General features: G+C 47.8%; 1 protein-coding gene across 1 annotated transcript; it reads right to left on the reverse strand.

Moving 5' to 3' along the window:
- Nucleotides 1–20,358: 20,358 nt before the first annotated feature.
- On the reverse strand, nt 20,359–228,528 carry GRIK4 (glutamate ionotropic receptor kainate type subunit 4). Its single transcript, XM_059929277.1, has 19 exons — nt 228,402–228,528; nt 193,013–193,177; nt 180,056–180,153; nt 175,658–175,823; nt 165,138–165,316; nt 160,785–160,838; nt 133,712–133,873; nt 124,840–124,992; nt 123,840–123,944; nt 100,678–100,785; nt 93,931–94,134; nt 64,342–64,455; nt 51,301–51,410; nt 47,420–47,593; nt 43,810–43,975; nt 42,221–42,446; nt 38,090–38,218; nt 24,425–24,543; nt 20,359–21,135 (listed from the first exon to the last, which is right to left on the reverse strand). Exons 2-19 carry the CDS (start codon nt 193,155–193,157, stop codon nt 20,782–20,784), a joined length of 2,766 nt encoding a protein of 921 aa, XP_059785260.1. The 5' UTR covers nt 193,158–193,177; nt 228,402–228,528; the 3' UTR covers nt 20,359–20,781.
- Between the last annotated feature and the right edge of the window lie 59,830 nt (nt 228,529–288,358).

Consider the following 288,358-nt stretch of genomic DNA (forward strand, 5'->3'; position numbering starts at 1 on the left):
CTGCCTATTTCCTCTTCATTTGTTTGTCTGGTGGGTTTTTACTTTGCTCCTTCATCTGCTGCATATTTCCCTGTCTTCTCATTTTGCTTAACTTACTGTGTTTGGGGTCTCCTTTTTGCAGGCTGCAAGTTCGTAGTTCCCATTGTTTTTGGTGTCTGCCCAGTGGGTAAGTTTAGTTCAATGGGTTGTGTAGGCTTCCTGGTGGAGGGACCTGGTGCCTGTGTTCTGGTGGATGAAGCTTGGTCTTGTCTTTCTGGTGGACAGGACTGCTTCCGGTGGTGTTTTTTGGGGTGTCTGTGAACTTAATATGATTTTAGGCAGCCTCTCTGCTAATGGGTGGGGTTGTGTTCCTGTCTTGCTAGTTGTTTGGCATGTGATGTCCAGTACTGGAGCTAGCTGGTTGTTGAGTGGAGCTGGGTCTTAGCGTTGAGACAGAGATCTCTGGGAGAGCTCTCACCGATTGATATTACGTGAGGCCAGGAGGTCTCTGGTGGTCCAATGTCTTGAACTTGGCTCTCCCACCTCAGAGGCTCAGGCCTGACACCAGGCTGGAGCACCAAGACCCTGACAGTCACAGAGCTCCTGCCCCCTGAACCATCACCTCCTGGAAATCAGGGGCTGGGTTACTGGCCACCATCCTTCCCTCCAGAGTCCTGCCTGGGTCTGACACAGAACAGGCACTGCATTTATAGAATTCCACTCTGCCTCTATCACTTCACAGCTGATGCTTGGCCAGGACCCCAACCGTACGCCACCCCCTGGCCTAGGCGCGACTGGTTGGGATGATGCTTGGTACTGCCTCTTCCACCAAAATTCTCTAACTTCCTTGAGACACCTTATAAAATCAGTTTGCTATAGCCATGTACACACATACGTACGCCTCTACTTCTTTCAATATTCACTCTTCAGTTTACTCCATTCTGGATTCTTTTTCCACTGCTCTCCACTGAAACCATTCTTGTGAAGGCCACCAATGGATACTTCTGTTTTCATTTTAAATTCATAGTAGCATTTGGTTCACTTAACCTCTCCCTCCTTTTTGGCCTCTGGGGCATCATTTAGTTTTCTTCTTTCACACTGACTGCTCCTTCTTAGTCTCTTTGACTAGTTTATCCTCCTCTACTCTACCTCCAAATGTTAGAGTTTCTTAGGGTTTATTTCCAAGGCTTCTTCTTTCCTTTCCCCCTCTAGTCTCTCCCTAGGTCATGTCATCTATTGCCCTTATTTAAATAACATTTTCACGCTGATGAATTACCAGCCCAGACATCTCTGAGCCCTTAGACCTGCATATTCAACTGCCTTTTTAATATTTCCATGTAAGTTGTCCTTAGATGTCTCAAATTTAAAGTGCCCAAAGAAAACTCAGTCTCCTTCCTCCAACCCCTCTTAATCTAGTCTTCCCTATCTTAGTAAACAGCACCACTTTCTACACCAATTGCTAAAGCCAGTAACATGGAATTTATTCTGGACTTTACCAAATGTTATCTATCAATACCTCCAAAATACACTTATCTCTGTCTCCACAGATACCCAGCTCAGAAAGGCACCCTACAAATATTTGTTTAACAAACAACAAATGGGGAAAAGGTTTCTATTTGCCCACTTAAGAAACTCTGGAACAGGTTGCTGGGAGTCTTATGGTATGAGAAGTTGGTGTTCTTATAGGGTAAGAAGACACTGGAATTAAAGCATGCCAGAAAGAAGTGGGGAAAAGATTTCCCCAGCTTCTGGGATAGGAGGGAAACTTGCCTGGGGGTGGATAAGAGTTAAGGTGCATAGATCATCTGAGTCACTATGTTGTGGTGTGGGAAGGGATGTTCACACAGGATAGGTATCAGACCCCTCTAGTTCACACCATGGGAACTTTCCCCAACTTTCTTCATAGAAGAACTTGTAAACTCAGAGAGTGAGGCAGCACTTTGGGGAACCTACTTAAAGGACTGTAGCATCTTAAGAAAAAAAGCAGTTCTGAAGTATGTAACATGGAGGTTAGTGACAGTAGTAAAGCAGCAGGGAAATTTTATAAGCCACTGAGCATATGAGAGCTGAGGACCCTGCCAGTGAAAGAAGGTCTAGTAAAGGTGAGTTTGCAAGCCCTCAAGTACCCAAGTTGCTGCAGGTGCTTTTACACACACAGACACACACACGCACACACACAGACACACACACACACACACACAACCTTTGTCAAAAATGTCTGGGAAAAACAGCATCCTCTTTACCCTCTTGGAGAGTCACTGCACTATTGCCATTATAAATGGTCCAAAAAGTTGTGCAGTAGAGAAAATAGTTTAACTTTATTTCATGCAGCATGTTCCAAACATGTTTGGCCTCAGAGACCTCTGTCCTGAAATACCTTATAACATGTCACTGAACACTACTGTTCCCCAAAACAGACAATGACAGGGAGACAAGGTTTCCTTAGCCACAGACTGAGAGTCTGTGGGTCTTGGAGAATAACTTACCAGGGGTCTGCAAATCCCTGTGTGCTCCAAACCCTGAATAAACAACAGTTCTCAAATACACATGTGCTACTTTTAAAAAATGTGTCAATATTTGCAATTTAAAAAATACTAATTCTTGGGGCTTCCCTGGTGGCTCAGTGGTTGAGAATCCGCCTGCAGGGGACACGGGTTCGAGCCCTGGTCTGGGAAGATCCCACATGCCACGGAGCAACTGGGCCCGTGAGCCACAACTACTGAGCCTGCGCGTCTGGAGCCTGTGCTCCGCAACAAGAGAGGCCGCGACAGTGAGAGGCCTGTGCACCGCGATGAAGAGTGGCCCCCGCTTGCCACAATTAGAGAAAGCCCTCGTATAGAAACGAAGGCCCAACACAGCCATAAATAAATAAATTAATTAATTAATTTTAAAAAATAAAAATAATTTACATTCCCTCACTTTGTAAAGAACACACATTAGATCCCCATTTTTAAAAAAATAAAAATAAAAAAATAAAAAATACTAATTCTTAATTACTCAATACTAAATGTCTAACTGTGATCCTATTATGTGGGAGCGTGAAGAATATTTTCTCATTAAAAAAGAATTTTTATAAGTAAGAGTTTGTGAATCTACCAAACTTAAAATGATTTTAATCCTATAAATAATAATGGCTAATATCTTTTGGTGCTTAATATTCAGGTACTATACTGAGTGCTTCATAAAATTGTCTCACTTAATCCTACAGCAGTCCTATGAGGTAGGTACTCTTATTATCATTTTCATTGTATAGTTGAGAAAAATGAGGCTTAGTGAAATTAAGTGCAGGAATTCGTTGAGCATCACAAAAGAAAAAGTGGTCGAGTTGGAATTTCAACCCAGGAGCCTTACTCCAGAGCCTATATTTTAACCATTTGGCTGTCACCCCTGATCAAGACAATGTGTCCTGAAGGGAATGAGGCCCACGCCACGTGGCTGAGCTTTGTCAGGGAAGAATGGAGAGTTCTGTGTTTTATGGCAGCTGATTCTGTTCCCGAGAAACTTGTCCGTGGACTTTTCTTCCACCAGACCACTCTTCCCTTCTCTTCATTAATTCTGCAATTTAAAAAGAAAGAAATGCAATTCAGCATTTCGAGGAAAATGAAGGCATGAGAGAAGGGACCTTTCCTCAACTTTCTTTCAGGTAAAAAAATTAATGCTTTTCCCTCATGAAATTACACCCATCTCCACAGCACCTCACCAGGATTTGGCCTAGAAAGAATTGAAAAAAGCACATTTTGACAGAATTACCAAGAGAGTTATGAAGCAAAACAGTCCTGGGGGAGAGAAGCCTCAATGTGCTTTTCCTAAAAGAGGGGACTCTGCGTGGTTCGATCGAGGCCCGTCGTCTCGCTTTTGGTAATAATGCTGAATCATGAGCACGCTTCTCAGTCAGAGACAAGACAAGTGATTTGAGTGAGTTAAGATGTACCTTTGAACCTATGGCAAGGCTTAATATATACAATTTTTTAAAAAACTGACACACCAGAGAGCAAAAGGAAGGCAGAAAATGAAATGGTGGTCCTTCATGCATAAAGATGACAATGATTGCAAAGTAAGTGTCCTTGACTCTCTGCTGCATAAATTATCGGCTGAGTGTTACTGCCTAATGTCTCAGATTGGCACTGATTTTGTCTTTCTTTCAGCATATGGAATAGATTTTTGCTTACCCATAAACAGTATCACCCCATCCCAGATAGTATCCCACCAGGAAAATGGAACATCAAATTGCTTTCCCGAACTGTTATTCTTTTAGCATTTTATTTTCCAGAGTTTTCCCAGCATGTCTCAAGCAGCACTTTAATACCTCAACTCCTGAGGTGCAACAGTATATTATAAATGATGTACTGGGGAAAACACTTATTTGGGATCTAGATGGGAGTTAATAATTTAACTGCCTTTTTTTTTTTTTTAAGAGCTCCTGACTTTTATTTATTTATTTATTTATTTATTTATTTATTTATTTTTATTATTTTTTTTGCTGTGTTGGGTCTTCGTTTCTATGCGAGGGCTTTCTCTAGTTGCAGCAAGTGGGGGCCACTCTTCATCACGATTCGCGGGCCTCTCACTATCGTGGCCTCTCTTGTTGCGGGGCACAGGCTCCAGACGCGCAGGCTCAGTAGTTGTGGCTCACGGGCCTAGTTGCTCCGTGGCATGTGGGATCTTCCCAGACCAGGGCTCGAACCCGTGTCCCCTGCGTTGGCAGGCAGATTCTCAACCACTGTGCCACCAGGGAAGCCCTTAACTGCCTTTTTAAGAGCCGCATTTCAACATGTGTCAATGAAGTCTCCATGGGAGAAACAAAACGTTAGAATAGTCTACCTTAAACCAATCAGTACTTAGACCACCCAGAGTGACAACACTTGGCATAATTTCTTTTATAGATTAGTATGAGCTCTGTATTGTATAGATGTAAGTATATATATATATATATATATATATATATATATATGTATATTAATATATACTTATATATAATTATATATGAATATATAATTCATACATACATGAATGTTCTTCCAACTAAAAGCAGGGTGAAAGAAGAAAAACAAGGGCAAGAACAAAGAGGACTCCAAAGTGAGTCTTATAAAATGCACACAGTGATGACATACAGTTTACAGTTGGGCCTCAAATTGAGCTTTCCAGATATTCATTCAACAAAGGGAAGTAACCTTGTCAGTTCACAGCATTGAAAGGATCAAACCAAGTACCCAAGGGATTTTTTAAGCTGTTTTTGGCACCAAGATCAGATATGGCTCTATCCCTAGAGGCCTGGTAAAATGGACACTGTATGATGCAGTGATCATAAGACTCAAAAACATTCTTTACAATAGGGTTAGTGACATTCATTGGTTGTTTCTCATAAAGACCTTCCATCTCCGCTAATAGCATCTCACCAAAGGGTAACTCTGTAAGAATAATTCTTCAGGGGCCCAGTATAGTCTGTATAATCAGCTCTCTGCTGATGAACAATGTGCAACTAGAAATTGAAACCAGAAAACCTTAATTAATAAAATATACTGGCTGGTTATCACCTAACGTGCAAGAAGTTAGATTTTGCCAGTAAATGCTTTACTGAATTAGATTTTGATCAGCTTGAAAAGTCTGAAAAGCCTTTCCACCAGCATAATAAATACCAGAAAGAGGATGCAGCTAATGGCAGTGCATAGTAGCAGCCTGGGAAAGGGTCGCCATCATTATCATCATCATCATCATCAGAATCTCTTCCATTTCTTGGGCTCTTCTTATTTACTAAGCTCTGTCTATATGCACTTTACATGTGTTATCTCTGTAATCCTCTGTAATCCAATACTGCAAGAGATTTTATTTTACCAAAAAAGACATTGGCGATTATAACCATTAGATGAATTGCCCAAAGCACCACCAGCTCATAAGGGGTACTGACTCCAGTTCTGACTTTCTGTCGTCCCATACCACCTTTATATTTCTACCGTTAATTAGGACACCCCCCACCCCAACCAGCACCACCAATTTCTTGTAAACCCTTTCTATTTCGTATGACTTCTTTCCAGATGGCACATAGGACTAAAAACGATTTGAAAACAGAAATCACTCTGTTGATCTTTTGAGTAGATTTAATATTGTAGTAGAGAGAGAGAGAAAAGCACTTCTCAATCCTTTTACTTTGTTGGTAGCAATAGTGCAATCTGAGTTCTTGGACAGTCTTGATTTCTACTGACTAACACATTCTCATTAAAAACCACTTATCTACATTCCTTTAACGAGGTTACCTACCCTTTAACGCATTTGTGGTAGGGTGCTGTTCTTTGGTTTTGTTTTCCTGCTTGCATCTGTTTTGTTTTGTCAGTACACACCAAGACAATGCTAGTGCTGCTACAAGCAGCCCTCCATATGTTACAGATGCACTCAAACCATGAGACCTTAGGAAAAAGCATCCCTGTTGGCCTTAGATCAATAGTTCAGTGTCCTCAAATATCTAACCGAGGCTATGTCCATATAATTAAGAATATTGCTTTGAAAGAATGACTGAGTGAGTGTTTTTGTGGTCAGTGATTAAACTTGAAAGACAGCATAGTTCACCTGAGATATGGGGGTTTTCACTCAATATTATATGGTAAAGAGTTATCCATATGTAGAGGTGGTTTTTTTCACCTTTACAACTGTGAATTGTTCCATTTCCAATTAAATCATAACTTTAAAAAATCTGTCCACTTATTGGTGGACATTTAAATTTTTTCCCGTTTTTTTTTTAAAACAATCTGTTTGTTCTGCTGTTACAAACTGCTGCAGTGTATATTCTTGTTCATGTCTACTTGTGAACATTTGCAAGAACTTTTCTAGAGTATATGCCAAGATCTGGACTTGATGATTCATAGAGTATCCCTTATCTTTACCTTTACTAGATATTGCCAGTTTTTCTTTCCAGATTACACTCTGACCAACAGTGCAGGTATGAGACTTCTTTTAAGCCAAAATCCTCACCAGCCCTTGGTATTATCAGACTTTTATTTATTTATTTAGTCTCCTTGATAGGTATGAAATAGTATTTTATTATTGTTTTGAAGATCTTCAGGTGTTTGAAAAATAGCTGACTTGGTAGCTCTGTGAAAACATAGCCTTGTTCTAAATGTAGTGGACGATGCATGAGAATCTATTCAGTGTATTCAATGACTGTGGTCAAGGAGACCAGTTGCGGCCAGTGCTTTGAGCAGCTGTATTTAAAATAAAAATGTCACTGGCATTCATATTTTGGCAAATTGTTAAAATATGTCTTCTCCTTTTTCTATGCTACTTACCTTTTTACCTTTTTCTGTTCAGATTGGGTTATGAATTGGGTGCTACAAATAAATAAGTCAAGATTGGTGCTCATCTGCATGGGGCAAGTAGTTGCTTAGAAATTTGAAGGCTTACTTTAGACTGTGGCCTGAACTTCGTTAGACATACTTTAAGATGTTCCCAATGGTTGAGGTGGGGCAGAGTGGAGTGGGAGGGGGTGGGGTGGAGGATTCGGCCTCTGCCACCCAGACGCAGGCTGGAAGCTGAGTAGGGAGGTGACTGCAAAGGCACCTGTGAGGATGCTTATTTCATCCTTTTAGCGTTGTTGTAGCTCTGCTACAGGGAATTAAGAAAGAGTTCTATGTCCACGTGAGTCCTTTTGTGAAAGAGCGAAAGTGGCCCCAGAGACAAAGGTAGCAGCAAGAGTGATTTGTGATAAGATTCCAAGGTGAAGGTGAATCTTGAGGGGACAGAGATCTGGTCCAGACTCTCCCGTTCTCGCAAAGAGATTCTACCTCCATTTTAATCTTGGAAGGTTTTATTAAGGGAGACTGTGCGGTTTTTTACATTTAGAATTTCCCACATAGGCTGCTGGGGCAGGTGACTCCTGGCTGACCCAATTGTGAAACAAGCCTCCTAGTCCTTAATTTCCAGGGAGTCGGCGTGATGTTGCCGAGAGAGCATGATCTTTGAAGCTGGCAAGCTCAAGTTCACATCCACGCTAGGAGAGGTTTGTGAACTTGGCAAATTACTTCAACTCCCTGAGTCTCCAACTCTTCAGCCCTAAAATCAGAGTGAAAAAGACTACCTGAGAGGGTTGCTGCGAGGATTAAATGTAATTTATGTAAAAGCACCTAGTATCATACCTGGGACACAATCGAAACGAGAGAAACATTAGTTTCCTTCCTTCCCTGACCCACTCCATCCTCACCCCTCTGTCTCTGGGACCAGCTTTCCCACAGACCCAGTGCCCCTTGGAAACCCCAGGATCCTTGGAGGCAGGAACCTCTATAACCTTCATAAAAGCTGACCTCTCCCAGACCTTGTCTCTGCTATTGTGTAACTGACTTATAATGATTAGCTCAGTGTTATACCTGCTGAACCCAAAGAAACCATCTATTGACAATCTCAGGCATCAGAGCAGGTTTATGGGGGACATGCAGTCTTTGGGGACAGTTGGAATCTCACAGTAATTAACACTAATGTCCAGGTCATACCACTTACCTTCAGGGCAAGCCTTGGTGTCCAATTTTTTTTTTTTTTAATTTTTATTTATTTATGGCTGTGTTGGGTCTTCGTTTCTGTGCGAGGGCTTTCTCCAGTTGTGGCGAGCGGGGGCCACTCTTCATCGCGGTGCGCGGGCCTCTCACTATCGCGGCCTCTCTTGTCGCGGAGCACAGGCTCCAGACGCGCAGGCTCAGTAGTTGCGGCTCACGGGCCCAGTTGCTCCGCGGCATGTGGGATCTTCCCAGACCAGGGCTCGAACCCGTGTCCCCTGCATTGGCAGGCAGATACTCAACCACTGCGCCACCAGGGAAGCCCTGGTGTCCAATTTTGAAGTGAATGGATTTTTCTCCCAAAGTCCCCAGGGAACAATCATTGTCCTTACTGCCCTTAAAGTAACTTCCTCTCCTCACTGCTGGAGGAGGTTTAGGACCAATGGATAGGATTACGACTATCCGTGACACTCTTTGGTATTAAATTAAAATGTTTTCAATAGTTGGTGGCTGGCTTAGGTGGCTGCCTAGGGAACCTTTCATCTCTCTCGTCACCTTTCAAGGTTGTCCCTGCAGTGGCAGTCTCCAGGAAGGAGGCAGCCTCTGATAAGGAATTCGAATGGGGTCTCAGCCCCGTGCTTACCCATGGGACACTCAGCTGGCTGGAAACATCCTTCCCTTTGGTACAACAGCTCCTTACTGACTATCTCAGTGGAGAAACCAAAGATCAAACAAGTGTGATCTCTGACCCCCACGCTGGCCACCCAGCAGGGTTCTGTCTTCAGGGCAAGGGGGATTTGAAATAATTCATGTTGTTCTCTTCACAGTGTTTTGCCGCCACAGGAGGCTGTCAGCTGCTTGGGGCCATCAGTCTGACACACCTCTTTAGTTCTACAGGGAGACTAAAATACCATTTAAATCTTATTCCAACATTTCTCAAATCAGGTGGGTATTACCAAGCATGAAGGCATCATCCAAAAACTCAACTTTAAAGGGTTAGTTCTTTGGGAAAAATAAGAAAGAACATTTCCTCCTGTTTACTCTGAGATTTGCTTTTTTTCAATAGTGTGGTTATTGTGCCTTTCTTAATCTTTGGAGATTAGGCTTCAATTTTTCACCTAGACTCCAATTTGCTCATAAATCTCTTCATTTTGCTTAACTTAAATGTTTTGGCCAACTTCATGGTTTAATAATGAGAAGTAAAATTGGAGCCTTAATGACTACTAAGGAGGGAATTTTCATTTCATCTGGAATTAAAAGAGCTGTGGAAGGGGCAGACATCCTGTCAGACCAGCTGTCACAACCTTAGCTGAAGCATGCCAAATTACACATTTGATATTACACAGTTCTTTATACCCAGGGTAATTCTCCAATACGATGACGTGAAAATCCTTCAAATCCAGCCCTACTTACATCCACCTGATTTCTATGCCCCTACGGATTAGCTGCGAACTGTTCATTGAATTCAGGCCACCTGAGAAGCTGCCAGGTCCCCAGAGTGTCCCCCTCACATGCTGCGCAGAGAAGCCAGGCAAGTTACCCAGCTCCAATACGCTTCAGCACAAGTTGTATAATGGGGGCCCTGAGACCACAATTATCAGATAACCAGGCAGGAGAGAGTACTGTTTCAGCACTTCCACTTGAGCAGACTTCAACTTAAAAGAAAGAAGGAACTCTAAAAAGTTTTAAAACCCTTTCCTCGTAAGTTTACCACTCGAGAAAGGTATCCACCCCATGGCCATGTAGCCTAGAATTCCCTCCTTATTCCAGAGTGAGAGGAAACGCTAGCTGGGTAATTCCCCTTGTGCAGAGAGAGGGGCTCTGGTTTCTTTTGCTTGTAAAGAATATAGTGGGTCCTCTGAGACCGTTGGTGGAGAGGCCACTTGGCACTGAGGAGAACAAAGGGAACAGGCTAGAGATAGACCAGCCCATTTCTACTGGGGGCCTCTTGGATGGTTAGAAAAGAATAAACTCAGATTCTTCCACCGTAGTTACTGCCCTTCAGGTATGTCCCAGGCCATCTTTCGTCACCACCTATCACTTCTTTCTAAGAAGTATCCTGCAATGACTCAATTTGCATTTAACCATATATTGGCTTAGGTTAGAATGCTTTGTGCAATTAGATTTTTAATACAGACTGTAAATTCCTCCAGGTTGAAGAACCTTGCTTTATATTTTTTGTTCATTTATTGATTGATAAATGAGTCAGCAATTAATCTACTCATTATTCTAGCACCTACTACGCTGAGAGCATGGTGCAAGGCTTACTTCTTAGGTACTCCAGGGACTCCAGAAAAGTGTGGTACCTAATTTCTGCCTTCTACTAGTTCAGAATCTTGTTGGGTAAGCTCAGTGTATATGGAGATGAAGTTAGGTAATAATGCAATGGAGTACAGTAAGATCACAATGATTCAAAAACACAGTAAAACGACTAGAAGACAAATTTAATAATGAGTGTCTTTAGGTATTGACATTTGGGGTGGTTTATTCTTCTGCTTTTTGGATTTTCCAAATTTTCTATAACGTACGTGTATTACTTTATTAATCATAAAACACTAAACTTTAAAGTATGAAGTAAGTAGCAAAACAATAACAGAAGTGTTGCCAAATCAAATTAAGATTCAGGGTCAAATGAGTGGCTCAGAAAGTGAGTTCCTTCTGTTTTAAATGACTTGTTTCTGTATCCTTCAGTATCTAGACAGAAGTGTGCACTAAATGCATGTTGAAAGCACTTTTTTGACTATATAATAATAAATTTTGCTGAATATAAAGTTTGTTGATTATATAATGCCTTACTATGTCTTTTGTAATCATACCTTTCATTATTAAATAAATCTTTCCTATTATTTTGTAACTATGTGTTTCCTATCTCTTCAACAAGATAATAATGTTTTGTGTTCTATATTATCCCCCTCCTCCCGCATTACAGTTATGTACATTTGTCTCCTCTTTTAAATGAAAAGGACTTTGCTAAAAATAGTAAGATTCTAGAGCAGGGCGCTGTGTTCAAATCCTAGTTCCACCACTGACTTCTAAATTGCTGCTGGCCAAGTAAAATAAATGGTTTCCTTTTCTGTAACAGGAGGAAAATAATATCTTCCTGTTTTGAATATAAAAATAGCATATACAAAACACAGAGTGTATCTGGCCATTATTAAGTACTCAATAGAAGATAGATATTGCATTATTATCATCTTACTCTTCTATAAGAGATCATAGCACATCATCTAATCTGACTTACCACAAAATATAAGAATCCTCCCTGATATCCTTAATTTATTAAGGTATTTCTGATACCATCAACTTGCATACTCACAGTGATAGGGAACTCAGTGTTTTGTTTAAAAGTTCTTCTTTCATTGATCTGTATCCTGTATCTCAGCAATATGCACGATTAGTTCTAGGGGTTACATAGGATAAAAAGTCCACTGCCTTTTCCACATGACATTATGCATCCTCATATCCTTCAGTGGCACCCACAAATCTCCTTCCCTCCCCACCAGTGCAAACATAGCACTTAATAAAGTTTTATTGGTTTGAATGGTTAGAATTACCTCTTTGCTCACAATGGCTTGGGTGTCATCGTAATGGTAGGGAATGAACTAAAATGGAGTAAACAGCTACTGGAGGATTCTTCCAGATTTACAAGTCTAGGTGGTAAGCTTCTAGATCTACGGGGCTTTATGTATAATTTTCCTCATTTACATTGTTATCTCTGATCACTGAACAGGACTCTTCTCTCTCTGGAATCAAAAACAGAGCAGCTGGATGTTTACATCACTAAATGACCATTCTGGTTCATTGAGGTGTGCTGTATTAAAACCATCAACCGTCATTGCTGTTAATAATGAGAAACATCATCGGAGAACTTAATAAAAACTCTTCTTCCAGTAAAATTCCATCTCTAAGGTAATGTATTTAGCATCTCTGGTGATTTCTCAGCATTTGTGGAAGCAGGTTTTTTCAAAAAGTAATGCAAAACATTAGGAGTGAACAAAGTTCTAGAAATAAAGTGATTTGTTTGCTTCAACAACAAAAAAGCAAGAATCCTAGCTAATAAAAATCAAGCATATGCAGAACCCTGCCTGTGTTCTATTCTTTCTGGAGGAAAACCCCCCAGATGGATTGGGATGCAATGGAAGATACCCTGGTAAAGGAGACAGACAGGACTGGGTTTGAATATTTGCCTTTCATTATGAGGTTTTGTCTTTTACTAGCTGTCGAAATTTGGACATGTTATTTAACTTCCAGAGGCCTTCATTTTCTCTCCTGAAAATATTAATATTTAATTCAGAGGGCTATCACGAGGATTAAATAAACAAATGTTTGTAGTGTGTTTGGTATGTATCTGATATTGGAGAAAAGCTGGTTCTTTCCCTCTGCTCCTTTCCTTCTTCTTTGATCTAAACACTAACACTTAGGAAAATAGCAGCATTTTCCTCAACTCATCAAAACTGGCCAGACTTCCCGAAAGGTAATCAGTCTACATGCTAGAGCTATAATTTGTTAACTTTTCAACCATTACGATGTTTTCACATTTTAAAAGCAAATCACCAAGGGGAATTTCTTTCGGTTTTCCTGGTGAGTAAGGAAAAAACTGATTTTGATTATTTTGGTAAAGATGATCATATTTTTTCCGAGCAAGTACCACCTTGACGGACTTATACTGAAATGGATAGCCCATGAATCAAGTTTTGGTAATTTTCTTTTGGACCAGAAATCACTTTTTGAGGATAATGAGGAGAGAAGGGAGAAGGCTGATTGATTTTTTCCAAAGCTGGCATGGGAGTCAGGAGGCTGAATTCTTATAACCTTTATAACCTGTATAGAAGGCACGTAGACAGCTGGAAGAAAACGTTCCCTTGTACCTACCGATTGGAACCAACTCTCCACCAGCTTATGACTATTATCAACCTGCTGTCCCCACCAGGTTGGTGCCCAGCAAAATAAATGAAGTAATATATTTGCCTGGCATAAATTATTAAGTTGTTCTATGCACGGTTGCTTTAAATCGGAGATGTATTAGCATGTTTCTGCCACTGAGTTTCAAACACGCAACATTTTTATGTACATTTGCTCTCAGTTGAATTTGCCACATTCATTCGTGGAAACCAAATATGTGCAAAGAACCCTATGCGCTGTGAACAAATAAAAGATGGAAAGGGCATTTTCTCTGCACTTACAGGGCCTTACACTGGTAGGTGAGAGTAAACACATACAATTCAATGTAGGAAGTGATAAGGGACAGAGAGAAAGGTTGGGAATGTTCAGGACAGGGAGAGGTCATTACTGCCTTGGGATGGGGATCGTGAAGACATCATGGGGAGATGACATTTGAGCTGGACCTTAAATATGCATAGGCTTTCATTTGCAGCAACATGGATGGACTAAGAGATTATCATACTAAGCAAACTAGTCAGAAAGAGAAAGACAAACACCATATGATATCACTTATATGTGAAATCTAAAATACGATACAAATCAGTATATCTATGAAAAAAAAACAGACTCACAGACATAGAGAACAGACTTGTAGTTGTCAAGGGGGAGGGGAGATGTGGGAGGGAAGGATTGGGAGTTTGGGATTAGCAGAGGCAAACTATTATACATAGGATGGATAAACAACTGTATGGCACAGGGAACTATATTCAATATCCTGTGATAAACCATAATGGAAAAGAATATGAAAAAGAATATATATATATATGTGTGTGTTTATATATATATATGTATATATATGTATAACTGAGTCACTTTGCTGTGCAGAAGAAATTAACACAACATTGTAAATCAACTATTCTTCAATAAAATTTTTAAAAATATATATAGAAGGGTAGACTTTGTCAATGGAGAGTTGAATGGGAAGAGCATTCCAGGAGCTGGGAACTGCCAAAGCATAGGCAGAGGAGAAGAAAAGCATGGGATACACAGGATAAATGCAGACTAGGAAGCGGTACGGTTTGACTGCAGGGTGGGATGGAACGTAGGTGGGAGAAGTGTCAGGAGAAGGTTGAAAGATCAGCAAGGGCTGACTCAGGGAGGGCCTTACATCCTCTGGAAATAATGGCAGGCTCAGCAAATCTGTTGTTTTATTTGCAACAAAAAATAGGCTAGCTGAATAAAGATGTAGTTTCTGAATTCTGTACCTCATTGGCCAGCCTAACCACTTTCATTTGAACAATTTCATTGTCTGACCTTTCTGAAAATTATTTTCTGCCTACAATGGGCAAGGCTATTGATAAGTGTTGAGTACAGAGGAATGTCAACCTGCATGGCTCTTGTTCTCACTGACTGTGTTCTGCTACACTATCGGCAGAACGTCTTACCTGGTCACGTATTCATGCTAGAGGAACTCTGTTTTGCAGCTGATGGGGGTGAAGGGGAAGAGGTTTTAAGAAGTCAGCTCAGGCTTCTTATCATTCAACTGGGAATGGGGAAAAAACACCTTTTACTTCATGCATCTACATATAGGTTGGCTTAGAAACAAATTACATCCAAGACCGCTCAGTGAGAACTAATCCACTAAAAGCCAGAAGACTAAACCCAGCAATGTTATCTAGAAGCACGGACACAGGCTGAAGTGATCATGGAAAGTGTCTTCTCTCTTTTGAAATGGACATAAGGAGCCTTGATGGGAATCTGCAGGTCTATGCTAAACTCACACACACACACACACACACACACACACACACACACACACACACACATGCCAGCTTAGCTTATATAAAGGGGAGCAAAAGCAGCACAGAGAAATAAATTCAAGTCTCTCTGTACAGAAGTATTTTTTCATTGGATCCTCTTTAAGCTAGTTTTTAAGTCCCGTTACCACATTTGAGTGTGTGGGTATATACTGTCTCCAGTAATGCTGTCCTGTGCTGTTTACCTCTCCTTTGACCATCACATGTCACCAGGTTTTGGTGATTTAGTATGCTTTTCTATGCCCACTTGGTGCTACAGGATTACAGATGATGTAGAAATGGAAGTTACATTCTGTTATTTTTAATGGAAAAGATACTAAGAATCTAATCAGAACCATCCAAGTAGAATAATTTTCCAGGCGGACTCCATGTGCTTCAGATAACTGGATGGCTTAATGGACCGAAAAGCAAAATCATTCTGAATGTTCCTGTACATCAGAAATTTGGGGGTTTGGTTCTGCATTAATTTTTCACGTTGGTTCCACACCTTCAGTTTTGTATTCACCCTCCTTACCCCCAATTTAAAAAGTATTTGATCTTTTTTTTTTAAAAGAGCTCATAATCCACTTCAGATCATTTCATTGATTATTTCTCAGTTAGTCTTTCTGTATTCTGTAGGGCTAGGCTGTTCGTCTCTACAGCTAATCCCACTGATACAACTTAAAGAAGCCCAGGAATGAGTTAGTGGTGAAAATCTCTAAACAGTATTGGCAGCAAACAGGAAGAAGCATAACAGGCGAGCTGGAATCCTGCAAAAAGGAACGCTGTGGGTGAAACAAAACAACAGCAACAACAAGCTGTCTCTTATCAGAAGGGCACTGAATTCATCAGCATGAATTAACCATATTTCATTTCCAGGGAGATGAAGGGAAATCTTATTTTTCTAGACGTCAAAAAAAATTTTTTTTAACAAACCCAAGACACAAACAGTCCTGCTTCTTCCCCTAAGCCAATCTCAACTACCTGGAATCTTTAGCCTCTCTGAATGTCTATATGGTTTGTATTCCAAATCACACACTCCAGCACTTGGATGTTTTGTGCTTTACTTTCATTGTTTCTTACAGGTAAGTTTTGTCTCCCCAGACAGAGGAAAGATAGTTTCTTCCACTGCTTCATTATATCCCACAGAATCTAATGTGGGGCTGTGTACTAAAGAAGTACCTCTCAAGGTCACTCACCAATGCATGAAAAAGTCCCGACAGGGTGAGAGGTCCCTTGGTCCCTGTTCCCCTCTGACTTCTCTGCCATAGTCAAGAGAGAACATTGGATTGCGCGCAAGGGTTACTGAGGAGTGGGCAGGATTCTTTAGCTAATTTTCCAGCAGGAGGATCATTGTATTTATGGGTCTGACCTCCATCCTCTATAATATAGACTCTGCATATTCTAACCTTTGTAAACAGGGTCAATTCCCCAGACACAACACAGTCACAACGCACTGGTTCTCTGACATGCTTCGTTCAGTCTGAGCAGTGAAATATTTAGATGCATGCTCTTACTTAATGTATGGGGAGATTGTATACTCAATTTCTTTATGCCCCTTCTTTGGCCCTCAAATTTTCTGCCTTTTCTGATCAGAGAGGTTGTTTTTGACTTTATTCCCTTTGTATACTTTTTTCTTTCTTGATCTCAGTGTTATTTCTACCATTTGTTTAATGGCAATATTCGTATTGTTTTCATTCATTCTTCAGATTTGGAAATTGGTATGAAATTAACAAAATTTGAATGATAACGTTCTGTTAATAGTGACAGAACCTCTCTTGCCCAGTTGCCCTTAAATTATAACGGGGTTGTTGACCTCTTCAGTTCTAAAACTTGGTGACTTTTTCCTTTGCAAGCCACACCAGTTGTGAGAGATGATAGATAGGTAGGTAGATAGATAGATAGATAGATAGAGTGAGTCTATATTTTTTCTGTGAGAAGAGTTTTCTGAAGTCACGTCGTCACCAATCTTTGAGTCATACGGTAGGTTTCCCAGGTTGTCAGCCACTGAGGACACTCCGTTGGGCTAATGGTGAGGGATTTGCTTGTGGGGGACAGGGACCCACCACAGAAAGGCACTGGAATAACTCAAGGCAACTAAAAGCTTACTTTTCTCTTTGAGAGGCCCCATAGGAAGCACTAGCTTTAAGTGAAATCTTTATGAAAGGATTCCTTCTCTGAATTTTCCCAACAGGTCTCTTTGTTATTACCCCAAGAGAGCTGTCTACCAGTCAGGGAATCAAATCTCCCTTATCGTGTCCAGACTGCTTTACTGCTGCACACACCCCCTTGGCGGGAGGGCTACAAATGGTTCTCTCAAGCTCCACTCAAACCACCAACCTGCTGTGTCTGAAATGCCCCGGCCCTTTCTGGCCTCGTGTATTTGACTCCTACACCATGGGGAAGTCCCCCTTGGATTCCAAAAGAAAATTAAACTCCTTGGAATTCCAAACTAATAAACTTTCACAGAGTGGTCCCAGGTGGATTGGTTATCATGATATTTTGGTCTCACCTAACCAATAAGAGGGCCGGTTGGCAAGTTCCCAGGATGAATATTCTCATATAAGCTTTGGATTAGAGGAAGCCAAAAGATTTTCGGCCATCTACGTGCTCAACTTACACCCCACCTGGGTTCTGAGGTAGAGATCTGGTGACGATTGGGGCCCTGCAAGGCAATTAAAAGAAATAAAGCAAAGTATTATATTTTAATTGATGTAATCTTCAAGCTCCCAGTGGAATCTGGGGTGATATCTGACTAGAGTTACCCTAGGCATCAATAGATGACTATTCTGTGAAAGTGCATTTAGGAAGACAAAACCCTATGAATCCTGAACTTCATTAACATGTGTATCCGTTTGGGGAGGGGCGGGGGATTGGCTCTGCCTCCAGGACTACAAATTGAAAGAAGCCACCTAGATTTTTCTGGGGTCTGAACAAAGAGTGGAAGAGGATAGGGAATGGAAAGGGAGTGAGAGAAGGGCAGGTGGAGGGGAAGACAAAATGTGGATTTCTACTTTTATTTGCTTTCAGAGTACCTGGATTTTAGACACACCAGACCGTTCTTTCCAAACCCAAACAGCTTTCATCCATCACTAACATTTCAGGGTTTGTTTCTGTTTTATTGTAAATATTGCAGTCGAAGAAAGATAAACAGACAAGAAAAAACGGCTTTATACAGTATACAGAATCAGATAGAAAATACAGAATGGAAAAGAAAGCTGACAACCAACAGATAAAAAGTGGAGACAAACCAAGGAAGAGAACTAGCTGGTTGCAGATTCACTCACCAGCTTGAGTGAGGTGCAGCAGTGGTCCCAGCAGCTAATAGAAACTGCCTAGCGCTGTCAGTCTTATCTTTATTCCGTGAAAGAAACAGACTTTATAAATGATTCATGGGGACATTTATTTCACCAATCCATTTTACAAAAGTTTGCTGTTGATCAAGATATCCTGCTCATAAAAACGAGGTTTTTTTTTTTGTTTTTGTTTTTAAAAAAAACAACCCTTCCTGCCCCACATGCGATCTGACAGTAGGGACCACACTGTCAGAAGCAAGGAATGGAGCTGTGGGTCGGGACAGCATGGCACCATTGCCGTCTGCGGTCCATCTGCCTTCAGGTGCCCTTCCCACCAAATCCACATTTCTCCAGGAGGCTCTAAGCAAGGTTTCAAAAAAGACTCATGTCCTGCAGAGCTTGCCGACATTTGATGGTTTAAGAGGAAAAAAGATTCAAATTTATGAGAGAGAAGAGGTCAGCCTAGGACAAAACTGGCATCCTTTATAGGAACCATCAGGGTACCCCCAGGATGGCAGTTCTAACTAATAGTCCTGGCACAAAGAAGATGTCGACCTAATGTCGACGGCAAAAACATGGAATTAAGCTCGTTGTCTTGCAAAGGTGTCTTTATTTTAGTACGTTCAGAACAGAAACAATGTGAGGACAATTTGATTCAAGGTGGTGACAGCGGGGGAGATGGCTGTAGTGGCTGTTTAGTTCTCTCTCCCTCCGAATTTTCTAAGTTGACAAACAGAAATTGCATAGAATTTGTTTTCAATCGGAAAATGAAAACTCTCTGTGTGAAACTCCCAACTGGCGAAGCCAAGCAAAGGTCAAGCAGCTGCTGAGAAGCTTCACGCCTCCCGTCGGATGAGTGCTCGGGACACTGCAAACATCTCACAAGTACAGAAGTACTTAGCAGGCATCTGACAGCCTGGAAAGCATCAGTAACTCCGATTGTGTAGATGAAAGAGAAGTGAGATGCTTCATGTAAAGTCATACAAGGGGGGCTACTGCCCATGTTTAGGTGAGGACTCAAGAGTTCCTAGTTCCCAGGCCTGTGTACTGACTACAAGACCCTACCTCTCTCCCAGGAACCTGGCAAATTCTTGATTACTTAAGATCTTCCCACATAATAAACACACATACACACACACACACACACACACATACACACACATTTGCACCAAGGTCTCACATCTAGTAGCAAGAAATCACCCAATCCATGATAGCCTTGGGGGTCTGGCTTCATAGGCAGCTACTGAGTTTGATTAAAAAGAGGTGCAGTTGACAAAGTATGCACCAGACCAGCAGGGCGGCCCCATCCTTCCCTACCTGAAGACAGCACGTTCCTGCTGAAGCCAAGGCCAAGGTTGGGGAAATTTGTATTTACCCTCTCTGCTCCTTAAACAAGGCCCTGGGATACTTTGTGCCTTCTACTCTCCTCTGCTATCTCTCTTCTTCAGAGATCACGTTCACCAAAGACCAAATCAAACCCAATCATAGTGAAAGTCGAAAAGAGAGAGAAAGAAAGGACAAATTAACCTCTGAAATCCCAGGCATTTCAAAGTCTCTCAGTAAACTATGAGTTAATTGGGTTTTGGCATTTAAGAAATTACTGGACCTTTCTTTGAGATTCTCCACCCAATTCACCTTCTCCTACATGCCCTGTGGCCCCAGTCACCACACAGAAAGGAGAGTTCAGCGCCTGGAGTCTGAGGCACTGGCCGCTTCATATCCTAAAATTTAGGAAAATGGTAACAGGGATTATTGTGACTTCAATTCCCTAACCCAGCCTCCCCCTCCAAGAAAACGAAACAAAGGAATAGAACTGAGACAACAAAGAAGAAAAGGAGGGAAGGAGATAAACAGAGAAAACAAAAGAGAAGAACATTAACAAAAATATACAAATCCAGAAAAGAAAAACTTCCCTGTTGAGTTTAATTTTTTTTTTTTTTTTCCTGTAAGAACTAGACCCAGGGTACAATGGCCCCTTCCTAGGGGGAAAGTCCACTGATGATGCCACCAATTCATCGGACGGTCTGGGCAGGGACCCCTCCCACCCCGACTCTTTAGTTTTGTTGGGAGGGAAAGGCCCACTGCGGGAAGAGGGGGCTTGTGGCCAGGTGGGAGAGCGTCCCCTGCCACTCGGGCTCAACGTCTCTGGGTGGCCCCAGCTCCCCGGACCAGGGCGCCGACTCCGGCTGGGGCGTCAGGCTCTTTGATCGCTTTGTAAAGTTACTGGATCCAAAATCTGGAGAGAAGGGTGGACGCTGTACAAGTCCGGGGGGCCCCGCGGGCAGCAGCGCGGGCTCAGCGCATCCCGCCTCCGCAGCGGGCCGGGGAGCCGAGCATCCTCGGCGGGCGGCGGGCCTACTCGGGCTCGCTGCTGTTGGTGGTCTTCTCCCACGCCAGGCTCTCCTCGCTGCGCGCCGGCGACGGCCGCGGCCGCAGGCCCTGGAAGCGGCGGCACTCGGGGCACACGCGTATGTGCGTGCAGCCGCGGGCCACCAGGGCGGCCTCCTGGGCCAGTCTCTGCGCCAGCTGGTCGGGCTCCCCGGCCCCGCACAGCTTGCCGTTGCTGAGGGTCACGGTGCCCCGGGGCCGGCGCTGCTCCTCGGGGATGGGGGGCCGCGGCGGCGGGAGCCCGGCGCGCCGCCGGCGGACACTGTCCTGACACAGGACGATGCTGCGTAGCTCGCTCACCATCTCCTGGCAGACGGACACCTGGAGGACACGAGGAGGTCACAGCCCGACCTCTCAGGACCAGCCCCCGAGGGTCCCCTGCGGGCTCGTTCGGGCGCGCGACTACGGTGCAGTGTTTCACAATTCTACCATCTTATATGTTTGAAGGCCTTTCAATCCACCTCACTTCCACCCGCTACTTAATATCCAAACATCCTCCATACCATCCGGCCAGCTGGTCGTCTCGTCTTTGAACAGCTTCAAAGACACTGATCTCACCATGTTGGGAAGGCGCCCCTACCATTTTTGCACATTACCCTTAAACGCTGCTTCCTTCTACTGACTTAATGCCTCTCCCTGAACTTTTCATCCATCCATCCCAGTTAAATTTGGACCTTGAAGCCGACTAAATAAATAATCCCTTTACCGCATGTCAGTCTTTCAAGCGTGTGGAAAAACAACCATGTCTCCATGAACATTCTGTTCTCAGGCCAAAGAGTCTCATTTCTTTTAATCAGCTGGTCATGGCTGGAGAGGCTGCGTTCTAACAATAACTATAATAACAAAAACAAGGCAATCTACTCCTGCAGCTCTGCCATCTCCTGATAAGAAACTCTTGGGTCCAGCTGTGTTTCAAAATATTTTGAATTTTGACAAGGTAATACAATGCACATAAAATATATTATGTATCACTTCCAGTGGGCTCTGGGGAAGACCCTATATTCAAACACATTAATATTTCTGTAGCAAAATGAATATACGTTCACACCAAGTGAGATAAAGACCATAAACATTAGCCTCATACAAGTCCAAGTCAAGGTTTGTCACCAAAAGCATTGGCATCCAACTTACAAAAAGCTTGGAACTTTTTGAGCTTTTGAGGTTTCAGAATTGTGGAGGAAGAATCTTGAACCTGTACCATGACTACTACTGTTATACCCATTTCACAGATGTGGAAATGGAGGCTCAGAGAAGTTAGATACCTTGCCAGAAATTACTCGACTAACAAATAGCTGACCCAGAATTTGAACCTAAAGCTACATACTGCAGAGCACATGCATGCTCTGCTTTCTTCTCTACTCTGTGCTGGAAAGGACACTTTCTCCCATTAGGAGGGGAGAGGAAGCTTTCTGTTCTCTCATGTTCTTTCTTCCAGTCTTCCCGTTCTATCAACAGGACAGTTGTTCTACCATAGTCAAATAGTTGATTTAGCCTTTACTCTTCTTTCTAGATGTTGGGAGAGCTTGAACTCCTCACTAAATTTTTCAAGGTACATCCAGACCACTGGCGAGCTCTTGGGAGAATAACCCAGCGTGCACAGATCCTCTACCTGAAGCAGCTACAGAGAAGTAGAACCCCCTAATGGAACACGGCCTGAGTTAGGACTTGAGACCTGGATTCTAGACCCAAGGTTGTTAATGAATAGCAGAAACTGTAGTCAAGTCACTTAACTTCTCTGTGCTTCTAATAATAATTACAACAAAAACACCACCACCTGCCTAATCTATTATATGTGACAAGAACATAAAGACATATATTGATATTTATTGACTGTCAACTAAGTATCAAACACTGTGCTTTGCAGTGGAGATACAGACACAAAGGACTCAGTCCTTACTTTCAGGCAGTGCAGTGTCTAGTAGCCAGGCTGATACGAAAATAATTGCCACAGAGTGTGAAAGTGCTCTATGTGCTGGTTACAGGGGTGGTGGAAAGGAGGAGGAATGAGCAACTTTCTGGTCCGGGGAAGAAGGCAGGAGAACTGTGGAAGGTTTCACAGGGACAGGAACGCCTGAACGAGGTCTTAGGAAGAGGTAAGAGCACCGCCATTTAAGGGATGGACAGAAGGAGAAAGCCAGTAACGCTGGAGAGGGAAGGAGGAGGGAAACCAAGAGAGCGTGGAGCAGGCAAGGCAAGGGAGGAGAGAGTTCTGGAAGGAGCGATCCACTTCATCAAGGGCCACACTGAGGTCCAATAAGGCCCAGTGGGTTCTCTTTTGGTTTTGTTCATGGGGAGGGGTCAGACCTCTCAGCCATGACCTTTCAGGGAAGGGGTGGGGAGGAGCCAGCTGCTGTGGCGTGAGGCCCGAATGGGAGGTGAGGACATGGAGAGAGAGGCAGTCGATCACCTGCGTTTGCAAGAGGAGAGGGGTAGGGCAACAGCAACATGGCTATTATTTGGAAATATGGAATAAACATGAGCATAGTTTTGGACTTGGGGGAGAGAGCAGGCAAAAAAATAAATAAATAAAGGGGAGAAAAAGGATAATCCTAGAGGAGTTGAGGAAAGGTGGGAACAAGGCAGAGATGGAGGGATGACCAGAACATCTGCAGCAGTCCTGGGGGTGGCTCCAGCTGTGGGTAACTTTTTAGGTGGGTGTTTTAATTTGGGGCTGGTCACTCCTGAGTTCTGGGTGAGGCAGGAGGTAAAATTAGTCATGGAGGAGCAAAGGGATGTGAGGAGTGGGTGATGGCTTGGAAGTCCTACTGGGAAGTGGGAAAGAAGCTGAGCACAGAAAAGGAAAAGACTGGTCAGCAGTGTCGAATGGAGGCCCTACATGAGGCTGGACCGCATAGGTTTATAGGGGGTCTGTACTCTTCTGTACTGTTATCTACTGTTAGTAGCTGTCAATTACGGAAGGAGATTTTAGGACGATCAGGAGTTGGGAGATTGAGATAGAGGCCAATATACTTTAAAAACCAAACAGTGCAAGTAGCGTGTAATGATTTGTGCCCTGGAATGGAGGTAGAATGGGATAAAGTCGTCTTCCTTCTCTCAGACTCTTCCATCTGTGTGAAGTTTATATTAACCCAGTTTCTAAGCCACAGGTTTGGGAATTAAACTTATTCAAAATCCCTGAGAAGGAAGATGTCATTCTGAGCTCTCGTGAATTGGGATATCTCTAAACAGCTTTACCTGCAAGGCAAAAACATACTTAAGATGGAAGAGCCAAAGCCATCGTTTCCATTAGTAACCTGGTACTTTCACCTGTTTTTCCTTATGACACTACATCTTAAATCATAGTTGTGTAAGTCTTCGTTGTTCATAAAACATTTTTCACAGATTTATTTACTGGGCTGTTTCAAAGAAGAATCTGAAGCCCAGAGAGGTTACGTGCCCTTTCTGTGGCTGCAGAATTAGTAAGGGATGAAGTCTGAACCCGGAGCTCCTGCCCTGGAACTGGGATTCTTTCCCCTGTGCTGTCCCATGGGCGCCCCACCCTCCTGTGGGATTTCACAAGTTCTGTCTGAAATGACCTTTGTCCCTGTGTGATCCTGTGAACTTGGCCCTGCTTGCCAATAATATAGGTCATACCCCTTAGAAGGTTTACCTCAGTCGCTTCTGAGTGTCGGAGAGTCCATAAAAACTCCAGCATAGCCATAAAAATGGCCACGATTAAGCCACAAATAAGAACCACAAAGATTCCACCAATATTCTCCATTCCCAGTCCTGTAAGAAAGTGAGAACAAACAAAAAATAGTGTAAAAGAGCTGGGAGACATAATCATTCTACCAAAAATGCTGAATGACCAGAACTTGAGTCTCGTAGACATTTTACACACATATTCCTTGAGATATAATTATTCTTTGGAAACAAAAATGCAGCATAGCTGGAGTAGAAGAGGGGAGGGGGCTCTAGATGCAAGTGGAGGAGATTGGTGAGAAGCTTTCTGGGGTGGGAGGGGCAGTCATTTTAAGAAAAGGGCTAAGGAAAATTTTGATTTAGCCTATAGAGACATGATAGCAAAATACCAGTAAATTCTAGCAGTTTCATAAAAATTTCATCAATCTTCCTAGTATTGTGTTTGCTTGATATAAAGCAACTGTCGTAACCAAACTATGGATAGAAAAAATTACATTTACTTAACTGTGTCAATATGTTACTAGTAGACTTGGAAAGTAAAACGTTTTATCCCAGGTGGTTCCCAAACCTGGCTGCCATCAGAACCACCTGGGAAGCTCATTAAAGGTATGGATTCCTAATCCTCACCCCAGACATATTGAATCCCTATCTCTGGAGATGGGGCCCAGGAATCTGTATTTTAAAATGCATCTCACAAGTGATTCTTTTCCAACCAGGCCTAAAATTTGTTTGCAAATTGGTATTTTGGGAAGCATTGTGTATGGCTAAGTTCCTTGAAGTTAGGCAGTTTCTGGTTGTAACCTCATTGCCAAGCATGATACCTGGCATATCATATATACTCAATCGGTATTTCTGGAATTATATGGTTGTGTCCAACACTGAGTTAGCTATGTAACTGGATGCTTTTTTTGGTACTAGAGAAACCCAAACATTAGGGGAGTGTCAGAAACACATGAAACCCTGATTCAAGAGGAACCACAATCATAAATCAAAAAGCATCTTTTATCCTGGAAAATGCCAAGAGGGTAGCTTATGTCCTGTGCTGTTGGAATGCCTGCACACTTGAGTGTTTGTGCAACCAGCAGTGCCTTCATGGGACACAGAGCTATGTCGGTGTCAGGGAAAGCCAGCTTCATACAACACTGAGATGAACCACGGATCAGAAGTAGACATCTGACACTGCTTCCTGCGCTTTGGAAAGCTGGAAAAATGGCCCTAGCTAGCCATTTTAAGATGCCTTGGGTTTTCTCTCACAAAGACTCAAATGGCTGTCTGTTGGTTTTTTGTTTTGTTTTGTTTTTAAAATAACACAGCCCGGCGCAGTGCCTGCCTACACCAATGATCTGCTACAATGGCTCCGAGGGCTCACATCATGAATGTACCCAATGGATTGTATACTCTGGTCTGCAGGTCCACACAGCCAACTCTTGGGTACCTGTGTGAGTAAACATCCTCTATTGTGAATAATCAAAAACAGGAGATGACTTAAAAACTCAGTTCTAAGGGAAGGCACACAGCGTTTGGAGTAGATTTCTACCCTCCAAGAGGAAGGTGCTTGGGCTTCATTTGATCACCTGCCCCCATAACCTGGGACCATTTGGGCAGAAGGTTTCTAACCATAGGAACATCCAGGGACAAAAGGGACATTTAAGGGGGAATGCACCAAGGACATAGCTGGGGTGTCCAGCCACAGCTTTAGGGGTGGTGAGAACTGGGTATTGGGACGTGCATCTGAGCATCATGGACAAACTAGTTTCTCCAGCCAGTCCACGTACAGAAAGGGCTCCCCGGTGAAGGGGAAGTGATGACTGGGATACCAAAGATGCCCACCTGTTCAGGTAAACAGAGCTCCAAGTGACTGGTGAGGTACCACAAGACTTTCCTGTCACCTTGGGATAGCTCTGCCTGATGTAGAAAAAGACTAGGATCCCCTTGAAGGGCTTCAACCTCCCCTCGTGTTTCTGCAGAGGTATTCTCCCCTCCTCGAGTCCAATTCTGCCATCTGGACTCTAGTGTTTCCCTGTCGCCCTCAGTCACCATTCCAGCCCTCCCCAATCTTTTCCTCTCTACTGACTCTTTCCCTCGGTGCACACACACACTCACATGTTTCCCTTCTTAAAGAAAAATACAAAATCCTTCTCCCTCCAGCTCTGTCTAGTGAATACCCTTGTCTTTCCTTCCTTCCCTAGGCAAGATTTTTGAAACTATCTATACCAGAACTATGTTAAGACAGCCCTTAAAACGCTTACATTTGGAGACCCATCCCACATGAAAGCAAGTAGGAGAAAATGCACCCACATCTTATGTTAAATGCATTTTTAAAATTTTGCTTCTGATGTGACGGAGTGGCAAGCAACAGTTAATGTTGTGATTTCTCAGCAGTCGTTGTTTATACAAGAGAATGTTTGCAAAAGGAGAAAAATCAAACCAAAAAAAATTGTTTCTAAATGTAATGAAGTTTTTACGAATATTAACTTTAAAAATTAATGAAGTCAAAACAATGTTACATTTTGGAGATAGTTAATTACACGTCTTAATTTGATTTAGCAGCTTTCTTTTTGCATTTTGAAGCTAATAATTTTTTTCAGATCTCAAACATGATTTTGGACACTTGAAAATCTTTTAGGCGCTAGGTGGTCTGTCTATGGTATCTAAAGGAGAAAATGATTGTGTTCTGAATTCACTTTTTTTTTTTTTTAACATGATAGGTAGCATGATCTTTTTTTTTTTTTTTAATTATTATTTATTTATTTATTTATGGCTGTGTTGGGTCTTCGTTTCTGTGCGAGGGCTTTCTCTAGTTGTGGCAAGCGGGGGCCACTCTTCATCGCGGTGCGCGGGCCTCTCACTGTCGTGGCCTCTCCCATTGCGGAGCACAGGCTCCAGACGCGCAGGCTCAGCAGTTGTGGCTCACGGGCCTAGTAGCTCCGCGGCATGTGGGATCTTCCCAGACCAGGGCTCGAACCCGTGTCCCCTGCATTGGCAGGCAGATTCTCAACCACTGGGCCACCAGGGAAGCCCTGAATTCACTTTTATTCTCCCGAATATTCACTTGTCATCCCATGAAATTTTGTCTTGTACCACTAAAACCAAGCTCACTGAGGTTACCAACGAACATTTTGTTTCTAACCTATCGGAAAATTTCCAGTCCCAATCTTAAGTGACCTCTGGTAACACTTGACATTGTCAACCACCGCCCTTCTTGGCATTTGTTTTTTTTTTTGACCACGCCGCGAGGCTTGTGGGATCTCAGTTCCCCCACCAGGGATTGAATCCAGGCCACAGCAGTGAAAGCACCGAATCCTAACCACTGAACCACCAGGGAACTCCCCCTTCTTGGCTTTTTATGAAGCCATTGCTCTCTGCTCTCCACCAATCTTCTCAATCGCCTTTGCCTGCTCTGAGGCATATTCTCCCATTTCCCTGCATTTGGCCTCTTGCCTCTCCTCCATGCACTGTCCTGCTGATTTTACCTCCTAAATACTTTTCAATTTCTTACCTTCTCTCTCTCTCTCTCTGCTACCACTTCCCTAGCTCAAGGCCCCACCATCTCTTGCTTGGACTTTGGCAGCATCTCCAAAATGATTTCCCTGCTCGTAGCTGTGTCCTCCTCAACTTTACCGTCCACCTAGTTGCCTGAGCGATCTTTCTGATCAGATGCTTTCTGATACAACATATGCCACTCTGATATTGCATAAAATAATAATTAGTTTAATGTTATATATCTGGATTTCCCACTAGACTGTGATTCCCTTGAGAGGAAGAGCCATGTCTTGTTCAACTCTATAACCCCTGGCCCATCATAAGAGCCCAATAAATGTTTGTTGAAAAAATGAGCTGACAGAAAGAGGATATGGACATCCCAGGTGTAGAAGCATGAATTCTCAAAAGTTTTGGATCCATACTGTGATATGTATTCATTCCTAATTAAATGTTGTTTAAAATAATCATAAAGTGGGCCAGCCCTCGTTGAGTGCTCCCAGCCTGGTGGCCTAGACTGCACTCTGTGGCTGGCCAGAGTGGGACTAAACATGACGTGGACGATCCACAGCATGGACTTGACCACACGCGGTCGCGGGCAGGCGTGGGGGGGCGGGGATGGGATAGGGTTATAAATGGACAGGTGATCTGTGCTGGGATAACCTTGATCAGATCAGGGAAAGCTTCTCTGAGGAGCTCAGGTTTGAACAGGATGCTGGTGGAAACCATGAGTCACTGAAACACCCCACAGCCTCTCTTTCCCAGCTTCTCGCGTTTCAGGGCCAGCATGTTAATCACGGGTGTTGGCTCCGGCGTGCTGACTCCTGGCTGAGTGGCCCCCTCCTCCTAGGAGCGGGGCTTGTATACCATTCGTGCCTTTAGGAACTTATTGGAAAGTGGAAGCAAGAATAGATTGCTGGCAGAGTCGGAGTTGAGAAACAGATGGAGCTGGGAGCGGGAAGCGGAGTTAGGAGGGCGCAGCAGTTCCCTTAACGCTGTCGTTGGTCATTCTCCTAGAAGCCAAATGCCTTCCGCAGCTCTCAGCCCTCACTCAGAGGAGCCTGGCGTGTGGACTTCCCCCAGGCTGACCCCAAGGCCCTCCACACCTGCAGAGGAATCATCTCATCACGCCCCCTTCCCTTCTTCAGACGGGACCTCACAGAAGCCATCCAGACAGATGGCGTTGAAACTGAGCTTTTCTCCTGACACTTGAGTCTCTGAGCCTCAGCTAGGCCTCAGCCATAAGACTGTAGTAACCGAAATGGAATCAAACTCTCCCCACAAACTCCTGGTTGATTGAAGACCAACTGTGGTGTGTCACTCACAGATTGCCCACAAATACAAATGATCGTTGACAAATGCAAATGAAGAACGTTGTCTCTAGAACTAGAATGGCCACCTGGAAGGGAGAATCTCTGAGTAGATTTGAATCTCCACCCACCCCCCCACCTGCTCTGCCTTCGGTTCTGACTGGCAAATAATCGCTTCTTGGATTCAGGTGCACGTATGTCCCAGCCCTTAAAACCCATACATATCTCCAGATGGCACTGTGGGAATTTGCAACTGTGATGCAGGAAAGCTCGTTCTGAATGGGAGCCTGGGAAGCAAAGAGGCAGAGGCCACAGGAGCCACGGAGCAGGTGCAGAGGGAGGAGAGACCATTATAGCACAATCCTGTCAAGGGACAGTGTATTTAGTCTTTGACGTGGGTCAACACATCTTTCTTGAGGAGCTCCCGGGAGCTGAGCGCTACGCTAGGTGCTGAAGCTTGGTGCAATCTTCCACATTGAACATATTTGACAAAAACATGGATTCTTTGACCATTTTGACTTTCAAGCACTTCCTAATTCAGAGCTACAGTCACCTACATCCATGCAAATACATTAAGTGGTCCCACCTCCGTGGACTTATTTGTTGTAAACAGCAACTTCACGTGCCCGTATGTGAGCTGACCCGTATGACCTTCCCAGAAAATATAAAGCGAATCGTCATGTTTGCACTGCTGAGGACTGTGAAATACTGTTTGCCATTTCTTCTTGCATTGACCATGACATCTGTTGACTAGACCCAGCAGATTCTGGAGACGGTGATGGCAGAAGGGTAGAGAAAGGAACACAGAATAGAAGAGGGATGGTAGAGGCATCTGATAAATATTGCAATTTATCAAAGCACAAGTTATGGGAGAGGTACTTTACAATTTATCAAAATATGAGCTCAAGCACCTCATGTAAAAAAAAAACATTCTCTATCTCATTCAATTATCATTAAAAATACTGTAAAGAAAGTCCATGGTTGGCACTTTACAATTAAAGAAATGGAAATTCAGAGAACTTCAAGAATTTGCCCAAGTGTTCAGAGCCCAGATGTGAAATCTAGATAAATCTGACTGCCCAGCTAATGTTTATAAAAATAAAGCTGACCTTTATGAATATTTACTATGAGCCACCTTACCAGGCTAAACATTTTAATTCAATCCTAACAGTTGCCCGGTGAAATTGACACTACCCTTACCTCCATGTTCCTGACCGGGAAACCAAGGTACTGGAGTCAGGTAACTTGCCCAGGGCTCCACGGCTGGCGAGGGGAAGTGCCAGATCCAAATGGAAGCCAGAGCCTGAGCCCGTATCCCTACCCCCATATCACTTCTCCCTAGAACTCGGGGCCCCCATGGTCCCTCATGCTGCAGGGTTGTGATTACAGACCTCAACCTGGCTCCCTGTGACTGAATTCATGCCTAGGACCACCCCACCCTCGCCCCAAGTGACTGGGGAAGTGAAACCTATGTACGGGCTATTAGTTCCACTTATAAAATCCCCTTCTCTCCTTGGGAACATTACAGCAAATGTTTGAATCGATGATCCATTGACTTAATCTTGGCTCACTTTGCAGACACAGTGGGGCTGTGGTCTTTGTAACTGCTGACCTCCTTTGACGCAGACACACTGGGCCATGGTTCACCTCTGTTCCCGATCGTGCTTTCCGGCACCCCCCTCCCCCGGAGTTTCCCTCGTCTCTTAGCAGTCAATCTGATTTGATTAGGAAGAGGCTTCCTCGGCAAGCATCACTTCGAGACACTATCTAAACTCCCATATTCAGGTTTCCAGTCTTGGCCCTCTCCAGAGAAAGCAGAGAACCAGGATAATAGAGCTGAGCCCCCAGGGAAGAAAGAGAAAGGAAAACGTCCCCACGATTCCCCCGACCCCCCTCATCACTCGCCCCCGCTCTTGCTAAGATGTCTTACACTTTCATTCCCGCCGTGCCAGACAGCAAACTTCCTGCTCTCTAAGGATTTTGTGAGTCAATGCCACCGGCCTCTTTTCCATCCTTGAAAGGGGACCCTGATTTTCACAGCCTGGTGGTGTATTTATGTTCCTTTGAAGCCTGATTGCGAGCTTGTGTTTTTCAAGATAAAAGTATTTAATTTCCTTGGAATTCACCGACTACCTTTTTGTCTGGCAATTGTTCTGCAAAGCCTTCGGTAATCCAATCCCCTTGAATTGGGATGCTGGCCTCTGTGAGTGGCTAGCGATATTTCTTTTTATAGGAGTTGAGTGAGAAAATAAATTAAAAAAGTGTTTTTGAAAAGACAAGGCAGAAGAAAATGAAACAGCTTGGAATGAAGCCTGCTTCTTTTTGTAATTCTCCAGTCTTCCACATGATCTGCCATTGCGTTTTTCAGCTGTGTATGCAGGTAGCTGGTCACTGAGCTATAGGCAGGGAAAGAAATGGGGAGATGAAGCCAAGGGGTAATGCTGTGGTTCTCACCAGAGCCAAGTAAGACCTGGCAAAAAGACTCAGGTGGTGGCATCATCCCAATGTTAGGATTCTTCTCTGGAATTTGGCAGTGATACCGGAGCTGTAATACTGGGTTAGAAGTGAAGTAGCAGCAGATCATTTTCTTTGAAATTTCTCACATTTTAATAGGGGATAATAAAGTAGAAAAGGATTATGTGAGGCACTGCACATTGTCTGGTACATTGCAATTGATGTCACTCTCAGTTTCAGGGATCTCTGAGAACAGGACCGCCCTCATAGCTCCCTTCACCTCCATCCCTCTCTGCCTACTCCATCTCCTCCTCCTTTCTTTAGGCACATGTGGAAGCCAACTGATCCCAACCACGAAAAGAAAGATCCCCTGGAAGCTGCTTTGGAAAGCAAATGAAAAGGACTGCCGTTTGTTCAATTTGAGACACAAGAAAAAACATCGTCCAGCGGCTCCATTCCTGGCCACCATGAAAGACTTAAAGGAAGAGATCTTTCAGGCCATGCTGGTCCCTGTTCTTCTGCCACAGGTGGGGGGGGGGGGGGTCTCTAGAGCAGTGAGTTTTATTCCAGAAGTTTGATGGCTAATTTGTCACAGGGAGACCAAGCAGTGGCTCTGCTCCTTCCAGGCTAGTGCTTCTGGCCTGGCTTGGGGGAGGTCACGTGGACTTTCATTCAGCCAGGAAGCCTTTTAGTCTCTCTGAGTAATGTCTGTTTGGGTTTCAGCCATGGCAGAAATGGGGCCACTGCATTAAACTGGCACTAGCTGCTGTGGTTGGGCTGGGAGCCGAAGCCCTGGTTCTTACGGTGATTTGCACAGTATCTACCAGACAGTCCCCTCTTGGACATCACCACTTGTTAATACAGCTCCCCCTCTTGCTCCCGAGGACGACCGCATGGAGGCAAATTAACATCGGCTGGTTGGTAGAACCCTAGCATTTTCCGAAGCACGTGGGACCCGGGCAGGATGGCTTCCACTGTTTATCTTCTCTCTTCATCTGCTCAGTTCTCTTCTCCGTGCCAGGGAACATTCAGTCCCTCAGTGGAGAGTGGAAAGAAGCCTCCTGCTCTGTCCTTTCCATCTTCCCTGAGAGCCTGCTTTCCCTGTGTCTCCTCTCCATCCATCCTGAGCTCTGCTGTCAGATCAGTCTTCCTAAAATTCTGTGGAATGGGGAAGAATATCCCAAGCCAACCACTCTGCAAAAACAACAACTTAATTTTCCTATAAAGGTACCTAACATCTACCTCAAACTCCCGTTTCCACCTGATTGCCAAAAATGTAGCGATTTCTTTATGTTTAAATTTCAGATTTACATTCAGTTAAATACGGTGTTTTCTCTGTTCCCCCTTCACTCCTGGATGTATTTCAAGTCTGGGGTTGGGAAGGAGATTATGTGTCATGGGGATGGGGTTAGATGTCCCATCCTAATGCCAGATTCCTCTTAGATTTCCAATATCCTTGTCTGGGGCCCCAGAAAATGCAGGTCTGTCCCTGGGACCTCTCTGCCCTGGGTCCCCATGTGCCATCTTTCATGCACCCACTCCACCGTGGCATGACACATATTTGTGGGGCATGCCCAAATCCAGAAGTAAGCAAACATCTCTTTACCTCTTGGTATCCCCAAGGAATCTAGGAGTTCTCTCTGGCACTCTCCCCCTCCCAGCAGGGCACAAGGCTCCTTCTCAGGGACCTTCCACATTCTAACATATCCTTTCCTGGTTTGCATCTTTTTATCTGGTTTGCAGACTGGGTGGCCTGGCTCTCTGAACTTCTAGTGTTAGCTTTATGCAAAGCTTCCTTCAGGTACTGGCCTTCTGTATTCCAAAATAGTGATACTTTTTTAGCAAATCAAAAACCATGACTTCTAAGAACATTGTCTCTGCTGAGTTGGAACAACTTCTTTTGGAACTTAAAGCCAATAACTGGACTCCGTTCTTCCCGAGGCAATGACTGTGCCCTGGGACCATGAATGCCACTGACAGCTCACAATTCCATCCACAGCACCTGCTTTCCTGAGGCCACATCTCACCCCAGAACCTTTGAGGTCTTCCACCAATGTCTCCAACCCGGTCCACTGTGCTGTTAGTGTGCCAAGGCATATGCAAAGCTCTGGGGTGTTTACAGGGCATCTTCCTGGGACACCAATTTTACTTAGAGTCTAGGAATGAAAAGCATTTTTCTATTACATAAACATGCTCCTATTACGTTGTCAGATGCAAAATTCACATGTGTTTTTAGGACAAAACAGAAGAGGAAATTCCAAACATGCTGGGCTGCTTTAGACTCTGTCCCCAGATCCCCAAACATGCATACTCAGTGTCCTCTGCTATTAATTCTTTCCCTGGGAAAGTTTGGGACGTACTGGTTTGCTGTCCACATGCCTTCACCTGGTTTTCAATGCCCTCTTAACTCCAACCTCATCCTACTCATCCAAACCAATTTCTGAGTGTGACAACTCTGCTCCACAACCTTCCTAAAGCTGTGACTCCTAATGAATGCTTCATGGTCCAGGCCCAATGTCTCTGTAAACCTTCCCTGACTATTGTGCAGAATTAATCACTTTCTTCTCTGGGCTTCATAACACTTTCTGTCCAGCTCTATGAAAGCACTCCTACAGTGCAACCATTATAGTGATAATCTGTGCCTCTCTTTAACTCTAAACCTCTTGAGGGCAGGGCCATGTCTCATTGTTTTTCATACTCTCAGAGCCCAGCACAGTGCCTGATACACAGTGGTCTACACTGTTCGTTGGATGCAGTGAGGGCTCTGCGAACACTTTCCATCTAACACTGGGGTGTCAGGGCTCCTGTTTGGGGGAAAAAAGACTTAAGAAGTAGGACCAGTCTGGACGTCCTTGAGATGATTGCCCATTCATTCATTCATTCATTCCTTGTTCATCCTTTCATCAAATACGGATAAAATGTCAGGTGATATGCTGGTCACTGGGATAGAAAAATAAATAAGACGCAGACCCTGCACTTGAGATTTTCATAGTCCATGGGGGACAACTGTCAACAGACAAACTAATGTCCTAAGTGTTCATCTTAGAAAAGCTATGTAGCCTTGAGGAACATGGAGTGGATGGGCGTACTTGTGGCTGTGGATACTATTCAGACCTCAATTTCTTCTTTAGGCCTAGATTTTAGAATAGAATCAGTTCTCATTTCCTTTGCGTCAGTGCTTTGCTGAGTGTTTAACATGGTTTATCTCATTCAGTCTTCACCATGGCCCGGGGAGGTGGCATTATTATTTCTAGTTCTATTTTCCAGGCGAGGAAACGGAGGCTTAAAGATGCTTCACAGTGTATATAACAAGGCCATCAATGGAGTGGAGTCCATTTGACCCAGTGCCTGTGATCTTGAACCCTGTCTACACTGCCTCAGAGGAGAGAACCAACCTAGCGCCTGTCAGCAGAACAAATAAGTGTGCAGGAGGGAAATGTTTGAGCCCCATTCTTAGAGTAGGGTGCGGGGGAGCCCATTGGACTTCGGGTGAAATCTCTAATGGGAGAGAGAGACAATCTGAATTGAGGTCCCTGAGTGAAAACTGTAAGGTCCCAGCTCCTGCGTCGTCATCCCCAGCCTTGTCAATCTGCTGCCCTTCAACTGTTTCTCTATAGATTAGCAGTGAAAATAAACACAAAGAAATAAGGGCACAAAGGGGAAGGGCCTGTGGCTAGGCTTAGAAGTCAAGGATGAAAGGGGAAACTGGAGAGCTGGGATCAACTCAGTAGTGAGTCTCGAGGGGAAACAGGCTCAAAGAGATCAAATAGGATCAGGTTTACAAAAGAAAGGAAAGCCAGGAAACCCACAACTAGTGGTAAGGAAAAGAGGCGGGAGGCCTCGAGCAGCCAGAGCTGGCAGCGGGGGGCCGGTGGGGAGCCTGTGGGTTCCCTGCACCCCTCTGAGCCCTTGCTCTTGCCCACCCCCGGTTTTGCTCCAGCCTCCCGCGTCTACAGCATCCCTGCATCCCCGCATATGTTCAGGCAGCTGTTCAGAGGCAGGAACAACTCGAAGGAGTGGAGAGCTCTGAGCGCGAAGGCTACTCGGGAAAGCACCATAGCACAGTTTCATTTGCCACCTTAGCGTGGCCCAAGAGGACAGTAATTGGTGGCTTTTGACAGCTACCAGTCAGTGGCTTTCATCACACATCCCACAGACTTTTACTGAGTCCCTACTATGTGCCAGGCTCTGTAGGGGAGGCCAGGGACACAGAAGCAGGTGACACGGGTCCACATCTAAGATGCCATCACCTGGGCAGAGGAAACCAAGAGTTGTAACACAGTGTGTTGAGGGCTCCATCCAAAATCACGGAAGGCACCCGACCCACTGTGGGGAGGGGCAGCTGGAGGGCGACCAGGGGCTTCTAGGGCAACAGAAACCTGGACATTTCTCCTGTTTCACTCTGGGTCCCAGGTCCACCTCTCCGTTTCTATTGGGTTGGCCAAAATGTTCGCTCAGGTTTTTCCGTAAGATGTTATGGAACAACCCAAACGAACTTTTCGGCCAACGCTAAATTTTAAATTACTCCAGATCAAAAGCCACTACTGTTTCCCTCCATCTCCTTGGTAAGACGGCACTCCTTCCCACCACTCTGAAGTTCATTGTTCCCGCAGAAAAACACGGACATATATTAGCTTACCAATAATCTCACTTTACTTTGACTATTCTGGGCCCAGTCAGATTTAGACTGCTTTCAATCCATGAGTCTTTTTCTGGGGAGGGGGCGGTGGAGGCACATCCTGCTACCCACACCTTCCCGGGTACGCACCGTCTAGGCAGCCCAGATCTCCCCACGGGAATCTTTCTTCTCACACCCACACCACCTGCGGTCCCCACTCACAGCCCTGCCCGCTGCACCGACTTCTGCCTCTGCATCGTCCCTCAAGGTGCTTCTTGCCTGCAACGTCCCGCTCCCCGCTTCCTTTCCTATACCGGTCCTGGGCATCTTCAACATCTAGTGCATTCTTTCAAATCCACCAAAGTTTCCTGATACTTTTCTCCGTACCTCCCCCATTTCTTTTTTTCTCTGAACAAACAAGAGTCAGTCTCCTCCACCGTTGACCTTTGGGGAGTGGAGAGCCAAGAATGGTGTGGCCTCCCACCGTTCCTGCAAAGGAAGCGGCAGCATTTCCTCCAGATGACAAAGGGCTTGTCCCCGTAGGTCCACATTCCTGAGCCCTCTCCTCCAAGGATCAAGAGGCACACGGAGACCCTTAGAAACACAAAGTCATTCCCTGACTCTCTCATCCTGGATAATCACTCACGCTGAGCAGAGAGGGAGGCACATAGCATCATTCATTTTACTCCCCAGCTGCCTCCCCAGGGCTGAGTGTGTATAGGTAAATTTGCTGCATATTTTAGCAAAGGCTGCAGTAGACGACTGGGGTGACCATATGATTTATTGCCCAAGCCAGGACACTTTGAAAATGAAAGGGCGTTCTAAGAATAACTAACAGGCATTCATGGATCTACAACAGATGTAACCCGAGACTATCCCGGGCAAGCCAGGATATATGCTCCCCCTACAGAAAATGCTGCGTGTTCAGGGACCCTCGACACTCTTCGACTACACGTCAGTCAGTGACTGCTTTCTATCCAGCCGTATCTATCATTCATTCAATAAAATATCCGTGTGCCAGGCCCTGTGGACAGCCCTGTAAGGAAGACAAGCCCTGCCCTCGTGGAACTTACATTCTAGTCGAAGAGGCAGAAAGTAAACAAATGAATAGAAACTATACTATCAGGTAGTGATAAGGTCTGAAAAGCAGAGCCCAAGGGAAGGGGAGAGATGTGTGGCGTGGGGAGGGAAGGCCTCTCTGAGGGACCTTCTGAGGGAACAGTGTGCAGGCCCCGAGGTGGGAGGAGGCTGGGAGGCTTGGAGAACAGGAAGAAAAGGGGGAAACAGATCAGGAAGGGTCGGGAGGCCATAGAAAGCTCGGATTTTATTCTGAGTGAGATGGGAAGCCATTGGAAGGTTTGCGCAGGCCGAGGCCGCAAGCTTATGTGCGTCTTAAAAAGAATCACCCTGGCTTCTGGTGGAGGGAACAGTGCAGAGGCGCAAGCAGGGGAAGAGGGGGCCAGGCTGCTGTAATCGTACGACTGTGGGGTGCTGGTGGCCTGGGCCATGGCGGAAGAGACGATGCTGGCGCAGAAGTGGCTGGACTCAGGAAACATGGCAGGGGTGGCATCTCTAGGACTCGGGAGCGGGCGGGAGTGGACACCGTACATTAAGCCCAAGACCCTGGGACAGGGATGAGCCCAGCCAGTCCCAGCCCGGCCTTCGGCTCCTTCCAAGGCTTGTTCTCAACCTGGCATTACTTGGAATTTGGACGCCAGAGACAAGCAGCTCTGGTCCTCCAGGCAGGAGGGGAGGCCCTGGCCACCCTTACCTTTGGCTCTGTGATCTTCCTCCTTGGGGCACTTGCCCCCTTCCCACCACTTGCGCTTCAGAATTTCCAGACGGTTGTTCTCCTGCAACTGGAGGATGGCCAGATCAAACTCGTCCCGGAAGACGGAGCCTGTGGGTCACAGGAGAGCCCAGAACACAGGACATGAGTGCCCCCGTCCGCATCTCTCTGCTCCCTTCCCGGTAAACCTCCCTGCCACCCTGCCCACGTAACATAGGAGGGGAGGGACAGGGGTCCCCGCAGGAGCACGGCTCTCTACTTGCTCAGGCCGAGGACCCTCCGCGCCATGCAGGGCACCAGGCGTTTCTACTTTCCTTCTCTCCACGCTGACTGGCACGCCCAGCCCGTGGCCAAGACCCCAGCATGGGTCAAGGGACAGCCTTCCGGGCAGCTGTGCTGCCCATCTCCCCATCCAGGCGCCGACATTTTCTACCTGGGTGAACCCCCCTCCCTCCCCACCAGCACGCGGTAAGCTGGTTGCAAAGCTCCCGTCCGCCTGCCCCTGGGAGGCCAAGGAGGGAAACCTTCTGTGACACAAACCTTGCAATCAGTTGCCTATTTTCTACTTTATTGAAATTAGTTTCTCTGCCATTTGTAACTCTCACTACATTACACCCGACAATTGTTTACCCGGAGCGGCCACCAATGAGAAAAGGGCCACCCAGAGCAAGGTGGAAGCTTCCTCTCCTCCATCTGTGTGGAGGATCGGTCTGGGGCACCCCCTTTCCCGCACAGCTGCCTGCTGGGTGCCCCAGAACCCCTGGCCCCATCCACTACTCTGTTTACATCGCTCTTCCCTCCCTCCTCAGACAGAAGGCTCTGTTGAGTGCAATTCTTTTTTAAATTTTCGTATGGAGTATGGTCAAGGAGCTTTGGTTCTGGAATGTAGGTTTAATCACAAAAAACAGGCTTAAATGAAACCGTGGAAAGCTCGATGCCCCAGCACAGGCTGAGGCCTGAAATTATTAAGAAAAATCATTAAGAAAAAGCCGCCAGGAGGCTGGAAATGAACTAAGCTGCCCAGTTTTCTTGTCCAAGCTCTGTAAAGGCCTGATGTGGACAGACACCCCAGGGAAAAGGGCTCTGATGCAGGATACAGGCAAAAGCTGGAACAAATAGATTCCTGCTCTCAAACTTTCATGCACACAGGAATCCCCTGGGGATCTTGTCGACCTGCAGACTCTAATTCAGTGGGTCTGGGGCTGGGGGCTGAGATTTCGCATTTCTCACAAGTCCCAAGGCGGTGCCCTGCCGCTGGGCCATGGGCTGCACTTTGACAGGTAAGGAATTAGATCAGCTCCCAGATCTCTTAGCACTCTAACAGCCCATGACTCCATAGATAGAACCTTCCCTGCTACAGATACAACTACCCTTGGGCATTCAAACCCCAAGCCTGCAGCGCTGAATGTGATCTGGGTGAACGTCAATATCACCTCATATATTACATAGCAGGTACTTAACACACATTTGAAGTGAATGGCTACTGGAACTAACAGATGGTGTTGGGTGGTGAGACTAATGAATATTCCAGGTTTAGAGACAAGTATCCAGCCAACAAGGCATTTCAAACAGTTTTCAAGGCATCTTCAACCCAATCTCAATAGCATCCCAAGGGCCCCATGAAAGGATTATTCTGCTTACTCCATGTTTGCCTACTTAGCTCCTAAACTACCCGACTAATTTTCCATCTCATTCCTTGTTCTGTTTCTCTTCATCTTCCTGGGTCTAACCACACTGATTATTCCATAGTTACACCCTTACTTTCCACTTAAGAAGGACACACATGCTTGTCTTTCCTGGACCTAAATTCTGTCCCATCAATCGACTATGCAATGCTCTTCCCAGCCTGATCTAAGAACCTGGGCTAACCCATAGCTCACCTTCCCCATCTATCCTGTCCTGTTGAGCTGGTGGACCCGTTTGGCAACACGGTCTGAGAGGTGAAATGCTGGATTTGGAGATAGGCCCCCTAGGCTCCAGCTCAGCTTTTCTCTCCACTTATTCTGTGACCTTGGACAAGTAACTTATCAGCTCTGAATCTCAGTTCTCTCCTCTAGAATGGAAAGAACCACATCTCCCTTGCAGGTGGGATAAGACTAAGATAACACATATGGAAACAGCATTACCTCAGACAGAGAACCAATGCATTTCCCTCCCCTTTTCCTTGGTTACTGATGAGAATTTCTAGAGTCGGTCTGCTTTATGTCAACTCTATAGGTTTGTGCCATGAAAACTTTTGAAGCACTTGACAGTTCAGTTAAATTTATTAAATTGCTAGAGTATTATCAAGGTGAACCTTAGGTTCATTTTGTGGTTCCCTCCACCATCTTTAAACACAATGTTAACCAGTAAATTTCTCAAAAGGGCCCATAATCTGTATTATTAATGAAATCAATGAAATATGATGCTAAGTGGAGGGTGTGCAGGTGCCCTGAGTGAGGCTTCCAGTTTACAGAACTACTAGGGTCAGAAATTACAGAGTTCAAGGGTGAACCATATTATTGCCTATATTCGTTGGCTTGGTTTCTGATCAGTCTTGAAGAAGTCATCTGCTTTTATCAAATAACAGAGGGAACATTGGAAAATGTGGGGAGGGCACTAATGTTCCCTCTAACAGGCTAAGTGTGATGAAACACTGTGGTGAGACCAGATTATTCAGTTTAACCTTTGTAACAACCCTCTGAGGTACGTATTAGAAACCTGATTTTACAAATGCGATAATTGAGACTCTGAGAGGTTAAATAACCTATCCAAGGTCCCACAGCCAGGAAGCAGGGTGCGTTCCCAGATCTGCCTGACTCCATCCCATGCCCTTCACATGACACAGGTATAAGTGAGGCCTACAATGTATAGAGTTCTGAGTTAGGTACCGATCAAGAGAAGGGGTGTGACACTACGATATATACAATAGATAACCAACAAGGACCTACTGTATAGCACAGGGGACTATACTCAATATTTTGTAATAACCTGTAAGGGAAAAGAATCTGAAAAAGAATAGATATATATCTGAAACACTTTCCTGAAACTAACTTACACCTAAAACTAACACAACATTGTAAGTCAACTACACTTCAAAAAACAAAAAGAGAGAGAAGTGGTGTGTAAGATACCAACAAAGATGCACATCCTGTATATCAATTTCCCCACATGAGATGATTTCCTCCATTCCTGCTTCTTCCCCGGCTGCTTGGTTTCAGGACAACCTTGTATGAGGACAGACTTGGACAAGGACAGCCCTATACAATGTGGCTCTCCATGGTGTGTGTGGGAAGGGTACATGTCTGAAACACTGGGGGACATTTCCAGACCTCCTCCATGGTCACAAAGTCACAAACGTGCTCTCCCTCCCCTTCTGATAGAGGAACCATCACCAGGGGAAGGCCTAAAGCAGGGATATTCTTTACAAGGCACAGCTGGGATACCTTTCCGGAAGCCAAGCATCTCTACCTTCCTATAATAAACCGAGGGCACAGTCAGCAAGGTGAATACCAGAGCTTTCCTGCCCACTCTCAGCTACCTACTCTGACTCAGACCAGATGGACCAGTGAGATCCACAGATGATTTGAAAGCCGTCTCCTCCAATCACATCAGTCCCCTTTCGTAGTAAACCTTTCACCAGGGACACTAATAGCAAAATTAATTCACTTGAGTCCTACCATCTCTTCCGTCTCCTTTCCACTGCTAGTAGAGATGTCAGACATCAGAGAAATGGCCAAAGGGCAGGACTCGATGCTTTCACTGCCCAGGGCCTGGGTTCAATCCCTGGTTGGGGAACTCAGATCTCACAAGCTAGCTGTGTGGTGTGGCAAGAAAAAAAAAAAAAAAAAAAAAAAGAATACACCAAGGGCATCCATATGCCCTTTAATAATTAATCTATGAATAACTAATCAATTAGCCCTTCCATAATTAAGGACTGGGTACTAATCCCTGATGACTTGGAAGGATGTGGATTCGTTTTTTTTAAAAACCTTAAGAATGCCCATCTCAAGTCACTGTGAACCCGGTTCTAGAAACAGGGGTTGTTGACTTCAAGGCTGCATTCGACGGTTGGAGCTACCCTGAGCCTGCCTGGGTGGAGCTACCCGAAGAGGCTGTTCCTCTCCTGCATACCGACTGGCATGCCAATCCCATAGCCCTTGGTGTCCAGCAGGCCCCCAATCTGAGTGAGGTTGCAGTTTCGCTGCCGATAGTACTCATTCATGGTGGATTCCAGAAGGAAGGCGTAGTTGGAATTCAACACCCTGGCGATCCCCTCCTCCGTGCTCTTCACGAACACACTGGGCTGCTTGGAGTACATGTAATTCCACATGCGCTGGTAGGTCTGATAGCGGGAATTCTGGGAAAAGAACGCAAGGACGCAGGTTGAGGAAAGAGAAAGGAGATGGTGGCCTGGAAAGGGAGGGCATCCAAGTGGTCCCTAAAATTCTGGCCCTTCTGCTACTCAGTCCCCTCCTTATATTCAAGAACCTGTTCCCTTTCATCTCACAACTGCCACTGCTTAATGGCAGGAGGAGAGGGTTGTGCCTTTGATACCTTTTACAAAGACAAAGAAGGAACAGGGTCTGAAGGTGTATAAACTCTGCCTACTGCTTCGATCGTTGGTTCTGCTTCATCCACCCATCTTTCATTGCCAACCTCCATGTTCTGACCAAAGTGAGAATCGAAATTCTGGCTGTGTCCTCTACTGTCCTTCAGCGCAGGGGCAGCAAACTCAGGTTCATTCTGGACTTTTAAGAGACATCATCCGAAGGGGCAGTGCCAGCTCTTCTCTATCAACCCTAAACCAATCCGTCAATCACATATCCAATGTTGGCTTCTAGTTTACAAATAATAACAAGACTGAGAGAATTCTGGGGGTCTAGCCAAACCCTGTGTTTGCATGATGCCTTCACTGGTCCCTGTGCCAGTATCCCTGAGACTTGTATGGGAAACAGAAAACTGAAGGCCTTGGACTTGTTTCGTGTGATAATGAACTTCTTGGGTCACAGACTGGTTAGACACTCACTGACTCCAGGGGAATCTGCTTCCCTAGAGAGCCTGAAGCAAATGCAAACTACTCCTATGTCTGGCCCGGCTCTGCCAGCCTTGGTAGCCTGCCAGCTAACACACCATTGTGGCAGGGCCGGTTCCTGAGCCTTGCAAGGGAATCTCGGAGAAGCCAAAAGGGTCCTGATCTGAGATCTATCTAGTCTGGGATCAATGAAACCAGCTCAGCTTAATCTAAAGTTCCTTACACGTTAGTCATTCGTGTATTACTCCAATCTTGCTTTGTCTAAGCACTACTTATAAAATTTAGCCTACTTAAAAAATTTAAATGTGTACGTTAGCCTCACCTTATGCAGAAATATAAATAAAAGTACAGGTTAGAGTCACTGCATATTTTTTTCTAATACTCAATTACAATAAATATGAAACCACTGCAATTAAAAAATAGTTCTACCACTAAAATCATCTCAAGTAGCACTAATCATTCATGTATAACACTTTGGGACAGGGCTGATATTAACCCAAGTGCTTTGGGGACCTGGTTCCATGGGTATTTTGGGGAGCAGGGGAAAAATGAGCCCCATGAGAACCTCCAAATTAGGTGTTCAAAAGGGATGATGGGATGAGGCAAGATGTTTTTATCTCCAGTGGACAAACATCTCAACTTTATTCTGCCCGACTCCTGATGTTGGTGAGCAACCATATGGGTTTACTTGGAAGAAGGTCATGCTGGAGCCTCCGTGAATCGTGCCATACTCAATGGCGGTCTGGTCAGCCAGGTCGTCCACCGACTCAATGGGCACATCCATGCGCTGCACGGTCAGGAAGGCTGCCAGGTTGGCCGTGTAGGATGAGATGATGATCAGTGTGAATGCCCACCTATGTAGGAAAAGACCAAGAAGTCATCCTTGCTGGGGCACCCCAGGAGTCTTAAACCCCATCCCCAGTCCTGCTGCGACATGGGAGAGACCAGGTGGCCCTCTTCTGAGGGGCTTAGTGGGGGAAGAGAAAGGAGGTAGGGCATTTGATGTCAACAGAAAGGAACGGCTTGGGAGGGTGGCCTAGAAGAAGACAGGGGTTTTCTTTCTCTTATTTCCTAAAGGAGGTGATTATTGGGTTTCTACTCAAAAGAAGTGTGTCCATGAACATGAGACAGCTTGAGAGACGGTGAGCAATGAGCTAGTGAATGAGCTAAGGGTGCCAGCCCTGGAGGCTCTGTTCAGAGCTAGAGCCGGGATGCCTCCCCCAGCCCCGTCATGATGCAGCCGACATTCAGAGCAGCATCGGCATGTACTGAGCACCTACTGTGAGCCACACCCACTCTCTCCTGTACTCCCTACAACTCAGGGAGGTGAAAATCTTATCCTGATTTCACAGAAGACAAAACCAAGGCTCAGAGAAGCAAAGTCATGTGGCCAAGTAACTGAGAAATTTGTATTCTATAACCAGTTCTACAGATTGTAACAGCAGAAACTCTTCAAGATGAGCTGGTGAAAAGCACCTTCGGACTGCTGAGAAGTTGGAATTAGAAAATGCTTTTACAATGGTCATGCTATTTCAAAATGGAAGGTTGTTTTATTGGGCAGATCGGACTTATTTAAAATTAGAATAGTCTTGCAACTCAGGCAGCAGCATACATGCTAAAGTCATTAAAACCAGTTTGCTCACTTAAGTAGGTTAAACAAGACGTCTACCATCTGGTCAGCAGTATGGATCTGCTTCCTAATCCATTTGTTTATAGGGGTTCAAAGATACATGTAAGCACAACTGAGGTTGGATAATCGCCAAATTCTGAATCAGTGGAGTCTGAATTAATGAGGCTTCACTCATTATGAAGACATTGCCAACCAAGGCACACTGTTTGCCAGGGGCTGCAGCAGCCGGCAGCTTCCAGGTGGATTTCCAAGAGCAGGAAGTCCCATTGTCCCCTTTGCCACGTGTCCAAGAATTCCTTCAGGCTGCCTCCCAGGAGTGAAGGAACAGGGGCACCCAACAACTTGATGGGCACATCCACACACGCCAGATCACCAGTAAGGGATCTGGTTTTAGTTCTGGCTTTGTCCAATTCCACCTATGAGACCTTAGGGAAAAGCCACACATTTCCCCTGAGCTCGTTTGCTTGTCTAATAAATCGGGGATAATAATGTCTGGTCCACCTGTCTTTGGAGTGTTGTGAGATCAGGTGAGATAATATGTCATTAGTGACTAATAATCTGTAAAGGATGAGATGAGTGTGAGCTACAGAGACATGTAGAGATGCAATGAAAATCATTTGTCCACCTTCCCTACTTGTGACCTGTAAGGGCCAGGAGTCCCTCCATCTGCAAAACCTGCTCTCCTTGCTCCTGCCTGGGCTCTTACACTCTCTTGGAAGTTGTTTCTCATGAGCTTCCCCCAGAGGAGGCTGGGGTGGTGGTGGTGAGTGGTCCCCAGGTGGAGGCGTGCATTCGGAAGCTGCTCTGCCACATTGTCGAGGGTTAATGAGCCCTGGGTGTGGACATGACCTCAGAGCTGGCTGGGGAGCTTCCCCCAGCCCCATGGCTACACTCTGGCATCTGTTCCGCCCTGGGCAGCCATGTGGCTGTTTTTGCCACTGGTCACAAAGGACGGATCAGAGAGAGTAAGTAGCTCATTGCAAGCCCGTCACCTTGGCTGACAAAGCAAATCATGCCCACTCTCCCTCCGGAGGGGCCAGTGGAGACTTGCTCCTGGGTGAAAGGGGCATTGTCATTGTGAAGCTGGCATTCTTGTTAGTAACGTGGCATTTTCCGTCGCTTGCTCTGGGTGAGGGTGCCACGGTAGGCCACGATGGCCCTGTTTTCTGACCTCCCACTCCCCAGGGAGCCAACCTAACTGAAGCCCTGATTTTATAACCAAGAATTCCAAGAGGCAGAGGGGCGCACCGACATCTCCGGGTCAGGCTGGGAAGGGCCGAGCCTCCCTTCCACAGACGTTCTGGAGCAGGGTAACCGAGCCACCTGGGGCCAGCTATTTAAAGCACTGCTGAGCCAGTGGGCTGAGCCGACAGCCTGCAGGACCGGTGGTTCCCCTCAGCACCAGGGCAGACTTTCTCTGGAGGAGGGGATTCCTGGGGGTGGGGGGGTGGGAGCTGACAGGTGAAGGAAGCAGGCAATGGAGCCCTACGTGCAGCACGTGGGAACAAGCACCTCTGGAAGGAAAAGCCCAAGTAGAAAGGGATCAGAATCTGCAGCTGACATCTCATCTATGGGTTTCTGCCCAGATTTCCTGGATTTTGAGGGAGCTCTGTGACTGTGCCTGACAAGACCATCCTTTCTGCCAGGGAACGTGAGACCCAGGTCCCCCCAGTGATCCGCTCAGTGACTCCTGGGCACGACCTGATAACGGGTGAGCACCTTGCCCCAGTGGTTTAAATCCTACTGTGTCAGTCCCAGCTGTGTTTCCATCTGCCGATCAGCCCCAGTGCAGTGGCTCCTAGGTAACTGTCCAGACCCCCCACTGTCCCCAGCACCCATGCCCCTTTCCTTTTCCTCTGGCTTACACTTACTCCTCTCCTGAGAAGGAGAGGAGTGAATGAAGGTTGTAAGTCCTATAAGCTGTGACACCAAACCTGACAGTGGGTTTTTAAGTGAGGATGGGAAACTTGCCTTTCAACACCTCATTGGTATTTCATTTCCCCCCATAATGGCCTAATAGCAATGATTAGTCCAAACATTTATGTAGCACTTCCAAATTTTCAGAGAACTTTCCCACACATCGAATCATTCCACCATGTTCCTTTTGCCCTGCCAAGAGGAGAAGGGAGCTCCAGGAAGAGGCTGGCTGACTGCCCGTGTGGATCATGATGGCAACTTGCTCCCTGAGGTCCTGTCCAACTCCGAGCTACTAACAGCTTGCATTTTCCCACACCTGCTAAGATGGACAGGTCCGGCAGGCCCCCAGAGTCAGGTGCAGAGGGGCAAAGCTCCAGAAAGCTGCTGGAGGGGGCGTGGGCTTGGATTTCTCCTGCAGGGACTTCCTTCTACATGCTCACATTTGCATAAATCTGCATATGCGTTCACAGGCCCTGCCTCTCAACCTCTGGTCATTTTCAGGTTAGGAAGTTATAACTGCTTTGCTGTGGGCCTTCAAGGCATTTTCTCACTCGGTCTCCTTTCCTGCCTTGGCTCCCCTCTGCATCTAGACCTCCAAGGCAGAGAACAGAGAAGGAGAAAAGATGGCCCAAAGCGCACCCACCCACTGCCCCCAAACCCTCTGAGCTGGCAGAGGCTGTCCTAGGGCAGAGCTGAGGTTCCTGCCTACCGGAAGCTGGATCAGGGCTTATCCGAGGACCCAGGATCTTACCAGACGCCACTGACGCAGCGGGTGGATAAGGCACGAGGGGCGATGGTGGAGCCCTGCTGCATGAAGCCCCCAACCGGAAACCAGAGGCTGTTGCCGAGGGAGTACTGATTCACCAGGAGGTTGCACCGGCCCTGGGCACACGGGTGGGGTGTGTACCACTCGTAGGGCGTCAACCTGTGAGAGAAAGGGACACATGCCAGTGCTGCGGAGGGTGGGCGTGAAGGAAGGGGTGCTGAGGGTGTGAGGGCGCTCCCCTGCCTGGCCTCGCCCCGAGACCTTGGTAGCTGGCCTGTGGCCTTGGCTAAGCCCCTCCCCTCTATGGGACTTGGGTTTTCCCACTGAAAAATGAGAAAGTTGGACTATGTTGGCAGTTTCGGAACTGTTTTTCTTTAATCAAAGAAACATTTTAATTTTTTCAAAATAAATCAAGTCACAGAATAGACGGCTGGGAATTGCTTGTTCTGCCTCCTTCAGTTCCCCGAAGTGACCAAAGAGAGACCCTACAGCCCCTCAGAGCCATGGTTTGAAAGCCGTCGGCCTAGAGTAGTAATTCTCAAACTTTAACTGACATCAGAATCACCAAGAAGGCTCGGGAGAACACAGATTGTGGCAAAAGCGTCTGATTCGGTACATCGGGTTGAGGCCCAAGAATCTGCAAGTTCCTAGGTGATGTGGATGCCACTGGCCCAGGGACCACACTTTGTGAACCACTAGCCCAGATGGTCCCTCAGGCTCAGGCCCTGGTTCTCAACCCTGTCTGTGTTTCAGACTCACCTGGGAGCTTTTGAAATAATGCCGATACCTGGATTCCACACCCAGAGTTTCTGATTTAATTTGTCCAGGTAAGGCCTGGACATCAGCATTTTTAGGGCTCCCCAGGTGAGCGTGACGGGCACACAGGGTTGAGAAGGGCGGCGCTCCCTCCCACTGTCGCTCGCAGCCCCACGCTGGCCTCTCTCTCCCAGCGGTACCTCTGATGCCCTTTCTTCCTGCCCACCAGACACAGGCTCTCCCTCTTCCGCCCCAGCCTGCCTCCCACACAAAGCCTTCCAGCTCTGATGTGAGAGACGCGTCTGGGCGTGTGCGGAGCAGGGCAGGTCTGCCTCTTCACAGGGTGTTACCGTCACCCCCGGCCTTCCCTTCAGCCTAGTGCGCATGTGCCGTGCTGCAGGGCTGGCCCACGTTTCCATCGCTGCCGCCTGTTCCCGAATACAAGGCCAATGTGCCATCGCTGGCCCCTGCCCCAAGACGTGCTCCTTCTCTTCGTGGCCTGCGGGGCTGGCTTGTACCCGTGGTGCTCCACCTCGGTGGTTCCCAAGCCTACGGGCCACTGGAAGTGAGCTTCAAAAATACAGATTTCCAGGCCTCATTCCTAGATATTTGGAGACGATCAGACATAGAAATTCAAGCTTTTTAAAGCTCCCTGTGTGACTCTGGTATCAGCTGGCTTGGGAACGGCTGCCTTAGAGCAGTGGTTTTCAAATATCTTTTCACCTCTAAAATCTTACCCAGAAGTACAATATACAAGAGAAGAGCGGAGCTGGTCTGAATGAAGACGGGCTGAGGTCCCAGAGCTCTGGCTGCCCAGCCTCTTCACACCGCCCCTCCACGTCTCCGTAACCTTCCAGGAGCCCCCACGCTAGGGGAACCCTGTTTGAAAGCCACTACCTTGGGCCAGATTACCTTATGCTCAGATATTACATATACAGGATATTATATATATATGTATATATAGGATGTATGATCAGACCTTTTGTACAGTTTCTTCTTGGTTAATCTTTTTGTTAATTCTGGATCCTAGGGGGCAGTGTGTGCATGTGTGTGTGTGTGTTTGTGTGTGCGTGTGTAGGGCAGAGAAGAGGGGCTGTTTAAGCCCCCAGGGCTGATTGAAAAGCTTCAGGCTGTGGCAGGCGTGGTGAAGCAGCCATGTGCGTGTATGTGTGTGTGTGTGTGTGTGTGTGTGTGTGTGTCTGGTAACCAAGCCCTAAGACCATTTGCAGGCCCCCGAGGTCCCCTGAGAGCCATGGCTTACTACACACAGGGGCTCAATCAAAGGGGGCAAGAGCGAACTGCAGGGCAGCGGAGCCAGGACTCAGGCAGACAGTTTCCTTTCAGCAGCCGCAGGCAGTGCGGCCAAGTGCACAGGGAGAGTGTCAGACGGCTCCTGTGCCTCGCCAGTCGACACTGACGACAGATACTTGACAGTGGCAATGCCTACAGGCCCAAGGGGGGGTGGGTGGCACCCGAGCAGCATAAGCAGCCGCAGCCTTTGAAGACGACCGGGTTGTAAGCAAGGCCTTTCCCTGTTTGGTTGGATCTCATGGGCCAGGGACGACTTCCTGAACTTGGCTTTGATCTCCACTGGAAGAGGCACAGACTGAGTGATTCAATGCCTCTCGGGCAGGCTGGGAACTGCCCCGGGGTTTGGAACCCTGCAGTTCCTTGGGGCTCCATCTTCTTCTTTTTTTTTTTAAATATAAATTTATTTATTTATTTAATTTTGGCTGTGTTGGGTCTTTGTTTCTGTGCGAGGGCTTTCTCCAGTTCCGGCGAGCGGGCGCCACTCTTCATCGTGGTGCGCGGACCTCTCACTGTCACGGCCTCTCCCATTGCGGAGCACAGCCTCCAGACGCGCAGGCTCAGTAGTTGTGGCGCACGGGCTTAGTTGCTCCGCGGCATGTGGGATCCTCCCAGACCAGGGCTCGAACCCGTGTCCCCTGCATTGGCAGGCGGACTCTCAACCACTGCGCCACCAGGGAAGCCCCCGGGGCTCCATCTTCTAACTGGAGGGTGCACAGTCTCCCCTCAAGCACTGAATAGACGTGCTCTTGCGGAAGACCCCACCCCATAGAGGTGGAATGTTCACTACAGAATCATCTGGCCCCGCCTCCGTGGCCCTGAGGCAGAGGAGACCGCTGGACCAGAGCCACTGGCAGCCCTTTAGAAGCTCACCCTGAGCGGGTCTCGGCTCCTCCAGGGTGGTGAGCTGAGCACTGAGTGGGAATCGGGGGTCTGAGGGAATGACCCGGAGCCACAAGAGCTTGTTCTGCTTCTGGATAGTCAGTTGGCTCTCCTGAAGCCCAGGCTGGTCCAACTTAGCCTCAGAGAGAAACAACCCTCTCTGTGCATCTTCCTGGGACGCTCCTCGGCTTCTTCCTTCGGCCCAGGGACAGTCTCTGGTTTCCGGGGGCGGGGGCAGGGGCGCTGGTTCTCCCCAACCCCGGATCTGGACAATTTGTCTCAGCTCAGCACTACTTGCCAGGGCTTTTCTCTGTCCTGCCCTCCTGCTGTCAGCCATCCTCCGCAGTCCCCATTCAACAGGGCAGCTGTGTTTTCACAGACAGACTCGGGCTGGGGAAGGGCCAGGCCCTCTGCAGAGGAGGCCTTCTCCCTCGCCTGTGCCACCAAGGCCTCCAGCCCCCCACTCCAGATTTTCAGGCTCTGCTTCTCGTCATTCAGCACTTTGTCGCAGATCCTGGCAAGGACGGATGCCAGGGCTGCCAAAGGCTCGGTACTTAATCAGAGTGATCTTCCTGCCACCTTCCTCCCCTCCTCTCTCTCCCAAAGCTCCTACACAAGCTGGCGGGCTGGAGACTGGGGAACGAGAAGGGTAAGAGGCAGGGGCGCAGAAGCACATTTGGACAAGCTCGCCTGTCTTCTTTGTGCATAGTAGGGGATGTGGGCAAAGATGGATGGATGGGCAGTGCCAGGTCAACAGCTGGGCAGAGTGGTTCAGGTCCTGAGTCCCTCTCCCGTCCCTCTGGTTTGGCACCAAGGGCTTCTCAACCCACCCTTCTCCGGCTCCCCACCCCCTCCCATGCAGTTCCCAGAGGTGGACACGAGGTGGCGGTGTGAGGACAGGGAAGGGGAGAGGAGAGTACCGAGCCACTAGGAAGAGGACACAGCTGACGGCCAGATAGGCTAGAAGCATGAAGAGCCAGACGCCAGGAGAAAAAGGGTCCAGGAAGGAGAAATAGCCGGGTCTGCGGCCCTGGAAATGGAAATAAAAACAAGATTCACCGTCTACATTCAGTCAGCATGGCCCTTGGGAAGGGCAGGGCAGGGCAGAGGGGATGGTGACCTGGGTCTGGCCCCAGATTGCATTGCCTTGGGTTATGGGTGATTGGTTTAAATGACACAGGGCTGAAGGTGCAGAGGGGGCTGCTCTGAAACACTTACCCAGCCCTGATCTCAGCAGATGAAATAAAAGAACAGCCGGGGGGCCTCGTTACTTCCTAGGATGAAAGAGGCTCTGTGCTGGGCAAGCAGAACAGCCCTCAGTGCCCCTTATGTGCCGTCCCCACATCCTCCAGGGGCAGTGTGTTTGGGCTCTGAAGCACTTTTGAACTGTTGATGTCTGCGGTGGTGGATGGAGCGCTAGCCCCCCGCTCAGACACTCACCTCTTTCTCATGAGGATGCTAATATGACAGGCATCCTTGGTTTTTTTGTTTGCAGGGTGATCTCACGCACAGTGAGACCTTCTCAAACCGGTGCTGTGAGGCCCAGATTCTTATTTTCATTGTATTAGGGAAGAAATCAAAGCCCAGGGCACTCGAGAGATGTGTCCAAGATTATACGGCTAATCAGTGGAAGAGCTGGGACTCAAATGCACTCTTCCTGACACAAAGCCCAGGGCTCGTACCATGATGCTGTGGGAAAACATGTTTGCCCCCAGCACAGGGACATGCTTGACTAGCGTCATGGGAGCCAAAGGATGGAGCCAGGAACAGAGAGCTGAGGACCAAGCTCCAGGGCATTTTCTGTAGGAAAGTGAGATAGAATGAGAAGGAAGGAGTTCCAGAACCTGCTCCCAGTCTTCAGCTGTGTGGTCTCGGGCAAGTGCACACCCCCCTTCAGCCTCCATTGGAGCTGGACTAGATCAAAGGTGACACCCTGGTGACCTGCAGCCCACAGACAACTTGTTTGTTTACCTGCAGTGCTTACCCATTTTGATTAATTGCCAACATTAAATGATTGGGAGATTTCACATAAAAGTCCAGATTTTTGGCTTAAAAAATGGGTGATCTGGCAACACTGGGCCTAATTCTCAACCAGCTGGAGCTGAGTGGCAGCTGCCCACTCAAGACAGGGCCCCTCTCTGCAGCTCCCCGCGGCTGCCTTGGTCTTGCATCAGGCTTACTTCTTCCATTTACTATGAAACCACTGGACTAGATGCTCCCTAAAGACCATTCTAAATTGAAAATGATATGATTTTATGATTCCAGGAATCTAGGAAGTCCACGGATAGGGCAGAAAATCAGTATTAAGCTCAGGGATTCTACAAACACGTAAACTTTCAAGCTCAAGAGTATATGAGTCATGGCACAACCTACTGTCAATAACTAGGTATGTCACTTTTACACTGGGGTCCCCAGAAACACAAAGGGCAGCTGCCTATGCCAGTACTGATCTCAACCAGCTTTCTGGGCTTTCGTTATCCAAGGACAGCCGGACCATGGAGCCCATGCTGAGAAACTCTAGGTAACAATAGCTCTCCCAATGCAGCATCTAAGGAGCGGGGGAGACAACGCTGCATGGTCCCCTTGTATTCGAACAGCTCCAGTCGTGGGTGATTTTCAACTTCTCTTCTGGTGGGTTTTCCATCCCTTCCGAGCAAGCCAGTAGGCGAATTCCCAAAGCACTTGGGAGTACAGTTTTTACACTCCCATTTGGGGACACAGTCCGGAGGGTACAGAGTGAAGAAGTCAAAGCTTATCCTCTGCCAATGGGGCACCTGTTCTTGGGCCCTTCATCAGTGTGACAGTGACCCCTTGGGTGGTCTGTCTGAAACTGGTTTTCTCTCCCAATAAGGCTGAGACCAGGGAACTGCCCTTTGATACCAATTGCAAGTACTCTGCCTCATGTGCGTTCATGCTTGAGCTGCACAGAACACTCAAGTGATTGACTGGGAAAATAAAACAACTTGAGGGACAAAGCCCAGTAACCAAGGGAACAGGAGAGAAATGGGGAGTAGGCCATTTAAGTATGTCTGGTCCTATCACTATGTAAATTCTGTAACAGGAAGAGGGACTCAAGAGAAGCAGAATGAGAGTCCCCAGTTAGTCATTCTTGTGTCCATCACGGGCTAACCATGTCTTTGTCTTCATCCTAAGAGCCAGTGGCAGACAAAGGAAGACATAGAGTGAGTCCAGAAGGGGGATGAAGGCACTCATGATGCGTATACACCTTCTGCAGCAGAAATCACTAGCATGGGCCACTCCTGGGGTCCTTCTATCCCCCAGAGCTTCTCTGGGCAAACGTACATGAATTCTACGCCTGTCGCTCATGACTATTTCACTCTGTGTCTCCCAGTTGAGAGATATCCAAGAGAAAAAAATCTTTCATTGTAGCTTTCTGAATCTGAAACCCCATTAGATGCTCGATGTCAGAAATCTATACCTGATTATATCACAATGAGTGAAACTGAGGAAAATGACAGCACTATTTAAAGCTGCCATATTTGGTTATGGGTGATAAGAAATGATGCACAGCCATGGGAAAAATTCCTGCAGACTCAAGTTATAAAACATAGAACATCACACAAACAAGGATCAAGACATAAACAGAGCTCCGTTGGAAACATATCAGTCACGTTGGCAAGGCAACATCTGATTCCACTTGTGATTGACTGACGCCAACCAGAAGAGCAAGGAATGGTCAGTCATTTGAGATTTGGGTCTGGGCTCGCGCAGCCTAGGCTTGGGCTGAGCCCAAGCTGTTTTTATGATGCCAAAGAGAAGTATGTTACTTGTAAGGCTCTGAACGCCTACCTTTTTTTTTTTTTTTTTCTATGCAGATGCTTTTGATTGCTTCCTTCCCCAAAGACATCTGAGTACTGGTGCTTGGGGTAAATCAGGTGTCACATGCCACAGGCATTTCTTCCTAGTAATAGATTTTCCTTAACCCAAAGGATATATGATGGTGATGCTTTTCTTCTGAAGAACTCAAAATGCTTCACTACGTTCTCTTGATTTCAGTACCCAGTTCTCCATATTGACAGATGGAAGAACTGCGACCCACGGAGATGAAGTGCCTTGCTCAAATCACTGGTGATGGCTTCAATTTCTCTGGTGCTCGTTCGTCAAACTGTGCCATAGGGATGCCATGCTCTCCTTCTTTCAAATGGCAGCTGTACCACGTCTCCCTCTCCTTTTTATCTTTGCAATTTGCTCCAATAAACTCCTTAATTAATCCCACGCCTTCTACCCAATACCAACAGAATCCCGACCTACTCAGTCTCACCCCCTTAAAGTACTCTAAACATCATTTATTTGTACCCATCATCATTTATGGTGACTCTGTTGCATTTATAGGCATTTGTACTGACTTATACATGTCTCTGTTGACTACAAGTTGGGCTGGTTCCTTCTGGTGAATACAACCACTTTGAAGGTAGATAACTGGTTATATATAGTCTATGCCCCAAATGTCTACGACAGATCAAGTCCTGCAGATGGGGTGGAAAATTAGATGGCACCAAAATGAAAACTGGTTCCTTGACTTTTGTACTGTGCTTCAGACTGACCACATCAGAGACAGCATCATTGATGCCATCTGATGGTGAAAGAGACTGGGCTGGTCACCAAATGGTCACAATCCCTGCATGGTGAGGCCCTGTGAATGTTTGGAGCTGTGCATGGAGCTATGAAGTGGTACTAATCTCCCCTTGCCCGTTGAAAATTCCTCTTATCCATAAAGAAAATCTGTGAACTCACTGATACTTCATTCTCTATGTACTCGAAGAAATGACATTATAGTAAGGAAGTAATTGCTTTCCCAGAGTCTGGAGCCAAATGCATAAGGACACCAGAGCCACGTAATTCAGGGCAGGCAGTGAATTAAAACACAGACTCTGGAGTCAGCCTGCCCAGGACTGAATCCTGGTTGTACCACGTACAATTATGTGTCCCTGTGCAAGTTACTTAACCTCTCTGGGTCTCCATTTCCTCTTTTGTAACATGGGGGTAGTAATAAAACCTACCTCCTGGGTTGTTTTAACACACAGTAAGTGCTATATAAGTGTTTGCTCCCCCTCTGCCTAATGGTAGCCATGAGTGAAGGGGGTGCAGGGAGATGGTATATGACAAAAGAGGGAACTTCCTTTTATATTGACTCTCCCTCAATGGACAAGAAATACTATTTTGTGTCCTATAGGAGCACATGCTAAAGATGCTTGGAGGGAGAATGCCATCTGGCCACAGTCGCTTTCCATAACTCCTGGAGTTTCTATGGGTTATAATACATGAGTCATAAGGGTTCCCCCAGGGCTCTCCAGGGAAGCGATTAGGGTAATACCAGGCTCTCTTCTGGAAGGCTGGCCCTTAGAAGCCAGTGATTGCAATCTTTGGAACTCAGTTCCACCTCAGCCTTCCCCAAAAAGTCAAGACAGAGTGGCTCAGGTGTGCAGCAGGTTCTCCTGTGTCTGTGTAAGGGCTGTGTACCCTCATCACCATTTCCTACACACAAACCAGTGATATCAACTCTCTTCCTTCCCTGAATCCGCTCCCTCTCCAGCAGAGCCAATGACAAAGGCTCATCCTGTCCCCCATGTAGTTTTGCCAGTCTTTAGAACTAAATGGCCATTCGTAGAGAGGTTTCTTTCCACTCCCCATTGTCATCAATAGTCAATAAAACACTCTTTAGGGCTAAAGAAAGAGATAAGAGAGACGGTCTCCATGACTCTTTCTGGAAGCAGTAGAAGGAGGAGATTTCTTCTTGGCCCGTGCGGGGAACCCATGGATAACCTCCCTCAGTGTGTCTGCAGTGGATTGTCTTGATGATATTTTGGTTTAGCACGCACTTCTCACATCTGACTCCAAGAGTAAAAAAGAAGTAAGCAATTAATTCCTCTTCACTTAAAACACCCAGATGGGTTTGTTGCCTGTATAACCCAGATGCTGGCATATCTATTTTCACTTTGCTGATTGGAAATCTGGCATGAGAAGACCTAAGTTCTAAACCTGGCCCTGACCTTGACTTGCTGAGTGATCCTAGGTGAGCCACTCAGCTTCTCTGGTGCTATTTTCTTCTTCCAGAAAATGGGACACCACAATCAACATGAAGGGGGGGATGTGAGAACTACTAAAGTAATGTTGATAAAATCCTTGAACTTCTTGAGAGAGGAGCACTCAATAAATAACCAATATGAACATGATTATACATTCAGGGAACCATATTTCCATTATATGGGCTATCATGTTACTTAGCTTTAAGGAATAGAACTTTATTCATTTTCTGTTTTCTTATAACAGAGTATTAAGCAGTATTAGAAATGATTCGCTGGTTTACTTAGCTTTGTTCTCCATTTTCCTAGACAGTCTTTCTGAGATGAAACAGACCTTCTTGAAAAACAACTAATACATCCAGCAAAAATGCCAGGCATTAATTTAATGTTGACATTTATTTCTTGCTCACTTTTTAATCACTGTCTGCTTTTTTTCTGTCTGTTTTTTGTTTGTTTGTTTGTTTTTACTTTTGTTTAGAGAGAAGACTCTAGCCAAGAGTTAAGAAGAGAAAAAGAACAGAGTGTGAAACTTTCACATTTGCTATTCAAAGGTGGAGCAGGACATTGGAGGGGAAAATAGTAAATTCACATTTTCAAGGGAGCCTTAGATGTTCTGGCTGGCTTAGGACACTATATGGAATCATAGATAGTATCCTCTGATTAGAAGGGATCTTGAAAGATCACCTAACACATGACCTTGACACAGAGAAATATACCTACTGTACCGTAGCGTAGAGATAGATAATTGGAAATGTATGGACTTGGAGATCGAAAACCTGGGTTCCATGCCACCCCACCATTGCACTCTCTTTCCTCTTTCCACTGCACCACTAGCCACGACTGGCCTCAGAATCCTTCTGTGCAAAATAGGAATCCTACTACCTGCCTCGGGGGATTGCTGTACTAAACCGGAGACTGTACGTGAAAGTGCTTCATGAATAAAGAGGTGCCAGATGATGTTAGTCAACATACAAATATCCTGGACAGACACCCAACCTCCTTGAATATATTGACACTGAATTTTCTAAACTTGATTATCATTTGGGGGCTATATGTGCCAATGTCAAATCCCAGGTTGGTTTCTGGCACGCTCTGATAAGGCTTTGCTTCAGCAGTCAGTGTGTGCTTGAGGCATACAAACTTACTTTAATATTAATCTGAGCAAAAACATCATTAGGGAAATTGCTGCTGCAGAAAAAAAGAGAGAGAGAAAACTACATGATATACTCTAATATCAAATGTGAATGGTTTTGTTTTTCTATGCTCTTTTCTCTTCCATTCACAGATATTTGGGAGCTTATAGTATGCATCAATTCTATAGAACGCTGGACTGCAAAATGCATCAATTCTATAAAACCCTGAACTGCAAAATGCCCTTGGGGTTACATTGCTATGCTAAATACTGAACTTCTCAATAAGAAGAAATGAGCTAATATGCCAAGGAAATCAAGAGAGTCTTGAACTTCAGATGTCCAGTCGTTTGACTCCTATCTTTGCAGTACCAGGGGACACCCCAGATTCTAAAGGCTGAATCCTCCATGTATGGCCTGGAAGCTCATCTGGCCCCAGCCAGGGGTTCCCATGCCTTCTCAGGTCGGTGCTATGCTGTCTGTGGTATGTGCAGGCATCAGGGAGGGAGGGAGCCATGGGTTCAGGTGGCCGCCACGACCAGGCCTGAGCACAAGATGGGTCTGAGCTGCCCCAACATCTGCCTACCCTCGCTTTTTGTTCTCAAGGCCAATAGGGTAAAGGCCAGAAAGTAGAAAGAAATCCAATTGGGTCACTCATCCTGCTGCCTGGAATACTGGGTCTCCTGGCAGAAGCCAGGCTCCTGGGGGTCAGTGCTGCTCGACCGTGAGCCCCCAAGGGAAGTGGTGGTCACTGCCTGCAGAATCACAGGTCCCTCCCTCCCTCCCCCCTTCCTTTCTTCCCTCTGTACTTATCAAGTAAATATCGCATGTTTAGGATGAGACATTTTCCATACCAAAAATCATATCATAAAAATTTATGGTCTAATACCATACAATATCAATTATATGTGGAATCTAAAATGTGACACAAATGGACTTACCGACAAAACAGAAACAGACTCACAGACATAGAGAACAGATTTCTGGTTGCCAAGGGGAGGGGGGGGCGGGGGAGGGTTGGATTGGGAGCTTGGGGTTAGCAGATGCAAACTATTATATATAGAATCGATCAACAACAAAGTCCTACTGTATAGCACAGGGAACTATATTCAGTATCCTGTAATAAACCATAATGGAAAAGAATATGAAAAAGAATATATATGTACATATGCATAACTGAATCACTTTGCTGTACACCAGAAACTAACACAACATTGTAAATCAACTATAGTTGAATTTAAAAAAATGTATGGTCTGGTAAGAGGGTACCTTCTCCCCAGTGTATCTCCCACTAGGATCTACTTAGGGAGAGAGAGATAAACAAAGAGTAATATAACGCAGCATATAAATGTTGTTATAGAGGTACAGGCAGAGGGCAGCAGCTCAGAGAAAGAAGCAATCAGCTCCATCTAGGGGAGTCACATTTGACACGTGCCATTTGAGCTGGGTATTAAAGGCCAGGGAAGACCTTGTTAGACAGTTGAGGGACAAGAAGATGAGCATGAATCTAGATAAGAAGACAGGAAGAGGCTGACATGATGGGCAAAGGAGTGAGCAGTACAGGATGAAGGTGCCTGCAGCAAAGAGATGGAAGTGGAACAGGAGAGATCGGCTTTTATTCTCCATGCTAAGAAGGTTGGACTTTTCCTCGCAAGTGATGTGCAGCCAGTGAATGATTCTAAGTCGGAAGCTGATATGATTACATTTGTGAAAAAAATACAAATAAATAAATAAAATAAAACAACTCTCAGGCTGCAGGATGGATTGAGGACAGATGACAGTGGGGAGAAATTCACATACATTTATGAAATGTAATAACTGGGGGAAGGGATAAATTAGGAATTTGGGATTAATAGATACACACTACTATATAAAAAATAGATGAATAACAAGGACCTACTGTATAGCACAAGGAACTATATTCACCATCTCAACTATATTCAATTACATATATAATTGAATCACTTTGCTGTACACCTGAAACATTATAAACCGACTACACTTCCATAAAAAATGTAATAACTACCACTTTATTGTGCACACGTCAGGCGCTGTTGTAAGTGCATTACATATGTATCCTCATTAAATGCGCATGACAACCCATGTTTACAGATGAGTGAGCTGAGACACATGGCCCTGCAGCCAGTGAGTGTCAGATCTGGGAATAAACCCATGCAGTCTGGCTCCAGAGTCCATGATTTTCACTCCACTGCTTCTTGGTGAGTGCTTACAATAACAGTGGCCCTTTGATGGGGATACAGTAATGGATAAGAAACACCTGCCCTCAAGGAGGATACAGGCCACCGGAATGGCAGCAGTTGAGGTTAGAGATGAGGAGAGCCTGAACCAAGGCAGATTAAGCGGAGACAGAGAGTATATCTGAGGACTATTTAGGACGTGAGCGGACCAACTGACCATGTGAGGAAAGAGGAGTGATGGACAGCTCAGGTGGCTGGATGGAGATGGCGTTACCTGAGATGGGGCAGAGGAGGGGAGGGAGGAATATACCGAATGAAGTTCGTGTCACTGTTTTTGAGGTGCCTCTGAGATATCCAGGTGGGGACGTCTTAGTAATGTGTTTAAAATATGCTTCTGGAATTTAGGGGAGCAGTCAGGGTTAGATTTATAGATTTGGGAAAGGGTGAGATTATCCAGGCAGAGAGTTGGGAGAGTGAGAATAGAAAAGGGCCACGGACATTTAAGAGGCAAACAGAGACAGAGAGAGAGAGAGAGAGAGAGGAAGCAACGGAAATGGTGGAAGAGGCAATAATCAGAGAGGCAGGAGGAAGAGCGGGAGAAAATGGTGACTTGGATGCTAGGAACAGAGAGAGTTTTAATAAGCGAGAGGGATGGACAGTAACAAATGCCAAAGCCAGAATCCTTAGTCAGCCTCTGAGTGGCAGGGAGTAGAGGTCAAAAGAGCAAAACATTCTTCTGATTTTGGCCCTGGAGATGCCTGGGCAAAAACAGATTATGCCCCAAGGTTGGGAGGAAGGGAAATATCCCATAATCAACTTGTGATGATCCACATTCATGAAAGAACCTAGATAATCTGAGATTGCTGGAAATTCACAAATTATTTCTGGTTATCTTTAGGCTTCAGAGACATACCTGCCACCACTTGTTATCTTGGAAGGTTTTGAAGAATTTCTAACTAGGCATTTATACTTTGTGTTAATTATTTTTACTTTTGCACACAGGTTTGATTATCACCAGATGCTCACTTTTCAGTAACAATCACTCCTGACTCAGGTGACCTGAGACATAGAGCTAAGAGATTCTAGGTCATTATAGATTATAAATGAAATTAAATGAACCATATTTTTGCTCACAGAGAACTATCAATCAGAGACAATTCACAAAATAATAAACACCCAGCATTCAACTTCAATTTCATCAACTAAACACTATTGTATCAGAGAGAGTTTCTCTGTGTAGTTTTAGATTTTGGCGTTCATGGTGAACTCTGCCGGGCTACCCTTTGGTATTAGCTGTTCCTGCTGATGCCTCTTTTGTTTCAGATTCTGTGAAGTTCATCTCAGACTTGTTCTCACTGGATCTCCCCTGATTTAATCGATTCAGGATTGTTCTCTCCCCAGCTCACCCTTTGGTACTTTCTAAGCATTCTGCCTCATACACAGAATGCACTCAATAAATATTTGTTGAATAAATGCATAAACTGTCAGTTCTGCTTAGTGTGAGCTGCCCACGCCAGCACTCAATTTTTACTCAGCTTGGCCCCCTGTTAGAAATCAGATCTGAGCAGCCGTGTGGCACACTAGTGTCTCAGTAAGGAGGTGGGGAGAGGGGAGGAATGCTGACCAGAGAGGGGAGCTGTGTGGGTTAGGTTCTCCAGAGAGACAGAGAGAACCAGGAGGGGGGGTATGTGCGTGTGTGCGTGTGCGTGTGTGTGTGTGTGTGTATGTAAAGAGAGTTATTTCAAGGAATTGGCTCATGTGATTGTAGGAGCTGGTAGGTCCCAAATCTGTAGGGCAGGAAACTCAGACAAGATTTCTACGTGATAGTCTTGATACAGAATTCCTTTTGCTTTGGGAAACCCATTTTTATTCTCAAGGTCTTTTAACTGATTGGATGAGGACCACCCATATTATCAAGGGTCATCTCCTTTCCTTAACATCAGCTGATTGTAGATGCTAATCGCATCTACAAAATACCCTCACAGTATCATCTAGACTAGGGGCTGACCAAACATCTGGGCATTAGAGCCTCGCTGAGCTGACACATAAAACTTCACATCCCAGAACTAATGCAGGGGAGCTCATACAATTATAGGTTTGCAGGTGGTAGGAAACATTTGGCCAATGATCCAATTAAGATTGCCCAGAGGATCGGAGAATTGGAGTTTGGTTCTGGCCAGAGTTGATATTCAGGACAATCGTGTCCTGGGTGGTTGACGGTAGCCTAGCAACAGATGTTCCCAGTGGGTGGAAACACTTGGGATGGCGTGCCTTCACCCATGTGGTTCCTCTTGGCCCATCGGGTCACGAGTGGAGCTCTAGCGCCGTTGGCCTTAATCAAGAAATCAAGGCCAGAGCCTTGTCACGTGGTCTGGCCACAGCAGAAAGGCTGTGTGTCTCCACTTCTTTTGGATCCTCCCTCAAGGCTCAGTTGGGTGGGGGGACACAGTGGGGCAGGCTCAAGAAACAGCACTGGCTGGAAAGCTGCCTCGGGGGTACCAATAGACGTAATGATGACAAGAACGTTGTCCCAAGAGTCAGGAGACCTGGATTCCAGGCCCAGCTCCAGAGGTGACCTTGGTCTCCTCATGTGTAAGATGGGAATTATAACATCTTCCTTCTTTCCTCAAAGAACAGCCCTGAGGACCAACTGAGAACAGGGGCACAGAGAGCCTCACTTACAAGTTATGCACAAGTTATGCACAGGTCACACAAGGCGGGTGGCTTCCTGGTGTCACAGAGAGAGCACAGGCTCTCACCACACCATCCTGGGTTTGAACTCTGCTCTTACATTAAGTGGTGCGTGGGCTTGGCCATGTTTTTAGAACTGATTGCCACTGTTTCCTCATTTCTAAAATAAGAACAAGTCGACTGTATTCATTCACGAGGGCTGCCATAACAGGGTACCACCGACTGGGGGGCTTAACACAATGGAAATGTATTGTCTCACAGCTCTGGAGCCTAGAAGTTCAAAATCAAGGTGTCAAGGACCATGCTCTCTCTGAAGGCTTTACGGGAGGGTCCTTCTTTGTCTTCTTCGAGCTTCTGGTGGCAGCTGGCAATCCGTGGCGTCTCTTGGCTTGTAGATGCATCACTCCAGTCTGCCTCCAAATTCACAAGGTCTTCTCCCCCGTATGCCTATGTCCAAATTTCCCACTTTTTATAACGACACCAGTCATTGGATTAGCCCTGCCCCGTTCCAGTATGACCTCACCTTAACTTGATTCTATCTGCAAAGACGCTGTTTCCAAATAAGGTCACATTCACAGGGCTGGGGGGGTGGTTAACACTTCAACACAGCTTTGGAGGGGACACAATTCAATCCATAACAACAGCCCACATCACAGGGGCCTGAAGAGTATCTGGCACATACGAGGCGCTCAGTGAATGGGAGTTATTGTCATGGAAAGGAGGGGAGGAGGGATCAAAATCCCCCTTCACTCACAAGACAGACACATCCGTCACAGCATTGACTGTGACCAAATCTTCCCATTTCTTTCTGTCTTAGCCTGGAGAGCTTGGGATTTTGAGGCTGTCTCTTCTTCCAGATGATTTGGCCTCTTTTTCCAAGTCGGGCAGGGGTCATGATGGACGCTGAGGTCCAGCCCAGAACCGGGCTCTTCGGAGCTGCCTGAGTGGGCTCTACAAGAAGACCTTCCTCCTGCAAAAACGGGCCACAGCTCCTGATGCCCTGGCAGCTGCCAGGCTGAGGCTGCAAATACAGATAATCCCCCTTCTCCAAGGCTGAGATCAGAAGCTGGAGGGTCACTTCCTCAGCAGGCATGTGGGGTGAGCTCTTGGGTCCTTCCCTGTTGGGCAGCCTTGTGGTGCCAGGTGCTGGAATACACCATGTTGGCCTGACCTTGGACGCCTAAAGTGACTGGACCATTGGGGAAATCCATATAGTAGCTGTGTACTTAGAGCCAGTTTGGATGAGGGTATATCTCCCCTCTCCTGATGCTCCCCCCACCAGCCAGTAACTTGGACATCATGTCCATCCTCTGGTGCCCATGGGGGAGCTTTCTGAAACTCATTTTTATACTGACTCTAGCCACCTAACCAGAGAAGTCTTTTTTTGTAAGGAATGCAGAAGAGGGAACAGGCCAGGTATAAATGACATTACAGTATCTGCTCTTTATCCCCCAGTACAGATAATCAAGAGAGGGGGTCTGCATTGCCTCACCAGATGCAATGCTCAGAGTGAACAGAGGTGGACCTGACAGTTGCTGAAGGCCTTGAGAAGTCCGGGGTGACTTATCTGGGCTGGGGACCCACCCCCTAGGAGGAAGCAGAGTGACCCATGGGGCCGATCACCAACACACTACGAACCAAGGGTTGAATGATCATTCTTGGCCTTCCCTATTCAGTGAGGCAGAAGCAGTTTTTACTGGAAAGCCCACAAGTGTGACTTTTCCATTCCTCCTGTTTGCAAGTCTTTGCAGCTGATGGGGGAAAAAATAGCCCAGCACATTTGCATTTAAGTCTTGAAATCTAAATATTTCTGTGAGTCATTCATTATTACCATATAACTCAGTGTTTGCATGCAAATAACTTTAATGCCATAAATGCTTATAAAATAAATCTCTTACCATATGAACTCGGTAAAGAATGCTAATTCCCAGAGTCATGAATGGCTTTGAGAAATCAATCACCTTCTCCCGTTCAGCCGTAATGGTGAGGCCTGCCACGGCCAGATCTGCTTTCTGAAAGGAACAGACGGAGATCATCAGGGGGGTGGCCACATGAGATGGGGGCACAGGGACTTGTGACCAGAGGCCGTCACTAATGGGGAGATGTTTCTCTGGTCTGGTTTCTCTGCCTGGGGACTGACCCTAAGTAGCCAGAGGTCTGAACGATCACTCATGAAAAGACATGGATATTGAAGCTGTAACTCATGTTCATTTGAGGTTAGACCCCTTTAAATATATAAATTAGTATAAAAAGGGGGGATCACTACTGACTGTTCAGACAGACTCTAAATGCCCTAGGCGAGGGAGAACTGGCAGATAGAACTTCTGGATACTCAATACTGAGTAATTTTTTATTCAGCTGATTAACTTGTTGAACAACAAAACTTCACAGAGTCCCTCTGCTGTGTGCACTTTGGTGAGGGAGTTACAATGAAAGATAAAAATGATGGCACCCTGGAAATTAGAGGCAATCTAATGCAACCCCAGGAAATAAAGGCCAAGAAATTGAGCAAGGGGCCCAACATCACAAACTTTGTCCTTGTCAGAGGTAGGACCTCACCTCAGGCTTCCTGGACCACTGGCCTTATGTTTCAGTCAAGGTTAAAATCCAGGTGCCACAGCAGAACTCAAAGAAGGGTCTCTGGTCCCTTTCATGCAAAATCACCAGATGTTTCCTTCTTTTCTCTTTGCCCCTGCCGTGTACCTCAAGTGCCCACACCTGATGGAAGTCTGGCCTGAATTAAGGTTTCCTGGGAAAGGAGATGCTGTCAGCTTCCTCAGTACACCTCTCTGTCAGGAAGTTCTTCCTTGTGTTTAATTTCAATCCACACTGTTGCAAAGCAAGCTTACTACCTATTGGCCTGCTCCCCTATACATGGGGCGGTGGGAAAGGCCCAGAGCTGGCGTTCAGTTCTGGCCATACTCTGCCCTAACTAGCTAACTAGCATAGGCTAGTCATTTCACTTCTCTTGGCTTCCTTAATCTCATCTGTAAACCAAGGATGTGGGGTTTAGACAGTGCCAGAATCCTTCCCAGCAATTCTCTGCAAGTGATTCTCAAAATGTGGTATAGGACCACCAGCATCAGAATCACCTTATTCTTATTAAAGAATAAGAATATTAAAGAATAAAGGGCTTATTAAAATGTGAATTCCTGAGTCTCATCCCAGACCCCCTGGATCAGACTCTGGTCGTGGGGCCCGGGAATCTGCATTTGTGACAAGTTGCCCAGGTGATTCTGACTTATACTGATATTTAAGAACCATGTTTTATAACCTAGGCATGTATCTCAGACTGGTCTCTATCGAGGTTTACATTTCAGCTTCCTTAACTCCTAATTCTGGTGGATCAGTTGATACAAAAGATGGAGAAAGAAATGAGGAAAAGTGAGGTATCCAACAATCTACAAACAGGCCAATCAGTTCTGAATAAGTACACACACACACACGCGCGCACACACAGGCACATACACACACGTGCACGATTCTTCCTATATCATTGCAAAGGAAGTAAGGAGAGAGACATGCCACCCTCATTTTACGCACAAGGGGATTTATGAGTTGTGTACAAGAAGAATACATCCATTGGCAAAGATCAGTTTCTTCTCATCTCAGCCCCAATCCCCCACCCCAATTCATGCTAAAGCAGCCACACGATCCGGCATCGGCTAACAACTTAGGGCCTTACAAAGCGAGGCCAGGCTTAAAAGAGACTAGATTGCAGATGTAAGAGATTTTTAATAAAAAATGAAAAATGTGAATGACTCATTGGGTTCATTCTGTATTTCTCTGAGAGAGTGTTGATGACTGCTGTCAAGTGAATCAAGCCTGGAGGAGAGAGTGGAGTTTGATTAGAAGATTGTTAGTGCCTTCATTTGGAGGACCCTTCAGAGAGTTGTTGGGGCCTTTCAGAACTTCAGCCCCTCCCTCAATGATGGTGGCCCTGACCTGAGTTCCTCTCACGGGCACACATGTAAAGCAACAGAAATCAACCACAAAGGCGCAGCAGGTGCAATGCTGGTCCCCCGTGTGCAGCCAATCAGCAGCCAAGCCCTGCAAGGACCTTGGGAGGAGGAGACAAGAGTTAAATGGGTTGGAGTGAACGAACTGAAGAAAAGGGTAGAAAAATGAAAACTGACAAGACGGGCAAGAGGTAACCACAGCATCCCGTCCTTTCTCTGGTTATTAAAAAAAAATAGATCTATCCAAACCAAGTAACCAAAATCAACAACTCTATCCTCAAATTTCTTCCCCCTCAACCCCTCGCCACAGCCTTCTTCCCAAAAGGGCAAACTTTGGATTGCAATTTGGAAATCATTTCACAAGTTTATAAAAGTTCGTCAGCGATGACATTATGATGAAACAATTCCATATGGAGAGAAAGCTGGAAATGGACAGCGTCCCAGGAGGGCGCGTTCCTGGGTAGGAGCAGGACCACACCCCCTGGGAGAGAGTCTGCCCCAGGCTCGGACAGGGCGCTTCTGTCTATTCACAAACAGACACCTCCCCAAACTGGGCCAAACAGGAAAACTGTCTCCTGTAGAAACTGTTGCCTCCTTGCCCCGCCGCCCATCTCTCTCTCCTTTGTCCCCTGCTCAAGAGTAAGCTGGGGGCAGGGGAGGCAGGGAAAGAGGGAAGAGAAGCTAGGAGAAACCGCGGAGGTTATGTACTGGTTGTTTTTTATTTTTCATCGACTCAGTAGAGAACAGTAATCAGGTACCTTGGCTTCAATGCACCCTGGGGTACCAGCAACAACCTGGTGGGAGCAGGTTATTCCAAAAGGCGTGCATGCCTTTTCTTTCACCTTAGTTAAAAAGACATTGTGCTATAAAGCAGACTTAGATGCGGAGATCATGTGCCACAAAATCAAACTAATGACCGAAGCGGTGTGGCTGCAAAAAATGCTAGCAATTGTGGGCGTGGCAGGCCAAGGGAAGAGCAGGCACCATGACAGTTCACCCCAGCCCTTCTGCATCTCTGGTCACTCGCTGGGGATGGCTGTGCCCTCCAGTGGAAAGAGCCACAGACGGGAAGTCAGAAGACCTGGCTCTCGTCACAGCTGGGCCACAAACTCAGTGTGACCTTGGGCAAGTTATTCCACTCTCCAGGCCTGAGTTTCCTCCACTCTGAAATGAGAGTTCAGTCAGATGCTCTCCAAGCTCTTTTCCTGCTCTAAAATCCCAGGCTTTCATTTTGCAGGGCTAGGAGGGGAGGAGCTTCGTTTAACTGGCCCCTATTTGTTCAAGGAGATGATAGCGGTCTCCAGAATTGAATGCCTCAGAGAGGTGGAGGAGGAAACTGTTTACAGACTAGTCAGCAAAGAGTAGCACCCAAGGCGGAGAAGAGGCCAGAAAGGTCAGGAAGATACCACACCATGTGGAGAGAGCAGATCTGGAAGTGCAGCCCTGGGGGCTGGGAGTCCAGAAAAGGGTAGGACCCCCGGAGCCAGAGAAGGAAGAGAGACTGGGAAAAGGGAACATGCACAGAGCTCTATTAGCATCACGATGTTCCTGGTTGCTGGTGTGTGTGTGTGTGTGTGTGTGTGTGCACGCACGCACGGGTTTATAAATACATTCTCTCTGAGAGAAAGACCTCTCTCCTCTTCCCATTTCTGATTGAAAGTGTTCTTTGAAGAGCTTTGTGTTCTGCCTCTGAGAGATCCCCTCTTTTATCTCCTGGATGTTAGTGGAATTTCCGAGGGGAGGGCAGGCTGCAGGCAGCCTGGAGGTGACTTTCAAAACATACTACTCTTCGCCTCCTGGGTTTAAATAGGGGTCATGCGACTGCTACCCTCACTATCAGAACCTGAAGGCTTGGGGTGGCCGCTGCCCTTCTCCTGGATGTGGGGCCTGGCTGGGAGGAAGACAGTGAATTCACAGCAGGGCTCTGGTCTGTGCCTGTCTGAGCCTGCTGCACCCACCCTGTGCTTCCCTGAGATGCCACCCGGGAGGCCTCTGCCCGCGGTGCCAGATCCTGAAAGACCTGAAGCAACAAAGCTTTCCTCTGTCTCCCTCTCCTCCTCTTTTAGACATCTGCTGCCCCCTGTTGGGCCCAATTCTCTCCCTTCCCCTCAGCAGTGCCCCAGCGCCCTGGGCAGACTTCCACAGCTTCAGCCCTGCCCCATCCTCCTGGAGCCCCTCCCTCACATGGAGACCAGCTAATGAGAGGGTGGGGCGGGTCAGAAGACCTGCTCTGCCTTTTGCTGACCAAATGCCCATAGCAACTCACTTACGCTCTCTGGGACTCAGTTTACCAGGCTATACAATGGGGCAATGCCTGCCTATCAGTATTATGTGAGAGTCAAGAAGAGATGATGGGTGTGGAAGAGCCCTATAAACGCTGCACACTGTAGAGTCCTGCCACACCTATCTGGGACTATGAAGGCAGTAGAGAGGGTGGCTGAGACTTAGCCTTCAGCATGGGACAGACCTGTCTGGACTCTGTTACTTACTTACCTGTTTTGTGACCTTGGGCAAAAGTCATGTAACCTCTCTGAGCCTCAGTTTGCTCATCTGTAAAGTGGGGATAATAATAGTACCCATTTCCCAGAATTACTAAGAAAGTTAATGAGATGATGCTTGTAAATGCTGAGCATGGGGCCTGGCTCAAAGTAAGTACCTGATAAATGTTTGCTGTTAGGATGATAATGATAGTGATGATGATGATTATGATGAACTTGATGATGCTGAGAATCTCAACAGGGACCTCTGGATACGATATCTTTTTAAAAGAATATTTATTTGGCTGCGCTGGGTCTGAGCTGCGGCATGCATACAGGACCTAGTTCCCCGACCAGGGCTCGATCCCGGTCCCCCTGCACTGGGAGTGCAGAGTATTACCCACTGGACCACCAGGGAAGTCCCTGGAGACAATATCTTAACTCATGATGAGTTGTAGGAATGCCTGGGGAGCAGTCAGGCCTGTTCTACCTCCATGTAGGCAGAGGCCTCTGGACATTTGGTCCCTGGTAGGCTTTCCTAGGTGACCTGAGACATCCACACAGCTGTACTGACACACTGTGCTTCCCTGGTCTGATTGCCCATCTCTGAAGATCCACGTAAGGACCCTCTTAGGCCTGGTACTGTCCCATCGCTTTGAAAACTCAAGGAAAAACTGCCATACAGCTTGGAAACCAAATCGGGTCATTCTCCACAGCCTCTTCCTCGTTATATGAGTCTCCTCTGGGGACGGCAGATTAAATGACGTCCCCAGCTCCCTTTGAATTTTTGGATCCACCATGCTATCTCTGATCAGCTTCCAGATCTTTTTTCTCCGGCTTTTTTACACGGCCCTCCTGCCTCCCAGTCGCCCAGGGTCCTGCCCCCTGGGGAGGCGGCCATCCTCTACACCAACAGCTTTCTACTCTTTTGCGGGTCACATCTGCACAGATCTTGTTTCACCTGCTGCTCAGGCCCCATAGTGCCTCACATTCTTTGCTGGCATTTATTTAACTCTGTAATTGTTACTTAATGCTGGAAAGCTTTGGGAGGCTACAGTTGGAATGAGAAAACGCTACACAGAATAAGGCTGTACTGAGCATTGCTGGAAGCCTTCATTCCAAGGTAATTGTTTTTGGAGATCCCCTGTATATTGAAAAGGCTTACAGAATTCCAAGCAAGGCCAGGCCTGAGGCAGTGAGAGCGGCGAGGACATTATCCATAAATACCTAGAAAGGAAAGACCCCCCAAGTCCACCAAGCCTGGCTTCCCAGGGAGGGACAAGTCACATTAGGCTCTGGCTGAGGATCTGCGGGCTGAGGGTGACATGGGGCCACGGAGCTCATCCGGCCCACAGTAAGCGCTGTGTCCTCGGCTCTGCCCTTGAGTGTGGAGTCTCAGGGTAGGCAGAACCCACTGCCCCCTCCCCAGCAATCCCCTCCTCTTTAACACTCAGCATCCCCTCAACACTCTGTACTGACCGCCTGCCTTACTCCAGGCAGTGTGCAAGGTCCTGGGATACAGGGGTGGGCAAACACAGGCATGGTCCCTGATGGCCAAGAGCTTGCAGTCCAGTGGGAGAGGCAGTTGTCAGACTGTTGAAGAAAAGATCTGTAAAACTACAGCTGTAATAAATGTTATAAAGGAGTCATGAGCAGGTAGAACAGGGGTTGGCAGTCTTCATGGGAGCTTTCTCAAGATGAGACTCAGTTACCTGAACAAGAATTACCAGTGAGAAGGCCTGGGGTGAGCACTCCCAGTAGGGGTGGGGGGTGGGGTCAGCACGTGCAAAGGCCCTGAGGCAGGAGGGAGCTTGGTGCATTCCAGGGGCTAGAAGAAGGCCAGAGTGTCTGGAGTACACAGGGCTGGGGAGTGTGCTGTAAGATGAGGCTGGAGAGGCAGGCAGAAGATGCAATGCCTTGAAGAGCAACTGAAAGGCCCTGAAGTATTTTAAGCAGGATGAGACTTGTAATCTTAACACGTCTAACGCCTATAGCCCTTCCTGTGTGTCAATTTACTAACTAAGCAATTTACGTGTGTTACTTCACTCAGTGCTCACAATACCCTTATGAGGTAGGTTACTATAATTACCCTCATTTTACAGATCAGAAAACAGAGGCACAGAGAGGTTAAGGAACTTGCCCAAGCTTGCACAGCAAGTAAGTGGCAGAGCCAGGATCCAAACCTGGGCCATTTGGATTCAGCGGCTGCATCCGAACCTGCAACAAATACAATTGGCTCTAGTGAATTCAAAAGATGGAAGAGAGACAAGAAAGGACCATCCTCATTTTTATGCTCACTTCCTTGCCATTTATACCACTACACTAAGGGCGATCTGGTGTCTATGGCATCACTTCACCAATGTCACTCCAGCCGGTCAGCAGTGACCTCCATGCTACAATGCCTATGGGGTGTTATCCAGCTCTTATCTTGCTGAATCTCCTAGCTTGTCACTTTCTCCAGCCCCTGCCTGGCCCTCCTGAATGAGGCCAACGTCAAGGACATAGCTCTCCCTCCCTCCACCTGCTCTGTCTTGTGACTACATTGCCCTGCTTCTCTGCCACCAGACCAAACTGGGCTCAAATCCCAGCCCTCCAGTTACTGTGTGACCATGAGTAGGTTTCACATCCTCTCCAAGCTCACTTTTCTCATCTGTAAAATGGGGATTATAATTACCAACTCAGGGTTGTTATGAGGATAAATGAGATAATACATATAATGCACAAAGCACAGTGCCTGGCATATTGTAGGTGCACAATAAATGGTGGTTATTAATATTCTTTTTCTAACAAAATTCACTTTTACGCCATGACAACTATAACTGTCCTCCCTCTCGATGTGTCTGTGGGAGGAGGTGAGCTCCACGTCCATCATCTTGATCTCCGCCCCTTCCTGTCCTCCCTCTTAAACAAGTATCCATGATCCACACTCCTTTAAAGCCCAGCCTGGGAGTCAGGCCCTCATGGTCTGCCCATCCCTCTGAGTTCAGTCTCATTTCCCAGCAGTCCTTCAGAAGCCCCCCCGGGAGTCTGGTTCAGCTAACTTTCAAACACACCTTGTACTTTCCTACAGGTGGAACTCAAATGATGCCACTCCTTCTACCTGGAATGTCCAATAGTAACTCTACTCATCAAGGTCCATTCAAAGTTTACCTCCTCTGTGAAAACTTCTCTATCATCTTCCCAGGAATAAGCCTTCCCTCCTCACAATCAATAAGGGAGCTAAGACACGGCTTATACCATTCAGGTGGCATTTGCCATAAATTGCCTTGTATTAGAACAGGGGGCCCGGGCTCATACTCCAACTCTGCACTTATTAGCTGTGTGACGTTGGGAAAGGACTTCCCTTCTCTGTGTCTCAGTTTCTTCATCCATAAAGTGGGCACAACAACAGTTCCCACCCTCATGCAGCCTCTATAGGAATTAAATGAGCAACCCATGCCAAGTCTCTGCCTGGCGCAGAATAATTCTCAATAAATGTTAGCTCTTGCTATTATTATTGTTGTCACTGTGGACATTCATGCACATAACTTAGCTCCCCATTAGATTATAAGAAGCAGGAACCATGTCTTCAAAAAACTTAACTTATATAGTATTTCAAAGTTGCCATTTAGCTCCATTTTAGACGAAGAAACTGAGGCCCAGAGAGGTTATTAATTTGCTCAAGTACACACAGCTAGGATACGGAGAGAGCTATCTTCAGACGTACAGATTCTCAGGTCTGCTTTCTTATGACTGCACTGTTCATAGTGATGTTCCCAAAGTGGACACACAGTAAATCTCTAATTAACAACCAGTGCAGCTAACAGTGCGGGGTACAGGGGACAACACCCCAGACATGGCCTACCCTCCAGCCCCTCCTTGCTGACAGCAGAATCAGGCTGATTCTGGACATGTGCCTGCATGTAGGAGGGATTTTGTCAGGAAGCTGGGTCATTATAACCGGATTCAAGTCATGGTCTGGACACTGTGAGATGCAATTCCTCATCCTCCAGCCTAAGGAAGACTTGAAGCCCTAAATCCCCACTAGAGGGCTCCCTTCTCCCCTTGCCCCCTCCCCGGGCCCAGTTCCCTGCAACTCCTCGGGCTACACAGGGAGCCCAAGCAGAAGGGGAAGGGCCTCACACCCCACGATTAAGGCAGCCGTAAGCGGTGCTGGAGACTGGGTTGGGGGGGGGCGGTGGTTAATTACCTGCCGGGAAGAACGGGGACGACGAGGACAGGCCCTGGCTTTCGTGCTGCGCAGTGGAGCAGCTCAGCCCATTTCAAATTAGATTATCTGCTCACTTCCTGTCTTTTGATCCATTCACCTGCTGGGCGCCTTCCTCCCGCCCTCCCCTGCCCCCACCTCGTGAGATGCCCAGGGAACCTGCCGTGATTCACCGGGGTCTCCACGCTGAGCTGCAAAGGGATCTGAAGGCGCCGGGGAGCTCGCTCTCACTCCTGGCTCCCCTGGCACTGGCCGGAACCCTCGGACTCCCTAATAACAGGCCTCAGCAACGAGCACAGCTGCTCTCCTGCCGCAAGAGGAAGGCGGCCTTCCCACTCCGCCCGCCGTGGGCTGGGGCCCAGGAGAAACTTGTAGGGTCCCATGGCACCTGCAAAATGTCTGGTGCCCTGTTCACTGGGGAGGCTGGGGGTCAACCCCACCCTTTCTCCCTTCTTTCAGGCCGGGATATGGGAACAAGGATAAGGGAACAGGAGTAGGACCAGTTAGTCACCTGTCTCACACACACACACACACACACACAGTCAAACCAGCCTGCTTCCTATTCAGAGGGAGGCCTTGATCAGAGCCTTTTCGGATCCACCTGAGCCCAAGTCTGTGGGATTCGCTCATGTTCCCTGGACTGAGCCTGCAGAGCTCGGAGTCGAGCCCAGAGGAGCATCAGCGCTCCTGGGGAAGCAGCAAAATCATCTGCAGGCCCAAGGGCTCCCCAGTGCTATTTCTCGAGCTGACAGCATACTCTCCGGGCTGGATGAATTTCTTTAGAGTTAAATTAAATTCCCCATGAAATATTTAGTTAGTTCAGCTCAGGGCTGCGTAATTGGCCCATGTGGGCAGATTTGAGGAAAGAACCAGGCTTGAGGAGAGAAGGGTTGGCAATTCATTCACGGGTGAAGTTGTGCAGCACAGGGGTCCAAGCTGGGTCAGGAGGCCAACTAGATATTGCTGACCTTTGACCTCTTGTCACATGCTCCCATCTCTGGCCATAGGCCCTCTTGCCCTTTGGGGTCAGAGAGATGTATGTCTGAACCCCAGCTCTGCAATTCTCAGCTGAGTAAATTACCTGAAATCTGGGCTTCGGTTTCCTTACCTCTAAAATGGGCCAAAGCATGCCTATTTCTCATGATTGTTGTGAGGATTAAATCCGGTAACCTGTGTAGATGGAGCTCAGGGGTAGTCCTGCCTCTTAAAATCCCCTCTTCCAACTGTGGCCAGTGGGGTGTTTGAAAGCTAAAGCAGATCACGCCATTCTCTGTATTGCCTTTTTACTCTTTTTTATGCCATGGACCCTGTTAGCAGTCTGGTGAGGTCTGTTAACCCCTTCTTTAAAAATATTTTAAAATGTTTATTACATTTGCTGTAACATGTGACTGTATTACATAATACAGAATTACATAATTGTGATACACTGACCACGAGAGCCAGAGGTAGCTCTCATAGCAACATTCGAATGGCACCTTTGGCGACAAAGTCACAGGTATGGTTAATACCACTATGATTTGTTGCCCACATTTATAATCGAAGGAAATTTTACGTTTCAGTTTGAATTTAGAAAAAACATAGATGTAAATTTTTCCCTTCTAAGCTTATGGTCTCTCTTGATGCTCTCCTCAGACGCTTGGGTGTGCATGGACCCCAGGAAAAGAACCCAGAGAGACCCCCCAGTTTACTGACCTTGATTCCTTACTACGGCCCACCAGGCATTGTGTGATAGGGCCGCGCCCTGCTTCTCAAATATGACCAGTTCATTTGCGCCTTGGAATCTTGGCATTTACTCTTTCCTCTCCCTGCTCCACTCTGCCCTGGCCTTGGCGAGGCTGGCTTCTGCACACTCTGTTCGGATCTCAGAGTGGCCTTCCCAGAATGCCTATCCAAAGATGCCCTCTCCCTGACACTCTCTGTGTAATTTCCTGGGTTTCTTCCTTCACAGCAAAAATCACAATCTAAAATTTTCTTGTTCATTTATTCATCTACTTGTTTATTGTCTTTAAAGCAAGCTCCAGGAGGCAGGAACCTGTTGTTTGCTGGGTCCACATGTGTCTCCAGAGCCTAGAATAGTGCCTGGCACGTGATAAGCACCAAACATTTGGTAAAGGAAGGCACAACCAAATGAACGAATAGATGAATCAAAGCAAGTAGGAGCTCAGTTCATGTTATTTTCTCACCTTGAGTCTTGACTCATTGTGTCATAATGTCTTGGCTAAGAGCGCCCACGCTACGGCCTCCCTTGCCACTCACCAGCCACGTAATCTTAGGCAAGTGACCTACCCTTTCTGTACCTCAGTTTCCTCATCTGGCAAATGGGACTGTAATAATACATACCTCATAGGTGTGTTGTGAAGACTAAGTGAATTAATATATGAAAAGCACTTAGATCAGTGCCCAGAACAGAAAATGTTACAGAAGTGTAAGCTATTATTTTTTGCTGCAAGTTAAAGGATCAACTTCATTGTTATTTAAAACAGTAATTGTTTCAAAAAATCAATGTAGGTTTTGAACAGAGAACAAAGAAATCCCATGATTGGAAAAGCAATATATACGATAGATGTTACACTGTGTTTAAGTAGTTGGGACGTGAAAAAGAAATAGCACTGAGAGTTTGGGTCTAGGCAGCTTCCACGGATGCAGTGATGCCCGGGGAAGCTTGAACTCTGCTTCCTCCCCTGGCAGCACCATTACCATCCCTGTCGTCATCCCCCTGATTTTCTGAAGATAGACCACTGATTTACACATCAAAGAAAATGATAGAATCCTGTCTAATTTTTCAGGAGGATATGCTCATTCCTAATCCAAATGCTCCTTATTTCCCAATCAAACTGATAAAACCTCCAGCCCACATGAAAACGTGGCCATCAGTAGGCCCTGTGATAAGAGGCAGGGGATTTCCACTGACGGGTTCACACACTTCTGCCAGTTTCCCACCCTGCTGGCTGCCAGAAAAGCTGATTAATAACGGTCTGGGACACAGCGTGAGGCCCTGACATTGAGCAAGGCTAACTGGCCCACATGGGGATCAAACTTGCAGCCCTGACCTTTCAGACAGAGAGCCTGCCTCCACTGACCAAGCCAGTTCTACACCTATTAGGGGCCTCTGGGTTTCAGGCCTGTGCGTGTAAAGCAAACTCAAGGAGGCTCAGACAGCAGTGTCGGCTGCTGGAGAAATCTGACAGTATCTCTAGCTCACGGGGCTTTCTTTTATTTCCCTTCCCACTTGTCAGCCCTGTATTTAGGAATGGCGTGATTCACAGGCCTGTTATTAGGACTGTTTTTGTTGGGTGAGATAAAGTACCACCAGTAGCTGGGAGCACTGCTGACAGCCACAGAGAACTTTCAGAGGCCTCCTCTTCACCCCCTCTCTACTCCAAGCCAATGAGCCTCCTCCACTGATGCCCCCACCCCTTACTGTCCTGCTACACAGAAGGGAGGTCCGAGGTCAGCCTCAGACTGGCCCCTGAGGTGCGCCAGGGCGCCAGGAAGGGTGAGCAAAGATCTGATTCATCAGCTCCATGAACTGGCTGGTGCTAGCCTTTTTCTCATTTCTTATCAGCATATGCACAAGTCAAAACCATTGCCAAGGGCAGAGGGCATTTTCTCAGGGATCCCTGCAGTTTTTCCGAAGAGGACAGCTAGAGATGCTGTCATAAACCTCTGGCCACTCCTCCTAGGTGATGAAGTGTGTTTGGTCTACTTCAAAGAGGTACTGACAGGGCTCAGGTGTCCACCCATAATAACATCCCCAAAGTTCTTTTGCACAGACTGCATTTGAGCCCCATGACAATCTCAAGGCCAGCAGTAGCCAATTTAGAGACAGGAGAATAAGACTCAGCAAACATGGTGTTCAGTGCGGGATGATGGTTACCTTTTGGGAGGAAGGAGGGTTTAGAGTGAAAGGAGGCATTTTGGGGGGCAGGGACAAGGGTCTACAAGGGTCTGCCGTGTGCTGGGCCTGGTGTATTTCTTGGCCTGGATTGTGATTACATGGGTATGTCCCCTTTGTGATAAGTCATCAAGTCGACACTTATGATTTGTGTACTTTTCTATATGCATATTTCAATTAAAAGGTTTTTTAAAAAGGTAAATGATTTGCTCAAGGAAAAGAGAGAGTGGCTACCGTCAAGCCTGACACTCAGCATCCTGCTGACTCTTTGGAATAAAAAAGCCTAGAAGATACATGCCGGGCTGCAATGGCTGCATTATTTGTGCCAGGGGCTGCTAATTCCACACATATGAGAGAGGTAAGCTCAGGCACAGTGAATCTACTGTGCATCTCTGTTTAAACACCTGTGCGGCTTCTAATTCAAGAAGGGCTAAAAAGGAACATCTGGATGTTATAACTGGATTTGTGTTTTGCATCTGGATGAAGAAAAGTCCAGATCCCTTGTCTGGTCCGAACAACTGAACAGATTGTGAAACTCCCAGAGGAGTCAACTCTCTCTCTGCTCTGAACACTGGGCAAAGCCCTGGGGGGGACCTGGCGGAGCTGCAAACACCCTCCAGCACTTGCCAGACCCCACTCTAGATGGGTCTTGAAACCCAGAGGAGGGGGACAGCACTCTGTCCCACGTTGCACAGTGTTCTCGCAGTGTTCTGTGACAGCTGTCAGAGGGTCCTGGTTGAAGTCTGTGTCTTGATAGCTGTGGGACCTTGGGCAAGTTTCTTAGCCTCTCTGAACTTGTTTTCTCAGGAGTAAAGTATAAATGCTACCAGCTTCTATTTTACAGAGCTGCTGTGAGGATTACACGAGTTAGCACACAAGGCCTGACACACGGAAAATGTTCACCACTCAATAAATGTTTACTGCTATTATTACTATGCTGTTTCTGATTCTGGCATCCTGCCTCCATCCTCTGCCCATTTGTCTGAAGCTGCTGAGACCTGGCCTCTGCTTTGGGCTGCACCATCCTGCCTGGTGGGGTTTCTGAAGGCTGAGCTCTTCTACCTGATTTGCTCCTATGGACTCCCCTTCACTTTTGATCAGACTGACACCAGCTGACACATTTGCTGTACTTACTGACCACACCTACTCTCTGTTTTGATCTCCTGCCTGTATTCCACTGTTCATCACCCCCTGGCAGCCAGCCAGGCCCCCAGTCTGCCACCATCCAGGAACCCAGCAGGTCTGCTCAGGGAGTGTCCTGGATTTGGATAAGGGATCCATTTAGCAAGAGCTGACAGTCTTTCTAAGCAGTTCAAATTCACTGAATGGACCACCTGCTGCCATTTTTAGAGATCTAGGCCTTCATTCTGTTGTCTAAATTGCAAACGTAGAGACAGCAAGAGCAGAAGTTTGTCATCAAGCAAGGGAGCACATCTGAGGGCTGCAGAAGATAAGGAATAATGCCATAGTTTCTGCAAACGGTGGGGCAGAACGGGGCTCTCAGAGGGCTATCTCCAGAGCTGCCAACACTGCCATTGGCACGATTGAGCCAGGCCTGGTTCTCATGCTGACAAATGGTGGGATGTTAGTTGCTCCTGACAAGCTACAGGATGGCAAGAAAAATAGTCTGTGAGTAAGTCCCCCAAAGCATATAAGGATTCTGGCCAGGAACTGAGATGGTGAGGCCAAGCCATGGCAACAAGCAAGTGGAAACCACAAGACCTTCTGGTGCAAATTCATCTCCGTGAGTGAGGGATGGCCAAAGAATAGAGGGAACTGTCACATTTGGATGCTTTGAAGCAGGGATGTTTATTCGTAAGAAGGCAAGGGATAAGCAGTGCCCGCCTGCCGGGGGTAGGGGGCTGGGGTGGGCAGGGAGCCACAGCAGCAAGAGATTGCTAGGTGAGCAAAGCACGGCATGTGTTCAGGGCAGCACCCCCACAGTCCTTCAGGGGACGTATTACGGACGCATTTGAGTTTGGAGTCGGATTCTGTCACTTCTCAGCCCCATGACCTTGGACAAGTGAACCTCAGAGCCTGTTTCCTGATCTATAAAACGGCGATAAGAATACTTTACCTTGTAAGGTTCTTTGAAGATTAAATGAGGTAATATTTGTAAAGCAACTAGTAGCACTGCATCTGGCACATAGTAAGTGCTCAATAAACAGCGCTCATGACTATCTCTAGTGCAAAATCAGTCAAGGGACAGGCAAAAGGTCAGCCTAGGGAGTCACAGGGGCTTGAGCACAGCACACAGGAGTCTCAGGGGAGGTGACTCAGACGTCCAGAGAGGCGATCTGGGCTCCTGCTCCGTGGTGTTCGTGGTGTCACCCCTCTCCACCAACACACATACTCGAGGAAATAAAGCTGGCAAGCACAAGGCGGAAGGTTTATTCCAAAGGCAGGGAGGATAAATGTGTGTGTGACGCAGGCTGAGCAGACACCCAGTCAGGCCGACTAAAGCTTAAAGAGTGAAGAAGGGGGGCTGTGACTTGGGGGGCAAAATAGAAGACAGGGTCAACTTTAGAGTCACACAGCTCACCCTGGACATTCCCACCCCATGGGGAGAGGAACGAGGGGTGAGGTGGCTTAAGCTCTTCTTTCTCAAGGCAATATAGGTCTGGGAAGTGGGGCAGGATTGAGCATACAGCGGGGTGAGCTGAGGGCCCAGCTGTGGGGACCTGGGGAAGGCGGAGCCAGGAAGGGACACAGGGATGTCCAGGAAGCGTGTTCAGGCCCCATGGCTGCCCTGGGAGGACGGGCCCAGGGGAAATGTCATCTCCTGCTGCCCCAGCCTGCTGAATGCACCAGCACTTCTGGGCCACTGGTGTGTTTTCCCTGTTACCAGTCAAAGGAATCATCTGAAGACCTACAACTTGTTCTGGCATTGAGATGTTCTGTCCAGGCTCTGAGGTCCTTGGGGTCAAGGGCTATAGTGGTTAATTCTTTTACACATGTCTTCAAAGCATCCCATCCATCTACCCATCCATCCATCCATCCATCCATCCATCCACCCATTCATCTATCCATCCATCCATCCATCCATCCATCCATCCATCCACCCATTCATCTACCCATCCATCTATCCCATAATTCCTGAGTTCTGTGTATGCTGGGGCCTGTTCCAGGTGCCACCGGCATACAGATGAACAAGACAAATGTAGTTCCTGATCTCAGAGAACTTACATTCTAGTCTCATAATAAGAAAGGTGATTTCAGTTGGTGATAGTTTCTTTGAAGATCATACAACAAGGTAATGTGGTAGAGAGAGATTCAGAGAGAGGATGGAGGTCCCTTAGGGTGGCAGAGGAAGAATGCTTCTTGGAGGAGGTGACATCTGGATTAGACCTAAATAACAAGGTAGCAACAGTAGACTGGAGACTTGGGGAAATAAGTTTTTGCTAGAAGGAAGAGCAAGTGTACACACCGTATGCTGGAACTGGGCATACTATGTACAAGGAACAAAGAAAAGGCTAGAGAGTGAGAGGCCAGCGATGGGAGATGCAGGCCCTTGTGAGCTCTTAATCATTTCTTCGGATTGTAGGGATGTTGGTGAAATTGTGGCTGATGAAGGCAGAGCATGGGGAAAATGGTTTTGCTCACTGAGCAGGTGAGCAAATGGTGGCCCAGGGAGATTCAGCCACCAGCATAAAGTCAGGGATAGACCCAGACTTCCAACTCAAGGTATTTTTTTTTCTAAGATCAAGAGGACACTTGTACTTGCCACCACCTTGTCACCTAACAGAAGTGACTTCTCCCCCAAGAGATGACCCAGAGACCATCCCTCTGGAGGGAATTCCTGCTCCTTGTGTCCCCTTTTCCTGCAGAGTGTAAGGAGAGGGGGTCAGAAAAGCCCGGCCAGCCGCCACCGCCGCAGATAACCTTTAGAAGGCAGCCGGAGCTCGCTCCGCAGGAACACAGCCAGACACGTGGTGCTTCAGTTTTGTATTGATCGATTACACTTTGGTAGTGTCCAGACAGGTGTGGCAAGGAGGGATTAACCCAGGCCAGCCTGGGAGAGGAAGGACCTGGCCCTGGAAGTGCACATCTCATGGGAGCAGTGGACAGGCAGGCCTGTGTATGTGTGTGTTTGGGGACGGATGGAGGGGAAGCTGGGGAACTGGGCTTTAGGCCTGGAGAGGAAGTGCAAGCGAAGCCTTAGGTGGAAGGTTGGATAACAGACGGCAGGGAAGGAGAGGAGAGGGCTGACTCTCTCTGAGAATCACTACATGCCAGGGACACCAAGGAGACGATAGTTCATTGATTTCTCATCATAACCCGGGGGTGGATGCTATTGTGTCCATTTCGAGGATGAAGACGTGGAGTGGGGTGGGTCAGAAACACTGGGTGGCTTGTCCAAGCCCACACAGAGGGCAGGGACCTGCACGTGGGGGGCCGGCAGGGGGGACGGGGTGGAGGATAGGTGAGCATGCTCAGAGCCGCCCCCCATTTCACTACCACCTGCACCCTGACGACCCCCAAACGGAACTCAGGCCCAGCTCTGCCCTCTCGCTGGCCTTCCTCACCCACCTTTCCCCACATACTGTGTTTCTCTACCTCCAAGGCCTGCCGGCACTTCAGACCCACGTCATCAACTGCATCTTTGCCGTCTAAAGCTATTCTTTTTCCAGGGACTGTTTCTCAGTTCATGACTCAACCGGGCACCTGTCATCCAAAACCGAGACCAGGAGTCAGCCAGAGTCTCCCCTCTGCCCCCGCCATACCACCTCCCTGCTCTCTCTCCATTCAATAAGCAAGCCCCATCCATTTTACCTCTGAAATTCCTGTGTAATCCATCACTGCCCCTCGGATCTGACTGCTGCTGTCCTCACTCAGGTCTTCACTGGAATTACTCAGTAGTTTCTGCACTGGCCTCATTGCTCCTAGTTCCTCCCCAGTTCATCCATCCAGTTTAGTGGATGCCAAGGGCACCTGCGGTCCTCGAGCTTGAACATGCATCACAACCACCCGGAGGGCCTGTGAAAATGCACATTGCTGGGCCCCACTCCAGAGTGTCTGATTCAGTAGGTCTGGATGGGACCCCAGAATCTGGGTTTCTGACAAGTCCTAGGTGATCTTGATGCTGCTGGTTCAAGAACCACACTTTGAGAGCCACTGTTCTAGAATCGATTTCCAAACCAAAGATCTAATCGTATCACTGCCCCACTTAAAGAGACTCCAGCAACTCCCTACTAGCTTTAAAATATGGTCCAAACTCCCTACAATGATCTTCACGATCTGTCCCAGACTCTCTCTCCAGCATCACCTCAAGCAACTGACCTCTCTTCAACCTAAGATGCAGACACATCGCACTATTCGTGTTCCTTACACCTGTCATATATTTCAAACTCCGTGTCTTTGCCCACACAGTTTCCTCTGCCTGCAGCTCTTTCCCCCTTGAGGCTTGCCAAATTCCTACTTATCCATCAAGGTCCAACTTGACTGTTACTTCCCTTAGAGGCATCCAGTGTGTTAGAACGACCGTGGACTTTGATGTCAGGCTTGGCTTTGAATTCCAGTTCAGTCACTTGTTAGCTGTGTGACCCTGAGTTAGTCTCTCTGTTAAGATGGAGTTAACCTCAGCATCCTCATTATAAACTGTGAATGATGACGTTTATTTGTAAGATTGTTGTTGGAGAGGAAATGACGCCATGAGAAATGCCTGGCAGGTAGTAGGTGCTCAGTAAACAATAGCTATCATTATTGTTAACTCTGCTCTAAAGCCTTGCCTGGCTCTCTGGAGCTGAATTATTTCTTTTTTCCTGTGTTCCCATAAAATGTTGTATATGATTCCCATTTTGCTTATATCACATGCTGTGGTCTCATTATTTTTACACACTGGGCCTCATTCCTAGTATAGTTGAAGCCATTGTACAAATTATAGAAATTGAGCCTCCTAGCAGACTTAGTGGGCACACAACCTGGCAAATTAAAGGTATCTTTGAAGGAAGAAAATTTACAGGTGGATAGAGCCCCAAACCAGAGCACATGCTCGGTAAGCAGCGTGAGGCAGGTTTCAGGCCCCACTCACCCCTTGTACTATATACAACCTGCACAACCATCCTTGGAGGCTCTACGTAGGTAGAATATGAGCCCAGTGAAAGTAAAAACCGGGTCCTATTCAGCCTGAAGTCACAACCAATGTTGAATCAATGCATGTAGGGCCACGTAATATTGCCCAAGGATGGGAAGCACATAAGTAGTATAAGTAGGGCCCTGGCCCCAGGCTCAGGAATAGGATCCTTGCTCCTGGGGCAGGGGACAGTACAAGAAACAGGGTCAGCAACATCAGAGACTCAGGCTTTGGAGAATAACCAGCAGCTGAATTACTGGGTGCTTTGGGGAACAAGACAGAGGTTAAGCGTCCACGTGCTGAAGGGGACCTCTTGAAACCACCCCTGACCTCAGACCACAGCCTGGTGCATGGCTGAGCCTGCAGGTGACACCTCACCTCTCCACGTGAGCTGGGCAATCAGGACCGGAGGATTCTTAGGAGATATTAAGATACCACTTTCCATAGCTTCCTTCCCTACCCTTGCCCCAAATCTATTCCCTACTGCCTGTCTCTTCTGTGTCACAGCAAGCCAATCTCTCAGAAGGCTTTCAGATGCCTTAATTAATCCATTTTCATTTCCCTAGCAGACCCTCACTCCCCTTAATAGCTGGTACTCGGCAGGGAAGGTGGAAATAATTCCCAAGAAGTGAGCCTTTTGACAAATTTCCCAGGCTGCTTCTAGACACCCATGGTGTTTGGAGGAGTTCCCAGTCTGGAGCTGCTGGGGTAGCTCTGAACATAACTGAACTCCAAAGCCCCTGGGATTCCCATCCATATCAACTTCTTCAGTGGAAAAGAACCCTCACAGGGGTCTAAGGGCAGCCAGGCAAAGGCTCTGCTCTCTTTTCCTGAATCTCTGGGGCTCATGTGCTATGATCCTGGGGAGGGAACCGGCTTGACACTGCTTCTTGGGAGATGAGGATTTAAGCTGTGCACCCTCACAGGCGATGTACAATGTCATTGCTTGGTCCTGCCCTGCTTAGGGCTCCCCTAGCAACCTGCTCACCTCTCTCATGCCCACACTAGAGCACACGTTTCTTTTACGTGTCTGTCCTCTGCCTACCTCCATACCACCTCGTCTGTAAGCTCTCAAAGACAGAACCAAATCTCATCTGTCCTTTGACCCCAAACCTCTAGCCCAGTAGTTGACTCACTGTGTTAAATTACTACCTGCTGATTGATTAATCAGTTGACGGCCCTGTTTTCTAAGCCTTGGGTTGGCAGTTGGGTTGATAGAAACCCGCTACGGAATGAACTCCCTAAGTGCATTCGAGGCACGCTTATCAGCTGGTGCTTTGCTCTGCATGATCTGAGGGAACTAGTTGTTAACACCTTCCTGTGTCCCAGGCACTGTGTTAGGTGCACATGGGTATCAGGATGAATAAGATACTGTGCTTGCCTGCAAGGAGCTGGTGGCCTCACTGCCACTAAGAACCCGTCCCAGAGGTCCCCGTTCAGAAGTAATTTCTGCCTCCTACTCTGCTCTTTAAATATGATGCAGTTTGTATTTGTAACAGAGCACGTATCCTGTACAACCCTGGGTTAAAATAATTTCCGCCGTCTGTCTGCCCTTCTTGCTGGACAGATCCTAGAGGAAAGGGACCTGGTTTCAAATCCTAGCACTTCCAGGTGCTGGCCTCTCTGGGGCTGTGCATTCTTAGTCTATAAAAAGGAAGTAGTTATAACACCCGCTTCCTGGATAACAGGGTTGAGGATGTAAGTGTAATCCATGTGACCCTCTCACACTGGCCACCCAGAACCTCCTTTCTTTTTGCCATTCTCCTGGTCCAGCCTATTCCTTCCTGTCTATTCTCCTAGCAAGTAGACGCAGAGGACAGGAAGGCTGAACCAAAATCACTCTCCGTTCCAGTCACCAGTTCTCACGTGCCCCTGGTGATGCAGTAAGATGAGCACCAGACAGGGGTCTGAATAGGGTATGAGTTTGGGCTCTGGCCGCTTGCTGTGAGTCTGAGCTTGGGTTAATTGCTGACTCTCTGAGCCTCCATTTCATCTGGAAAATGGAGTCATAATCCCTGCCATGCACAGATAAATGAAATAGCATGTGTAGAGCTCCTGCCTAGTGCCTGGCCCTTGGTCAGCAGCCATCACCAGCCCCCTCTCCCTCCTGAGGGCCCAGCTTTGAACAAGGAAGAGGTGCCTTCAGCAGAGGACACCCCCATTCTAATTCTCTACAAAGCCATGGGAATGGCGAGGAAACAAGAAAATCTGAAAGCCCATGGCAGAGCCCTCCACTGAAAGCTGGTGATAGACAGGTAGGGAGGTTCATATTCATCGCAGGCTGAGGCTCCAGAGGCCCAGCCGCAGTCCTCTGGGGGCTCTGCACCTCGCCCCTGAATGCAGAGAGAGGGAAGCAGTCACAGGGGCAGACAGCAGAGCCCAGGTGCACGAGCTGCAGCAGATACAGTCATCTCAGAAGAAAGGCAGTGCGGCCGCAGTCTCAAAACTGCCTTTATTGGCTTTATATCAGGTGGGTGAAAGGACTCAAGTGACAGACAAGAACCTCTGAGAACTCAAAGTGAGACAGAGAGTTGTAAAGGCAGGGTCTGATGAGAGATGGACAGCAAAGGCAGTTGTGGTCCACGATGCAGCCCAGGGCTCTGGCCCTTTTATTCTCAAGGACAACAGCCTGTGGATAATGAACCAGACAAGATGGATTTCCTCCCTTCCCAGGTCTTGGGGGGTTGTATGCAGGGACCGCCGCTGCTTGACATGCATCCCTCAAGAAGCCATTCCAGGAAGGACCTTGCTCAGAGTCAAACAGCCCTCCTTCTTCTCCCGAGAGGCAGGATGAGCTGAACCCATCCTTAAAAGTCTCCAGGAAAGGGGGGCTCCCTCACGCAGTAGGTCCTAGAATCAAATGCTGAGACGCCACACTGTCCCCATTTCCTCCTGGGCATCGTCACCGCCATTGCCTTCCTTCGGGCCCCATCACGTCCACCTGCATCAGTGGACCACCATCTGATGAGTATACCTGCATCTGGCGTTCCCACCTCCAATCCATCCCCCTCTCCCTGTCGGACTAACCTTCCGGAATCAACGCCAATTACGCCACTCCTCCCCTCCTGGAATAAAACAAACAGACCACCTTACTCTTCAATAGCTCCCCATTAGCTCTCTGGACATAGTTTAAGTATCCAACCATTTAGATCCTGTCACGACTGGCCCCTGCCTACAGCACTCCTCTCCTCCGCTCCCTGCAGCACCTGACGCCAGCTGCACAGAACCACTCGCACTGCCTGGCATGATCTCAGCCTTTGCTGCACCTAGAATATTCTTTTCTACTGAGATGATGCTTCTCCATCCTCAGTACTCTGTTCAGTGGTCCCTTCCTGGGTGAGCCCTTCCCTGTTCATACCTGTACATACCTTGACCGTGCTTCCACCAGACCTACCCCTGTCACTCACTACCCACGTGACCGTGAACAGGTTCCTTATCTGCTTTGCGACTCAGTTTCCTCACCTGCAACATTCGGTTATTGTGAGGACTAAATGAGTTAGTATAGTCAAGCACTAAAAACAGTGCCTGGCCCACAGGAAACACTTAGTAAATGTCAGCCATCGTTATTCTCATCATTATTAATATTATTAATAGAGCATGTATCACACTGTACAGGAGTTCTTGGTTTACCTCTTTGAGTAGATCCTGAATTCCTTACCAGCAAACCCTCACATCCACACGGTGCTTGTCAGAAAGGGAGCACTTTGATGAAGGAAGGAAGGAATGAATGAGTGAATGAATGAATTGTTGAACTAAAATTGGAGCCCACCTCTTCCTATTTGAGTAAATGCAGAGACCAGGCTTTAAGGAGGAGAAGAAAGCCGTCCCTGAGTCTGGCTGTCACATGTGGAAAGAGTCGAGCTTTCAGTTATTTAGTCCCTGGATCTGTACCTTGATTTTAAAGAGTAGAATTCTATGACCTATTTGCAGTTAACATAGTCTCTGGCTTCAAGGTGAAAAGGAATCCCAGGGGACTAGTTGTATATTTTTTTTTTTTTTTTTTTTTTTCGTTCAGCAAAATGTCTCTGGACAACTTTCCCAGTGGATTAAGGCCACAGACAGCCCAGTCTACCAAGTCTCTGGCAAACTCTCTCCACAATCCTTTCTCCCAGGGAACCAGGAGGGGAAATGGAATGAGGTATTTCAGCTTCATTTACACTTAATTCATCAAAATGTCATTGGTAAGAGCTATTCGATGTCCAAAGCTTATGAGCCTTGAATCTAAGCCTTCTAAAGCCCTTTTCTCTTTGAACCTAAACGGGCCGTTCTGCCAGCATGGCGTTGAATGCTAACAGGGTACTTGGTTCTGAGCTTTGAAGCTTGAGGGGGGTCCTCTCTCTTCCTGAATGTGCTTTGCTCTCTCCCAAGCTGGGCCCCAGGGATGTGAGATGCAGTCTCTCGCCTTCCAGGATACCAGCGCTCAGGGCTGAACCGACAAGGGTGCCTCACACACACTGGGGGAGAGGAGAAGGGGTCAGAGAGCTCATCCGTCCAGCTCTTCCGCTTTAAAGATAAAGGGCAATCCCTTTATGGGCCAGAATCAGACATGGGTACCAAATTCGGGGCATCCTCCAAATGTTCTGCCTAGAAGGACCTCTCAGGAGGGGACGCCATTTGTGACTGGAGGGGGACGAGGCTGTAATTCCAGCAGGAGAGGCCACATGCTGTTGTGGATGAGGACTCAGGTGCCCATTCGCTGGCTGCGGGACCCTGGGTGAATCATCTGTATTTCTAAGCCTCAGGCTGCTCACCCATAGGGCGGGGATAAGGATATTCACTTCGCAGAGCCATTGTGGAGGAGAAAGAGCCAACGTGTGAAAGCAGCTTCAAACATGAGATCAGCGCACAGATGTGGGGGGCGACCAGGACAACACCCAGGACGGACACACCCCCGCCTGCAGTGCTTCCCAGTTACCCACTGTGGGAAGAAGCGCTCGTGTCTTGGCAGGGACTCCAGACCCCTTCATGAATGCGCCGTTCCCCCACCCTCTCTGTCCTGCCCGCCTTGACTGTCATTCCCCACCGCCACAGTGCTCCAGCCACGTGACCGTCCCTGCCCCTCCTCCATCCCTAAGAGATGCATTCTCAACTCCCAGCAGCCACTTCCATAAGCGATTTCGTTTTAAACAACAGCCAACCTCCCAGCTCCACAGCTCCTTCTAGCTAAAACTCTTTATCTTGCTTTCCCATAAGAGCGAAGCTTCTTTGAAGAGTATTACACCATGATTCAACCACTGCAGTCTGATTTCAATCCAGCCACCCACTGAAACCGCTCTTGCCTGTGGCTTCTGCACCGCTAAATCTGATGAAGGCTCTTCTGTACTTCCTTTCAAGAGGTGGGAAACTTCTTTAGCCACTCTCTCTCAGCAGCCTTCACAGGCTCTCCTCCCTCACCTCTCTCTTGAACGTATGATTTTCTCCCTGGGGATTCCTTCTCTCCTCACAGCTTCAGTAACCACCTACATCCTCTCCAGCACCTAGAGCTTCGATCCGCTGAGCCCACTCCAGCCAACTCTTGCTGAATATCCCTACCTGCGTGTCCAAAAGGCTTTTCAAAGTTACCATTTTCAAAGCTGAAATCATCCTCCTCTTTCCTCCCAGACCTATTTTTCTCCTGAACTTTCCACCTCAATGACTGGCACCACCATCCACCCAGACGTCCACGTCAGAAACCTGGGTGTCATCCTACTCTTGTCCCTCTCCCCTTGGCCACATCCGTTTGGTCCCGAGTCCTGATGATTTATCTGTTAAATAGTTTCAACAGGTTACAAAACAGCATATGTACTATGATCCCATTTAAGAAAAAACTTGTGTAAAGTACATACTCATTAAGAAATCAGAAGGGATCATATTGAAATGTTAACCATGGGTATTACTAGATGGTGGAATTACAAGTAATTTTTTGTCTTTTAAAACATATATATTTTGTAAAGACTGCACACCTCTATATAAAAGAAAAACTGTTATCTTTAAAGATAGCCTCTGAATATGTACCTTCTTCTTACTCCTAAGTTACTTTTGGTTCTCATCAACTGTTGCAGCAACATGAGCCTTCTACCCGGTTCCCCTACCTCCAGGCTTGTCCCACCCCTCCACGTTCCATGCTGTAGAAGGTCATATAGGACCTTCATCGGTGACCACTGCCCACTTCCTAGCCTCGCTTCCCACCATGCTCTGTTCCAGGTATAGTGACCTGAAACAGAAACTACCATGCACCTTCCTGTCTCCACGCCTTGGACCCTGGTTCCTTCCCTCCTGGCATGTTCTTCTCTCTCCATGTCCCTCCTCTCCCTGGCCAACTTCTCCTGGTCCTTAAAGATTCAAGTCAAGCATCACCTCCTGCAGGCGTCTTCCCTACACATCACAAGCAGAGTCAGGAGGCCCTCCTCCAGTCCTCTCACCACCCCCTGTACCTCCCCATCCTAGCCTTTCTCGCTCCGCTTTTACCCAACTGGTCCCCCATCAAATAGTGACCTAGGGACTACCTCATTCAACTTTGTATCTGAATACCTTGAACAGTGTCAATTAAAAGCTCACTTTAAATAAATGTATTGGGGTGATACAGGAGGATGCTGGGGCTGTTCTGAGGGCACCCTCTTCTTCAAGCTGCTCTAGCCCATCTCCTCCTCTCTGCCAAGTAGCCCTCCACCAAGACGCACCACCACTTCTGTGGAGGCCTGCTGTGGGCTCAGCTGTGAAGGATGTGACTGGAGCAAAATAAATCCAAACCCAAGAGGCTCCCAAACAGACACGGTTCTCATCTCTCCGGCCCAGACACAGCCCTGGGGGTGAGAGGCCAGCCACCTGGCCCATTTTATGTGAATCCACTTGTTTTCACTCCAACCACACTCCTACTTTTAATGGGATTTACACCAAAAGACATGCTCTGATGATTTCTAAACATAAGCAGAAAATATGCTTATGAATGCTCTTCTGCAACCAACGTGCCACATGTCCAAACCCCAGCGGTCTTGGGTAAGCAGGTGACAATGGAGGGGATATGGGGATATATGTGTACATATAGCTGATTCACTTTGTTATACAGCAGAAACTAACACACCACTGTAAACCAATTATACTCCAATAAAGATGTTAAAAAAAAAAAAGCAGGTGACAATGGATGTGAAAGATTGAGGCTGTAGAACGCCCAGTGGAGATGACCCAGGCCTCTACTCTTTACTACACATCACTCCAACATCCAGGAAGCTACTGCATTCCTCAAACTCTCTAAAAAAAGAGATTCCTGTATGTCAAACTTTCTATGTGTGTGTGCATACTCACGTGTATGTTATTTTAAATCCTTACAAAAATTCTTTCTAGATAAACACTAAAGCCTTGGGGGATGGAGTGGAGTGGAAAGGATAAAATAAGTTGCCTAAGAACACCCAGCTAGTAAGGGGGTGAATTGATGTTAGGTCTAACTTCAAGATTCACGCTCTCAGACCACGAGCACTGAAGTCAGACACGGGCTTAAATGCTGGCTCTAAACTCACCAGCTGTGCGATCTTTGGCAGGTTACTTAAGCTCTCTGAGCCTGTATTTCCTCATCTGTATAAGTGACAGATTTAGGTGCAGTGACCTCTAAGGTCTCCTCCAGTTGGGACATCAAGTAGCCCCAAGGCTCTACTGTTGCAACCTCTGACTTGTTCCTGTGCAGCTTGGGGAAGGGGTCATACAGGAAGGATGCAGGCTTTAGGACTATTGTGATCCTAGGGGAACACTGGGGCAGACACATCAAAGCGTCGAACCCCGGGGCAGAGCGGGGCTGGGGTCACGCACTCCTGCCCAGAATCAGCCCCCACTCCGTGGCATTCAGACGACCTTCTGGCAGAAATGCTCTTCTCATTCTTCAGACACCTGCTCAAACATCATTTCCCAAGGGAAGCCTTCCCTCCCCTGTCCCCTTGCCTCTCAAGGCTGGACCCCTCCCCTCCAGGTACCCTCTCATAGCTCCTCCTACTTCCCCCTTCTTGTACTTAACACACTGTGTTAATAATATCGTACTGTGATCATTCATTAATATCTGTCTCTCACTAGTAAGATTCATGAGGGTAGTGAGTACGTTTATTTTGTCCCCCATTGTATCTCCATTGTCTAGAAAAGAGGAAAACGTTTGATAGATCTGTATTGAACGAATGGGTTAACTAGTTAATTAATTAATACTACGCAGTCAAGTCTTGATGAGACCAAAGCAGCAGTGTTTTGACTTGAAAGCCGACCTGGAGTGAATTTTAAGATCCTGTCTGATTGCCCAAGTCGTTCAGTACGAAGCTGCGTGTCCTTGAGTCTTGGATTCCTCTCCTCTTCCTGCCGGTCCATGTCACAGCTCATTTGGGGGTTGATAAGGGGATGGCTGTGCACTGACTCTGACATCCCTGAAGTCACCCCACCAATCACCAGGAAGGCCAAGGGGGCTGAAGAAACAGGCTCAAGGTGACAGAGGACATCGGTAAGAAGGGAAGGAAAAGGCCTAGCATTTCAGCTTTCTGGGGTTTAACCACTGGACTGCATCTCTACCAGGGGATCCAAACAAGAGGACTGCTTCAGGAGGGGCTCTGGGACTTCGAGAAAAGCAGCACATCCTTTTCTGCGGAAGGAAGCGTGCGCATGGTCAGCTGGGGTCTTGAGTCTCAGAGACAGCAGACAGCTCCCTGAGGAAGTCTTCACCCTCTCACTCTGCCCCTGTGAGAGGCTCCCAGGGTTCCCTGGGCCTTCTGCAACCCTCTGTTGATTGTTTGCAAGCCTCTCCCTGACAGCAAAGCCTCCCTCTGGACTCTAGGAACTGGACAGTTCACCGTCTCGCTGAACACGTCTCGCCGCTGACCCAGCTGGGTCACTGCAAATGCTGTCAGGCAAACTCCTCACCACTGCCCCACCTCAGCTCTTAAATACCTTCTCTATGCTCTTGTCTATACAGACCTTTTCATCATGCATTGCCAAGGATGACTTATTTAATACCCCGACTAACACTTTTATCCTTGAAGACTAGGATTTAAAAGATGTATATTTTACCCCAAGTTTGGTACATATAAAGGGTTAAGATCATATTAATTCAATGGATAAAGAGGAGGGAGAAAAGAAGGAAGGAAAGAAAAAAGCAAGCAAGAGTGAAAGGGAGGGAGGACAAAAAGGAAGGAGAGAAGGAAGGGCCTAGACTTATGCAGACCTTTCTCGGCGACATCCCAATGCAGCTGAGGTCGTGTTCTGCGGTGGGAAGAATGTGGGTTCTGGAGTTAGACAAATCTGGGTTCAAATGCCAGCCCCGTCTCACCCTAACTGTGTGGCTTCAGACAAGTCATTTAAGCTCTCTGAGTTCAGGCGGCGCATTTGTAAAATGAGGATAATGACTAACTAAAAGGTACTTTCCCAGAGGATTAGAGACAATGTATGGAAAGCACCCTGCACTTTGGCGCGGGCTGGGAGGCTGCAGGGCCTCCTTCTGCACTTGGAAAGCACGGAGAGGTATGGATTGGTTCAAGAACCAACCCGTTTCGTTTCTTTTTATGGCTGAGTAATATTCCATTGTATATATGTGCCACATTTGTAGTGAGGTGGATGGAGTTAGAGTCTGTCATACAGAGTGAAGTAAGTCAGAAAGAGAAAAACAAATACCGTATGCTAACACATATATATGGAATCTAAGGAAAAAAAAAAAAGGTCATGAAGAACCTAGTGGCAAGACGGGAATAAAGACACAGACCTACTAGAGAATGGACTTGAGGATATGGGGAGGGGGAAGAGTAAGCTGTGACAAAGTGAGAGAGTGGCATGGACATATATACACTACCAAACGTAAAATAGATAGCTACTGGGAAGCAATCGCATAGCATAGGGAGATCAGCTCGGTGCTTTGTGACCACCTAGAGGGCTGGGATAGGGAGGGTGGGAGGGAGGGAGATGCAAGAGGGAAGAGATATGGGAACATATGTATATGTATAACTGATTCACTTTGTTATAAAGTAGAAACTAACACACCATTGTAAAGCAATTATACTCCAATAAAGATGTTAAAAAAAAAAGAACCAATCCATAAGAACCTAGGTCTGTGCCCTCCACATTGGATACCCATCACCTTTCCTGAGCAGAAAAACTCAGTTATGGAAATATGGACAGTGAATTAGTAACAACTAAATTAATTTTTACAGATGTTAACAGTATATACCAAGAAAACAAGAGCTCTGCCCCTGGAAGAACTTTCTATAGCCTTGCTCTAACCTAACGACGACTGACACTCTATGACGCTCACCTGTGTTTTAACTGAGTCTCCACATTCACCCTGAAAATCTACAGTCTGCCCAAGTGCACCTTGGCCCTGGGTCTGTAAAAGCACATTAAGGAGAGCAGAACATAATACAAGAAGTAACAAAAGAGCCGTAACTGTGACCAACTCCTCTGGCAGGTGATCCCTTTTCCCCTGTTATTTAACCATGTCTCCTTGACAGTACTTCTCAAGTGTCAAAGTCAACAGATGTGGGTGTGTTCTACTCTCCCAGGGCCTGTCCAAGCTCTGCCAGAGATGCTGATGACCAAAAAAGTAATCAGGACAAACAAAAAGCACCTGGATTATCCAAGAATGGAACCCCAATTCTCTAAGCCGTGTTCAGCGATCAAGGCCTCCATTACCTGTTACAGGTGCTAGACTGGGATGGGGAGAGCCACAGGGCAGGGATCAAGGTGGTCTTATTCGCCAATGTACATTATCAGTGCCTGGCTCGTTGCCAGCTCAGGAAAGATTTGTGCAACGAATGGACAAATAAATGAAAACTGCATGACTGATTAATAAATGGAGGATTCATGAGCATACAGCACAACCTCCTGTCCTTCCAGCTCCCTCCCCAGCCCACCCCCAAATCCAAATCACCTGTTCTTTCCTTACCCGAGCGATCAGCTCCCCGACCATTCCCGTCCAGGTGCCATTGGCCTCGGGCACGCCGTACACGCCGTCCCCGACCAGGCGGATCTTGTAGTTGAACCGGAGGATCTCTGCCAGCTCCTTGAGCATGTCCACACAGAAGCCCTCGTAGCGGTCATTGCCTTCCATCTCCTGGTGGTTTCCCTTCAGCATTAAATACGGGTTTTCCTGCAGCGAAACTGGGCAGCTGTCATTCTCATCTTAACCCTGGTGTCTCAGCCACACATGACGAGGGGGTCGGGGACACAGGAGGTTGGGAAGAAGATGGGGTGGAAGGAGGGAAGTGGCTTGGGTAATGGGGTGTTTCGGAGGTGGCAGTTAGCTCCCCTCCCTGACTTCAAGGCACTTCTCTTACCTGGAACACCTAAGGGTCCCACTGCACAGAGGGTCCAGTGGAAGCCCCTCCACCTTGTTTAAGGTCATCATCTGACCCCACCCTGCATTTCATTCCTTCGTTTTTTTCCCCTTCCTTTGTTTATTCCACATAGACGGATCACGGCGGATTATGAGATACAAGTATGCTGACAACAGAGCAAGCGAGATTCTTACATGCACAGAACAACCGCAAACCCGAGGCAGGACGCGTCCAGCTGTGAGCATTGGGAGGAGGGTCTCTCTGGTGAAACGTCCAGGGAAGGTTCTATGGAGAAGGTGGGATGCAAGCTGGGCTCCGGAGGAAGACAGAACACGGACAGATGGAAGTGGTGTGAACGGAGGGCTTCATGGGCAGGGGAAAGGCAGGATCAAGGGCAAAATCCCGAGTGAGAAGGAGCGTGGCCCATTCGGTGGATGATGGGGCTGCCCTTGAGTGGGAGCCTGGGCTGTGTGGAGGGGAGGGGTGGTGGATAAATTTAGAAAGATGAATTAGGGTCAGCGTGGGCCTTGGGTGCCAGGACGAGGCGACTGTGCACCTTACATATATAGTAGGGAAGCACTAAGGGTTTTAAAGACTTAAGGATGTGAGTAAAGAATATTATATAGCAAGCGAGAGGTCTGGGAGTGAGGACGGACCCTCTCCTGATATGGGATGCTGAGTCCTGAGCCGTGCTTGGGGTCAGATTGGATTGCAAAGCTGAAGAGACACAGAGAGGGTCGGGCTTGATGCCAGGTTGGGTGTCAGGCACAGAGGGTAGCGTCCGCAGACCCTTGGAGCCTGAGCAGATGACCAAGGATGACGTCATCATGGCCACGGATGGTTTGAAAAGGAAGACGTTTTGGAACATGTTGAATCTGAGGTGCTGGTCCTCGATCCAGGAGGGAACATCCGACTGAATGTTGGAATATGGGGTGAGGGCAGGATCGGGGGCAGAGATGGGCAGCCTCTGGATAGAGGTGGTGGTGGCTGAAGCTGCAGCACATGAGAGACCATCGGGGGGAAGGACAGCAGAGGGATAAGACCCGATCTTATCGAGGGGGAAAATGAGGAGCAGCCGTAGAGGAGGACAAAGCAGAAGCGGCCAGAAAAGCTGACAATCAGGAAAATGTGGTCATGACGGTCAAGGAGGAAAGGGTCTCAAGCAGGAGAAGGCAGACATTCCCACAAAGAGAGGAAGCAGGGCTGTGAAAGGGCATCTGGGTCACGTGTCCCTGGAGACCTTCGAAGGCAGGTTGGGGTGGGGAGGGGGGAGGGGATGGCAGAACCCCGCAAGGATGGGTGTGAACGAGAGGTGCACGGGTGAGGGCCGACCAGGATGTCGAGAGGTTCAGAGACAAAAGCCGGCAGAGCTTCTCCACCCAATGCTACTGGTCACGTCTCCCTCCAAACCTCAGTTCCCCCTCTGCCTGCAACAGGCTTGGAGGATGCCCAGTATCCACCGATCCCTTGATGGGTGATTCCCTAAATAGGAGGGTAGCCCAAGGGCAGCGGGGTGTAGGTAAGGTGGTAGCGATGGTGTCTTAGGATGGGAGGGACCAGAGTACATGTGTAGGTACAAAGGGAGGAATCCTTAGAAAAGGAGAGATTAGAAAAGGAAGAAAGAGAAGGCTAGTCAGTGCAGCAAAGTCCCGGGAGAGCCAGGGTCTAGTGAACATGGGAAGTGGGCCTGGGGGTAAGGTGGGGAGCATGGGTGTGGGTACAGAGAGGAGGGGAGGAGGCCCGCGGTACGGAACCGTGCCAGTCCCCCAAAGCTGGGGGCAGGTAGGAGGGAAGCCTTGGGGCCTGGAAAGGGTTCCTCGGGGGACACGATGTGGGGTGAGCAGAGAGGAACCCAAGGTTGCCCAGGCCCAGCTGAGCCAGGAGGCTGAATGCAGATGGGCAGCTGGGAGCAGGGCTTGCAAGGACAGTTGGACTCAGGGACGGGCAGGAGGTGAGACGGCTGAGCATCATGGTGGAGTCAATTCTAGAAGCCAACAGAGGGAAGTGCTGAACTGCTGGTTTCCTGAGCTCAAGCTGGAAGGGGCTTCTGGGCTGGGGAAGATGGGGAGTCAGACAGGCCAGAGGTCACAAAGGGAGGAAGGGGGAGAGCGGTCTTGTGGGTGTGATGAAGCGTAAGAGGGGAAGGTCGGAGGTTCCGTGCCAGGGAGAGGGAGCTCCAAGTGGAAGGTGATGTGCTTCTGATTCATGACCAAGTGCACTGTCATGTCAGTGAAACGGGGCCAAGCTCCCTGACTTCCACACACACTGTCCTCAGCTCACGGGCTCCTCTTTGTCCTTCTTTTGCTTAACCTAACTCATCTCTGTCCTTGGGGTCCCATCGCCACCTCTGACGCCAACCCACTTCTCAGAACTCCCGCCGCACTCGCAGCCAGGGCCACACACACTCAGTGTTCATCCTCCTGCACGTGCCGGCTCGCAGGCGGAACGTACGTGGAGCCTGGCACCGACTCCTCCCTGTCTCTGGGCACCCCCCACCCCCCGGCCCCAGCGTCCAGCACTTGTGGATCGTGTGGGTGAAAAGTGCTGAAATGGCCTCACCGACAGGGCTTGGCTGGGCATTTCCACGCCTGGGTTGGAAGGCAACCTCCCAGAGTATCTTTTTTTTTTTTTTTCCAGAGTATCTTTAACGATCCCAAGGAGTGTCACAAAACTCTTCTCCCCGAGAACTCTCTGCACTTAAGTTAATTTAAAATTCACTGACATATTTAGAGTAAATAAACACGAGGCCAGTGTTGGAGGGAGGAGCCGTGTGGGAAGGGGCGGTGCTCACCGGCACTTTGGAGGGTCTGGGGGCCGAGTGCTGGCCTGGAGCCCTGTCCTGGCAGGAGCCCTGGGAGAACGAAGGCAGTGATGCGGGCAAAGTGCTTAACCCGGGCTCTGATGCAGGGGGGTGTTCTAGGGGTGGGAGCTGCGGCTAATTCTGTGTATTTGCCGGCGTTAACCAATAAATCGCTCACAAGTCCCAACTGCACCCTGACAGGAGCAGGATGCAACAGGCCTATGTGCTGAGTTTTAAGGGATAAATCATTCAGATGACCATTTGCCAAGGAGATCCCCCGAACGGCCACCAGGGACTAAATTAAGGTAATCATTCCTGGTAAGAGTTACTGACTTCCACACACATGCACAAGAGAAGGTTCTCGTTTGGATTGTACTGGCCATGTTTTTAAATGTCGCCTGACACAAAAGTGTCCTTCCCCACTCTCATGAGCACACGTGTGCATATGTGAACAAGCGTGTGCGTGCATGCACTCACACACAGGCACACACACACAGGGTCAGACTGACTTTCCCAGTCTAGTAACATGACCCTGTAGTCTCAGTGTCCCCGTGAGTCTGTGCCAGAGCTCTGAGTCCCGTCCAATTCCAGTCCCGGAAAGGCAGGAAGTACAACCCGGCAATGTCCCCATTTCTCTCTCAAACTCTTAACTGGCTTTTAAGGGACATCTCTGACCCTGTAGGAGGGAATTCCTTCATTCAAATTCTAATCATCAGGAACTTCCCTGGTGGCGCAGTGGTTAAGAATCCGCCTGCCAATGCAGGGGACACGGGTTTGAGCCCTGGTCCGGGAAGCTCCCACATGCCGCGGAGCAACTAAGCCCGTGCGCCACAACTACTGAGCCTATGCTCTAGAGTCCGCGAGCCACAACTACTGAGCCCATGTGCCACAACTACTGAACCCGCATGCCACAACTACTGAGCCCGCGTGCCACAATTACTGAAGCCCTCATGCCTAGAGCCTGTGCTCCGCAACAAGAGAAGCCACTGCAATGAGAAGCCTGTGCACTGCAACGAAGAGTAGCCCCCGCTCACCGCAACTAGAGAAAGCCCGCACACAACAACGAAGACCGAACACAGCCAAAAAAAGAAAAAGAAAAGAAAATTGTAATTATCAGGCTCCTACTTTGTGTCAGGCCCCCCCGTCTTTCAGAAGCCCTCATTCTGGAAGGGGAGGTAGAGCTGTAAACGCCAACTCTAATAGGAGAAAGGTGTGTACAAAATGTGAGAGGCAGGGAGCAGGCAGGAGGCAAATGAGGGAAGACCTCACAGAAGAGGGGACATCAGAGCCAAGCTGTGAAGGCTGTACAAGTATTTCCAGGTGGAAACAGGAATTCACAGAGAGGGTATTCCAGGCAGAGGGAACAGCATGTACAGAGGCAGGGAACAGCATGACGCAGTGAGGAAGTGTCAGGCAGTCCCATGCTGCCAGACCCCACGTGGCATGGAGAGGAAGCAGGTACGGCAGGCTGGGCTTGATGACGAGGGTTTTATGTTCCAAGCTCAGGGCCAGTCGCTCCTGGGCAGCACTGAAGTGAGGAAATGACAGGACGGTTCTGATTTTAGAATGACCGTGCAGCCAGATGGGCAGGGCTAGGGAGAGACAGACTGAACAAGTGAGAAGGGGGCCTTTGAGGAGGCCACACGCAGCTCCAGTGACGAGGTGGCTACACCTATGTTAGGGCACGTGCTTGAGGATGGGCAGCAGGGGACAGACCCAGGAAGTCCTTCAGAGGCGGAGAAGGTCCCAGCAATCGTGCGCGTGTTGCCCCCACTCGGCCAGGACTGTCGCTCAGCGTCGCTGCAGCTCAGCCAGACGCTCCCAGGTCTCAGGGGCTTGGTGACACCCCCCCACCCCCAAATCCTGCTGACATTTCCACGTTGGTTCAGATGAGCTCAGGTTGGGCTGAGATGGGGAGTGGCTAAAACCCTGCGAGCTGGAACTGCCTTCTCCATCCTTTGCTTTGTTCCCTCTGCCTGGAATGTTCCTTCCCAGACGGCCACGTGGTTGTCACCTCACCTCATCAGGTCTCTACTCGGATCTGCCCTTCTCAGTGAAGCCAGCAGCCCCTCTCCCCTTCCTCAGCTCTAGCTACCCCCGAGCACCTAGAACAGCGCCCAGCACACAGGAGTGCCCACCAAATATTCACTGAATGAATGACTGAAAATATTCGGTGACCCCCTGTCTCGTACCAAATGAAGGGAAAACTCACAAGCTTGACTTTCAAGTCCTTAAGCATTATGGACCCAGCCCACTTCTCCAGCCTCAGGCCTTTCCCTCTCTACCAATGCCCATTTCCTAGAAACCTGCACTTTTTGGCATTTCCTGAGTGCCCGACAACACTCTCCTTAGTCCACTTCTCCCTCCTCATCACCCCCGTCTTTGGGGGCCCATCCTCAATGTCCCTCTCCTCGGAAGGCTTTGCTGACCTGCCCGATGGGATGGGACCTCTCTCTTGTTCACCCCGCATGGCGCTAGGTGTGCACCTCTTTCCTGGCTTTTATCCTGCTCTGCTCACAGTGGATCAGTTATTTCAGTGCAGGGCTCCTGAGCCCCAGGAGTTCATGAATGTAGTGATGGAGGTCCCTGAGCTCTTTTTATTATCTCGAAAGCCTGAAAGAAACGGACACATTTCCAAACCTTGCACAGTTAGCAAGAGCACGATAGGCTGAACAGGCTAATGGTCGAGTCTGTGTGGGGCTGGGATTCCATCAGTGCGGCCACACTGATTATCTCCTGTGGATAAGATGCTGGGCCCGGCAGGGAAATAGGTTTTTGATTGGCTAAAAGGAGGTGGGGGAAGGGGGCAAACTAATAATTACTTAATACATGCAGTTGGTTAATGGACAAATCTTTTAAAACCTGAAGTCTTCAGGGATGGGGGGAGGGGAGAAGAAGATGACTTTGGCCGTGAACGCACTTGATTCGTGCCATCTAATAAATTACAGCCTGTTTGAGGACAGAGACTGAGTCTTACTCAGCTTCGTGTCTCCAAGAATGAGCACAGTGCCTGGCACACGGGGGAAGGGCTCGGTAATTGTCGAAGAGAACGGAATCAAATTAAAAAGGCAGATGGTCCCTTGCTCTATAGATTGAGAACTTTCTTTTGATCATCTGGAAATGAAGAAATAGGCCATGAAAACCCATTGAGATTCAGGTGTCCACTGCCAGGGACGTAACTTGTACACGTAGGCACCAAGCAAAGCAGGCTGTGGTGAAAGAGTAGGAGCCACCCTGGGGGACTTCTCCTGCCGTGTCCTAGGTGCCCTGCCCTTGGCTGTGCACAGCTGCCCTGGCTGTCAGGGTGCCCCCGGAAGAGGCATCCACAAACTGTGCTGTCTTGCCACCCCATCCTGCTTCCCCAGCTGCTTTGGAACTCATCAGATATCATTTCCATATGAAACAGCAACTTGAGTTTAATTACACTGTCATAAAGTGGCCTCCGTGCTGTGATTAGAGCTCCCATCTTCTGTTCACGGGGAGGCTGGGAACGCCTGGAGATGGAGGAGGCACCCCGGAGAGCGGCAGCTGGGAGGCCCAGGGGGCACCCGCTTACCAGGATGGTGGTGACGACCAGGGTGGTGTTGAAGAGACTGTCGGAGACGTTGGAGGCGTAGAGGCGGCTGTCCATGCTGAGGCCGTCTGCCACGTGCCACTGGCCAATCTGAGGAGACCAAGGAGACAGGCTGGGAAGGGGTGGGGGGAGGAGGCGGCTGGGGAGCTGGGCTGTTGAGGTCCTGCGGGCCTCCAGGGCTGGGAGAGCTGAGAGGCCGGTCCCCTGCCTCTGGCGGGGGGTACATGTACCTCACAGAAGGAGGGAGGGATGCAGAGTGCAGAGCAGAGGGGCGGGACCAGGGCGGGGCTAGCAGGGTTGGGGGGTCAGGGGTGGGTGGGGAGACTGCGAGGGGAGGGGAAGACTTAAGAGAGAGGTGGGAGAGGAAAATGGAAAAAGAAATCAGGAATGCAATGCAGTTCAGGGATGCTCTCTCACCCAGAAGGGAAGGGAGCCCCTGGAATTGCATCATCTGGAGGCAGGACAGAGCCTTCCCTCTCGCTACAGCCTGCCTTCAATAAGCCTCATTATCTAAATAAGAACCAGAATGGCTACTGGAGAGAACTGGCCTTTACTAGGCTCTTCCATAAATGTTTGCTGAATGGTTCAATGGATGGAGGAACCAGAAGAGGGAAGGAAGACCAGGCTCTAGTCCTGGTGGATTCACTTTGCTGGCTGCGAGAACCTAGGCAAGTTACTTCGATCTTTCAGAGTCTCAGTTTCCCCAGCTATAAGTGGGGGTAGTAACGTTTGCCCTGCCTTCTTCTCAGAGCCAACTGAGGTCATGCATGTGCCAGTTCGAGGTTACATTGTCCAGCCAGACCCAGGAGTGTGGATCTCCGCTGCGTAAACCCAGAAATGACTGAACCTCTCTGAAGGTATTTCCTCATCTGTAAAATGGGAATAATAGAAACATTAGGTGGTCATTGTGAGAATGTATTTAAGCTGAAACTCAGTAAATGCTAGTTTCCTTCCTTTTCCCCATTGTCTTGACTCCTAGGGTGTAAAAGATCCACAACTTACTCAGTTCCCCCATTTTAGAAAGTCACCTAAATTGAAATTCAGCATCATTGGGTTTTTAGAGAGTTTGTTTGCTTTCCCAGTGGAACCCTTTCTATAACTACACATACGTGTGTGTGCTACCAATACATTTTTTCTACTAGCTGGAGCCCCTGGCAACTCACTTCTGTTGCTGGGTGTTGGAGGTGGGCCACCAGGAGAGACAGCGGATAGCTGGCTAGAAACCCAATGAAATGCACACATCCGCCTCTGCCAGGCATCTCCAGGCACCAGCGGCAGCTTCCCTGGAAAACCCTCACAAGTTCCATGGATGCCACATGGCTCTACCCACCAGAGCTGGGCTCTGGGTTCCTCTTGTGGAAGCTCCAACCGCAATAAAGACACATCTCACTCTTGGTCCCCACCCCCCCTCCCCCGGAGCCAGAGCGTTGGGGGTCACAGGGAGCAGTAACCATCTCCCTGACATCATGGTCTGGACCTTGAAGAGGGGAGGGCCCGGCTGGATGCCTCCAGATCCAGGCAGGAGCCCGATGGTCTCCCCAGGTGAGTCTTTCACCTGCCAAAGGAGAGATGACCAAAAACCCCTCTCCAAGCCTCAGCAAGGACGCCACCGGAAGGGGCCGGGCAGCTTTCTCCACCTCTGCGTGGGCAGAAAAGTGAGGCACGTGCCCCTGTTCATTTTCGCTTACAAGTCGTGTCCTCTGCACACCCACACCGGAAGCCCCGTCTAGATAAAGAAACTGACGCCAAGATAAGAGCCCACCCAACTTGCCCGAGGTCACCTCCCCATCAGCTGAGACACCTGAGCTTTAACCCCTGGGCTCTGAACCCTGGATGAGTCTCCCCAAGGAAGCCTTCGTGGCCCTCCTGCCTGGCTCTTCCAGTGTCCTACTGCACGTTTTGTTTACTTGTTCATCTCCCCGGCTAGCCTGTGAGGGGCTGGCTTGCTCACGCTCGCAGCCCGGCACCCTGCTCAGGGACCGGTACTTGGAGGCGGGGGAAACCATCACTTGGGCTGAGTGCTGTTGTCGGTAGGGCACGAGCAGGAGGTAGGCAAGTGTCCTCTGGTCTCTGGAGGGCCCACAGGAGGGCCCAGCCAGGCCCGGTTATGGCCTGAGCTTCCCCTCATCCTCTCTCTCGGCAGGGGAGAGAGATGGGGAGGATGAGGGATGAGCAGCTAGATTTTCAAGTGAAGGGGAAAGGAGAACAATAGTCACCGGACCCCTCTTGTGCTGGATGTGTCCTATCATCTCTTTGAATTCTCCCACCAGCCTTGTGGAGTAGTGATGATGTCTTTATTTACGAGGAAACTGCGGCTCAAAGGTTTAATGGCTTGCCTAAGGTCACCTGGCTAGCAGGTGATGCACGGGCTTGAACACAGAGCTGGCTGACTCCTAAATCCAAGACTTTTCTGTGTCCGCTGCTGTCTCTTGGGCGGGGAATGCCAAGGGCTCCTCCGCATAAGTAGGCCTGGCCAACCAGAGAAAGGCTCAAAGGAGTCTCGGCCACACAGCAAGAACCCCGGACACGGCTTTTTCCCTCCTGGGTTTTTACATCCACAAAGTCAGGTAAAATGAGTCTGCTTCCCTCTCTTCAAAATGGCTAGAATTGGCTTCTGACAGTCTCCTAGGATAGGAAGGGCCAGATTTGGACAGAAGGACATAAAGAACAGTTAGGCCTGATGTCAGCATCTGGATGTTTGGGACAGGACTGAACTTCTCAGAGTCCTGTCATCTAAACACGCACTTCACACCGACAGGACCAGCAAGACCTCACCCCCCCACTCCCCCACCCAATTTCCCACCCCCATTGTTCTCAGGGGACCCAATCCTCACGAATTGCCTGCCCCAGCTCCAGACTCCCTGTCCGACCCAAGCCATGAGGTAGATAGGTTGCCACAAAAGCCAGGGATAGAAATGATTTACCCAGACCCAGATCCAACAGCCTGAGCCATGTCGCCTCCCACACCCACCTCTGGGGATGTGGCAAAAAGACAAATTAGCCCCCAAGCTCCAGTCAGGAAATGAATGTCCCACCAACCCTCCCATTAGCCCCCAAGAAATTAATAAACTCATCCAACAAAGCGGCTTTGGCAGCTATTACCCGGAGCAATCTAACTGAGGAAAGGCAGTGGGAAGGAGAGCGGGAGACAGAGCCAGGTGCCCTGGGATACAGGCTAATTGCCCCACCCACTGGGCATCTTCCATGCCACACACATGCCAGGGGTGGGCAGGAGATACAGCGCTCATCACCGACAATCTGTGGCTCTGTCTCCAGCCAAATTCCCTTGCTCCACCCCGCTGACACCTGCTCGCACACCTCCTGCAGGACCAGCAGCTTTGTAAGCCTCTTCCACATGTCCACATGTGCCAGCTTGATTATGCTTCAAATAATGTCTTTCCGTGCCCCTCTCTCTGTGCTTTCTGTCTCTCCCACTTGCTCTGCCTTCCCACCAGTTTAGAGACTCCAGGGGTTGCAGTGAAGGGAGGCGAGGGTATGGATTTGGACACCACCACTGCAAGCCCATACAGCACCTTAAGGCAGGTAAGAAAAAGGCACCCCCTGGGCTGATGTGGCCCTGCGGGTGCACAGCTGGGCATGCTGACTCCAGCCTCTACTCACCACTGAGCTTCCCACAGTCTGTACCACGAACGCAACGGCCCCAGAGTGGGAGGACCTGAGTTTAACTTGGCTTCTCTGCCTATGAGCTGTGTGACCCTGGGTGAGTTACTTAATCTCTCTGAGCCTCAGTTTCCCCATCTATAAAATGGGGGTTAAAATAGTAATGATTACTTCCTAGGGTTCTTAAGGAGATTAAATCTGATGGTATATGTGCCAAGAACAAGGTGAGTATTCATAGAATTTGTCATGCCATCGTCAGAGACAGAAGATGGGAATCTCTTCTGTGCGCTACACTTTGCACTGTAGACTCCAGTTTAGTAGATTAGACCAGCGTCTCATACTTTGGTTCCTGCACCGGCAACGTCAGTGTTAGAAATGCAAATTCTTGGGCACCGTTCCAGACTGACTAAATCAGACAGTCTAGGAGCAGGACCCAGCAGTACGTGTTGTAGCCAGCTCTCCAGTGATTCTGATGCAAGCTGGATTCGAGCAGAGCACATAGAGCAACTCAGACGAAAAACATGATGTCAGAGAGAGGCAAGAGTGCAGGAATGAAGAGCGGCTGAAGGCCCACCTGTGGCAAGCTAGGAAACGTTTAAAAACTGGCTCTCCAGGAAAAAAGGCCTTGTCTGATCTGCCCACTTCTGTGGTGTAAACACACCCACCATGGTTGACTTCAAGCTACCCACATGCAGTCACGGGACACCGAGTTGGGAAGAGAAGTGTATAACGGGCTCTGGCTGGCCGGGCAAGCTGGCTCCAGCGACCACGCTCACAGGCCCTGTGCTGGGCGCTCGTTTATGCTTACGAATCTCACTGCCACCCTACTTATGAGTAAGGAAAGTGATGTCCACATAGGTAATAATTTACCTGAATCACAGAGCTGAGGCGTGGAAAAAACCAATGTGCTGCTTCATTGAGATCACAATATTTAAAACAAATGTGTATTCCTTCTCACTACTGATTCTATGCTCTTAGAAGAAACTAGAAGTGCTTTGTCAAATATGAAAATCGAGGTAAATATAACTGATATGACATGTGTTTGCACGAGCACAGAAAGTATCATTTATCCAACTTCCCCAAAGGACACAGAATCCATATAAATTAGTAATAATCTCGTTCCCTGGCTGTATAAAAATTAAATAAATAAAATAAAATTCAAATAAAAAAATAATAATGTTGCTCCTTTAAGCGCTAAAATTGAGGGGGAGGGTTTTAATTATTTATTTGCAAGAATTATTTCCCAAAATTCTTTCAAAGGGAATTATACTTTCTGCTGTCCTCTTAAACAGAGTGGACGTCTTTACCTTCGTGCAGTGTCATCATTTTGAAGCCAATTATTATCCTGTCCTGCTCATTGGTTACTGAAATGTGGTGGCCTCACCCTCATTTCTGTGCTTTCATAAGTTAATTTGTCTACTTTTCATAGTGTCTCTTTTCTGATTGTGAACTGTCATTTCCTTCCGCTATTTGGATAGCTGTCTCGAATTGGTCCTTTCCTTCCAGCATCTGTGTTTAAGATTCCTGGCGGAGCAACCAAGGGACCAAGCTTGAAAGTACTGCTGTAAGGAAAGTACAGATAAGGCCTGATGGGGCCTAGGGCCTTGAGTGAACAGACCCTGTGACATTGATATGGGCAACCCAACGGTCCCTTGGAGAGGTGACTGCTGTACAGTTGAATGAGTGTGGTCTGCCGTGTGACCCTGGGTCAGCGTAAGCAAGCTGGTCACTCCCTCGGCAATGCACCATGGGAAAGGCTTGTCCGGGGCCCCTGACCGCAGTCATCGCCTGCTGAAAGAGCTGGTTGTGTGTCACCCGGAGACCGCATTAGCATCCAGCACTGTGACCTCAGGGCTGGGTGACCCTGAGCAAGTCACTTGATTTCCCCGAGTCTCACCTTTCCCTGTCCTCCACCCTAATTCAAGCTCCCACTGAACTTGCCCTGGGCCAGGATCCTTCGGGTTCTCTCTTTGTTCTGTTCTCCACTCAGAAGCAGCCAGCCGCCTCTATCAAGTCTCAACTAGGATCACACCGGCCCCTGCTGAAACCCTTCAATTCTTCTCCCACTTTCGTTTAAGGATAGAAACCAAAATCCTTAACATGGCCCACCAAGCCCCATGAGGCCTGGCTTCTGTCCACCCTCCACACTCATCTCACACCATCTTTCCCGGCTTTATCTGTGCTCCTGGCACACCTATGAGTTCACGTGCAACAAGCGCCTTCCTGCCAGGGTCTCTGTGAGTGCTGTTCCCTGTCTGGACTCTCCTTGCTGCCCGACCCTTTGGCCCCCAGCCCCATTTCAGCTAGTTCAGGGGTTGGCAGACCACGGACTACAGGCCCAATCCGGCCCGCTGCCTGTTTCAGGAAACAAAGTTTTATTGGAACATAGTCACGCCGATTCATTGATGTACTGTCTGTGACTGCACTCACCTACAACAGTAAAGCTGCAAAGTCTAAATTTTTACTATCTGGGCCTATTTTATAAAAAGAAGTTTTCCAAACCTTGATCTAGTTTATACCTGTTAACCCCTCAGGCCTCAGTTGAGAAATCACTACCTTCAGGAAGCCTTTCCTTTAACTCCCAAAGTCAAACTTCTCCCCGAACCACATTCTTTTCCTTTAGAGCATCTGGCTAGGGCTGTCATTATACATTCATTAATGAGACCACTGCTCACCACCTGTCTTTCTCCCTGTGCCGCTGGGCGACAGCCCTCCGCTGTCGCCTGAGCTGGGCGGTCCCGCCCAGAGCAGCCACACGCTTCTCGCTCGCAGCTCTCCTGCTCCCGCCGAGAATCTCTTGAGGTTGTCATTTTGCCGCTTTGTTCTCTCCCAAATAGGTAAAAAGGGATTCATTTTTAAAACCCTGAGGGATTTCCTGACATCCATACTTGCCTCTGTGAGTACGCACATGGCTCTGTAACATTTAACATCTTATTTACGTGTAGATGATTGTTCTTTGCACTCAGCGCTGCCAGGATGCAGCTTCTAGACAGGCTGACGTAACTCCACGGCCGGGCAAGCCCTTCTGCTCCAGAGTCAGATTTCGCAAACACTTACTCATCACCTTTGCACGCCGGGCACTCAGCCACGTGATTTGCTGATGTAAATTTCTCTGATTCTGCATAACAACCCTGTTATCATTCCCACCTGAGAAATGTAGGCGCTTCAGACAACAGTAATAACACTTAAGGGCTCCATGTAGGCATTTCATACAAGTTTTTGTTGAATGAATGAATGAATGGAATTGAGACTCAGAGATGTCAAACAACTTGCCGAGGATCACAGTTAATAGAGGATGGAACTGGGATTTGCACTCAGGTTCTATTTACTGCTATACTATCTGGTCGGGGTAGGGCAGGTGCAGGCTACCCTGACCTTAAGATCTGGGCCGGGCTTCCCTGGTGGCGCAGTGGTTGAGAGTCTGCCTGCCAATGCAGGGGACACGGGTTCGAGCCCTGGTCTGGGAAGATCCCACATGCCGCGGAGCAACTGGGCCCGTGAGCCACAATTACTGAGCCTGCGCGTCTGGAGCCTGTGCTCCGCAACAAGAGAGGCCGCAATAGTGAGAGGCCCGCGCACCGCGATGAAGAGTGGCCCCCGCTTGCCGCAACTAGAGAAAGCCCTCGCACAGAAACAAAGACCCAACACAGCCATAAATAAAAATAAATAAATAAATAAATAAATAACTAAAAAGATCTGGGCCTTCCCACACACCTCTCTGATCACCGTGAACTTGTTCTTTGGAGAATACAGACCTGAAGGTATTCAGCTACAGGAGTCCACGAGAGTGATCCTGACCAAGGCACAGGGTAGTTTCTTAGGGGCCTAGCACGGGGAGATGCAGAGGGAGGGCACCAGGAGACCTACATTTTCTTAACTCTTCTGCCATGAATAAGCTCTGTGACCTTGAGCAAGTCACTTAACCTCTCTGAATCTTCCTCATCTGCAAAGTGGAAATAAACGAATCTGCCTACCCATAGTACAGCAATGCTGTTGCTAATCAACTGAGTTAGTGTGTACGATGGCTTTTGATGAGCCATAATAAGCCATGGGAACTTAAGATTATAGCACTACTGTCCGTCTGGTGGAAATGCAGCTGACCAGAAGTCAAGTTCTACCCTGCCATGTGCTGTGTGGCCCTGGGAAGTCAATTTTGCTGCCTATAAGACAAGGGTAGTTAGTCTCTCTCCCCTTCTCCTCTTATTGGGATGATATGAGGTGATCACAGATGTGACAAAAGTTTAAAGCCCTATGCAAACGCAAGCTCTTTCTTCCAGATCCTTGTTCTCTAGGGCCATCCCAAAGGTGGACGAGCCATAACCAACGACTCAGTTTTTTTAACCTCAGTTTCAGGGTTCAAAGTTGAAGTTCTCACTAGGAAGAATACATAAAATAATGTATTAGTGTCTCCTTGAGTTCACGGAACTAATTTCAACATACAGGCAGGAAGAATGACAGTCAGATGTGAACCACTACGGCTAGAGGCCCCAGGAATTGAGACTGAGTTATAGTTTCGAGTGTCTATAGCATAGGTCTGTGCCTTGATATATGACCAGCCGAAAACATTTGTAATGTAAGCCTCCATGGTGAACCCCTGGCATGAAGGAACAAAATGTTTATTGACTTTAAATCTAATATCTCCAATCATAAAACTTTAGTTCACATGGGAGACTGGATCATGAGTGAGGGCCCCTGCCTGAGGGGTTGACCTGGGGAACAAAGGGAGTTATCGATGTTGGCGGAAGAGCTCATTCTCTCAGCCAAAATATTCTTTTAGCGGAAAATATGTGCTTACATGCACAATACTGTAAAAACCCAGGATCAAAGGACAACAGTGGCAAATGCCAAAGGTAAGAGATCAAAAACAATCCCGGGGAAAGCTGGGAAGACTTCCTATCAAACGAGCCCTTCCTGGGCTGATTAAGCCTTCAGCTGAGTTGGTCTAAGGCAGTGTTTTGTTCAACTGCGGTTGCTACCCGTTAGTGGGTTAGGAAATCAATTTAGTGGGTTAAGACCTGCATTTTAAAAATGAAATATATATCCAGAATAGATCAGAGTGCAACCCACACACCAGGGGCAACTACTGTTTCATAAGCTTTGGTTTCAATTATGTGTAGGTGGGTGTTAATGTGCATCCTGGATTGGCAACCAGAATGCGAGTCATGCTCAAAAAGGATGAAGGTGCCTGGCCCAGGGGATTCGGACACCTTACCTGTTCACTACTCTATACGCAGCCCCTAGCAGAGTACCTGCAACACAACTGATGCTCCATAAATACATTTTGGGCATCAGTGAACTCCTATCCTAGTTACTTATAACTAAAGGACTAACTATAAGAAAATTATACAAGCTGATACTTTTGAGCATTTATCACATGTCAAATACTAGACTAAATGCTTTACATTTGTTATTTAATCTTCCCAACCACACTATAAGGGAGGTACTGTTGATACTATCATCCCCATTTTACAGATTAGAAAACTGAGGCTCGGAGAGGTTAGGTTTCTTGCCCAAAGTTCCACACTTAATGCAGATTCAAACCCAGGCAGGTCCACTCTGCTGCACTGCCCCCAAGATATTAATTTTCCTGGGCTGTGGATGTGTAGTTAAATGTTTGGAAAACATTTTAATTGTTATTCCTTATCCATTGGTATTTGCCATAAGCTTTCCTGCTTCAAAGTCCACATCCCTGAGGTCAGACTTTGCTTTTCCTTGCCTTTGATTCTGACTTACGTATTTATAAGAGGATATTTATTTATTTATTTTAACATCTTTATTGGAGTATAATTGCTTTACAATGGTGTGTTAGTTTCTGCTGTATAACAAAGTGAATCAGCGATACATATACATACATCCCCATATCTCCTTCCTCTTGTGTCTCCCTCCCACCCTCCCTAGCCCACCCCTCTAGGTGGTCACAAATCACCAAGCTGATCTCCCTGTGCTATGCAGCTGCTTCCCACTAGCTATCTGTTTTACATGTGGTAGTGTATACATGTCCATACCACTCTCTCGCTTCATCCCAGCTTACCCTTACCCTTCCCTGTGTCCTCAAGTCCATTCTCTATGTCTGTGTCTTTATTCCTGTCCTGCCCCTAGGTTCTTCAGAACCATATTTTTTTTTTAGATTCCATATATATATATGTTAGCATATGGTATTTGTTCTTCTCTTTCTGACTTACTTCACTCTGTATGACAGTCTCTAGGTCCATCCACTTCACTACAAATAACTCAATTTCGTTTCTTTTTATGGCTGAGTAATATTCCATTGTATATATGTGCCACACCTTTATCCATTCATCTGTCGATGGACACTTAGGTTGCTTCCATGTCCTGGCTATTGTAAATAGAGCTGCAATGAACATTGTGGTACATGACTCTTTTTGAATTATGGTTTTCTCAGGGTATATGCCCAGTTGTGGGATTGCTGGGTCGTATGGTAGTTCTATTTTTAGTTTTTTAAGGAACCTCCATACTGTTCTCCATAGTGGCTGTATCAATTTACCTTCCCACCAACAGTGCAAGAGGGTTCCCTTTCCTCCACACCCTCTCCAGCATTTACTGTTTGTAGATTTTTTGATGATGGCCATTCTGACTGGTGTGAGGTGATATATGAGAGGATATTTAAATAAAGTTTGAGGAAGAGGACAGTGGGGGACAGTGGAAAAAGTAAAGCATCAGGGATTCTGGCTTCCTGATGTGGCCCTGTCTTCAACTGGCTCTGGTCTCTGAATTCCACACGTGACCACTAGCTCTGGCAGCCCTTGTTTGGGCTCTTCACCTGGGGATGCCCAGCTATCCATCAACCTTTGGCCTGAATGTCACCCCCTTGGGGAGGCCCTTCCCAACCTCTCACTCCCCGTCACAGAGACTCAGGCATAATGCCCTGAACTTCTTCTTTGTAGCACTCATCATATAATTATTTAGATAATTATTTATTTCATATAATTATTTAGATAATTATTTGCTTCAAGTCCATTTCCTGCACTACAAAATACATTCCATGACTGGTGAGGCTCTGACTTATTTGCCACATATGCCCAATGCCTAGTGTGGAATCAGTGCTTAGTAAATATCTGACAATTGCATTAATAAATTCCCCTTTGGAGCTCCAGATCCCAGGACAGTGCCTGGCCTAGAATGGGTGCTCAATAAATATCTGTTGAATTGAATTATGAAATTCCTTTGGGCAAGTCCCTTCTTTTGAGTCTTCAGTCATCGAACCTATAAAAGAAGGATCTAGTCTAGCCCCTTCCAACTCATACATGAATTCCTGAAAGTGCCAGGTAGATTTATAAAGTAGTATAGCTTTTCAAAGGGCTGTGGGGCAAAGCCGGGGAGAGACAGGTCTGAGAGGGACAACACAAAGAGGCCTCGGAAGGTGACTGTAGGAGGGCACGGGAAGCTCGGCTGCCTGGACACGAAGATGAAGCAGGTTGGACTTCCCTGGTCGTGCAGTGGTTAAGAATCCACCTGCCAATGGAGGGGACATGGGTTCGATCCCTGGTCCGGAAAGATCGTACATGCCACGGAGCAACTAAGCCCGTGCACCACAACTACTGAGCCCGCGAGCCACAACTACTGAGCCTGCGTGCCTAGAGCCCGTGCTCCACAACAAAAGAAGCCACCTCAGTGAGAAGCCTGCGTAGCACAACAAAGAGTAGCCCCTGCTCACCGCAACTAGAGAAAGCCCCCACGCAGCAAAGACCCAACACAGCCAAAACTAAAATTTAAAAATTAAAAAAAAAAAGTTCTACTAAAAAAGAAAAAGATGAAGCAGGTGGCCACCTATGAGAACGCTGCCAGGAAGGGCACTCTCCCACCTGCCAGGAAACAGCTCTCTCTGAGCCCGGGGGCTGATTGATGCCTGGCATTCCTCCATTAGAGAGCCTGGTGTGAGAGCTGGTCAACATCGAAATAAATATCAAAGTGTTAACACATTATTATCCAATTCACCAGATATTTCAGCCAGTCAGCGGCACACACTACTTACAAAGGGGTGGCAGGTTTGATGCAAGGGAAGAGTGCTCTTCTACTCAGACCACACCTGAATATTGCATATTGTTCCACACACCACTCTTTCAGTGAAGCATAGACTAACTGGAGTGTATTCCAAGCATATTGACCAGCAAAGAGATTGAAATCACATTCTAGAAGGAACAAGTACAGGCAGTGCTGGGAAGGATGGACTAGATGTGTGGACCCAAGAAATGGAACTAAGGACAAAAGGAAGAGGACTTCAGAAAGAAAGAATTCCACCCAATAGATGGAGAAACTTTCTAACAATGAGAGCTTCCCAAGATGGAATATGCTGTCCCTATAGGTACTGAGTTCCCCAACACTGGAGGCATTCAAGCACAGACTCTACTTCATGAGAACACATTTGCAAGAATTCAAGCATTTGATTTGAGTAGTGATCTAGAGGGCCTTTACTAATCCTTTCGGCCCCAAGAATGTGGGATCTAGATTCTACTTCTACATCAGGGGAATCAGAAGCAAGGCCAGAGTATCAAGGGGCAGATGAGGTCCTTGGACATTGTGAGAAAACAAGAGAGCAGGAGTATGGGGTCATGAATGCAGAAGGAAAAGGCCACTGTAGGAAAACTTCAGCCATTCCTGTTTGCTCCTTCCTGGTCTTCTCTCCTGGCTGAACTCATTACAGTTGGTTCTCGTTATTCATGGTAGTTGTGTTCTATAAGGTTGCCACAAGCACTGAATTAGGGAGACTGAACCATTTCTCCTAAGGGAAAAACAGGGTTAGGTTCCTGTGAACCTCTGGTCACAACATTTTCATCAACCAATTAACACATAACCTCGATTTATGTGTGTTTCTGCTGATAGACATCTTATTTAATACATACTGTTGATTCAATAATATTGGACAACAGCATTAAATGTCATGCCTGAACAACGCTTTTCTAACGCCTGTATTTTCTCTGTAAGGCACATTGCAGATTTCTTGCCCTTAGGAACACTAGCCAGCACTTCAGCGTTAAGTACGGGGGTTATTTTAAACAGCAAAATCTCCAAGAAAAAGCACAAACATGTGAAAGACATGACACTGCAGAGACTGTGAAAAGCACACTTGTTTACAGTATGAGCCGAAAGAAGGCAGAGCATCACCTTGCTGGACCCCAGCTGGGAACACGCCTGGCAACCCACTCAAATTTTTCACTGCTCTGTGCGTGTCTGTGAAAGCACCATGAGTATTGCATTGGGGTTACAAATATATTTTAGCGAGTAGACCAATTTGCAAATATGGAATCTGCAAATAATGAGGATCAACTGTACTCTTCTGCACCTGAATTTTCAACTCTTGCCAAAGATGTGCCCAGACTTCTATCCCGAATCCCCAACCTCTGGGATGTGAAGTGGAATTTAGTCTCGCCCTCACCACTCCTCCTGCCAAAGAGAACAAACCGACAGCGGCTCTGGTGACAGATACATACTATGTAGGGCAGGAACGGAGCTCAGCTCACCCCACTGGGCTCTGGCTAAATATGCTAATCCCCAGGGATGCTCTTAGGAATCTAATAGACTCTCCAACTAGCTTAGGGTTTCAGAAGTTAAATTTCCCCGAGCAGGGCAGTGAGGATGCACACATCACCTTTCTTTTTGGACAGATGTACTGATTTTGATGATTTCTTTTGCCTACATCTCAACTCCCTCCTTTTTTCCCATATGGTCAAAAATCTCACAGACTCTCTTCTAAACATTTGGGAGGATAATCAAACCAGCATGGGGTGAGTGCACGGCAGGGTCTGTAAATGTGAAGACTCAGCTGCACAGCCCTCTCTCACCTCCCAGAAGACGGAAGACATTTCCACTTAGCTGCCGAGGAGAGAATTTATCAGAGAGCTCAGGCATGCTCGAGATTTTTCATCTCACAAGAAAATTACTGCCCACGAACACGACACAGTCAGGGCATGGAGAGTGCCCGGCTTCATTTGTTAAGCTCGCCGGGTACAGAAGTATCTTGGAGAAGCAGTTGTATTAATAATACACAACTTTGAGCTCTGAACGGCAGATGCCAATTGAACTAATGGTTCTAAGGAAGCCTCTGGGCTGAAAGATGAAGCTGATCTCCCCCACCTGCCGTCCTCCAGGAGTCAGGAGAATGCTGGAGGGTGGGGGCAGATGCATCGCTGAGCTTTCAGGATGGACTGAGGATGGCCCATTGCTGCCCCTAGGTGGATGCAGGCTGCAGGTGGGAGATGGTGTGTGGCTGTGCCTCACCGTGCTCTGGGAAGATGGGGCGCTTTTAGTTGAGGGTGGGGGTGGTGTCAGCAGCTCTTGTCTGGGCAGTGCCACGTCAGGCAGGCCCTAGATGTGCTGGGGATTCTCCCAGGAGTAGAGCCTTGACTTCTGGTTTTTGTCTGCACACCCACCCAGAGCCACTGCAAAGTGGAACTGGTGATACCACCACGTTAGGGAGTGGAGGACAGAGGTTAGGGACAGAGGAAGGAGAGGGAGGGGTGGAGGAGGGCCGTGGGGAACCCTTCCCGAAGCAGGCAGGGGCCAGCTGGCAGAATTTGTTTCTACCAGCCTGGTTGGCACGGGCTGGCCCTTGCAGCCTTCTTGCAGGGCTCTGGAGTTGCAGCAGGAGTGACGTGAGCATATGGCTCAGCCCTGCTTTGTCTTTCCCCAAACCAGGCGAGAAGCGAGATCCCGGGAATACTGCATGCAGAGAAAGAGAAATATATCGACAGACATCCCCCTGAGAGACAGCAGAACTAAAATGTGCACAATAGAGTGGAATCCTCAAAGCACATCTATAAAAAATATTTCATTTTGTTCTCACAAACATTTGATGACGCACACAGAGCAGACCCTATGATGACCGTCGTTCCTGTTTTACTGAGGATGCAATCAAGGAACGGAACGTGGGGAGCTACGAGAGCTGGCACTGGCCTGAGCCCTTCCATGTCCCCACGGTGCCTGCCCTGCATATAGCTCCCTCTCACCTCCCTGGATTTTCCCTTCCCCCCGCCCACCTGTCTGCGCTCCCCACACCTCTGGCCTGGAGCCTGCCCCGTGTCTCATCAGAGCTGACTGATGCGGGCTGCTTCCTGAGACTAAATTAGCAGCTCTCCCAGGCATGAGCCGGCTGAAGAGGCGCGGGAAGCAGTCACTCAGAACTGGCAAACTTCCCCAGGCTGAGCTCAGGCGGGCTGCGTGATCGGGCATATTACAAGAAATAGATTTCAAGCGCAGTCCTTTAAAACCCTGCTCCTCTGTCCAAAAGCAGCCCCCCGTTTGAAATTCTAAGTAGCTCTAATTTGTTTGCCGGCTGATGTGTGAATAAGCTTCTATAGTCAGTGACTTTTCCATCAAAGCTGATAAGCAGGAAGTCCCTGTGCTTTGGGAGAAAGAGCCAGAAGTCTGTGGGCCAGGGAGGCAGGAGGAGAGAAGGCCGTCAGGCAACAGCCTTCGGAAGCCAGCTCTTCTGCCCCTCGCTGTCAGTCATCCTGGGGGTGGCCAGGAGAACCAGATGCCCTCACAGGATGAGGCACCTGATAGACTTTCAATTAACAAGAGGACTATTGCTGTTAGAGAACGGAAAGCAAATAGAAAGGGAGAAACGCATCAGTGATCGGAGGGGCCTTCCACGCCAATCTTCAAATTCCAGTTGCCCGTGGGGAGGCTTGTCGTGTGGAATCTCTCTTGCACAAATGGGGAGCAGTGGCTTTGGAACAGTCTCGTGACAAAATCCTCGGTCCCCACGCTCTCCGCACACTCCCCAGGTCCTAGCACCCCAGTCCCTCGTTCACTGGTGCATCTCTTCTCCCAGCTGGGCGGTCTGTACTCACGGCGTCCCCAAGCCTGCAGCAATGGCAGCGTGGGCACGCTACAGCAGAGGCAGAGGCCCGGGGAGCAGGTAACAGGAGCACTTGGAGGCTCCCTGAGGAGGGACTCTGTGACCTGAGCTCTGGAGACATGAGCAGGAGCGGCCGGGCGAGAAATGGGGCTTGAGGGCGCAGGCACGGGGCGGTGGAGGGGGGATGGCACAGGAGGAGGCTCGAAGGTAGGCAGGGACCAGCACGGGACAGCCTTGCTCTGGAGCTGCCATTTACCCTGAAAGCAAATGGGGGCCACGGAGAGGTTTTCAGCCCAGGAATGACATTCCCATCTGCTTTCTCTGGTGGAGAGAACTGGACTTGATAACCTTTCAGGTCTCCTCCAACCCTAAGAATGTAGGCTATTCTGTGAGATATCATCAACTATTTTAAACCTCACGCCAACCCCCCTTCTCCTGGTGCCTTAATTAAAAGGAATAAGTGGGTTTCCCTGGTGGCGCAGTGGTTGAGAGTCCGCCTGCCAATGCAGGGGATGCGGGTTCAAGCCCTGGTCTGGGAGGATCCCACATGCCGCGGAGCAACTGGGCCCGTGAGCCACAATTACTGAGCCTGCGCGTCTGGAGCCTGTGCTCCGCAACAAGAGAGGCCGCGATAGTGAGAGGCCCGCACACCGCGATGAAGAGTGGCCCCCGCTTGCCGCAACTGGAGAAAGCCCTTGCACAGAAACGAAGACCCAACACAGCCATAAATAAATAAATAAATAAATAAATTAAAAAAAAGAAAAAGGAATAAGTGACTTCTCAGTAACCTTCAAAGCAGCCCCCAGACCACCGATCTCTTTCTCCCCTCCCTCTGGAGAACCTGCTGCCTCAGAATTTCCTCATCAAAGGCCAAGTCTCTGGGAATGGCCCATCAAGCAGCACCCCTAGCCGGTCCTCCCTCGTCAGGTCCGTCCCCCAGCCAGGGAGTTGGCACACGAGGCTCCTGATTTCCAGCAATCAAACCCTACTCCTGTGCTCTGAGCCAGGACCCACAAAGGCAGCTTCAAAGGATCTGCATATTTATGGTAAACTCCCTCCTCGGATTGAAAATGTATTCCACAGTAGCAATCACGGGTGCCCTCCTAGCAGCTTGCCCACTGGCAACTTGTCAGAGCCTTAATGACTTCTCATTAGCGCAGGTGGGATCTGAGCTGTCCCAGAGGCTCATACTAACAGGGGTGGGGGACAGGGCACAGATGCCGGGGGTGGGTGATGTGTCCATGGAGAGGGTGTCTCCGTCCTCACTGTTCCCCCAATGCCATGTACGGGCAACGGCAACACAGACCATCACCTGACAGGGTGTTTTTAGGATTTTCCATTGTTCTTTGCTTTTCAAGTAGGAGGAGCGGTCTGGAGCGGGGAGAGACCCCAGCGGGTCTGCTACACTTCCTGGTGTTCTGGCTGAGAGGGCCATGATAAGAAGTGTAGCTGTCTTTATATTACTCAGAGGTGCAGCCGAAGCACGTTCTATGGCCACAAATGCTGGACCATCCCACCCAGACCTCCCCGGAAAGGGGGCAGACATGCCTGTGTGTGGGCTTCTGTCAGGGAAGAGGGCAGCACAGGAGATCAAAGAGAGGCTTCCTGTCCTCCCAGCAATTGGTGGGACCTGCCGGAACTTCGGGAAGTTGGAGATGGATTTCCCAAACCTTCTAGAAGACACTGCATCCCTGAAGTCTTGGTTTGCAAGGGTGACTCACAAAAGCCACTTGTCCACCCTCTTGCGTCTGGTTAGAGCTACACTCAAGTCATTCCAGGAAATCAGGCCCTTGGAAAGCTGAGTTTGTATCAGCTTTGGGAAACAAAATATGGCTGTCGGTTCACAATGTTTTTTATTCACCCACTCCTGGCCAGCTCTGCCAGTCTCCATGGGAACAGAGTTAAATGGATCCATGGTCCAGGAAAAGGTAGCCCAGGGCTGGTTTCTATGAAAAGTTCACGTGACAATAACCCTGTGTATTTTGGAAGTGGGGATTAGGGGGAGGGGCAAGAGGAGTAATTAATTGACTCCAAGCCCCAGTGTTCAGAATGAATCAAAAATTTGAAGACTAATTCCAGTAAGCAACTTAATGTGGTGAGTAGAAACTGAGTGTTTTGAGTGAGGATGGTGAAAGTCCCACAGTGCTCTCAGCTCTGTGCCAGTTTGCCCCATCTGGAAGCTGGTACCCACTTTGGGCCTTATGTTTTAATAGAGCCCCAGACAAACCAAAAAGCATTCGTGGTGAAAGATTTGTCACCTGTGTCGCACTGGGAACAGCTATGGGCCACTGTTTGGGGGAGGAAAAAAATCAGAGGGGCAGAACAACTCAAGCACTAGACAGTGATTATTGACTGCAGTTTTTGCCTTTCCCAAAAGACTAGGAGCTCTGGAAGGAACCATGACTTATTTATCTCGTATTTCTAGCCCTTGACACGAAGTAGGTGCTCAGAAAATTTTTATGCTAAATTTCAGAAGAGGATGAATAAATGAAGGGAAGTCAAGCTATTTTTAAATATTTGAAGAGCTGGTAAAAAGACAGAAAGCTGATTATCCTGGGTTGCTTAATGGGGCAGGACTAGGAGGCAGTGCCTCAGTGCCTGGAAGATTCTGGAATGTGTCCCTGGGGAAGCGGTGAATCTCCCAGCCCAGGACATGCTCAAGGAGAGGCGGTGTGGCTGTTTCCCTCAGGGATGCTGTGGGGAACATTCTTGCACTGGGTTGGAAGATTAGACCAGAGGCCTCAGAGTTTCCTCCAGCACGTTCTGGGCAATTCTGCAGAGTGGAAAGACCAGGGACTTTGAAAACAGCTAGACCCCGACTCAGTTCTCAAGCCTGGAACTAACTAGCTGAATGGATGAGGACCATGACATTCTCAGTTTCTTTACTTGCAAGATGGAGAGAATAGCTTTTACGCATGGTTGATAAAAAGACGAGACATTTTAAGTACACCCAGCACAGTGCATCTTGTAGGAGACACCCAATAAATGATAGCCATTCTTATTATGTCAGCAGAGCCAGCTTTCTGTCTAACCATAGGCAAGCAGAAGAGAGTGCTATGCAAATCTAGTTTTCAATAATCCTTGAGCTTAGCCAGACCAAATGTTGAGGGGTTACCATCCTCATTGCACAGAGGAAGAAAGCTGAGGTACCCTGTTGCGATATACAGTGAGCCAATGGAAAAGTTTCAGTTTTCATCTTTAGCTGGAGATAACCCCTCAACACACACTCCCCGGCCTCATCCCTCCCTCTCCCGAAGGCTTAATTAGAGCCTGTTAAGCCATTTCTGATCCTCAGATGAAAGGTGTGCTCATCTTATTACAGCCCTAACAAAGTCGCTGGGGGCCTGCTTGGAACCTCTGATCTTTAAACCAAGTTAAAATGAAGGAGATTAAGGGCCCTCTAAGGCTGTGCTTCTTTTCCCTCGCCTCTTTCAAATATGATTTCTCGCAAATTAGGAAGGGAGATTATACTATTCCAATACCACCCAGGACATCTTTTGTGGGATGGGGAAGGAGAATATGGGATGGAGATGAGATAACTCACCCTGATAAGCAAAAACTGGGGGCTGGAGCTAGTGAACCTGGTCCAGGTTCGGAAATGTCACTTACAGAACACTGTAGAGAACATTTTCCCCCAAACGGGCTCCAGTGGAAGCTCCACAGAGTTCCAAGATGGAAAACCCTCTCCAAACAGAATCAAAACAGTAATTTTTTTAAATGGTAAAAAAAAAAAAAAACCCTAAATTCTAAGAAACTATTTTTAAAATGGTAATAATCTCTTAATCAGCCACTGGCAGGGAATACGGTATTTGGTTCAGACATTTTACCATTACAACCCACTGGGTCCCTGCGTGGTGCTTTCTAAATAGTCAAACCCAGCTCTTAACAGTCACTCCCCCAGATAGGAAGAGAAAGAACAAAACCAAATCCAAATGAGAAGATACCATTACTAAAGAAAGCCCAGCCCAGCAGGTCACCAGGAGCCAGGCTCTGTCCTGGTTTGCAGCAGGTGGCAGCAAGGTCAAGTGTTTTGATTTGGGGGCTTAGGGATTCCAGTAAAGTGAGAAAAGCCAGGAGGGGGAGACCCATGAGCATGGGCTTGGGAGTTGGACAAGCCTGAGTGTGAATTCCAGCTCTGCCCAGAGTCCTTGCTACTTGTGGACTTGGGCCAAGTTACCTACCATCCCTGAGCTTCAGTTTCCTCACTTGTGAAATGGGAGTTTATCTACTTTGAAGGGCTGTCCTCCAGATCAAAAGTGACCTGTGCAAAGTGCCCATGTAGTTTCTGGTACACAACAGGTCCTCGAGAGATGCTCCTTGTCACTCTCCCCTCCCCTGCCAGCATCACCTTGGATGGAATTGGGAGAATATTAGAGAGTGACACTGACATTCCTCCTACCCTGGAAGAGAAGCCCAATTAACTATCAGTCCCCAAACCGTTTCTTCACCCTATGATAAGCAGGGGAAGGACACCTGTCAAGAGGCAAAGATTGGGTCGGTGATTGGGATGGGACCTGGGGACCAGAGCTGCAAAGCTATATCTGTGCCCATGATACATCTTGCAGGGTTCTCACTGCTACTCACGGCACGCAAGCCAGACAGGAAAGCAGCGGTACGGTCACCAGATTTGTTGAAGAAAAATGGGCAATAAAGAGGATTATTGTGACTCACTTTATAAGTCCAATCAAGGATGTGTGCCCCTTAGGGTAGCTGAAGGTCAAAATCATCATCCTCTTTAATGGTCACTTCTGTAGCAGATTCCATTCAACATGAGCTCAAAACGATGGGGGTGGGATGCAGGAAGGTCAAGAAGAAATTCTATGCATAGAGGCTGCAGTACGTCTTTGTCAAAGGGCAGCCTGTGGACCACCAGCATGATAATCATCTATCTGAGTGCTAGTTAAGAAGATGCAGATTCCTGGAATGCACCCAGTTTTACTAACGCAATTTATAGCTGTAGGGCTTAGGAACGTACATTTTAAGACAAGCACCATTGGTCATTCTTGTGCACTTCAAAGGGTTTGAGAAGCCCTACCCTCCATAGGTGCTGCGGAAGGAGGGGCAGCAGCTGTTGTGTAGGATCCTCAGGGCAGAACCCCTTGCCGGACTGGGGTGGGGCTGAGGGATGGGTGCCGGTGGCTGGCAATGCTATTTCCTCATGACTCAGGCAGTCTTGCAGCCTGGCAGCTGGGAAAGCCAGCCTGAGTGGCGGCTGGTGGAGAAGCACAGGTAAGGTGAAGAGGTACTCCGAGCTTAACGAGTTGTTCTTCAAGTAGAGGGTGGGATTGGAGCCACCAGGCAACTCTGTCACCGCAGGTGCTGCCTGATGGAAGTGGGCTCTTTCCAGGGAGTATCACAAAGCAGGGCTGAAGGCCAAGGGGCGTTTTTCAAAGCCTGAGCTTGGGCTTTCTATGGAGTTGGTCTGGGCTTGGCGTTGTTCCCCTAACTACTGCTTCTCCCCATTATTCTCTCATCCCTTCCTTTTCCTGACCCTGTTTCACTTTTCCTGTAGCACTTACCTCCACTGATGTATTATATAGTATTTGTTTGCCTGCTGTCTGTCCCCTATTAGAATACAGGCTCCACGGAGGCAGACCCTAAGCCCATTTTTCACCTCTATCTAGAAGACAGCCTGGCACATTACAGGCACTCAAAATATATATATTGAAAAAAATGAATAAATGTTCTTCACTTCACATCCCCCACCGGGACTCAGGAAGTCTGCCTGACAATTTTCCTACAGGCAGGCGGCTTCCTTTGTTCCGAGAATTATGAGCCCGAGGGCATGATTTGAGTTTAATGACCCAAAGTGCACTTATTTTTTCCATGTCAGTCTCTCTCGCCAGAGTGTGGGCTGCCTCGGTGCAGGGACTGTGCCTTTTCAGTTTTGTTTCCTACATGCCCAGCACGGTGCCTGACTCATAGGAAGGGGTCAGTACGTGATTTGTTACATACATGAAAGGACCATTTTGTGATCCTCCATCCCATAGTTTCTGGCCACCTACCTAACTCCCACCCCATTTGGGAAGTTATGAAAAAAGGTTGCTGATGTCATTGCTTAAAGATCACGTAGCTCCGGCCCTGAGCTATGAGGAGTCGTTAACATAGCTCCTCTCTTGGTCTGGGACTCCTGTCTTCTACTTTCTTGTCTTCCAAGAAGGGTGACCTGGCCTCGTGGCCCAGCATAATCACTGTCCTACTAAAAGGAACTCCACCGGCCCCCGTGAGAAGGGCTGAATTGGAGCCTCTCAGGCACGAGGACCGCGGGGAAGGATGCAGATGTGATGGCTCTCCCAGCGCAGCCCAGGGTATCACCCGGATCGCCTTGGGTGCAGGATGTTGCATCCGTTCCTGGGCCCTCTGCTAGGTCTACCCAATCAGATTCTTGTGGGGTGGAGTCTAAAAAAATCTGCATTTTTAACAAATTACCAAGGTTATTCTGATGCATAATTTGCCATAATGGCTAAGAACTTGGGCTTTAGAATCAGAGGTACTTGAGTTCAAAACCAACTGCCATTACTACATTGTTCAAGGCCAAGTCAGTCAGCCTCCTGGAGCCTCAATTTCCTCACTTGTAAAATGGGGATTAATAAAAAGTACTACTTTGTAGGATTAAATGAGAAAATGCAAATGACACACTTCTTGTGGTAAATGGCCCATGGTAAGAGCTTAATAAATGAAAGCCCCTACGATAATGATGATGGTGGTGGTGAAGATGATGGTGGTGGTGGTGAAGATGATGGTGATGGTGATGGTGATGGTGGTGGTGGTGAAGATGATGGTGATGGTGGTGGTGGTGGTGAAGAAGATGATGATGATCCTTTATAATCTCCTGAAAAGGTGAGTCTGTGACCCCTTCAGTGGTACATTTCCTTGGTCAGCCACTCTGATACGCAGGAGGCTCTTCAATATGTCTGCTTCCTGCTCTAATTAGTGCATCCTTTCCTACTTCTAAGGCTTTTGAAGGTTGGAGAAAGGATACACTAAGAATAAAGAGTTGATTATTAGAGTGATGGGGAGGTTGGGAGACCTTCAGAGAGGCACTTGGAGTGACTGCCAGAATCCCTGTTTCCTCTGATGTAAGAGAATCAGAGGAAAGGAGAGTGAGAAGGTTAATGGAGGAGAATGAGAAAGGAAGAGGAAGTTGAAAGGAGCTCCAGGGGACAAAGCATCCAGAGCTGATGGAGTAGACAGGGAGCGGCCAGGAGGGGAGAGGTGTGATTGGCATGGCAGGACGGCGGGGGTGGGTGGGTCAGAAAAGAGCTGACAGAAGAGAACTGAACGCCGAAGGGATTCCTCAGCCCTATGGGATCTGATCTGTACGTGACGGGCAAGCAATCTGGAATCTAACCCTGGTTCCAGAATTAGGGCGAGATTCAGGGAGTAGAATAATCCAAATAGTGGAAAGACCTGGGAATTCCCTCCTTATACGATGCTCCCTTGTCTCGCCTCTCCCCCCATAAAGCACGGTGGCCTCTCTCTTGGTATTTTGCTGGGGCTGCGGCCCCTGACCCACACCGGCTGATCCTGGTGCAGGAAGGCGGAAGCCAGGACTTGCCAGGAGCCTTGCACTGGACACAGCCCGCTGCTCCTGGGGACAGCTGAGGGCAGGAGGCCATCCTGAGTGCCAAGGAGAAGTGGGCTGGGGACAGAGAAAGGAACAAGGGGGAGGGATGTGCCACCACAGCAGCATGGCTAGGCTTACCTGCCGGAAACCATTCCTCGTGAACTGTAAGATTTTCAAGGCATAGTTGGACCTCTGGCCTTTGCTGTTGAATTCAATGTGGCCGGTGAGACCTTCCAATTCTACCTGTCCAAGAGAGAGTGAGTTACAGCACCAAATAGGCCCCGCCTTCCATGTGGCCCCAAGCAAGCATTCCACCATGCTGGTTAAGGATGCCCAAGAGAAGGGAAGCCATCAAGATCCGTTCTCCTGTCCACCTCTCAGCCACAGGATCTTCAGACTATGCAAGTGATGTCTCTGGAACCAATTCAGACTTGGCCGGGGCTAGAGGAGGAAAGGATGCCCACACCCAATGACCTCACAGCTGCTGCATAAACCAACCTGATGCTGAGATGCTAGCTTGAGCTCAGATCCCCCTGAGCTCCTCCTCCAGGCCCTTGGCTGTGAATAGCATTTATCCTCCTTGGGCAGCTACTCACCCACCTCCAAGCTGCAGGATAACCCGACTCTAACTGCAAAATCCTAGCCGCTCTCCCCCAGGCTTCTCTGATGGGAGATGGCTTCTTCGTGGGCTAGAATCCACGTCCATCCCACCAGAGGTGGCTTGGCTGGGAGAACCCTGGGGGAACCCAGCATCAGGCCAGAAGTGTTGAGCCTGCAACTCCCTGAGGGGCCACGGTCTATGACAGCATCATTCATCTGCCCCCACTTGTGCAGAGCTTTGCAGGGACCACCTCTGAGCCAAGGGGTCCAGTTCCAAGCCTGGAATCCAGAGACCCCCTAACAGTCTAAGGCTCAAGGTCCATTGCCCCGTAAACAAACTTGCCATGGATTCTCGGTGGTTTTTAGGGATTAGGGAACAACTGTGACCGATGATCCCCTCGATGGGGTCACCACAGGTCGCTGTTTTACCCAGGGCTGTGATGTACTGGGGAGGCCTGGAGGTGAGGGGCCTTGAACAGTGGTCCCTCCCGCCCCCCGCAGGCTGGGCATGGCCCACAGGGCCCCCACCACCCCTCACCATGCGCAGGTAATTCATGAGGCTGGTGCCGTGCTGCCAGATCTGGGCCGAGCCACAGGACAGGGGCTTCACGCCGATCTCCTGGCTGCGGTTCAGCTCCTGCACCGCCATCACCACAGCGTAGACGGCGTCAAACAGCAGGGCGGAGGACAGCTGGGAGGGGGCAGAGAGACGAAGTGACAGGTGTAAAGGAAGGAAAGGGAAAGGAGGAAGAAAGGAGAAGAGGAGGAAGAAAGAAAAGCAAAACAAAGAAGTAAAGGCGTGTCTCTGATGCCCTGGACCCACCTCCTGTCTCTGGGGTCCACTTCCCCTAAGAGTCCAGTGCTGGCCCAAGGCAACAATGGTGGCCAAGCCTTCTCTGAAATTGGACCACCAAGCCACCTCTTTGGGCCCCAAATGATTTCAAGGGTATCCTATTCTCTCTTTTCTCCAGGGAAGTAACATCTTCCACTGATCTGAGAAGCCCCAAGGAAGGGGCAGGGTGCTTATCTCAGGAGGTGGAAGGAACCCTACCCTCAGATTTGCCCATTCTGCAAGGCTCAGTTGAAGGTCACTTCCTCCTGGAAGACCCCCTTGATATTGTTTCTTCCTCAATGTACCTACTATTACAGTCTACTTTGTACTATTCAACATGATGAGCATATATGAAGTATATGGTGAGTCCAAAGCCCAGCAGTGAGCAAGACCCTATTCCTGTGATAGATTAGAGTGGAATTGGGGAGGGGAGATGGGGAGATAGAACACAAATAAAGGTAACATGAAACTGAGTGACATGGGCCAAAAGGTCTGTTGGGGGGTCCAAAGAGAAGTTACCTTATCTGGTTGGGTGATCAAGAAAATGTTTCTTGGAGGATTCAGCATTGGAACTGAGCACTGAAGGATTTGGTAGGAAAGACATTGGATCTGGGGGTGGGGAGCAGCTGGGAAAAGGAGAAAGGCATTCCAGAGGGGGAACTGCAGGGCCAAAGACAAGGTGGGGGGGGGGGGGTGGAGCACACATGGGGGGAGGAGGGCAGAAAGCAATAAACCAGAGGTGAGGTGGGGAGAGTGCTGTGAGGGCCTTAAAGGCAGGGGAAGGGCTAGTGCAGCTGTTTGTCCATATTTTCACCTCCCTGTGAAACTGCCAGCGCTCAGGGCAGGAACACGCAGGACCTCAATCTCTATCTCCTGCATCTCGTCTAGAGCCAGGACCCTGCGTACAGGAAGCCCCCAAGACGTATTTCTTGAATTGAATTAAATGTTGAGTGAAATCTGCCCACAAGGCTCAGCCCGAACATGCATCCGGTTAACCGGATGTTTGCAAGCTTTGGGGAGGGGCAGGTTGGGGTGTTTGGGAGGAGGTGGTAGGAGCAGAAGAACAGAAGATGCCTGTCCTTGGGGAACGTGCCATCTGAGAAGGGGGCCACACTCTGCTGTGTTAATGACAAGAGAACCTACCCAGTGTGAATGACTCCAGGGTCTACACTGTACGGGGCCCTGAGGGGAGGCCCAGGAAGGCAGGCAGAGGCCTCCTCGTGGGAGGTGTGATGTTGGGCTCTGGAATTCAACCCACGGCCCCAGTGCAAAGCACATTCCTCACTGAACTCTGACATCCCACCGCGGGCGATCAGCACCACCGTCCCTTCAGAGCCTAACCCGTCAAGAACACTTTCCATGTGGCATCTTACAACCTCCCTCCTAGCTGGCCGGGCCCTGGGACACCGGTCCCTCCAAGGCTGGAGGCAGAGAGACCAGCTTGTGACCTCTTGGATCTTTTTCAAGCTCTCCAGACAGAGTATAAGCAGCCTGAGTCAGGGGGGTGCAGGAGAAAGAACTCAACACTCAGAACACAGAACCCCGAGTCTAGCGCCCAGGCCTCTCTCACGTGCTGAGTGACGGAACCTCGCGGGGAGCAAGTTTCCGGCACGCAGGAGGTAGCATTCCTGCCTCACGGGTCAGTAAAAGTGCCCTCTAAACTGCCAGTCTCAGGGGCCACCATACCCGAGGGCGGGGTGATGCACCCCAGGTGCCCACGGGCATCAGCAGGGCCTCAGGAAGCCCGTGCTGGCTGAGCTAGGGCCCTGGGGAGTAGTAAGAACAGGGAGCGACGGGGCAGAAAATGGGCTGGGAAGAAGGATGTATTTCCCCACAGTTTTGCTCCATGTTGGGCAGAAAGGCCTGTCATGGGAACTGGGTGAGCTGACTTTGGATAATCTTTCTAGAAGGCAATTAGAGGGAAAAACAGCCAAATAAAGTCCTCTGTCCCAATTCTAGTTCCCTTGCACGCAAAATTGCCTGGCCAGTGTGTTCTTCCTTCCTCCCTCTCACCCTCTCTCTCCCTCTCTTGCTCCTTCTTTCCTTCCTTCCACCTGCCTCTGTCCTTTCTTCACACATCTATTCAGCCCCTACGATCCGGCGGGTACTGCAGACCTCAGCACCTCCTGTTCTCCGCTGAGACATCCCACCAGGCATGAGCCATTGTGTCCCCTCTGCCTTCACTGGGTCTTCTGCCCTCCCAGCTCTATCAATCACCCCTCCTTTCTGGCCCGGTCCTGAAGCCACCCGTGGCCACCTGTGACCCGGAGACCAAGCAGGTAAGGGCACCTAAATCGCACTATCAGGGTCAGTGGAAACCTCTGTGGTCCCGCTGAGCCATGCAAACCAGCCACGTTCCTCCAAGTTCATCCATCACCTTCCTCACCCTCTTCTCCATCCCAGTGCCCTTCCCCTAGCAGCTGAGCTCCTCCTTCACTTGATTCGAGGCTCACCTGCGTGGCGCTGGATGCTTCTCGGCAAGCCTACAGCTGTCTTGTCCTTTGCACACAATTCATTTCCCCCTGAGCACAAGTGGCTCCTTTATTAATGGACCTCTCACATTTCCTTGCCAAAGGACATATGGAAATTATGAATGCTACAGACTCTCCCTTTCCAGCTCGGACACACATCTACCTGAGGGAGAGGTAGCTACCCCTATTGACACTGGCTTCTCCATCCTTCCGTCTGGCTACTTAAATGATGCCGTAAACTAATTTCTGTCTCCCTTGCCTCCCAGTTAATCTCTCCATCCTGAGATTCTCAAAATCACTCGTGTCAGAGCTGGAAGGGATCTTAGAAATCAACTAGTCCAACCCTCTCATTTTATAAATGAAGACAGGACTTCAGCCAGGACAGGACTAGACTGGAAGGCCAGCACCCCTCTCTCCAGGCTGGTTTCCGCCCCTCTCTGCAGCACTCTTTCCCCCTCCCTTCCTGACAAGGCTCCTCTGGAGAAGCCGGGGGGTGTCACTGCTCTATCAGAATCATCCGTGCCTCGCCTCCCAGGACAGCACGGGGCAATCTTCCTGGATGCAGTTACCTTCTCAACAGCAGATGCGAGCCTGAGACTCTTGGGCCAGAGCTGGGCACGGGGAAGGGCGCTAGGCAGGCTTCTCTGCTGCCCCGGGCTTAGTCATCACCCAGTTTGCCTCGTGGTCTGACTGGTTGTTTGTCCTCAAGTTAGCCCTTCAGTTAAGAGCCACTTGGGGCATCTACTGGAACAGGACTGTAAGGGCAGGACAGAGGGGGCAGTGGAAGGGCACCCCCAGCTGCCTCCCCAGCACCCATTCTCCCCTTCCTCCTCCCTAACAGAACCCCCATTTCCTGCAGGTGTCCTCCCCTCCCCCAAGCAGCCATGTGCTTCAGGGGTCCCAGCCCCAGCTCCCAGGGGAGCCTGAGCCGTCCAAGAGTCATCCCATCCCCCCTGCCAATACATGACTGGGGACTGGGCAGGTGGTCCAATTCTGACCAATGAAACACGAACTGAGGCCTGGAGTGAGGGGCTCCAGCGAGGGGTTTCTCAGACGAGTTTCCTGTCTCTAGGAGTGGCAGTCCTTCCTCCTCTTCTGGACATTACTGGGTCTGGACATGACACCTGGACCTGCCGCAGCCATCCTGGCTCCATCCTGAGGATGAAGTTGACACCAAGGGCGACAGAGCAGAGATGCAAGGAACCTGGGTTTCCAACGACATCACTCCAGGATCTGCCCTACCTCTGGGCTTACTGTGACACGTGACAACACACTTCCTTTTTGGTAAGAGACCGTTTAATTCTGGATTTCCGTTACTTGAAGCTCAGAGCATCCTAACTGGTACCGAGGCCTTGGGGACCCGCTTTGTCTCAGGGCAGGCCCCCAGAGAGGCCTGGCCTTATCCCCTCTCTAAGCCCCCTTCTTCTTCTCACGAGGCTGCGTGCTGGTCCCCAGAGACTTGCAGACACAGCTCACCAGGCCATTTCTCACATCCTCCCACCAGGCCCCAAGCTCTTCCTGCCACACGGTTGCCACTATTCCCACTCCATCTGGGACGTGGTTTTCTTGGCTGATGCTCCCTTGTTAGCAAATGATCCAGATGCTGGGAAATCGGCGTGTGTCTGTTTGCAGTGTTCTTTGGCATCTTGAACTCTGGGGCCTTCAAGATTCTTCGAGTGTTTCTGGTAATTACAGCTCCAGCAAGGGATGCTGGGGGTGGGAAGGAGGAAGCAGATGGAAGGAACATCATCAAGGTCTCTGTCTCCCCTCCAACTGTATCTTGCCTTCAGAGAGGTGACACAGCTGACGTGTCCCCAGTGTGCTCTGGGCTTCATGGGTCCTTTCTGCAGTTCAACTTGGGCTGATTTGAGCTCCTGAAACCTCCTAAGTCCCGAACATCTTCTTTTCTCAGCTCAGTCTCCTAAGGTCCTCCGTAGACCACCAGACGGCTCCTCTCTCACAGGCTCCTGGCCATCAGCCCAGGCCTCTCACTGGGACCCTCCAGCTGCTCCTCTGAAACCTTGTCTCCCATCCACACTCCTCCAGCTTACTCCCCCCACCCCGTCCACCATTGCCAATTTCACCTCCGATGGCATGAGAGCCTGTAATCTAATCTCTGCCTCATCAACTTTTCCATCTCACTGAGGGTCTCCATCCCAAAGCACCTTTTTGCTCTCCGAATTGCTTTCTTCCTCTACTATTATTTACTAATTTAGCTCTGGAAAGCATTTGGGACTGCAGTTGGGGAAAAGTTCTGGTACCCAAATAGCGCTCCATCCACGTCTCCAGGGCTGGGCCCGTAGTGCCCACCATCCCTGCTCCTTCCCGTCGTCCATCCTGCTTCCCTTTCATGAGCCCTCACTGTCTTTCTGTGGTTTCTGTTCCCCATCCGCATGTGTGTGCCTCTGGGTCTTGTCTCTGCTTCTCCCGTCCTGTCTCTTCTAAATATTAAATCCCCCAAATGACTCAACCCTCATTTAAAATCCTCTCCTTTCTTGGCTCCAAAATGTTGCTTGGCAAACACCCTCGATTCTCTTGTTTTTATATTTTCATTTGTTTCTTCATTGTTATCTTCTTTTGAGCTGTTTGTAAATTGTTCAGGGGAATGAAAGACTTGGTATAAATGAAGATGAATCAACCTGACTCAGGGAATAGCGGCTGAGTTTCTCCCTCACCCATCCAAATAAAAATAAGAATGTCTTCTAATCTCACACCTGTAACCCTCATCTTCTCCGACACCGCCCAGATCACTGGATTCCCAGAGTCCTCTTGGATGTCCGTTTGTCTCTGAACTTCTGTCGCTTAAACTCTGACCCCCAACATAATACCAGGACAGGAACCGTTAAAATCTCATGGAGTAGTTCTTACAATCTGGGTTTTATTCAATGAAATAAACACTTAATTACAAACAGCTGCTTTAGCCTAAATTCTAATTACTTAATCTAGCCATCTGTAATTTTAATGATTTTCCACGATTTTTGTTCTTTGCCGCGTGATGAATGGGATTGGCACGTGAAATTAGCGGGGATGTGTCTCCCTTCACGACGCTGTCTTCTGTCACTGTCATCACCTCCGGCAAGAAGCATGTCTGTGGCTCGCTGGCAGTCACCTGGCGGACCCAGCCCGGTGGGCGCAGCACTGAGCTTTTTCCTTTGGTGGTCATCCTTCGGTTCAGCCGCTCCCTGTCTGTGCCCTTGGACCTGGGCCCCCTTTCCAGCGAGCTGCAACTGGAATATCATGGGCCGAGTGGGAAGACAAGGAAGAGAGGGAGACACACTCCAGGTGGGAAGAAAAGAAATGAGACAGAAGAAAATGCAAAGAAAACGTGGCATGTGGGAGAGAAAGAGGAACAGAAAGAGAAAGAAAGGAAGGAGGTTATGGTGACAGAGGAAAGTGGAAAGGGAAGAGTGAGGGGAGGAGATGAGAAGGAAAAGAGAATGGAACCGATGGAGAGAGGAGGGAAGAGGGGAGAGGACCTTGGAGGAAAGGGAGGGGGAGGAGAGCAGTCCCTCCGAGACAGGAGCGGTTGCAGCCTCTTTAGAAAGCTGGATGGGGAGACAAATGGGGCTGCGCTTTCCTGGAACTGATTCTTTCTCGCCTTCCGGCTCCCCAGCAGATGAAAGACCTGGGCTGTTTGTGCTGGGAATTTCTGTCCCCAAAGGGACGGGAAGAGGCACCGCTTTGCCAAAGGTAGATGCTGAGGCGAGAAGCCTCGAGAAAGATTTGTTGCTTCCAGGTGAGGAGTTGCTGTATCACCTTCCCTTCAGAGACCACAGAGACCATGGCTGGAAGGTTCTGTAAGCTAGAGTTCAGGCTTCGCTGTAGCACCATCCTCTGGAGGCCCTCGGCAGGCCCCCGGCTCTCCTCATTTCACCTCAGTTTCTTCATTTGTCAAAAAGGGATGCACAACCGCTCTTGTCTGTTACTAGGGTGCCATGAGGAGGAAGAAGAGGTCAGGGTGGGATAATTTCAAGCATCAGCAGTTCAGCATTCTGTCCGTTTCTTCACTCCCTGACTCTTGAGTTTGTGCATGTGGCATTCTTTGGCCAACGAAATGAGGTGGCAGTCACACAGTGTGCCTGTCCTGGGAGCCTAGGACCATGAGGTCTTGTGCATTTCCACTTGCTTTGTTGCTCTCCTGCCACCACCATGAGAATATACCAGGCTAGCCTGCTGGGTCAGGAGAAGGGTGAGAGGCACGTGAAGCAGAGCCATCCCAGCCTAGATCAGCCGACCCCCAGGCATTGAGTGAGCTCAGCCAGATCAGCAGAGCTGCCTGCTGAGCCAGCGTAGACCAGCTGATCCCTAGCTGACCCTCAGATGCACGAGCTACATAAACGTTCATCGTTGTAAGCTGGTGAGATCTGAGGGTAGGTTGTTACACAGCATTTCTGTTGCAAAAGCTACCTGATATATTTACTAAGGCTTCTCCCAGTGTCTGGCAGATGGAATGTTAAATAAACTCATTCAATGAATAACTGTGGATTGAGGATGGAAGCATATCCCATTTTACCTTCACAACAATCCTCTAACATGGTCAAGAATAATTGCCCAAAATTACGGAAAAAAGAATCTGAGGCCCAGAAGGGTTACATAGCTACCTAAGATCACACAGCAAGAAAATAGCAAAGCCAGTATTTGAATCCAGGTCCTGTGCCTCTAAGGCTAGTGCTCTTTTCAGCACATGTGAGCGCAGCCAGAGCTGGCCCTACAGCCCTGTGAGTGGCACTGCCTGGCCTTGGTGTTGGGTCCTTACGAGGCAGGTACCAAGGGCCTCCCATCTGCCTGTTCGTGGTCAATGTGAGCACGAATGGAAGGGCTGAAACCCTCAGAGGGACGTCAGCAGTGTGGCACCGGGACCTTTAATTTCACTCTGCCAAAGCCAAATGTGGAACGGTTCAGGTTGGAGAGGAGGTGGCAGGTTTTGTTTCCTCTCCTGATACTGTGCTGTGAGCCTTTGAAGTGTGTCAGCACCTCATTACAATACCGGAGTCATGACTGCAAGACCCACGGACAAGACCAGGAGCACAGGGCTGTACTCCTGCCAGGAGGGGTGAGCCTGGTCCTACCCATGACCCTGTGCTTGAGGAAATACTCACTGTTCCTTAAGCCCCTGGGGGTGAGGACTCCCGTCTTTCAGATGTTTCGCCCCCGCCAAATCCTTCCTATGGAATCTTCCCTCTTTCAGCTCTAAAACACCCTGTTGGGATGTGCTCTGTAACCTTAAGAGCCTTGCAACTCAAGTTCTCACGCCTCCTTCTCCCATCCGCTTCCCTGATCAAAGCTCCCCGAGCTTTGCATGAGCTCTGACCCTTTGGAAAGTTATGTGAGCATCACATGAGCTGCCTTATGGGGCTTTGGGAGGCTTAAATGTAACCTGGCTAGGACAGATCTAGAAAGCCATGCCATCTCACCTCCTGAGAACCTGTCATTTAGCACATGGACACGAGCAGACCTTCCTGAGCTGCCCCACAGAGTAAGGACATCAGACCCAGGGGAGAACAGCCAGGGAAACCTCTGTCTCCATCACAAATGGAGGGGAAGGAAGCGCAGGGGGGAAACACACGGGTGAAGGCACAAAGGAAGTCTCTCTGGACAAGCTCTACCAGGGGCAGTGGTCCAGGGAGGTGAAAGAGCGCTGGGCCAGGAGTATCAGAATCTAGCTTCACCTGCGAAAGGCTTGGTGTTTGCCCTTGAACAAGAGCCCCACATCCTCGTCCCTCACCCCCATGCCCAGCCTGGGCTTCAGCCTGTCTGAGAAGTGAGGGAACAGATCAGCTAAAGCCCTTTCCGATGGTAAGAGTCTCGGATCCTGAGCTCAGGCGGGTCTCAGTAAACAGCATCACCAGGAGTCTGGCCACAGACGTCACTAAGTGACCACGCGGGGCCTCTCTCCCTGCTGACTCCTCTACGCTTGCTGCTCACAACTCCCCACGTCCCCAGACGTGTCCCTCGTGACCACTTCCCAGCATTTCTACAGCCTCTTTCTGAGCTGGGCCCGGAGAAGGCTGGAGTCCAGGGGCTGTTGTATCTGGGGGGTCTGGCCCACGGAGGGGGTGTGCGTGGCGGCAAAGGGGCACCAGGGGGGGGGCTTGGTGGGCACTTACTGCGGGTCCCGTGAAGGGCACATGGTCACAGTTCTCCTGCCAGGACTGGTTGAGGCTCCGGGCAAACTCTTGGAAGAAAGCATGGGACTGGTTGAAAATGGAAAATCCCAGGATGTTGACGCGATCGTCCACGAGGCTGTCCATCCTCTGGAGCGAGAACTCCTGAAAGACGCAGCAGGCAGAGCAGAGCAGGGTTAGGAAGGGAAGGGTGGGGTGGGCTCTGCAGGAGCACAGCTGGGCAGTGCGTTCTAGCCACATGGACACCGTTGCCAGGCTCTCTGCTAGGTGTCAGGGTCCAGAGATAACGGAGAGTTCTTCTTCAAGTAGCTCACAGTGTTGAGGTGCCAGGAGGGAGAAGAGAGAAATAAACAGAAAGATCTCTAAGAGAGGCATGTGTACGATGCTCCGGGTGGAGAGAGAAAGAAAAACACAAATGAGATTGTGGAGGCAGGACTGGGTCTGCAGAAGGTGTGACCCATGAGCTGAGTCTTGAAGGATGCCTAGGCGTTTTCTGGGTAGAAACTGTGGATGGACAAAGGCTATTCCAGACAGAAGTCACCGTGGATACAAAGGCATGGAGGTGAGACAGTGCGTGGGCGCCTGCAGTGTACTTTGACAGAAGCAATGCTCCTCAAAGTGTGTCCGCAGAATACCTGCCATCAGACTCACCCATGTATCTGTAAAAAAAGTGATGACCCCCGCAGCCCATCGAACACCAGCTGAATCTGGATCTCGGGAGCCGAGGCCCAGGAGTCTGCATTTACAGCAGGGCCCAAGGTCATACGCACACCAATGTTTGAGAGTCACTGGGTCAGCACTAGGAGGCATGTGGGTGGGGAGACGGTGAGAGATGAAGCTGGAGACGTCAGCAGGGGCCAGAGCACAGTGGCCCGGCTGCCAGGCTGGGGAGCTTGCACTTTATCCTGTAGTGATGGGACCTGAGGGCGCTGTCAGCAGAGGAGTGACAAGATCAAGTTTGCTAAGAATCTCAACCTGAAGGTCTGCAGGTAGGGCTGTGCCTTCATTTGTTATTACTATTTTTTACTCATTTAACACACATTTAAGTGCTTATTATGTGCCAGACACGGGCACAGAGGATGTTCTAGACTCAGAAGATGTGAACAAGAAACACATTTCCTGATGTCCAGGAGCTTGCAGCTTAGGGGAAAAGACAGATTGTAAATAGACAGATAAATACATATACTGTCAGATATCTATGGGGGGTTAGGGTGGGGCTGCTACTTGAGATGAGGCAGTCAGAGAAACCCCATGTGGGGCAGTGACATTTAGAAGCTCAAAGGAATTCTCCCAGGAGGCGTGGCCCTCACCCGATCACCTGGCCGGGGCCACGTGTTCACTCAGCTAAAACCTGCAGGCATGAGTCCCATTGAGGCCAGATAGCGTCACAGGGAGAAGAATCCCCCTCCTCAGGCAGGGCTGAGCTCAGAGCCCTGGACTCCCAAGGCCCACGTTGGCCCTATACAGGGAAACCAAGGCAAGAGGGTGTGGGCTCTTCAGCTTGTCAATCCCCGCTCCTGGAATAATGCCTTCAAATGCGGGTCAGGCCATCCTTGTGCATTGAATTCACATTCATCACACGTGCCTCGCACACAGCTCTGCGCCCGGTGGGCACGTGGTCGTTAGACCCCAGGACTAAGCCGTCAGCCACTCAGCCTGACAGGACCGACGGCAGGGGCCTTGGGCTTACTTGTGGCTGAGCAGAAACATGACTTTCCTCCAGGCGGCCTCCTGGTCTTAAGACTCAGCTGCTCCAGGCCCCTGGCACGTCCCCGGCATCCTCCCTCACGTCCACAGCCACGGCCCAGCCCTTGGGCCACAGGCCTGAGCTCTGCCCGGAGTCCATCCTCACTAGCTGCAGCTTGCAGACCGAAGTTACAAAGATTCCTTTGGAGCCCCCAACCCCTGACAGCGTGGCGTGGGATGAGGATTAAGTGTATTTTGGATCCTGCCACACTCCCGCCAGGGGAACACGGACGTGCCAGAGAACGTATTGATTCATAGGCTGATGTTATCTCCTGTCTCCCTAACAGGGCAGCTACCCATGCGCCATGGGCTATCAGCACACACGAGGGGACAGATGGCGAATGAGAAGAGACGCACCTGGCAAGGGGGAGGTGGCAGGGTGCAAAGCCAGGCTGCTGTCAGGCAACCGAGGGGCCTCCCCAGCTGTGGTGGATGTGGAGGGAGACGTCCCCTCTCCCCCGGCTTCCTTGTCAACGTGGGCAGCTCAACACGCCCCGCCCTATCCTCACACGCACAGCCTGGTGGAAGGAGGCCCATTTCAAGAATCCCCGACACTGTGATGTCTACAGACTCACAGTGGCAGTAGAGGGGATACGCGGTCAGGGCTTTGGTGTTCAAATCCAGGTCTCACACTATACTGAAATGTATGACCTTCAGGAAGTATGGCCTTCAGGATCTGGGCTTCTGATTCTCATTTAGTAAAGTGGGCACAATGACAGCAACCTCAGAGATTGTTCAAGGAACAAGTAAGATGCACGCACAAGGCATATCACATCTGGCCCATAAGAAGTGTTCCACACGTGACAGTTACCGAAATGCTACCATGAGATCGCGGGCAGCTTCTGGCTTCCTGCTTCTTTAGTTCCACTTGTCTTGGAAACCTGAGTTCGGAAGGTGTTTCCTTGAAATGCACGTCCCCGGCAGAGTAAGAATGAATGAATGAATTACAGACACTTAGAGACAGCCCCTCCAGAAGTCAGCCAGCCTGTCTTCCTGCCTTTTAATTCCTACCTTCTCATCCCCCAATTATATCCTATTTTCAAAGATAAAAAGATAAAAAGATCCAGGAGCTTCCTTGATAATCCATGATATTTATAATGACCCATGGGAGAGCTTGTAAAAGGACAAGAAAGGGGTGGTGTGTTCTCTTACTGTAATTTCCCAGGACACTCCAGGCTCTATTCTTTAAGCACTCTCACAGTTAGGAAATGCTTCTTTATGTCTAAACTTACACTCTCCTGCCACTATTGAAGCCTGGTATCTAAGCAAATATGGGAAACGGCTGACCACCGCCAGTCTGTACACAAAGAAATTCTTCTAAGCTCTAGTATTTCTCAGAGTGTGTTCCTCAGGACACTAGCTTTTCCGGGAGGCGTTAACAGAAGTTTCGTGAAAACAAGGTCCCATATTCAAATGAGGTGAGCAAACATTGCGTGTTCTAGTCACCTTTTCAAGATTCACAATGCACGCTAGCACATTAAAGGGTTAAAGAAGTCCCACAGTAAAGCAGCTTAATTTTGCTTAACCCAGAACTTTCCAAACATATTGACCATGGAACACTTTTCCACCCCAAATCTATGACTGTCTCGCAGGAGCCTTTTACAGAATGTCCGGTGGGAAATATTACTCTAAGTATATCCAGGGAAACATGTATCATAACTCCCAAACCAAGTGGTGGAGGCACTAAGCTGAGAGGGATATTACATAAAATTAACCAGTTTCAGGATGGGAGGGGAGTAAAGGCCCTCTGGCTCCTGTCGTCCACCATGAGCTCTAGCCAAGAATATACCCTGGCCTCACTCAGGCGCCCTGTGCTCCCCCAGCCACGCTGCCCAGCTGGCTGTGACCTTAACCGAAATGACAAAGTGTTAGGAGCCCTGGGGTGCATCAGGTTCTCACGGGGACCTTGATTCTCTTCTTATAAATGTCCCAGGAAGGAAAATCTCAAGGTCCCCACTCCCAATAGCAGTGGATTCCATCATCATCAAGAGGCCAGGGGAACCAGGGTGAAGAACAGAGCCAATGGCCGCCTGGTAAGGCCGAGTGGTGGCACAGAGACCAAAATCAAGTCTTCAATTACCCCAAGAGTGCTTGCCTTTGTGACAGTGCTTGTGGTGCCAACATATTTTCATGCCTGTGTCCTCTTGCGCCCAAGGCCTGTGTTTTCCTGAGAGCAGGGATGTGTCTGCCCCATTTCTGAACCCCACACTGCACCCAGCATAGTGCCTGATGCCTAGAAGTTGTTTGGTAAACACTGGTCAAGGCTGTTGATGGAAGATGTTTCAGTGCCCTGGGGTCCTCACCATGCCTGGCTCTGCTCATGGTCTAACCCCTACAGAAGGTGTAAGAACATGAGCAGAACTGGTGCCACCCCCTGATTGCCCTCTGGAAGTTACATTATTATGTTTTGAAAAGCAAATTCCTGACAGCTTGTTTTCTTATCACTGGGCCTCCTCATTTAAAAAGTTTTCAATGTGCACACATTTGTGTATGTGTGAGCATATGTGAGCGTGTTGTGTGTGCGTGTGTCCTTCTGTATACAGTGATTTTCAAGGGACTGAGTAACTGCAATTAAAGGTCATGTCATGGCCACAAGTGAATACAGGGGAGTGTTATCTGGAAGGAAGGGTGTTCAGAACAGGCCTGGAAGGAATGCGTCACGCATAAAGGCTTGAGAGCCACGTGGGTGCTGTGGCTCAGCTGAGTGACCCTCACTTTCTCCAGCAGCTGTGACATTTCCAATGTCCTGGTTTGCCCACCAGCGTCCACTCACCGGTCCGTTGCAGGGACCACTCCACGGCCCTACAGCTTGCTCATCCACCAGGCCAGGAGCAAGGGCGGGCTGTGAGGGGGGGTGGGGAGGGGGGAGGGGGCAAGGTCAGCCGACTAGAGCTAAAAGCGCAAGAGTTGTTCATGATCCAGACTCAGCTCCTGTGCTTGACTTTAAGGAGAAAAGCAGGAAACCAAAGCACAGGTCCAGACCATGTCCTGGGGTCAAGTCCATCTCCTAACCCTTTGCTGCCTAGGCCTGGGTCCGGGTGAAATGGGGAAGTGGGGGAAAGGCATTGTATTCTCTCCGTCCAGCAGCCCCTTCTCCCTTATTTCTTTTCCCTATTTCTAACCCACCTAGGGCATGACTATGGCCTGGGCCACTTAATCTAGACACTTCAAAGGCAGCCTCAACCCCCTCTTCTTTTAATTCTACATCTAGTCAATCCTTTCCAATCTGTCTCCTAAATGTCTCCTGAATCTGTCCCTTCCTTTCCAATCCCACCAGGTCAGGCCTTCATCCTTTCTCCTTTGCAGTCGCCCATTAAGCAAACCGCCCCTCTGATCTCGGGCGACGTGGCCACTACATGGCACAACTCCCAGCTGCCGTTCACATCGATGGCAATGTGAATGGCGCCCCCTGGAGTTGTGCCATGTGGCGATCTCATCAGGAGACAGCAGGATATGGTAGAAAGAGATTTCGAAATAAGATGGTCCTGGGTTCAAATCCTGTCTCGTCACATATTGGTTGGGTGATCTTGGACAGGCCGGTAACCTCTCTGAATTTTGATCTGCTCACCTGTAAAATGCAGATAAGAACATCCACCTTGCAGGGCTAATTCACACATAGTGCAGTCCATCCTCCATGCTGCCTCTTCTCCTTCCTTCTCCTGGTCCCCACACTCTAGCTGGGTCCTGACAAAGGGAACTATCTGGCCTGGGGGCTTCTCTTGCCTTCTTCTCTCCCCCCTGGCTCTGCAAGAAGCTATCCTTAGCTACTTGTCAAATGAGAAAAGTTTTGCTCAGCAAGTCACCATAAGGTGCTAAATTGCTTGGTGTGGCTATTTGTGTCGAGACAGAAGCCTTGAGTTGAAGCTCCAGATCTTCCAACCATACATAATTCTAACAAAGCAATAATTATAATAATAATAACTGAGACAATTTATTGACCATCAACTGTGTGCCTGGCAGAACTAAGCGCTTCACATGCATGATCTCAATCCATCCTTACAGCAGCCCTGTGGCATGGGAGTTATTAGCGCCAATTTATAGCTGAAGGAGCAGAGACCCAGAGGAGTGAAGTGGCTTTCCCATGGCCACACAGCTGTAAACAGACCCAGACCCAGTGCTCTATGTGCTTGTATCACTTACTCACCACCGTGAGTAGGGCAGCAAGGGTCAGAGGACACTATGAGTTCGTGCGATTGTGCTGTAAAAGAGCTGGCAAAATTGAGTTAAAATGCATTTCAGAATACACAACTCGACTTTAAGAGCAGTGACTTCTGGTCTAAGATTTGCAGCTACAAAATGAACACTGGTAGTCTAAGAGAGTAAAGGGATTACCCAACATTAACTAAATCTCTGCCTGAGAAGGGTTTTAATTACAAAGGGGCCTGGAGATTGGTGTGGGCGCCAGACTGAGCAACTAAACACTGATCTTGAGAATATGGCAGAGCTGAGGTTCACCCCACACCGTGTCTGTTCAGCATGAAGACCCCCAGGAAGGAATACAAGCCAACAGCAGGGAGCAGGTGGGGAGTATTTAGACATAAATGCAGTGTAATTGAAGACATGAATGGCTAAGATGCATTGAGAAGTAGGCAGGTAAAGGCAGCTTCATGAACTTGGCTGACTTCAGCTGAGAGTGCTTCAGGGGCCTCGGTCACCTCTGGTCACCATCATCTGAGCCACAAATGCTTTCCTGCTGGCCTGTGGCCTGTCTTGCTCATTACTGTATCCCTAGCGCAGAGAAACTTAGTGAAACCAAAAGCTGGTTCTTTGGTTTCATTAAATGATTAGGAGAATAATTGTGTTGGAGAGAGTGGGTATGAATTTAGAGTCACAACATTTTAAATCATACACTGTCTATTGGTATTTTGTCCTAGATTTTGTTCACTGAAATCCCAAATTCCAAAAGCCAATCTTTGCTTTTTAATTTTTTAATCTCTTTATTTTAGCCTCTTTTCATTAGACAGGATTCCTTGTTACAAAATGGGGGAAATAACACTTCACAGTGTTGGCTGTGAGACTTAAAAGAGATAATATATAGGAAAGCGATATGTAGATTGGAAATATGACATGAACTCCTTGAATTATTAGTATTATTAGTATAACAATAAAATAGCTCAAGGAAAGCATTTTGCATGCACTTTCAGGCATCATTAACAGGCAATGAGGAAGACAGGGTGGGGAGGGAGCTTTCTGTCTTCCCTACAGATTATGCCACGAAGGAAAGTCTCTCTGCTCTTGCATAAAATTCTTCCTCAGTTGGCCTGAGAACCTCAACATCTCCCTTCCCGCCAGGGCCACAGGCAACCTGTACAAGGTGCCATCCCGATGACGCCTCTACAACCTCTGCAATCTCTTCAGATTCTGCTACCCGGACCCAGTTGGGGTCCATTGCTCCAGAACTGGTTCGTATCCTCACGGTGGTGTTTCAAGCAGCCTCCTGCTTCTCGGCTGCTTTCACCCAAGACTCAGCCTTTGATCTCCTCTGCTCCATGCTCAGCCCTGGCCCCTAACTTCTTGGGAGAGGAGGCCAGCAGCCTCCTTTCGCCAGAATCACAAGTCATTTATTAAACATCAATTTATTATTGAGGGTAATAACATTAACTACTTCCATTGGCATGGCTTTACAAGGCTTATAAGGCACTTTCCTCTATCCCTCCTGTCCTCACCAGCACACTTGGTGTGGACAGAACAGGTTTTATTCACATTCCCATTTGATGGAAGAAGAAACTGAAGTGCCTAGGAGTTGCCCGAAAGACAGACCTGGGATTAAGATCCGGGTACCTGGCATCCAAGATCTGCGCTTGTAATTCCATTCCTCCCTACTGCTCACTCAGCACTAGGCTAGGTGACCAGGACACAGCATAAACTCAAATGCATGAGCCCTTCACTGAGGTTGTTAATGATTGATAACTTTTAACTTTCTCACCCCGGGAGCACTGAGAACACCAAAAGATTCCAATTTCTTAAGCCATTATTAAGAAGCTGGAATGATGGAAGACATCCTCAAGACTACATCACTCCTAAACTTGAACTTCTTATTGTTCCACCCCAATCTAATCCCCTCCCTTGGTTGCCTACCTGTGAACGTGACCACTATTCACCCATCATTCAGGCTAGGATCTGGAACACATCCTCCACTTCTCCCATTCTCACGCTCCCCATCTCATCCACGTATGCATGCGTGCAGTCAGTCGTTGTCACTGGAAACATCTTATCTCCTTAACATCTCTTGAATTTGTCCCCTGCTCTCCATCCCTGTCACCGCTACCTCAATTCATACCTTCACCAGCTTATTCTTGGACTACAAACGAATTTTGGTTTCCCCTCCCCCAGCCTTGCCTTTCTCCAGGTTCCTCCTTCATGCTATCGCTGGAGAGCTCTTTCTCAACTATCCATTTGATCATGAATCCCTCTCCACCTCCCAATGCTGCTGACTGCACACAGGACAAAAGCAAACTCCTGGACATATTTGTCTTTTCACGCTATGATTCCTGTCTACCCCTCTGCTCATTCTTCACCTTGACCTGCCTGCGGACAACTGGCTGCCGTCCTCACAGGTATACCTATCGTCACTCGAAGATTTTTATCACATGAGTTTGTTCAAAGCAACTTCCCAAGGACTGGGTGCTATTGAAGGCAACTGTACTTACATTACCAGCATGTACCCTGGTGCAGAGCATATGGAAAGAAGTCAAGGCTGGTGACTGAATGAATTTAGGAAGGGAACACCTGTCAGGCTCTTCCTCATCTTACCACATGGGCAGCCTGGTCCTCTCTACTTTCAAGGCTCTTTCGTATGGCTAGAGCCATTCATTTTCCCTTGGGACCCAAGGTATGGTGGAGGCCAGGACCCAGACCCTTGTCTTATAAGTGGCCTCTTAGCCTTTCTCAGGAAAGCTCTAAAGCCACCAGGAGTCCAGAATCTCCTGGGTACCCTCACATCCTCTCCCTCCCTCCAGGTACCTGTCTATTTATCTGTATCAAAGCCTGTACTCTTGGCAGACTAGGTGATTGCTTTTTGTGTAATAGGTCTTTGAAGAAAGGAGCAGCTGGGAGGCTAATTCATACCTGTCAGTGAATTCCAATTAATGGGAGATTTGGCCCTAAAACTTCCGGCTCCCAGCTCTCCTGGATTCTTCTCCCTGCGTGTCTCCTATTCATTTATCTCCATGATCTGAGTATGTACAGCCCTCCCTCCCAGGAACCCTGTCCCTTCTCTGCTTTCCTTTCCCAACATGAGTCCACAAACAGGACTTCAAAAGCAGACCGTATTCTCTTGTTCAACACTCTGTTGCCTGTACCTTACTCTGCGCCTGTGCTTAGCAAGTGCTCATACATTCATTAAATGAATTCATGTTCACCTGCAAACGCCCATCAGGGTGGGACCACCTTTACCAAGGCTTCCGTCATTTGCTCCCAGGAAGAAGGAAGACAGAGGCCAGGGGGGGAGAACCCTCCCACCTGTACCCCAGCAGCTCTGTCTTCATTTTGTCTTTAGAAGACTTTTGCGCCGCTGGGACTAAATAAGTCGTTACTAACTGTAAAGCTGAAACCTCAGTAGATCAAACTGACATGAGCAATGGTGGAGGCTTTGTGCTCTCCCCTTGGGCTGGGGGCGCCACTGCTTTTCCGAAGGCTTGCTTCCTCTGTCAGGCATTGATTCCTCACCTCTGAGGCCCGCTGCACTCAGGAACCACTGATCAGGCCTTCTGTCTACACGTCAGGTACTAAACCCCTCTCTTTCCAGGTCCCAACTCATTAGTCTCAGGCATGTAGAGACCCAAGGCACCCCCTCCCCATCTCAGCAGGGGGGTAGGAGTTGTTGAGGAAGATGAGCCACACTGTCAGTCAGCAAGCTCCGCCTCCTCCCCATCTCTGCAGCAGGACCCGTGAGGGGCTCCTACAGGGGCTGGGCGTCTCGCTGTCTACGACACGCTCGAGATCACTCAGGAAGTATGTGACTAAGGCAGGACCAGGACCTGAGCCACGGGGCACTCAGACGGGTTCCCACAGCAAGAGGGAAATGTACGTAACAGGAGATTTTTTCAGATCTTGGCCATTTTTGCCTCATTCTACAAAAAACAAAAACAAACAAAAAAGCCCTATCCCTGTCAAGGTACATCTCCTTAGCGGCAAGGGGAGGCGAGTCCCAGACAGCGGCGAGCACAAGTGCTCGGGGCACAGAGAGGGGTGGCCCTTCTCTCAGAATGTCTGTCTATTTTCCCAAGCTGCGAGCTGATTGCAAGCTGAGGCCTGAAAGGTGAGCAGGAGTCAGCAGGTGAGGAGGTGGAGGAGCAGCTTCTAAGACAGAGAAAGCGCAGGAGGCACGGAGCCCCGACGAGCGAGGCAGTGGCTCAGTGCGGGGGCGTCGCAAGCCACCCCGTCTGGCTGGGGGGCTGGGGCTACAGGGAAGCGTGCAGGTAGAGCCCAGAGGCCCGTTCAAAAGAGGCTGCTTTGGACTTTATCCTGGGGGGTGATGGGGAGCTATTGCAGGGTTTTAAGCAGAAGAGAGGTATCATTAAAAGTGGTTTTAGAAAGATCTTAACTCTGGGCCAAGATAAAAATCCAGCTTTGAAACTCACAGGAGAGGCGTCCACCATGTGGGTGATGGCTGGAGGCTTCAGCTGGATGGGCAGGTGCCACGCTTACCGCTGGGCTATGAACGGGAGCTGTCAGCACCACAAACACAGGGCCGGGGGAGCCTCAGATGGTGATTAATTGAGCGGTTGATGGCTTTGACACTGAGGGAAGCCTGATGCTGGGGAGAGAGGAGCTGGATTGCTTAATAATAGCAACAGCACTTGCTACTCCTAATGGTGCTCGTCATACAATCACACTTATAATGTAATAATAAAAATACGATTTGCCATAATGTCTTCTGTGCTCAGCTTCTTTATGCTTTCCAAACATTCATTACATCCCAAACACTCTTCTCAGCAGGGCCCAAATTCCTCAGTGCCAGGATCCCCCGAGGGAGCTGCAGCACCCCAAGGGGGCTCAGTGTCCCCTCCGCAGAGCACCAAGGGCGTCGAGGGGCATGCCCCGCCAGAGCCCCGCAGTGGGCCGGCGGAGGGAACCTGGGTCTACCATCTATACTGTCGGGGGATGTACCATTTCCTGCCCTAAGAGACTCCAGGGCCTTCCTCCGGCTTCCCTGGCTACATCTCTCCTTGTCTCTCCTTTCACCAGGTGATTGGGGGGGAGGGGGAGGAGCAAAGGAAATAAACGAATTCACATGATTAGTGCATGCCGTAGGCAGGATTCTGAGATGACTCCTGCCAGGACTCCATGCCCCACCCCCCCCACCCCCCCCCCCCCACACAATCCCTAGGAATGTCACTGTGATGAATTTGACTCCTGTGATTAGGTTATGCTGTATGGCACAGTTGACTTTAAAAGAGGGAGATTATCCAGGCACACTAGCCCTTTAAAAACAGTCTTCTCTGGCTGCTTGCAGAAGAGGAAGTCCAAGAGATTCAAAGTATGAGAAGGCCTGGACTAGAGGGAGATTCTCTGTGGATGAAATGGAGACATCACAGAGGGCGTCATGGCCAAGAAAGGGATGAGATGGAGGGGATGGAGGGGTCATGGGCAAGGACCAGAGAGTGACCTCTGGATGCTGAGAGTGGTCCCTAGGCAAGAGCTCAGAAGAAAACAGAGATTCCAGTCCTGTAACCAACCACAAGGATATGAATTCTGCCAACAACAGGAATGAGCCCGGATGAGGTCCCTGAGTTCCTGATGAGAACGTGGCCGGCTGACACCTACATTTCAGCCTGAGCAGACAGCCCAGCCGTGCAGTGAAGACATCTGACCTACAGAGCTGTGAGCCAGTCGCTGGTGAGGTTTAAGCTGCTAGCTTTGTAGTAGTCAGTTTCACAGCAATAGATAAGTCAAACAGCACAGAAAAGCAACAAAGATCAGTTTGTTAAGGACAAGATGTGAGTAGGGAGGTCAAGGGCAAATTCTCCGCTGGACCACTTGTTGATTGAACGACCTCGGACGAAGCTTTCAAACTTCTCTGGGCCTTACTTCCCTGCTTGGTGGAACCGGAACCTCGTAGTGATATTTTGAGGATTTAATATCTTGAACATAAATTTCCTAGTATGGTGTCTGGCACATCGCTGGAACTCAGGGGGCGATGATGATTACAATACCAGCTTGTGGAAATGGGTAGATTTTTATGATCAGACTCTTGATTGTGGATTATTGGGAATTACTGGATCACTGGACAGAGGCGAGGCTGGAGCATCTCTCATTGAATTAATGGGACTATCCGTGACGGAGGTCAAGGCAGGTCTCCCCTCTCCCAAAGCTCTATTAGGCAGAAGGCATGAGCAGTCAGAGGGGGACGTTTCCATTATGTTTCTAGAAATACTGAGTCAGCGTAGTCCCCAGAGTCTAGTTCTTATTTCAATTTGATTTATCTCACAGGTACAGTCTGGTGCAGCCCATCAGCAACACACACACAGGCATGGATGTGGGGGGGGGGGGGTGGGGAGAGAAAGAGAGAGAGAGAGAGAGAGAGAGAGTGTGTGTGTGTGTGTGTGTGTGTGTGTGTGTGTGTGTGTGTGTCGGGGCAGATGCAAGGAATGAGTTTCAATTCTATTAAATGGATGAAATGCAAATATCTCCAAACTTGGTTCTGGGAGTCCCGTGGGACCTATGTTCACTGTCACGCTGTTTGTCAAACATGAGCAAAGGGGCTGACAGATAATTGGTTCCTCCAACGCCAGAGTTTTTTCACCTCCACCAGGGTTTCCACACCCCCTACTGAACACTCCTTCAGTTTCTACTGATTTTGCTGGCAATATGCATTCTGCTCTCATACCCCTTGCTGCACGCCGTTAGGAATCAAGTGTCTTTGGAAACTCCTGCCTCACCTTTAATAGCCAGGTCTCACTGTGAGACCCAGGTGCTGGGCTCCTGTTCCCCAATCCAAGCCCTGGCTGGGATTCTCTCTTTAGGCCAGTGGTGCCCATCACCTTGAAGGGGAGAATGGTTGACAGCTATCCAAGTGAGCCTGGAGTGACTCTGGCATTTATGACCAGCTACCACCACAAGAAAGGTGTCAACTTAGGTTCACTTGTGACTCCCATCTTCCTTCTTCACCTGCCTTACGCAGGACAGGGAAGTTGGCAATTGGCTGCCTGTGTGGAGTGATGTGAAGGCTCTGAAGGTTTCTCCCCGCCTCAAAATACCTTCCTCACCAAATTGACAGTCTCCCATAGGATCCACTTCCTTGGTAAAGGCTTTGGTTATAAAGCAAAGGTCTAAGGCATTAAGCTGTGTGTTTAAAATATCCCCCTTCCCCCCACCCAACCTAGCTAACTATTAATTCTTTAAGGCCACTGGGTGTGGCCTCGTCCAGCAAGCTTTATATGAGCTTGCCAGGCTCACAGATAATACTCTGTGGATATCTTCATCATTTTAACCCACTGATTTACAATCAGCTGTTTGGGTTCGTCTGCCCTCCTAGTCTGACCTCCTCAGAGAACAGACTTTTTCATTGTTGCCCCTGACACGCAGCCCAGTAAGTGCTCAATTAATGTTGACCAGTGAATGCATGAATTTGGAGAGGAGACCTCTCCCCGCCACTCCTGACTCACTGTGAGAGCTGAGAAAGTCACTTTCCCGCTTCAGTTATTTTCCCTCAACTGTAAAATGACGAGATTCAGTTAGATGCTCTCAAAGATCCCCCCAAATTCAATGCTGTCATCAGCCATTCACATATTGGCACGACTTGGATTTTGAGTTTGAGGAGGCCCGTCGTCCATCAGGGCTCCAAGGAGGTGGCCTAGATGTGGGACACAGGACAGCTCCTTCTGAGCAAGAGGGTGTGAGAGGACCAGACACTCATGAGCCAGAGGTGCTGCCCACTGGGGTGGGGTGGGGGGGACTAGGACAGCAGAGGGCACTGGAGTGACAAGCCAGCCAGACAAGGACACTAGAAGCCATGAAGAGGAAAGCTACCTGCTTCATGTGCCAGGAGAAGCCATCCAGTCATTTACTATAGATTCATCCAATCCATAAAGTTGACAGAATTTAAGAGTTGAAAGGTCTTTGGAGATCCTTTAGTTTATCCCCAGGGGAGAAAGGTCTTGTCCGAGGCCACACGCGGTCAGTTAGTGGGACAGCCAAGACTAGCCCTTGGACCTGCCAATGCCAGCTTCTAATGCTGAAAAGTCCAGCAACTTTGCAGGGCGGATGGAATGTCATCTGACGGGAATCTTCCTCTGCTGGCCCTGGCTTCCCTCTCTCCATTACACGCCCCTGCTCCAGCCATGGCAGGCACCGTGCTCTTTCTTTCTCAGGCCTACAATGCTTACCTCTGTCCACACGTCACCCTCCCACGATCCTTTCTAACCTTCCCTCAATAAACCATTCAAAGGAAGCCATGTCTGCAAACCTCTCTCCCAGTTCCCAAAAAAGCACTAAATGGGGCTTCCCTGGTGGCGCAGTGGTTGAGAATCTGCCTGCCAATGCAGGGGACACGGGTTCGAGCCCTGGTCTGGGAAGATCCCACATGCCGCGGAGCAACTGGGCCCGTGAGCCACAACTACTGAGCCTGCGAGTCTGGAGCCTGTGCTCCGCAACGAGAGGCCGCGATAGTGAGAGGCCCGCGCACCGCGATGAAGAGTGGCCCCCACTTGCCGCAACTAGAGAAAGCCCTCGCGCAGAAACGAAGACCCAGCACAGCTATAAATAAATAAATAAATAAATAATTTAAAAAAAAAATAAATAAAGCGCACTAAATGCTCCCTCCTCTGGGCTTCCACACCTTGCCTTTATAGAGCTCTTCAAGCCACAGACTACTGCTGATTGCGTTCCCAGCACACAGGAGACACGTGATAAATGTTTGCTGAATAAGTGGAGTTGACTTTAAGCATTTTCCATAGGTAGGTCGCTCAATCATGACTAGCTAATCATTTTATAATCCCATAACTTGGGCCAAGGGACTCCCAACTGTCAGCCAGTTTCCCCAAATGCAAATTCAGAAAATAATTTTCAGTCGATGCTTCCTGAATCTTTCTCCAATTCCCCCTGCCATTTCCCCTGAATACATTCCCACGCTACCAACAGCCTAGTTCGGACAACAGACACGGGAGGGTTAGCAGCCAGAGAGCACAATTCTGGAGCAATAACTTCTCCTTAAGATGCTGTTGTACCCGTGTGCGCCCAGGAGACACTGGTCACTGCCAGATCTGCCACCTCTCCGGGTTTGCATTTGGTAGCGGGGGTACCTGGGAAGCTCAGACAGACACATGGGGAGCTTTCACTCCGTTACTCTTTTCCTAGTTGCACTAAAAACATATTCATTCACCAAAGTATACTGTATTATGCAGAGTGGTTCCCTTAAAAGGCTCAATAAAGGTGAAATATGTAGATAGTCTTAATAATTTTACAATAAACTACACTTTAGAACCAATTGCTCTGGCACTGGAAAGTTGTCCAACTGATGGATTGTAGCTGTTGGCTAGTTCTGTGTGTGTGTGTGTGTGTGTGTGTGTGTGTGTGTGTGTGTGTGTGGTACGCTTTCAGTAAAAGACTGCAAGATATGAAAGAGGCTCACGCACCGTGGGAACTGTAGTTCTAACTACAGTTAGGCAAGAGACCAATTATGAAATGTTTCTGATAACAACTTTGGCGTTTTGGAAAGCTAGAGGCAGTAAACCAGGACACCAAGGTCTAAGCATGAACATACTCAATAGGAAAGTGAGAAAGAGGGGAGGAAAGGGAGTAATGTTTACTAGCAGCCCACTGAGGATTAGAAACCTTCCATGTTCCTCACAAAATGAGGTTATAGGAATTACCATCCCCATTTTACAAAAGGGAAAACTGAGACTCCAGTAGGTTAACGTGCCATGCGTGCATCTCATGTATGGCAGGGCCCAGATTCAGACTCAAGTCCTCTCTGATCTGAGTCCCCGGCTGCCTCCTTTAAGCCATGTTTCCATCCTCTGTGTCAACACAGCCATGAGGCTCACCAAACCTCATGTGCCAAGTCATGGGGACAGCGGAGAGGACTCGCTAATTTCATAATGACCTTGAAAACTTCAAGTAGAGGTTTTGTTTCAAAGACCCTTGGGTTCTGGCTCCATGCGTCTGGTGCCAGGTGCTGGCTTGAAGAGGCCACTTGACCCAGGCTGACCCAGGCACGGTGTGGCCAGTAAAGAAAGCAGCCCCAGGGCTTCCGTGGTGGCGCAGTGGTTGGGAATCTGCCTGCCAATGCAGGGGACACGGGTTCGAGCCCTGGTCTGGGAAGATCCCACATGCCGCGGGGCAGCTGGGCCCGTGAGCCACAATTACTGAGCCTGCGCGTCTGGAGCCTGTGCTCCGCAACAAGAGAGGCCGTGATAGTGAGAGGCCCGCACACCGCGATGAAGAGTGGCCCCCCGCTTGCTGCAACTAGAGAAAGCCCTCGCACAGAAACAAAGACCCAACACAGCCAAAAATAAATAAATAAATTAATTAAGAATGCAAATGATCCAAGGATCGGGTGTTTCAATTAAAAAAAAAAAAAAAAAAAAAGGACTGCTTGAATTCCTTTAAAAAAAAAAAAAAAAAGTAGCCCCAGGTGACAGGCCACTCAGCACAATCAGCCGGACCGCGCTTGCACTCTTCCACCTCTTCCTACCTCTATGGTCAGTTTTGGTGCCAACCCTGGGCCTCAGGTTTCGACACCTCCCTCACTCATCAGAACCCCCTGAAACCCTGTTATCTTAGATCCTGAATGAAACCACTCTTCCTGGTCTTGCACATCCTTAACTTCAAATCTGTCCAGCCCAGAATGGAGGAAGGGCATTCCAGACTGAGTAATTACCATGTGGGCTATGAAAATGCCAAGGCATCCTCAGGAAAGGGTGGGCTGGGCCCAGCTCCTCCTGGCTAAGCTGTGGAACTTTACGCTCATGGGCTTAGTTGGGATGAGCTAATTCCTACTGGATGAAGGAGATGAGCCATCTCACCTGGCCAGCCCTCCTAGTCCAAGAACTCTATCATGTCATGAACTTCTCCATTCATTGACTCAATAAATATCTACTGAGCACCTACTATGTGCCAGGAGGTGACTGGGGTACAGTGATGGACAAGTGATGGTCTTGCCTTTATGAAGTTCAAAGTCTGGTGGAAAGGTCAGATATAGAAGGAGGAATTCCCACTTGAGACGGATGCTACGAAACACAGAAGACAAGGTGCTGTGAGAGTAACAGCAGCCTCAACACAGCGGGTGTCAGGGGAAAGTTCCTTGAGGAAGTGACATTTAAGGAAGACCTAAAAGATGAATAGGGTTGGCCCGTCAGAGAGAGAGGGGCAGGAGAGCAGGACAGTGAGCATTCACGTCCTCTGGAATCATTTGTTTCTTCCCTCTCTGTCTGCCCCGGCTCCCCTTTCTGTAATAATTCTAGCAACTTCAATTACTTATGGCTAATCTCTCTGATCAACCTCTAGAAAAATAAACACAGGCTCAGTCTGCTTGACAGTAACATGGACCCAGAGGAGAAAAATTGGCTGCATATATCCATTCTGCCCAAACAAGATACAGACTAGGGCATGGAGGGGTTATTTCTGCAAGACTCAGCAGGACCTGGCTACTCTTTGGGAATCCAGGGAGCTGTGAGTTTCTACTGCTTCCAGGGCCCCGTGGGCCCTCGATCCAATCAATCATCCTCCCCCCTCTCCAGGAAACATTCCCAACCGCAGGCTGCTATGAATTGTAATGCCCTCAACCACATGTAGGGTAGGATGAAATAAGTCCAGGGCTGGAAAGACCCTCAGAGATCACCTAACACAACATCGTAATTTTCAGATGAAGAAGCTGAAGCCCAGCAAGGAGAAGTGGCATGCCTAGATAAATGCAGTAGAGTGAGGTGGCTAAGAGCTAGCTGCCTGGGTGTGTGATCTGACTGTACTACCCTGTGCAGAGTATCAACACTTTATGAGCCTCAGCTTTCTCATCTCTAAAATGGGGATAAAATAGTGTTCTGCTAGAGTTGTTGTGTGAGGTTTAAACGAGAAAATAACTGAGAAGCACTTATTACAGAGCTTTGCATGTAGAAGGTAGTCAATAAATATCAACTATCATCACTATTACTATGTCACCCAGCTATTTAGCAGCAGGGCCATAACTAGAAGCCACAGCTGCTACACTGCCCATCCTCTGTATGATGAGGCCTCCTGCTGATGTAACCCTTCCTCATGCAAATGTGACCCTACAGGTGCTGGTGTAACCTTGTCCCATGCAGGTGTAACCCTTCGGGTGCTGGTGTAACCCTGGCCCATGCAGGTGTAACCCTTCGGGTGCTGGTGTCACCCTGCCCCATGCAGCTGTAACCCTACAGGTGCTGGTGTCACCCTTCCCCATGCAGGTGTAACCCTACAGGTGCCGGTGTCTCCCTGCCCCATGCAGGTGTAACCCTACAGGTGCTGGTGTCACCCTGCCCCATGCCTTCTGACACCCAGCCAGCACTTGGCCCCTTCTGTCTAGATTCCCCAAGGGAAAAACTCTGAGATGCCGGTGCCTCTAAACACACAGTACAAATGGCCCCCTACCCTCCAGCATGCTGGTGGTGGCATCAAGAGCACGGTGCTCTAGCCTCACCTGTGGCAGGAAAATGAAACGGTGGTCACCACATCCAGCGAGCCATGCTGCCTGCAATGCCAGTGGCAGCCCAGGTGGCCCACCGACCATACAGCCCCCTGCTTCCGGTGCCCATTTCCTACCTTTCCTTGACATTTCATGATTCTGGCCCTGACCCTGAATCTCCACACTTCTCCCTGCCAAGGCAGCAGCTCCCTCCTTTGGCACAGGGCTCATCTGTGCTCGCTGACAGTAGATTAGGGTGATTTTCTTTTCTTTATTAGGCAGTGATTACAAATCTCCCTGGGTTCATTAGTCGCTGGATAATCCTCCCAGATTTATTAGCTCACATTGCACTTCCTTCTTCACCTCTTCTCTTCAGATGGCATCTCTGCTGTCTCAGCGGTCGACTGGGCTTTGCCCAAAGGCTCTTAATTCTTCACGTCCTTTATCCAAACTACCATCAGTCTTGCGGAACAACGGTTCCTGCAGCCAAACCCAGAGGCTGACTGGAGGACAGAGACTCCTTCCAGACTAAAGAGTGGAATGAGCCCAGAGAATCTACACCTGTCCAGTGCAGTCCCCACCTGGAAGCGCCAGACAGGACCCTCGGGCCAGCAGCCCACCTGGGCAAGAGCATTCGAGGTGCAGACCCTTTTAGTTATAAGGGAGCTGACGCCTTTATAACGAAGTGCTCATCTCCATGGATACGGTCAGGTAGCCTCTAAACAGACATGCCAGGGCTTGGGATGCTAATTGCTTTTCCAACATGCGCAAAAGAGACGTGTGATGATCATTAATCATTTAATAATGTGGCAGATATGGGTAGCCGATCAGCACACTCATTTCCTGTCTCCCTGGACGCATGGTACATGATGTTTCCCCATCTCACTTTCGGTAGGTGTGAGTATGTGACTACATTCTAGCCAGTGGGATTGTGAGGAGAAATACCATGTGCCACTTCCAGGCCTGGCCCCCAAAGCCCTCCTGTGTCTGATCCTTTATGTTTTTCCCCATTCCTGGCCTCTCAGAGGACACATTAGAAGCTAGAAGAAGCCTGGGCCCCCAGAAGACCTTCTGGAAGGCTGCCTGATGATGAGGAACACACTTGGGGGACTTCGATTGAGTGAGAAATATACGCCTGCTGTGTGAAGCCATGGGATTGGGGTTTATCTGTTAAAGCAGTTGGCATTGCCTACTGAATACAAAGTGTTATCCATTGCTATTTTTTAACTTTACCAAAATTTCTTGAGATGGATATTATTATTCACATTTTACATATGAGGAAACTGAGGCCCCCAAGAGCATCAGGGCACACAGCTAGGAAGCTCCCAAGCTGGGGATTTTCACCAGGTCTGATGGACTCAAGGACTGGTTTTTACACACCAGCTTCTTTCTCCCATTATAAAGCTTCTTAATCAGGACTCTCAACTTCAGCCATGTGGTCTTGCTTCTTTCAGTTGGAAAACTCCAAATAGAAACAAGAAACACATCTGAACACTTCAAACCATTAAGATGGCTATTATCATAAAAACAAAAAGGAACAGGTTTTGGTAGGATGTGGAGGAACTCAAACCCTCATACATGACTGGTGGGAATAAAAATGGTACAGCTAGAAAGGAGTTTGGCTGTTCCTAAAAAATTAAACATAGAATTACCATATGATCCAGGAATTTCACTACTAGATATATACCCAAGAGGATTGAAAGCAGGACTCGATCAGGTATTTGTTCACCTATGTTCATTGCAGCACTATTCATAATAGCCAAAAGGAAGAAGCAACCTAAGTGTCCACATGATGGATGAAGAGATAAAGTGTGGTATAGACATAAAATGGATTATTATTCAGCCTTAAAAAGGAAGGAAATTCTGACACACAGAGACCCCTGAAGACATTATGCTAGGTGAAATAAGGCAGGCACCAGAGGACAAATATTATCATTTCACTTATATGAAGCACTTAGAATAGGCAACTTCATAGAGACAGAAAGCAGAATGGTGGCTGCCAGGGACCGGGAGGAGGAGGGAATGGGGAGTTATTGTTTAACGGGTATAAAGTTTCAGTTTGGGAGGATGAAAAATGTTCTAGAGATGGACGGTGGTGACGGTTACACAACAATTGAGTATACTTATTGCTACTGAATGGTACACTTTTTAAAATGGTAAATTTTATGTATACTTATCACTTTAAAAAAAAGAGTTAAAAAAAGAATGAAGTTCTGATACATGTTATAACATGGATGAACCTAGAAAACATGCTGAGTGAAATAAGCCAGACACAAAAGGACAAATATTACGAGATTCCACTATTATGAAATATCTAGGATAGGCAAATTCATAGAGTCAGAAAACAGCTTAGGAGTTATCAGGGCTGGGGGGAGGGGGAACGGGGAATTACTGCTTAATAGTTAAAGAGCTTCTGTTTGGGGTAATGAAAAGGTTTTAGAAATAGGTAGTGATGATGGTTGTACAACATTGTAAATGTAATTAATGCCACTTAATTGTAAACTTAAAAATGGTTAAAATGGCAAATCTTATGTTACATATATTTTACCACAATAAAAACGTTCAAAAAACAAAGAAAGCAACAAATCTGGATAAAGGCAGGAACAAATTTTCGAGGTCGCTCATGCATCTGTGTCCTTTGTGTCTTTGCAGAATAATTTTCTTGTTCGCCTTGCTTTGTCCCTTATTTGGTCCATCTTACTTTGGCCTGGACTCTTGACCCCTTACCTTGGCCAACCACCAGGACCTGCTTCCTTCTCGTTCCTCTCCAGATCCCTGGCCAGGGGCACATCCTGGTTCTCAATTTACCATAAAAGTTCTCATGATTTGGACCCCAGGAGCTGACCCTCTGGCTGGGTTCCCACCTTAGCCAGGTGCCTTCAGGTGACCCATTCCTACCTGTTGATCAGAGGTTTGTTCCCCTGATGGGACTGACCCCTGACCCATCAGAACCAGAAGCAGGGGCAAGAAGCTGTCTCACGGATCAAACCTCTGACACTAGTACAAACTACCCCAGATTCTTTTGCGAAATAGATATATAAATAAAAGACCTGGATATTTGTTTGCTGTTTGCTGTGACTGTGTGCCCTCAATAGCTACCAACTTCCTGTCCGTGACTTCTTCCTTTGTTCTGCAGCAAGTCTGTCCCTGTTCCTGGGTCTCTGCCCTCTTGCTGAAGTGTCTCTCACATTTGTCACACACCTCACTGAGCCTGGGCTCCCACTGGACCCCCAGACCTGGCTCTTCCCTGGACCTGTGGAGTTCCTCCCTGCTCTTCCCGTCATAGCAGCAGGATCCTCCCCGCCAGCCTCAGCTCTCCTGGCCCAACCTCTCCTTGCATCAGTCACCTCCGTCACTCAAAGCTCAAGGCTGGCACACTCACTCTCCCTGCTGGCCAGACCCCGATAGAAAGAAACTGTGCTTTCTATAAGGTCAAAATGAATTGATGGTTTAGAAGTTTGATTCATGATGGCTATTTCTGTCCCAACTCTTGCAATGGATAATCAACTGATGGAGTCCAGAGCAGTCAAACAAATCCATTGATTACAGATGCCCTAAATCAATCTTAACACCTGGTGGGACAGAGGTATGAAGACCTGCCCAATTACTCAGTAATTACTGATACCAGCAAACCCTACAATGGTTATGCACAATAACTGAACTACCTAGTTCTAGGCATTCTCTGGAAATTAATAAAATGGCATTTTAGGAGTCACTTTTATAGGCCATTAGAGGCTGGGCAGCAAAATAAATATCTCCTGCTCTTTTCAGTACATGGGAAGCACAAATAGGACTTTTTAAAATAATACCTTCCCTTTACTAAACTTGTACTGTGAGTCAGTTTCTGTGTGGGTATTATCTACTGAGGCAGGTGTTATTAGTGTCCAACAGCTGATGAGGTCACTGAGGCTCAGAGACATTAAGTAACTTGCACAGGATCACACAGCTGATTGCTAGTCAAACTGGAATTCTTAGTCATGTCTACGAATGCCAAAGCCCACACCTTTGTGCTAACTCTCAAAAAGCTAATCTGAGTGCCCGCTGCATCACTGTGGCAGAATTTAGAGAGATGGGACATGATGGGGATCCTTGAGGAATTCAGAGAAGAAATAAATAAAAATTAAAGTCTGGGTGGCATCTGTATTTGGGGAAAGGGACTGGAGAAGCACAGAGGCTCCCTTATGAACCTCTACATAAAGCCCCTAATGCTCTGGCCCAAGACTCCAACAGCAACTGGGCAGAAAGAATGGACTTAAAAATAGTTTCTTTACTCCTCAGAGAGGTCTGTCCCTTCCAGAGAGCCAAGGCACTAATGAGAAGCATCCAGCATATTCTCTCACTGACTGATTTTTGCAACAGCTTTGCTTCTATTTTCTTGGCTATTACTCAGCCATCATCATTCATGCAGTTACTTTTCTGATTTCCTCTTGCAAACTTACAAACTGTGTGAATCCTGTTAATTCCAAGTTGAAAGAACTCTCTGACTGAGGCACGCTCCCAAAGCTCATCTTGTTCTGTGCCCACCCAAGAAGGACAAAAGCTCTTTGAAAGCTGAAAGTATCAGAGTGTTACAAAAAAAATACAGTGCCTTAGCATACGGTATTTGTTCTTCTCTTTCTGACTTACTTCACTATGTATGACAGGCTCTAGGTCCATCCAGCTCACTACAAATAACACAGCTTCGTTTCTTTTTATGGCTGAGTAATATTCCATTGTATATATGTGCCACATCTTTATCCATTCATCTGTCGATGGACATTTAGGTTGCTACCATGTCCTGGCTATTGTAAATAGTGCTGCAATGAACATTGGGGTACATGTATCTTTTTGAATTATGGTTTTCTCAGAGTATATGCCCCATAGAGGGATTGCTGGGTCATATGGTAGTTCTATTTTTAGTTTTATAAGGAACCTCCATACTGTTCTCCATAGTGGTTGTATCAATTTACATTCCCACCAACAGTGCAGGAGGGTTCCATTTTCACCAGTCTTTCCAGCATTTATTGTTTCTAGATTTTTTGATAATGGCCATTCTGACCAGTGTGAGGTGATACCTCATTGTAGTTTTGATTTGCATTTCTCTAATAATTAGTGATGTTGAGCATCTTTTCATGTGCCTCTTGGCCATCTGTAATGGGATTAAAAAAAAATGGTACTGATGAACCTAGTTGCAGGGCAGGAATAAAGACATAGACATAGAGAGTGGACTTGAGGACACGGGGTGGGAGGGGGAAGCTGGGGCGAAGTGAGAGTAGCATCGACATATATACACTACCGAATGTAAAATAGTTGGCTAGTGGGAAGCAGCAGCATAGCACAGGGAGATCAGCTAGGTGCTTTGCGAGGACCTAGAGGGGTGGGATAGGGTGGGTGGGAAGGAGACGCAAGAGGGAGGGGATATGGGGATATATGTATGCATATGGCTGATTCACTTTGTTGTACAACCAAAACTAACACAGTATTGTGAAGCAATTATACTCCAATAAAGATCTATTAAAAAAAATATAATGCCTTCAAAACATATAGTACTTGGCAATTTATAATGCAGTTTTCTTTATCCTCACAACAACCCCGTAAGATTTGATTATCCCCCAATTTACAAAGGAGAAAGCTGGGGCCCAGAGAGTCAACGTGACTCCCCCAAAGTCACACAGTGAGTATAAGGCAGAGTGGGGACTTGACCCAGGTCTCCTGACTTCACAGGCCAGTGCTTTCTCCACAAGATTCATCATCACAATCATTATTACCATGTTTGAGAAGAGGGAGTGGTGGGTTGCAGCGTGGGTGACGCTTTCTTAAACATCTCCAGGCCAAGCAACTGCGCATTATTCTCACTACCATCCTGGGAACTTATCTTCCAAAAGACTAGCCTCCTTCAATCTGCAAAGACACCTCCGTGACTCCTTGCTGCCCCACTCCTTCCTCCTCTGCTGCCCTGGCTAACTGAACATGGGGGGTGCCCCTGGCAGGTGGGCACAAGGCAGGCGGCCCCTGGCTTGCCTTTTCCCTCTCCTCCCCTCTACTTCCCAGGCTCCCCAAATGGAACACAATTGGAGTTTCATCTCTCTCTATTCTTCTGCTAACTTGCTGGCCTCCCCCAGATGCCTCCTTACGTTAGGCAAATGCTTTTGCATTGCTCTGGGAATAGTCTAATCCTTTTCTACCCTTTTCCATGTTAATGCTGTGATTTACAGCAGCAGTGTTAGACAGGAAAAAATAAATAAGCAAACAAAGAAGTTCCTTGTGCTTTACATTTCGAGGGCTAGAGACTGGGAGGGGGCGTGAGGGGGACTTCTGGGGCTCTAGCAATGGGCTATTTCTGGATCAGGGTGCTGCTGACACAGGTGTGCTCACTTGGAGAATGTTCATTCAGCAGTGCACACATGATTTGTGTGGCCTTCTGTATGTATGCTAGACTTCAGTGGAAAAATTCCAACAGTGGAACCGGCAGGTTTGTGGTGGGGCAAGCCTGCCGTGGAGGGAGTCCCTACACCAGAAAAGCAGCTATGCTGGATTCTTCGAGGGGCCTTTCAACACTGAGAGCAAAGGCCTGTAGGATGCTGCAGGCAGAACAATTCCACAGCAGCCCCAAGAAAGGGCTGCTTACGACACTCCAGCTGGAAAAGAACAGGGACCACAGAATCCCAGCCTGTCTCTTTGGGCAGCCATCTCCTCAGCCTCGCAGGACATTTCAGGAGACCTGGTCCCTAAATCCCGGAATGGACACTGCACAATCACCTAGGTTACCCTACCACCTGTGTTGGCCAAGAAAGGCTTAACTTCTAGGTAACCTTTTCCATTTTAAGATTCAAGAGTCATAACGGTGAGGTTGAATTCTGCTCCCTAAACACATCAAGGATCTTGCATTGATACCTGCCTTACATCTTTTAAGTAGGTTACTTTCATGAATGGCTACAAATAGACAAATGAATAATTATTAACTGGCACACCCATTCCTGGAGCAGTGCATAAGTTTGAAGTCACTCAAATCTCCAGGTATGTGAATATGCTGTTCCTCATCCCCGAATGTTCTTCCCTTCTTTGCTTGTCTAGGAAAAAGCCTACCTATCTTTCAGGGTGTAGCTTAAAGGCCCCTTCTGTGAAGCATTCCCTGCCTGCTCCAGCTAGAGCAAGTGACCCCTGCTCTAGGGTCTAAAGCATTTTGTGTACACGTCTCATAGAATTTGTCACTATGCAATAGGACAGGTACCTTGCAATAGTTTTTTCCTGGGCCAGTTTGGTTTCTTATTCCCATTTTAATTCCGAATGCCTGGCCCAGCTCCTGTTACATCAAAGCACGTCTGGATGAAGGGGCTACTTAAATGATCTGGATATCTCGCGCATTTATAAAATAAATAAGGGCATAAAATAATTAAACCTCTTCTCTGAATGACTGTTTATAACAGCTCTATCTGTAATAGCCAAAAACTGGAAACTACGTCTCTCCATAGGTGGATAGTTAAGCAAACTGGTACATCCACACCAAGAAATACGACTCGGCAATAATAAAGGGCAAACTATTGATTTATGCAACACCTCTGATGGATCTTGAAGGCAGTACTCTGAGTGAAAAAGGGTAACCTCAAAGGTCATTTACTCATGATTCCATTTATATAAAATTAGGAAATTCAGAAATAGAGAACAGATCAGCAGTTGCTAGAGGTTAGGGATGGTGGGAAGAAGGGAAGTGGGTGTGACTATAAAATGGTAGCTTGAGGGAGATCTTTGTGGTAATGAAATAGTTTTGTAATCCTGATTGCCGTAGGAGTTACACACATCTACACACGTCTTAATAGCTTTGATATTTTGATATCCTGGTTTTGATATTTACTGTAATAATGTAAGATGTAACCATTAGAGAAAAATGGGTTAAAGGTACATGGTACCTCTCTGTATTATCCTTGCAGCTTCCTGTAATCTATAATACCTATAATAATAATAATCTATAATAATCTCAAAACAAAAAGTTATAATTTTTTTAAACCTGTTCTCTGAGGTTCTTTCTACTCTCTAATTGAGTGTGTCTATACTTCACAACAACCTTTCACATCTCTTAATGTTTTACAATTTCAAAATATTTACACGCAGATTAAATTACATCATTTCGAAATGACGGCAACTCCATAATGTAGCTGTCCTTATGCCCATTTTACAGATAAGGAAACCAAAGCTCAGTGCTTGTTGAAGGGTACAAAGTTGGTACATGGCAAAAATAGTGCTCCAACCTGACTCAATAAAATTTCTACAGAACTGTCTTCTCAGCTGCAAAACAAGGGGATTTGGCAAGAATGGCCTCTGGAGGTGTATCCAGTTATAACACCTTTGTACATAGGACACGCATACTTTTTGTGCTCTAGCTTTCCTACTTCTGAGCCAGCCAGCATAAGGGTCTGGCTGTGTAGAGACTGGACTGCAGGCCAGTAACTGGACCTATAGAGGAGAGCATCCATCAGAGGGCTCAGTGCTATGTTGCTGGTGGCATCTGAATGGAGGCATTAGATTCCCCAAATTTCCATTCTCTCCAGGCTAAGAATTGCTGGGATGAGAATCCCAGTGGCTCCTGGGTTTCCATGTTTCTCAGATGCCCTGCCTCTCTGGCTGGCTTCTGCTCCTCTGTTCCATTTTCCCTACTTCCCATCTCCCGGGCTTCATTCCGTCACACCCCACGGACCCTAATTAATGATACTCTCTATGCCAAGGAGGTGAGCTGTGAAAATGTCTTACCAGATTAGTGAAGATGTATGTGTAATAGGCTGACACCATCCCCAGTTCCGCTGCCTGCAAAGGGAAGAGAAGGAGATTAGAGAGGAAAATAAAAACCCGCTGGAAATGCATGAGCAGGGAGGGCTCCAAGTGTCCGCCCCTGGTCTGGTCCACTACCCTTCAGCACCAGCAGAGCAGACCATCTTGACTGATTGTTTCTTACATTGCCCTCGACCTTGGAGGATGGAGTACAGAAACCCTGGCCTCTAGAGTAGGGTCCCTCCCCCTCTACCCCACTCCCCACCCCTGCAGTGACACTCCTAGTAGCTGATATTCTCAGGTAAAACACATTCCCATGGATATAACTGGGTATTCTGGAAACCAAAGTGACCTTATGGGAAATGAAACAAATAATAAAACAGACTATAATCATTATCCCCACAACCATTAACAATACCAATGGCTAACACTCACTCACTGTTCAGTCTGCACCAAGCACTAGAAAGCATTTTACTTGGGTTAACCTGATGAGGTAGGCACTATTACTCCTTCACCACCCACATTTGACAGCTGAGGAAACCGAAGCACCCAAGGCTGTGCAACTTGTCCAGAAGATCACACGTCTCATAAATGGAAAAGATGAAATTAAAGCCAGGCAGCCTAATACTCCCCTTGGAGGGCTATGATATTGATGGAACTACTGACACACTTCTCTTAGGGGCCGAGGCATAGATAGGAGAGAGTCTGTGGGTTGTAGGCAATTCCCAAATTAACTCCACCCCTAGTGGGATGAGAGTGAGCGAGACTCATAAGTGTATTCCTGAATCTGCAGTAATGTTGGAAACAGGCGAATCATTTGCAAACTTTGGTCCTTTAGTAGTAGTGAGGAGCAAGTTGCCTGTGACGTGCCCTTGGTCACAGTGCATCAGCAAGGCTCAGCCCACGGTTGAGAGCTGTGACTTCAGAAGGGCCTCTTTTTGTCTGACCTTCGTAGCCATCATAAATACCCCTAAGCAACCTTCCCTGTCGGCGTGCCTGGCTTGGAGTGTGACAGGTGCTGTAGACGCCGACAAGGAGATCACGGAAATAATGAGCCCAGCTCTCCCCAGGGCCCTCATCCCTCCTGACAGTCGGTTAGATCTGCATCATGTAGCCCACAGCCCTGGGCCCCTGGGAAACCGTTTTTGTCATGACTACTGAGGTGCATGGGGGGAAAAAACAAGGCCAGGGATGATTAAATTTTCCCCTTACATCGTGTTGATCCCCCAAGGAACTCCAATAACTTTGTGAGCATTCTCACAGGAACCTTCACAGGCTCCTTGAAGGATAGGCCAGGGTAATTATATCACTGCCATTCCAATGGGAAACAAATGCCTGGGGCAAGATTACACGGGGGGTCCTGATAGAGCCCAAGGACCCTGACGGGAGGTTCCTCCTTCCTCCAGCAAAGCTACATTGCCTCCTCCGCTTCCAAGAAGATGGTGGGGCACGATGCTCACCTCCATCCCTTCCCTCCCCCACTGCTGTCCGTATACTAATGCCCTTGCCTCTCACCACTGCCTAGGCCAGCGAGAGTCCCCGGGTTACAGGGATGGGCTGGGGGCATGGGGCTGGGAGAGGGCACCGTCAGATGGTTAAAACCCACTTTGTGAAATCTGCTGTCCTAAAAATAAGAGACAAGAGATCCTTGGTTTTTAAGACCTGAATTCTGGGTAAACATGGAGTTCGTTGCCAGAACAGCCGCTCAATAAAGTAGGGGATTACTCTGAAAATCCTCCTGAAATCAAGAGGCAGCGGGGTGCTGCCTAGTTCTGGGGCCAGGCTCAGGAGTGCACACCGAGACTCCCAGAAGCTCCGTACAGCCTCTGACCACACTGCTTCCCACACTGAGCTCATCCTCCCTGAGGCCCCTCAAGGCCGGGTTGTAGCCCCACGAAAGAGGAGTCTGGAGCTCCAGGGAAACATGCGGACTGAGTCCAGGACGGATGCAGGGCCGGCCTGCCGGGGCTGCTAGGAATTCAAATGGGAACAAGGTTTCCCGAAACCTCGCTGGTCACTGATGGATTTGGTTCCAAGGTCACAAGGGCTGAGTCTGACAGGGGGCCTCAGGAAAGCCTGCACCCAGCAGAACCATTTGCTAATAATGATCATTACAAGGGAATTTCCTTCAAATGCACAGCCATAAAAAAAATTAAAGGCGTTTATAATGAAAATACCCACTATTGGCAAGGGTGCTATAAGACACCTATGTGCTGTTGGTGGGAGTGTAAATCCTTACAGCCTTTCTAAAAGGCAATCTGGCAAATCATATCAAAATCCTGAAAAGCATGCATACCTTTAACTCAGTAATTCCACTCTTAGAAATTTATGCTCAGAAAATATTCATGAATTTGCATAAAGATTTATGTACAAAGATGTGCATCCCAGCATTATTTATTATAGCAAAGATTGAAAACAACCTGTATCTCCAACAATAAAGGATGGTTAAATAAATTATGGTACATCCATGTGATAGGAAATGATGCAGCCATTAAAATATTTGTAGAAAAATATGCAATGACATGAGAAAAATGCATGGCATATTATTAAGTGGAAAAAAAAAACAGTTTTCCAAAGAGTGTGTGCAGTGTGATAATAATTTTGGAAAAGGAAAAAATGTGTCTGTAAAGGCAGAAAGGCTAGACATCAAAATTTAATAGTGGTTCTCTCTGGGTGATGGAATTGTGAATGATGTTTATTTTTTTCTGTGTGCTTTTCTGTACTTTCCTAAATTTCAACAATGAAATACACATATTAAGAAGAGGGGGGAGGCAACTGCATATGCTGGGAGCGATGAAATATTCCTGGGCAAGGGCTGAGCCTAAAAGACTTCCACCGGGGGCCCGTCCAGGTAGGAACCAGCTACCGTAGGTTCCGACCCGCCCCTGGCAAGGGGACTGAGGGAAATCTATCTCACTCCCTACTCCCCACCTTCCTGAGGACTCCTCAGCCTCTATCTCTCGTGCCCTGAAATTTAGAGGAGCTTTTCTGTCTTTGATGACTTCCTCGATCATAGTTCCAGACATAAGAGAAGAAAGAGAAAGAGAAAAATTCTGTGTTTGAGTGTGTCTGTGAGTTGGGTATACCAACACAGACAGACGTGGGTTTGGAGCTGTGGAAAATTACTATAGCAACAGGCTGAAGGGACAGCCCGCAGTACTCAGAGAACTCATTCTAATGTCTTATTAATTCTGAGACAAAACTAGCTGGGGTGGGGAGGTTAGGAGACAGCGAGGGAAGGAGAGGAAGAGAGAATCATCGCGTGTCTGCCGGCCTCCTCATGGCTCGGCAGAGGTTAATGAGGAACCTCACTCCCCCACTGGAAGATGGCAGGTTGCGCTTAAATGTGCAATTAAAATGGCATTAGAAGAGGCCAATGTGCCTGGAGAGGCTGGGGGAGCTGCCAGAGCCATGGCGGAGCCTGGAAGCAGGGTCTACTCTTTCTGGGGCTGCTTGCCTAGCTGAACCACCAGCCCAGGAAGTGGAGCCAGTGATTCCAAGGATGCCAGCAGTTTGCAGCTTTGCAGCTGTTTGTCCAGAGTGGACCCCCAGGCATTGACTTCTCTCTCTCTCTCTCTCTCTCTCTCTCTCCATTTCCATGTGTGTATGTTGATTCAGGGGCTAGCACCCTGCCCCTCTGTGTCCCGGGGGGGTAGAAGAAATGGGCTGATTTGCTGTTAAGGGAACCAATGCCAGCTTCGCTCTGCTCCTTACAGGGCCAGGGGTTGGACAAAGCTGCTCATCTCGCAGAGTCTCAGTTTCTTCATCTGCCGAGGGAAGATATCACACCCACCTCACGTGGTCATGGAGAGGATTACACTGAGAAATTACATGACAGCACTTGGTGAACTGTAGTACACGTGTAAGGATTACACACATGCCCGAGATTCAGTAATACACACGGATGTGACTGCCCTGGTTGTCAAAATATGGAGATGCTTCTACTCCTTTTGGCAAATAGCCTCTGTCCCAAGTGCCCAAGTGGTCCACCCCCCCCCACCCTAGCCCCTCCTAGGAACCCCTGGACCACAGAGCCCCTGGCAGGTCTAGGCTTGGCCAGTGTTTCAGCTGGTGGTTGCCCTGTTGCACCATGAGTTCCATGTTTCTACGGCATTGCCATCACCCTGCTTTCTCCTTTCAGCTCTCGGGAGCCGCCCATTGGAACTGAAGCACACAGAGGCTTGTCAGGGTCAGGAGTCCAGCCCCGGGCTCCTTCGGCCTCGGCCCAGGAGGATGGATGCCCAAGGCAAGAAGCGAGCAGAGTGCCAGCTCAGAAGGAGGGGGAGGGGGAGGACTGCTCGGCGCCCAGCGGCACCCGCCCGGCCCAGCGCCCACCTTCAGGAGGATGGTGTGGGACATGGAGGCGTTGGCATGGATGATGATGGTGGCTGTCTTGTCGTCCCGGATCTCCTTGAGGAGCGGGGTGGGGTCCCTAGTGTCATCCAGCATCCGGACCGAGAGCGTGTCCTTGGAGATCAGGAATTGCCGGAGCAGCTTCTCGAGGTTTAAAAGGCCTGCAGGGGAAGAGAGGACAAAGCCCCTGAGGGTCCACGGCGCTGCCTCGGGAGACACGGGAGCCAAAGCAGGACAAGCGAAGACTCGGGCGGGAGTCAGGGTCGCGGGTCTGCCCCCTGTTGGCTAAGCAGCCACACCCTAACCTGAGCGAGTCTCTTAACCTCTGGGGCGTCCTGTCACCCCATCTCAAATGAAAAGAACCCTCCTCAGCGCCCAGGGCCTCCCCCGACTCCCTGGGGAATGCTCTTTGAAAGCAGAGCGTGAGGCTCCCTTGAGTCGGACAAGAGAACCCCCACTCCTTCCCACGGCCCTGGGGGCGGCGTTGCTCAGCAGCCAAGACCTGTGCTCAGAGACCACCAGGCCTGGGTTTCCTTCCCTAACTTGGCCACTTGCTCACTGGGTGACCTCATGTGGCTGGGTCTCTTGACCTCAGCTGCTCACCTGAGAAATGAGAATACAGGCAGACCTCGGAGATACTGCATGTTTGGTTCCACGCCACCGCCATAAAGCGAGTCACAAGAATTTTTGGGTTTCCCGGTGCATATAAAAGTTATGTTTACACTATACTGTAGTCTCTTAAATGTGCAATAACATTATGTCTAAAAAAAGCAATGTACATACCTTAATTTAAAAATATTTTATTGCTTAAAAAGGCTAACCATCATCTGAGCCCTCAGTGGGTCGTAATCTTTTTGCAAGAGTATCATCAAAGATCACCGATCACATAACAAATATAATGATAATGAAAAAGTTTGAAATATGGTGAGAATTTTCAAAATGTGACACAGACACGTAGTGAGCAAATGTTGTTGGAAAAATGGCACCGATAGACTTGCTTGAGGCAGGGTTGCCACAGACCTTCAATGTGTAAAAAAGCGGTATCTGCGAAGCGCAATAAAGCGAGGTGTGCCTGTAATATCAGCGGCCAGAGCTCAGGGCTGTGGAGAAGATTAAATGAAGTAACACACCAAGTGCTTAGGCCAGAACCTTGCACATGGTGAACCCTCATAAATGTTACATCCAGCCTTTATTTCCATGGTGGAAGTCGGGGAGCAATTCCCTCAAGATCACAAGGCCCAGAAAACAGGTCTAGCGAAAGCCTTTGAACTCCTCAGAGCACCATGGCTGCACTGAGACAAGGTATTATTATGATTATGAAAGAACAGGTCTTGAATTGCATTCCAACAGGCAATCATGTGGGACCAGAACAAAACAGAAAACTGGGATTGTGCGCTAAAGACTCTCCCCTTCCCTCGCTATTTGCCATCTAGCATATATGGGAGGAGGGATTCCAGAAGGATGTCACCGAGACACAAAGGTCTTAATCCTGCTTTGTCTCTGAAAACGCAGGCCAGGAGGAGGGTGTGTGGTTGGGTGGGAGGTCTCCTGAGAAGACAGCAGTCTCAATTCCAATGGAAAGAGACCTACAGGCATTTGCTCTCAAAAGCCAATCAATGATAAGAGTAACATTTATTGAATTCTTATTGTGTTCCAGGTAATGGGCTAAACATTTTAATGGCTCATCTCATTTAAGTCCTCCCAAGGATCCTATAAAGTATTCGAATCCCACAGCACAGAGGCGAACAGGAGGCAGGAGAGGAATAACTCTCCCAGACACAGTCTGCACACACTGAGGATGGCCCGGGAAGGGTTGCTTTCTAACCAAAGATCCCAGTGCTCTGGTGTCTGTACTGGTTAAGGGAATATTAAATGCGGAGATGTCATGGATATGACCCTCTCTGTTCAGGTCACGCCCCCTCCTGACCCTTGAGAACCAAAAGGTAAGATGGGGGGCATCTGAAGAGCATTCCTAGCACCTCCCTCATTTTGTAGAGAGACGACAGGATGTGCCCAGGAACACAGCTGGGACCAGAATCCCCATTTTCTCGTTTCCATCCAACCCTCTTCCCCTGAGACAGACTGCCTCTTAGGATAAAATGCAGCAGGAAGCATCAGGCACAGAACCCAGGGAGGCCTGGAGACACGCGTCTCTGGGCTTTGGCGGGGAAGCCTTGGTGTGCCGTGTTAACAAGGAAAAGGGAGCAGGGTAGAGCCCACGGGCCTGGCATGATGGAGAGTGGAGTTCCGGAAGGTGGGGTCAACCCCTAACTCCCATCCCCAAGGTCCTGAGAAGGTGGTCCCAGGAGCTGGAGGCTGCGTCAGGGAGCAGGGAGCCCCCGGAGGGCCTGCTATTCACAAAGAGGCTTCAGAAACCCAGGCCGTGCAAGCCCAGCATCGGGTTGGCCTTTCCTTCCTTCCCAAACAGGCCTCGAGAGAGGCTTGTACAGACCCCCTGTTGCTATCGGTGCCCCTCCCAGCCCCTCACCACCGGCTTCCATCCAGAGTGGCGCTGATGCTGCCAGGGCACTTCCTGCCAACCCAGATGCAGAAGATCTGGATTCAAGCTCAGGGTCAACCCTCGCTGGCTGTGTGACCTTGAGAACCATCTAACCTCTTCAAGGCTCCACTCTTCATCTGTAAAATGGGCATAACAGGTGAGAACTCACTGTGATCTTATGTGAAAGCACACTTGGAACTGGCATGCATACTATCAGTGTTACTTCTTTTGTGTCTACGCATCCCCACAAGAACCCAAAGGTCAGGAATGGTGACTCAGTGAGGCAGAAGGAAGAGGGAGGAAGGTACACATCTGTTCATCCAGCACTCACTGTCCTAAGGGCCCGGCACCCGGCCAATAGGACACCAGCAGAGAAGTTAGATTAGGTACAGACCCTGCCCTCAGGAGCTTAGAGGCCAGGAACCTGTAGCTAAGTCTATAGCAAAGTTCAAATCATATCCCCACTACCATATATAAAATAGACAACTAATAAGGACCTGCCGTATAGCACAGGGAACTCTACTCAATACTCTGTAATGGCCTATATGGGAAAAGAATCTAAAAAAAGAGTGGATATATGTATAACTGATTCACTTTGCCGTACACCTGAAACTAACCCAACATTGTAAATCAACTATACTCCAATAAAAATTTTTAAAAAAACAACCCAAATGATATCCCTATTTCGTTTGGCGGCCTGAAAATCTGGTTTCCTATGGGGCAGCTCCACTGTGTCCTATCTGTAAAATGGAGAGAATAGTCACATCTTCTCAGAGATGATGGGAAAAGCAAAATCCCACTTGGACAAAGGTCTGAGCACCCGATCCAAAGGACAAGGAGGTCGGGGAGGCCACAGAGCCGGAGCTGCCGAAGCCTTGGCCATCTCCTTGGCTCAAGGAAAGATCTGCCAGGGCATGCTCTAAGGCAGCAGCTGGAGGTATGAGTAACGGGGGAGTGGTGGGTGCGAACCCGCATAGGGTCTGGAATGCAGCAGGGAGAATCTCTGGAGCCTGACGGGGGGAGGGGCCAAATCCCCTGGGGTCCTTGAGATGGGCAATGAAATTCAGTGGGAGAAGACAAAAGCCTGGGGAGTGACAGTACAATTACACACAGCATGGAGCAGCCTGGCAAAGGCAGCCCAGGGACCCTTCATCCCTTTAAAGCTGGCAGGTGCACTGAGCTCCCGGGTAAAAGAGCCCCAACGTGTCAGGGAAACTGGGGACCCTGCTCTAATCGATGCCCACATGCCCCACCCCACCCCCTGCCCCTTGGGGTGCTCTGCTGCCCTTTAAACAAGGAAGCAGTATCCCTTCCCCTTCTCATCCAACACTGTTTGCTGGGGGGCAGGGAAGGCCCAGGGGAGGGCAGGGGAGAAGGGCAGCGAGTCCCTGGGAGGTCCGCAACCGCCCCCAGGATCTCCTACCCAGTCACTCCCTTTCCCAGGCTGCACTGCACCTGAAGTAACAGAAAGAGCGCCAGGTGGGCCGTGAATCCCAGCTCCTGTACCGCCCGTAGGTTAGCTAGTGTGAGCCATTCTCTATGCCCCTCTGCCCCTCCATGTCCTCATCTGTGAGATAAGGGTCATAACCACCTCACAGGGGGAGTCAGAGGATGGCAAGTCAGCAGAACAGTGTCTGTCACCCAGAAGGCACCTCCCAAATCTGGCTTCCATCCATCCCCCCTCCCCCACTCGCTCACATCCCAACGGTCCTTCACCCCATCTCCTCCCCCAAACCCTCTCTCCGATCTCCAGCCCCCACCCACTTCTCTCTTCTCCCAACTCACACAGGATTTATTATCCAATTCACAGAATACAGCCCTTGGTTATAAGCCATATGAAACATTTGATAGCATATGCTTATGCATATATGCATGTATTACGGTAGATAACATGTACTGTAATTATTTCACAGTGCTGGGCAGGGCTCCTATTTCAAACTCCTCGGCTCATCCCCACTGTGAGGTAGGGCGCACGGTGCTTGCCGGTGGACTGAACACAGACCGCTGGGGGAAGAGAGAGACTCTGCATCCTAACAGATCAGGGGAGCAGCCCTGCCAGGTGGGAACAGACACCACGTCACTTGAGGAGCCATGGAAGGAAGTGGGTGCCTGGTCTGAGGAAGAGGGGAAGGGCTGTCATAAGACAGACTTGCTCTTGACTTGTAGTCAAGGGCTAACCCCAGAAATAATGAATGGATGGAAGTCGCAGGGGGACGCACTTAGCTATCATAAGGAAGAAGCTCTGTTGGAAGCGTCTAAAGAGGCAGTGGGCTGCATCAGGAGGGAGTGAGTTCCCCATTGCTGGAGGTAGTCAAGGAAAGACTGAAGCCCCATTTGAGGATGGTTGTAGAGGGAATGAAACCAGGGGTCGGAAAGTTGAACTGCAAAAATGTTGATGTCTTTCCAGCCCAGAGAGTCTTTATGAATCAGAAAAGGATCCTTTTTTTATTCTAGGTAGCGGAAAGCAGCTGCAGAAGAGGAAAAGTGGTTTAGTTACATAAAGAAGATTAGAGTTTTTCAGTGCAGTTTGGCATTTTCCAATTGTCGTTCTCCTCACCTCTATCTGTTTCATGGAACTAAGGGATTTGCCAAAGGCAGCTGCCACCAGAGGGGTTAAAAGCTGCTCTCTCCCCGCTTCCCCTCCACCTCCACCCTGACCCTCCTCTCCTGAGGGACCCTTGGCCCTGCAGCGAGTCTGCCTGCCGAGGCCAAGGCTGAGAGGGACCAGGGGAACCTATTAGTCTCGCTCAGGATGCAATGGGATGGATCGATGTGAAACCCAGTAGGCTGGCTGTTCTAGGAAGAAGGAGGGAGACTGGCTTCTGGGACTGGGACCCAGGGGCCAGGTGGGGCGGGGAGGAAAAGGATGGAGAGGCTGAGAAAGGCACAGCAGGGGTTACACAGGTCTGCAGGACAAGGACACAAACACCTAAGGGATGGGTCTGCAGGGGACACAGAGGACCTTTGTATCAAAAATTAAGAATAAATAATCATGTCAACGGGCATCCCTCCTCTCCACTGGCTGATTCCCTGGGCTGCAAGCTTTGATGCTGGAAAATGTTAATATTCCCAGCAGGGGCGACACTTTAAAATCTTGTGGGAGGCAGCTGATGGAATACCGACCAGAGGATTATGGCGAGGATTTAGGGAGACTATGTGAGCTCACCACCATGCACCGTGCCCTAAACCTAGTACATCTCCAGTACCCTCCCCCTGCCAGGTGCAAGTGCCTCGGGTGTACGGTTTTCACGTCCTGTTTTTCCAGGGAGCAGATTCTGATGGAGAGAGAGGGATGAGGGTCCGAGGTGTTGTCAGTGGGGCAGGGGCACGGAACAAATTCAAATGCTTGAATGACGTACGTATTTCACCTGCTTCTTGGTTTTGTCCCATCCCACACCTGGGCTTGGCCCCGAGAAAGGGCAGAAAGGGCCAGACCACGGGGGCCAGAGGGGGAGACAGAGAGGGGATGGAGGAGCAGGCAGAGACCTCTCAGTCCCAGGAGGACCACCTGCTAGCTTGCTCGGCCATGGAGGCTGCCCCCTCCTCTGACAGCAAGGATGGGCGTGGGGAGAACCTGCCCTCTGCGCTCCCCTCGGCCTCTCCACTTCAGGGTGTTTGTTGGTTTATTAATTACTGGGGCCCAGGAGGCATCCCTGCCCTGAGAACTGCCTTCAGTGTTTCCTAAGCTTCTTCACATACTGTTGATTTAACCCTACAAGTGCCCTGGAAGCAGGTATTATCATTATTCCTGGGTAGAGACCAAATCACTGCAGCAGGAGAGACACTGGGACAGATCACAGAACTAACTGGCCAAGGTCCAAACCCAGGTTTCTGATTCCAAGTTCTGGCCTCTGATTCACCACTTGAGTTGCCTGGGAAGGCCTCAGTCCTCCCATAAAACTAGGAAAAATGGTCCCTCACTTCTGTCTCTTCCACAGTGTTCGGAGATGCAGGGAGAGGAGGTAACAAGAACCATGTGACCTTGAAAATGGACTTAATCTCTCTTTTCTTCATGCATATAATAAAAATGTCTATAGAGCCCATCTTATATGGTTAATGTGAGGTTTAAATGAGATAATTTCAAACCCTTAGCAGAGTGTTTGTTATATAGGAAGTGTTCCGTAAGTGGTTAATTTGTATCACCATAAGCAAAAGGCCTCTCACAGTGCCTCCTGGGGGTGGCACTAGAAAGGCCAACGACTGCCCCCCTCGTCCCCCAGCTACTCACACGGGACTCTGGGTATCATTCCCGACACACCAGTCCTCCACCCCCTACTGCCACAACCAGGGTTGCAGGATAAAGTAACAGTAATTAAATGTGTATTACATTCTGGGCCCAGATACCTTCCACCCAATCACCCTGAGACGCATTATTATCCCCACTTTACATGGGAGGGAACTAAAGCTCAGAGAGGTAGAGTGACCTGCTTCACATCACACAGCTCATGAGTGGTGGAGCAGCTTGGTTTGCCTGCAAAGACGGTTCCCATTTTACTGAACCAGCCTGCGTTTCTTTTCAGCCGCACTTCCTCCCCAGGAGACCAGAGTCTCTCCTCTCCAACATCTGGACCGAGTTTAGCCAACACAGGGATGTTACAAGGACAGAGCGGAACTCCGGTCACGCCACTGCAGGTCCTGACCTGACCTTGTTCAAAAGGGATTCCAGGAAGGAAAGAGAGTTAAAACCATGTGTGCTGTGTGTTCCCTAGGTGTGGATGCTGTTATACACTGTGTGTCGTCCTATTTTATCCCCTCAACCACCCTGGGAGGGAGGAAGCCTCATCCCCATTTTATAGATGAGACAACAGAGGCTAGCACGTGCCTAAGTCACTTTGCCAAGATCACACAGGTAGCACATAAACGGCAGAGGGTGTAGGGGCTCAGGACTTGTAGCTACAAAAAAGGACATTAAAATACTTAGAAACACCAAAGCAAGCCTGAAAAAAAAGTTGATTTGAGCTATGTACAATGATACCAGGAAAACACACGGCATATTATACTTGTGACCACAAAGAGTGAAAGGCTCTGGGTCCAGCCTGAGTGTCTCAAAAGGTAACTCTGTGGCAGGGCTCACCAAAGGGGCCTTGGGGACAGTAGTGGGGAACCCCAACTTTCCTAGGAAGTCCCCTAACAGCAAATTACCCCCCTCCCCAGGCTCCGCGGGGATGGCCAGAGGGCCATGCCTGGGCTCCTCACTTCTCCTCCCCCAGCCTCACTAGAACTAGGTACTTGCAGAGATGTTCTAATTTTTTTTCCCCCATTAAAGAAAAATAATGTAATCCACAGTACAACTCTACTTGGTCCAAAACCTGCTTATTGAAAATCTACTTTGGGGAGGGAGGAGAGTACATGGCATGATTCCCCAGGGAATAATCTCTGTTATGCTTAATTTTGACAGCAGGAAAATAGAATTAGATTCCTGTTCCTAATTCGACTTGCAGTGTCTCTTGGCCCTGCATTAATAAGGAAGATGGAAGAGTGTCTCCTCCCAAGCTCTGAGCTGCATTTCCCTTCAGTCCTTCATTTCTTCAGCCTTTGGTTAGATTTTGAATCCTCTTTGCACTTGAACTTCTCCTGCTCTGCCCCACCTTCCCTCCCCCCCCGGTAGGTGGGGCCAGGGTCACTCAGCAGCCTCCATACATGAGTCGTCCGAGCAGCGAGCAGCGCTGTGTGGTTGATGCGTCTCCCCTGGGATGTGGGCCGGCCTCTCTAGCACTCGGGTGGGCTCATCCCCTCCAGGACTTTGTGCTCGGCCATCCCGCACCCCGCTCAACGGAGCAAGGGGACACACTGTTCCAGGGAGATCTCTGCCCTTCAAAGGACACTGTTCCTGCTGGGTAGAGCCCACCCTGAGCCGCTGCTCTCAGTCTGCTGGTGTAGCCCAGGAGGGTGGGAGGGGCCTCGGAGGAGGAAGCCCTGGCTCATAGTCGGAGGACCGGGAGTTAAGAGTCTTGGTTTTGTCATGCACCAGCTTCGTGACCTTAAGTCAAGTCGCTTAGCAGCTCCAAGACTCTTTGCTCCGCTCAGAATGACTGGGAAAGAGGGAGGTAAAGTGGGAAAACATAAGTGAAAGTGCTTCGCAATCTGCAAGGAACTGTTTGAATGTCGGAGAATGTCAATTCCAATGGAAACAGCCCTGGGCTAGGAGGCAACAGTATCTAGCATGGTACTTGGCACACAGCAAGTGTTTAACAAACATCTGAACAACTTACTTCCCGAAGCCCAGTAAGAGCTGAAGCAGAGGAAACAGGGCTCAGCTTCAAAGCAAGAGGGACTGTGGCTAGACACAAGAAAGAACTTCCTGTCAGGTTGGTGAGACGCTGTACCCAGCACAGATGAGGACTGCAGGACAATCTTTGCCTGGGCATATTTACAGCCTGTCCTCTGTCTCTCAACATTCTCGCTGGGTGCCTGGGGTGTGCCACTTCAGTCCTGCCTGAGTGGGCTTGTGGCAGAAATTTCCGGGGCAGAATCCTTGATTCTGTTACACCTTTCAATGCTGCGAGGATGCTACACGAGGAGGGTCACCTGGTGGAATGCAACATATCCCAGCTGTGTTCCATCAAATACTAGCATCCTGTGAGCTTTTAGATCAGCATCCTTTTGGGGGCATATGATCAAACCTATTTGGAAGATGCTGAGGTAAATAGTTGTTTTGGCCACAGGACAACTCAGGGTGTCCATGCTAATGTGTGCTGACAATCTCCATGAGGGAGAGATAGAACGAAGTGTTATCTAAACATTTCTCTCTTTTTTTTAGCCACAAAATGCTTCGTCCACAAAACCCTTATCATCTAAAACAATGCTGTCCAATAGCACTTTCTGTGAAGACAGAAATGTTCTATATCTGTACTGTCCACACGTGGCTATTGAGCACTTGACGTGTGGCTAGAGAGACTGAGGAACTGCACTATAAATTGTATTAAACTTTAAAATGGGGAATTCCAACATTTCCAAACCCACTGGGTTGTTGTAATAATTAAATAAGATATACAAAAAGCATACGTAGTTGGGACTCAGCTACTTTGTTTCTTGGGTAGCACAGAGCAAATAATCACGTTGTGTTGAATAAATGAATGAAGGTACAGGTGGAGTCAGTAAGGTGCAAAGGTCCCGTAAAGAAGATGGTTCTGACCCTTGGCAGGGAGGGGGCTTTTGTTTTCAGATGTTGTAGGGATTCCAGGGTGGAGGAGGGACTTACACCGCAGAGCAGTTCTGAGGAGCCATAGAGAGGAGCCTTATGGAGATGGCGAACCTCTTCCGGTGCAGCCCACCCAGACCCGCAGGGGAAGACCTGCACAGGTGAGCCACACTGGACACAGACGCCTGCGTCTCGGGCTCCGGGTCCCAGTGGTAGCCAGTAGCCAGCACCTGTCTGACTGTGTGTGGTGCACAGCTGTCACCGGCAGCACACAGATGTACAGATTTGCTGGAATGTGCTGGCTTAAATTAGCTAAATCTCATAAACACTAAATTTATGTCGCAAATTGAGAGAGAAAATGCATTTCTAAAACCTGCATTTGCAAAAAAAAAAAAAAAATGCTTTATCGGGAATTGACCTTGGACCTTGTTCCATCAGAAAAATCTACTCTCCAAGGAAAGAAGTTCTTCAACCCATCAAGTACAAAGGAATCCAATTATATATTTTCCCTCTCTCTCTTTTTGTAGCTCCTTAACAATGAGGCTGAAAATGTGGGAATTGCGTTTGCAGATGCCAAAAGGCTTGGTGGTTGGCCAGTCTCCCTGTAACTGAGCTCCTCTCTGTTCCGCGCATGCACAGGGAGTTCTGGCAAAGGGTGCTCCTGGACTGCTCTCTTTCACCTACACACACGGACGAACAGCCAAGGACACTTCGGAATCCCCGAACCCTCTGGTTGTCATTCCCACGATTGGAAGGAGCCCGCCCCTTCTTGGCGTATCATCTGCAGCCGGGGGCAAATCACTCAGGTTGAAATCAACACGACCTGACCGTCTGGGGTGGAGCCAGCCTGGGGAAACTTACATTCTGCTTTGGCACAGATGAGGCAGGCGGTGGTGCAATTGAAGAAGTTCAGGATCCCAGCTACAGCCACGCTGATGTCAGTGCTGCTGGGGTGGAGGTTCAGGGTTGTGAATCTCTGGAACTGGAACTTGATAAACTCCTCCGAGGCCACTTTGAAGTGAGGGACCTGGGCGGAGGAGCAAAAGTGGGCAGCAGGGAAGATCCGGAACCAGCGAGACAAAAAGAAAAGAGGGATGAGTGAGACAAAGCTGCAGAGGGTGGCTTCTTTTGTAAAAGACCTTTGCCTGGCAAGAGATGGAACTTGCAAGACTCGGGGCACCCACTCCACAGGAGGAAGATGACGTGGCATCCATGACAACGCTTGCGACCCAGGATGGGAAACCCTGCAGCCGGGGACCTGGATAAATGTACTGTGGACCTTGGAGCTGGGGTCTGTGGCCCTGAGAAGACAAAACAATAGGTCTTTATTCTCAGAGGAACTGCCCACTGCTGGGCAGAGAGACAAATGGCTCTTGAAGGCATAATCCTTATATCATTTTATGTGTGGTTAATGAATCAGAGCAGAGATGGCAAAAAGAGAAAAACACTGCCCTGGGGACTAAGGGAGGGGCCCCCTCAGCCCAGCCTAGCCAACAGACAAATAAACCAGCTCCCATCCTGGGTAAAAGCCTGGGATGGGTTCCTCCGTAGACTTACGTGAGGAGGGGGGGAGCGCTGCAGGCTGGGAAACCAACTAGAGGGCCTCCGGATGGAGCCCGGTAAATAAATACCTGCTTTGGCTTCATTAGGACAGTGTCAGCTTCCCTCTGCGTCTATTCCTGACATTTCAGGGAGGCACTGTCCCTGCCTTCTGCCTCTCTTCTCCAGGAAAGAGATACTAACAGGCTGGGATGGCTGCTTTACTGGCAGCTTAGGCTATTGGGTAGGTAATAGGAAAGTTAAAACATAATAAGCTGCCATCCACCTTGATTTTATTATGTCACCCTGGTACCCAGAGCCAGAAGAGCTAAAGGCTGCTTGTGCCTCTATCAGAGATGGGGCTGAAACCTCAACCCCCATCCTCACTTAGGGTGCCCAGTGTGAGGGCCAGATTATTGTGAGCATGGGTTTGGACTGATGTGAAAGTGAGTAAGATTGAGGGTAGACAGCAAGAAGAACTTCCTGATGGTGAGTTGGTTGGTTCCTAGAATGGGTTATTCAGACATGATTGCAGAAGTTTTCTCTGCCTGGGCTGGCCCAGAGTCTGGGATGACATTGACACGGTCTCTGTAGGATTCTGCTACCTTATCCTTTTAAGCTTCTGGAAGAAGTCAGCCAGAGACCAGAGCTCCTCTGAGACTGGGATGAGGGGAGGGTAAAGATTTAGCAGAAACTGCGGAGAAAATTCCTGAACTCAACTAGGATTAGCCCTTGAACCACAGAGAGAGGGCAACCAATATTTTTTAGCAGAGACTGAAAAGCATAGAATTGGGGAGACAGGCTGGTGAGAAATGACATTAAAGAGTGACGTTGACCTGGGGTGTGTCCTAAGGGGTCTTTCTTCCCACTGATATTTTGCAACGCTTACAATCTGTCTAAAATGAATAACAAATGCACCTTGAAAGGAAAAAAGGTCACAGAAAGGTAAGATGGAGGCCAGGCTGGGCAGGGGCAGGGTGGCCAGGCTGGCTGGCTTACACATCTGAGCATCTCTGCCCAAGGCCCTCCCCGTGTGGCCATCCAGCCTACCAGGGTCCAGCAGCAGCTAACTTACCCCCCCCCCCCCCATAGAAAGTACCCTTAGAGATTCCCTTGGATCCACCAATCCCAGAGATGAAGCAGGCAAAAGGCTCAGGAAAGTGAAGACTCAGAAAAATGGGTTTTAGAGTCTACAGTCCTGGGTTTGCATCTGGGTTCTGCTGTGTGATTTGGGGCAAACTGCTTAACCTGGCTAAGCTTCATTAACATGGAGAAACAACAGGTGCTTCTTGAGCTCTGGGAGAATAAAACGAGACCCTGTATGTGAAGGATGTACTAGTTCAGTTCCTAACATGTGGGGTAAGTGTTTAGGCAATGCCTTTTCTCATTCCCTTCCCCCTCTCTCCCCAAATCTTGCAGCTCCTGGAAAAGCTCTTAGGTCTGTATGTGCAGGGGTGAGGGCTGAGGGGCCTCCCTAGGAAGGGGAGCTGGTGGGAGCTCTCCAGCACAGCCTGGCATCTTGAAGGTTGCTGGGAGGCAGCCAGCTGCCCCGATGGGCCCAGGAAGGGATGGCCAGGCCAATCCTGCTGAGTCTCTCTCTGGGACAAAGATCAATCCAAAACGGATCTGCAGGTGCAAATGCATCCCCGGAAGTCATCACGGAGGGGTGGGGGGGCATGGAGAGGTGAGTGGCATGGAGGGGAGGGCAGCAAGGCAGAAAGCAGCCAGCCACAGGGGCTGCAGACATCTTAGCAGCATTTAAAAGAACGAACTCCTCAGTGAGGACTCCATTTCTTTTCCCCGAAGCTGAGGGGAATCAGCGTGAGGCAGTTCAGCCTCATACACTATTAGAAGAAGTGCAAAATCTGAATGGAGAGGAAAGGTTGCTCTGGAAGGAACGTGACCAGACAAAGGAGGGGTAACCGTCTGGCCATTCCCTGGGCAGCACAGCCCGCCTGGCTGGTCAACGGCACAGGGTCCGGGGTGGCGGGATGGGAAGATGGGTGCAAATCAGGGTCTCCACCTCCGGCCTGAAGTGCCAAGCAGGGTTAAGGGATGTGTTCGCTGAGATAAAATAGCCGCTGAACACCGAGAGGAGCCCATTCTGGAGTGGGGACTGGGGGGATGACTGTAGGGGACGGTGAGGAAGGTGTGCTGGGCAAGAGGGGGAGGGGGGAAAAAAAGGAGAGCAGAAAAGAGGAAATGGGCAGCCGAAGTCTTGGCAACCTCACTTGGTGAAGATCACAGCGACCGGGAAATAACAACCTGCCACAGATTTGAGCTGTTACTTGGAGCCTGGCAAGAAAGATTTAAATTAAACATCAGGTCTAACTTGCAGGGGCCCAGGCCTGGGAGATGCTGGAAGGGACTGCGGTGGGACAGAAGCTCTTTTTTTGGCCTGGGCTGGCTCGGGACTCATCTTTCAGGACATCTGGGAGGAAGGATGGGGAGTTGTCAACACAGACCCTGCCCATGGCCTGAAGCTCAAGGATTCAGCCTACAGGGCAGTGGTAAGTAAGACCCATTGCAGGACTGGAGCTAGGACGGCAGGGCGCTCTACTGTGCTGATAACGATTCTTAGAGTGGGCTCCTAAAACAGAGAAGACCAATATTCTTCCCAAAGCCTCAAGGACCAAGCCCTCTGATCATAAGAGAAGTGGGAGCATCAAGGGAGTGGCTTCCAGAGGGCCTGGGGTAAGCAGGGGCCTGTCTATTGCTCCACTGCCTAGGTGAGGGCAGCTCACTAAGGAGGTGCCCCATCCTACTGCAAGAACTGGATCCTCCCAAAGCTAACGCTTCTGGAAGGCTGAGCCTCTAGGCTCCCAGGACAGGTACAAATTTCGCCCTTCCATCCCCTGTCCCTGCGCCCTGCCCCTCCACAGCTCCTGACCATCAAGCTCCATCTGTTCCCAAAAGACCTGGCTAGAAGGCCCTTGGGAGGCTATGGGGTCACCCTGCCACTGTCTCCCAGGAATGTATCTGAAGGGGAAGGACTGACTGATTCCAAGAAGGACTAGGAAAGATTTCAGCAATAGAATCTCTGAAGTTTCCAATTTGTTTTCTCTGGGGGGAAAGGAGGGAGAGAGATGCTGGAATAGGGAGCAGGCCATTACTCAGAAACTCATCCCCGACCATCTTTATCTCCCAGGGAACGAGAGCTAGAGGGAATGGACCCAACACTTTGGAGAAGTAAACACTGGAGTTGGTGAATGAAGAAGAAAGCGAAATAAAATCTCTTTTCTAGAGAACTTACAAAACAGAGGTTTTCAAACTTTATTTCAGCACTAAAATGTAGCAAAGCCTGGCCCCAAAGGCATTCTTCCCCAGAATCCCAATATCTAAACAGAGACTCCGCAGCTGTTCCTGTGGAGCTCAGACTTCTGCCCTCTTGGCCTCCCCTGGACCACCACCCTCCCCAGCCTCTCCCTCTACCTGCTGCCATCAAGGGACCCCACCTTCCCCTGTCACAGGACCCCAAGACTCGGAGGAGCTCAGCTTGAAAATCTCATGAAACTCTTCCTCTGAGTCCCCTCCACCCAAGCAACCTGAAAAAAGTAAGTGCCCAACAAAGGCCCAGTGCTTTCATTTGTGTTGATGTTATCAGTGACACCAGCCAGACCTTGATTCACTCTTCCAGCCCTTAAGAATCCACGATATCTTTGGGCCTGGGGCACAGGCTGCCAGCCAGCTGAGAGTCCCCCAACCCTGCCCAGCACTCACCTCCTTCTCCCCGCAGATGTTGCTGATGATGGAGCTGGAGGCCGGGCTGGAGGATGGTCCCAGGACAGCGACCACCCCCTTGGGAAGGATCTGACACACTGCAGCCAGTGGCAGGGGCAAGACGTGGGGAGCAGGAAAGGAAACAAGGCGCTCATCAGGTGGGGCGTGGGCTTCGGCCTCGAGTCCTCCGATCTCCCCCCGCTGGCCCCTCACCTCCCGCCCACCCCCGTCCCCGTCTTCCAAACCCAGTGCCTCTCCTCCCCTGGACTACTGGGCTCCAGGACAGTTTTATTGGAGTTTATGGATGGTATTAAATGAGGAAATGACCCAGGTTATGACAACATACGGCCTCAGCCAACAGGGTGTATAAATTGTCTGGGCTGTCACCGAAGGACGGAGGCGCACAGCGGAAACCTGCACCTCCCACCCCCTTTCTGCCTAGCCTGCAGGATGGGCACTGGGACCCGGGCATGGCTGCTGCAGGGGGCTACGGGTCCAGCTCACAGGACGGCCAGCCAGCATGCAATCTGTTAGCCCCCCCAAAGAGAAAGAAAGAGAGTCTAGAGAGGAAAAAAGGTAGACAAGCAGAGAGAAAAAGGATAGCGAGGATGATGCAGGCGGAGAGAAGAAAGCAGCTCAGCTAAAGTCAAAGGGAACAGGAGAGAGAGAGGAGAAGGAAGGGAGAGAGTGAGCGGCCGACAGGGCCCTCATCTTTCAATGCCACCCTCCTTTCACCTGGCCTGGAGCCTGGCGCTCCTGCTTCCCTGAGCCCATCACATGCCTTCCTGACCAACCAGCACGCTCTGTGACCTTGCACCTCCCCCTGGGGAAGGCGCCCTTCCCTCCTCTACCCCGGACGCTCACTCATCTGTCAAGGAGCACCTCAAATGCCACCTTCTCCTTACCCCTCCCGCAACTCCTTTAAGTGGAATTCATCCTCCCTGGGGCTCCGAGGCCCGTGGATTTTCCCTCTGTTCTAAGACACTTGTAAATGTGTCTGTTTCAGTTTGTTGTTTAGATGTGTTTCTCCTCTCACTAGATTTCAAACCTCTTAAAGGCCAGAGCTGAGACGTATTTATCTCTAAATCCCCACTTCGCATTTCCCTGGTGTCCAGTACAATGTTTTCTAAGCGCCCGGTTCATGTTTGTCCGATGAATGAGTGGATGGGTAGGACACGCAGTCAGAAGAGGAGAGAATGTAAGATTTTAAAATGCTACGTCCTTTCGAATTATGGTTTTCTCCAGATATAGGCCCAGGAGTGGGACTGCTGGGTCATATGGTAGTTCTATTTTTAGATTTTTAAGGAACCTCCATACTGCTCTGCACAGTGGCTGTACAAATTTACATTCCCACCAACAGTATAGGAGGGTTCCGTTTTCTCCACACCCTCTCCAGCATTTATTGTTTGTAGATTTTTTGATAATGGCCATTCTGACTGGTGTGAGGTGATACCTCGTTGTAGTTTTGATTTTACAATAGCCAGGACGTGGAAGCAACCTAAATGTCCGTTGACAGAGGAATGGATAAAGAAGATGTGGTACATATATACAATGGAATATTACTCAGCCATAAAAAGGAACGAAATAAAAATGAAAATTGCAGCAACATGGGTGGACCTAGAGATTGTCATACAGAGTGAAGTAAGCCAGAGAGAGAAAGACAAATATCGTATAATATCGTTTATATGTGGAATCTAGAAAAATGCTACAGATGAACTTACTTGCAAAGCAGAAATAGAGTCACAGAGGTAGAAAACAAACTTATGGTTACCAAGGAGGGAAGGAGGGGGTGGGATGAATTGGGAGATTGGGATTGACATATATACACTATTGATACTATGTATAAAATAGATAACTAATGCGGGCCTACTGTACAGCACAGGGAACTCTGCTCAATGCTCTGTGGTGACCTAAATGGGAAGGAAATCTAAAGAAGAGTGGATATATGTATATATATAGCTGATTCACTTTGCTGCACAGCAGAAACTAACAAAACATTGTAAAGCAACTATACTCCAATAAAAATTAATTTAAAAAAATGTTACAGACTGAGAAAGGAAGGGGGGAAGAAAAGGAGAAAACAGACAGAGAGAGAACGCAGGACAATTCTCAGCACACACATGGTGATATCAGAACCACAGAGCTGCCCCTCGGATTATGTATGCTCTGTGGTTCCCAGTTGCACTACGAGACGTTCTTCTCTGCAAACCTCAAAGCTCAACTCTGGACACATTTTCCTCCTACTCACATCAAGAGTCAGGTCAGTATAGTGAGGTTAAGGAATCAGTCCAAGGATCCTTACTGAACCAGCTGCAAAGCCACGTCTGCAACCTGGGTGCTCTTTCTCCTAAAGCAGAGTCCTAACCACTGGCCCATATAGCCAAGTTATGGCTCTAATGGGGCACAGGCGGTGGGGTAGAGCACCAGGGTTCAAATCCCGGTGCTGTAATTTATCACACAAATGACAGATCTGTAATTTATCACACAAACGATAGATCTGTGGGGTCTTCTTTCAGCCTGAGGCTCAGGCGGGGGTCCTTTAACATCGTGGATCTCAGCTGACTGACAGGTTGCCAGCAGTGGGTGCCTGAGGGGGACTCAGTAGTACCAAGTGTCAGAACCATCCCCAGCAACAGAGTAACTGTGGACAGGCTTTACCTTCGAAGAACGCTCTTCAAAGTTCAAGCTACTTCCGTGGCTTGAACAGAAGTAGCTAGGGGCTGCCGGGGGCTCTAAATTCATTGGCCATCAAATTCCTATTCCTACAGCAGCCTCAGGGGTGGAGCTTAGTTCCTGATTTTACCTATAAGGCAACAGCATCCTAGGGATGTTAAGTGACTCCCCGTAAAGTCACACACTTAATAAAGGTCTGAGCCAGCGCTGGAATTCAAGTCTGCGGACCCCATCCAGTGTTCGTCCCACTACCTATTTTGTCTGCCCTACTCCTTGCAGCCACTTCGCCCATCTCTTTTCAACCCCTTACAGTTGAAGTCCACACCCAATCTTGTTCTGCTGCACCTGCTTCCCCTAGGTCACCAATGTCTCTTAGCAGTTCTTATCTCTCTTTTTGTAGCATTTGATGCCGCTGATTGCATTGTTCTTTTGAATTTCATGACACTATCCGATCCTGATTCTCAGCCGCTTCTCTGATTGGTCTTTCTCACTTCCTTAGCCAACTCCTCTTCCTTCTCCTCTCCACTAAATTCAGATTTTGTCCAGGCCTCACTCTCCCTGGGCGATCTCGACCTTGCCTGTGGACTCCACATCTCATCTCTGCCCAGGTGATCCTACACCCTGACCCATGTCCTGGGTTACAAAACAAGCTCCATCTACCTGCTGGGCGTTGCCACAGGGACTTCCTTCTGGTGTCTCTTCCGGCAGAGAAGCAGAAAGCACAGTCCTTAAGAGCACGAACTCTGATGCAAGCCTATCTGAGTGTGAGTCTTGACTGGGTCACTTACTAGCTGTGAGACCTTGAGCAAGTTACCAAAACTCTCTGAGACTGCTTTCTCATCTATAGAACTGGAATGCTAACAGCACCTCTCCTGCAGGGATGTCGTGAGAACTAAAGTGAGTTAATACATACAAGGCACTTAGAGTGGTACTGACGTGCTACAGGACTCATTATTATTATTCCCAATACATCATGTCTGTTATATACTTTTCATACATAATCTGATTTGCTCTCCACACTGCCAGGAAGATTCATTATTATCCCCACTTTACAGATGGCGAAACTGAGGCTTAGAAAATTTAAGTGACTTGTTCAAGGTCACACAGGTCATATATGGTAGAACTGGGCTTGAATTTGGAGATCCATCTGGCATCAAAGTCCAAGCTCTTAACCACTTCACTTTACCCTCCTTAGCTCCTGAAGTTCAAACTGTGGTCGCCCTTGACTCTTCCTTACCTTTCCTTACTGCATCTACTCACTCGCTATACCAATCAGGGGCCAGGTTCTGACCATTTGACCTGCTCACCCCCCACCATCCTTTCCTTCCCACTCCCACTGTCACAGATCCGTCAGCCCCTTTTGCTACCTGCCTCCTAAGGGCTTTCTCCGTCTCCAGGATTCTTCATTTTCCAATCTGTTCTCCAAAGCGAGGCCAATTATAATCCTAAACGCAGGTCTGTGTGCTCCTGCAGGGCAGAAAGCTTGTCTTATTTATCTCTGTGCCCTCCATGCCTAGCACAGGGCTGGACTCAGAGTTACGTGCTCAACAAATAGCTGTTGAACCACACTGAAGCCCACTCAACTCTTTTCATAGAAAATTGGAAATAAACTAAATGTCCAATCATAAGGCAATAGTTATCTAAAGTGTGGGTCATATACCCAAGTGGAATATTACTTAGGCATTTTAAATGCTTATGAACAGTTTATAATAATATTAAAAATATTTATGTAATAATATTAAGAGAAAGAAGCAGGATATGAAATTATATGTATATCTACATGAAGGCTACAACTAAGCAAATACACAAAATTGTTATGCACTGAGGAGCGATTGGAAGAAGAGGTTATAAAAGCCCACATTTATTAAGTGCTACTTATGGTCCATTCTAAGCACTTTATGTGAATTGACTTATTTAATTCTGGCAACAACCTGATGTGATAGATACTGTTACTGTCACCCTCATTTTACAGATAAGAAAACAGAAAAGTTAAAGGGCAGAGTCAGGATTCAAACTCCCAGTCCCTCACTCCAGGGTCCGCTCCTTAACCACTGCACATCTCCTCCCACTTCACGCCCGCTCACCTGGAACACACTCCATACTTTCCTACCTGAACCTACTCCCAAGTTGTTCTCTCCGACTAGACCAGGGGTCTTAACCTTCTGCCTGAGATCTATGGGCAGAAGTCAGTGGTCTGTGAACATTTTGGGGGAAGAAAAATGGCATTATTTTCTCTAACCCCTACCAGAAATTCAGCATTTCCTTCAATTTGGAATATAGGCAATAAACCACAGTATATTAACAGTTGTTGTGACTTTGTCATTGATAGACATCGTGAGTGTTTTCATATCACATTACAGTGCTGCAGATGTCTTGAAATATCATTCATATGCATAATTACTTTGAAATTACACTAGTAGTTAGGTTTGGCTATTGAATACATTAATAAAGAAATACATTAATATATCACTATTAAAATATTTTAACTGTATTTCCATATAATTGGCTTCCCTGGTCATCCTATCTATGTAATTTTATTCATTTAAAAACTTTTTTCTGAGAAGGAGTCCATTAGCACCCACAGACTACCATGGTCTAGGCCCTCTCTTGCCCTTCTGCCTGGAAAACTCCTACTGATCCTCCAGTGCCCCACTCAGTTCTTGCCCACAGGTGAGAAGGTGCCGTTCCCTCCCAATATTCACATCACACCGTGGCTCTGAGTCAGCTTCATGCTGGGAAGGTCAGCATCCCTGTTCTCTGAATTCCTGGCCAGCTTCTGTCCCAAGCTAGCTCATTATGCCGGGTCTCAGTAAGGAGAAGCTTCTCCTAAAAAGAAATTCTTACAGAAGGTCACAATCCCTTATTCCCAATTCCAAAATCCAAAAGGCTCTGAAACTGAATGGTTTCATCAAACTCATTTGGTGGCAAAATCTGATCTAAATAGATAGATGTGAAGCTATTTATAATATATGAATATCTGAATGTAAGTGTGCATTTAATTTTGAGTGTGGGGTTCAGCCCCAAGCTCCATCTGAGATGCCACTTAATGTATGGTGTAAGCACCACATGACCTTTCCAGCATCCGGCAAGTTCTCAAATCTAAACACATCTGGCCTCAAGGGCTCGTGGACCTGTGCCTGCTGTTGTGAGTGTCCATCTCCCATTTCCCACTGGATCGGAAACTCCTTGAAGGCAGGGGTCACGTTTATTCAGTCCCGGCAAAAAGGAATTAGTCAACAGATGTTTGTTCAACTGAATTGAAATGATTCAAAATGAGTGCAATGAAAGTGAATTATCATCTTCCCAGCAGCCATGGCCTGGGGATTTCCTGGGATCTGGGAATTGTTCTTTCACTCCCTATGAAGGGTGCAGCCATCGTTTCAGTAGAAATGAAAATCGGTTATAAAGGACCTCAGTTCTGAAACTTCCTGGACCCTGTTTCTGCAGGCCCCGGCTGTCCCGTGAGGCTCTCTGAGCAGTTTGAGGGGTGGAGGAGAGTGAGGTGCACTCTTACTTCCGCCTCCCAGGGAGCAGGGAGAGGTGAGTGCTGTTGCCATGGCAACCAAGTTTCCCAGCCAGCCGAGGAGTTGGAAGGCAACTGACAGAGCAGCTGCAGGAATAAAACGCCATGATGGGATGTTGTAAGAAGGGGAAACTTCTTCCCCTGGAGATACCAGCTTCGGCCTGGGTTTGAAGTCTCCTTAGACACCCGGGCTGGACAGGAGGTGCTTATGGGAACTTCACCTTCTCTGAGTCTTCACAGGGAGGGGAAGGGTCTGGCTGTGCTGAAGATGGTGCAGAGCAGTTACTCACAGGCTCACTGGTGGCAGGCCCTCCAGGGAAGGGGCAGCTTCCGGGGTGGGGACGAGGAAACTGGGGCTTCTTTATTTACAGCGTAGCGCTCCCTGAGCCCCTGTGGTAAACAATCGGGGCCACCGGTAGCTGATAACGATGTGGAGCAGAGGCCGGGAAGACACTTCAGGGCGCCGAAGCCTGAGTGGGGCAGGAGGGCAGGTCTCTCTGTGTGCTTGGTCATGCTGTGCACTGAGCACAGAGCGGAGCCCTCACTATCCGGAGTGAGGCAAACAACTGTCTCCATCAGCGCCAAGAACCACCTGCTCCTTGAGCCAGAGCCTCCGGAGCATGGTCCACTCTCAGTTCTGTGAATGGACCAGGGGCTGAATGGACTGGCCTTGCTGGCCTCAGAGCCGAGAGGGGCGCTGTGAGGGTGCAGTGCCAGGTCTCTGCACTGTCACGCCCCACAGTGGGGACCTCCCTGCTCAGCGTGCCCCAGGGTATCGGAGAACTCAAAACTGCCACTGGCTGTCACAGGGATGAAATGAACAGTGTGGGGAATATAGTCAATGATAACGTAATATCTTTGTACGGTGACAGATGGTAACTAGACTTATCATGGTGATCATTTTGTAATACATAGAAATATCAAATCACTATGTTACACACCAGTAACCAACAGCGCTGTAGGTCAATTATTCTTCAAACACAAACAAACCAACTCATAGGAAAGATCAGATTCATGGTTACCAGAGGCAGAGGGTGCGGGGAGGGGGAATTGGATGAAGCAGTCAAAAGGTACAAACTTCCAGTTATAAAAGAGCTAGGGATGTAACGTACAACGTGATAAGTATAATTAACACAGCTGTATGGTATATATGAAAGTTGTCAAGAAAGTAAATCCTAAGAGTGCTCATCACAAGGAAAAAATTTTTTCTATTTCTTTAATTTTGTATCCATGTGAGATGATGGACGGTCACTGAGCTTACTGTGATAATCATTTCACGATATATGTAAGTCAAATGTTATGCTGTACACCTTGAACTTACACAGTGCTGTATGCCGATTGCGTCTCAATAAAACTGAAGGAATACAAACCGACCGTTGGCTCCTCTCACCAACGGCGTATCATTCAAAGCCCTCAGCCTGGTCCCAGACCACCATGGAAGCAGCAACACCATGTACGGGGAGTTTACACATGCAGGCACCAGGCTGGCAGACACAATACCACCCTGAATCCTTACAACCATCCAGAGAGCGAGGAGTTACAATACTAGTTCTACTACTAAATAATACTAATAGGTGAAATTTATCAAGAGTTCACCTGACTCCTGGCACTGCTCTAAGTTTTCTAAGCACATCATCTCACTTAATCTTTCAGCAACCTCATGAAGTGAGAACTCTTATTGTTCCCATTTTACAGATGAGGAGTTTGAGGCACAGGAGATAAGCCCCCAGTGCTGGGGATTAGGATCCTGACCTCTATTCTACAGAGCTCTCCAGTCCTGGCCTTCATCACCACCCCGGCAGACACTCCCTGTTTTAGCCACACCCAGCTGTCATTGTGCCCCGAGGTATTCCGTTTTTTTTCCTTCCTCAAGCATGCTATTAAGGCTTCTGTGTGGATACCCTCACCTGTCAAACATTCCAAGCTATGGCCCAGCAGCCTTACCTGATCGCCTAGCTACACCTATGACCTATTTCTGACCTCCTTCTGCCCTTGTCTGAGCCACTCCCTGGCAAGCCCACAGCAGAGCTACTGAGATTTATGTCACTTTTCAGATGTGTGGTCTTAGCTGCCTCCTGGGAAAGACTGTGAGCCTCAGTTTCCCCATCTGTAAAATGAGGAGGTTGGGCCAGGCCATTTCTAACCACTGTAATTCAATGCATTTCTGAGTCCCTGTTATGCATATGTGAGGTGGGAAAGGGAAGCAGGGAATGCGTGTTGAATGACTCATCACTATTCGGATGCCTTTCTCTTCTGGCTTCTCACCTTTTTCCCTTATGCTGACTTGGAGTCATTCTATTGAGCTGATGGAGGGATGTTAGCCTTTACTTACTAGAAGCAGCTCTGAATCAGTGGTGGTCGTGCCCACAGAGCCTTCGAGAAGCTTGGGATCCTGTGCAGGAGGGGCAGCTGGAACCTCACGCTCTGTGCCCATCTCCAGGCACTGGGGCCTCACGGGGCCCGAGAACCAGTGAGCCTCTGGGTTTCCAGGGGAACCAGTGTGGACAGCTGATAGCACGCTTGTCCTCAGAGAGACAAGCCAGGGCAGGGGTGAGGGTCTGATAGGGAGGCTCCTGCTTTTAGCTCTGCAGTAAATTAAACCTCAGACTGGCTCTGGCAGCAGCAGGGATGGTGCCTCAGGGTGTCTGGGTGATAAGGGAGGGGGTGGCACTTAGTTTAGCTCTAATACGTTCGCTGTAGGAGACACAGGGATCTATAGGAACAGAGGAGGGCAATGCTGTGGGAGCTTTCTGCACAAGAAAGGCAGAGATGGAGATAAGATACTTGAGCAAGGAGGGAGGGATGGGAGATGACCTGATAGGTCTTGTCCAGCCCTCTTATTTCAGATCTGTGGGCTGCGCAGAGGGAGCTGGGAAGTCAAACATCAAGAAGTCTGAGGCAATGATGGTGACCAGGCAGAGAGGTAGAGGGGATCAGACGTGGGGCTGAGGAAGCTTTACGGGTGGCCCTCACTTTAAATAAACCCACTATATGAAAATCTATGTGAACCAGATAAAAGCGGGGTGGTTTGCTACTTGTATCTTTCCAGTGTCCAGGTTGTTATTAACACCCCGTGTGAAACTTTCCATCTCCCAGCCTTGCTTTCAACTATCAAATGAGATGGTTGAACTCCAGCATCTTTAGTTTTACACTTCATCCTCTTTGATTCTGAAATTGCCATTGTTTCCCTTGAATGACACGTCCGTCCCAAATGTGACTCATTATTTGTGCTGAGTTTTTGAAATTCACCTATTGCCAAGAGCGGGCACAAGAGTACCCTGTAGGATTGCTACCACCTCCATTTAGATCAGAGCCTCTGTTTTCCGCAACCAAGAATGTCATCACTAGGATCTCTTTTATCCCCTTGAGGCGGAGTCTCCGGGCACGGCACCGGGTGACAGGTGTGAGGTTGGGGGCATTCGTCAGGGCCCCAGAGCCACTCAAGTAGTTTTACATTAACAATGCAAATCAACCCCAGGCCACTAGCCCAGGGAAGACACAGCCACCACGAGACTGAGCAGTAGCTGGCTCTGGGAGGCACAGAGCTGTCGAATGCATCAATCCAGAAAACGGGAAAGAGAGGGGAATATCCAATTATGATTGAGGCCCCACGAGGCACCTGACATTAAGACAGGCGGTGTGAGAGGAGCCCGGGAGGTAGACGGTGCTGCCAGGTAGGGATGGCTGAACCCTGAGACAGGGAGAGAGACATGATGGTAAGAGGGGGAGGAAGCCAGCTCCAAGGTGGGGAGGTGGTGGCGGTGAGAGAATAAAGCCAACAACGAAATCCATAGCTGCCACTTACTAACTACCTGGTATGTGCACGGTGCTAATGAACTCACCTGCACTGTCTCGTGTCCTGCTCCGGATGACCCTAGGAGGTGTTATTACCATCACCTCATTTTACGAATGAGGAAACGGAGGCACGAAATGGCTAAGCAGCCTGTCCACTGTCACACAGCTAGTAAATAGCAGAGCCAGGATTGAAACCTGGTCGGTCTGATCCTAAAATCCACGCTCCTACTCTCTATACCACAGTCTCCCCACCGTAGGGATCGCAGAGCTGTTGTTCCTCCTTCATCTGGGGATCCTGCCTCCTTTGAATCTCCTTCCCCCATCCCGCCACTGAGCCTCCCCCCCAGTCCCGCCCCATCCTGCTTCAGCTAAACGCGGTAACCCACCACCCACTCTCCCCCTTACTGTGGGAGGGAAAGAGCGGGGCTGGAAGCTTTCTATGAACTATCTGGGTGGTGTTTAAAATCCACTGTGGGAGAGCAGCTCAGGCTTTAGATGAAAAGCCTTTGGGGTAGAAAGATCCAAAAGCCTTCTTTGCTAACAAATGCTAATCATGCCTCAAACACAGTGAGATGTAAAAGCTGAACCAAGGGCCACGTGTTAGTAAGATACTTGGTGCCTAAAAGAGGGGCCTTAAAAAGATGCTCCAAAGGTCTGTAATGTGGAATAAAGATATCAGTTTCCTTTCTTCCCCTGATTCATCCAGCTTAATATTTTAGATGTATTGACTCCACCAAGCCTGGGTCATTGGGAGAAGAAATTTACGTCTGCTAATGACCCCCATCCTCAGAGGGCAATCCATGCTTTCTGTTCTGCGAGGGAAACCCTGAAGAACCAAAGAAAAAGAAGGGGGAGCTGGTTTTTCAGAGAATAGACTACAGAACTGTTTAGCAATCTGGACCCCTGTCTGCGACCTGCCCTCATGGTCAAAAAAAACCCACTACAATACAGACAGGACCAGGAGATTCATGAGAAGTCATTGCTGGTATTTCTGCTTTCATTTTGAAGATTCTGAGAAATCTGAATCTTCCTTTTGTTGGACTAGAATTTAACCTCTATGACAACTAGAATTTCTACCTGTGCCCTGCTGAATCCCCATTGCCTAGGATAGAGTCCAGCAGGCACTCACTAAATATTTATTGACTGACCAAGTGAATAAATGAATGACGATTCCAGGTACCTGTTTCACCATGCCTTCTTCTGAAGGAATCTGTGTCCATGGATCCTGCTGGCCTCAACAACCCTGTTTTGTGTGACAGAAGTCCACCCTCAGTCTTTAGGAGTGGACTTTCTCCCCAAGGGTAGTTCTTAGGTCATCTGGTCAATGCCTGTGGCTTGTGAGACCAGCCATGGCAAGATAAGCTGGACCAATCAGATCCTCTACCTTGAAAATCCAAACCAAGAGGCACTGAGGGAAGCTGCACACTGAAGAGAGACTGTAAGCCACCTGAGGGCAGGGACTGTGTCTATCTTGTTTTCTGCATTGTTCCCAATGCATGATATCCTGAGTCAGGCCTGAAATAGAGCAAATGCTCTATAAAAGTTTCCTGAATGGATAAACAAATTGTCAACTGGGCCTGGATGGCTATTATGGGACATGATGAATAAACCAGGGAAACCAAAGTAGCAGAGAGGGAAGAGCAAGGATCCTATACAACAAGAGCACTAAAGACGCTGTGAGACAGACAGAGAGCCCCTGCCTTCCTCCCGTCCTGCTCTCTTTGGATCCATACAATATCCTACCAATTGTACTTAAGCCAGTGTAAATGTGTTTCTTCTGTTGCAATATTAATAACCCAGATGAGAGCATCACTGGACCCACAGGCAGAAGACCAGATGTCTGACATGTATATTTAAGCGAGTTGTTCTTTAGTTTGGTTTGCTTTTGCCATTGAGTGTCATTAAAGGTTGAAATGGGCTAGAAAGGGAGGAGATGGGACTCCAGAGCCTTAGGGAACGGAGGCCATCATCTCTCTGGGCTGAGGGTCTCCCCCTCCTTCCCTCTGAACTGGAGTTGTTCATCTCCAGCTTAGCTACAAGCCACCACCACATTAACCTGGAAGCTCATCCTGTAAAGTCATCAAAGTAATACCAGCCACACACCAGAGAAGTGCAGGGGAGGTGGAGTGGATGGGACACTAGACTTGCAGGGTCGTGATGCAAGTTCAGGGTCCAGGACTTGCTCAGCCATTGACTAGCTCTGGGGTTGGGCAAGTTATCCAATGTCTTTGAGCCTCAGTTTCTTTGGTAAAGTGGGAATAATAACACTTAACTCTCTGGTTGTTGGGAGAATTAAAAGCAGTGCCCAGCACATAGGAGGGGCTCCATAAGTGTGACTGGAGTGACCTACTGAGTATGAATGTGAAGCACTGCAGCTCACAGAGGATTTTCCTATATTGCAAGTCATTTAAATCTCACAATGACTTGCAAGATTTGCAAAGTAGACCTTAGCGTTCCCATTTTACGGATGAAGAATCTGAGGTTAAACAGAATCACTGACTTGTCCAAAGTTACCCATAGAGTGAGTGGCTGATGTCCAGCCCAAGTCTCAGCTTCTTCCCACAACGCTGCCCTCAGCAAAAGAAAGCAAGACAGGAAACAGATGTGCCATGACTATGCTTCCCTGGGGCTGGCTGAATCTCTCCTTTCTTAATCCCATATAAGGTTTCATTCAGGGATCTGTGTACAAAATGTCCAGGAGATGAATGAATCAATATATGAAGGAATGAATGAGTGGGTAAATGAAGGAATGAATGAATTCCCTGTCTTAATTCTACTCCACACATGATTTGCAACAAAACCTGGGATCTTGTCTAGACTAAGCCCTATAGGGCTTCCTGGTGCATGTTTCTCTTCCTCTCTTGGGAATATCTACATCACAGGCCCGGCGATGGGTGAGGCTCACACCACCAGCCCCTCCTCTGCCAGCAAGGGAAGCAGAGGGCAGCCCTGCCCATGCTACGTACTGGTTTCTGCAGTCTCGTACTCGCTGTCTCTGAGAAGCTCAAAGATGTCCACTTCGACCTTGGCCTTGCCCAGCCTCTCGGGAGCACGGTTGATGCGGTTCTTGGCCAGGGTGATGGACAGCCGCTCCCCTCTGCTGCACTCCATGGGGTCATCCAAGATAGCAGCTGTGGGCAGGCAACCACATGGACACAGTTGGTACCCTCTACCGTCACGCCTCCTGCTGCTCCAGTCTTCCCCCAGTGCCGCCTTCCACCTCCACCCTGCCATCTTCAGAACTGTCCCCAGAGCAAGTCCTCTGCACGCTAAGGGTCTAGGTTTGTAGCCAGGTGTAGCAGTGAACTCTAATGTGGCTAGCCACCTCAGGAACACTGTAATACCATGGCAGGCCACCAGGGGCCCCACCTGTAAGAGGTCCCCAGGCTCAGGCATAGCGATACCCTTGGATCTAGGTTTACCTGCACACATGGGCACACGTGTGCAAAGGGAGGGAGATGGCAGCAGTCCTTTGAAAATGGTATTCTGGGCATATGAGAAACTCTCCTTGAGGTGATCTAGGGTTGAAGAAGGCCGGGTTTGAGAGGGAGACCTGTGGTATCAAGGAGCAGCTGCAGGGTCCTGCTGAACGCTGGTTGTCCGTGCTCTGACCCCGATGAGACACGTCACCTAGTGAGCTACACAGTTCCTATAAACTTCTGTCCTCACTGAACATGGGGAATAATACGACAACCTCATGGCGTTGGTGTGAGAATTCAGTAAGACAATGTATATAAGTGGCACACCATCAGAATTTAATCAGTGTGACAATCAGTGTGAATGGTTGGAGTGGTGTGGTACCAATAGCTGCCCAACTCCTGGAAGCAGTATTAAGGATACGTGTTAACCTGAGTTCAAATCCCAGCCCCACCCCGTCTTAGCTATGGGACCTCTGTTTCCTCACTTGTAAAATGGGGAGAGAGCCTCTTCTTTGGGCTCCAGTGAAGATGACATGGATAATGCGTGTGAAGTGCTCAGTGCAGTATCCGGTGCACAGCAGACACTCAGTAAATCTAGCCATTGATATCATTCATTCTCTCGGTAGAGGAAGTTACACAATTGAAAATCTCTGCACAAAAACTTGTACCCAGGAGTGTGGGTGAAGGGATAAATTAGGAGGTTGGGATTAACATATACACACTGCTATATATAAAATAGATAACCAACAAGGACCTCCTGTATAGCACAGAGAACTATACTCATTAGTTTGTAATAACCTATAGGGGAAAAGAATCTGAAAAAGAATATATATATATATAACAGAATCGCTATGCTGTATACCTGAAACTAACACTATATTGTAAATCAATTGTACTTCAAATTAAAAAAATAAAAATAAAATATGTCATAAAAATAAAGTTACTCTGTCTAAATAATAAAAAAAAAAACCTTGTATACAAATGTTCCAAGCAGCATTATTCATAATAGCCAAAAAGTGGGAAAACCCAAATGTCCATCTACTGATGAGTGAATGAACAAAAATGTAGTATATCTATACAATGGAATGTTACTCAAAAATACAACGGAATGAAGTACTGATGTATGCCACACATGGATGAACCTTGACAACATTATGCTCAGTTGAAGAAGCCAGACACAAAAGATCATGCGTTGAAAGATACCATTTATATGAGATGTCCAGAATAGGCGAATAGAGACAGAAAGTAGATTAGCTGTTGCCCAGTGGCAGTGGCGGTGGTGAGTGAGGGAGCTGGGGAGAAATGGAGAGTGACCACTAATGCACACTGTGTTTTTTGGGGGATGACAAAAATGTCCTAAAATTGATCATGGAGTTGGCCGCAAAACTCTGTGAATACACTAAAAAACGTTGAATTGTATACTTTAAATGGGTGAATTGTGTGGTATATGAATTATATCTCAATAAAGCTGCTACAAAAATAAAGATCAAGCTTATCTTGCAGAGGGTGAAGCCGCAGAAGAGCAACACAGAGAATCAAACCGAATAGATTTTACTGACATGTGACCCTTGAATCTCTGTGGCTGGTATGGACAGAGACCCAGTTTCTACACCATCTTTTCTGTATAAGGTTCCCATATCTCCTGTGACCCATTTTCCAAACCAAAACCAGGACACAGAATATGACAAAGCACTTTTTTTCTGATTTGTGGATTTATTTATAGGCATAGCCTTACTGAACAATAGAAATTAGATTTCATTTACACGGGTTGGCCATACATGGGGCCACAGAGGTGCATCCCAAGAACTAGGCAATAAAGTAGGCTTCTGTGAGTTAAGTAGCAAAGTCCATGCACACCTGATAGGATTAGCCCCCTGAGGGAATGGACAAAGGACCGGTAAATGTATGACTGAAGAGCCCAGAGACACCTACAATTCCTACCCAGGTCACCTTAGGGAAGCAAGACCAGAATGAGATGATTACTTAGGAAGCAGAAATGTGAACAATTACACTGTGCTGTCCCAGGAAAGGAAGACTTTGGGAACAGAAGGGAAGTGGGGCAGCCCAGAGGAGCGATTCTCAAATGGTGTTCCTTGGAGGGCCCCTGGGTTCCTTCAAGAAGCAGAGGGGAAGGCTGAAGGGAGGTCTCTAGCCCCACACCAATTTCAACCAGCACAACTCCACATCCATCAGTTTTAGATATCGGAGTTCTCCAAAAGACATGTTGTGGGAAAAAAAAAGTTTCACTGTTAAAAATATAATAGAAACCATCAGCCCAGCCCTGGAGCATAGAAAAGAGACATCTGAAGTGTCAGGAATTGGCAGTGCCATCCTGCATGAGTCACAGGAAAGAGGCACCGGGTCCATGGGATACTAGCCTCATGTTAACAGGTACACATTTATCCAGTGACAACGTCAGGGTAAGTCCTAGTGGACTTACCTAGTCTCACTTACTGTCTGCAACAACTCTGTGAGATAAGGGTGTTATCTGTGTCATCCTCACTAGGAGATGAGAAAACAGAGGTCACAGAGGTCAAGTGACCCGCCCTCGTTCACAGGGCTGGTGAGTGTAGAGGAGGGAGGGGATCCCAGGTCAGTTTCATATGGACCCTGCATCCTTAACCACGGGGCATATTCCTTCTAAAGAAATTCATCTTCCCAGGGGTTTGCTGCTGAGAAGGGAGTAGGCTAGGTAGGTGTGTCTTAGGCAGCTCACACTGCTATAAGAAAACACCACAGAGTGGGTGGTATTTATTTCTCACGGTTCTGGAGGCTGGGGAGTAGGAGATCAGGGTGCCAGCATAACTGGGTTCCAGGGAGGTCCTGCCTCCTGGTTTGCAGATGGCTGTCTTCTCCCGATGTCCTCACACGGCAGAGAGAGGGAGATCAAGCTCTCTGGTCACTTTGAAAAGGGCACTGGGGTCTCACCTTCAGGACCTCTCCTAAACCCAATCACCTCCCAAAGTGGGGAGGGATAAATTGGAAGTTTGGGATTAGCAGATACAAATGACTTTCTATAAAATAGATAAACTACCAGGTCCTACTGTATGTATAGCACGGAGAACTATATTCACTATCTTGTAATAAACCATGATGGAAATAAATATATATAAAACTGAATCACTTTGCTGTATACCAGAAATTAACACAACATTGTAAACCAACTATACTCCAATTAAAAAAAATAGGTGTGTGCTATGGACTGAATTATGTCCCCCCAGATTCCTTTGTTAAAGCTCTAATGTGTGCATTAAGAGAGATAGGACCTTTAAGAGGTAATTAAGGTTAAATGAGGCTGTAAGACTTGGGCTCTGATCGCTTAAGATTGGCGTCCTTAGAAGAAGAGACATCAGAGAAGGTTCCCTCCCACTTTCTTCCACCCCCAAGGCAGGAAGCAGGCTGTCTCTAGGAACCGACCCTGCAGCACACTGACATCAGACTTTTAGCCTCCAGAACTTGAGAAAGAAATGCCCCTTGCTGAAGCCATCCAGCCTGTGGTATTTTATTATGACAGCCCAAGGTGACAAAGACAATGTGCTAATTAATATAAACCCTCACACGCAGGACACCAGCCAGCCATGTGACACCACACGATGAACTCACAGAGCGTCACCAGACACACTTTGAGACAGAGGGATCATGGCCGGGGGTGTGGAGAGGGGATGGCAGGGAAGAGAGAATGCGGGAATGATACACTAAGGGGCACACGAGGTCCCCTCGGTGCTCAGCACTCGGGGCTCTGCCTTCAGAGGCACCTGGCAGGGGCTCACCAACTCACGAAGATCCACAGTCCCGCCCTCCCTTCCCAGCCCCCGTGCCATCCCGGGCCCCACTTTTTCATTAGGTTTTAGGTTTTAGACAATAATTAATTTCTGGCTGGGAACAGCCTCAACTGGGTGGTTGGCTGGCATCAAGCATACTGGGATGAGAATAATTAGGATGACAACAGGAACCGGATTCCAGGGCTGGGGGCAGCGAGGATGAGGTACAGGCTCAGGCCTTCTAGGGACATCAGAGGAACATGTCCCCCACAGGCATTACCAAGCAGCGCCCCTGCTGTCCAGCCCTCACCTGCGGGGCCCGGGGGCGAAGGGGAGCCGCTGGTACAGGACTGAATGTGCAGCCGCTGCTCCTAACCTTCATCCCCAGGCCTGGCTGTCGGGCCGGGCCAGGATGCTGAGTCCCCAGCCGCTGCCTAAGGAGGGGCCACGTCATCTGGCATGTCCTCCAGCCCTGCAGACAAGTCAACCTGCGGCCACAGTGAGGCTGGTCGGGGCTGGGGGTGGTCTGGCTCTGCAGCAAAGGCCAGGCTGAGATGGGGAGACGTGTTTAGGGACCAGAGTCTGCCCCCTTTCCAGCCATGGGGACTCTGCAATGACTCTTCCAACCCACATGGACTCATGACTCCTTCCCGCCCAGGAAGCCACGAGCCCTCACATTTCCCTTGGCCTTTCTCCCCACGAGCCAAGTGCTTTACCCTCTGCTGGGACCTCTCTGAGTTCTAAGGCTCGTGCCAAGGAAAGGGTGGCCTGTTGACTCTGCCCACCTCCACCCAAGCGTCCCTCCATGTTCTGGGCCCACACCTATATCCACTCTGGAGAGGATGCCTCCCCCAGGGCTGGCAGGCTGGGGCTGCCCACTGGGGTGCTTTCTTACTCACCCCTAGTGGTCGTGGCCATGACCACCCAGGGGAGGATGTGTGATCACTGACCCGCTCAGACCCCTTAGGCTTCCCCATGGTCTGAAGGGTTGGTCCCAATCGAGCCTCCAGGATGGCATCAGGCCCTCCACACCTTTCTACCCGTGGCACTCCTTCCATCCCCCTGGGGACAGCGCCTCTGAGCTAGGACCTGGGCTGACCTGTTATGTTCCCTCCTCCATGCCTCTACTGACACTGGCCCTGCCTCTTATTCCCCCTCTCCCTACAAGGCCCACCTCAGACCACCTCTTCCAAGAAGTCTCCCCTGACTCCCCAGCCCAGTGCTCTCCTTGGATTTCCACGCACTGCCTTGGAGAGGTATTTATCTTTCCATTTCTATGTGAGTTTCCTCATCTAGCTTGTACCTTAAAAGCCCAGAGCCATCCCTCCTTCCTTTGAAACTCCCCAGATTCCCCGTCCCACATCAATTCCCCCTTCTTAGAACGCTCACAGAAACTTCTCTGTACCTGTCCTCAGACAGTAACCACTTCTGACTTTCTATTATTTATTACGCCTATTTGTCCATCTTTTCTCCCCTAGACAGCTGGCTCCCTGAGGGCGAGGGCCGTGCCTTATTCATCTCTGCAACTGTGCAATCCCAGATACATACGCATTGAGCCCTTAATGAATGGTATTGAGTGAATAAATAACGTAAGGCCACTGTATTCTCATGCCCTACAGCCAGGAGCAGACACTGCGCCCGGTGCAGTAGGCATTAGACTAGGCGTGGACTGGGGGCAGCTCCTGTGCCCGGGCCTGCAGGGCAGAGGACCTGTGCGGAGCCCTCCTTCCCAGGTTTGGGGCTTTCCTGCTCTCTGCTCACCTGTGGCCATCAGAACGGGGCTTGCCTTCCCTCCACAATTTCTCAGCAGCCCACAAGTGACCCCTCAGATGCAAAATCAGCCTCCTTAATCCCTTGGTCCTTCCAGAGTCCCGCTGCTGAAGATTTCGAAGCACTTCGATAACTCTTACCTCTTTAAGGGCAGGAATGAAGAGGTTTTACTGGAGAGGCTTTAATAGGCAGTATCTATAATGCACCTACAGCTGTTAGAGCCCTGTGCTAACAAGAAGAGGAGGCGATGTGAGCCTCCAGGGAATCAGTTGGCTTTGCTCCCAAGCCAAGCCCCGGGCTGCTTGCTCCCTGGGGCCCCAGCCCCTCACCATCACTCATCGGGCATCTCACTCACCTGTGTCCTCCCAGTGCCCCTCGTTTCACCCCTGTTGGTGCCAGTCATCTTGCTGGAGGCAATCGCACCACTGTGCAGGCTGCTCTCTCCGCAAACTCACACCCTCCCCCTCACCTGGGGGGCAACACGCATCGTATCCTTGTCCTCTGACATTACAGAGTATCTGTTTGCTGGGGCTGCCATAACAAAGCACCATGGATGGGGTGGCTTAAACAACAGAAACTGATTTCCTCCCAGTTCTGGAGGCTAAAGGTTCAAGACCAAGGTGTCGGCAGGTTTGGTTTTATTCTGAGGCCTCTCTCCTTGGCTTGCAGATGGCCGTCTTCTCCTGGTGTCTTCACAAGGTCTTCACTGTGCATGTCTGTGTCCTAATCTCCTCTACTTAGAAAGATATCGGTCATGTTGGCTTATGGCCCACTCATACGACCTCACTTTAACTTAATTACCTCTTTAGAGACCCTACTTCCAAATACAGTCACATCCTGAGGTCCTGGGTGTTGGAATGCTAACAGATGAATCTGGGTGGGGAGGGACGGTATACAATTCAGGCCATACCACGGGCCTTCACCTCTAGCCACTGCCCACTCTCACCTCCTCACTCTCAGCCCACGGGCTGGCTAAACCGAGGCCACTCTCGGTGAACTGCCTCAACTTTGTGCCCCGACCTCTTTCCACTGGGCTCAGATGAGGGGGTCCTGTGAGAGGAGGGCCCCAGGCCTGGCTCTCTGCCTCACCACGCCTCCCTGCTCTCCTTTATGTTCAGTGTCTGTCCCAGACCCACTCATTCCCCTCCACTAAAACATGGCCAGAGCCCTCCCCTCCCATCGGGACCCTCCACTGACCACACGGACCAAGCATGTCCCTCCGGCCCTCCCTTTACCCCACCTGCAACTCGGGTCAGGCTTCTCCAGTGATGGATCAACGTTTTCTAACTCTACCTCATCCCACCCTGGACTCTCCCTCTGTCCCCACCACCCACTCAAACTGTACTCACAAGGCAAATAACCTTCAATAGCCCATTTCTGCAAAACTGGTGGACACGTTTGATTCCTTGTCTTATTACGTCCCGAGCTGGCATGACTGTTTGTATCTGCCACGTGCTGTTCAAAGAACATCGTGTGCATCACCTCATTTAATCCTCACACAACCCTACAGGTTACTGTCCCATTTTATAGGTGAGAACACTGAGAAAGAGGCCGGTTAAGCAACTTGCCCAAGATCACCCAGCTCTTAACGGCAGCCTTGGCCCAGCCCGTGAGCCACTAGACCACGTCATCAGGTCGCCTCCCGGGTTCCCTTTGCATCTGAGGGTCCCCGGTGTTCTCTTGTGCCTGAGACCCTCAGCTTCCGTGGCTTCCATGGCATGACACGCCTGGGACTTTCCTCCTCCTTCTCTGCCCATTCTCTCAAGGTACACTTCTCCCGCCTGACCTTTAAATACCGGGGAACCCCAAGGGGCTGTGCAGAGCCCTCTTCTCACCTCACTCCCAGGGGCTTCCTAAATGATCTCGCTCACGGCCACCTCCATGGGGGTACTTGACTTATGTCCACCTGCCTGATGATCCCTCCACGCAAATGTCTGACGAGGATCCCGAATTTAGTAAAACCCAGACTAAACCCACCCTCTTCTCTCCTGCATTCTCCCTGTTACATTCCTGAGTTTAGTTAACAGCAGCACCAGCTACCCAGGCATCATGGCCTCACCCCAATTCCGCACCTCCTGGTTGCTTCTGATTTTCCCTCCTCAAGATATCTCAAATCACTCCTTTCCTCTCTGGTCTCAACACTGCTGTTCTAGTTCAGTCCTTTCATTTCAGCGATTTCACTGCAACCTCGTAACTCTCACTTTTTATTTTTTATTCTTAATGTTTTGATTTTTATTTATTTTTTTAATTGAAGTACAGTTGTTTTACAGTGTTGTGTCACCAGAGTTTTAACCACCACCCAGCACTCCACAATCACTCCCACACACAGCTGCCAGACTGATCCCTTTAAGGTACAAACCCTCGCTTTTAGCTTCCAATCTCCAAATAAATGAATTACTTGATATGGCAGACAAGAGCTGGCTCTAGCTTTTGAACCTTATATTCTGCTTCTCTGCTCATCTGTCTCCAGCTTCTAGAAATACTGAACCACCTAACTCCTATAGCACCATCTAAGGTGCGCGCACGCGCGCACACACACACACACACAGTGCTGCTGTGTGCCGAATACTTCAGCTCAATCTCCTCCTGCTGCTTCCTCACCTTTGCTCACTCACCACTCCTACTCAGAATGAATCTGCAGCTCAGACCTCCCCTCCTTCTGGAAGCCTCCTCTGAACACAAAGGTTGATCAAGTGTCCCAACTATGTACATTCATAGAATCCCATGCATCTTATACTCTAATTATCAGTTTAGTCTTTAACTTTCACTCTTTCATTTTTTCTGTCCCCAGTGCCTGGCACCTCGCCTGATAACACTTTATCAGTGTTAGAGCCAAATTTGTTTTGGCTTTTGAGGAATTGTATGCTGACTTCTATTCTTCCATCAAAATTACTATTCTGACCCACACATATATGGGCAACTTACTTTGACAACAAAGGTGCAGTGAAAAAAATGGGCTTTTCAACAAATGATGCTGGAACAACTGGATATCCATGTGTTTTAAAAACTTCAAACCCCGTCTTACGCGATATACAGAATAAACTGTCTCATACTATATACAAAAATTAATGCAAAATGGATCATACACTTAGAATTATAAAACTTCTAGAAGAAAATCTTTGTGACCTTGAGTTAGAAAAAGATTTCTTAGATGTGATGACACCAGAAGCAAAATGCATGAAATTAAAAATTGACAAACTGGACTTCATCAAAATTTAAAATGTCTGCTCTTCAAAGACACTGTTAGTAGAATAAAAAGATAAGCCACAGACTGGGAGAAAATACTATATGCAAAGCATATACCTGAAAAAGACTTGTATCCAGAATATACAAAGAGCTCTCAAAACTCAACGATAAGAAATCAAACAACCCAATTTTTAAAGATGGGCAAAAGATTTGAACAGACGCTTCAACAAAGAGGTTATATAGGCAGCAAGTAATATGTGAAATATGTTCAACAGCATTAATCATTGGGGAAATACAAAGTAAAACCCTAATGGGATATTGTCAGATACCCATTAGCATAGCTAACACTTAAAAGCTCAACCACACCAAGTTGATGAGGAGGAACTGGACCTCTCATATGCTACTGATGGGGCTGTAAATGGGGTATGACCACTCAGAAAACCATCTGTCAGTTTCTTGAGAAGTTAAACATACATCTACTGTATAATTCAGCCATTCCACTCCCAGGTATGTATCCAAATGAAAAGAAAGCACTTGTCTACACAAAAATATGTAGACAAATGTTCATAATTACTTGATCCAGAGCAGTCAAAGACTGGAAACAACCATCAACAGGTGAATGAATAAACAAACTGTGGTCTCTCCATACAATGAAATACTACTCAGCAATAAAATAGAATGAAAGAAGCCAGACAACAAAGACAACATACTGTATGTTTCCATTTTTATATATTTCTAGAAAATACAAACTAATCTGTAGTGCAGAAAGCAGATCAGTAGTTGCCTGGGGCTGGGGCTGGGGTAGGAAGGAGCAGTGACACCAGGAAACTCTTTTTGGGTGATGAAAAAATTCTCCATCTTGGTTGTGGTGATGGTAATTATAGGTGTATGCACGGCAAAACTTATCAAATTTTACACTTCAAAATATATGCAGTTTATTGCCTATAAGTTATACCTCAGGTTTTTTTAACATCTTTATTGGAGTATAATTGCTTTACAATGGTGTGTTAGTTTCTGCTGTATAACAAAGTGAATCAGCTATGCATATACATATATCCCCATATCTCCTCCCTCTTGCGTCTCCCTCCCACCCTCCCTAGCCCACCCCTCTAGGTGGTCACAAAGCACCGAGCTGATCTTCCCGTGCTATGCGGCTGCTTCCCACTAGCTATCTATTTTACATTTGGTAGTGTATATATGTCCATGCTACTCTCTCACTTCCTCCCAGCTTACCCTTCCCCCTCTCCATGTCCTCAATTCCATTCTCTACGTCTGTGTCTTTATTCCTGTCCTGCCCCTAGGTTCTTCAGAACCATTTTTCTTTTTAATTCCATATATATGTGTTAGCATACGGTATTTGTTTTTCTCTTTCTGACTTACTTCACTCTGTATGACAGACTCTAGGTCCATCCACCTCACTACAAACAACTCAATTTTGTTTCTTTTTATGGCTGAGTAATATTCCATTGTATATATGTGCCACATCTTCTTTGTTACCTCAATTTTTAAAACAAGCTTTTATGAGAAAAACATTACTATTCCTCTGGCTCTTTCCTACCTTCTCCCTCCCCTCCCCCTCCCCCCTCAGCAAATGAAGCATCTTAAACTCTGTGGTCTACACCTACTGCCTCCAATTCCTCTGCATCTTCTCTATCCTGAGCCTCCACCACCTCTGGATTCACCCTCAGAAATCACCAAGGTTCTCCTTCCTTGGTTTTCAGAGTTTTGAAGCTCTCTGAGGCACTTGTGACTGGAACCTTTTTCTTGGCGTCATCTTTTGACATCCGTGATATGACACTATTTTGATTTTCATTCTGAGCACCTTCACCCCAACCCCCTTCCCTAGCTCCCTTCCCTTCTGTATAACCCTAGTTGTCCGTGTTCCCCAGATCTCACACTCTGGATTTAGTCCTCAGTTCATTTTCTCTTCATGTGCACTTTCTCCCCTTGAAGAATTAATTAATTCTCAACTATCAGCTCTATGCAGATAACCCCAGAATCTCTATCTCTAAGCTCAGTTTCTCATCTACACATGAGACTCCTGTTTCTGGCTGCTAAAGGAAAACATCCCCTTGGAGATCCTTCCAAACTCCATGTCCCAAATGTAACCCTTTATTTTTCATAGAATGGTGGGGGGGTCTCTCTGACTTCCCCGTTGCAATTAATAGCAGCAGTTTCCCACATGCCATCCATGTCAGAGCTGTCTTGCACGCCCCCCATCCTCCAGCCACTCTATCTGCTCAGTCACTAAGGACCGCTAAGGGATTTGCTTCCCATCCAAGGCTTTCTTTCTGTCCCCACTGCTGCCACCCAGCCTCTCTCCTGCGATTCCCCTAACCTGTTACCTGCCTCCAGTCTCTCCTGCACTCATCCAGCTACTCCACACTGCAGATTCACCTGCCTGGCCCCTACCCCCTGCACAATCTGGTCCCCACCTGCCTTTCCAGGCTTACATTCTACTAAATTCTTTGACCACCTGGTTAACACCTAGGCAGTCCTTGCTGTCACTCTGCCCTGTGTCTCTTCTCTGGGTGGTCTCTTCTTCCTGGAAAGCTCTTAGCTTTTCTTTATCCACATCTAAATCCTACCTAAATGATGCCCCACTCTCCTGCCCACTCCCACCCTGCCCCTGGCAAGCGCTGGACTGCTCTAGCCCGGCTGATTTTGCCCTCTTCAAATTCCCCGAAAGCGCTTATTATCTGCATCATTCATTAAGCACGTAATCTGTGCTTTGTAACAGATATAAGTAATGCATCCATTCATTCAATCATCCCTTGATTAATTCATCAAACACCTATTAAATGCCTATCCTAAGCAAGGTACTAGGTATATAGAAAAGGATAAGATATGACCATAAACGCAAGTGGTCACAACCCAATATGGCATGTGATTGACAAAATCACACCACACTCCAGCCGTAAGCCACTCAGGTGCTCACTGTGCTGGGGACTCACAGACAACTAAGACCAGGTCCTTGGCTCTCAAATCTTTGGCCCCTCCTGGGAGTTGGCAGGGGTGCTGGGAGAGACAGACCTTTACTGTAAAATGAAGTCAGTGGTTCCATAGAGAGAATCACAGATTTCGAAGGAAGCACAGATAAAGGAAAACCAACCTCTTCTGGGTGATGGAGGGAAGTTTTAGGGAAGGCCTCATACATTTATCCAACACACACATGGTGAGACCTACTAACTACCAGGCACTGTGCCAGGTTCACAGAAGACGCAACCTTGAAGGAGGCACGTGAGTTTCCCTGGAGAGGCAGGGCAACGAAGCGTGTTCCCGTGTGGGGAGCCCCCAAAGGCATGAGGAAGCCTGGGTTGACTGGCTCAGCTGGCATGAGGGGCCCGAGCCCCTGGCAGGGGAGGCTGGACAGGCGGACAGGAGCCTGAGCGTGAAGGACCTTGTGTGTCACGCCAAGGAACTGAGACAAAACAACAGGAGGATTTTCCACAGACAATGACGTCATATTTGCATTTTAGGGTTATCACTCTCACATCATAGTAGGTATATTGGCGAGAGTTGAAATGGGAGCTGGGAAGATCAGTTTGGGGGTGACGTTAGTAGCCCAGGAAAGAGAAATGAGGCAGGTACTGAGGGGCAGGGCGATGAGGATCAAAGAGGTGGGGCAGATTCAAGCGAGATTCAGGAGGTGGAATCAAGAGGGGCAGCTGGGAGGAGATAAGGGCTCTGGCTTCACTTATCATTTAGATGGTGACATTGCTGACTCAGATGAAGAGTAAGGGGAGAGAAAGTCTGTTCTCTTTTGTTTCTGGAGAAGGGTAGGAATGATGAATTCGGGGTAGTATTCATTAAGTTCAGGGTACTCTGTTGAGCAGCAAAGTTGCTGGCCTGGCTTTCCCGAGAACCATCCAGGCTGGAGACACAGTCCTGGGAGACCTCAGGGTTAGGGTGGTGATGTCAATTTGGATCCGGCATAAGGTGAAGAGTAAGGAGAGGGGAGCGACAGGGCTAGGACCAAGGGACTCAACATCTGGGGAGAGTGTAGAGGAAGAGAAGTTGATGTAACAGACAGAGTCAGAGTGGTTGGGATAGAGGAGGGAAGGAGGATGGACGTCAAGTAGAATAAGGACTAAAAATTTTCCATGAGATCTGGCAATCAGGAAGTCACTGGCGATACCAGCAAGAGCTGTTCCCATGGAGAGGTGCGGGCAGTGTTTAGGTGGCCGCAGGTGAGAAGTAGCTGAGAAGTGACTGGAGTCAAGCAGCTTGTCTTCAAGAAAAGGAGAGCGATCAGGGCAAGAGGTGGAGTGAATCACATTGCCCAAGGGAGGGACTTCAATTCACATGAGAGGGGCTCAGAAGAAGGAGCCGAAGGGGAAGGAGAAGCTGATGATGTCAGAAGAAAGGGGCCACTTTCTGAAGCAAGTCCTGCAAAAAGGCTGGTCAACAAAGAGCCTGAGGCACAGGTTACAGGTTCACCTGGGCTGGGAGGGGGGACAGCGGGGAAGGGGGAAGGAGGCGGGGCCGAGACAGCTCACTGTCACCCTGGTGCCCTCTCCTTCTCTCCCTTTTAATAACAGAACACCCCGGTGTTACCTGGATCCCTGGAGGCCCAACTACAGATTCATTTCCCAGTGTCCTCTGCAGCTGGGGGAGGCCAGAGCTGAATTCCAGCCGTCAGTATGAGTGGACGCAACCATGGCACTTCCAGGCCATCTTGCCCTGGACTCTCCTTCCCTTTCTTGCTGGCTCAAATGGTGACAACAGGAACATGAGGAAACTACATGTTGATGACGGCAATGCTGCTTCTGCCTCTACGACCCCCCCCCCCCCCCAGCCCTGGACCACCACCTGCCTCCAAGACCCTTCCATCTTTGAGCTACTTCATTTTCAGGTCTCCTGTTATTATAGCTCAGCCTAAATTCTAACTCAGTGCCATCCAACAGGAATATAATGCAAGCCACACATGCAGCTTTAAATTTTCCAGTAACCATGTTGAAAAAGTAAAAAGAAACAGGTGAAATCATGAAATTAATTTTAATAATATATTTCATTTAACCAAAAATTCCAAATATTACTATTTCAAATTCTAATAAATATAAAAATCACTGAGATATTTTGTATTCTTGATTTCATACTAAAGCTTCAAAATCCAGGGTATATTTTATACTTACAGCACATCTCAATCCAGACTAGCCACGCTGCAAGGGCTCCGTGGCCAGCGGCTACCATATTGGACAGCGCAAGTCTACCTAATACTAATAGATGGAGCTTTAGACAGATTTGGGGGGCGGGGGCATTGAGAGAGACTGAGCTTGAGCTTCTATGTCCTCTGAAAAGAGGTAAGATAGTCACTTTCTGAGCAAGAGTGACAAAGAAGGGATGGGTAGTTTCAGGTGAAAGCTTAGAATAGGTGCTCTGAGATGTAAATGTATTTCTGTTTGGGCCCAGTTGAAATGAAGAATGTTGGTGTGTTTCTGCAAGCGGCCTCGGGGCATGGACAAGAGCAGGGCAGGCAGACATCAGAAGTGTCAACAGTAGGAGTTATTAGGTGGGTGGGCAGGACGAGGGGACAAAGGAATTGAAGGGTCTTACAGGAGCGTTAGTGGGGTGATGGGCCGTGGTCTTTCCACTTGATGGGAAAGCCAGTGAAACCCAGAAAAAGTTGTCCAAATGGTTTGGCCCAGAGGGCCTGAGGAATACGTGGGGCACTTGGATTGTGAACATATGGAAAAGCATTGAGAGCAAGATGGTAAGAGCTAGGGGCAGAGGATGCTGTTTTCAGACTGCGGGATTTTGAAATTAAGGTTTTAGAGGCAGAAGAGGACTAAGAGTTGCCACAATCCAGCGTGTGGTTTAGACAGTGACGTGGAGAGGGAGAAGGTCACTGGAAGGGAGGACGTTGAGGATCCCCAAGGCAGTGGCACGAGAGGGAAGGATCCACGGGCACTGAGGATGACCAGGGCGAGAGCCAAAATAGGATGAGAGGAAGGCTGTGAGCCAGGAACCAAAGCCACAGATGAGAAAGGCAGGCACTAGGTGAGCGGAGGCTTGTCCTGGGGAACAGTGGTAGGGGGAGAGCAGGTAATTATACCTGCCTCTCTTCTGAGTGAGCAGTTGCCTCTGCAGATGGCTGGAAGGGAAGCACTGCGCCTGACAGGTTTGGATTCTAGCAAGTGGAGGGGGGCTGTGTGATGGGCTTGACATCTCAGCAGAACTGGGGCTCCGTGTCAAGCTGACACGGACGTGGAGGGAGGTCAGGAGGGGGTGTCCAAGTGGAGGAGGCAGCACAGAGCGTCAAGGGGGAAGCATCCGAGGGATGATGGGCACTGGGGTCTGCACACAGTGGTGCGGAGGGCTGCGTCCTGGTACCGCGCGACTGCTCTCTGGGCTGGGAACCCTGTCTCCTCTTTGCCGGTGTCCTCCATCTCACTCAGCACAGATCCGGTCAAACATTAGGCGTATGTGCCTTTCAAACTCATTAATAGACTCGATCCTAATGCGTGTTAGTTGTCACACGTTCCAAACACGATTCGCCTTCTGGTCCATTCCTTAATCCTTCATACTCCCACAGTTAATAAAAGGAGATGACCTCCCAGAAAAAAATGTATGAATAAAGGCCTCTGTAAGGTCTCTGCACACCCTACTGATATTCCCAGTTAACCCCAAGCTCTTCCTTTCTCTCCCTGGATCTTGCCACTTCCCTCTGGGTTGTCTTTGGGGAAGGAGAGTCCCCTTGTGTTCACATGGTCACAGGTCTGCGGCAGTTCCCCTGGCCAGTTCCGGCTGGACCAGTTGCACGACTGTGGCAGGGCAGTGCCCCGCACTGCCACACTCAAGGCTCTCTCTCTGCACACAGCCAGGCGGGGGGACAGAAAGAGCAGACCGGAGTTGCCGTTTGTCTTCTGTAACAGCTGCTGGTGACAGCCTTCCGGCCAAGTTACAGGATAGAGCGGACTGAAGGCAGAGGGCTGGGGAGTGATGGGGGATGCTGAGAAACTTAGTGGGTCTAGCTTGTACAAGGATGCCAGGCAAGGTCTGCTTTTACTCCAAGGAGACTGAGCCCAGGTCAACTTCACAGTGGTGGGGCGGGGGGGATTCAATTTCATGAGCCCTTACTGAACACCTATCTGACGTCAGGCACTAGTGGGGTAGATGCATTTGAGAACCCAAGACATAGAGGCATGAAGCAGCCCTGGCCCCTGTTCTAAAGACTCATTGATTAGCTGGGGAGATGGTGATGGGGGCAGGGGAGGAGGGCAGAGAGCACAAGCGATGTGCTGGGCAGACTCTGAAAGGTGAGCTCAGCTGGGCAGCTGGCAGGTGCCACCCACAGAATCCGTGCTCCTCTGAGTCACCACTGTTCCATGTTGTCTGTGACTCACCTGTCAATTTCCATCAAATGATGTCACCATTGTTCCAAGTTCTTTCCCTGACTCTAGGGAGGGAGATCCTAAGCCATAATTCCACTGAGGGGTTCTTATCTCTACATTTTACCCAAAGCTGTGATAAATGAGAGTGTGCCCACCTGAATCCACAATGCTTGTCACCTCCAATCAGAAATGGCAATTACGATGGGAGCTAGAAGTCTGACACATCTGGTTGATACTAATCTCTCTTCCACCCAAGCAAGTGAGAGATAAGGACAGATAAGAACTGTTTTGAGTTCTTTGCAAGAATATGGCTAGAAAAATCCGAAGGGCCATTACTTTGATTGTTTCCACCTTGGAGTTATCTGTCTCTTTTCCCAGGAGATCAAAGCACAAGTAATAGATCTTCTCATTCACCGTCATCATCCCCCTGGGAAAGAGTCAGAACAAGATAGAGAAATTTATCCAGGAGGACATGGGGTTAGAGCATCTAAGCTAGGGCCCCACATGGGAGAAGTGCTCTGTTGAATACTCATTCACCAATTTATTTGAAAAATATTCAGATAATGTCATCTTCTCTTTTGTGTTGTTTTCCTAAGGTGGAAGGGAGGAGATTCATACCAACAAAATGTGTCAAAATTCGAGCTCACATTGTAATGACTGTTTCTGATTGGGGAGGACAGTCACTGTTCTATGTGCTGGGGAGACAAAGTCCTCATGGAGTCTACATCTAGAATGTAGGTAGGAACTCTGCCTCACTGCCTCTTCAGCCTCCCTGAGGCTGGAACCTCCCTATCACCCTGCCTCCCTCATAATCTGCACAAGTCTAAACATCCTTTGTGACACTTCACCAAAACCAACACCTCTTGGGTCTCTCTTCCCTCAAAAACCCATATCATGCACCATATTTCTCTTGGAGACTAACTCGCTTGTTAGCTGGTATCCATGGGCACCTCAGGGTGTCCCTGGGGAATCATGTGTGCTGGGCTTTGTGGAGGGACAGTGAGGAGTTGGGGTGGTCCCTTCAGGGAAGAGCAATGGCCCTGGCCACGTGGAACCCAGAGGAGCAGCCCAGGATGGGGAGGGGAGCTCTCCAAGGGGAGGGGAATCTGCTCAAGTTCTATACCAGAACCCAGCAGACCACGTCTTGTTTTTCTGGGCAACTTGACACTGACTGGCTGAGTTCCCTAATGAGCTGTTTTGGGCTGAAAGAGATACTCAGCGGCTGTTGTCAGCATATTTAAAATGCATAGAAGGACAAAGGAAAAGAAGTAGCATTAACCTGCAAGAGATAAAAAGCAGTCCCATTCCGATGCCATATGCCACAGAAGTAAAAAGCTAGTAAATTTAATTTAGTATAAACCAAGCAATTACCCACTTTAAAAATTAAGGACTGAGACCACAAACCCAGTAAACTTCAAATCTTTATAATGAGCAGTTTAATGAGAGAGAAAGGAGAGAAAGCAGGAGAAAGGAAGAAGAAAAAGGCAAGAGGAAAGAGGAAGGGAAAGAGGAACGAGAGAAGAAAGAGGAGGAGGAGAAGAAAGGGGGAGGAAAAAGAGACACAGGATTAGCAAGACAGAGCGGGCGACAGTGAAAAACAGGAGGGAAGAGAAACGGAGCATGTGCTTGTCCCCAGAGGGATTTCCCATTCTTGGGGTCTTCTGAGTCTGTTGCTAAAAAGATTTAAAGTCACAACTGCAGGCACAGATGGCGACAAAATCTTACCCTGCGGAATAGAAAATATTCACTCCTGTTTTTTTCTCTCCATCCCCACAACTGCCACCTTAGTTTAGAGCAGGATTTCTCAACCTCGGCACTACTGACATTTGAGCCTGGTAATTCTTCGTTAGAGGGGGCTAGCCTGGGCATTGTACAAAGTTCAGCAGCATCCATGGCCTCTACCCACGAAATGCCAGGAGCACCCTCCCCAGTCGTGACAACCCGAAATGCCTCCAGAGATTGCCAGGTGTCCCGGGGTGGGGGAGAGGAAAACTGCCCCCAGGTGAGAACCACGGGTTTAGACCATCATCATTTCACAAGTCCACTCTGGTCCCTGAGAGCTGTCCCTCCTTTCAGAATCTTGCTGTTCTGCCAACCCTCTACATAAATCCAGAAGAGGAATTCCCCCAGGGCCCCACTTGGAGGGGGTCACTTCACTATTCAGAACCACTTAAGAGTATCCCAGTATCTACTGAATACAAAAATAATACTGGACACTCACTATGCGTCAGGTTTTGTTCTAAGCACTGGAAATAGGCTGGTGAACGGGGCCGAGACCCAAACTCGAGGATCTTATGCTCTAGTCGGGGAAGGCAGATAGTGAACATGATAAGGAAGAAATGCAGGATAATTTCCAATAGCGAGAAGTGCTGGAAAAAAAAAATAGCGTCTCAGGAGAGGATGATGGGGGTGGTCAGGGAAGGTGTATCTGCAAAGAGGCATCATCTGAGCCGAGACCGAAATAGTGAGGAGGAAGAAGCCATCAGGGAGAGGAAAGAACACTCGAAGTTGAAGGAACAAGAAAGAGCTTGGCAGCCATTGGAGTGCAGTGGCTGGAGTGTAGTGAATGTGGGGAAGGAGGAAGGAGGAAGAGGGGGACAGAGGCGTCGTATTGCCTCCTGGGTCATGATGAGAAGTTTAATTTTATTCCAGTTGCAATGGGCAGTCACCAGACGATTGTAAACAGAGCCCAACTCCCTAATCTTCATAATCTAACCCCTAACCCACCCCACCCCCCTTAATCTGCTTCTACTCCTGTACAAAGCTGAGTGTGCATACGTCTCCCCCAAAGGATATTACAACACAGACTGCCTGGTCCCATTCCCAGAGTTTCTGGCTCAGTACAGGTCTGGGGAGGTGCCCAAGAATTTTCAGTTCTAACAAATTACCAGGATCTGCTGACACTGCTAATCCAGGGACCACGCTTTGAGTAGCATTCTCTGAACAAACTTGACTGTTTCTGAGATGTGTCTTCAACCATGTTATTTTCGTGAGGAGACGACCCACAAGTCTATCCCTCCTCTGCAATCTCTGCGTATCAAAATCTCAGCCATTCTTCAAGGTCTTGTTCAAAAACTAAGTCTCACACATCCCTTCGGTTATCACCCCAGGCAAATGGACCACTCCCCTTGTCCAACCATCATTCGGACACCATCTGTAAGTGACCTGCAGTACACATATTGGTGTGAGAGCCTCAACTTCCTTCTAAACCAGGACTTCTTCCAGGGCAGCGGCCTCATCTTAATAAATCGGTCTAGAATCCCTCTCTCTTTTCTGTTTTGAATGAGGTGAGCTATAATTAAATCAATTACTTATATAAATCACTAACACTGTGTCTTCTTTTTTACCTCACATTCATTTGGACGGCTATTATCAAAAACAAAAACAAAACCCCCCAAAAAACAAAAACAAACAATAACAGGTGTTGGCAGGGATGCAGAGACACTGGAACCCTCGTGGACGGCTGGAGGGAGTGCAAAATGGTGCAGCTGCTACGGAAAACAGTACGGTGGCTCCTCAGAAAGTTAAACATAGAGTTACCATATGATCCAGCAATTCCACGCCTGGGTATATATTCAAGAGAATTGAAAGCAGGGTCTCAAAGAGATATTTGTATACCCACGTTCATAGATAGCAGTGTTATTCACAATAGCTAAAACATGGCAGCAACTCAAGTGTCCATCAACAGATGAATAGATAAACAGAATGTGGTGTAGACATATGATGGAACACTGGTCAGCCTTAAAAAGGAATGAAATTCTAAGACATGCCACAACATGGATGATCTCTGAGGACATTAATGCTAAGTGAAAGAAGCCAGACACAAAAAGACAAGTACTGTATGATTCCACTTACATGAGATATCTAGAGTGGCCAAATTCATAAAGACAGAAAGTAGAAAGGTGGTCGCCAGAGGCTAGGGGAGGAGGGAAATGGGGAGTTATTATTTAGTGGGTACAGAGTTTCAGTTCTGCAATACGCAAAGAGTTCTGGAGACGGATGGTGGCAATGGTTGCAAAACACTGTAAATGTACTTAATACCACCAAGCTCTACACTTAAAGATGATTGATATGGTAAATTTCACGTTATGTGTACCTTACCACAATTAAAAATAATTTTTAATGGAAAAATGGGTCTTCTTTTATAGTTTACAAAGCACTTTCACACATCTTATCTCATTTGTACCTTTTAATAATCTAGAGGATAATAGTAAAATATTAGCATTCCCATTTTATAGATGAGTAGTAAGAAGCCCAGAAAGATCAAGTCAACTCAAGGACACGCCGCTGATGTGTTGAGGGATTAAAACTAAAAAACAGATCCTTTACTACCAATATGCTGTTCAGTATATTCCAATGCTTTTCTTAGAATGTTCTGTGTAATACATCACTTCTTATGTGCTAAGTGATGTATGAATACTAGCTGGCGAGTTGGGAGGAAGGAAAGAAGGCAAGGAGGGAGGAAGGGAGAGAAGGAATTATTTGATGTGAGGAAGATGCCTCTCTCATGATTTAGGGAAAGAGGGAAAACCAGTATTTGCTGGATGTTTCTACATCCCTGGCAGTTTGTATATGTTTTTTCTCTTAACTTTTACACACCACAACCCTATAATGGTGGGTGATATTTTTATTATTTTTTAAAATTTTTATTATTATTATTTTAATTTGCAGATGATGATAACGAAAACCAAGTGCTTAAACCACCTGACCACTTTCACCTCTACTTTGAATCCAGGCCTGTGTGACTCTGGGCCCAGGCTCCCACTACTGGGAAACACAGCCACCTCCATGTTCTAGAATGATCTGGTTAACACACATTCCTGTCCTCGGTTAGCAGTCAACTGATTATGTACCCAACTCACTCTCTTCCTCCACCACCACCCCAACCAGAGCACTTATAATTCAAAGAGATGCTTTCCTGAAATGTTCTTCCCTCTCAGCAGGCCCTCTGACCAGCCCATTCTGCTTGGTCTCTCAGGGTGAGCAGAGATCAGGCCTGTGGGAGTTTCTCCTTCACTCTCCTTTCCTCCTGGCTCACACAGGCCTGTGCACCATCTCCTGCAAGACTGGTTGGTCCCTCCTCTTTGTCACAGGGCTCACACCCCCCGGGGTCTTCACAGGGGGCAGGGAAGCATCATACCCGGGCAACCACTCCTTTGTCCCAGCCCTTCCCCTCCCTCAGGAAGGAACACACCACGGGGACCAGCACTCCCCACTCCTGGGCCCGATGGACCAGCAGCAGAGGTACGTCCCACCAGGGGCCCGACTGCTGGGCAAGGTTCCCGGGAAGCCCACTCTCTCAACTCACCAAGGCATCTCACACCACCCCTTCCACGCCAGCTCATTCCCCCAGCCCTGCCTCCAAATAGTCTGGTACTTTGGAGCTGCCCGAGCCAAAGGCATCCCCAGGCTGCCCTGTTGTAAGAATGTGGAAGGATCTGAGTCCCCAGTGATTTGAAGCAAGGGCTCATCGACCCCTGCGTGATGAACTTGGTGGCAAATGTGGCTCCAGCCCCTGATTCTCCATCAGACTCTGTCATCTAGTAGCTTTCATTCCTCAGCATCCGGAACTGGTTAGTCTAGCAAATGTTAACACACTCCATGAATCTGATGGTAGTGAGGTGGACTTTCACTTTATTTATCATTAGAGCTGGCAGACCCAAAGGGTAATTTAGTGTTTGAAAAGGCCACTTTTAAAACTTTATGTCAGGGGATGCATTGCCAAATGCAGCCTAATAACTGCATCATTATATACAGACTCAAGTCTTTATTTAAATTCACGTTTTATCCCTGTCTATAAAACATAGGGATATGTATGGAGTCAGTCTTTAATCTTCAAAATAAATTTATCCTTCTTGTTTTTCTCCCGCAGTCAGTCCTCCTGGTGTCTGCAGAAGCTTGCTGGGGGTTTGATCCTGTCTCTCTCAGGCACTTTTCAGCTTCTGTCCATCAAAAGGACATTCATTATTCAGCAAGCCTCCACCACATGCCCACGGTGCAAGCAGTGGAGATGCAAGATCGACATATCCATGGTCCCTGCCCTCAAGGAGCTTACAGACTTGTATGGAAATGGAAGCAAACAATTGCACGATGAATGGCCGTGAACACTCTGTCCCACTTTGTTTTTGTCCATAGCACTTGTCAACTTCCAAAGCACTCCACACTTCCTTGCTTATTTGCGGTCCCTTGGTCTCTGCTGCAATGTAAATCTCCGTGGGGCAGGAATTGTGTCTGTTTTGTTTTCTGCTAGGCTCCAGCCCCAGCACAGCACAGAGAAGGCACTCAAGCAATACTTGCCAAAAGTGGGCTGTGTCGGTGCCGTGTAGAGGTGCACGCAGAGTGATTCTGGGGTGCTGGGAGGGACTTCCTCTTTCTGGGGAGTTGCCTAGGAAGATTTCACAAAGGATGGCACATTTAAACTGGGTTGTGAGATACAAATTTGCTTGTTGGAGAAAAATTCCTAGTCCATGGGCACAGAGAAATGAAAACAAATCATTCCTATAGCTGGGATTTGGGGTCACTGGAGAGAAGGGCAGAAAATGAGACTGGAGGTATTGGTGATGGGGACAGGGTAGACTGTCAAGGGCCTTGTAAGCCATTTAGAGAGACTTGAACCTTATATCAAAGGTACTAGTTGAGAAACCTGTAACAGAATCTTTAGAGCTGGAGAGCAGACCCCCCCCCCAGGTGAAGTTTCTAGTTCCCTGACGACTCTACCAGCACAGGTGTCTGCTAGGCCTGTGTAGTAGTCAGGCCCCAGACGGCCCCAATGATCTCTGCATCCTGGTGTACACACCCATCTTCTAATTCCCTCCCACACTGTACTGGGGTTGATCTGACCGATAAATAGCATGCCGCAGAAGTGATGGAATGTCACTTCTGAAACTACCATCTTAGGTGGGTCTCTCTCTCTGTGTGTCTCTCTGTCTGTCGGTCTCTCTCTCACACACCCTTCCTGCTCTGGGAAAGTGTGCTGTGTTGTGAACAGCCCTATGGAGAGAACCACATGGCCAGGTGCTGAAGCCTCCAGCCAATAGCCGGCAGGGAACCGAGGTCTGCCCAGGTCCACATGAGTGAGCTTACAGATGACTGCAGCCATGGTCAATATCTTGACTGCAGCCTGGTGAGAGACCCTCAGTCAGATCCACCCAGATAAGCAGCTCCTGGATTCCTGACTCTCAGAAACCATGTAAGACAATAAACATTGCTTTAAGCCATTGAGTTGGGGGTAATCTGTTACGTAGCAGTAGATCATTAATACAGACTAATTCCCCTCCAAGAGCATCCAGCAACCTCCCACCTTTGGTACAAGACTGGAGTAGAGATGGAGGCTGTCACTTCTATAAAGAGATTCCTAATGAGGTCAGGCAACAGGGAAGGGGAGCTCCAGCCTCCCAGGAAGTCAGCTTCCTGCTGGGCTGGGACAGACATCGGACAGCACTCTCTCCAGCTCTGGGGCTTGCAGCTCCCACAACCTGGTGCTCTGACCCACATGAGTCCCAAAGATGCAGCAGAGAGGTAAGCATGCAGCCTGTCTCCTGCTTTACTGCTTCCCCCGCCACTTAATTCATGAGCTCAGAGGGTATTGTGGCAGCATCTGCACAGCAACGACAGAACAGATGACTCAGGACAGGCTCAGTTCCTGTTGAAACAATACTCAGAGGCTAGCCTTTCTCTGTCATGTTTATTAAGTGTTATTAACTCTCTTAAGAAGGCCTCAGTGCGCAGGTTCACAGTCAAACCAAGGTGCCCTCTCAGGGAAGTCTCCCCGGCCTGACATCACACCACACAGCCTGCCCAGGGGGCCCAAGCGACAGCCTGTGGTGAAAGAAGCTGAGCCTGATGCCAACAATATTTAATTAATTATTGGGATAGAACTGACATATAACATTGTGTAAGTTTAAGGTGCACAAGGTGTTGGTTTCATACATTTATATACTGCAGCGTGATCACCACTGTAGCGTTAGCTAACGCCTCGAGCATGTCACAAAATCATTTCTTTTCTGCGGTGAGAAAATTAAGATCTAGTCTCTTAGCAACTTTGAAGTTTATAGGGTATATTGTTGACTACAATCACTATGCTGTGCATTAGATCCCCAAGCCCCAAGGACAACAATAAAATCATCTCACAAACACACCAAGAGGGTATATCGTAGGGCGGGGAGCCCCTCGGGCCTGGGAGTCAAGCACTCCCGAATTCCAATTTCAGCTCTACAATTGAGCTTTTGCCCTCAGGCAAATTACTTGATTTGTCTGACCCAAGTGTTCTCATCGGGGTCATCATGGGTTTAAAAAAGCAGCCGCATAGCAAGTGCCCACCGCAGGGTCTGGAACACAGCAGGTACTTGGTAAAGGTCTTCCCCAGCCCAGGATGATGAGTAAAAACCTTCTCCTACCCCATCCCACTCCAACCAGTACACTGGAAATTCCCTTTTCTGTGCTTCATGCATATATTGAGTGTCCTTAAATAGTACCTGTTGTGGTTGTTATGTCTTCTAATGTTCAAAGCATTTCTTCATTCATGAACTTGTTAGACCCTTAGGTAACCTGGCGAGGTCTGCGGGGCAGGTACTGTTAGCCTCAGTTTTTGCCCAAGTCACACAGGTGGTAAAGGGCAGAGCTGGGACCAGAACCCCGGCTGTAATTCCCGTCCTCCTGCCGCCTAACCCCAGCTGCCTCTCTAGGCACTTTTCCCTCCTTCCCCTCATCACATGATTCTCCCCTTAGGGGCCCTTTTGTATAGCTAGTGTGCAGTTTCACACGTGAGACTCCAGATCATTCAGTCGACAGCAGATTCCAGGAAGCTGGGGCCCTGAGCATGATCAAGTGCAGAAGAAATAGAGGCCCAGGGACGTTCCAAGACATCAGATAAGGAGGGACCATGTGACGAGGTCCTCATCCAATACCAGTGAAATGAAGTTAGAAGTACTGAAACCATGAACTGCCCCTGGGGTGCTCAGGGCAGAGAAGCGGAAGAGAGGGGAGGGCTGCTGGGTTCCCTCATCCTCCTGCCCCAGCCACACACCTATCTGCACCTGCTCCCGTGTTTATCTCCTCTCCCAGTTCTGTGACAGAGGTGTCACACATCCTAGCATCAGCTAGTCTCTCTGCTGTCACTGAGATATTCACTCATTCATACATTCATGCACTCACCCAGGCTCAGCGCGCCCCACGTGGCTCAGGAACTCCCTGCCAGGGTCCTGCCACTACCTCTCTGACTCCCACTCTCCTCAGCCTCCCGGACATCCTAATCACCTGGCTCTCAGCAGATGACCTTGCCTCCCAGCTCACAGAGAGGACACAGACTCTCAGGTCCCACTGTGTCATGGTCAGTTCTACGCGTCAACTTGGTCGTGGTGCCCAGATGTTTGGTAGAATACCAGTCTAGATGTTGCTATGAAAGTTTTTTTTAGGTGTGATTAACATTTAAATCAGTAGACTTTGGGTAAAGCAGATTACTCTCCATAACGTGGGTGTGCCTCATCCAAACACTTGGAGGCGTGAAGAGAGAAAGACTGAGGTCCTCAAAAAGAAGAAATCCTGCCCTCAGACCTGCCTTCAGACTCAAGCTGCAACATCAGCCTTCCCTGGTTACCAGCCTGTTGGTCCGTCCTGCAGCCCCGCAATCACGTGAGCCAATTCCTTAAAAAAAAATCTGTCTCCATACAAATGCACCTGTGCACACACACACACATACACCCTATAGGTTCTGTTTGTCTGAAGAACCCTAATGGCACGCCCCAGCAATCGCTTTAGCAAACTCCTACCCATCGATGCTCAGATGTGACCAGGGTGAGGCCTTGCCCTGACTCCCCCGGGCTCTGTACCTTAGACCCTGAGCACCTTCCAGTATGAACATGACTGTGTGGTGCGGGAACTGAGCCCATCTGTGGGTTCTTTAGCACCACTTCCTTTCTCCCCCCAACATTTAAATTAATTATTAATTAATTTTTTTTTTCTGTGTAGGTGCTACTAGGGATTTTTTTTTCAGCTTTATTGATGTATGATTGAAAAATAAAATTGTAAGATATTTAAAATGTACATCATGATTATTTGATGTATGTATTTATTGCGAAAGGATTCCTCCCATCTAGTTAACATATCCACCATCTCATATATAACATATATGTATGTATATATAACATATATCAATATAATATGTGATATATAAATATAATATAAATTTATATATATACTATATATAATTTTACATATAGGTAACTATAACTAGATAGATAGGTAGATAGATAGTGTGAAAACATTTAAATTCTACTCTCTTAGAAGATTTTAACTGTACAATACAGTGTTACCAACTATAGTCACTATGTTACACATTAGATCCTCAGACCTTATTCATCTTATAGCTGAAAGTTCTCCCTATTTCTCCCACCTCCGGCTCCTGGTAAACACTTTTTTTTTTTTTTTCTTTTTTAAATATATATGCTAGGTTTTTTTTTTTTTTTAATTTATTTATTTATGGCTGTGTTGGGTCTTCGTTTCTGTGCGAGGGCTTTCTCTAGTTGCGGCAAGCGGGGGCCACTCCTCGTCGCGGTGCGCGGGCCTCTCACTGTCGCGGCCTCTCTTGTTGCGGAGCACAGGCTCCAGACGCGCAGGCTCAGTAATTGTGGCTCACGGGCCCATTTGCTCCGCGGCTTGTGGGATCTTCCCAGACCAGGGCTCGAACCCGTGTCCCCTGCATTGGCAGGCAGATTCTCAACCACTGCGCCACCAGGGAAGCCCCCTGACTGAGTTCAAAGCTTGTCTCTGCCACTTATCAGCTTTGGACCATAGGTTACCTAATCTCTGTGTCTCAGTTTACCCATCTAGAAATAATGATAACATTGGCATCTGCTGTTATGATGATTAAATGTAATAATACATGCAAAAATCTTCAAACAAAACAAGCACATGATAAACACTCAATACATATTGCTATTTGTGTTAGGAAAGCACACAGCAGATAGGTGCTCAGCAAATATGTATTGAATTCATTATTTTCAACTTTATATCCTCATCGCCTTACGTAGTAATGCTGGTACATCACAGCACTCAATACATATTTAATGAGTTAATATGACTAAATGAGTGAATGAATGCATCAGTATTTATACCCATTTTCCCTCCTGTCCCAGGGGAAGAGACCCCTCACCTGAGCAAGGCCAATCCTTCTAGCAATATTTTAGATCCCACCCTTTCCTGCTCTTCCCGTGCCTTCTCTCCACCTTCCCCTCCCTCCTCCCCAGAATATAACATGTTCTCATTTTTCCCATGTAAAGCACTCTCTCTCTCTCTCTCTCTCTGTCTCTCTCTCACACACACACACACACACACACACACACATTCCTCCTTTGACTATATATCTCCTAATTGCATATCCTGGTCTATGGACCAAGTCCAGCATCTGGACCAACTCCTTTCTTGACCTCCTGAGCTTGGGTTGGATGCCCTTTCCCAAGAGCCACTGTTTTCTGCCCTAATGTCCATCCTGACCCTTAAGCATTGTGTGGTAATTGCCCACTTACTAGAGGATAGGGACTATAGATCTCCTCTTGGGATCCCCAGTACTTAGCACAGAGCCTAGCATGTGGCAGGTACTCAACAAATGCTGTTAAAGTAAATGAATGAACAGAAGCCAGTGACAGCACAATATTAACAATATTCATCATCCCTACCCCCAGGAGCTAAAAAAAAAAGGAAGGAAGAAGCTTCAATCAGCCTTGGCATCGTCAAGGTGAGCTAGTTAGTTGTCAAGGTTCCTAATTAGATTTGTCTTCTTGCTGCCCTGATGAACAGGCCTAGAGAGAAGTGAGGATGGCCAGGGGCTGGTGGGGCAGGGGGGAAGCATAGCTCAATGAAAAGAACATATATTTTGACACAGTCTGAACTTCTAGGTTCAACTCTCTGCCCCACCAATACTAGCTATGGAGCAACTCTGGGTCAGCTGGTCTCTCTGAGCCTCAGTTTCTTTACCTATAAAATGGGTATAATGGTAATGGCACGATCTTTGCCTTACTATCTCACAGGGTTTGTGAGAAACAGTGTGTGTGTGTGTGTGTGTGTGTGTGTGTGTGTGTGTGTGTGCGCGCTCTATGAACGGTAAAGTGAAACCCAAACATTGTTTAATATTGCTGTGATTTCTGCTCTCTTTCACTTCCAGCTCCAAACCAATCCCCACCACATGCTTGCTTTGGCCTGAAATTATCTGCTCCAGAGACAAACTCTCATTGCATACCAAAATGCATACACAGGATGAGGAAAAAAACCCTGAAATTCATTCGAAAGAAAGTACACCCTGTAAGCCAGTCTCCAGTGGGACTGGCCAAAGGCAGATCCTTGTTAATTATAAAGGATGGAGCAAGGTCAGAGAGGAGACACACCCTGGTACAGTGACAGGACTGGAAAAGAGTTTGCCACTCAAAGAGGGAACACATCTTCAGAAAGGATGGCTGGAGCCAGAAGCTGAACTTTGGTTGACTTCCCAGTTTAGTTGAGGGTTAGCCCTCATTAACTTTCACTGTGTGGCATAAACAGATGCTGGGAGTTGAGGTCGTTTCATCATGCCACTGTCACCCGGGTGGCTCTGTGCCACAGAACATGGAAAGATTTGTGTCTGTTTGTTTTGGATGCCATGCCTTTGCCATAAAGGAGAATCATTCAACTCCTCTAGCTTCCCCTATTGCACCCATGGGGGCTGCAAACCTGGTGAGCATTTCAATGACTACTTCCTGACTGATTGCAGGTACGCCACAGGGTCCAGCAACAAAAGTGGGGGCCCCGTCTTCAGGAAGACCCCGCTAACATGCACAGGTTTTGGTGTTACCTGGAAGTGAGAGGGAGATTCCTCAGCCCATTGCCACAGTTTTCCAGGATTAATTCTTTAACTGGTGTATTGGTGAAGTTGGTAGGGCATCAGGGCAGTACCCAGGCAGGAAGAAGGGAAGAGCATCCCAGGAGTGGTTGATGGAGGCTTTGGGTGCCATGAAGCACTGCAAAGATATCATGATGCTCACTGTCTATAACGCAGCCACTGGACTTCCTGCAGACCCTCAAAAGGACCAGGTTCTCAGTGAAGGACACTGAGGTTGACCCCCATCCACTCCACCCCTCCCTCACTGTGTGACAGTGACATAGCTTAGGGCTGAACCCTGCTCCAGGAATGAGTTCTGATCAGTCTAAAGGGGGGTCATCATACTATGGCCCGTGGGCCAAATCTAACCTGCCACCTATTTCTTTTGTAGGGGTGAGGGTGTGGCGGGGGGTTGGTATGTTCCACAAGCTAAGAATGGTTTTGATATTTTTAAATGGTTGGGGAAAAAATCGAAAGAAGAATATTTTGTGACGTGAAAATTACATGAAATTAAAATATTAACATCCATAAATACAGTTTTCTTGGAACACAGCCACGCTCATTTACTTACGTCTTGTCTGTGGTTGCTTTCGTGCTACAAAAGAAGTCGTAACAGAGACCGTAGGGCCCACATCTTACCAGTGTTTTTTACTTTTCTTGCAAGAACCCAGACTAAGCTGGTCAGAGCCAGGCATTCCCCTGCGACGCTAATTACTTCAGGGTGGTTATGTGCTCCAAACTGGCCCAGTAAGACTTGCAGAGTCTGCCTGGTTCTGCAGACAGACAGTGAGAACTCTGTCTGGTTCTCACTCTCCTGCAAGACTTGAAAAAAATTGCTACTAATAGCCCACAATATAAGGGGGAACTGATCTCAGGATAAAGCTGTTGCTGTGGACACTGGAGTGGACAATGGGAAAAACCCATGTTCCCGCTGCCACCACTGAGACACTACAAACAACCAGCGATGATACCCACTCTACCCCCAGAGAAGGCAGCTGTGGAAGCCAATTCATTTTCTTATCCACTAAGTTGCTTCGGTTTGGTTTTCTGTTACACGCAGCCAAAAGCATCTCTCAACTCTGGCCTTTAGAACATACTGTTCCCTCTGCCCAGAAAGCTCTCCTCTTCCCATCCCTTGCCCAGCTAACGTCTACTCACCTTTCAAGATTCACAACAATTAGCAATGTCCTAGGAAGGCCATCTGTGACCTCCTAGACCAGGGGATGCCCCTGTGCTGCACACCTCCCCATCCACAGTGCTCTGGACTTGTCCTTTTGTAACACACATCACATACCTATTGAAGTGTTTACCTCACCCTCCTGGCTAGTCTTCCTGCTCCATTATGGCCAAGACCAACCATGTTAATTTTGCTCTCCACTATATCCCAAGTGCCTAATACAGTGCCTGGCAACTAGGTGCTAACTAAACTGCATAAAGGACGGTGGCAGGGGCGCTCGAGGTGCCTGTGGCTGCGGCGCTGAGGTTGGAGCGACTGCGTGTGTGCTGGCTGCTTTTGTGGCGGCTGCGGCTGGAACTGAAACATTTCCCAAACAAAACACTAAACTTACAGAAGAATGCAGTCAAGTGATGGCTTTTTCTTTAGAATCTGATTATGGAGGCCATGGGAACAGATGAAGTTGCCAAGCTAAAAACTAAATTTATATCTGCCTGGAACAACATGAAATATACCATGGGGCTGACTGGGTCTTGGTGCTCCAGCCCGTTGTCAGGCCTGAGCCTCTGAGGTGGGAGAGGTGAGTTCAGGATATTGGACCACCAGAGACCTCCCAGCCCCACGTAATATCAATTGGCGAGAGCTCCCCCAGAGATCTCTGTCTCAACACTAAGACCCAGCTCCACCCAATGGCCAGCAGATTCCAGCAATGGATGCCCCATGCCAAACAACTAGCTAGACAGGAACACAAACCCACCCATTAGCAGAGAGGCTGCCTAAAATCATACTCAATTCACAGACACCCCAAAACACACCATCAGACGTGGCCCTGCCCACCAGAAAGACGAGAACCAGCCCCACCCAACAGAACACAGGCACCAGTCCCCTCTACCAGGAAGCCTGCACAGCCATTGAACCAACCTCACCCACTGTTATTGGGCAGACACCAAAAACGATGGGAACTATGAACCTGCAGCCTGCGAAAAGGAGACCCAAAACACAGTAAGTTAAACAAAATGAGAAGACAGAGAAATATGCACCAGATGAAGGAGTAAGGTAAAAACCCACCAGACCAAACAAATGAAGAGGAAATAGGCAGTCTACCTGAAAAAGAATTCAGAGTAATGATGGTAAAGATGATCCAAAATCTTGGAAATAGAATGGAGAAAATAGAAGAAATGTTTAACAAGGACCTAGGGCTTCCCTGGTGGCGCAGTGGTTGAGAATCTGCCTGCCAATGCAGGGCACACGGGTTCGAGCCCTGGTCTGGGAAGATCCCACATGCCGCGGAGCAACTGGGCCCGTGAGCCACAACTACTGAGCCTGAGCGTCTGGAGCCTCTGCTCCGCAACAAGAGAGGCCGCGATAGTGAGAGGCCCGCGCACCGCGATGAAGAGTGGCCCCCACTCGCCGCAACTGGAGAAAGCCCTCGCACAGAAACGAAGACCCAACACAGCCAAAAATAAATAAATAAATAAATAAATAAATAATAAATTAAAAATTAAAAAAAAAAAAACACAAGGACCTAGAAGAATTAAAGAACAAACAAACAATGATGAACAACACAAAAAAAGAAATTAAAAATTCTCTAGAAGGGATCAATAGCAGAATAACTGAAGCAGAAGAATGGATAAGTGACCTGGAAGATAAAATAGTGGAAATAACTACCACAGAGGAGAATAAAGAAAAAAGAATGAAAAGAATTGAGGACAGTCTCAGAGACCTCTGGGACAACATTAAACACACCAACAATCGAATTATAGGGGTCCCAGAAGAAGAAGAGAAAAAGAAAGGGTCTGAGAAAATATTTGAAGAGATTATAGTTGAAAACTTCCCTAACATGGGAAAGGAAATAGTCAATCAACTCCAGGAAGCTCAGAGAGTCCCATACAGGATAAATCCAAGGAGAAACACACCAAGACACATATTACTCAAACTATCAAAAATTAGGGCTTCCCTGGTGGCACAGTGGTTGAGAGTCTGCCTGCCAATGCAGGGGACACGGGTTCGAGCCCTGGTCTAGGAAGATCCCACATGCCGCGGAGCAACTGGGCCCGTGAGCCACAGCTACTGAGCCTGCGCGTCTGGAGCTTGTGCTCCGCAACAAGAGAGGCCGTGACAGTGAGAGGCCCGTGCACCGCAATGAAGAGTGGCCCCCGCTCGCCGCAACTAGAGAAAGCCCTCCCACAGAAACGAAGACCCAACACAGCCAAAAATAAACATAAATAAATGAATTAAAATCTTAAAAAAAAAATTAAATACTTTAAAAATTATAAATACTTAAAAAAATTAAATACTTTAATTAAATAATTAAAGAAAAAATATTAAAAGCAGCAAGGGAAAAGCAACAAATAACATACAAGGGAATCCCCCATAAGGTTAACAGCTGATCTTTCAGCAAAAACTCTGCAAGCCAGAAGGGAGTGGCAGGACATATTTAAAGTGATGAAAGGGAAAAACCTACAACCAAGATTACTCTACCCAGCAAGATCTCATTCAGATTCGATGGAGAAATTAAAACCTTTACAGACAAGCAAAAGGTAAGAGAATTCAGCACTATCAAACCAGCTTTACAACAAATGCTAAAGGAACTTCTCTAGGCAGGACACACAAGAGAAGGAAAAGACCTACAAAAACAAACCCAAAACAATTAAGAAAATGGTAATAGGAACAAACATATCGATAATTACCTTAAATGTAAATGGATTAAATGCTCCAACCAAAAGACATAGATTGGCTGAATGGATACAAAAACAAGACCCATATATATGCTGCCTACAAGAGACCCACTTCAGACCTAGGGACACATACAGACTGAAAGTGAGGGGATGGAAAAAGAATTCCATGCAAATGGAAATCAAAAGAAATCTGGAGTAGCAATTCTCATATCAGACAAAAATAGACTTTAAAATAAAGACTATTACAAGAGATAAAGAAGGACAGTACATAATGATCAAGGGATCAATCCAAGAAGAAGATAGGACAATTGTAAACATTTATGCACCCAACATAGGAGCACCTCAATACATAAGGCAAATACTAACAGCCATAAAAGGGGATATATGTATACATACAGCTGATTCACTTTGTTATACAGCAGAAACTAACAAAACATCGTAAAGCAATTATACTCCAATAAAGATGTTAAAAAAATAAATAAATTGCATAAAGACCAGCATTTCCCAGCTTCTGTTTAATGGAACACCAGCGTCCCACTGGTTATTAGGGAAGACACCAAGGCATTCTGATTTATTTACGTCCATTGTAGACCAAGTAATATCTGATGATTATTTTTAGCTGTCCCCCTTTTCTCTGCAATGGTTCACTCCAGGGTCCTGTATGGGTTATATTTTTAGATATAAACCCGACTATTAAGTTTCCAGATCTGACATTTAAATAATTCTGAGAAACAAAGCTAAGCCATTGTCTTTCCTACACGATTTCTCAGAGATCTGACGGCAGTGCTGGGCAGTGCTGAGGCCCTGACTGTGTGCTGCTAAGAGGGTAATGTAACATGTAGCACTTCCCAAACTTATTTGATGATGGTCCCCTTTTCTCTAAACCAGTAATGCCTTACTGACTGCTCGACTTTTTGTGGGTTTTTTTGTTTGTCTCATTTTTTTTTAATTTGAAATGCTGGCTGAGAGCCTTTGGGAAAAGACAAATGCAGAGGCAAAGCATTAAGGGATCCTCAGAAATCTCTAGCCCAAAGCAACTAGTTTGCTAAAGTGCTCCAGAAACACAGCTATTAGGCACAGGGGCCCCGCAGGTGCTCAGGATGGGGATGCGAGGCAGTAGCCAAAGGTGGGTGTGGGGTGAAGGGGAGGCCCACTGTCTGTTCTATGGCACGATGTGCCGCCCCTGCTCCCTGTGTGGCGTGAGGGGCACAGACCACGTTGCTTGAGCCTTAAGGGATGCACGGGTGAATGGATCCAGATGGGTCCCCTGGAGGCCAAGTGCAGTCCCCGCCTGGCATCTCGGCCCAACCTTTACTCCTGGGCTGGGAGCTAAAATTATTCCTGAGGCTTGAATTGCAGGCTATGGAGATAATTCTTCTGGTGAGGTGGGGCCGCAATTCTGCACGATTCCCCTTTGCTGGCTGTGATATCAGTCTCCATACTGTCAATTTCATAAACTGAAAGGAATTTACAAAGTCACTCATTAAGGTCCTGCCAAGGAGAGCTCCTGAGGTGCCTGAGGCTGAGGTTCCCTTCATGTTTTCTGAATGCATCAAGTAGTGGGTGGGAGTGGAGGAACCCTGCCCCCAGAATTCCAGAGGGAAGGAATCCCATGGATTCCACATTTCCCCCATCCAAAGTCTCCTCCACAGACAAGTGGGACTTGGTAACAGCCCTCTGATGACTGAAGAGGGAGGAGGACTGGGGGCTTCCTGCCCCAGAGGGAAAACCAGTGTTTAAATGTAGCTTTCTTCCTTTCTGGAGCCCAAGCCTTATTTTGGAACCCCCAAAATAAAACAGAGAGGTCTGGGAGACTGAGGTTTCACTGCTTCCCCCTGACTCCAGGAGCTCTTCTCCCGTTTATAGCTCTGGAGGTGGACAGATTCTCCAGAAAGAGAGATTAATAGTTACTGAGGCCTCCCTGGGCCTCACACCATCCTTGGTATTTTCCGTATGTTAAGTAGTTTTTCCTCCCAAATAGTGACACAGTTTCCCACATTTTACAGGTAAGGTACCTGAGGCTCAGAGAAGCCAGAGGACTTGTCCAAAGACAGAGCCAGAGAGAAATGAAGCTGAGATTTGTCTAAAAGCCCATGCTCCTTCCAGTAGGGAAGAAGGCCACACCACCTTCTGGAAAGCCCCAAAGCAGAGATGAGGCCCAGCAGACAAAACCCGCTCTGACCTACCTGGTGGCCCTCTCCATTCTGCCCATCAGAGGCTGCTTTCAGGGGTCTGTTGGTATCTCTGCAGGGCTGGTGGCTCCTGATGGCCAAGGACGTGCCTCCCATGGCCTCAGGGGTCCCCCTGGGAGCCTCTCCCCTGCTGGGAGAGGAGCCAGCCCCCTCTGAGGCTACTGCTGTGCCACTGATAAGACCAGACTCTCTCGGGCCATTGAGCTGACGGGCGTACCTTCGGTTCACTCAAGGGTGAATCCTGTACCTCCTTCAAGAGCAGAAAAATCAGCTCCACTGAACTGTGTTCTCAGGCAAGAAATGAGCAGAGCTCTGGCTGGGCTGTCTGGCCGCAGGTGTTTGATGCAGTGGGAGACAAAGGGGGGAAAGGAGCTGAGTTATCCGGGCTGCAAAAAGCCTGTGGGAAAGCTGCCAGCGGCCTGGGTCCCAGCCTCAGGGGATGGGAGGGCTGGACACTCCACGGAACTTGCTTCCTGCCTGTGGGGGAGGAGTCTTGGGGTCAGAATCTGAGCTGTGTGCCCACTGCAGACCAGTGGAAGATCCATGGGGTGGGACCACAGGGGTCCATCTGCATGAGGGACTGAGGATCCACAAGAGAGGATATTTGCCCTGAGAGAAAAGGGAGTAATGGTAAATTTGGTTTAAGAATTTAAGAAAAACTGGCAGGAAGAGAAATGACTTTGAGTCCAGCGTGGCTCATGGACCTAGCCCTGCCCTTTGGGCCAAATACTCGAGAGCGTGAAACAAAGAACAAGCCAAAACAGGAGAGAGGTTTTCTTTAGGATACTGAGCTTATAAGGCAGCCCTGTTTCCTTCCCTGGGCAGCAGAGGGTACACAGAGAGGATGGGGAACATTATATCCACATCAGGACACCAAAAAGGACTTGAGGGTCAGGAGTTAGAGATGGGCTTGGAGCCACCGGGACTCACGGAGGGTCTGAGGTCAGGCTGGGGGGGGGGGTCCCAGCCATTTTGCTGGAGATGGGGGCATAATATATAGAGTAGGCATACGCAACAAATGTTTGAGGAATGAAAATATACCTTCAAATATACCGTTCCTCAGGCTGGTGTGGCCTGGAGAGCCCAGAGTTGCAAAAGCAATGCCACACACCGGTCTTGGGTAGAGCAGGTGACAAGCGGTTTATCATCTGGGGCCACCAGCATCATCCCTGTCTTAGGGAGGGCGCCAAGTTTACACTGCTGGGGTCAGTCGGGTCTGGAATCCAGTACATAGAACAGAGCTCTGTGATGCTGGAGGGAGCTCACCACTGTCCTGATCCCAATCCCAACAATTAACGATTGTCACCTTGGGCAAGTCACTTAACCTCCCCAAGTGACAGTGACGATAACAGTTCACCCATCAGTTTATCATGAGGATTAGAGATGATGAAATGTCTTGGGCCCCACAGGGAATGACAGAAGGATCCAAGTCAAGAGCCCTCCCAGGGTGAGGGGCTAAGGCTCCCACATCTCTGTTAGCATAGAAATGAAAGCCACTGGGGGCTTGAGGGGCCTTCAAAGCACTTTATTTTCCTAAATAGTTTTCACTGCTCATTTGCATAGTAAACCCTTTTCTAATAGCAGAGTTAGCTCTTCCTTCCCCAGGGCTCTGCCATCAGGGCTCAGCCCACTGGCTAGATGATACTTTTGTTTTCTCCTCACTGCAGACTCTGGGCTGCAAAGGCAGGCTTTGCCCTACTCACCCTTCTATTTCCAGGGCCTGGCACAGTTCTTGCCACAGACAGTCTCAATAACTGTGTGTTGAATGGATGGACTTTGAACCTCTACCCTGACCAATTCCAATTCCAATTCCAAACTATCAGAGTCCAAATTAATGAGGTTTCAGTGTAATTAACAATGACATTTTTTTCGCAATTCAGATTCAGCTATCTTTCTTCAAAGGACATCATCAAGAAAGTGAAAAGACAACCCACAAAATAAGAGAAAATATTTGCAAATCATAAGGGACTTGTATGTAGAATACATAGAGAATTCTTACAACTTAATAATAAAGACAAATAACCCAATCAAAAATGAGCCAAAGAACGGAATAGATATTTCCCCAAAGATCTACAAGTGGCCAATCAGCACATGAAAAGATGCCCAACATCATGAGCCATTAATGATGAAATACAAATTTGAAATACAAATCAAAACCACATGAGATAGGACGTGCAGAAGAAATACATGGCCAGTGGGAATGTAAAATGGTATATAGTCCGTTTGAAAAACAGTTTAGCAATTCCTCAAAAAGTTAAACATAAAATTACCATATAACCTAGAAATTCTACTCCTAGTTATATGCCCAAGAGAAGTGAAAACATATGTCCACACAAAAACTTGTACACTAATGTTCAGAGCAGCATTATTCATAAGAGTCAGAAAGTGGAAAAAACACAAATGTCCATTAACTGATGAATGGATGAATAAAATGTGGTATAGCCATCCAGTGGAATATTATTCAGTCATAAAAGGGAATGAAGTACTGATACGTGCTACAACATGGATGAACCTTGAAAACATTATGCTACGTGAAAAAAGCCAGGCACAAAAGGCCACATATTATATAATACTATTTGTATGAAATATCCAGAGTAGATAAATCCATAGAAACAGAAAGTAGATCAGTGGTTGCCAGGGGCTGGGAGGGATGAGGAGATTAAGGAGTGAGAGCTAATAGATACAGGGTTTCTATTTTGAGGTGACGAAAAATATTCTAAAAGTGATGGTGGTAATAGTTTACAACTCCAGATATACTAAAAACCACTGAATTGTATACTTTAAATGGGTGAATTGTCTGGTACGTGAATTATATCTCAACAAAGCTGTTTAAGATAACAAGACAAAACAACAGACCAAAAAAAACCAGATGAGTTCCTTTTCCTGACATCTAACTCTCAAGCCTCTAACTTTGGAAAATAAGGATATGAGTGGGATCTTACCTATCGAATCCTCCACAGCACCTAAAACAGGGCTGGAGGTAGAATACCTACTCAAAAAATATTTCTGGAATTGAAATGATGACCAATTAGTCCAAAATGAAAATAAGGTATGTAGCCTCTCATTCAAATTCAAAATCATCAGGGTAATCATCTCCTGACGTCTGGAGGGGACTCGCTGACCTATTTCAGTTTTGTCTAACCACAACTGGTTAGGATGGGTACGGTCCCCATTTTACAGAAGAGGAAATCGAGTGCCAATGAAATTAAAGGATTGGTCCGAGGTTGCAGTTAGCGGGGAACAATGGTGCAAGTGGTTGGACTCCGGTGTTCACGACCTGTGTTACTTCTCCCTTCCCTAAGCAAAGCTACCCTAGCTTACCTCCCCTCCCCGCCCTGCACCCCACCTTGTGTCTGAACACTCTGCTCACCAGGGCTTGCCATCTGCCTCTGCTGCCCAGCCTCAAGCCAGAAGCCGCTCAGATTCACCTCCACTGGCTGAACGCGGAGCAGGGCTCAGCTGAAGCACTTCCGCTCTGGGGAAAGCTGGGCAAAGCTCCAAGAGCTCTCCTGTCTTCTCCAAATCACCAACCCTGCGCTCAGCCTCTTCCCTGCCAAGGACGTGGTGGGATGAGCAGGGCCACCTTGAGTACAAGTGCCCCCCGAGCTGAGTACCCCTGGTACTCTCAGGCCAACTTCCCTGGAGGCTGCAAGATGCAGAGAGCGAGGAGGGGGCGGGACCGAGGAGGCGGCGGCCCCTGGAGGGCATCTTCTAGCCCAGGCCCGCAGTTCTTCCGCCTCCGTCCCAGGATTGGGCGGGACGTCCTCTGACCTCACCCTGGAGGAGAGGCTCAGAAGCCTGCTGTGTGTCACCAGTCTCTGCCATGTTTTGTGCCTTGGCTGTGCAAACAGTGACAACAGGTGGCCCTTTCTCCCCTCTTTAAAGGACCAGAGAGCAGAACAAAGGAGAAGCAAGACAGGTAGAGTGAGCTCTGGACAGGGCACAGGTGTGGAGAGGGGAGGGGGGTAGTGCAGGAGGTTGCATACCAGTCCTGGCCCCTCAGCGAGGCTGTGTGCTCCCTGCTCCCCCATTGCACAGAGAAGGTTAGAAGGCATCATCAATTAATGAAAGTGGGAGAACTTTAAAAGCAAATTTAAACTGATGACCTTTTTAAGGGTCACTCAAAGGCTAACTTTGCTGAGCTATCCATGATTATGAGAAGACCCGCCGGGCCCAGGAAAGGAGCAGATCTCCCCACTTCCTGCCCAAACTCAGATTACTTCCGCTTTTGCAACAACTCTCAGACTGCGGACCGGCCCCACCCTGGCAGGCTGTGTGACTCTGGACCGAGTATCAGATAATGTGGCAGGGGGGCTCTGCTGAGGATGACTCCCCGTGCAAAGTTACACCCCGCTAATTACCACAAAACTCCACCAGGAGAGCTGTTGCTTCATTTTCAAGGACCTCACTCACTAAAACGCAGCGGATTTTAAATCAAACTCTCCTGCTTCCTGACTGAGTGACCTTGGGCATATCTTGGCCCATCTGAGGGAGGATCTTTTCCTCCTTTGTCATAGGAAGTTGGTCATCTCCTCTTCACAGGTTGTGGGGAGACTTCAGGGTGAGGGCCAGGGCTTTGTGGGGCATGCAGCGTCCCTGGGGAGAGGACCCTGTCACCCTGCAGGGAACACTGGGCATCTCATCAGCGCCCACCCCATCACCCTCAAGTAGGGGTGCTCAAAGTGTGACTTCCCACCCCCCAGCTGCATGCTGGAGGTCAGATTCCTGGGCCCCAATTCTGACAAACCACATCAGTCTCTGAGATGGACCTGGGGACCTCCACTGTGACAAAGCTTCCCAAGGATTATCCTGCTTACTCAACATGGAGAATTGCTGTTCAGAAAGCACAGAGCCTAGCCCCGAAGTCTGGCAGGGCTGGGGAGGGAGGGGAGAGACCCTTCCAGAAAACATGGGAGAAACCTGCAGAACTGCATTCTGGTGGAACACAAGGGCTGCTTTTGTTGAGTCCAGGCAGCTGCCCTGCTGTGTCTCTGACCTGCCTGCTTCCTCTGGAGCGGTAGCCTGAAACCTGCCCCTCCCCCACTCCACCCTGCCCCACCCAGAGCCTTGCAGGGAGGGCTCCTGGGGACTCTAAGAAGAACTCAACAAAGCAATAATAACTTTCCCTTCAGAACACAGGCTTTGGGAGTCCGCTTGGCAGCTTCACCAGCCCATTCATTTTATTTATTTTATTTCATAAAGCTATGGATAGGACTTCCTATGCAAATGACTCCCAGATGAGATGCAAATTGGGATTCAGAGCCAAGAACCACCGCGGGTTTTGTTTTTCCTTTCTTTCTTTCTTCTTTCTTTTTTAATTGCAATAGCACTGAGGCATCTCCTACCTGGTCCTCTGCCCTCTGCTCAGCGGCCTCCTGGCATGTGCTTCCCACAGGCAGCCACTCGGCAGGGCGCTGGTCCCTCCTGCCAGGCACCAGCTCTGAGCTTGCCACGGGAGAGCTGGTTAACTGTGCTCAAGTAGGGGGCCTGCGTGGTGAGCAAGCCTGTGGGCCCTGCCAAGGTGAAAAGGCACCATCCCCTCTCCACCGAGATTCTCATCCTGGAGTCTTCCCACCCTTCCTCCTCTGCACACAAGGCAAATCCAACACAGGTATGTTGCAAGGACACCTCTCTGCTAAACTTGTACACTGCAAAAGCCTTGACTGCCCATGTATTTATTTGAGGCCTAAAGATCTAAGTTCAAATCCTGACACAACAACTAACCAGCTGTGTGACTCTGAGCAAACCACTTAATTTGTCTGAACTTCCATTTCATCATCTGTGATGAGGGTAACAATGCCTGCTTCCTGCCTTGGTAAAGATTACATGGAATCATTTATCTAAAGTACTCAGTACAGAATAGCTGATCAATAGATTATGATAGTATTTTAATAAAATGGAACATGGAGTACCCCACTTTGAGGAGCTTGTGCTCTAGAAGACAGAATAACAATTGCACCCAAAAGAATAAAATACCTAGGAATAAACTGAACCAAGGAGGTGAAAGACCTGTACACTGAAAACTATAATATGTCGAAAGAAATTGAAGACATGAAGAAATGGAAAGATATTCCATGCTAATGTCCATAGTACCTAAAGCAATCCACAGATTCAGTGCAATCCTTATCAAAATCCCAATGACATTTTTCACAGAAATAGAACAAAAAAATCCTAAAATTTGTATGGAAACACAAAAGAACCCAAATAGCCAAATCAATTCCAAGAAAAAAGAACAAAACTGAAGGTATCGCACTCCCTGGTTTCAAATTATACTACAAAGCTATAATAGTCAAGACTGCATGGTACTGGCAGAAACACAGGCACATAGATCAACGGAACAGAATAGAGAATTCACAAATATACCCATGCATATATGATCAATTAACTTACAACAAAGGAGCCAAGAACATACAGTAGAGAAAGGAAAGTCTCTTCAATAAATGGTATTGGGAAAACTGGACAGCCACATGCAAAAGAATGAAACTAGACCACTATCTCACACCATACACATAAATTAACTCAAAATGCATTAAAGAATTGAATGTGGGCTTCCCTGGTGGCACAGTGGTTGAGAATCTGCCTGCCAATGCAGGGGACACGGGTTCAAGCCCTGGTCTGGGAAGATCCCACGTGCCACGGAGCAATTAGGCCCGTGAGCCACAACTACTGAGCCTGCGCGTCTGAAGCTTGTGCTCCGCAACAAGAGAGGCCGCGATAGTGAGAGGCCCGCGCACTGCGATGAAGAGTGGCCCCCACTTGCTGCAACTAGAGAAAGCCCTTGCACAGAAACGAAGACCCAACACAGCCAAAAATAAATAAATAAATAAATAATAAAAATAAAGGAATTCCTTAAAAAAATAAAATAAAATAAAATAAAAGGGCAGTCTTTAAAAAAAAAAAAAAAAGAATTGAATGTAAGACCTGAAACCACAGAACTCCTAGAAGAAAACATAGAAATATGCTTTTTGACACTGGTGTTAGCAATATCTTTTTGGATCTGTTTCCTCAGGAAGGGAAACACAAAAGCAAAAATAAACAAATGGCATTACATCAAACTAAAAAGCTCCTACACAACAAAGGAAACCAGCAACAACAACAAAAATAACCTACCAAACAAGAGAAGATCTTTGCAAACCATATATCCATAGGTGGTTAATAACCAAAATATATAAAGAACTCATACAACTCAACAACAAAACAACAACAAAACAACAAACAACACAATTAAAAAATGGGCAGAGAATCTGAATAGACATTTTTGCAAAGAAGACATACAGATGGCCAACAGGCCCATGAAAAGATGTTCAACATCACTACTTATTAGGGAAATGCAAATCAAAACCACAGTGAGATATCACCTCAAAGCCATTGGAATGGCTATTATCCAAAAGGCAAGAAGTGGGAATTCCCTGGCGGTCCAGTGGTTAGGACTCCATGCTTTCACTGCCTACCTGCCGAGGGCCTGGGGGCTTCAATCCCTGATCCCCCAGGCCACACAGCGTGGCCAGAAAAAAAAAAAAAAAGGCAAGAAGTAACAAATGTTGAGAGGATGTAGAGAAAAGGGCATGTACACTGTACACTGTTGGCGCACAGCCACTATGGAAAAGCATATGAGGATTCCTCAAAAAATTAACAGTAGAACTACCATATGACCCAGCTATTCCATTTCTAGGTATTTGTCCAAAAAATACTCCTTTTTCCATAGCAGCATTATTCACAATAGCCAAGATATGAAAACCACCTAAATGTCCATTGACAGATGAATGGATAAAGAAGATGTGGTGTATACCTATGTGGACTAAGCCATTAAAAGAAGATGAAATCCTGCCATTTGTGACAACACAGATGGACCTTGAGGGTATTATGCTAAGTGAAATAAGTCAGAGGGAGGAAGATAAACATCTTATGATTTCACTCATATGTGGAATACAAATAAATAAATAAATAAATGAGCAAACAAAACAAAACGAAAACACACAGATACAGAGAACAGACTGGTGGTTAACAGAGTGGGAAGAGGGGTAGGGGAAGGGCAAATGGGTAAAGGGGGTCAAGTGTATGGTAATGGATGGAAACTTGACTTCTGGTGGTGAGAATGCAGTAATGTATACAGAAGTCAAATTAGAATGTTGTACACGTGAAATTTATATAATGTTGTAAACCGATGTTACCTCAATAAAAAAATTTCTTTTAAAAATGAAAGGGAGAGGTTTCTAATCTGAAGATCCCTTTTCACAACTACAGAAGGGTCAGCGTGTACTAAGCCCACATCTCAATTTTTTTTGAAATCAGTGAACATCTTTTTAATGCCTACTGTGGCTAAACCACCAGGAGAAACAAAGAGCCTCCACCCTCGTGTTCAGGAGCTTACCCCGCCCCTTTGCACAGAGCGGTACCAGCCTAGGGGTCAAGAGCATCGCATCCTGGTCTCAACCCTGCCACAAAGTAGCTGCGTGAACTCCAGCAATTCACTGCCCCTCTCTGCCTCAGTTTCCCTGCTCGTAAAATGAGGCAGCCACTCCAGGACTCGGAGGTTCTGTCCAGTGCTAATACCAGACGCTCTACCCAACCTTCGGCCTCCCTTCTCTCCCCCAGCACAACCGAGAAAGCATGTTAACAAATGGCTCTCGCACACGCAGTACACCAACCCTGACCTTGGGACCCACTGCCAGATTGATTTCTCTTTTTCATCTGTCAGTAAAAAATTAATACAAGTAAATTTTAAAATGATTCTGAACCTTTTCGCCACCCCATCAGCCCTCCCGTGGAATCACGGCAAGGATGCCTTAGTGAGGACACCCTATTTCAGATCTGCAGAAGACTGTGATGGTGGTGGAGAGGGTGGGGAAGTGTGGGAGGGGGCAAAAAAAGTACCAGGGGCCAAGCACAGATATGATTCTGCCTACAGAAATCTCAAACCCATGCAGCTCTCTCATCCCTGCTTAAATAACCCACCTCAGTCGAAAATCAATTTCCATTCCTTAGAGGTCCATAGACAAAGGAGGAGCTGGAGGCCTAAAAACTTGAAAATAGCCATAGAGCCAAGGCAAGTGAACTAAAAATAGGAATCCACTAAATTTTCAATCCAGGTGATGGGTGGTCAATTCCACAAACGAGGTTGTTTGATTAAGAAGTTCTCAAGCTCTTTTGGTCTCCATTCCCCACTCAACTCCCAGGACACACACCAATGGTACGGACTGCTCAGAATTTGGTTAAAGGGCATTCACATTTTCCTGAGAAAAATAGGGATGCTTTGTCAGAGGTACTGGGGAAGAAAGGCAGACTTCTATAACAACCCCAGCAGGTGGAAGGCTGCAGCTTGCCCAGCCTCTCCTGCTCCCAAAGGACCCTGGAGGACTCTCTGTCTGGTGGTTTCAACAGGAACCTTATCTTTTTCATGTGAAGAGCTAGAAGATATCTATGAGATATTGAAATTCCCAGATGTGAAATATTACTGCCATCATCATAAGCACTGACAAATATTAACAGAGGGGTCTACAGTGGGTAGCGGACACTGTGCCATCCATTGTGGGGCGTCTCAAAGAACAATAACCCATGATACCAATCCCCCAGCAGTTCATGACATAGGAGGGGGGACATAACAATTAATACAAAATAGAAAATAAGTGACAAAGTGCCCAGGAGAGAGAAGCAAGGCGCTCCGAGAGAGTCCCAAGACTTGAGTTCTTGCCCTGGTCTGCTGCCGGGCAAACTTGGAAAGGTGATTCTCGGGGGTCAGTTTCCCTTTGACGAATGAGAGTATGGGACCAGATGATTTCTCATGGTAACCAGGGAGGGCTTGACAGAGGAAACAGGTTTGGGGTCCTACTGAGAATGATGAGTGGGAGTGAGGGGGAGGGGAGGGCATTCACCAGCAGGAGAGAGCCAGGTGCAAACACAGAGCCAGGAAAAAACAAGGCACATTTCATTCACTCATCTGTCATTCTCTTCACCAACTATTCATCACTCTCCTGTGTGCAGGTGCCTTCTAGACACGTGGGTCCCAGCCATACGGTCCCAGTGCGTGGGGGAAAAGAGGGGACATGGAATCTGTGGATTCCGGTGCCACCACGCATCTTCTTACCCAAGACACGTACCCAATTCTCTCTTCTCTCTGCAGACGCTGGGGCCTGCTTCTATCAAGGACAGGTTTAAAGGTGATAAATAAAAGCAAGGAGAAAATGAGGTGCGAGAAGAAGACAGAATCAATTATTCCAAGCAAATTAAAAGTGCTCAGCAGGGGGTGGCAGGAGATGGAAGGAGGAAGGCGGACACTGGGGTGGTTTCCAGTGGACCCGATAGCCACGCACTTGAGGAGGCTGAGGAGGGAAGAGGGATGACCTGTCAGCATTTCCTGAGACCACCTTGGAGACACACAAACACCCCAACCAGGCTTTGGAGGTGAATGGAGAGGCCAAAGCCTGGCCCTCGAAGCAGAATCACATTCCCCGATGGTGCTTCTTAGAGAGGATATTGAATTAGCTACAATAATCCACACAGGTGCCTGGCGCGGGGTAGCAGTGATAAGCTTAATTAAACCATTTAGTTACTGGATCATGGGCTTGGGTTATAGTCAAGTTCATGCATCTTGTTAAGGATTCAAACCCACATGGCCCTCACCCTGGGTCTTATGTGAAAAGCATAGTTGGAGAGGGTGAGGCTTGAGAACTAGGGGGTGTGTGTGTGTGTGTATGTTTGTGCACACAAAGATTTTGTACCAGGCCCTGTGCCCACTTCTGGAAACTGTGCTAAAATTCTGATTAAATTATCTACAATAATGTTCTCAATATTAACCACAATACTAAAAATATTACCAGCAATACTTGGCTGTGCTCAAAATAAATCACTAAACCAAAGTATCACAGACAGGAATGGTGTACAGCACCGGGAATCCTGGCAGCCTAACTTCTCGCCCCCTCACACAGCCTGCCCCATATTGTTCTGAATACTGCTAAAGCAATTTCCAAAGCTTAGCTATTTGTCTGAGTTTCTCAAGAACCTCAAACCACCTTATCACTCCTGACTCTACATCTAGGTAATCCATTTATGGGGTTTGGGACTTTTTCCATCACTTCCTGGCCTCCTTCCAGACATCTTCACTGCCTCTAACACTGACTTGGTTTGTCACAAACCCTCGGAGGGGAGGAACCCGTGGCGAGTCAAGGCAGGCCGGGGATGCGTGGGGCTCGCTCGGAATGGAGGCTGCCCAGGGCCTGTTAGGACGCGCAGTTAATCAGCTTCCAACTAATGTCAACCAACGAGCAGCAGATTAATAGGATGTGCTGAGGAAGAGCCTTCTGCTTGCCCACTAATTGCTTGTTTACATAACTGACGAGCATGGCACTCATTAGGGGTTGTTAGCACATCAAGGCAGCAGTACTAACTGGGAAAGCCCTGAGTTTGTGGACCTTAGTTTGTCGTCCGAGTCGGGCAACAGCATACACAGCAGCTACTTCAGGGGTTCTCTAGCCCACAGAGCTGCCATGTATTGAGAGCTTACTCTGTTCCAGGCATGTTACCCCAATTAATTCCATAGCAAGCCTGTGAGGAAGGGATTATTATCCCTTTTTCAGAATTGAGGAAACCCTGGCTCAGAGAGGGTTTACGTGATTTACATAAGGTCACACAGCTTACCCGTGGCGGAGCAGGGATTTCAACTCCACAGCATTAACCACTCGGTTGAACTGTCCCCCCCCCGTCAACACCTGCCTTCATACATAGTGACGTCATCAATGCAAGAGCCGTCCGCATTGGAAATTCCAGAGTGATGTGCTAAGAGAAGATGAGAAAATCCATGCTCTGCCCACCTCTCTTCTGAGGAATCTGGGATACCTGATGATGGCAGAGACCTTTTCGTCTGATAATTGCAACTCCTGAATATTTCTTGATTTCTCCAGAGTGAGACTGAATAAAAATGGGAACTTTATGTCACCTGTCAGGTAAGTGCAAGCTCCTCCCAGTCTGGTATCTAGGACAGTCCCTTGGCTCCCAAGGTATTTTTTATGCCAGCACCCTGTGTTCTGTGTCCTTGGTTTCTGAGAGCACAGAGCCTTCCCCTCCTGGCCAGGACACGGGTTTGGAAGAAGGCTCAGTTTGCTCTTCTCATGTTGCTCCCGTGACTTATGTATCTACCTACCTACCTGTCCTACCTACCTATCTACCTACCGGTCCTACTTACCTATCTACCTACCGGTCCTACTTACCTATCTACCTGTCCTACCTACTTACCTGTCTTACCTGTCGGTTCCACCTACCTATCTACTTACCTGTCCTACCTACTTACCTATCTGTCTCATACTCTATCTAAAAAGCAGCAGAGCACCTCTGCTTAGGTGTACCAAATCAGATGGATGTTCTCTGGCGAAAGATGCTACTGATCACAGGTTTGAGCCTCTTACACAATTGTGTCACCTTCAAATCTTCAGAAGGGGAAATTCTGGCTTAGAGAGGTTTCATAACTTTCCCAAGGTCAAAAAGCAAAGCGAAAAAAAAACCACACATCTGGGGCTTCCCTGGTGGCGCAGTGGTTAAGAATCTGCCTGCCAATGCAGGGGACACGGGTTCGAGCCCTGATCCGGGAAGATCCCACATGCCGCGGAGCAACTAAGCCCGTGCGCCACAACTACGGAGCCCACGTGCCACAACTACTGAAGCCCGTGCACCTAGAGCCCATGCTCCACAACAAGAGAAGCCACCGTGATGAGAAGCCCACACACCACAACAAAGAGTAGCCCCCGCTCACCGCAACTAGAGAAAGCCCACATGCAGCAACGAAGACCCAACGCAGCCAAAAATAAATAACTTAATTAATTAAAAAAAAAATACACATCTCTCCTTTAGGTCCTAGGACTCAGCACTGTGGTGGAGGCTTGGGGAGGCGGGGGAATATTTCGGTCAGTTTTAAGTAAACCTCAGATTCATTATTAATAAAGACACTGACATTTAAGTAGTGCCTTCTACTTTACAAAGCAATATTACAAGAATTATAATATTTAATCCTTATGAAAACTCTGTGAGGTGTGTGTGTGATGGTCCCCATTTCACCCAGGAAGAGGTTAAAAATTGCACCTGAGTCCTGAGTTCATCAGTGGCAGAGCTGGAATCCCAGGGCTGGTCTTGGACAGCAAGTCCCAAGTGCCTCATGCATCCTCAGTGCTCAATGGTAGTTGTTATCATCACCAGCCGAGGTAGCAAAGGGGGTTATCACTAACCTGGAAACCCTCCCAGGTCATACCTCTGACATCGTCAGTGGGGATGGGGCTTAATGTCCCATGTTCCAAAACTAGCTCCACCTCCTTCTCAACCTTTGTCCTGGCCCCTAAATAAGCAAAAGCACCGATTTCCAGAAAGATCTTTCACAATTTTGCCTACCTGTCTGACATCATGAGAATCCATTTGATCTATGGGGCAGAGGTTGTCAGATCTCATTTTTCAAGGTCAATAATGTTCGGTTGATTCTAATTTAAAATGTTCACACCCTCTGACCCAAATCTTTCACTTCGAGGTATTACTCTCCAGAGACACTCCTGCAAGTGTGCAAAGACTCTGGCACAAGGATGGAAACAACCCACATGTCCTTCAAAAGGGGAACATTTACTTAAATGATGGCTATTCATATAAAGGAGAAGCATTCCACTTTTAAAAAGAAGTATGCAGATTTATATAAAATGACATGGAAAGCTGTTCATAATATAGTGAAAAAGGCCGATTCCAATACACTATGTATAGAATGATCCCCTGTTTTTTTAAAGAAAAAAAGGTACAGATTTTTATAGAAAAAAATCCAGAGGAATGTCCATCCATGATGGTTAACTTGGCAGGTGGGAGAGAGGGAAATTACAGGACTGGGGAGTAAACTTTCTGGAAGATGCCAGTGGATTCTGGCAGGAATTGCTCCTCTGTCTCCACTGTTTTCCCTCCAGCTGTGACAAGGACAGAAGCTTGAGGCTTCTCCCCCACAGTCATATCTGGACATCAGTAAAGACGCTGTGGGGAAAGTCACTCCCATTTACATCCCTACTCAGTTCCCTTTAGTCATCAAGTCCCATCAGATTCAGAATGAAATCAAACAATAAAACTGAAACACAAAGTTATTTACCACTGTGGTAGGATTGGGCCATTCTTTTCTATCAACTTCCTAGCCCAGAAATTGTCTTTTAAATGGATAATGATGATTCTGAGGGTACAATTATTACCTCGAAACCTCACATTTTGATATATCCAAGGCTGTTCTCTTATATAAATAACAGTTATTATTGTAAAGTGATATTTTCCCCTGCACTTCCAAAGTGTGCCTGCAGGAGACGGCAAGAAAATGGATTCCATTAATATTCCACTTAGAATGGTTGCCTTTTCCAGCACTAACGTCCACACAAATCTCCTCTGAGTCTTTTAGACAAACGCCATCCCTTCTACCCTGCACCGCCCCACTCCCTCTACCCGTTTCTCTTCCTCCTCTCTCACCTCCTCTTCCCCAGAAAAAGACTCTCCATCCTCTGGTTGGTTAGTCAGTGGCCCCGATGAGGCTGCCACCTGCATTGCCCAGGTCCTGGCACAGAGTTAACGTGGCTGATATTATGCTCGTCACCGTGTACAGCCCCGCTCTCCCTCCACCAGCCAGGGAACGAGCCTTTCAGCATTACTTTCCTGACTATTTAGTACTAATTAAAACCCCCAAGTAAAATGCGTCAGCAACAAAAAGCCCAACTGGCTGACATGAGCCAGGGACAGTGGTGTCGTGGGTACAGCTGAGCCCAGCATCCAGGATCGGGGGGGGGGGGGGAGGGGGAGGCCTGAGCCCCACAGCTTCCTGCACGTTCCCAGCCTCCGTGGAGCCGGATGGAGCTGGGCTGCGACAGACACCTAACAGCCTCATTAACGCTCCCGCCAGCCCCGCTCCCGCTGGAAATTGTGTAGGTTGTTGTTATTAGGAAGTATTTCTAAAAGACTCTATCACGGCAAAGTGCTTTACAGTCATTTCACGGGAGAGACCAGGGTGCCGGGAGAATCAGACTCCATGCTATCGCTGTCACCGTCTCTCGAGTCTTGCTGAGCACCTTCAAGGACCAGTCCTGTCATTCTGTGCTGTAACCCGAGATCCCGGCTGCCCTCCGCACACCCCCTATGCCGGCCTCGCTGGACCAAATCATTACAGAGAAGAGACAAGTTCACATCTAAAGAACTTTCATCCACAGTAAACTGTTTCATCCCTGCCACAAGCTTGAAAGGTAGGGCAGATCTGACTGCTCCCGTTTCATAAATGGGACAATTGAGGCTCAAGGAGGTTAGCTAACTCGTTCAAGGTCATAGAGCTAGTTAATCAGATAAATATTTATTGGTGCTGCACCTCATGCTGGGTCCTTTGACACATCATCTTTGCAACAGGAAATGGCAGAGCTAGGATGAGAGCCCAGGCCTTCCTCATGTGAATTCCAGGATTCTATTAGACCCAACATTTCCTCAGTTCCTGAGATGAGATCCCATCTACAGGTTCCCAAATCAGGCTTGCTCCTCTGTGTGCCCAGGTAGTTCATACACGCTTCTACTGCTGCACCTGCACTTCTACCACTGCACATTTACAGATCTAATCTCCTCGGAGCCCGAGAACTCCCCCAGGGCAGGGGCTGCTTCTTACTCCGCTTTCAAGCCCCAGCATCCACTACGATGCTCAGTGGGGCTCAATGGGTTCTGGTTGTTTGAATGAACGAATGAATGAAGAGCAAGGTAATGACTACCTGTTGACGTGAATGTGTGTGTGTGTGTGTGTGTGCACGTGTGGAGTGCATGCGTGAGCACACGTGCATATATAATGATACCCGTGGGAACAGAAGGAGGATTCTGTCTGACCTGAAAGGTTAAGCTCCCCTCTGTGGCATTCACATGAACAGAAATTCCCCCTAGGAGGGAAATCTGCATGTTTGTTCTTTGCAGAAAGGCAGGATGGCACCATGGTTAAGAGTACACAGCTGGTTCTACCACCTTTTAGCCATGAAACCTGGGGCCAGTTTCCCAACTTCTCTAAATCTCCCAATTCCTCAACTGTAAATGGGGGCGCTGTGACTGGTAGGTAAGTTAATGCACGCACACATTCTGAATGACCTCCTGCATCTGGTAAAGGCTCAATGCTGGCAATTGTACCAGGGAGGGGAGCACAGCAGTGGGGCTCTGGAGCACTTCCCAGAGCCCTGCCCAAGGGGATGTGTCTAGGCACGTGCCCCGCACACCACCTGTGGCCTCTGAGGCCACACCTCTGTCAGATGGTTAGGTCCCTGGCCCAGCTGGCAGGCCCAGAAATATGGGGTGGGACAGGGTTGGGCATCTCAGGGCAGTCCCAGCCCTTGAGTTCACATAAAACCAAAGGAAGATGCCATCTCCATGGAAAGGTGAGGGTGACATGAGACAGTCCACAATCAAAGCATTTAGCAGAGCACACGACCGGGAGAAGGGTGAGGGGCCCACTGCACTTTACAGATGCACTGAAGTTCTCACAGGGAAGGGGACTGACTGATGGGCAGGAGGGAAACTCACAGGGCTCCCATCCCTCACCTGTCGCTCAGCTCCTGACACAGTGGCTGAGATGATCTCCTCTGGACCCACCCAGGGAGGCCTTTTGGGCCAGGCAGATCCCAGAGATAACTACAGTGATCCCAGGTCACCAGGCAATGTTGGATCCCTTCCCTGGAAGGGCCCTTGCCCTCTCCCCGTGGGGGCTCCGTGGAGGTGCAGTGCATGGTAGGCTGAGTCCCAGCTGCGACGGGGCCACGGGGCAGCTGCAGACGACGGGGGGTCAGCACGTTCCTGGGGGGATGGCCCCGTCCCTGCCCTGACTCTAGCTGGAGGCTCAGCCACTCCTGTGTGTTGGGGGAAGGCAGGGCTCAGAGCTACTGCCATGGTGAGAGGCCAGCTGTGATTGTCCCGGGTGCCCTTGGTCTTCAAATCAAAAGCAGCTGTATGGACGGCATATGACTTTCCCAGGGGCCTAACGACAACCCACTCCTATGCTCAGGTATAAGAGGTTTAGATTCTAGAGTCGAGCCAGGCTCAGGTATTTTATTAAAATTCCCTGAGGCTAAGAGTGGGCTCAGAAAGGGGAGCAAAGGGCAAGCTACACCTACCAACCTGTGATGCCAGATATCGGGTTGAATCTGCACAAGTTCAGCCAATCATTCATGTAGTCCAGATCCCAAGCTGTTCAGTGTCATGCAAACCAGCCATCTGCATTTACCAACTGCAGACTTTGACCACCAGATGGGCTGTCCTGGTGGACAAGGCTGGAGCACACGTGAGGTAAGCTGGCTGGAGCACAGTCCTACGACACGGGTCCTGGGTCCAGCCCATGTGCGATCTTGTGAGTGTGATTCTGCTTATAGCCACAAAATTCACCTTCAGTTTACGCCTGCCCCCTAGATATGAGACAGGCATGTGATTGGGCCAGTTCAGTGTAAATGCATCACAGATGCTAGAAAACGACCGCATACGCGTAACTGATGCTGAGCATTGTTACCTGAGGACAGAGGGATATTAACAGAGAGAGAGAGAGAGATGGATCCATTATCTTTTTCATCCTCCAAAATGCCCCGCAAAGCAATGTAGAATTTTGGTTCCAACATATACTGAACACTTTGTCTCAGAGAAAAACAGAATGGAAGAGAAAACTCTAGAAGCAGTAGAATTTCTCCCTATGGGCTTCAGTTTTCTCATCTACAAGATCATCTCTGGGGTCCCTGGCATCTCACAACTCCCTGGGCGGCAACGGTCCTAATGTGCAGATTTGCAGGATATGGAGCAAGGCTGGGAGGAGGCCCAGGCTCAGTCTCGCAAAAATGTCTTAAACTCCCGACAGAGAAGGCAGTAAAGCCGCGGACCTACAGGAAGCTTAAGGGACCAGATCAGCTAAAACTGGCCCCACCTGGGTGGCAAGCCCAGCTATAAGCACTTTGAGGACACTAATCCATGCATTCTTTTTTTTTTTTTTAATTTTTATTGGCATATAGTTGCTTTACAATGTTGTGTTAGTTTCTCTTGTACAGCAAAGTAAATCAGCTGTACGTATATATATATCCCCTCTTTTTTGGATTTCCTTCCCCTTTATGTCACCACAGAGCATTGAGTAGAGTTCCCTGTGCTATATAGTAGGTTCTCATTAGTTATCTATTTTATACATAGTAGTGTATATATGTCAATCCCAATCTCCCAATTCATCCCACCCCCCCTTTTCCTCGCTTGGTGTCCATACGTTTGCTCTCTATGTCTGTGTCTCTATTTCTCCTTTGCAAATAGGTTCATCTGTATCATTTTTCTAGATTCCACAGCCAGGACATGGAAGCAACCTAAATGTCCATCAACAGAGGAATGGATAAAGAAGATGTGGTACGTATATACAATGGAATATTACTCAGCTATAAAAAGGAGAGAAATTGTGCCATTTGCAGACGTGGATGGACCTAGAGACTGTCATACAGAGTGAAGTAAGTCAGAAAGAGAAAAACAAATATCGTATATTAATGCATATATGTGGAATCCAACCCATCGCATTCCTGCAGAAACTCTATGAGGTGGGCGCTATTACTACGTCCACATAGGTGAGGAACCCAAGTCTGGCTCTGCATCACTCTGCCGTCCTGCTAGGATACCTCTGCTCCTGGGCAAGGTGGGTGGCTACACAGTGGGGTCTCTAGCCTCAGTAAACAAACACGGGTGAGGTTGGGGGACCGGCAGGTGTAGATCCAAGGCTCCAAAGCTCCTTTCAAATTGCCAGGCTGCTCTGAAGAGGGCATCCAGCCTGCTCTAAAGCTTCTCTGCTCCAACTTTTTGGCTCTGATCTTTGAATGAACAAAAGGGTCTCCTGTTCCTCTATGTCAGCAAGTCTGAGCCGGCTCCCCACTGGCTGTGTCTCCAACGTCCTGGCCTGTGCAGCGTCTGGGCCCTCCTGTCTCACCCAGATGAGAAAGGGCCAGCCGTGGCCGACCTTTGGAGGGAAGAATGGGGAGAATTCGTTCTCTCGGCTTTGCCAAAGCAGAGGGTGATGGAGAGCAGCAGTCTTGGCTGATGGTGCTTTGATCTGACTGGCGTCCACTCAACAGCTGGCTGTTGTTGCCCACAAGCCTGGTGCCCCCCTGCCCTTCAGGCCCTGCTCACCCTGCATGCGAAACACAAAGCTGGCCACCATCAGCCTGGTCTCCTCAGCATCCTGCGCTGGCCGCAGCAGAGTGGGGGTTGAGGCTGGGGGGAGGGTGACGGATTTCAGCAGAAGAACGGGCCGTGCAGCTCGTCTTCAGAACAGGGTGCCCGTACCACGGGGCTGGGGAGGGTTGCCTTCCTGCCTGGCACTAAGACGGCTCAAGGGCTTTCCGGACCCATCCCTCAGCCCTGCCCCCTTTACACCTCTCCAGATCCCCCTGAAGCCGTTGTTTTTACTCCATCTCCATCCCACTTTCCATTCTCACCTTCACCCACCCCACTGGGCTGGGTTTCGTCCTCACCACTCCAAGGCGGCTTCCACTAAGCTCTTGGAGCTTCCACTCCAAAACAGCTTCCTCACCACTCCAAGACAGATGTAGGTCCCCAGTCACCTACATCTCATTGAAGCCCATGGATAATCTTCTATCTTCACGGTATTTAGTCTCTCAGAAGCATTGACCAGTGAACTCATTTACTCCACCTTCACATACTTTCTTCTCTAAGCTCCTGTCATATCTCACACACCTGTTTATTCATAGCTGTCGTTTTGTCTTCCTGCCTCAATGGCTCCTTCTCAAATGTCAGGTACCCCCAAGATTCAGTCCCGAGCCATCTTCCCATCTATACTCTCTCTCAAGTGACTTCCATCCTTCCCATGGCTTTAAATTCCACTTATATATTCATGACTTAAAAAAAATTTTTACCTGTTTATTGTAAAATAAACCATAGATGCAGAAAACCACACAAAACAAATAAAAAGCTTAGTGGGTGAACAACCTCATAATAACTACACAGGTTAAAATATACAACTTTGCCAGCCACCCAGAAGGCCTGCTGGTCCCCATCCTAACCAAAGCCCCATCCTCCCCTCCAAACGTAACCACTTTCCTGACTTTTATAGGAATCACTTCTTGTGTGTGTTTTTTCCCCCTTTTGTGGTTTTATCACCCAAGTGCATTCCTAGACACTGTAGTTTAAGCCCTGCCCATTTTTGGAAACTTTATCTTTTAATTCTCTTTTAATTTACAAATTTCTCTTTCATCTCTTTCTTTTCCTTAAAATGCCTCTGTTCCTTTGCCCTGTGGGGTTCCCCACTGTCTGGATTCTGTTGCCTACACACTCCTGGTGCAGTTCAGCACACTCCTCTATCTCTTCATTCTTAAAAATCAGCCACTGGATCCAGCGGCTCGGTCAAGCTCAGGTTCAGACCTTCAGCTGAGACTGTAAGTGATGCTATGTTCTTTCATCAGAAGGCACATAATGTCTGCCATTTACTCTTTTTTCAGTATTAGCAACTATTGGTGCTCTAACTAGTGTCTAACATCTAAACCTTAGATCCATTCATTCATTTAAGTTTTCATACATCAACCTGAATAATTTTATACCGAGATGCTGCCCCTCATCTATTATTTGGTTACCCAGAAGCACAGTTCATATAGGAATGACAGGATAAATGCTAATTTCCTTTCATTTACATGGTTTTCAAGATAATTAGTTAGCCCCCTGTCATCCTCAGATGATGACCAATTAGTTAATTTTTTACATGTCATTTTGAACTCATGGATACAAAATTATTAAACCCATGTTTAAACATGGGTTTCAATCCATTGCAATTATTATCCTTATTAAAGCTCAAATTGTCATCTTTGACCAGTGGGAGTCTCTTCAAGTTGGCTCCTAAGTCCTTCTGACACGACTGGCCCAGGAGGTCATTTTGTACATTTCCTGCCTACACCTGGGATCAGCCGTGTCTCCAAGAAGCCCTGGTTTCTTTCAGTGGGAAATGGTATAGCACGACCATAATCTGGTTGCACCTCTTGGTCATAGTTTCTAGGCCTTTTTCAGTGGACAGAGCTAAGGGGCAAAAAAAAAAATCTATCTATAGATAGATATATAGATAACAAATATTACATATATATAAAATAAAATACATAACATATAGATAGATGGATATAAAATATATATACAAAATTTATAAAATAAAAATTCAAGTTCAAGTCTACAGGGTTTTTACTCTGCCTCTTCTATAACTACATCTGTATTTCCATTCTTTTGCACTGAGAATCCTGGTTCTCAAGGACACAAAAAAGACAGAAATAGGGTGACCCATAATTACTTATTTGCTTTATCCCACATCATACAACAGTCTCAGAATAACCATACTTATTAGTAGCAATACTAACACCACTCCCAGCCATCATGATTATGTATTAAAAAGGTTTAAAATATCTTTGCATATGCCATCTCTGTTCCCCAATTCTTAACACTATACCTACATTGTCAGATGATATTGCCATTGCATCATGCAATGTAGCCCTGGAAACCCTCACTTAGTTTCGTTGCTATAAGTAACCGTATGTTTAATGCTCAACACTGGTCTTACACCCATGTCTCTCTGGCCATTGGGTTTTCTGAACTCATCTTCTAGTAGATTCCTGAGGAGGGACTCATAGGGACAATATTCTCTGAGTTCTTACATGCTATTTTAATGATAGTTTGTGTTCTTTATACTTGAAGGTCAATTTGGCTGAATGTACAATCTTTGACTCATGTTCACATTTCCTGTTTTGAGTACTTTTAATATGTTACTCCATTTTCTTCTGTCATAACATGTGGCTGTAGAAAAGCCTGATGACAGTATCATTTTCCTTCTCATATAAATCACTTACTCTTTTGCTTAGATGCCCAAAGGATATTTTTCTTTTTCTTTAAAGCCCGGTAGTTTTACTAGAACAAGCCTCCATCCTTCTGGGTCAATATTCTCGGGTACAAAGAGTGTTCTTTCAATATGCAGTTTTAAATTTTCTTTTAATTTCAGGAAGTTTTTTTGAATTATATTTTTATGATTTGTTACCTTGCTTTAGTTTTCTTTTTGCCTTTCAAGGTTGCCTATTATCCATATGTTGAACCTTCTTTGCCTTTCTTAAATATTTGTCACTTTCTCTCAAACCATGTTTATCTCTTTCTTAATTTCTTTTTGGTTTTAAATTTTTCCTTCCTTTATGCCTTTTATTTCTCATAAGGTATTATTTATAGTGTTTATTTGCTCTTGTGTTCCTTCTAGTTCACACCTCACTTATAAAATTTTTTTTTCTTTTATTTCTAATTCTTTCTTGAATTCTATCACTACATTTCTGTTTTTCTAAATCTGATTTATATTATGTTTCATGTCTTGTACCATTTTTAAAAATTTTAGCTCATTGTGAAATAGTGTATTATAGGGTTTTTTTTTTCTGGTTGTTGTTGCTTTTTTGGGGGTGTTTATTTACTTATTTATTTATTTATTTATTTACTTTTTGGTGTGATTTCACTGTCTGCAGGGAAGTTATTCTCATTTTGTCTTCCTTACAGTAACTTTTATGGGGTTTGGACACAATCATTTCATTTTTAACTGAAATGAGTTTTCCTGAACTTTTGGAAAAAGACTTTGTTCAGGTGTCTTTCCTAACTCCACAGAGCTCCCTCTTCCATTGTTTTATAGTGTTAAAAAATACAGTAGCTTGCTTTCTGAGATTTCTTGGTTCTGTTCTCCTCCCCAAATCTTTTCTGGACTTTCTCTGTTTTTCTTTTCCTTTTCTTTTTATTATCCCAACCTTCTGCAATTTTGATTCCACTCCCCACTATTCAGTGGGGACCCTGGCAGAAAGAAGCCCTGGCAGATCGGTTTTGAGAAAATGCGGGAACTATGCTGGTCTAGCCCCTTCAGTCCATCTGGTGGGCTCCCTGCACGTACCTGCTATTGCAGTGAGCAGAACCACAGCATCCCCCCAATTTCAGCTGCTACTCTCAAAGTGAAACCGTGCACCTCAGACTGGGACTTGAACCCATGCGGCCAGGACTCAAACCCAGCCAAAACCCTGATTGGGACTTGAACCCATGCATCTGGGACTTGAACCTGGCCAAAACCCACAGTCTTCCAACTGAGATCACACACCTGGTTTCAGGACTTAATGAAGCTCAGGTTCTTGATGTCTCATTGCAGAAAGAATTCAGTGAGAGACAAAGCGATGGGTAAGAAGTGGATTTATTTAGAGAGAAACACACTCCACAGAGTGTGGGCCATCCAGAAGGTGAGAAAGGCACCAGCGTATGGGGGTTGTCAGTTTTTATAGGGGTGGGTAATTTCATAGGCTAATGAGTGGGAGGAGTATTCCAGCTATTTAGGGAAGGGGCAGGGATTTCCAGGAATGGGGCCACTGCCCACTTTTTGATCCTTCGAACTGTCATGGTGCCTGTAGGTATGTCATTTAACTTGCTGATGTGTTACAGTGGGTGTATACTGAGACTCAAGGTCTAGTGGAAGTCGATTTGTCTGCCATCATGGACCCATTTGGTTCTAATCAGTTTATGTCATGTCCTTGGGCTATGTCATTCTTTCAAAGGTTGTGCCCTGCCCCCTTCCCTCCTGTTTGAAAAGTGTCCCACCATATTTTCTATTGAATATCTGTGTGTTGCTACTTTGAATTCTTCTATTCTCAGGTCCACCTCCCCTCTGTTTTCTCTCTGCTTTTCACATATGGACACTAACACAAGTCTTGTATTTTTTTAATGATTTCTCCCCATCTTATTGTAATTTAGAGGATAACTTGTCACTTAGTTTTATTGTAAATGTTGCCTATGTGGTTTTGCTATCCCATTGTTCTGTCTGTTGTTTCATGTGGGGATTTGAGACGATCCAAAACTATCTAAAAACTATGCTGCTACTATCTTTCCAAAATCTCTCCTGCTGATAACTTTCAATGTTATCTCCAGAGTGCATCTCTCATCTGACCTTATACACCCAAGTATTAATTGATATTTGATATCTCCACCTGGATGGTTTTTTTTTTTTTTTTTTTTTTTTTGGCTGCACCACGCAGCTTATGGGATCTTAGTTCCCCAACCAGGGATCGAACCCACAGCAGTGAAAGCATGGAGTCCTAACCATTGGACAGCTGGGGAATTCCCTCCAAATGGATGTCTAATAGGTGTCTCACACTTAAGTTGGCTGAAAGAAGTCAACTTTCCCCCTCAGTTCTACCATCTCTCTTAATCTTCCCCATCTCAATAAATGGCACCTCTTCCCTCCCAATTGCTCAGGCCAAAAACCTAGGAGTCAGTCTCTTTCCCTCACACTCCAAAATTAACCATATCCGTAGGCTCTGGCCGTTCTTCCTCCAAAACACATTTCTAATTCAATTACTACCTACCATCTCCATGCTCTTCCCCGATCTAGGCCTCTACCACCTCTCTTCTGGACTTCTGCACTAGTCTCCTGGTCCCTCTGCCTCCACTTTCCCTTCAGGGCAGCCAGAGTGGTCTTTCTAAAGCATAAGTCAGATCACATCATTCCCATGTTTAACACAACCCCAAGGCTTCCCACTGCAAACAATGAAATTCCACACATAACCATGACCTATAAGACCTGCATCATTTGGAGAACTCTGGCTTCTTTGACGCCCTCTCCCTCCACTTCCCCCATATTCTCTATGTTCCAGATACCTGGTCTTCTTTTTGCTCCCAAAGCATCCCATATGCTTCCCATCTCAGGGCCTTTACCCCCGCTATTCCCTGTGGTTGGAATGCTTTCCTGCTAGATCTTTGCAACGCTGCCTCTTCTCATTTTCAGGTCCAAACTCAGAGAGGCCTTATTTAATTCCCCAGGTAAAGCGCTTATCTATTTTACCTTCTTCTTAGCACTTTCCAGTGCCAGCAATTATCTTTTTCATTCATTTGTATATATAAATATACTCTGTAAATATACCCTCCCACCCCTACCACTATTAGAATTCTCCTTGTGGATAGTGATACCACCTGGCACATAATAGGTGCTCAATAAATATTTATCAGCTAATTATTTTTCCAAATGCCTCTGAATATAGCCAAGGGAACCGAGCCCTGCTACAGCAAGCAATGGAACATGAATATTTTCCTAAAATGCCAGCTGCCAATGTAAACCGTTCTCTCAGGACATAGCCTTGTCTATACTGATGGATAAAGTGTCCTGACCACACAACTCTTGTGAAGAGGAGTAGTCCTCAACTCTATTACAATCAACACTCCCTTTCGTGAGCCAGTATTTTATAATATGCCTTTTCTATTCCAAAATAAAAATTCATATATAACTACATACCTAACTTTTTTTTAAATCCACCTCATTCCCCTAATTATAATACAAAGGAGTAATAAAAAGAAAGTAATTTATAATAAAATAATAAGTATTTCATTATGCAAAGGCTTGAGTATGATTAAACTAGAAGACAGAAGGAAGGAGTCAGATGTTTGCAGCTTTATGTAGCATCGCCATGAATACAGCAACTATAAATTCAAACTAATACAAAAAGTGTTGTGCTGGCAACTCAAATACCACAGCTAAGTTGGCAAGAGTGATGAAGTGTGATGTGATTTTCCAAAATGTTGACCAATTTTTGGTAAAATTCAGAACAAAACAAGGTATGGTCTTCCCAATTTTCTTAGTGAATTTTCATGGAAAATTCAACGCATACTAAATCTTTACAAAAATATACTGTGTTTACAAATACATAAGATGTATTTACAAAATGCCCCCTTGGTTTACATTATTGCAAAATAGCAGCCTTGTTCATGGTCTTCCAAAACTGGAAACAACCCAAAAGTCCTTCAACTGGTGAAGGAATAGACACACTTTAGCCCATCCATACAGTGGAATACTGCTTAATAATACAAAGGAATAAACTTCTGATATTGGCAACAACCTGGATGACTCTCAGATGCACCATGCTAAGTGGAAAAAGCCAGACTGAAATGGCTACATACTGTTATGTCTTAGAATACTACAGAAATTTATTTCTTACAGTTCTGAAAGCTGAGAAATCCGAGATCAAGGAACTGGTAGATTCAGTGCCTGGTGAGGGCCTGCCTCCCAGTTCATAGACAGCCATCTTCTCACTGTGTCCTCACATGGTGGAAGGGGCAAGAGAGCTCTCTGGGGCCTCTTTTTATAAGGGCACTAATCCCATTCATGAGGGCTCCACCCTCACGACCTAATTACCTCCCAAAGGTCCCACCTCCAGATACCATCACATTGAAGATTAGATTTCAACAAAGAATTTTGAAGGGGACACATTCAGTCTATAGCACTGTATCATTCCACTTATATGATCTTCCGAAAAGGCAAAAGTAGGGCCAGAAAACAGATCAGTGTTTGCCAGGAGCTGGGGAGGGGAGAGGGGCTGACAACAAAATGACACAAGAGAATTTTCAGGGGGTGATGCAACTGTTCTTATATCTTGGTTGAGGTGGTGGTTACATGCTTGTACGTGTTTGTCAAAACTCACAGAACTGTACACTATAAAAAATGAATTTTACTGTATGTTATTATACCTCAAATTTTTTAAGTCTTTAAAAAAATACGTACCTCCCCACTGAGAACCACTGGTATAGAGCTTCACAGAGTATAAAGCACTTTCAGATGTCCTGTGCACTGTGAAGCAAGCTGGGCAAGGCTTACTGACCCAGTTCTGGGAACAAGTAGTGTGGTATGTGGGAAGCTTTATATGGGACTTTCTGTGGGAAAACCAACACTTAGGTGGAAGGTCTAGTTCCAGAGCCTGAAATTTACCAGTTGGGTACATTATGGTACCCAAGTAACTGCTCTGTTCTGAACCTCAGTTTCCTAGCTGTTGGTCCTAACCCTCTTTGAGTCAGCGATTTGCCTGGGGCCAGGGAGCAGGGGAATAGCTCGTTAGTGGCAGGCTTCTGGGTCCTGGCCATTACTCCTTATCCTCACTGTGCCGATAACTGGAATACTTCTCAGAGGGAGACCCACCCATCAGCTGTCCCCTCCTGCTCAGGGTCAGTGCAAAGGACAGGGGCTGGGAACGAGGCCCAGCAGAGCGGGAGGCGGGAATCACTGAGAATGGGCACTGGAGGGAAGTGCCCACAGCAGGTGGGTCAGGAATTCAGAAGGTGGAGAGTCTGGGCAAGACAACTCTGTGACAAATAGGAAATTAAGGCCATCTGGCTGCAAACTGTCGTGACCTTGACAAGATCCTCTTTCTAATGACCAGCAGCACAGGGGTTCCCAAGGCCTAATTTTTCCCTTCTTATTCTGCTGCCCCATTTACAGTACACCTAAGACTCAGTCATTCCTGAAGGCTCCCTGTCTAATCACCTACAAGGGGTAAAGGAAGATACTTTGCCCCACAGACTTCCAGAGGGTCTTCCCAGGCTGGGAGCTGAGCCCCAGCCTCCCGAGGAAACCCTTGTGGTACCTTTAAGAAGAGTTAATACTAACTGAAGCCTGTTACACACTGGAGCCTAAGCCACCCAAACAGAGCAGGGAAGGGCCAGTTAATCAGAAGTCGAGACACAAACCCCAAACTCAATATTTCACATCTCCCTCTCCAGCGCATGCAGTCTTTGGAACTTGAACCCTTCAAAATCTTTTGTTTATGATTCTGCTGTTGAAGCACCATTTACTGATGAGAAATGGCTGCTGTCTGAATAAAGCCCTGTTGGTTACCGCTTCCTTTAAACTTCGTTAAGGAAAACATAATTACCGAGCAAATCTCATTTGGATTCACTCAGTGCTCCAAAGGCTTCGGCACAGACTGTTCTTTGCCCCTTCTTTATAGAAAGAACAGTACACGGGCTTGCAAGAGATTCTTTGAAACCTAGAGACAATTCGTGCGCATGCAAATGAAGGAAGCAATGTTTTGGGGAAGCCTGCTCAGCTGCCCAGAGAGGCAAATGCCGGTTCCTTTCAGAGCAGCCGCAGCTGGGAGCCTGACTCCCCGCTGGAATCAAGATGTCTCTTTGGAAAAGCCTCAAAATCTTTCCGATCCTCAGTTAATCCTCCTGTAAAATGCCGTTACCCCCGTCATGGTGGAAGCAGTAGGATCTAATGGAGAATTTTGAAAAGAAAAATGCCACATAGAGCTACACGAACTTCTCAACTTTAATTAAAATGATCACTGCTGAACGAGCATTCTATAGCCTCTGCTGTGACTTGCCCGGCATCCACTAAAGAGGCAGCACAGCACAGTGATGGGGACCACCAGCCCAGGAGCCAGCCTCCAAGCCCAGTACTAGCTGTGTGATCTAGCGCAAGTTCCTTAACTTCTCTGAACTTTACTTTCCTCATCTGTAAACTAGTAGTACTTAACTCCTAAAGATGCCGTGAGAGTTGTGCTAAAATGTGTACATTACTAAGAAGAGTACCTAACATACAGGTACTGTCCAATAAATGTTATGTATGATCCCTTAACTGCCTGTATTAACCATGTCTTTGATTTTTCTGTATGCTGATGCTTTCACATCTGGAGCCTTGCTGACCCGGGACGGACCGCCCCTCTCAGGGTTACCCAATTCCTAGAAATATTAAACTAGCCCATAAGGGCACTTTTCAAATACAAACCGCCCATTCCACACCCCAGCCTCCTCCTTTATTGGGTACTCACAGGGCACTTAGACTCCAGGCTACTAGCTATCTGCCCTAATCACTCCCAGGACTAGGTACCAGGCAACGTGGGAGAGGCCCTGTGCCCCAGAACCCACTGAGATTATTCAAACTAGCCAATCCTAAGCCTATGCACGCTGCCTCACCTGGTCCTCCATGAAGAAACCACAACAAAGACTCTTGCCCACATTGCCCCAAGCTCCCGCAGCCTCCTGACAAACCCTGATGCTTCCCATGTGGTCTCCCTTGGCAAAGTGTGCCCCTTCCTCTTGGGAATGATGGCTTTTTCAATGGCAGTCATCTCCTGATCTGTTGGCCTTAGCAGACCTCAAATTTTCCATTAATACACTATATTTGAACACGCTGCCTTTGCCACAGCTTTAATCCTCCCCCAACTGCCCTCTCCCAGGTCATCAACGATGTCTCATTGCCAACCAGGGGACCTCACCCATGTCTATTTCTTTTCTTGGACTCACTATAGCATTTGCTTTATTTACTAGTTCATAGCTTAGAGGTTGCTTGTTTCACGTTTTTTTCCAAAAAGGCTTCCTGAACCACTTCCCCGATCCCCCAACCAGTGCCGCTCCTTTGTGCTCCCACAGCTATGGTAATTGCCCATTTTTGTAGCTATAAACCCTCCATTAGACAATCAACTCAGGAATGCTTGAGCCACGGCTTCCCTCCAGCGAGCAGCACAAAGCCTGGTACTGCTCAATAACTATTGGTCAAAAGAATGAGCGAGTAATGACAAGGAAAACATGATGACCCAAAACCTATGGGATGCAGCAAAAGCAGTTCTAAGAGGGAAGTTTATAGCAATACAATCCTACCTCAAGAAACAAGAAACATCTCAAATAAACAACCTAACCTTACACCTAAAGCAATTAGAGAAAGAAGAACAAAAAAAAACCCCCCAAAGTTAGCAGAAGGAAAGAAATCATAAAGATCAGATCAGAAATAAATGAAAAAGAAATGAAGGAAACAATAGCAAAGATCCATAAAACTAAAAGCTGGTTCTTTGAGAAGATAAACCAAATTGATAAACCATTAGCCAGACTCATCAAGAAAAAAAGGGAAAAGACTCAAATCAACAGAATTAGAAATAAAAAAGCAGAAGCAACAACTGACACTGCAGAAATACAAAGGATCATGAGAGATTACTACAAGCAACTATATGCCAATAAAATGGACAACCTGGAAGAAATGGACAAATTCTTAGAAAAGCACAACCTTCTGAGACTGAACCAGGAAGAAATAGAAAATATAAACAGACCAATCACAAGCACTGAAATTGAGACTGTGATTAAAAATCTTCCAACAAACAAAAGCCCAGGACCAGATGGCTTCACAGGCAAATTCTATCAAACATTTGGAGAAGAGCTAACACCTATCCTTCTCAAACTCTTCCAAAATATAGCAGAGGGAGGAACACTCCCAAACTCATTCTACGAGGCCACCATCACCCTGATACCAAAACCAGACAAAGATGTCACAAAGAAAGAAAACTACAGGCCAATATCACTGATGAACATAGATGCAAAAATCCTCAACAAAATACTAGCAAACAGAATCCAACAGCACGTTAAAAGGATCATACACCATAATCAAGCGGGGTTTATCTCAGGAATGCAAGGATTCTTCAATATATGCAAGTCAATCAATGTGATACACCATATTAACAAACTGAAGGAGAAAAACCATATGATCATCTCAATAGATGCAGAAAAAGCTTTCAACAGAATTCAACACCCATTAATGATAAAAACCCTCCAGAAAGTAGGCATAGAGGGAACTTACCTCAACATAATAAAGGCCATATATGACAAACCCACAGCCAACATCGTTCTCAGTGGTGAAACACTGAAACCATTTCCTCTAAGATCAGGAACAAGACAAGGTTGCCCACTCTCACCACTATTATTCAACATACTTTTGGAAGTTTTAGCCACAGCAATCAGAGAAGAAAAAGAAATAAAAGGAATCCAAATCGGAAAAGAAGAAGTAAAACTGTCACTGTTTGTAGATGACATGATACTATACATAGAGAATCCTAAAGATGCTACCAGAAAACTACTAGAGCTAATCAATGAATTTGGTAAAGTAGCAGGGTACAAAATTAATGCACAGAAATCTCTTGCATTCCTATACACTAATGATGAAAAATCTGAAAGAGAAATTAAGGAAACACTCCCATTTACCACTGCAACAAAATGAATAAAATACCTAGGAATAAACCTACCTAAGGAGACAAAAGACCTGTATGCACAAAACTATAAGACACTTATGAAAGAAATTAAAGACGATAAAAACAGATGGAGAGATATACCCTGTTCTTGGATTGGAAGAATCAACATTGTGAAAATGATTATACTACCCAAAGCAATCTACAGATTCAATGCAATCCCTATCAAACTACCAATGGCATTTTCCACATAACTAGAATAAAAAATTTCACAATTTGTATGGAAACACAAAAGACCCGAATAGCCAAAGCAATCTTGAGAAAGAAAAACGGAGCTGGAGGAATCAGGCTCCCTGACTTCAGACTATACTACAAAGCTATGGTAATCAAGACAGTATGGTACTGGCACAAAAACAGAAATATAGATCAATGGAATAGGATAGAAAGCCCAGAGATAAACCCAGGCACATATAGTCAACTTATCTTTGATAAAGGATGCAAGAATATACAATGGAGAAAAGACAGCATCTTCAATAAGTGGTGCTGGGAAAACTGGACAGCTACATGTAAAAGAATGAAATTAGAACACTCCCTAACACCATACACAAAAATAAACTCAAAATGGATTAAAGACCTAAATGTAAGGCCAGACACTATAAAACTCTTAAAGGAAAACATAGGCAGAACACTCTATGACATAAATCACAGCAAGATCCTTTTTGACCCACCTCCTAGAGAAATGGAAATAAAAACAAAAATAAATAAATGGGATCTAATGAAACTTCAAATCTTTTGCACAGCAAAGGAAACCATAAACAAGACAAAAAGACAACCCTCAGAATGGGAGAAAATATTTGCCAATGAAGCAACTGATAAAGGATTAATCTCCAAAATTTACAAGCAGCTCATGCAGCTCAATATCAAAAAAACAAACAACCCAATCCAAAAATGGGCAGAAGACCTAAATAGACATTTCTCCAAAGAAGATATACAGGTTGCCAAAAAACACATGAAAGGATGCTCAACATCACTAATCATTAGAGAAATGCAAATCAAACTACAATGAGGTATCACCTCACACCAGTCAGAATGGCCATCATCAAAATATCTACAAACAATAAATGCTGGAGAGGGTGTGAAGAAAAGGGAACCCTCTTGCACTGTTGGTGGGAATGTAAAATTGATATAGCCCCTATGGAGAACAGTATGGAGGTTCCTTAGAAAACTAAAAATAGAACTACCATATGACCCAGCAATCCCACTACTGGGCATATACCCTGAGAAAACCATAATTCAAGAACAGTCATGTACCACAATGTTCACTGCAGCTCTATTTACAATAGCCAGGACATGGAAGCAACCTAAGTGTCCATCGACAGATGAATGGATAAAGAAGATGTGGCATATATATACAATGGAATATTACTCAGCCATAAAAAGAAACGAAATTGAGTTATTTGTAGTGAGGTGGGTGGACCTAGAGTCTGTCATACAGAGTGAAGTAATTCAGAAAGAGAAAAACAAATACCGTATGCTAACACAAATATATGCAATCTAAAAAAAAAGAAAAAAAGTGGTTCTGAAGAACCTAGAGGCAGGACAGGAATAAAGCCGCAGACATAGAGAATGGAATTGAGGACATGGGGAGGGGGAAGGGTAAGCTGGGGCGAAGTGAGAGACTGACATGGACTTATATATACTACCAAATGTAAAATAGATAGCTAGTGGGAAGCAGCTGCATAGCACAGGGAGATCAGCTCGGTGCTTTGTGACCACCTAGAGGGGTGGGACAGGGAGGGTGGGAGGGAGATGCAAGAGGGAGGAGATATGGGGATATATGTATATGCATAGCTGATTCACTTTGTTATAAAGCAGAAATAACATGCCATTATAATGCAATTATACTCCAATAAAAATGTTAAAGAAAAAAGAAATAACATCCTTTAAAAATTAGTGTTTATATATACTGTGGGCTTATGCTTATGACAAAGCAGGAATCTATTTAAACCACAAGAATAAAAGAGGCATCTTTCTCAGAAAAAAAAAAAAAAAAAGAATGAGAGAATAACTGCATGAACAAGTAAACTCATCCAGCGTTTACAACCAGGAAATGTCCTTAACTATGCGCCCCTCTCCCTCTGTTCCCCCATTCTTCCCTCTTCATTTCCATCATCACCCAACTCCTGCATCCTTTCTATCACACGGTGAAACAGAGCAACAGCCTCTTAATTCATCTTCCCAATTCCAATATCTCCCCCTCCAACCCAGACTGCATGCCACCACATCAAACTTCTTAAAACGTGAAACATAAATCTTCCGTCGACCTCCCTCCCTGCCCCTCCCCAGCCTGAACCCTCATAGACTTAACATAACACCCCAATTGCTTCTCCTCGTGTCAGCAGCTCCTCCCTCCCTGCAATCTCCTCAGCCTCTTCTCCATCTGCCCATGGCTGTGCATCACCATCGCCCACCTGAAAGCTTATTTCCTTCCCAGTCTCGAGCTGTCCTGACCAAAGCAGGACACACGTCAACACCCTCAGCTCCCAACTCCCACACTGTCCAGGCCTGGGATCTGGGGGCCCAGCACCATCCCAAACGGCTTCTTACCCCCCATAGGCGTAGGACTGCTGGGGATGCAGCCTTGAGACCTGGAATGTGGTGGGAAGATCTATATTCATTTGCTCTCGGCCACAGACACCTCAGAGGATGTCTGGAGAAAACAGTCTACAATAAACCAGAGTCAAACACAAAATGCAGTGTTGATCGATTTCATAACCAGCCCTGCCTCGGCAGACCTTCATGTGCTGTGACTGTGTCCGGCAGAAGTAGTTTTAACAGCCATGCCAATAGAAGCCCTCGCCTCTCAATTTCATCCTCTCCTTTCCTCCCCCTCTCTCTTCCTTTTACACACACACACACACACACACACACACACACTTGACGTGCTCTGCATTCTAGGTACAAGGTAGTGCAGTGCTCCACAATTCATGTGTACTTTTGCTTTATGCAAAAGTTGTTCCCTGAAACAATTTGAATTTTTATAAGTCAAATCCCAGTTTCCCCAAATCTTACTTTTCTGATATCCCTTCCCCTTTTCTCTAATTGATCTTTAGGAAACAAAGGTTCCCAATAACTCCTAATATTTATTCCTGTAGTTTTCGGCCTCTCTTCTCAGCTTCTCTGTCAAATGATAGCATCTAACGCAGACAAAAATGCTCTGTTAGCAGAAGAACCCTAGAAAATATCATTATGCAAAAGAAGGATCCTTCTGTGATAAGTCTAGCCATTGTCCCTTAATTTTCTGTTTTGTAAATTCCAATTTTGAATATTAGGTGGGAGAGAAGCTTATCTAACTCATTTCAGATAAATCTGAATCTGAAATGAAATACATTTTTAGTATGAAATGGAGTGTCTTCTATAACTCAGGACTCCTGAAGCCTAAAGGAAAAGAAGAGCTTCCCCAGGCCTCTGGAAGACTGACTGCACATACTGTATCTCAAGTTCATCTTCACAACTAAAAGGTAGGTATTATCATCAGTCTGTCTTTACCAAGAGAGACAGCACTCAAGATGCAAGGCATCAGGCAGCTGGCCCAAGATCACACAGGCAATGAGGGGCAGAGCTAGGGTTTAAATCTAGATCTGACTCTAAAACCTTCACCTTCTTCTAGGTTGTCTTTGGGAGGAGGGCCATCTGGTCGACCTCCTCCCCCACCTCTAGTTAAGCCGGACAGATTATCGGAAATACTGCTTTATGTGTGTGGACAGAACTTGCTCTAGTCTTCCTATATTGTAGAAACATTGTTTTACTTCTGTAAGCACCACATTCTTCTATAAAGGATTGGAGGAGGCCACCTGCTTTCTTAGCAAATCATCCCCATGACTAACAACTCGTATCAAAACTGGGGCTCAGCCAGTCGTGAAACTGTTCAGATCAGAGTCAGTGTGGAACCCAAACCAGGCAGGATGATGGGGAAGGAGTTGGGGAAAAGGTCCAAGCAGCTTGGGAAGCAGGCAGAAAACAGGGCGAGGAGGGTCCTGCAGCTGCCTGAGGTAGAGAATCAGGAACAGAGGCAAAGTCACAGCAGGACCAAGGTGGACGCTGCCAGCACCTGGGCTGGGAGAGACGCAACCGCAGCTGGGCTGATCCTCCCCAGGCAGCAGCCCGGGATACCCATCTGCCCAGCAAGGTGAGGATGAAAGCTCCCCGCTTAGCTGCAGCTTCAGCATAAAGACAGTGCTCAGTATGTAAGCCTCTCCCTCCTTCCTTCCATCTCGGGGACAAGACTAATCCCCTGCTGGGCAAGGCTGTACTTACAGCTGGAGCTTAAGTGTCCCCTGGCTTTTCAGAACGTTGGAGAGGAGCAGGAGCAAGGGGCCCAGCAAATCACTCGATTCAACGGCATCACACGCTTTCTTAGCCCAAGCCTAAATCTGGCTCGCTGCTGCCTATGTCTATTTCTCCTCAGTCTGTCCTCAGGGAAAACGGAAACTGGCAAGCATCCTCTCCTGAATATGGATGCTTTAGCATCTTAGAGACTTGGTCACATCACTCCTCAGTCTGCTGGGAGTCGGAGGTTTTTCTGCGGTTTCTGGAATGGCTGGGTAAAGACTGGAAGACGAGAAGGTGGCTGGGAGGTCCCCGACTGACTTACAGATGCGGCAGTGCAGAGCATAGGCACATCTGGTGTGCGCTGGCTTCCTTGGGAACTCCAGTGACAGTCACAGGACTGCCCAGTCTTTATTCTTGGTGAGGAGATGGAGGAAGGAAGGAGTCAGAAAAGAGGGGAGATGGCAGGAGAAAGACGCCAGGCTTCTCAGCACCCAAAGCAGCAAGCAGGTGACATCTGACCTTCCTTTCCAGGAATCAGGTGTGTGTCTAGACAGACACTGAAGTGGGGGGCAAAAAAACCGAACGGACTTAATCCTATTTGGAATTTCCTCAAACCCTCTTGCAAAGGCAACCGCCTTGGTTCAGAGGGCAGAGCTGGGGCTGGGGAGGCCACCTTGGTGATTTTCTGCCCCAAATCTATGTGGAGCGCCAGGCGGCTGGGCCCCCAGGAAGGATGGAGCCTGAGCGCTCCTGCCCACAGACTAATCTGGAACGTTGCACCTGGGCTGGGCTTCCCTGGTTAGACCCACACACACCCAGAGGGTGCTCCCCACTGATGCACTCTCTCTTTCACTACCTCACTTGGCCTCCCTGCATCATCTTGGTGAGACAGGATGCAGCGTTCTTGGTTCTCTTCTTATAAGCAAGAACACGGGGACCAAAGAGGTCTGCCGATACAGCCATGGTCACAAATCAAACCGTTTTGTGGCTTTTGGGGTTCAGATTTCCTGGTCCTGTGTGGTCCTTCTAAACAGGCTAGGAGGTGAGGAGGGTGGTGGCAAGAGAGAGGAGTGGGCCCCGTCTCTCGCCACCATCTCCGCATTGCCAGGTCCTTGGCGCGCCTGCTGTCCCTGTGAGCAGGCTCAGCAGACGGAAGGAAGGAAGAAACCCAACGGGCAGCCTGGTCCCCGCCCCGGTAAGAGTGCAAACATTTCCAGCGGGGGCCTTTCTGGAAGCATCTGTTCCTGCAGCGTTGCCCACCACCCGGGTGTTTGCAGTCGCTTCCTATTTCTCATCCTTCAGTTACATTTGAATTAGTCCAGCCAGGCGACCCTAGCCCCTGGCTCGCATTAAGGCAACCAGGTATGCAACAGACGCATGGCATTCGGCCTCCATTTAAAGGTCATTCGGTCATCAGGGGGAAATCTCCTGGCTGGACCCGAAACTGCCCCTCCGAGCACTGGAGAGATGCTTCCTCGGCCTTTTCTCTCCTCTTGGGGATGAAGAGTTCCCCACAGCAAATATTTAGAGGGTTTGGATCCTAAGCCCTGCCCATGTCCTCTCTAACCCTCCAAGCTAAAAGCTCAGCCCAGGGCTGCGCAAATAGGGTTTTGTCCAGGACCCTGAGCCGCTACATGGAGCTCAGGGGACTACCACACCCTAGAATTACCCCCCACCTTGTGAATCCGTCATTAACTCTGGTCAGAGTGGCGGCTGCTTGGGAAGGCTTTCTCTCCCGGCAGCCTCTGGGAGAGAAGAATTCCTTTTCCTCCTCTCAGTGCTGGAAGGGTTCCTGCACAGGGCAGGAGAGTGGCTGGGGCGGAGGTGCCGAGGGCTTTGCTTCCTCGCATCTACTCATCACACTACGTTTCTGTTTCCCCAGCCAGGCCGCCAACCCTTTGAAGGCAGGGACTGCATCTTGTCTTTGCATCTCTTGGTTCAAGTTCTGAGCCTGCAAATAGCAGGCACTTGATTCATGTTGGGTAAATTAATGAGTTCTATAATTGTACAAATCCACGTTTGGGCTTCTGCAAATCAGGCTCTGGTTCCTTTACTTCAGATCTACATTGCCGTCTCAGAAACCATTGCCAGCTCCCCACTGCCTACAGAATAGTCCGAACTCCTCACCCTCCTTGCGTTTAGGACCACCACCACTGGGCTCCAATCCGCCCTGGAGCCTCATTCCCCGCCATGATGACATCCCATGTGCCCAGTTCTTGAGCAACCCTGAAGCCCTTTCCCTGCTCAGGGTGATCCCGCCTCTGTGCCTTTGCTTGGGTTATTTCCCTCACCTAGAATCCACACGAAGAACGGACTCAGGAAGAATATGTTTAATTCATTTGAATTAAATGAAAGTGGGAACCCAGAGGAGGCTGTGTCCTATTTTCTGCTTCAGCCTCCCCAGCTCTATCTCAAGGTGGGACTATCTGCCCGAGTCCATCGGCCCCACCAAAGGGAGCCAGTGAGGTACCCATGGAGCCTGGTGAGAGATGATGCTGTAAAAGCGTGATGCTTCCTTTTGGTGGTTTGGGGACACCGGGACTTGAGGACCCCTGAGCCCTTGGCAAATGTCATTCTCCATACCTGACTGGGAAGTCACTGGTGGGGAAAACGAATGTCTAGCAAAGGAAACAGGAAGGGAGAGAAGGGGAGAGAGGGAGAGCAGGATCAGACGATTAGGGAAAGGAAGGGGTGGAGACCTGTCCTCCCTCCAGGGAGGCGCATGAGAGCAGGGGCTCTTCATCTGAGTTCACCGATCAGCCTCCAGGGGTGCGTAAGCTTCCAGTCTCTTTGTTTGTTTATTTGAAAGACGACTCACAGCTTTCATTGGATTCCACTGTGACTCCTAAAAGGGCCTCTGTTTTTGGAGTGTTTGCTTGCCTTCAGAGGTTGGTGCTCAGGATGCTGTCCTAGGTGCCCCTCCCTCTTGGTGGCAGAATCCATAACCATGGCTTCGATTACGGTTTGATAACTTGACTCCCGTCACCCGGCCAGAACTAGTGCTCAAGTGCTAGCAGAGACGTAGTGAATTCCTATTCCCAGACTACACCTATCTTCTGAGCTCCAGAGCCACACATCGAGTTCCCTACAGGATACACAGCTCCACTGGGAAGCCCAGAGGCACTATCAGCAGGACCCAAACCGAACACCTTCCGTTCGTTCTCCTCACTGCAGCTGGAGGGATCTCTTGAAAACAGAAACTGCTGGGCTTCCCTGGTTGGCGCAGTGGTTGAGAATCTGCCTGCTAATGCAGGGGACATGGGTTCGAGCCCTGGTCTGGGAAGATCCCACATGCCGTGGAGCAACTAGGCCCGTGAGCCACAACTACTGAGCCTGCACTCTAGAGCCCGTGAGCCACAACTACTGAGCCCGCGAGCCACAACTACTGAGCCCACGCGCCACAACTACTGAGCCTGCGTGTCTGGAGCCTGTGCTCCGCAACAAGAGAGGCCACGATAGTGAGAGGCCCGCGCACCGCGATGAAGAGTGGCCCCCGCTGGCCCCTGCTCGCCGCAACTAGAGAAAGCCCTCGCACAGAAACGAAGACCCAACACAGCCAAAAATGAATATATAAATAAAAATAAAGGCAGCTCTTCGTGGTCAGCGTGGCTACATTTAAAAAAACAGAAACCGCTCATGTTCCTCCCTGCTTAGAACTCTCCAGTAGCTTCCCCCTGTACTAGGCTGAAGCCCAGCCCTCCTCAACAGGACAGCTAAGACCCTTTATGATCTGGCCCCCGCCTACCTCTCCAGGCTCATCTCTTCCCACTTCCCTCTCTCTCTCTGCATTTCATTAAAGCATCATGTTTTCTCTTGCCCCCAGCCTTTGAACATACCTCTTCTTCTCAGTACACCACCCTTCCACATGCTCTTTACCAGGGCTAACTCCCACCTTTTACTGAAACTTCAGGTCTCAGTTTAAGTCATGATTTCCACTAGGAAAGTTTCCCTAACACCCAGATCAGGTCACAGGTCCTTGCTGAGTGACCCACACAACCGCACACTTCCCCTATGAGGACATATTTGACACTTTTAAATAAGGGCTTAGTCCTCTGTATCCACCACTAGATTCCAAGTTCCAAGAGGCCAGAAACTGCACCTGCCTGTTCACCACTGTATCATAGCACCCGGAGCAGTGCCTGGCACACAAAAGATCCTCCATAAATAACTGCTGATGGACAAAAATAAATGGGAGGATGAATGAACGGAAGGAGGGAGGGGGAGGGGAGAGATGGAAGGGAGGGAAGGATTGGTCTTTTCTAAGAGTCCCTTGCTTTTACTCTAGGGTGACTTCCTGACATTATTAAACACGGAAAAGCCAGGATAGCGGATCCCACACTTTGCATCCCGCGTGGTGCCCAGCACGGTGTCTTGCATACACCGAGTCCTGTCATAACAACAGAAACTGTTGGTAGTCCTGCTAGGCTCCCCTTTACGACACACGCCACGCACATCATCTCACAAATAGCGCTAGAGCAGGCATGAGTGCTGAGCAGACACGAAGTCCCGGGAGTGACGCCGGAGGAGCAGTGTGTGAGTGGCAGGAACATCAGAGCCCAGGACCCGGATTCCCGCCCAGTTCTCATCCTGACTATTGGCGGGACCTTGAATCAGCCTCGACTCCACTCTCGACTCAATTTCCCCCTCTGTAAAATGGAGAATTGAGCCCTCCTTTCCCTATCTGCCAAGGCTGCTGTGAAGAAACAAGGCCAGAAAGGCACTGCTACTGCAGGGAACTGTGAGTGTTCACGCCCTACATCCCTTAGGGCGACCTTGGCAGCTGCCACTCATCCAGTCCCTGGCCACCACCCCTCCACCCTGCAGAGTTCCCAGTTCCAGCCCCACTTGCCTTTCTTCCGCCCCTAGACATCCTCAGCAGCCAGAGAGGATGAAAGAGACACATCTATCACCTCCTGCAGCGACGGTTATAAATCCCATCGCAATTAAACCCAGCCTGGGAAAGGGCTCGAAACACAGAACACGCTGCTATTTCACTTTTGCCAATTACAACATGACAATGATTGAATAGCCCAGTGGCAGTGATGCAAGGGGACCCACTTGGCCTTCCTCCTGCTCCCATATGGAGTTAGCAGCCAGGGTCTGGGGGTTGCAGGTGTCAGGGAAGACAACACACGGAGCACGCTGATCAAATCTGCAGGGGCCATGAAACTGGGAGGGCGAGCTCTTAGCATGTCGAGTGATAGAATCCAAACTCAAAATGACTGGCAGAATAGAAGACTGAGGGAAACAAATAAAATGAAATCTTGGATGGAAAATACAAAGCCTTACATTTGGATTCCAGAAATCAGTAGCAGACCTATAAACAGGGGGACACCTGGCTTGGCACATTTATTAAAAGAAAAAGATACAGCTTTGCTTGTTCATTTGTTTTTGCACCCCAAGCTTGACATGAGCCAACTGTGATAAACTGCCACTTGTAAAAATAAAAAAGTGCAATCCTGGGTTGTGTTAATGATAGCAGAGTGTCTGGGACAAAGGAGAAGAATTTCTCCCTCTGATCCCTGCTCTAAGCCAGACTGATGCCAAGCAACGGGACCATTTTGGTCACCACTTTCACAGGGACAATGACAAACCAGGAAAGGAGAGGGTCCGGGCTAGTGACACAAAGAGAAATCAAATCATATAGAAGTGGCTGAAGGGGCAGGAGGTATTCATCCCAGGGGAGACATCTAAAAGGGACATGATTGCTGATTTCAAGTGTGTAAAGGGCCATGAAGAAGAATTAGGGATGCACTTCCCTAGGCCCATGAGAGTCCAACCAGGGCCAGCAGAAAGAAGTGACGAGGCTTAGATTTGGACTCGGCGTCAGGAAAAGCTAGCCACCAACCAGGGCTGCCGCCTCAGAGGCAGAGCACAACCTGTCCCTGGCAGGATCTAGGAAGAGGCTGAATTTAGGAGAAAACAAAAACAGCAGAGTCTGTGGCCTCGGCTGACACTGCCTCCGCAAAACACAGAAATGACTGAATTGGAGGAAATTTTCCTGACTGAGCAGAAAATGGTCACAGACTGATTTGGCTGAGCTGCTTCAGAAGACCAGCAGGCCTGCTTCCTTGTCCTCTCTTACATCCTGCCTCTCTGGGCTCATTTTCTGCCACTTTTGCCCCTCTGTGCCCAACCCCCAGCCCAGCCCAGCGCATGGCTGGACACCAGGACTCAGCTTCTCCATTATGTCTGCTGAGAAGTCTTCCATCAGCCCCAGGAGCAGGCTGGGTGCCCTTACACCCTGGCTCCCTTAGCACCCCATGCTCGTGGCATCAGAGAACTTTCCCCCTTTGCAGTTATTGCTTATTTACCTGTCAAATTTCCCCGCTGCGTGTAGGCTGGGTGAAGGCAGAGAGCGTGTCCAGGTTGCTCGTTACTGTACCCAGAGCGCCTGGCACAGAGCATGGCACACTGCGGGCACGAAATTAACATCTCTGAGTACATGAATGTATGAATGAACTGGATTCTAAATGGAGCTCCCAGACTAAAGGATGGGGAGATTCCGCTGCTAGGTCCTCCAGGCTTCCCATCCTCACAGAACCCACCTTCTATCTCCTCTGGGCTGCATGGCAGCTTTAAGGCTTTTCTGCCCTGGCCTCAGGTGCGGGGGAGGAAGCCCCTTCCCCCTTTAACCCCAGTAGGCCTCCCGCAGCTTCTGGGTGCCTGAGCTACATCTTCTCATTCTGGCAATGGACATTTTGGGAAGTTCTTTCCTGAAAAACAGTAAGGATCGATCTGTTGGATATGGTTTTTCCAGATGGTTAGAGATTGCAGAAGGTGGTCTCTGAGACCCCTTTCTGCCCAGGGAATCTCTGCTCTAGGATTCTGGAAGGGTCTGTCCTCGTGCACTTGGGTTATCCTGACAGAGGCCCCTTGAATAGAAATACGCCCCCTTCCAGCATTTCAAGATGGATCTACGGCAGCCCCAGGCCCAGAGGTAGGAGTCACCCAGGATGAGCTTCCTCCCTGACACGGCGGGCTGTGTGAGAGGCAGGGGAGGGGCCCCAGGACGTCTCTGACTTGGGACAGCAGATGAAGCGTGCACTATTCACACCAACTCGGTCAGCCCGTTGAGAAAGTTAAGACCCAGGGAATTCAATGCCTTGGCCCTGCTCTGGAAATGCTCATTCTACTGTCAGGAGTTAACACGGTTGCCCTTAAAATGAACATTTTCTAACTCACTTCTGTTTACCCCTCTGCCTCTATGGCCTCTCTTGCTGCCGTTAGTATTTAATGTCTCTGGAGGAAGGCACGCTTCCCTGACGTGACAGCCCTGGTGTAGTATTCATCAGAGAGACTGACTGGGTTCTCACGGCCCCCTGCAGCTCAGCGGGGCCCACCCTGGGCCAGCATCGGGGAGCAGGGCCCTGCCGTGGCTGGCTCGTCCTCCCCACCTCCTGCAGGCGTCCTGGCTATGGCTGGGAGGCTGGAGGCTCAGGTTCTGTGCTGTCCTCCAGGTAATGGCAGTCCTGGAATCTGCTGAAGGCTCCTGGTTTATTCACCGGCTTCCTTACTCACTGGCCTCTGGCAAAGAGGTTTCCAGGCACGCAGATTTTAAAATAATACAAATCATTAACATTTAAAATGGTAAAGTGGCAACGGTTCATTCTGCTCTGTGGGGGGCAAAGCAGCTCAGAGAGAGGACCCAGGAGTGGGCTGTGCAGGGCTCCGTCTTTACACATCAGACCCCCTGGGGACAGTCTGGAAGTGGGCTCACTTCTTTGGAGAAAGGCCACCTGCTCCTGGCTCCCCTTTGACCTCTGTACAGGGAAACCGCCCATATATTCCAGTCTGGGAAGAAAGACTATTGTGAGTCACCGTGCTCAGGAGAAAGGGGCCCAAACAGCTGGAATTGGGGACCAGTTTGTCCATACAGCGGCCCAGACTCAAAACCAATATTTGCTGGGTCAGTGAGGAGCCAGAGGGAGACAATGCTATCTATCAGAAGGAGGTAGGGTGGGGGGCAGAAGGCCCAGTTACATGTTGACTTTTGTCATTAATAAGCCCATGGTCTTAGCCAGGCCTCTTAAACTCCCCTCAGCTCAGTTCAACTCAGTTTTCGCATCTGACAAATAACAGAATTATTTCATTTTAGATCTGGAAGAGGCCCCAGAAAATATCGAGTCCAATCTCCTCTCTGTACAGATAACGTCTGTCCTCCCTACCTCTCAGCGTTGCTATAAGGATTAATTAGAATAGAGGGCACCTTCTGTATCTGTGAATTTGGGATTTAAGACTTGACATGGGGTCAGTCCTTTCATTTTGTTACTGCCTTGCCTCTTGCTGACCACTATTCAGCTGGGACCTGTAGGCAACTTAGAAACCAAGGCACAGAGTTCTCATTACTCATCATAATGCTCTGCATGTGTGTGGTTCCTGCTCAGTTTTCAAAGCACCACACGGGCTTTATCTGTTTGATCCCGATGAGGTGGGCGGGGAGGTATCAACATGGCAGATGGGAAAATGCAGACAGAAAGGCACACTCCCCGTCTCATGGGTCATAAGTGGTCAAGGGAGACTTGAATCCTGGTCATCTCACTCTCTGCCCAGGACTCTCTCTTCTACACCCTTCTGCGTTTTTTGTTACAGAAAACAGACTCTCTTTGGTATCATCAGAAAACCTTAAAGAGCCTCGGAAAAGAAGGGGCTTTGGGAAATGCGTGAACAGCTGCCCAAAGCATTCTGTGTATGGAACAAATACTTCTAGATTTGTCTCTTTGCAGGGATAGTCAAAGGTGCCATATACAAGTATGGTTATTATTAAAATCCCACATTGCCAAACCAGATGGCATCAATTCCCCAGAACTATCAAACTGACCTTTTATTTCCTATAAGCTAGTCAGCATTTGTAGAGAATCCCTTAGGAAGTAATTCTGAAACCCTGCCAGAAGGTGAGGAGAGGGGTCAGGGAAGTGAGTCCTCATTTTCAGATGATAACACTTAGTCCAAGAGTGTTTGGAAACAATTATCCCCTCCCCGTCAGATACCATGTCTTATTTATCCTCATATCTCCAGCCCCTAACAACCCATGGCACGGACAGAGGTGAGTGAACTGCTGTAATTGGCTGTCTAGATTGGGAGAAGGGATTACAACTGGGTCTCAAACTTTAGAATTCCTGTGAATCACTGCATGCTTGTTAAAATGCAGATGCCAGATTCAGAAACTCTAGATTTCAGTAGGTCTGAAATCTACAGGCTGTTTTTTGGGTTTCTTTTTTTTTTTTTTTTTGAAATTTACATTCTTAATAAGCTTTCCCCGGTAAGATTCTAAATAGGTGATCCTTGGCCCTCCCTTTGAAAATTATGGCTCAGAAAGGATTCTGAATTCCCAAGCTGGCAGGTCCTCCTGAGGACTATTTATATATATCACATCCACACAGTCTGCCCCCAAGCTCTTGGGTTTTATAAATAACCCCAGGCCAGGCAGGTAAAGGTTACTGCCCTGACTTTGCCCGGGCTCGGGGCCATTAGCAAGGAGCCAGCTGGCGCGTTGGAATCCTACAAACACACAGACCAACCTCCCAGGGTGCGGGAGTGGGTGGGAGGTAAGAGACGGCAGAGGACTCCTTACACAGCAGTCCTGGGCCTCAGGGCAGCAGAGCTTGGGACTGGCTCAACGGAGAGACTCGAGCCTGTGCAGCAGGACAGGTCTCAGCCACTGCCTTCTGGCCTAACACAGCTGAGGGCAATTACCCTTTAGCGGGGCAGCTTCATTTCGGAATCAAGCAGCTGCCTGCATCTTCTGGAGCCTGTCTGTGTTCCCACAAGGAGCACCGGGCCGGGGCATCTCCCTGGATGTGGCTCTGTTCCAGAACCCAGAGATTCAAAAGGAAAGAAAAACCCACACCGGCCAGTCCGCCAGCTGCTGGGGCCGCAATGCTGAACCCCACGCTCGTCCCCGCCTCTGCCTGGCTATTAAGTAGGAAGGTATTTCTGGTCTCTCCCTGATGAGGATGATTCATCAGGGATTTCTGTTGAACTGAGCTAGAGGTGGGAGGGGATGGGGAGACTCAACACACGCAAATCCCATTCGTGTTTTTCCCACAAAGGGTCTCTCACGTATATCAGAGAAGCAGATCAAAAGCTCCGTGCTTGGGCTTCCCTGGTGGCGCAGTGGTTGAGAGTCTGCCTGCCAATGCAGGGGACACGGGTTCGAGCCCTGGTCTGGGAAGATCCCACATGCCGCGGAGCAGCTGGGCCCGTGAGCCACACCTACTGAGCCTGCGCGTCTGGAGCCTGTGCTCCGCGACAAGAGAGGCCGCGATAGTGAGAGGCCCGCGCACCGCGATGAAGACTGGCCCCCGCTTGCCGCAACTAGAGAAAGCCCTAGCACAGAAACGAAGACCCAACATAGTAATCAATCAATCAATAAATCTTTAAAAAAAAATAAAAAGCCTGTGCCTTTAAAAACCATATTAAGATGGTTTTTAAAAAAAAAAAAAAAAGCTGCGTGCTTCCCCACCTCCCCACTCCCCAGTCTCCCAGAGCAGAAACAAGGTTCCCTGTGCCAGTGGCAGGACTCAGGCCCTCAGCACCTTGCCTTTTACCCGTTCCCACGTCATCAAGTCCCTTAGGGTTCTAAGGATGTGGTAATGTTCAAATATGGCTATTCCTTCCCCCTCCATAGCTCATATGGAGATGGTACTTTCCAGAAATGGTCAACAATATCTGCCATCCCACATGCTCTTCTAGTGATGTGACCCTGGAACACTGCCCCTTGAAGGCGGGGCCTATGGCCCCTCCTCTGGACTCTGGGTGGGCTTGTGACTACAGCGGACGCAACGCTATGTGACTTGTGCTGGGTCAGAAAAGGCAATATAGCTTCTGCACAGTTCTTCGGGGTTGCTCAGTCTTCGCACCCAGCCACCATGCTGTGAGGCACTCAAGCAGCCTGCACAGGAGCCCACGTGGAGAGGTCCACATAGAGAGCAAGAGAGGGCCCCTCCGGTCACTGCCAACTTGCCAGCCGTGTAAGTGAGGCGTCTTGAAGTAGAGCCTCCAATTTTACGTACGCGCTCCCAGCTGCCCCAGTGGATGCTACGTGGGGCAGAGACGAGCCTTCTGAACCCTCCCCATTGAGCCTCGCCCCAGGTGAAGATTTATGAGCTAAATAAACGACAGCTGTTGTGTTAAAGCACTATGGTTGCCAAGCCACTCAATCACTCCCCTTCACCTCTGTCAACCTGTCACCAAAACGGGGCTCTGCGATTACAGAGAGCCACACGCATTTATGCGGTGAGACAAATGTGTGGGGTCTGCGGGGGGCAGGGCTCAGAGTGGATTCAGCCCGCCCTGACAGGTCCCCCCTCGGCCTTCGTCTCGATGGTTCGCCCCGAGCAGAGTGGCTGTGTCTGGCAGGCCGGCAGCCAAGGCGTGGGTCTCAGCCAGTGAAACGATACACGGCAGAATCCGGCTGTGGCAGCGTGGTGTAGCTTTTGGCGCCTGGTGTGATAATATGGTGACTGCAGCAGACAGGAACGGCGCTTGTAGGAGACAAGGCCGCCGAGTAGGGGGCACCTGCAGACCAGGGGCCTGAAATCAGGAGGCAGCCACAGAGGGGGTGGGCCTAGTTGCCATCAATCCAGTCACAGGTTCCCAGGGGCTTGGTCATAAGCCCCCCTTTCTTAGCCTCCCCTGTTGCTCTGACACTGCATGGAAGAGACTCCCTGTATGTCTTATGCGATAAAGACCCCTGCAGGTTGAGTACTTCCTGGGCCAGAAATCGAGCCCAGACCTTTAAGGGGTCCCCTGTACTCCTAAAACCTCAGAGCCACACACACAGCCTATGGGCCTTGCAGTCCAGCCGTCCAGCGCCTTCCCCGTTGTGGCTTATCGGTGGCCTCCATGCTCTGGTGTCCTGCGGAAGCCAGGTGGAAGGCAAGGGCGGACTTGAGCAGAGGTTCACACACAGACACATGAGCACACCCACTCCTTCGGAGCCCCAGCAAGCCGTCACAGTCACGATGAGAGGTGTGGGAGCTGAGAAAGGAGAGCTGTGAACAAAACACTGGGGCCGGATCGATAAGGAGACCAGGCAAAATTGGATCTGAACAATGACAAGAAAACTACTCTACACAGAGCAGCTAAAGGAGTGGGGCTGGCAGCAAAAACACGTTAAAAGAATTACAGGCAGGGATCAGGGCCAGCTCTAGGGCCCTCAGTCCCTTCCCGGGACTTCAGGCTGGATCACCAACCTCTTGCAAATAAGCAGGAAGAGGTTCCTGTGTCTCCCCTAAGTGGATATCAAATGGACTTGGTCATGATGTCTGCCCAGTTCCATAGACCTCTGGAAAGCTCGGACCTGGCTGGACGCTGGGAAGCAGTTCTCTGGTGTTTAGGGTCCAGTGCTGGGAGTGGGATGTCCTGGCGGCCTCACTGTGGCTAAAGCAGGATGTCGGACAGTAGCCCGAGACATTGGGACCCTGGGGAAAATGAGCAGAAAATGTGGATTGGCTTTGGACTTTGGCACCGGACTTGACCCAAGAAAGAGGCCACAGAACTATGTAAAAAGTGGCTTTGAAGTTTTATTAACTGTGGTATTGTGATTTAAATATTTGGTCTTCATCCCCGCTTCTGGCACAGAGCTCTTAAAACCCTAGGAATTTCCTAAGTGATAAGAGCACAGGAGCATCTTTTGTTCTGTTACTTAGTCTTTGAGGTCACAGGGTTCCTGAAACCCTTGTGGTTGCCTGGGCGATAGGCGTGTCTTTTGTTCTAATGAGGCATCTCTGGGTGGGATCCTGAATGGGGGCTGGTCACCGGAAAGACCAAGCCAGGATTAGAAGCTTGGAATTTTCAGCTCTGTCCCCCATTCACTTGAGAAGGGAGAAGGGCTGGAAATGGAATTAATAATTGATCATGCTGATGTGGGGAAGCCCCCATAAAAATCCCCAAAATACAGGATTCAGAGAGCTTCCAGGTTGGCAAAAACATTCACACCCGGAGGATGAGGCACCCCAACTCTGCGGGGACAGAAGCTTCTGCGCTCAGGACCCTCCCACACCTCACCCTGTGTAACTCTTCATCTGGCTGTTCATCTGTATCCTTTATCATATCCTTTGATAAACTGGTAAATGTAAGTATTTCCCTGAGTTCTGTGAGCCGCTCTAACAAATTAATTGAACCTGAGGAGGGGGTCGTGGGACCCTCCGATTTGCAATTAAATCAGACAGAAGCTGTGGGTAACCTGGGGACCTACTACCTGCGATTGGCATCTGAAGTGGGGGCAGTCTTGTGGGACTGAGCCCTTAAGCTGTGGGAGCTGACACTATCTCCAGGTAGTTTTCAGAACTGAGTTGTAAAATTAAATTGTAAGACACCCAGTTTGTGGCAGAAAATTCCTTGGTGTGGGAAAAACCTCCACACATTTGGTGACCAGGAGTGAAGTGCTGTGTGTGAGCAGTAAAGGAGACACACAGGAGGAAAGACTGCTGGGTTTTTCTCATTCATTAACCATGGCCAATAAAAAGAAATATATACCACATCATTAACCAGGACCTACATGTATATATAAAACTGAAACAAACATCTCATGAAACAATAACTTTTTACTGTCTGTGACAACCTGATACGCTCTTTTCCATTCTTTTTCATTTTTCTAAAATTGCTGGTTGTGACCCATTAAATTGAGTTCCCAACTTACTAATGGGTCTTGGCCTGCAGTTTGAAAAACAGTGCTCTAGAACAAAGGCTGGCAAACTATGGCCCACAGGCCAAATCCTGCCACCTGTTTGTTTTTTAATTAAGGTGAAATTCATACAGTTCATATAATTTCATACATATATTTTATAGTATACGATTCGATGGCATTTAGCGCATGGCTTCACAATACTGTACAACAATCACCTCTCTCTAGTTTCAAAAATGTTTCCTCACCCCAGAAGAACACCCGATACTCTTTAAGTAATAACCGCCCCCATTCTCTCCTTCTCCCATCCCCTGGCAACCACTGATCTTCTTTCTGTCTCTATGGATTTGCCTATTCTGGACATTTCACTTAAAGGAATCATAAATTATTTTTCCTTTTGTGTCTGGCTTCTTTCATTTAGCATAATGTTTCAAGGTTCAAGTTGTAGCTTGTATCAGTACTTCATTCCTTCTTATGGCTGAATAATATTCCACTGTATGTATATAACAATTTGTTTATGCATGCATCTGTTGATGGACTTTTGGGTTGTCTCCATCTTTTAATGATGCTATAAACATTCATATGCAAGTTTTTATGTGGATATACATTTTATTTCTTTGGGGTACACACCTATGAGAGGAATTGGTGGGCCATATCGTAGTTCTATGTTCAACATTTTGAAGAACTCCCAAACTGTTTTCCACAGTGGCTGCACCATTTTACATTCCCACCAGCAATATACAAAGGTTCCTATTTCTCCATATCCTTGCCAATACTAGTCATTTTCTGGGCATTTTTTGTTTTTATTTTTTATATAAAAAGCCATCCTAGTAGATGTAAAGTAGTATTTCATTGCGGTTTTGATTTGCATTTCCTTAAAAACCAAAGAAGTTTTACATCTTTTTCACATATTTGTTGAACATTTGGACTTTGGAGAAATGACTATTCAAGTCGATTGCTGATTTTTTTAATTGGGTTGTTTGTCTTTTTGCTATTGAGTTATAAGAGTTCTTATTATTTACTAACCCATATCAAATTTATGATTTGCAAATCTTTTCTCCCATTCTGTAGGTTGTCATTTTTTGATAATGTCCTTTGATTCACAAAAGTGAAGATTTACTGCTGTTTTCTTCTAATAGTTTTATAGTTTTAGTTATTATATTTAGGCTCTTGATCCATTTTGGATTAATTTTTACACAGGGATTGAGGTAGGGGCCCAACTTCATTCTTCTGCAGATGACATTTATCTACATATAGAAAATCTCAAACAATCCACCAAAAAACTAATAGAGCTAATACACAAATTCAGCAAAATTACCAGGTACAAGATCAACATACAAAAACTAGTTGTGTTTCAAGATACTAGCAATGAACAATTCAAAATGAAAATTAAGAAAACATTTCCATTTATAACAGCATTAAAAGCATAAAGTACTTAGGAATAAATTAAACTCAGGAGATGAAAGACTTAAGCACTGAGAACTACAAAACATTGCTGGAAGAAATGAAAGAAGACATAATTAAGTGGAAAGACAGCCCAGGTTCATCGGTTAGAAGACTTAATATTGTTAAGATGGCAATACTCCCCAATGTGGTTGGCAGATTCGATGCAATCCCTATCAAAATTCCAATGGTGTTTTTACAGAAATGGAGAAGCTGATCTTCCAGTTCATATAGAATTCCAAGGGACTCTGAATAGCCAAGACAATACTAAAAAAGAAAAACAAAGTTGGAAGGCTCACACTTCCTGATTTCAAAGCTACTGTAAGCAAAACAGTGCGGTAGTGACATAAACACAGACATATAGACCAGTGGAATACAATGGAGAGTTCAGAATAAACCCAAACATCTATGGCCAGTTGATTTTTGACAAGGGTGCAAAGACTATTCCATGAGGAAACAATAGTCTGTGCAAGAAACAGTGTTGGGACAGCCCGAAAACCACATGCTATCTGCTTATATAAATAAGTTTTATCAGAACATACCCTGCTCATTTGTCTGTGGCTGCTTTTGTGCAGAGGTGAGTAATCACAACAGAGACAGTATAGTCCCAAAGTCTAAAATATCTATTATTAGGTCCTTTACCAAAAAAAAATGTGAAGACCCTGTGTAACATATTACTTCTCATGCCCACCTGTGGACTTTCCTTCATTTAACAAACATTTATTGAGCACCTACCATGTACCAGGCATTGCTCTAGACAGTGAACAAAACAGACAAAAATATCTGTCCTCATGGAGCTTACACTCTAGCAGGGGAACTATCCAGGACAGCTCTGTAATCTAAAGAAATCCAATGATCCCTTGGGGAGGAGAAGCAGCGGGACTGTCTGTAAATTACGAGCAGACTTCTAAGCTGAGATAGAGGCTATGAGCCCTCTAGACCCGGGCTCATCCAGGTGCTGTCTGTTGGCCCCGGTCATGTCTCATTCAGCTGCATGTCCTGAGTCGGGGCCAGAGGTATCCAGCAAGCACTAAACACTGTGGCTCTTCCAGAGGACCTAATATGTTTAGAGGATTGTGTAAGTGCTACAGAGGACCATGGTCCCTACATTGCAGAAGATCACAGTCTAGTGAAGAATAAACTAAATACACATCATCATAAGAAAAATCAAGAAACAGTATCACTTAGGGGAGAGGGTTAAATTAGGAGTATGGGATTAATAGGTACATACCACTGTACATAAAATAGATAAAAAACAAGGATTTACTGTAGAGCATAGGGAACTGTATTCAATGTCTTGTAATAACCTATAATGGAAAAGAATCTGAAAAAAGAATATATACACACATATATATAAAACACTGAATCACTTTGCTGTACACCTGAAACTAACACAATATTGTAACTCAACTATAGTTCAATTTAAAAAAAGAAACACTATCACTTAATGAGCACTGTGTAAAAACTTCTATAGTTAGTATCTCATTTGATCCTCAAGAGAATGCCTGAAAGACTTGTATCACATTTCATAGACAAGGAAACAGTTTCAAAGAGCTTAGTGTTTCCCCTTTGACCACAAAGCTAGTGGGTGGACACACAGGAATCTGAACCAACACTATAATGAATCTAAGTTTAGCCATTAAATTATTAAACAGACATTTATGGAACTCCCACAAATTTCTAAGCATTACTCCAGGCTCTAGTGATACAAAGATGATCAAGACTAGTGTTCTTTACACCATACCACCCTATACCCACCATGAACAGGAGACAGGACATGGATAATTCACCTGCCTGCAGGGATTTATAGGTAATTCAGGAGGCAGGACATAAACATAAGTGAGATAGTGACAATAACAGCAGGTACATCCTAAGGTTCCAAAAAGACGTTTAAATAACAATATTTCAAAGCAATCTTAGGGATGGGATGGACAGGGAAAGCTTCACAGAGGAGAGGGAACGGACAGGTGGTAGGATTTATATAAATGGTCACATGTACTAGGTACACCCTGCCCTCAGGTACACCCAGCCCACAGAGCTGGTGCTGGGCTGAGCAGCAGAAGACAAGGGCTTCAGGACACCTTGGAGAACCTGTCAACTGGCTAATAAACCTGAGAACTTTGGAGGAGCCCCTAGGTCATATACACTGTCTTCTTCTCCAACTCTGCTCTCCCCAGAATGCACCAGCTCAGGCCAGCCTAGTTCTTTTTGGAACATTCTACCACCTTCTTGGGGAGCAGAGGATAGTTTGGGAAGATCCAAGGCTTTGGGTCAGAAGACCAGGGTTTACATCCAGGTTTGTCCACTTAGAACTGTACTGTCCATGAAGGTAGCCACTAGCCACAGGTGGCTCTTTAAATTTAAATTAATTTAAGTTAAATACAATTAAAAAGTCAGCTCAGTTGTACTAGCCACATTTCAAATGCTCAACAGCCAGCTGTAGCCCAGAGATCCAAAACTGGGCAAAGCAGGTATAGAATATTCCCATCACTGCAGAAAGTTCTATAAGCCAACACTGATTTCAAAGCCCATGACCTAAAGTTAGCTATGTTTTCTCTTTGCGCCTCACTTTCTCCATCAAAAACTGGGAATAACCCTACAAATACACCCCTACCAGGACTTCTTGTGGGTAAAATGAGATAATGAACTTGAAAGTGTGCTGGTATCTTCCTCTTTCCCTTTTGATACAATAAATCTTCCCTCCTGCTTTCTGCAGGACTGGGGCCTCCAGTTCCACTCAGACAGAAATGCCCCCACCATGGGCTCAGCTACTCTTCCCCAGACCATGACCCATGGAACAACAACAAAAAATGTGGAGCACTAAAAAGAAAAGTGAAACAAAAGTCCCCCCGGAAGTGGGCCCACCTCTCAGTTCTCACGCTACTGGGTCTCTCAGGAGCATTTGTCAAAGCAGATCACTCTTTCCTTGGCTTCCAGAAGACCATGCTCACCTGGCTTTCCTCCAATGCCTGGTGGCATCTCCTTATCTCTTTGATCTGTTAATTTGAAAGTGCCCCAGAGCTCTGTCCTTGGTCCTCTTCTCTATCTACACAAATCCAGTCTCATGGCTTTAAGTATCATCTATATGCTGATAACTTTCAAGTCTGTATCTCCAGCAGAATCCAGTCACTTGAACTCCAGACTCACATTCCAAATGTCACTGGATAGTCCTAACAGGCATCTCAGAATTATACCAAGACTGGACTCGGGTAGCTTCTACTCCCAAGCCAGCCCACTCTCCTTTCCTATCACTGCAAATGCCAACTCCATCCTTCCAGAGGCAAGCCAAAAACCTTGGAGCCACTCTTGATTCCCCTCTTGCTCTCACATCTCATATCTAAACCAACAGGAAAGTGTTGGCTTTACCTTCAAAATCTATCCAGACTCCACCACTTCTTACTACCTCTGCTGCTACACCTGGTGCAAGTCAGCATCATCTCTTGCCTGGATTCCTGCAAGAGTCCCCTAAACTGGTCTCCCTGCATCTTCCCCTGCAACCAGAGTGATCCCTTGAAAACTGAAGTCCGATTATGACCTTGTTTTATGCAAAACCTTCTGTTTCCCACAGCTCAATTAAAAAAAAAAAAGCAATCAAAAAATGGGCAGACGATCTAAGTAGACATTTCTCCAAGGAAGACATCCAGATGGCCAACAGGCACATGAAAAGATGCTCAACATCACTAATTATTAGAGAAATGCAAATCAAAATGAGGTATCACCTCACACCAGTCTGAATGGCCATCATCAAAAAGTCTACAAAAAATAAATGCTGGAGACGATGTGGGGAAAAGGGAACCCTCCTACACTGTTGGTGGGAATATAAATTGGTGCAGCCACTACAGGAAAGCAGTATGGAGATTCCTTAAATACCTAAAAACAGAGTTGGCGTATGATCCTGCAATTCCACTCCTGGGCATATATCTGGAAAAGATGAAAACTCTAATTCAAAGAGATACATGCATCCCAATGTTCACAGCAGCACTATTTACAATAGCCAAGACATGGAAGAACCTACGTGTCCATCGACAGATGAATGGATAAAGAAGATGTGGCACATATATGCAATGGAATATTACTCAGCCACAAAGAAGAATGAAATAATGCCATTTGCAGCAACATGGATGGACCTAGAAATTATCATACTAAGTGAAGTAAGTGAAGTAAGTGAGTCAGACAGAGACTCACTTACATGTGGAATTTAAAAAATAATACAAATGAACTTCTTTACAAAACAGACTCACAAAGAAAACAAACTTATGGTTACCAAAGGGGAGGGATAAAGTAGGAGCTTAGGATTAACAGATACACAGTACTATATACAAAATAGATAACCAACAAGGACCTACTGTATAGCACAGGAATTCATATTCAGTATTTTGTAATAACCTATAATAGAAAAGAATCTGAAAAAGAACATATATATGTATAACTGAATCACTTTGCTGTACACCTGAACCTAACACAACATTGTAAATCAACTATACTTCAATTAAAAAAAAACAAAACGCCTTCTGTTTCCCACTTTACTCTAAAGAACCCACGTGGTCTGACCCTCACACCCACCTCTCTGACCTTGTCTCCTATTGCTCTGCCAGGTCAGCCCGTGGTTGTGTCCTGGACATGCCAGGCCCACTCCTGCCTCTGGTCTCTGCACGTCTTGCCCGTGCTGTTCCCTCTGTGACATGCTCTTCCCCTGACACCTGCCTGGCTCCTCTCTCACTTCCTTTATGTCTTTACTCAAGCATCACTTTCTCAGTGAGGCTTTCCCCAGCCACCCCATCTAAGATTCTAACATCCCTTCCCTTGGACCTTCCCTGTCCCTTTCCCTGCTTCACTTTTCTCCTTAATACTTATCCCTGACAGACACCCCCACCCACACACACACACACACACGAGTTCTTGTTTATATTCTTCATGAGACAGGGATTCTTGTTTGTTTCAATTCACCACTTTGTGTTCAGTGCCTAGAACAGTGCCTGGTCCATAGCAGGCATTCAATAAGTATTTGCTCAATGAATGAATGAACCAAGGCCTGGGGCTGCGGAGGGTGCATGGAGACCAGTGGTCACCAGCCCCTGACATCCATGGGCAGGACCCCGGAAGGAGCCAGCCTGATCTCTCCTCCCAGCACTTTGACCCAGGCTCTGGAGGAGTGGGCTGGGAGTGCGAGCCACTGAGACAGGGTCAGGCCAGCCGGGCAGTGGCTTGCCACCCGGGGTCCGAGGGTCACAGGCAGCTGTGTGGACTGAAGCGGCGGGTTCCAGTGGCAATGGGAACTGTAAACTGCGAGAGGCAGGATGTACTCGGGGCTGCCAATGAAGCAAACAGACGCAGGTGGGAAGTTTTCCCAGAGCCGGATAGGATTTCTCCCCATCGTGTACGGCAGGGAGGGTGATGAAGTATTTATTAAGGGCTCTTACCTGGAGCGAGTCCTCGCTGAGAGAGATGAAAGCCAAGAGACCATGTCTCATGAGGACTACAATGCACTGATAATACAGAAAAATGTGTGCACTCAGACTGGGAGTAAATGGACTCCTGAGAGCTCCACTCTGCTCTCCCACCCCAGCCAGGGTGGTGCAAATGAGCCTAAGGACCTTCAGAGGCTCAGGGAGGTCAGAGAGGATGGGGGGATTGGAGGGCATGGGGGTGGGGAGCAGGGGCCGGTCTGTTGAGCTGGTGGCACAGGGAGCCACAGAGGTGGGGACAGCGGAGCAGCAGCAGGCGGCCACAGCACGATGGAGGCAAAACTGCTTTCAAAGGTGAAGTACAGAACAAAGGTGAGCTGGAAGGATATTATGAATATTACCAGGGGATGGGTATCCAGAGCAAAAGATGCGGGAGGGGAAAAGTCAGCTCTGGGGAAAAAGCTTTAAAATACTGCATCTCATTAATCTCTCTCATCCACACAGGGGGCAGCCCTGGTTCTGTGGAATTTACAGATGGGGAGCCAGGAGCTCAAAGAGGCTAACTCACTTGCCCAAGGTCACACAGCTATTGGTGGCTGGATACAGAATTTGATCCAAGTTTCTCTAACTCCAAAGCCAGTGCTTCTTAACAGGAGCCCTATGAGGCTTTCTGGAAATCTGGGGGATATTTTTGCCCTCTAAGTGTAGCAATTTATATACAGGTGCACCTTGTAGATATTGCAGGTTCCGTTCCAGATCACCACAATAAAGCAAATACCACAATAAATCGAGTCACACGAACTTTTTGGTTTCCCGGTGTGTGTAAAAGTTATGTTTAAACTATACTGTAGTCTATTAACTGTGCGATAGCAGTACGTCTAAAAAACACAGTGTACATACCTTAATTAAAAAATACTTTATTCCTACAAAATGCAGACCATCATCTGAACCTTCAGCGAGTCATAATCTTTTAGCTGGTGGAGGGCCTCGCCTCAATGTTGATGGCTATTGGTCGGTCACAGTGGTCATTGCTGAAGGTTGGGCCAGCTGTGGCAATTTCTTAAAATAAAACAAGAATGACGTTTGCAACATCAACTGATCCTTCTTTACGAATGATTTCTCTGTAGCAGGCAATGCTGTTTGACAGCGTTTTACCCGCAGCAGAACTTCTTTCAAAGTTGGAGTCAGTCCTCTCAAACCCTGCCACTGCTTTATCAACTAAGTTTATGGGATATTCTTAGGTCCTTTGTTGTCATTTCAACAATCTTCACAGCATCTTCACCAGGAGGAGATTCCATCTCAGAAAACCACTTTCCTTGCTCATCCATAAGAAGCAACTCCCCATGTGTGCAAGTTTTATCATGAGATTGCAGCATTCAGTCACATCTTCAGGCACCACTTCTAATTCTAGTTCTCTTGTTATTTCTACCACATCTGCTGGTACTTCCTCCACTGGAGTCTTGAACCTCTCAAAATCATCCATGAGGGTTGGAATCCACTTCTTCCAAACTCCTGTTAATGTGGATATTTTGACCTCTTCCCGTGAATCACAAATGTTCTTCATGGCATCTAGAAGGGTGAATTTTTTCCTTTCCAGAAGGTTTTCAACTGACTTTTCCCAGATCCATCAGAGGAATCACTATCTATGGCGGCTATAGTCTTATGAAATGTATTTCTTAAATAATAAGACTTGAAAGTTGAAATTGCTCCTTGATTCATGGGCCGCAGAATGGATGCTGTGTTACCAGCATGAAAACAACATTAATCTCATTGTACATCTCCATCAGAGCTTTGGCTAACCAGGTGCATTGTCAATGAGCAGTAATATTTTGAAAGGAATCTTTTTTTCTGAGCAGTAGGTCTCAAGAGGGGACTTAAAATATTCAGTTAACCATGTTGTAAACAGATGTGGTGTCATTCAGGCTTTGTTGTTCCATTTAGAGAGCACAGGCAGAGTAGATTTGGCATAGTTCTTAAAGGCCCTAGGATTTTCAGAATGATAAAGGAGCACTGGCTTCAACTTAAAGTCACCAGGTGCATTAGCCCCTAACAAGAGAGTCAGCCTGTCCTTTGAAGCTTTGAAGCCAGGCATTGACTTCTCCTCTTTAGCTATGAAAGTCCTAGATGGCGTCTTCTTCCAAGAGTAGGCTGTTTTGTCTACATCGAAAATCTTTTGTGTAGTGTAGCCACCTTCTTTAATTATCTTAGCTAGATCTTCTGGATAACTTGCTGCAGCTTCTATATTAGCACTTGCTGCTTCACCTTGCACTTTGATGTTACGAAGATGTCTTCTTTCCTTAAACGTCATGAACTAACCTCTGCTAGCTTCAGATTCTTCTTCTGCAGCTTCTTCACCTCTCTCAGCCTTCATAGAATTGAAAAGAGTTAGGACCTTGCCCTGGATGAGGCTTTGGCTTAAGGGGATGTGGCTGGTTTGATCGTCTATCCAGAACACTGAAACTTTCTCCATTTAGGAAATAAGGCTGTTTCACTTTCTTATCATCCATGTGCTCACTGGAGTAGCACTTTAATTTCCTTTAAGAACTTTTCCTTTGCATTCACAGCTTAGCTTACTGTTTGGTGCAAAGGCCTAGCTTTTGGCCCACCTCAGCTTTTGACAGGCTTCTCTCACTAAACTTAATCATTTCTAGATTTTTTGATTTAAAGTGAGAGATGTGTGACTCTTCCTTTCACTTCAACACTTAGGGGGCACTGCAGGGTTATTAACTGGCTTAATTTCAATATTGTTGTGTCTCAGGGAACAGGGAGGCCCGAGGAGAGGGAGAAAGATGGGTGAACAGCCAGTTGGTGGAGCAGACAGAACACATACATTTATTAAGTTCGCCGTCTTATTGCACGTGTTTCATGGCGCCTCAAAACAACTATAACAGTAACATCAACGATCACTGATGACAAATCACCATAACAATTATAATAATAATGAAAAAGTCTGAAATATTCTGAGAATTACCAAATGTGACACACAGACACAAAGTGAGCAAATGTTGTTGGAAAAATGGCTCCAACAGACTTGCTCCACGCAGGGCTGCCACAAACCTTCAATTTGTAAAAAAAAAACAAAAAACAAAAAAAAACACAACCCACTATCTGTGAAGTGCAATAAAGCAAAGCACAATAAAATGAGGTGTGTCTGTACTGAAATACCTTTTATTATGTTATTTTCTTTTAACTTACCCCTTACGTTATATTTAGGATATTATATGTTTTTAAATCATGTGTGCAGAAAGGTTATAGTACCTGTGAATTTCATTTTAGGAGAGTAAAGCGGGCTTTTTCAAATACTTGTAAAATACATTGGATCAAGTTGAGAAACATCACACTACACAAGGCCAGAATGGGCGAGTGATGTCACCTTAGCTCTGGCCAAACCGTCCCACCCCTAACCCCAGGACCTAGAAGGGGAGAGGGCGGCCCAAGCAGGAGAAGGCCAGGGGAGGGGTGTAGACTGATGCGGGAAGGTGGAAGGGGAGGTGCATGAGTGAGACCCTCTGTTCAGAGCACTGGTCTCGCATGCACTACTGCACTGCCAGCCCTTCCCAGGGGAACTGGGCCCAACCTGACAGCCCAACCCCGCACGCCTCCCCAGTATATTACACCAGGAGGGCTGGTGGTGGCCAGCACACCTGATGGTGCCACTGACACCTCCACAAAAGCCTTTCTGCTGAAGTAAACGTGCCCTTGTGTGCTCTGCGGCTCATTCCTAGCTCATCTGTAACCTCGGGGCTACCCTTCCCTTTGGCAGTCAGTGTCACACTCTTAAAGGTCAGACTTAGCGAGGCCGATTTGAGAACAGCATGCTGTCAGGCATTTAGGATCTGGGTTAGCTGATGCTTTGGACTGTTCGTCACTGTTCCCCTAGACCAGCACAACCAACAAGGGCTCTAACTGTCACACCTTCAAGAACAGAACTGGCTGCTTAATCCAGGTTGAAGCATCCTGGCCCTGGGTGGGTCTGGAGGGAGATGGTCAGGGAAGGAAACAAAAAGCGTTGGGAAGATGATGGGACTAAGGATGGGTGGAAGAGGCAGAAGGTAGATTCCCTCATAAGGGGAAACACAGACAGCAGTGAAGGGCACCAGGCGCTAGACACCAAGGTTCCCAAGGTGGGGCTGCCCCACCACGATCACATCTTCCCCCTGGGTCTCGGTCTTCTCTTTTGTAAATGACGGAGCTGGACCAGGAGATTTCCAAAGGCCTCTTCCAGCTCTGACAGCCTAGGAGCTGGGGAGTTCGTTGGAAGGAGGGTGCAGAGAGCAGAGCTTCGGCCCTGCAGCCGGCTCTGTCCAGCAGGCTCTCTGTGGTCGCTAGAGGCACCCAGGTGTGGGAGTCGCCTGGGGCTCC

Source organism: Balaenoptera ricei, chromosome 8 (assembly GCF_028023285.1).
Source record: "Balaenoptera ricei isolate mBalRic1 chromosome 8, mBalRic1.hap2, whole genome shotgun sequence".
Classification (NCBI taxonomy): Eukaryota; Metazoa; Chordata; class Mammalia; order Artiodactyla; family Balaenopteridae; genus Balaenoptera; species Balaenoptera ricei.

What these genes read in the sequence shown, in the direction of transcription:
- GRIK4 (XM_059929277.1), bottom strand. Translation starts at nt 193,157, where the DNA reads ATGGAGTGCAGCAGAGGGGAGCGGCTGTCCATCACCCTGGCCAAGAAC. An exon ending in TGGGATTGGCATGCCAGTCG is followed by an intron (nt 38,219 to 42,220) that starts GTATGCAGGAGA and finishes TGTGACCCACAG; the next exon opens with GCTCCGTCTTCCGGGACGAG. An exon ending in GGAAGATCACAGAGCCAAAG is followed by an intron (nt 24,544 to 38,089) that starts GTAAGGGTGGCC and finishes ACTTTCTTACAG; the next exon opens with GACTGGGAATGGAGAATATT.